Source organism: Eulemur rufifrons, chromosome 8 (genome assembly GCF_041146395.1).
Source record: "Eulemur rufifrons isolate Redbay chromosome 8, OSU_ERuf_1, whole genome shotgun sequence".
In the NCBI taxonomy this organism is placed as follows: Eukaryota; Metazoa; Chordata; class Mammalia; order Primates; family Lemuridae; genus Eulemur; species Eulemur rufifrons.
Genome location: NC_090990.1, coordinates 19689769 through 19976734, shown reverse-complemented (window position 1 = coordinate 19976734; position 286966 = coordinate 19689769). Strand labels below are relative to the sequence as shown.

At 50.3% G+C, this 286966-nt stretch overlaps 3 protein-coding genes across 8 annotated transcripts; 2 read left to right on the top strand and 1 right to left on the bottom strand.

Annotated features, from left to right (window-relative positions):
- Nucleotides 1-129450: 129450 nt before the first annotated feature.
- PTPRU (protein tyrosine phosphatase receptor type U) lies at nt 129451-210144 on the bottom strand. Of its 4 annotated transcripts, none has more exons than XM_069479680.1 (31): nt 210031-210144; nt 194154-194285; nt 190418-190689; nt 189817-189898; nt 189594-189709; nt 189155-189329; nt 188351-188644; nt 176632-176940; nt 173478-173587; nt 172931-173132; nt 172522-172624; nt 169811-170084; nt 168821-168857; nt 167905-168043; nt 163252-163281; nt 159976-160133; nt 150292-150482; nt 149465-149540; nt 148711-148787; nt 142793-142829; nt 142099-142196; nt 141893-142009; nt 141166-141320; nt 138966-139101; nt 138362-138511; nt 136696-136869; nt 135241-135381; nt 132852-132977; nt 132560-132717; nt 130868-131003; nt 129451-130620 (listed from the first exon to the last, which is right to left on the bottom strand). In XM_069479680.1, the coding sequence occupies exons 1-31, from the start codon at nt 210101-210103 to the stop codon at nt 130558-130560; spliced, it is 4341 nt and encodes a 1446-aa protein (XP_069335781.1). In that variant the 5' UTR covers nt 210104-210144; the 3' UTR covers nt 129451-130557. The 4 variants fall into 4 exon arrangements, with proteins under 4 accessions (XP_069335781.1, XP_069335783.1, XP_069335780.1 ...); XM_069479682.1 differs by lacking the exon at nt 163252-163281 and adding an exon at nt 146983-147000 and having other exon boundaries at nt 132560-132711; XM_069479679.1 differs by lacking the exon at nt 163252-163281.
- Nucleotides 210145-215782: 5638 nt separating this feature from the next.
- On the top strand, nt 215783-246885 carry MECR (mitochondrial trans-2-enoyl-CoA reductase). 2 transcript variants are annotated; one of them, XM_069477566.1, is made up of 10 exons: nt 215783-215974; nt 228723-228820; nt 229283-229414; nt 236487-236630; nt 239426-239528; nt 240522-240624; nt 242125-242198; nt 244374-244434; nt 244939-245011; nt 246450-246885. In XM_069477566.1, exons 1-10 carry the CDS (start codon nt 215799-215801, stop codon nt 246605-246607), a joined length of 1122 nt encoding a protein of 373 aa, XP_069333667.1. In that variant the 5' UTR covers nt 215783-215798; the 3' UTR covers nt 246608-246885. The 2 variants fall into 2 exon arrangements, with proteins under 2 accessions (XP_069333667.1, XP_069333668.1); XM_069477567.1 differs by lacking the exon at nt 215783-215974 and adding an exon at nt 216317-216357.
- Nucleotides 246886-253609: 6724 nt separating this feature from the next.
- On the top strand, nt 253610-282662 carry SRSF4 (serine and arginine rich splicing factor 4). Of its 2 annotated transcripts, XM_069479677.1 has the most exons (6): nt 253610-253872; nt 270853-270995; nt 271879-271991; nt 275834-276048; nt 279555-279644; nt 279907-282662. In XM_069479677.1, exons 1-6 carry the CDS (start codon nt 253766-253768, stop codon nt 280736-280738), a joined length of 1500 nt encoding a protein of 499 aa, XP_069335778.1. In that variant the 5' UTR covers nt 253610-253765; the 3' UTR covers nt 280739-282662. The 2 variants fall into 2 exon arrangements, with proteins under 2 accessions (XP_069335778.1, XP_069335779.1); XM_069479678.1 differs by lacking the exons at nt 253610-253872; nt 270853-270995 and adding an exon at nt 271321-271466.
- Nucleotides 282663-286966: the final 4304 nt, after the last annotated feature.

Below are 286966 nucleotides of genomic sequence, written 5' to 3'. Positions count from 1 at the left end.
GGAGAGGAGCGGAACGGATTCTTCTCTTGTTCAATTTGATGAACTAAAGTGGGTCAAGGTGAGCGAGTGGCCGCATCCTGTTCCATGTCCTGGTGCTCGACCCTGCCCTAGAGGAGACAGACCCCCTGGCCAAGGAGCAAGCTGCGCTTGGCTAGTTGAGCCTCTGCTGGTGTCACTTCGTCACGTGTTCAGCTCCTCGTGGGGGAGGCACCAGGACAGAGCAGTGGGTGGGTCACGTGGGGGCACATTTAAGGCTCAGCATCAGCAGCCAGAGCTGCCCAACAACAGGAGAAGAGGCTCTTTGGGGTCCCCACAGTTAATAGTTCAAGTTGTTACTCGCGGGACAGTGAAGGGAGGCTCCCTGCATCACCAGGGCAGTTGGAATAAGGTCATTTCCTGAGCTCAGATTCCGATTCCAGGGTGTCTGTCTCAACCCCACGTTTCTCTGGGCTGATTCTGTGATTCCAGGGGTCCAGCAGGCTGTGGGCGATGTCCCACGTCTGCTGCAGAGACCCCTTCATTCTGTCACTCTTGGGTCTGTGCGTCCACAAATGATTCTGTGATCCCAGAGCCCCAGGATTCTGCGAAAGGGACCAGATGCTCAGATTCTGTGATTCAAAGGCTTCATGAAAGTGTCTTTGAGTCTGTGAAAGCAGCTCTGGTTCCAAGGCTCTGTGCGTCGCAGATGTCACGGGAGGGACTGCGAGACCTGAACGTCTTCCCAGCCCTCCCCGACGTCGGCATCTGCAGAGGGAGGACACTGGGCCCCGACCTCCAGGCTCCCCCAGTGGGAAACTGTGGGGTCCCGGTCCAGCCGGCGCTCCCCTCTCCCTGCTCACCCGTCTCTCCCGCCGGGACCCCACAGGCCGAGCGGGCGAAATGGGCCCTGAAGCCCCAAAGCCCGGGGTCCCCGCCCGGCAGGGGTGTCCCCTGAACACTGTGCTGCTGCTGCCGCTGTTGTCCCCATGTGTTAATTGTGAGGAGCGACATGGGGACGCGACCTTTGCTGAGTGGCGTTTTCTGGGGCATCTCCCTCCAAATGAGCAGCTTGGGGACCAGGAGCCACCGCCATGTCCCCTGTCATGTCTGTTTGCTCTTCTGACGGACTCGCCCTGCTCCCCCTGGAGGTCTCAGCGTTTAATCTGCTGTGTCCCAGCGGCTCTGAGCAGCGCTGTCCTGCCAGGGTCAGTTCCGGTTTGTCTGGGAAGGAATTTGGTTCCGGGCAGGAGGGAAAGGGGAGAACAGGCAGGGAGGGGCTGGAAACCTGGAGGAGACCGGATCAGCGCTGGGCCCCCCAGGACACCTCAGGGCGGCCCTCTTCTTACCCCCAACCTCAGCCGCCCCTGAGCAGGAAGGTTGGGGTCTCAGGGCACCTGCTGCAGGGTGGGAACTGGAGCCCCTGCAGACTTGGCCCTGGGGAGGGGACGAGTCACTTCCCTGTCACACCCCTGTGTGTTCTCAGCCTGCAGTCAGGACATGGCAGCTCTGAGAGGCTGCTCCTGCCTGGTGGGCGGCTGAGCTGGACTCAGACCCAGGCCTGCCTGGCCCCGAGCCAGTCCCTCTCCCGCCCTGCCACCTGACCTGCTCACGGTGCAAGAGCATGCCCCTGCTGGGGACAGCCCCCATGCAGCTCTGCTGAGGACTGGGGTGCTGAGCTATTGGCCAATTCCCCACTGAAAGCCACCAGTCACCTCACCCAGAACAAAGCCCCTGAAATAAATAACAGTGACACTAATGCTAATAATATTAATACCACCAATCCCCTCTGTCCTGGCTGGGCCGACCCTGTGCCAAGCTCCTGCCAGGGCCACCTTCCGAGTCTCATCAACCCTCATCATGACCCTGTGAGATGCTGCCACTCACCCCACGTCACAGATGAGGAAACCGAGGCTCACAGAGGAGCAGCGACCTGCCCAAGGCCCCATGGCTACAGGCAGAGCCAGGCTGTCCCCAGCATCTGACTCTGAAGCTCACAGGCCTGGTCACTTCTGTGTTTCTCGCTGTTCCCACTGCCCCCAGCACAAAATTGACACAATTGGCCCTTAAAACTGCCTTGGAATGGACTCTCAGTTTTCAATTTGCCTCACCCTGAGCAATAAGATCCATGAAATCAAGGGTTCAATGCGCTAATTGCTTGTGAGTTTTTTTCTGACACCCATTAAAATAAATACGTGTCTGGTAAAATATCAAATACAAACTGCGTACAACCCATAGTCACCCCATACCCCGGGGACCACAACCACTCCCTGGGAGGCCGGGAGGAGGTGGGAAGAGGTGGCAACACCACGGGCGGATGTGGCCTGCCAGGTGGACATGGTCCGGCCTCCCTCAGCCCAGGCCCACCCAGGGCAGCACTGCCGGTTCCTCTTTCTCCTGGGAGGCCCCTCGCCTGCTGCTCCCAGGCTGGGCCTTGGCAAAGGAGACTCCGTGGCAGCCGGAGGGGCCCCCACTGACCACCAGTCCTGGGAGGGAAGGCCCCCGGGGGGGCAGAGGTTGAGGGTGTGATGCCCCCGTGGCCCCCAGAATGGAATGCGCATTGGGGTGCTCACCACATGCCCCTCCTGCCTCCCGAGGGAAGCCCCAGGAACAGAATTCCAGGCTCTGCTGCACCCCAGGGAGACAAGCCAGGAGGTGACTTCTGTTCCGGTGCCAAGGATCCTACAAGGAACAAAGACAGGAAACCGCAAAGGAAAATCTGAAAACAAGAAAAGGGACCAGGACCTTCCAGAAAGGCAGCCACATCCTCAACCCCCTGCAGCAACCACAACCTCGAGGGAACTGGGGGGAGAAGGCAGAAGAAGCCCCCAGGCGGGAGTGGGGGCTGCAGGGGACGGGGAGGGAGTCCAGATAAGGCACCAGCAGGGGAGGAGACCCCGCTCCAAGGCCCCCGGAGAGCACACTGGGAAACGGGAGGTCTTCCACCAGGGAAGAGAAGCAGGGGCCACGCCCAGCTCTACCTCTCCCCACTGCAGTCCCTTCTCTTCCCCGACCTCTCTTTCCCCTTCTATAAAATGGGACACAACAGCCCCTGTCCCCTGAGGTTGCGGGGATGTGATACTTAGCGTGGGATGCCCTCGACACGTGTCGGCTCTCAGTCTGGTGTCACTGCACGTCGTCTACAGGCTGTGGGGAGCAGAGGGTGCGGACGTGCTGTGTGTGGCCCCAGACTTGTTCATTCATTCATTCATTCAGTGAGTGCATTTACTGGGCCTGGCACTGTGCCGGGTGCTGGGTGTGGAGACGGGCAGGGCAGGGACCGTCTGGGAGGCAGAGTTGGGCCCACACTGGGCACTAGTTCACCTGCGCCCACACCCTCCCCATGGGGCACCTTGGACAGGGCTGGCTTTGCTGGTGCTGGCGTCTCGGGGACGTCCACACTGACAAAGCATCTACTGTGCGCCAGGCCAGGCGTGTCCCATTACCCAACTTTGCCGAGCCTTCCATGGGAACCTGGGAGGCATCAACCCCACCCACAGAGGGGACAAGGAGGAGCGGAGAAGGGGACTCTACCGGTGCCTCCCTGTGCCGGTGCTGGAGTGAACCTCGCACCCAGGCCTGGGCAGAGGCAGGGCAGCTGCTCAGAATCCCCACGGTACCTCCTGAAATGCCGGTTCCGGGGTGCCCCACTCATTTGAAGACAGGCTTTCTGGGCCGGGGCCTGGGAATCTGCACTTAAAGTTCCCCAGGGGATCTTCCAGCAGCAGAGCCCAAGCTTGGGAACCCACAGAGGAATCCAAGCCTCCAAGGAGGATCAGCTGGGTGACTTGGAGTCTCTGTAAATCAGGCACCCAGCATGGAGCCAGGAAGCCATCGCAGCACTATGGACGGCTCGGTTTGCTGGCCTCACGGTGACTCCATGATAATCAGGCTCCGTGTCCTATGCTGAATAAGCCCCTCCGACCCCTGAGCACACCCAGCTGCCCTCCAGTCCCCTGGTCTGGGTGCTGCACGTTCTCCCAGCCGACCACCCTCACACCCCTCTCTAGACACTCTCTGCACTGTCCCCTATGGACCCCAGGCTCCCTGTTACAGTCACGGAATAGGGCAGCCACTTGCATGTCACAAGGGGGATGGGGCAGAAAGGAGCCACTGGAGGCACCAAACCCTGGAGGGGCAACAGGAGGGGAGACGTTCCACCCGCTGTAGGTTTTCCACGAGGGAGGACAGGACAGCTCTTCAAGCTCCTCCTTGAAACCCTGGTGGGAACCTGTGACCTGAGCCTCGGCCCCTGGACCCGGACCTGGTGCTGCCACAGCCATGAGGGTCTCCTTTAACGTCTATAAAACATCCATCTCCCACCCTCTCTGCGTAACCCCATGCTCTGCACACATCTGTCTGCCTTAGTTCCTCTATCTGTAAAATGGCTCTGTTAAAACGGATCACTGCAAACATTACATTAGAAAATGCAAGTAAAGCCCCTAGCACATAGCAGGTACTCGAGAGATAATAGCTCAGTACAGGACCAAGGCTATCCTGACCCACATCCCCAGATAGTGTATCCCTTGAGCAGAGCTGTCCCTCTGCAAGCCAACACACCCGATGCCAACCAAGCTCCGGTGGCCGAGCCTCCCAGCCCCGAGGCAGGCCTGAAGAGGAGGCAGGTGTGGCCTCAGTTAGCTGAGCAGCTCCTGTCTCCTCCCGTGTTGACTGCGTTCACATCTGGAACAGATGGGCAGTTGGGACCTTTGCCCCCATCTTTCACAGGGCTTTGAACCAGGACGTAGCCATGTAATTAAAAGACGAGAAATGCAAAATAATCTTCTTAGTGGGACTTAACCATCCTCCCTCCCTGGTAAATCTATTAATGAACTGTAATTACAAAGGAAGACCCTTTATGGAAACCTGGTACTCAATTCACGATGGGGCAAAGAGGTTCCCAAGACCTGAAGATGATAAGTAGCGACTATTAATTAGCTTAATTCTTTATCTATATAAAAATCAAGAAAATAAAAATATTGGCTGCAAAGCAATTTGCCATCTGCCAATAGACTGTGGCTGCCCCAGGGAGATGCTGGTTTCCTTTTTCCTGGGATTTGTTTATAACCTTCTGTTAATCAAACCTAGAAGAGAGAGAAATGTGGGGATTATATAGAGAGCACGGATTTCACAAGGACCCGGAGCATAAACTTGGGATGAGTTAGCGGCAGGAGCTTGCGGCTGAAAGACTCCAAGATGCCGGCCTGCCTTCCTCGGAGCCTGGCGACAGGGTCCTTTCAGAATCAGCCCCTCACAGGGGGATTGTGAGCCACAGGAGGGAGGTGTGTGAGGGAGGCTGTTCCAGACGGGGATTTGGTGTAGGCCGGGCTCCCTAGGAAGCAGAGCCTGAGATGGGAACCCATGGGGACAGCTGGGATTTAAACCAAAGCCTGAGCCCATGGGGAGCTCTGGAGCATCCCATGTGGCACCACGTGGCTGTCCCACATTGGGCAATAAGATGGGTCTTTTGCAGTCAGTCAGTCATTAGCTGAAAGTCACCATTTGGGGACATGTAACCTTATAGTCTTTTCAGGGTGAGTCTGCAGGCAGCTCTTTCAGCTGAGGTTCATACTCACTGCGGCCAGAGAATGGGTGCCCTGGCCCAGTAACCAGGACCTAGGTGAGCACCAGTTTCCACACCTGCTGTGGGTTGAGCTGTGTCCACAGATTCACATGTTGAAGACCTAACCCCCAATACCTCAGAATGTGACCTCCTTTGGAGACAGGGTCTCTAGAGAGGTAGTCAAGTTAAAATGGGGTCATAGGGTGGGTCCTAATTCAATATAACTAGTGTCCTCATAAAAAGGGGACATGGGCACAGAGACACACATACCAAGGAGACACCGTGTGAAGATGAAGTCAGCAATGGCGATGATGCTTCTACGTGCCAAGGAACTCCAGAGATTGCCAGCAGCCCACCAGAAACCCAGGAGAGACAAGGAACAGATTCTTCACGGTCCTCAGAAGGGACCAATCCCACACCTAGGACTTCCAGCCTCCAGAACTGCGAGACGATGCGTTCCTGTTGCTCAAGCCACACAGTGGTGGTACTTTGTCGTGGCAGCCCTAGCAAACTAATGCAAGGCCTGTCTCCGACTCCAGCCATCACCAGCATCCGGGGACTCTGCCCGCCCAACATCCAGGCCTCACCTCTGATAACAGCTTCCTTATTTCCCTTGAGGAACCACTGAGAAGCCCTCTCAGTCCTTGGAGGTCCTGCAGAAATCACTCTACCCCCAGATGGAGGGGTGGCCAATCAGAGCCTTGCCTCCCCCAGCCTCAGCAGTTGATTGGTTCAGATGAACACATGACCCAATCTGAGCCAGTGAGGCAGAATTCTGGAACTTTCTGTGGACTCGGAGACCACGCAGTGTGAGCGTGGAACTATGGGGCCATCTGGAGGAGAGAGCCCGTTCATGTGTGAGGCTGATGTGGCAGAGACCACAGCCAAGACTGGAGGGAGACCTGATGCCATCATTGAATTGGCTATATGCCTTTCATTTCCCCCGCCATCCTGATTTTTATATACATATATTGCATCAAATGTATAATGATAAGCTGTTTCAGATCAATTTTAGACTTACAAATTTAAAAATTAACAAAAAATACGTCACTTCAGAATGCAGTCCAGGGTGACATTGAATTAGGAAGTGAGACCGTGTTATTAAACAAAATTTTAGTGATCATTTATTGAAGGTGAATTATATACTGTATGTGCCAGGCATCAATGCATTTGTTTTACAGACATTACCTTCAACCTCACGACCCTCTCTATGAAGTAGGGCCTATGATCGCCCCATTTTTTCACTTGGAGAAACTTGCGTTACTTTCAACCAGCCACTCCTCTACCCTGATTAAAAAAAAAAACAAAAAACAAAGACAGGACATGAAATCTACAGACCAATATACTTTATTTCTTTCTCCTGCCTTCCTGTGGTTTACATAAATATATTTTAGAGTTCAATTTTGACTTACCTACACTATTTTTGAGTATATCTTTGTCTAGCATCTTTAGTGGTTGCTCTAGGTGTTACATCATATATACATGACTTATCACAGTCTACTAGTGATTATCATTTTACCAATTTGAGTGAAGTGTAGAAAACTTACCTCCCTTTACCCTCCCATTTATAATATAAATTTCCTAACTATTTCTTCTACATACATTTAGAACCATATCAGACAGTTTTTGTTTCAACCATCAAACACAATTTAGAAAACTTAAGAATGGAAGAAAAGTCTGTTAGATTTACCTATATTTTTGCTTACTGTGTTCTTTCTTCTTTCTGGTGTTCCAAGATTCCTTCCTTGGTTGTTTCTTTTCCATGTAGAGAATTTTTCACCATTCTTTTAGGGTAAATCTGGGCTAGCAACAAATTATCTTAGTTTTTCTTCACCTGAGAATGTCTTGATTTCCTCTTCATTCATGGATATTTTCACTGAATACAGGATTCTGGGTTAACAGTTCTTCTCTTTAAGCACTTGAAAAAATGTCACACCACTTCCCTCTAGCCTCTAGGGTTTCTGATGAGAAATATCCTGCTATTCTAATACTTTCCCCCTGTAGATGAGATGTCATTTCTCTCTTGCTGCTTTCAAGATATTTTCATTAGTTTTCAGAATTTGACTATTGTGTGTCTTAGTGTAAATTTCTTTGAAATTACCCTGTTTGGGGTTTACTCAGCTTCTTGAATCTAGAAGTTTATGTCTTTCATCAAATTTGGGAAGTTTTCACCCATTATTTCTTTGAGTAGTTTTTCAGCCCCCTTCTCCTTTCTCTTCTCCTTCTGGGACTCTAACGACGTAATTGTTAGGTCTTTAGTTATAGCCTCATAGGTCCCTGATGCTCTGTTCTTTTTTCCTCCCAATATAGTTTCTCTCTGTTGTTCAGATTGGGTGATTTCTATTGTTCTGTCCTCAATTTGACAGACTCTCTCCTCTGTCCTTCCCATTTGGCTATTGAACCCATACATTGACTTTTTAAATCTTCATTTTTATTTATGGCACAAGATATAGCCTATCTTAATGAATGTTCCATGGGCACTTGAAAATAAATGTGTATTTTTCTGCTTTGGGTAGAGTGTTCTGCATATGTCAATTAGATTCTCCTGATTGTGTTGTTCAGATCTGTATCTTTACTGATTTTCTATTAGTTTCATCAAAATTGCTGGGAATAGGGTGCTGAAGTCTCCAGATATAATTCTGGATTTGTCTATTGCTCCTTTCATCTTCATCAGTTTTTGTTTCATGTATCTTGAGACTCTATTATTGGGTACATACATATTTAGGATTGTTATGTCTTCTTCGTGGATGGATCCTTACATTATCTTTATGTAATGTCCCTCTTTCCCTTTGGTAATTTTCTTTGCTCTAAAGTCTACTTTATCAGATATTAATATAGTCATTCTTGCTTTTCTTATTAATATTTTCATGGTATTCATATTCCATTCTGTTAATTTCTACCTACCTTTGTTGTTGTATTTGAAGTGGGTTATTTGTGTACATCATATCTTGGGATCATGTGTTTGTTGTTGTTGGGTTGGTTTGTTTTTGGTTCACTCTGCCAATCTCTGTCTTTTAACTGATGCATTTAGACAGTTTGCATTTAATTGTTGATATGCTAGAGTTTCAGTCCGCTGTCATACTTTTTGTTTTCTGTTTATTTTCTTTGTATCTTATTCCTCTGTATCTCTTTTCATATCTTCTTGTGGGTTACCTGAACATTTTTTAAGATTCCACATTGATTTATTTACAATGCTGTTGAGAATATCATTTTGTATAGTTTTCTCACCATTTGCCCTAAGTATTACAATGTACATACATAACTCATCACATTTTACTGGTATTGACATTTTAACACTGTGAGTCAAGTGTAGGCACCTTACCCCTGTGTATATCCCTTTATGCTCTTTATAGGTATAAATACAATTTCATGTGTATAATTGTCTAAACTATTCCTTTACATACATTGAAGACCACATTAGATGATGTTTAATTTTTGCTTCAACCAGCAAATACATTTTAAGAAACTTATGAAGAAAAGGATAGTCTATTCTGTTTATCCCCCCCATTCTTACAGTCTTCATTCTTTCTGAAGATCCAGTCTTCTTTCACTACCATTTCCTTTCTGTTCACAGAACTTCCTTTAGCCATTCTCCAAGGGTACATTTGCTAGCAACAAATTCCCTTAGTTTTTCTTCATCTGAGAGTGTCTTTATTTTCCCTTTTATTATTGAAGGCTATTTTCACCAGATATAGAATTTTCTGTTGACAGTTCTTTTCTCTGTGTACCTGAAATCTGTCGTGCCACTTAATTTGAACCTCCTTGGTTTCAAAAGAGACATCTGCCGTCATTCAAATGAGTGTATCTTATAAGTAACATGTAGTTTCTTTCTGATGCTTTCAACATTTTTTCATTGTCATTAGTTTTTAGAAGTTTAATTATTATAGGGTTTGACATGAATTTCTTTGGGTTTATACGATTTGGGGTTCGTTCAGCTTCTTAAATCTGTAGGTGTATGAGGTTCACTAAATTCCAGGAGGTTTTAGACATTACTCCTTCAAATACTTTCTCAGTCCCACTCTCTCCTCTCCTTCTGAGACTGCGACCATGTGACTGACTGGCAGCTGTTTTGCTGCTGGCCCACGGGGCTCTGTTCTTTTTTATTCTCGGTCTATTTTCTCCGTGTTGTTCACGTTGGGTGAATTCTATGGACCTGTCCACAAGTTCGCTGCTCTAACCGCTGTCATCTCCACTGTTGTTTATTTTGGTCATTATATGTTTCAGTATCACAGTTTCCATTTTGTTCTTTTTGATAACCTCTATTTCTTTGCGAAGCTGTTTTATTTTTTTCATTTGCTTCAAGGTAATTCATAATTGCTTATTGAATCATTTTGATGATGGCTGCCTTCAAGTTCTTGTCAGATCATTCCAGCATGCGACTCATCTCAGTGCCGGCATCTGTCAATTATCTCTTCTCATTCAACTTGTGATTTTCCTGTTCTTGGTATGATGAGCGATTTTTTTTATTGTATTCTGAACATTTGGGGTATGATAAGACTCTGGATTCTATTTAATTCTTTTAGTCTCCCCCCGTGGCAGTTGTAGGAAGGTCAGAAACATATGTACGTTCCGCTCCCCTCTGGCCTGCCTGCAAGGTGAGGCACCAACCCTCCTCCCCTGTCGCTGCTGGAGGGTAGCTCCGCACTGCGCCCCAAGTTAAGGGCTGACCCCACTTTGTTGCTGCAGGCTGGGGGCAGAAGCCCAGCCTCCCACTGGGCCCTGCAGACACCAACTAGCCCTGCCTCCCACTGCCTCATTCTGCTTTGTTGATACTAGGTTGGGGTACAGGCATTTTCCCTCTGGACCCACTGATGATTACCAGTTGGACCGGGGGTGGGAGCATCCGGTGCAAAGAGCCCCGCATTGCATTGCCCCCTTAAGCCTCATTGCTGCCAGATGGGGTGGAGGCTCAGCTCCCGGCTGGACTGCTGACACTACGCTGGCAGGGGAACCAGAGCATCTACCCTGCTTACGTGGGGCAGAGTAGGGAAGGGTGAAACCTCCTGCTCAATTCTGCTGAGAATGCAGGGCAGGAGGAGTGGAGGGAGAGCAATTTTTCTGTTGGTGATTGACTAGAGTAGGGCAGGTTTTGACAACAAGATTTTCTATCATCAGGTCGCCCTTTTCCCAGTCCTTTGGCTACAGCAACAGGTTTTTCTTAGAGCTTACTAGTCTGTGTCTGTCGGCAGTTCTGGGTTGGAGGCTTCTGCAGCACTCTGTCCAGGATATACAAGAGGCAATAAGGAAAACCGGGAAACTCACTACCACATCATTCCTTGAGTCCTGAGGTCCCTGGGTGAGCACCTTTTTTCTCTTCCAGAGTCTCGCTGTGCTTACTGTTGTGTTGTGGGTTTTTGGTTATAATGTGGGAGACATAGGAGGACTGGAGCTATCCCATCTTGGAGGAAAGAAAAGTCCTATTCTTTAGTTATTGTGATGTCACTCTTGGATAGAAACAGGGATGCCCTCTCTAGCCCCATTAATAGGTCAGGTTCCCATTACATGTTTCCATGGCAACTCATGGGCCTCCTGAGTGCACAATTAGTTGCTTTTATATCTGTGTGTGTGTGTGTGTGTGTGTGTCCTCAACTAACATTGGTTCCCATTCTTCCTCCTTATCAATAGAGCCTACGAGGGCTGAGGACAGGGACGTGCCCTGCTCACTGCTGTGTCCTCATGAAACAGCAAGATGGGCTGAGAGCACCAGATGGGAGTTGGGGCTCCTTTTGATAGGAGTCCAGAGAGGGCCTCTCTGAGGTGGTGATATTTAGGCTGAGACCAGAAAAACAGAACAATGGCACCAGGCAGGTGAGACTTTGAGCTTCCGGGGCAGATGGGCAGAGGGAACATCAAGTGACAAAGGTGGGGAAGAGTTGGGTACACTCCCAGAGCAGCAAGGAGGCCACTGGCTGAAGAAGAAGTCAAGGAAATAGATCACACAGGTCTCCGTAGGCCAGTGCAGGAGGACCGTGAGAAGCATGAGAGGTTCAGCAGGGATGAGGGGACATGACCTCATTTGGGTTTTAGAAGGATCTCCTGTCTGACATGATCTGCGTGGACTGCAGCAGGCGGCCAGCAAGGAGGGTGAGAGATGGGACTGGGGGAGTCAAGTCACAGGAGGCGGGAGAGGTGGCTGGATTTGGGAATAAACGACTCACCACCTGCAGGGGTGTGAGGGGCAGGGTGTGGAGAGCATCTGGCACACAGCAGGGCCTCCATGAGAACCTGGTTTCCCCCTCCCAGCTCAGGGCTTTCCCCCTCCCCAGGGGCCCCTGCACAGGTTGCTCCTGCTCTGAAGGGGATGCTGTCCGTGGGCTGCCTGCAGGGGCAGGCGGTGTTCCTGTACCTTCCGCCTGTGACTTCCGGTGACAGGTGCATCGGAGCCCAGCTCTCCCGCCTCAGTGAGCTCCAGTGCTGGGGGCCCCCGGAAAGCATCTCCCCCAAATCCTCACCTGTAAATCCAGACCACCTCACTTCAGGCCAGCCTGCCAGCCACTGCCTACCGTAAATCTGGCCTGTCACCCGGGGGCTGTAAGTGGGGTCCTGTTCTGAATGCACAGGGGAGCCCGTTGCTTTAGAGACCAGCTCCGAGGCTGGAATCCCCACCAAGAATGGTGAAGGCAAGAGTCTCAGTGCTGGAACTCAGGGAATCACCCCCACCAGCCCCTTCAGCTTACAGATGGGGAAACTGAGGCTAAAGAGGGCAAAGGCCCCGAGGCTCTGCTGTAATAGTTAAGGGGAGCTCTCTGGGGTCAGGTAGATCTTGGGTCCACATTCTGACCCTACCACCTCCTTGCTGAGATCTCAGGGAAGTGACTTCCTACTGTTTCCTCATCTCTGTAACACGGACAGTGGGCAGTGCCAACAGCCAGCACCTACGCTGGGTCAGGCATTGTTTAAAGGTCTTTATATTTAATATGCATTAAATATATATTCCGCTGTAAATCCTCAGAACCACCCCATGAGGTAGGTACTGCCATTACTCACTCCATTTTACATGAGGAAACTGAGGCACAGAGCTTATGTAACTTGACAAAAGTCACCCAGCCAGTACATGCAGAGCCAGATCCAAGTCCAGCTGGCTTGGCCTTCACGTCTGTGTCCCCAGCCCCAATTCTGCCCTGTCTCCAGTATGACCTTGAAGGTGACCTGGAAGGTTAACTGAGATGTCTGTAAGGGGCTGAGCGCAGTCCTGGCACACAGTCAATGCTCAATAAACGCTGGCTAAGGTGTCAGGCACCCCCCTGCACTGTGGGGAAACAGACCAGCCGGACACAGAGCTGGCCCTCGAGGGGCTTCCAGTCTGTGGGGACGACGGGGGAGTGAGCTGTCACCAGTGGCGCAGAGCGGAGCCGGGACTGCGGAAGCTCAGGGGCCGTGGAGCCCAGGGCAGGAGTGGAGGCGGTAGAGGAGGGCAAAGGCCTGGTGGAGAGGAGGGTGTGACAGGCCTGGGGACTCAGAGAAGAGAGGTGGGAGCCATTGTAGGCCTAGCGGTCCAGGAAGGGACACGATGAGTCCTGAAAGTGTTTTTCAAAGTTACTCTGGGCAAGACAGGGATTAGATGGGGAGGGGGTGGAGTCGGGGAGGCCAATCCACAGCTGCCAGGGCGGGGGCTGAGCTCCTACACGGCATGGGCTTGGGGGGCGGGCACCGTGAGAGCAGGGGGCCCCCGCCTCCGTCTCACTGAGTGCTCCCACTGGAAAGAGCAAGTCCGTGGGCAGACTCTGGAACTGGTGTGCTGGGGGGAGCCAGGCACTGCCCCGCCCCTCCGTCCCCCAACCCGTCCCTCTTCCTCTGAGGCTGTTCCAGCACATCCCTCGGCTCTAGCAGGCCAGAGCGGTTGGGGGAGGACTCAGGAGAGACTGGACAGTAGCAAACACCTGCACAGCACCTCATGTGCCCTGAATTTGGCAAGCACAGATCAGTACACAGGTAAATTGAGCTTTTTTCCTTGTTTTTTTTTAGTCACCTGTGAGCCCTTTGACCTTGGCAACAATGTCTGGCACTGTGCTGTGGAAGTGGGTGCAGAGAGGGAAAATGACTTCCTCAAAGTCAGATGGCTGGGAGGTGGCAGAGTCGGATGCAGACCCGGCCCTAATAACAGCAGCCCACATTTATTGAGCTCCTACTGTGTGCTGGAATCATTACCAGCAGGACAAGGCACTTGCCCCTCACAACAGCCTACAAGGGCTGGAATATTATTATCCCATTTTATTAAATCTATTCTAAAACAAAAAATGTATTTATTTTAAAAGAAATCAACTTGTGATGTCAAGCAAGCAGTCGCAGGCTGGTGCGAGGAGCTTGCTGGGAATTTCCCAAGCCATTGGGTTCAAGTCCCACCGACTCCGAGACACTGTCTTGGAACCCCAGATCCTCCGGGCCCCTGGGCCCGTCCATCCTGAGCCCTAGACCCTGGCGGGTGCCTGTGAATTCCATCCAATGGTGAGCCAAGTAAATGCCAGTTTCCTTCATCGCCACACATACTGCTTTAGCAGGGAGACAGGGGCCTAGGGGCCAGACGGGCCTTGTGAGCCCTGATCCTGCCTCTCCCTCGCTGTGTGACCAGGGAGAGCCCATATTCCAGGATTCAGGGTGTACAGGGCCGAGAGCAGCATCGTCACTTGCAGTCCTGTCCCTGCCGCAGCACCTTGTGTTGTCCTGGGACTCAGCCAGCCAGGAAGCCGTGCAGAACTGGCTCTGGCCTCCTGATGTCACCCTGACCAGGGACTGCAACATGCTCATCCTCAGCCTCTGGGAGCTCCTCCTGTGCTCACCTTCTCCCCACCAAGTGCTGCCACGGGGCCTCTCATGCCTCCTCCTCCACCTGGAGAGCTCTCCCTGTGCCGTCTGCTCAGCTTCCAGGAAAAGCACGAGCAATCCTTTGTCTCCCCAGGCCCCTCTTTTGGAGCTCCTGAGAGTTCTTTGAGCAGGAGAAAATTCTCTCTCTTGAAACATGAGCACATGTCTGGTGAGTTGGCTGCAGCTGCGTCCTTAGAATCAGCTCCCCCGTGCTGCCTTCCAAGTCCTGGCCCAGATTCCCACACTGAGGCAGCTTAAAGGCAGGTCATGCTCCACTCTTGTCAGCCCTGTGTTCCCTCCGTCGGGATTGACAGAGGATTATTATTATTAGCATTGACTGTAAAGTCGTTCTGACCTAACAACAGCTGCTATCGGTGGGCGTGCGCCGTGTGCCAACAATGGACAGGGTACTTTCTATGCTTCCGCTCGTGAAATGGTTTTAACAATCACAATACCTCTAGTGGACAGTAAGTAATGACTTTGCCCTCACTTGGCGTAGGGGAAAACTGAGGTTCAGAAAAGGTTAGTAACCTTCCTAGGACACGCAGCCAGGAAGGGGCAGAACGGGGATGTAAACGCAAACATGTCTTAACCTAGAGCCCTTGCTCCAAAGCACCCCATCATACTCCTTCCCTAAAGATGTTTTGGAAACGCACAAAAAAGAATCTCCATGATAAAAGAAATTTGGGAAATGTTGACACTTTCGTTCATGGAGATTCGCCATGTGCGTTGGCGCGCTGGAAGTCCTGAGATGTCCTGCAGGAACAGACCTGCTTGATTCGGTTGAAACCAAAGTTTTCCAAATTCATTGTTTAAAACCAAACATTTCTTTTTCTCATTTATTTTGTGAATGAACTTCCACTTAGTCATCTTGCCTAGCTGTGTTCCCTGGAGCACATCCTGGGAAACGCTGCACTGGCAAATCGATTCCTTCCCAGCCTAAGTTGGAGCTTCTGGCCACCAGGAGCAACCGTGGGCTTCCCCGTCACCGTGAGCAACCGGGAAACGAGACAGAAGACAGGGAACGACTGTTTTCAGATACGGGGCAACACACAGCTCAGGACCACAGTCCCTGGGAAGAAAAAAAAAACAAGGTGAGCCCGTAGATTGCCTGAGTGAGTGTCCCAGGGTGGGTGTGGCTGTTTTCTCAGTCCCAGAAACTGATCTCCAGGACAAGAGTGGCACGACCCTGGGAATGCTGACCGGAACAGCAGGGGAGGGGATAGTTTCAAGGGCTCGCAGGGCTCTGTGAATCTCTGGAATCTCTGGACCCATCGCCATCCTGTCCCCCTTGGCCAGGCCCCTGCATGGGCGACAATGGAAATGCTTGCTCAGGAGAAAGGCTCCCATTCAGGTGCCTCCCGAGTTAATCTGCAGGGGCGGGTGGCAGCAGCTGTTAATTTCCGGATTTGCTTGTCTTTGAATGAGGGTAATTGCTGGGAGTTGCCAGTGTTCCAGATTGTTCCCTGGAAGAGGGGGAGCAGGAGGGAAGCTGTCATGGCTCTGCTGAGTGCTGCCCCCTGCAGGCAGCAGGGTGAAGCCTCCCTATGGGATGGAGTGAGGGTGTCACAGCATCACAGCGTGGCAGGGCCATGGGGCCCTCAGGGGTCACCTGACCTGACTGCCCAGTCTACGGATGGGAAACCCCAGATGCAGAGGGAAGGGACTTGCCCAGGGTCGCACAGGAAGAGGCTGGAGGAGAAGAGCTCAGGACAGGGAGGGGACATGGCACAGGGTGGGGCAAGGCAGGTCACCAGGGGAGCCTGGGACTGGAGCTCTGACGGGGAGAAGGCCGGGTGCCAGCTCAGCCGGCAGGACGAGGTTGGGCGCAGAGAGCAGAGTCAGTGCCTGTCGCTGCCCAGGGAGCCTGGGTTGGGGTGTCAGGTCCTCTGGGCCATGGAGTTGAACCTGGAAGGAACCTAAGAGATTCATTCATTTATTTAAACATATAATTGAACCCCTGCCGTACGCTGGGCACGGGGGATACTCAATGGACGAGATGGGCAGGAACCTCTGCTGTCCTGGAGCTCACGCAGGGGAGGCCATAGCAGGTGAGGACGGACGGGAATGTCAGGGCTGGGCAGTGCCGGGAGAGCAGGCAGGTGGGAGACGTGGGCAAGGGGGCTCCCACCCATCAGCTGCGAGACCCCCGGCAAGTCAGCTGCCCTGTCCAGGCCTCATCTGTAACATGGGGACAGTCTTGTTAGGATCTGGTGAGGCAGAGATTAAGTGCCTTACCCGGGGCCAGGTGGGCTGAAAGGGCTCAGTTCACAAACACAGAGACAAGATCGAGACAGAGGAGACGCACCCCTGAGGGGGACGACTGTCCAGCCGCCGGAGCCCAGCCCATCCCCAGCCCCCGGCTCCCTCCTGAGGTGGAGTGGGAGGAGGCGCAGGCTGGCTGGCAGGGACTCAAGTCACTTTGACTGTCACGGACTTGCTGTGTGACCTCGGGCAAGGCCACTCCTGCTTCTGAGTGTCAGAAGCAAACTGGCTGTACGATGTACTCACTCTATCCACACACTGGCTGACTCCCTCTGCCTCAGTTTCTCCATTGATCCTTCAGGAGATACAACCTATTCTAGTGACTTCAGGATCTAACATCCTTTCATCTAAGGGTTTATGGGGCAGTACAGCCTTCCAGCTCCTTCCATGGAAGCCATCACTGCCCACCAGCCGACAGTTCTGGTGCACTCCTCTGGACAGGCCCCGGGCTTCCTGGGAGCGTCCACCAAAGGCCGCCACAACCCCTGCCGCCCAGAGGCCTTGGTCCACCAGGGGAAGAAGAGACCCACAGCATCACTAGCGTTAACTGCACGGGGAAGCAGGCTCTTCAGGTTTGCAGATGACGGGATCTTGATAAAAAACGAGTGCTTTGGACCAGGTGGGGAAAAAATCCCCGCAGGGCCAGAGCCACAGATCGAGGCTCACATGGTGGGACTTGAAATGCAGTCGTGCATTACACATGCAGATAAATCAACCGCTCAGACACCGAGGAGGGAGCCAGGCCTTGAGATGGGAGCTGACAGGGAGTTCAGTGCGAACCCACGGAGCTGTGTCCCTCATGTCCCCTGTCCCTTCGCTGCCCTGCTCTCCCCACCCACAGGCCAGTCCCTTCCCAGCCAAGGCTCTTCCCGTGGATAGCTTAATAAGAACCACCACCACAATAATAGTAATAATAATGGTAATTATAAAATTGCCTTCACATCTGAATGTTTACTGAATGCCTACTCTAAACTATGTATTCACATAATCTCCATCTTCACAACAGCCTGCAAGGTTAATAATATTACTACCTTTTTTTACACAAGAAAAAACCGAGACTCGGAAAAGCTAAGTAATGCAGAGCTAGTCAGTGGCAGAGCTGAGATTTGTACCTAATTCTGTCTGACTCCAAAGCCAACACACTTCTGTGCACATCCTCCTGCTTTTCAGGCCATATAAATAGAGGTATGGAGTCTAGAAAAAGGAAGGTGAGAGTTCTGTTCCACTGGGAAGCTCAAATCCTTCTGCTATCTGAGGGTCTCAAGAGGGCCGCACATAACTAAATCTTACCTAAAGGCAGGACCTCCAGGCTGAGAAGGGCATGGGCACGAGGTCACATTGATTAATTCAAGGAGTACGTATTAGTATCCTATTAGGTATTAAGCCACTTTCTAAGCACTGGAGATACAAGGGTGAAGAAGATTGACAAAGTCCCTGCTGTTCTTGAGCTTGCATTCCAGCAGAGGAGACATCATAACCAAGTAAGTAGATAACAGGATGTGATAAGTTCTGAAATTTAAAAAAAAAAATAGTGACTGGAAAAAGACTAGAGATGAGGGGCTGTATGAAAGCAAATGGGCAGGGGAGACCTCTCTGAGGAAGTGACATATGAGCAGAAACCTGAAAACAGTGAAGGAGTGAAGCTTGCCAACAGTGGTTAAGAGAATGCTTCAGTCAGCAGGTGCAAAGGCCCTGAGGTAGGAATGAGCATGACATGCTCCAGGACAGCAGAGAGGCCAGTGTGTCTGAGCAGAGCAAGTAGGGAGACGGGGGTAGGAGATAAGGTGTGAAGAGTTAGTGGGAGGAAAGTCATTTAGGGTCTGTAGGCCAGGGTAGAGTGTGGATTTTTACTGTTAGTTTAGATCCACTGCAGGGTTTTGAGCGGGAGAGTGACATGATCTGATTTGGGTTTTAAGAAGACTTCTGTGGCTGCTGGGTGGAAAAGAGGCTGCTGTGTGAAAACGGAAGCGAGGAACCCAGGGAGGAGGGATCACAGAAGTCCAGGAGGACCAGGGTGGGGCCAAGGAGGGCATGAGAAGTGGCCATTTACACGTGGAGTCATTGAGGGAGTGCAATGCTCGTCCTAAAAACAAGGAGGCTCATCCTAAAAACACGTTGAGAGCTGACCTTCAACTTCAGAAGGGCTGTCAATGGACCAGAGGTTAGGCCCATTCCACAGTCTCCAAAAGGTCAGAACTAGGATGAATGGGTGAGGCCCCAGGAAGGCTGTCAGTGCTGGGCAAAGAGGGAACTGCCTCCTGGTGGAGGTAGTGACCTCCCTGTCACTGAAGGTGCCCAGCAGAGGTCGACCAACAGCGCCGTGAGGCACACTGGACAGAGCTGAGCCAAGGGAATCAGACAACTCTGAATTCAGATCCTCCATTTTCTGCTTATTACATGTGCTACCTTGGGCCACTTTATCTTTCTGGGCCTCAGTTTCCTCATCTGTAAATTGGAACCAATACCTATCTCATTGGATTGTTCAATAGAGTATGTAAAGAACCCAGCACTGTCTCTGGCACATAAAAGGTTCCAAAAGTGGTAGTGATGATGCTGGAGATGATGATGCTGTGATGATGATGCTGGTGATGATGGTGAGGAAAAGAAAGATGGTGATGTGATGATGATGATGATGATGATGATGAAGATGGTGATGAGGATGATAACAAGACTGATGAGAATGTTCACGATGGAGAAGTTATTTTCATGGTTGGCAGTGGTTGTGTGGAAGGAATCTCAGCACCAAACAGAACAGGACTAGAAGGTCACTAAGCTGAATTCAGATGCTGAGATGTGATAAGAAAATGCTCTGTGAGGTGTCGCTCCCCCTCTGTTGACTCTGGGAGTGCCAGAGACAGTGGGTTGGAGACTCTTGTCCCCCCAGGCTCAGGCCCTGGACAGGGAAGCTCTGGCCCAGCTGGTGGTGGGCACAGCACTGCCCCGTTCTGGGTGGCTGTGGGAGCCAGGGAGAGAGCAGGTGGTCACCTTGGGGGAGGTTCTTACTTCTGTCACCATTTCCTGGTCTCCACCTGCTGTGACTGTCCATGCAGTTATAGTCAGAGATTCTCAGGTCGGAGAGAAACTTAGGCCTCTTTCATCCAACTCCTCCCATCAGACACGTGGGAAACCAAGTCCCAGAAGGGGAGGGTCACCGGAGAGGTCCAGGTGTCCTGACTTCCGTTTCATGCTCTTTCTACTTCAACAAGTGTTATCTATTTGTGCCAGTTATCGGTGTATTGCCCCTGGACAGCTCCAAGTTCAGCCTTCAGTACCGATCTATCATAGTGGCCTGGACTCCCTCAAGCATTTCTCCTGTGCGGGGAGCGCCTTAAGCTTCCTCAGCAGAGGGCGCTGGCTGAACACCACAGGAGGAAGGGGCTTCGGCTGGTCCCTGCCGCTTCACACTCAGCAGCATGGGTCTGAGGACATTGTAGATGCTCTGTCCCAGCCACGCCCCGGGGACCCGCCATCCCTCACAGCCTCGCAGCCCCTGCCCCCTGGCCTGGTGATCACCTTCCTGTGGTGATCCAGCCCTCACCCACGCCAACACTCAGACCCCCCTGCATGCCCACATGCCCGGGCACTGGCTGTGCCTTGAGGCACCAAGGGTTGTTTCCTGCTTGCAGGGTGACTGCAGACCAGCTCTGGCCCAGGCAAACCTCCGCCATCCAGTCACTACAACTCCGCCTCTTCAACGAGGTCTGGGCCATCCCTGGGGAGGGGCCCCTTTCCAAGGTTGGCCTTCCTTGGATGCCATATAGAGTTTCTTTTATCTTTTAGTTACTATTTTATCATGGTTTAATGATGTTTTATATTACACTTGCCCCGTTTAAATCAATGTATGGTTTCTGTCTCCTGATTAGACCCAAGCTAATACACTACTGACATCCATGCTCTAGTAAGTAACTGACAGCAACCCAGTCGTCCTGAAAGTCAAACCCTTCCTGCAATGTGAGACTGATCCACATTTATAGGTGCACAGCCTAATTACACAGGCCAGCCCCATCTGACTAACTCTTACTTTATAGAGATCTTTTATAGGCCTCTCTGCTCCATTCATTTTGGCCGTCCTGTTCTCCCTTGCACTAAGAGAAGTTGCTATTTTTGTACCAATTTTATTAAAGTCCCTGTGGGTTATCTGGGGTTTTGCTTTTTCTCAGCCATCCTTGAAAATGGCCTAATGTATCTGTTAGGAAATGCAATCACCTGATAGAAACAGGAATCCAGAAAATAAGGTCTAAAGCCAGTTAAAGATTTATTTTTCTCTCATATTAAATAAGTCTGGACAGAGAAAGGCCAGGGCTGCTATGGTAGCTACACACACAAAGTTGTCATATTTGCAGGTTCCTCTTTGGTTTTGCTCCACCATCCTCAGTGGTGCATGACTTTATCCTAAAGCCTACCTCATGGTTATAGGATGGCTGCTGGAGTTCCAGCCCATGAGAACTGCATCCCAGGGAGGAAAAAAAAGCAGGGAAGGGGAAGGGGAAAAAGACTCTGGCCAACTGAATAAACTCCCATCAGAGAACTTTCCTGGAAGCTGCACCCACCACGTCCACTCACATTTCAGTAGCCATCCCTATCTGCAAGGAAAGCTTGGGTCACAAAGCCACCCACCTACTGCAGCATTGGCCTCTTGTTCCTAAAGGAGAAGGGGAGACTAGATACTCTGACCACCAGGAGAATTAAATATGGGCAGAGAGAGCCTGACATGGGAGCTCTGACCACAGAACTTCCTCCAGGAAGTCCTCTGAGGGTGGAGGGATCCCTTCTGAATCTGCTTTCAAAATAAAGATAATAAAATAGCAATATATGCTCCTTGCAATTTTTTTAAAATTTTTTAAAATATAGAAAATAGAAAAGAAAATCAAAATTCCTCTTAATCCCATCTCCAGAGATTAAAAACTGCTAGTATTTTTTTTTTTTTTTGCATAGTTCCTTCTGGAATTTATTTTTCTGGCTATATATAGAATGTACTTTATATCCAGATCTATATGCTGGTTTTTCTCTCGCTATTATTTCATCAGCATTTTCTCAACGTGAATTACTTCTTGACCGTCTGCTTTTCAATGGTTGCACTACAGACCATCTTGTGGTTCCGTAACTGAGGTCGCTAATCTAAATGGTTGCCATCTAAATCTGACCAGTATAAATTATGCTGGGATGACCGACACTGCACATAGATCTTTGTCACCATCTCTGATTGTTCCCTATGACAGATTTGCGGTCTCATCTGGTCATCCGGTACCGGCGTGTTCAAGGCTTGGGATGCATTTTGCGCAGTTGCTCTCCCAGACAGCGGGCCTGGGATCCACCGCCCACGCCCGGCGAAGAGCATCTTCAGACGGTCCCTGAGCCCCCCTCCCGCTTCTCCAGGCTCGGCTCTGACTCAGGCCTCAGCCTCCTCCCCAGGCTCCCTTGGGAAAAACAATGAAAAAGTTTATATTCTGAAATATCTAATCATGTATTTATCTCTAAGTACTTTAAAAAGTCAACATAATTACTCTAGTCCCATTAAGTTTAATTTGCAGCAAATTATGCCTTTAGCGTGAAGTTGGGGGTGCTTCGCTGGATCAGGCGGAGACAGGGTTTGGCTATTTATAACGGGCGCTGCGATCACAGCCCAGGCCGGTTAAGCGGCATCAGGTCCTTCCAGGGGAGGGGGCTCCTCCCAGGGGGGACGCCCAGTGCCGTGGACACCCCGCCCGGTGTCCCCTGGGCCCCTCTGCTGCAGCTGCGCTGACCGCTCCCCTCGGGGCCTGCTTCCCCACGAGGCTGGGCCGGGGGCGCTCTCCAGGGTCCTGGGGGTGTGACCACCCTGGGGGCCGGGCAGCCGGGAGAGCTGGGGACTCCACAGCCAGGCGCCCCCTCACCAGCGAGGGATGGGGAGAACTGCCCAGCGCCCCTCCGAGGGGCGAGGCTGAACCATGCCCTCCACGGTCCTTAGGTGGTCCCGGCGGCCTGAACCCGCAGGGCTGCCGGCTCTTTGACTCAGCCTTTTAGGCCTCCCTCTCTCATAGCCCTGCTGCCCCTCCTCACGTGACCCCTGGGATCGCTTGCCCAATAACCCACCTGGGCTTTCCGAGGAGCCCACCCTCTGCCAGCGCGGATCATTCCAGAGCACAGCAACAGGCCTGAGAGATGCTCAGGAAGGGGGGGAGTGGGGGGAGCAGGAGGGAGAGGTCCCCACTGTCCCCAGCTGCCTGGTGTGGGCCTCCAGCGAATGGTGGCCCCTTCCCGCGCTTCCTTACCTCTGGTGAGGATCCTCGGTGATCCTTCTCCCAGCTGTTTGTGATCAAGGCAGGATAGCAATGTTTGTGCCCTGTATACCCCTCCCACCGAGCCTGCGCTGGGCCTGTGACTTACTGCTCCCCAACAGAATATGGCAGAATATCCCTCAGTGATGGGATGTCACTGCCATGACTGGTTTACCAGATGTGTGTGTGTTATGTATTATATGTATGTATCACATGATATCTATGCACACACACGTATGTCTATGTACCTGTATAAATACCTATCATGCTAGCACACATGAGAAAGAGAAAGACTCTATCTCCATGGTTGGCTTTGGAGACGTAAGCTGCCATTTCATGACAGTCTGTGGAGAGGGCTGCGTGGCCAGGCACCGTAGACAGCCACTGGGAACTGAGGCAGCCCCTGGCAGACAGCCAGCGGAAAACGTGGCCCTTGGTCACGCAGCTGCAAGGAGGCGAATTCCGACAACAACATGAAGGAGGCTGAAAGCAGACCTTTCCCCATTCGAGCCTCTGATGAGACAGGGCCCTCTGAGACCCTAAACAGGGGACCTGCTAGCTGCTCCCAGACTCCTGACCGATGGAAAATGTAAGATGATAAATGTGTGTTGTTATAAGGCACTTAGTTTGCGTAATTAGATTTGCAGCAAGAGAAAAGTAATACCAGGAAAGAGCAGTTTTGGTGGAAGCGCGGAGGTGAAAGTCTCACACCAGATGCCACAATTAACTCAAAATAAATCATAGGCCTACATAGAAGAGCTAAAACTATAAAGCTTTTATATTAATATGACGTTGGGTTCGGTAAATATTTCACAGATAATGACACCAAAAGCATGATTTTATAAAAGAAAAAATTGATAAGTTGAACTTGATCAAAATTGAAAACTTTTGATCTTCAAAAGATGGGTTTAGTATGCTTCTGAAATGGCTCTCAAAATCCCGGAAAAAGCCAGTTTCAACGTTAAATGAAGTCGCAACACCAGCATCTCTGTGGCCGATGGTGGAGGGGTCAGAAGGTTCTTGGGAGCGGGCGCCCGAGAAGGGGTGCACTACGCAAGCCAGAAAACCCCCATCGGTTGTGTTCCTCAAGGGGCCCCAGGAAAGTCTGATGCCCGGGGCCCCAGCACCATGGAGAAGCTCAAAGGTGGCCCAGCTCTGCGAGCGAGGGCTGCTGTTAGGCAACTGTTCCAGAACAGGCTTCCCTGGCAGCCGTGGGAACGATGGGATCCCAGGACGGCAGATGGCACGTAGCTGTCAGAAACACATGGCAGAATTACTGTAACGGGCAGCAGGGCTGGAGTGGCAGCCTCATTAAATCTAAAAACTTTTAAGCTTCAAAGAACACTGGTGAGAGATCGAAAAAGGCAAGCCCCAGACTAGAGGAGAATATCTGCAAATCGTGTATCTGACGAAAGCCCTGTTTCTAGACTATGTAGCCCTCAAGACTAATGAAAAGAAAATAACCCCATTTTTTTAATGAGCAAAAGACTTAAACAGATGTGGATGGCAGATAAGTACATGAGATGCCACTCAACATCTTCAGTTAGTAGGAAAACGCAGGCGAGAACCGCAGTGAGATATTACTACTCACCTATGAGAATGATTAGAATTAAAGAGGGGGCAATGCCCAGCGCGGGTGAGGACGTGCAGCAACCAAACTCCTGCACATCGCAGACGGAAACATAAAACGGCACAAGCCCTTTGCAATCCAGTTGGGCTGTCTCGTAAAAAGTTAAACACGCAACCTACCTGATGACCAGCCATTCCACAACTACGTATTTTCCCAAGAAAAATGAATACATAAGTTCACACAAAGATGTGCACACAAATGCTCATTGCAGCTTTATTTGTAATATCAAAAAACTAGAAACAGCCCAAATGTCCATCACCAGAACATAGATTAACAATTTACAGTATCTCCACACAATCCATTACTACTTACCAATAAAAACGAACAAATTATTGATCCACACAACAGCATGGATGAAACTAAAAATCATTAGGCAGAGTGAAAGAAACCAGACAAAAGAGTATGTACGCTATAATTCTAAAAAGTGCAATCTACTCCATGGTGACAGAAAGCAGATCACTGATTGCCTGGAGAAAGAGGGACAGGAGAAGGAATGAAGAAAGGGAAAAGGTAGTGCCACACGTTAAGGCAAATGGCCTTTGACTTGTGGACCACTGGGACCGGGAGCTCTCTCCTGTGTTGAGCAGACAACCGGCCTGTCTCAGTGCCGCCCAACACTGTTGCCTCCCAGAGGCAGTGACAGAGAGGCAGGCAGGATTTGCTGATGGCAGGGATGAGCAGACACTTCCCCCACTCAGGCAGGTCTCTGGGAAAGTTATTCCAGCTGCCAACCCAGGCCCTCCCAGGTAACAAATGGCCTCCCTTCAATGTCAGCTAGAAGATGGCTCCTTTCTTAATGTGCTGCAGTATCGTTAAAAGAAAAAACATTTGCTCCATGGGCTCCCCATGGCCTTTAGAAACTGCAAGTTACACACTAACCGGGAAGAACTGCTCAAGCCTTAACCCTCCCCTGCCCGGCACAGGCTGAGGCCTCAGCCGGAGGCTCTGCAGGTCACTGGCCTGGACCCCAGGGAGCCCCGGTCCTGTTTCCAGGCCCTTCTCAGCCCGGCGAGCGAGTGACTGTGAGGGCAGAGGGACGATGGAGGGCAGAGAAGAATCCCTGAGTCTCGGTCCAGGTGTTTGTAGACGGGGTCCCCCCCACCCCAGGGCTGGTTAGACAGCAGAGCACTTAGAGACCTGGGTTCGGGGCTGGGTGACTCTGGGCCACTCCCTTAACCTCTCTGTTTGCTGGGTTCCTACAGGATGGAGGGGTTGGATAAGCCTCCCAAGCTCTGAGATTGCAGGGTCTGTGTTTCTTGGCAAGTAGAGCCCGATGGTCTGCCCTGAGATTACAGACGTGTCCTTGGTCCTCCCCAGGTCTCTGCACCAAAGCCTGCTCCCTGCCCAGACCACACGTGGCCAGGTGGGGAGGCCACCTGTGGGGCAGAGGGGAGCAGGTGCCCTGGACGAGCTGACAGAGGGGAGGGAGGCCCTGGTACCGCGTGTCCCCTGGGTGCCAGCCCTGTGCTGGGGCTGCACACACACAGAGGCCTGTGCCAGCCTCACCCCCACCCTGTGAGGGGGTGCCCTTCCCATTGAGAACACTGGGGCTCCGAGTGGCAGAGGGACTTGAACCCAGATCTGCCCAATTCCAAACTCCAAATTCTTCCCCACCAACCACAGGCAGAGAGCAGGAGAGAGGGTGTGGCCTCACCTTGACCCCACCTCCCTGCTAGTGCACGTGCAGACCCCTCCCACATGCCTTCCCCTCCTCCATCCACATCCCACCCAGCCCAAGGCCAGCCTCCTCCAGGAAGTCCTCCCTGATGTCTGACAACCAACCCTGAGGGGGCCACCCAGCCCGGCCTCTAGTTGTTGGACAGTTTTAGATTTTGCCGCCATGAGACGCAGACACAAACGTGAGCGCGTTTCATTATCTCGCCAGGCTGAGCCATATTTGCCGGCACTGACTAGAGCCAGGCACTGGGGGGGCTGCAGAGGGGACAGGAACAAACAGCCACTGAGCCCTGCAGATGCCCCTGCTGTGCCCAGAGGAGCCCACGTGTGGTCCCAGGCAGGCTCCTTGCCCTGTCTGGCGGACGAGGAAACTGAGGCCCAGAGAGGGGGAGGAAGCTGCCCAGGGTCACACCGGGAGCCAGTGGCTGGGATTCAAACCCAGGCCGGTCTCCACAGTCCACACCCCTCCCCACAGTACCTGCCCCCCAAACTCTTTGAACCCCTCTGCTGGGGGCAGGATTGGCCCTTTAGCCTGGAGCCTTCTGGTCACACAGGGGGGACTCAGCCACCAGGGCCCTGCAGGGAAGGGGCAGAACAGGGAGGCCAGCAGGGCCCCAGGCCACGCCTAGCAGGATCCAGTGAGGCCAGTGAGGCAGCCAGGGACGCTCACTGTCAGGTGCCTACCCTGCCTCTCAGGGGACACTCTCAGCCCTCTGTCTACCCTCCAGTCTGTGGCTCCACCTGGGGACTCCAGGCCCGCTGGCTGTATATTTGCCTGTCCCCTTTCTTCAAATTGTCCCCTGGGCCTGTCTGTAGCCACAGGATCTGGATTAATCTGTCTTTAGCCTTCTGGCTCCAGACACTCTTCCTTCTATCTTCCAGGGCTGTCCCCCACCAGCTCAATGCTCAGAGAACTATGAAAGGACCAGACAGTGGTGGCTGGTGCTGGGACACGGGAGGGTGCGGGCCTGGCCTGGGACCAGTGCTGGCTGATAAACCCTGTCCTTAGAGCGGGCGGCGGTTTTCCTGCAGATGTCTCAGCATGGAAGCAGGTGTGCATGTCTGTGTGTGCAGATGGGGCAGTGCGTCCCTCTCTGTCCTCCCAGGCCTGGAGTTTATCTCTGAGTCCATCCATCGCAGGGCTGCTGGAGTGAGTCTCCAGTTTGCCGACGGAGGCTAAGAATGAGCGTCAGCTTGTGACCCCACTCCAGGCTGCCCCTGGCCGACTTCAGGTTGGAAGAGAATGAGAAGCAGATAGAGAGAAGAGAGAAAATTAAATCTCAAGATGCCACGTCCAGAAAGACCCCCCAAAAATTGAGTCTAACGCTCTTGTTACAGTGTAGAAACGGGCTTTGAGACGCTCTCAGCAGGACACCCAGCGATGGGATTGGATGAATAGCTGCAGAATGCAGGGAGGGCTAGAGAGAGGACATGGTGACAGTGTGTAAGGCGCCTGGCCCTGAGACCAAAGTCCAGAGTCCAGGACTTGGTGCTAAGCCACAGGAGCGGAGCTGCTGCAGGTCAGGGCCGATCCAGGGCTCGGTAGTGAGCCTGCAAGTGGGGCCACACAGCCTCAGCCATGAGGGGCCGGGGACAGCCTGCTGAGGCTGTGGGGACGGTGTCTGGCAGGGCTTTGATGGTGACCTACTGTAGACCACGGATGCCCGGGGTGAGTCGGGGCAGAGGCCAGATGCCTCCCAGGGTCTCTCTGAAATCCTTGGCCAGCAATTCCACAGCGTTCTTCTAAACACCCCGGCGCTTTGCCAACTGTGGTTTCCTGGAATCATCCCCCACCCCTGTTTGTGGTGAAAGGGACTCCATGATTTAGGACACAGACAGGGCTAGAGAGGGACCTGAGGGAGGTTTTGTCCAGGAGGCCAGCTCACTGTCCGAGGGGAAGGCCACACCCTGAGCCCCACTCTTCAGGCCCCCGTGGGTCTCGACCCCACCGCTGTGACCCTGGGGAGGAGGGAGCCATTGATCCCACACCCAGTGCGTAGGGGAGGGGAGGGGCGGGGAGGTGCTCTCCTGCCAGCCACGTGATGGGTGAGAGTTTGGGTTTCTGAATGAGACAGGCCTGGGTTCACTAGCTGGGTTGTGACCCTGCATGACTCCCTCTACCCCTCCGAGGACAGATGCCATATCTGGGCGGGCCCCACGCTGGGCTCCGGACACTGGGGCTGTCTTGGGAACCATTCGTATTCTCAGAGAAAAGAAATCACTCTCCATATAATTAATCTAATTAGAAGTAATCAAGTTGTGGAGATCTGTGCAGCAGTGTGAGTGATTAGAAAAAATTACCTCTCTACAAAGGGTTTAAATTTAGTTTTTTGGTTCCATAATCTAAAAACTAAATAAAGATGAGTGGGCTCTCTGTCGCCAGCCCTACCGGCTGAGAGTTCTCTGGGGAACTGGGCAGCTGCTCAGAGGGAGGGCCCAGCTAGCACCAGGGCAGGCAGGGGACACAGCGGACCCGATGGGACAGGCGCCCACACACCCTGGAAGCGTGGTGCTATCTCAGGACCACAGCCCTCACCCTCAGGGACAGCCACGGCCCCCCTTGCAGTCCACTGGCACACCTGAAGTCACACTTATCCATACCACACCCTGAGACAAATGCACACGTCTGTCCCTGAGTTCCAAAGTATCCTTATGTTCTGCACAACGGACCCTCCCCCAAGAGAACCCAGAATTCTTGGGAGCCAGAGACGGTTACATCATGTCTGTGCACACATATGTACATATGTGTGTTGAGGGAGGAGTTGTAGTAACCTCACCACCTCCTGCCTGTTTGTTTCACTTGGGTGGAACGACGTGGGTAGGTGGGACCATCGGTGGCCTTCACCATGAGAAGCCTAGACTGTGGCCGGGCGACACTCTGTCCAAAGGGACACCTCCCTGCACGTGTGGAGTGCCGTTAAGTGTCCCTTAAATCACAGTCCCTCCTTCTCCTCCTTCACTGAGAGGTAAGCGCTGGGGTTATTTTGGGATGTGGCACCTGTTTGCCGAGAGCAGGCCCCAGCCCAGACCTGCCGTTAACCAGGGACGGGCGGAGCCCGGAGACAGGTATCTGCAACCCCGCTGAGTCAGGCAGAATGGCCCTTCCAGCCACGCCCTTCCTCAGCTTGCCCCCCAACCTGCGTGGGGACCCTCGTTAGGGCCAGGAAAGCTGGGCGGAGGGGGCCTGCATCCGAGGGGGAGGAGCGATGGGTGGAGGGGCTTCTCCTTACCAGTGGCCTGCTAGTGGGGGAGGGAGCCCACACTCCTCAGAGCAGCCGGGAGGTTGTAGGGCTCCTCTGCTCTTCCCCAACACCTGCCTCTGGATGAGGAAGGACGCAGTACTCAGAACCATAAAGTCCAGAGCCCAGAGCCCAGATTTATTTACCCTAGAATTAAGAATGTAAAATCCTGGGCCCCAAAGCTATAGATAGTAAAACTTAGAGCCACAGAACCCAAAGGCAGAGACCTCATAATCACACAATTCCAAACTCATAGTCACAGAATTCTGATATGTGGAATCTAGAACACAGAATAAGAGACACTGAGCCAGAATCATGGACCCTAGAACACTAGAACCCAGGACCAAGTCCTCTCCCTGCCATATTGTCTTAAATCCCTCAGAGCCCCACTCAAACACTCTTTCCCACGGGAAGCCTCTAGATTCTTTCAGCTCTAGCAGAGCTCCCCTTGCTCTGTGCTGTTCAGGTCTCCCTTAGATGCTGTGACTCGGTCCCTGCCTGTCCCCTCCTCCCACTCAGATCTGATTCCCCTCTGCAGCCACACCCCGTCCCTGCATGGGCCTGATCCAGTTCCCTGTGCATGGTAGACACTCAAGGCATGTTTGTGGAGTGGCTTCTTGAATCAACTGTCCTGAACCACCTCGTGTACTAGAGGAGGTTCCTGAAGCCCAGAGAGAAAGCACATTTTCTCCATGGTCACACAGTGTATTTGGGAAATTCCAGACAAGATCTCAATTCTCTCTGTGCCAAGCCCAGGGCTCCTTCCCTGCCTGAGGTTGTCTCTGAAGGACTGAAGTGTTAGCATATCTTGTTGTCCCTGTTGTTAGTTGCAGTCTCAAACGCCTCATACATTTAGGAGAAGCTACTCAGTCTGGGAGTGGTAGTGATGAAGATAGGGATGACAGTAGGCTTCCTGGAGGAGGTAGCATCTGAGCTCAGCAGACATGTGGGAAGCTATGCCAGTCAGAGAACAGGCCCAGAGGTAGGAGATACATCCTGTGTTCAGAGACTACAAGTGGAGGGTAATTATAGAGACAAAAGGTTGTTAGAGAAGACTTTGCAGGATGTTGTATGCCATCCTGGGATGTTTAGGCCTTACCTAATGTATATTTTATGTATTATATCCCTGGATGGTCTTCTCCTTGAGGAGAAGAACTATGTTTTCCTCCCTAAAGCCCAAGGATAAACACAGATTTGATTGAGAGGAAAAGCAGAGATACGGCCTGGGACCAGTACTGCGTCCAAGGCTCAACTGGGACAGCCCATCAGAAAAGGAGTGAGTGTCAAGTGAGACCAGGCAGGTGTTATCAAGAGTAGCCTGAACCTGGCAGGGGCAAGGGGCATGGAGGAGAAAGTGGGCGGAGGTCAGGAGAGTGGCCAGAAAACGTTCCTGTGTTGGCTGAAGGGCCATGTGGGTTTCAGCACCGTGGAGAGTTCTCGGGGCAGCTGGATGGCTTTTTTCTTCAGACTCCTGGGATCACTCCTTTCCCTCTGTCTTCTAGAAGACTTTATCTGGTAGATAACGGAAATTTGCTCCTGCAAATCGTGCATTGTTACCAGGAATAAGAAAATTGGCTCTGGAGCCAAATTAACTGATTTCAAATCCTGGCTCCACCACCTACTATTAATAGTTACATTATCTTGGGCAAGTTTCTTAACCTTCCTATGTCATGGCTGAGTCTTCTCTATCAAATGCCTCATTCCTGGGAGTTTGTGCCCATTATGTTTTCCCTCAGTCATTGTTACTGAATAGTAACAGTTGTAGTAGTGTTATAATAATAGCAACCACCATCTGTTGAGTACTTACTGTATACCGGGCATTGGGCTTAGTGATTTAGTAGATTATCTCACTTAATCTTCATGACAACTTGAAGGGGGTAGTTACTGTTATTATTCGCCTTTTATGGATAAGGTAACCGAGGCTCAGGAGTGAAGTGCCAAGACCAAGACACTGAATATTAGAAATGGAGGACAGTGATCCCTGAGAGATGGTAGGTGGGACCAATTATTGCCCAGCGTACTGTCTTGAGAGAATTTCCCAGCCATGATGTAGGGAGGAAGATGTGAGTTAAAGACACAGAGCTGAGAAAGCAGGAAAAACAAGACAGAGTTCATAGGACAGAGTAGGAGAGAGATAAAAATAGAAACATCTGCAGCTCTGCCCAGGGTCCCTCTAAAGAGTCCAGCTGAGTACTAACGAGTGCGTACATTTGAGAAGGTTTTTTGTTTGGGAGGGCCTGTTTTTGCTTTTGTTTTTTGAGACAGGGTCTCACTCTGTTGCCTGGGCTAGAGTGCAATGGCATCATCACAGCTCACTGCAGCCTTAAACTCCTGGGCTCAAGGGATCCTCCTGCCTCAGCCTCTCGAGTAGCTGGGACTACAGGCATGTGCCACCATGCCCCCCACACACACACTCTTTTTTCTTTTTTTTGTAGAGGCAGAGTCTTGCATATTGCTCAGGCTGCTCTCAGACTCCTGGCCTCAAGCAATTCTCTCACCTCCGGCTTTCCAAAGTGCTGGGATTACAGGCATGAGCCCCGCGCCCAGACTGAGGAAACTATTAAACTTTGGAGAAAGGACACTCAAAAGGACCGAAGGTCATGGCACCTCACACTCACACAGGGCTGGGGACAGTGCCTGTTCCCACTAGCCAGACTAGAAAAATCTCATGGTTCACCGGGAATTGAATAAAGTACACAGGAGGGTCTTTCTTCTCTAAATAGTGGAAAGTAAATAGCTCTAGTTTAAGCACTACTTTATTTCTGCCTAACAATTCTTAAAGGCAAGACCTGAAAGGATCAAACTGTTAACAAGTGACTTAACTACACCCAAGAATGTATCTCAAGAAATTCTATAGAAATACAAAAATACCCAGCTTTCAACAAGGTAGAGTTCATAATGCCTAGCATTCATGCAAAAATTAGCAGGCAGGCACAGAAGCAGGAAAAGGCAACCCATACTGAGGAGATAAATGAATCCATCAAAACCAAGTCAGAAATGATGCAAATGATAGAATTAACAGGCAAAGGGCTTCAAAGGTTATTATAACAGTATTTAAACATGTGTTTAAAAAGTTTAGTAGAGACATTGAAGATATAAACAACATCAAATAGAACATTGAGAGGTGCAAACTACAGTGTGTGAGACAGACATCCACTAGTTGGAATTGACAGCAGATTAGAAATTTCAGAAGAAAAGATTAGTGAACTTGACACCATAACAATAGAAACTATTCAAACTGAAACAGAGACAAAAGAACATTTTTGTAAATGAGCGGAGCAGCAGTGAATGGTGGGACAAATTCAAACTGTCTAATTGGAGTCCCTGAAGGTGGCAAGGCAGAAAAAATTTTTGAAAAATTAATGGCAAAATAATTTCCAAATTTGATGAAAACTATAATCCTACAGATCAAAGGATCTCAACAAAATCCAAGCACAAGAATCATAAAGAAAACTACAGCTTTTCATAGAAATTGACCAATTTGTTCTAAAATTCACACGGAAACACAAAGAACCTACGATAGCCAAAACAACCTTGAAGAAGAAAAACAGAGAGGACCAGCATTTTGTGGTTTTGAGACTTGTTATATAACTACAGTAACTAAGACAGCGAGAGCGTGGTGTTGGCATAGAAAGAAACAAATAGGTCCGTGGAACAAAGGGTCCAGGCAGAGTTCTTCACACATATGGACAATTGGTTTTTGACAAAGGCGCAAAGGCAATTCAGTGGAGAATAGATGGCCCTTTCATCAAGTGCTGCTCAGCAACCCAATATCCATATGTAAAAAAATAAACTTCAATTCCTACCTCATGCTGCATATAAAAATTAACACAAAAGGGATCATAAATCTAAATGAAAACCTAAATCTATGAAACCTCCATAAGAAAACAAAGGAGAAAACTTTTGTGATCTTGGGTTAGGCAAATGCTTTTTACATGCAATATCTAAAGCAGGATTCGCAAAATAACTAATTGATAAAATGGGCTTAATCAAAATCAAAAACTTCTGCTCTTTGAAAGACTCTGGTAAGAGAATAGAAAGACAAGCCACGGTGGGTGTGTGGCGGGCAGTGGGGGCGGGGCTTGTGGCTGGAGTGGGAGGAGGGCAGGGCAGACCCCTGTGGACACCGTGGAGGTCTTAACAGACCACAGAGCCACAAAGGTGGCTTGCAGAGCTCTACAGGGGCTGGTAAGAGAAAAGGCTGGACAATAAACATTGTCAAAACAGCAATCAAAAAATCTAACATTGGGCCAATTTTGTGCCCAGCTCTGTTCTAAACACTTTAGAAGTATCATCTCATTTAATTTTCACTATGACCCTATGAGGGAGGCACTACTATTACCCCATTTTACAGATGGGGAAACCAAGGCACAGAAAAGTTAGGTCACTCTGTCAAGTCAAAGCACTGGTGTAGGCCGGGCAGGGATTGAATCCAGCAGCCAGGCTCTCGAGTCACACTTTACACACCTTTTACCCCTCATGGAGCCAGGATACGGTTCCAGGTAATCACAGCTATCCTCTGTGGAGGACCTACTGTGTGTCAGGCACTGTGCAGGGGCTTTACTCAGGTCCCTTAGCCTGCACAACAATCAAGCGAAGGAGGGACCACCACCCCCACTTTGCAGGTAGGAAGACTGAGGCTCAGGAGGCAGAGGGGCTGTCAGAATTTGCCCAGAGCCAGCCCAGGTCTCTGGTAACCCCACTGGGTTCTGGGGGGCCTGGCTTCAGAGTCCTCTCCTCCCAAAACATACCCTGCTGGATGCAGTAGCAACTTTGAGTATGGAAGAGGTTGTTTGGGGGCCCCACCCTGAGAGACCCTAGAGCCTCTTTCAGAGGAAGTGGATCCGCCTCCCACCTACTCCGCCAGGGGTCCGACCCCAGCCTCTGCCCCAGCCCAGCCAGACCCTAACAAGGCCAGACCCCTTCCTTATTTGAAATCAGACAGGTTAAAGAATCCTGCTAATCTCTTAGGTCCTAATTGAATTTGGGGCCCTAGAGGCCTCTTACCTTGCCAAGAGCCCTTTCTAGACTCATCGGTGGGGAAGCAGCTGCACTTCTAACAATCCCTGGACACAAAATCCTTCTGTGCCTGGTGTCCTGGCACGTGATGGCTGGGCCAGCCCTGCCAATGGGGCCCCCACGTTCTCTTTCCTAAGCTACAATGGACGTGGAACCTGCAAGACTGACAGGGTCTGCTCTCCCCCAGGGCAGAAAGACATGTGCAGGAGGGAATGCAGATGAAAGTTGGGGGGAGACCTGGAGGAGGTGGTCTGGGCAGAGAAAGGGAGACCTCAAATGGACTAGAGGGGAGAACTCAACTGTCCTGAGTCCCTACTATGTGACAGGCATTTACATACACCCTTTGTCCAAACCTCATCACCTTGGGAGGCAGATGTCACTCATCTCATTGTGGTTTATGCCCATTTTGCAGATGTGGAAATCAAAGCCCAGAGAGGTTAAGTGGCCTGCCCAAAGTCACACAGCTTGGCTGTGGTGGGGCAAGGATTCAAACCCAAGCCTCTGATGACATCTAAGTCCATCTTCTTCGTCCCTACCACACTGTCTAGATTGGCTCTTCACTGTATGGGAGTCCCTGTGGCTCCTTCCACCTCTGTTGCCCTCGCTCTGCAAGCCCTTGTCTGCACCCCACTGCCCATGAAGCCACCAGGCAGCTCCCTGGGAAAGGGAAGCCTCAGAAGACCTCAGCCTTCAACAAGGAAGGCCTAGACGATCCCTCTAGAGAAGCAGACATTTCCCAGCAGGGTAACCACCAAAGTCTCTGAGTCATTCAGGTGTAGACAGCCGCCCTCCTTCCCCAGAAGTGTGTGAATCAAACCTTAGACCCGGATTCACAGACTCTGCCGGGGCAGAAGGAAGGCAGGAAGCAGGGGAAGTGCAGGGAGAAGAGCAGCGGCCCATGCGGGGCCCTGGGGCTTCTGGGATGGAGGTGAGGGGCACAGTGTGGCCGCTGAGGGACCATTGTCACACCTGCCACCCCAGGCGATAGAGTCAGAGGCTTCCTGGGGCCCCTGCCAGCCCCGACATCCTGTGTCTCCCTGATGCAGTGTCTGGGCAGCTGAGCAAAGGGGCTGAGCTCGGGGATGGAGCCTGGAGAGGGGGCTTGGAGTCTCCAGCAGCTGCGACCTAGGTGGGGCATTTGGTGGGGCAGAGAGGCTGGTGGTAGCAGAGGACAGGACAGGACAGGATGGGGTGCCCAGCAGAGGCCCTGGGCCAGGGTAGCCAGGAGGAAGCAGAGGGGCAGGACTCAGCATCCTGGACTGGGAGTCAGGGCCTGGGTCAGTTCTGGGTCTGCTGCTGACTTGCTGTGTGACCTTGGGTGAGTCACATGGCCTCTCTGGGCCTCAGTTGCCTCATCTGCAAAGTGGAGATAATTATCCCCACCCTTGATGCTGGGCTGTTGAGAGGACTGATCCAGGTCAAGGAGGCAAGAACCAGGTAGGAAGAGCAGCCAGGTGCAAAGGGGGCAGGGTCTGGCTGCTGACCTGGGCGGGGCCTGGCCCTGCTCTACCCTCCTCTGCCCCCAGACTCCTGGTAACTTTCCAGGCCCTGGTAACCCCTCCCCTGAGAGCCCAGCTGTTTGGAGGATGTGTGGCCTTTATGCAAAAAAGGCTGCTCCCCTCCCCTTCTCCCTGGGGCCTCCCACATCCTGGCTTGAGTTTCCCAGGTGGAGCCTCATAAAACATTTGATTTACCACCCAAGTGCAGGACAGCTCTAGCTGTCTCTCCCTGGGATCCATACTGCCCCCAGCCTTGTCCTGGTGCTGTAGTTTCCCTGGAAGACTGGCCCTCAGCTTCTTCTTTCTGACCCTCCCCTGCCTAGTCCCTGTCCCTGCTGATCAGTTGTGTGACTTTGGGTGAGTCACATCACCTCTCTGACCTCAGTCTCCTCCTCTGCTGAGTGGGGATAAGAATGCCTTCCTCATTGATTTGTCCCGTTGATTTACACACTTTTGTAGTCTTCAGACAAATATTTGCTATTTCTTGGGAGCCTCCTGTGTGCCAGGCCCTGGTCTGGGCGCCGAGGCCCGCGTGGAGGTGGCAGTGGAGACGAGGCCCTGCTCTCCCAGAGCCTCCACTGTGGCAGGTTGTCAGGGGGCTGCAGCGAGGAGCTGGCTGGGAAGTCATTGGTCAGTGCCCAAGAGCCACACTAGTGCAGAGTGGGTGGGTGACACACCCAAGGTCACAGTGGGCCAGTGCAGAACCCAGGCCCCAGAGCAGACCTGGGACACAGCCTGTGACAGGGACCCACCACGCGGATCCTAGACCCTCCAATCCATTGAGGTCACTGCCTCCTGCAGGGACGTTGGGTGCCCACTCCAAGCACCAGGTGGAGGCTGAGACCTGCCAGTTCTCTTGCCTTCTAAGGCTGACCCAGGCTGCACAGGTGAGGGTCACTGGGCCACGGGCATCCCCTGGAACAAAAGGCCTCAGCTTCCTCCTTCTGAACTCTGTCCTCTAGCTCCAAAACTCCCAGCGGCCTCGCCTCGGGCCCTGGGGGAGGTGGAACCCGTCCCGTTCTCCCTCTGGCCACGCATCAGCCGCAGCCAGCACCTCCCTCCCCACAGTCGGCAACAGAAGTTCTAATTATTGTAATCACCACTTGAAACGCTGCTTTGCTGCCACTAATAAATGAAGTGCGACTGGGCTCCCCGTGGCCTGTCTCCCTCAGGCTTTCATCTGACGTGGTTTCATGACATGCCCAGGGCTGGGAAGAGGAGGCCCCCGAGGGGGACTTGGTGCAGAAAGGAGTCGGGCAGTGGCCGTGAATGGGGACAGAGCACATCGGGGATGGGGGCCTCAGAGTGTGGGCCTGTGCGTGCAGTGGCTGGACAGGGTGCAGGTGGCATCTTGGCAGGGACAGGGCAGGGAGTGGGGTGGGGGGACAGGTGATGGCATGAGGTACCTGGGGAGTGGGTGGCGGGGTGCAGGTGCGGGCCTGTCCCTGGGGTAACAGCCGGGGGCCTGGGCAGGGAGGCCATGTACTTCCTGGTTGTTTGTATCACCGCTCCAAGGACTGTTCATGCTCGTCTCTGCCTGGTCACAGCACTGCTCCTCCAGCGTAGGACTGTCGTGAGAATGAAATGGGATGGGCCTGTGCACCCAGGTGAGCACTCAGCAGGGTTAGTTATTAGTATTTTTGGCGGCGTGGTGACCACACAGTTGACAGGGTGATACGGAATCAGGTCCTGGAGTCCAGGCAGCAGGGCTCAGGCATCAGGTTTGCCTTGGCTGGGGACCCAGCTGTATTCTAAAGAAAGACCTGTCCATCCTCCCAAGAGGTGGTTTGTGGGCTGTGGCCAGCCCAGCCTCTGCTCCCACCCCCGAGTCGCCCGGGGGAGCTCAGAACCTCCAGAGGGGACCATCAGGCCCCAGTGTCAGAGCCACCCCTGTGGGGGCCTCAGCCCCAAGGGAGACTGGAAGGCACAGCCACCCCCGAGCACCTACTGTGCGGCCAGCACCTGTGCCCACCCTGCTCCCGTCCTCCCAACAAGCTGCCCCTGCCCCACTTTGCAGAGGAGGAAACTGACGCTCAGAGCAGCTGAGTGACTGGTCCGTGGCCACAAGCCACTGAGTGGCAGGGCCGAGACATGAGCCTGGGTCTGTCAGAGGACAGAGCCCTCTCCTTTCCCAGGGTCCTTCCACTGACCACCCGGGGTCAGGGTCAGGGGGTCACTGCCTTCCTCTCTAGGTCTCCTCACCTGTCAAATGAGGACAGTCGTCCCCAGCCTGGGGGCCAGCTGGGGTCTGCAGAGGGACAGGGCAGCACATGGTTAAGTGCAGGGCGCTGAGTCCAACGGCCTGGGTCCAAATCCTGCCCGCAGCACCTCTGGGCTGTGTGACCTTGAGAAAATCACTAACACACACGATTTCTTATCCGTAAAGTGAGAAGGTCATGATAAAGAATGGATGCCTTGTACAGGTGTCATAAAGATCAGGTAAGTTGGGGGACAGAGAAATGACAGCCGGGCCTGGCGTCAGGTACTGTTCAATGAATGGGAGCTGTTTCATGATGACGGTGAGTGATTATGGAATTTAGCAGAATAATAGCTGACACCCAGCAATTTGAAGAAAAGATGTGATGTTATTGAGCATTTCATTCAGGACAAGCTTAGTGACCATCACTGTCCCCATCACTCCCCACCCTCCCTGCACTGATGTCCCCTGAAGGCCCCCTCTCACGGCCCCTGCCATCGCCCATGCTCAGACTCTACCCACCTCCTCCCAGGACCCGCACTCTGAATCACGGAAACTTGGAGCCACTTCCGGTCCCAACTGCAGTCCAGCCCTGGCGCTAATCAGATCCCGCCCCCTGAGACATATACCTAGAGGTTGTTGGGTCCCTGCCTCTTCAGCATCTCTGAGCCACCAGCCCAGCAGCTGCGAGGCTGCAGCTTCCTCTTCTACTGCAGAGTCCCCACCAGGAGAGGGGCAGCAGGAGAGGGAGACTGGGAGGGAATGGAGCAGGGACCGGGCAGGCAGTGCTGGGAATGTGGTAGCAGCCTGGCTCCAAGAAGCCCAGGATGTTTGCCTTAGAACGAAGCATTTAGATGATTGAATTCAGCCTTTCCCTCCGTTTCTCAGATTGGGAAACTGAGGCCCAGAGAGGGCAAGAAACTTCCCCAAGGTTATATAATACTATAAACCAGTGGCAAAGCAGGGACTAGAACTCAGGTCTCCTGTCTCTTAAGCCAGGGATCTTTAAACCACTCTGAGACGGGGATTAAAAGACATGTTGAAGAAAGAACAAACTGATTGGTTTGCTGCTGTATGGAAGAGAAGGCTGGGAAGGGAAGACCCTAATACCAGGGTAAGGAGGTTTAACTTTACTATATAGGCAACAGGGAGCCATGGATGGTTCTTGAGCAGGATGGTGGCATGATCAGAGTTTGCTCTAGGGAGCTGTCTCTGGCAGCAGCTAGGGGCACAACTGGAGATGATGAGTCTGGAGGCAGGGAGACTGGTGAGGAGGCTGGGGCACAGATCCAGGGAGGTAGTGATGAGGCAGGACCATAAAATCATGATGAGACACTAGTGACTGTACATGAAACACTTATGGGTCCCAGGAACCTCACGTCCTTTGTTTTATTTAATCTTCAAAACTTTCATATTAATAGTCCGATTTTTTCAGGAAACTGAGGCTCAGAGAGGGTAGGTTACTTACTGAGAGTCACACACCTATTAAGTGGCAGCCTTCAGGGCTTGAGTCCACACTGCCTGCTCCACACGGGACTTCATTCAGCAAGTGTCTCTTGAGCCCCTACTTTGTTCCTGGCACCATGCAGGGACTGAGAGGTGTGTGAGACTCCAGCAGTGAGTGTGGTGGGAGGGAGGGACACTCCCCAGAGACACAAGAGGACGAAGTGCCGGGGGAGGGAGGTGGCAGAGTTGAATAAGACTTGAGAGTCAGCCTGGGAGTCTGAGCTTTTGCGTGGACGTTGGGATGGAGCCTGGATTTGGGGGAGAAGATAGTGAGCCCACTGGATAGATGTGTAATATGAGGCTGAGAAGGCAAGGAGATTTCTCTCCCTACTCTCACTCCCAGGGTCTTCCAATATGAAAAAAAAAAAAGAAACGGTATTAAATCAATCACTGATGACTCCCAAAATGACATCAGCACTTCTCTGAGTTCCAGACTCTGAGCTTTGTATGAGTCAGGTTAGGCTGGGTTGTGTGCTGGTAACAAACATCCCCCAAATCTCAGTGGCTTAAAAACCACAAAGGCGCCTTCCTCACTCATGCCGCCTGTCCTTGTTGGTTGGCTGGGGCCTCTGACCCACAATATCCTTCCTCCCAGACCCAGGCTGACAGATCCGAGCGGAGCCTGCCGGGCATTCAGGCAGAGAGGAAGACAGGAGCAAGGGGAGTCGTGCACAGGTTCCTAAGCTCCCATCTGCGCATGCTATTCCCACTCACATTTCAGGGAGCAAAGCAAGTCACATGACCGTATCCCAGTTCAAATGGACGGAGAGGTGCAATCGCACTGCACGTCTGGGCGAGTTGGAGAATTTGGTGCGTGGGACAGTGTCAGCAGCACGTTGGAGGGGCCCAGCTGTCCACTCAGCAGGCAGCTCAGACTTTGCAAATCCAAGAGAACTTCCTCTCCCCCAAAACTCCTTGTCCCAAGCCTTCCGTGCCTGCAGGTGGCATCTCCATTCACCCAGTTAATCAAACTGGGAGCCTGAGAGTCAGCCTGGACTGTCCCCTCTTCCCACCGCCCCACTGAATCCATCATCCAGTCCTGTTGATTCGGCCTCCGCTGTGTGTGAGCTCCACGTGCTGCTTCTCCCTCCACCACCCCACCCGGATCCCGGCTGCCCCACGCTCACCTGGACACCTGCCGTGGCTCCGGCCAGGTCCCCTGCTCCTTCTTGCCCCTCCACACGCCATTGCCCACAGCAGCAAGTGTGACCTTTTATTTTTTTATTTTTTTTTTTTTTTGAGACAGAGTCTCACTCTGTTGCCCGGGCTAGAGTGAGTGCCGTGGCGTCAGCCTAGCTCACAGCAACCTCAAACTCCTGAGCTCAAGCGATCCTCCTGTCTCAGCCTCCCGAGTAGCTGGGACTACAGGCATGCGCCACCATGCCCGGCTAATTTTTTCTATATATATTTTTAGCTGTCCATATAATTTCTTTCTATTTTTGGTAGAGATGGGGTCTCGCTCTTGCTCAGGCTGGTCTCGAACTCCTGAGCTCAAACGATCCGCCCACCTCGGCCTCCCAGAGTGCTAGGATTACAGGCGTGAGCCACCGCGCCCGGCCAAGTGTGACCTTTTAAAAACATACCCAACTGTGTCACTGTCCTACTTAAATCCCTCCAGGGCCTTCTGCTGCTCCCAGAATAAACTTCAGACCCCTCGCCACGGCCAGGATGCTGTGCATGAGCCAGCTGACCTCTATGGCCTCGCCTCCTCCCACACCCGCCGTGCACCGCCACGCAGCCACCCCGGCCTTCGCATCACTCCCAGATGGTGCCGAGGTCTTCGTGTTCACCGCCCCGTGCCTGGGACGCTCTTCCCTCCGCTCCCGGCAGGGCGGCTCCTTCTCATGCACAGATCTCAGCCTACGGTCACCTCCTCAGAGGAGCCCTCCTGAAAGTACCCCTACCCGCCGCCCCTCAACCACAACATCCTGTTCTGTTTCCTTCCTGACATTCAGCTCTTTGGGGAACTGTCTCGCTCATTCGTTCACAGGTGAGTTAATTATCAGTCACCCACACGAGGAGGCAAGCTCCAGGGGGCAGGACCTTGTCACGTGTGTCCTGCTGCATCCCCAGTCCCTGCGTGTTGCCAGGCACAAAGTAGGGCCTCAAGAGACACTTGCTGAATGAAGGAATGAATGAACGAATGAGCCAGGCAGGACCCCAGACCCCTGCCTCCAGAGCTGGGCTCTCCCTGCTGCGTGGCTCTTGGGAAGAAGGGGTTTGGTCAGTGGCTGGGCCTAGCCCTGCCTGGTCCCTCCCAGGCTGCAGGACACAGTAGGGCCTGTCCTCAGGACCCCGGGCGCCTGGTCCGACTGACGAGGACCTTCCCTGAATCCAAGGGTCTGAGAGTCAGCGTCCGCCGCCCCCTCTTCCTGGCTCTCTGCCTACACCTTCCCCTCGCCCCTCCATGTGGCAGGTCTGGACAGAGCCAGCCTGACCGCTGGGACTTCAGCAGACTCCAGCCCCCGGGCCTGCCAGGAGGACAGAGGACAGGACCAGTGGGGAAGTTGTCCACTACCTCCAGGGAGGCCTCAGACTGGCGGGTGGACAGCCTCAACTTCAGGAGACCCCAGTCCGCGGGAGGAGACACGCCCCTGCTCTCTGGAGCCGCCTGGGGGGAGAGTCAGAGGCCTGCCCCAAGGAGACCCCCTCTCACTAGAGGGGGAGACACCCCTGCCTTTAGAGGCGTCCAGTCTGATGGGGAGTCCCAGCCCTCTCTGGGGTCAGGAGTCCTCTGGGACAGACCAGACGCAGCCGAGGAGCCTCTAGGCCCTGCAAACTCAGAGACCTGTGCTCACGTTGTCCCAACAGACACCAGGGTCACTCCTCCCACGGGTGGGAAGCCCCCTCCCTGAGGCAGAGGGGCAGCTGGGCTGGTGAGAGGGAACCCAGGGCAGAGCCACCAAGACCCTCCTTCTCCTTGGAGGCCGACCCCGTCAGTGCCCCTGGCCTGGGGGGAGGAGGGAGGCCTGGATCCCAGCCTCGCTTTGCCCACAACAGCTGGTGGCCTCGAGGACGGTCTCTGCCTGCTCTGGCCCGTCTCCCCTTCTGTGACTCCCAGCGCTGCCTCTGCCTCCACGCCGGCATCTCTCCTCTCCTCGCCTCCCCGGCCCCTCCCGGGCCCCCCTCACAGTGGATCCTGCAGTTGTGGAAACAGAAACCCGGCTAATTTCTTGGGCCCATAAATCGCCCAATGGGGAGGCCAGGTGGGCGGCCCGGCTTCCGCTCCATCACCCGCCCTCGCACGTCGGCTGACACTTTCAATTTATTTTTCAATTCCTCCACCGTCAGACTGACGATTAAATTCCCAGCATAAATACCGCTTTACCAAACTGAATTAATCGCAGTGGGGGGGAGCAGGCGCAGCAGCGGGGCCAGAGCAGCGTTAACCCTTCGGCCCTCGCCAGGCCCCGCAGGAGGGCCGGGGCTCCAGGCGGCCTGGAAGATGCCACTTGGAACCTCTCGGGGGTCACCACCCCCACACCCCCTGACCTTTTGCAGCCTTCTCCTGTGGGGTCTGAGGGGCTCCTGCCCAAGGTCCCTTCCCCGTCAGGGCAGAGTCAGGGACACCAGCCCCTCGTGCCCAACCTGGCTCCTCTGACCCCGTCAGGGCACCCCCAGCACTGGGGGTGGCACTGTCCAGGCCACCTGTGGGACAGGCTCCTGCAGGCAGGAGGGTGGGGGCACCCAACGATCATGGAGCCTGGGCTGACAGGGGTCCTGGAGTACTTTACAGGTGAGGTTTCATTTCACCCTCATGACCTCCCCTTGGAGTAAGTGCTTTGACTGATCCTACTTACAGACAAAGAAGCTGAAGGGAAGAGAGAGAAGGGGCTGGTCCAAGGTCACTGTCAGCTGCTGAGAGATGCAGAGCCCGGATGGTCGTGCAGACAGAGCAACCCCAGAGCCCATCCCTAGCCACTGCACCGCCCTGCCTCAGACGGCCGCTGCAGGCGTGACTGTAGAATAACAGTAATACTAGCAGAGACAACAGCGATACGCTTGCATTCAGCACTCACTACTGGGAGGGGAGTAACTTTGGAAGCAAATGGTACTTTGGAGCCCCCCTCTCCAGGGGCACAGCCAACCCTCCCCAGGGCCCAGACTCCACAGCTGTCCATTATTCTAGCCCTCATAGCAATCCCGATGGGGAATCAGGAGTGCGAGCACTGGCAGCGACCAGATGGCCCGAACCTCATCTCCAGTCTACAGATGGGAAAACTGAGGCCCACAGAGGCGAAGAGACATTCTGTGACAAATCCCCGGGGTGGGAGCCAAAGAATCGCATTTCAATGAGCTCCCCAACTGATTCTGATGCATCACAGGTGTGAGAGCCCCTGGCAGGTAAGCTCGGGCAGACCCAGGTTCCACCTGCTGCCATGTCCCTCACCAGCTGCGTGACCCTGGGAAGTGGCTTCGCAGCTCGGAACGTTGGTTTCCCCACCAGTGTACTGAGTGGTTGGGAGATTCAAGGCCTCGGATGCAAATACCTGAGACAGTGCTGGCACAGCTGGGAATGGGGAAACGGTGACCTCCTTCTTGTTACCGTCCCCCGAGGATGAGGAAGGGGCCACACTGGCGATGCCCAGCCCCTCAGACACACTCTGTCCCCGCTCGGGGCCTTTGCACATGCCGTTCCCTCTGCCAGGCCTGCCCCTCCCCCTCCTCTCTGCCTGGCTAATGCCTTCAGAGCTGTCCCCAGGGAACTCTGTCCTGGCCACTCCCTCCCTCCCTCTGTGACCCACTCCCATCCCAGCCCTATAATTCCCCCTCACACCTGCCCCGGTGGGTCACTGTCTATTAGGGTGATTATTTTATTAATGTCCATCCCCCCTGCTGGACTCTGGCCTCCAGGAGGGTGGTGGCTGTGTCTGTTTCACTGCCAGTGGTGACCCAGCCCCAGCACAGCACCTGGAACACAGAAGGTGCTCAGTAAATGTTGGCGGAATGAACGGAGCCAAAGGAGCAGTGACTAAATAGAGAAGCTCCTTAGAGACAGTGAGTCTTCCAAAGGCACAGACCCCAGCCCGGCCCCGGCCTCAGCAGCGGGGCAGACCCCAACTCCTGCCCCCTCAGCACCAGCTGCCCTCCCCTCCCCACGCGCCCACAGCTGCCGCTGCTGCCGGTGACCCTCTTGCACAGAAGGAATTAACACGCCAGGCTGCCAATGCTTGGTTGAGCCTTGTAATTAAGCCCTGCACTGGGATGAGGTGCTGCGGGCAGGTGGGGGGACCCTCTCAGGGGCCTGAGCACTCTGGGGAGAGTCAAAGGAACCCCTTTTCCCTTCCGGAGCCACCACACCCCTCGCCTCCCTTCATCTTCAAAGCAGCCCGGGAGCAGGCTGCTGTCTGGCTTCCCACAGCTGCTTGGTGGTGGGGCTGGACCAATCTCTGCCAGGGGGGGACACAGCTCTGGCTTTCACAGTCCCTGAGCGTTGCCCCTCCCTGCGTCCCCTGCAGGGAGCTCTGCCTGAACACCAGTCTGCCTCTCCACCATGCCGCTCAGCCCCAGGCTGCAAAGTGACTAAGGACTACAGAAGATTCCCCAGGACAGCTGTCGCCCTTGCAAAGCCCTTAGAAAGGTGAAGCGACCTCCTATCCCAGTTCATCTACTTCATGACTTTTCATTAATTCATTCACTCACCCACCCATCCACCCATCCATCCACTCACCCACCCATCCATCCACCCACTCACCCGCCCACCCATCCATCCACCCACTCACCCACCCATCCATCCACCCACTCACCCGCCCACCCATCCATCCACCCACTCACCCGCCCATCCATCCATCCACTCACCCACCCATCCATCTATCCACTCACCCACCCATCCATCCACCCACTCACCCGCCCATCCATCCACCCACTCACCCGCCCATCCATCCATCCACTCACCCACCCATCCATCCACCCACTCACCCACCCATCCATCCACCCACTCACCCGCCCACCCATCCATCCACCCACTCACCCGCCCACCCATCCATCCACCCACTCACCCACCCATCCATCCATCCACTCACCCACCCATCCATCCACCCAGTCACCCGCCCACCCATCCATCCATCCACTCACCCACCCATCCATCCATCCACCCACCCATCCAGCCATCATGTGATGGGGCTACTATGGCCCAGGCACTGGTTGAGGCCCTGGGACACAGCAGTGGACAGAAGAGGCCTCGTCCCTCCCCTCAGGGAGCCCGTGTGGCAATGGAAAGAGATGGCAAATGCATAAACAACCGACCAGCTGCATGGCATGCAGGTGGTGATGAGGACAGGGACTCAGGACAGTATGAAGGGGCAGTGCATGAGGTAGGACAGTGACGTCAGAGACGTGGTCAGGAGGAGCGCTCACAAGAGGGGATGTTTCCACTGAGACCTGAAGGAAGTGGGGGAGCCAGGCTGCCCAGGGCCCCGGGCTGTGGTGTCCTTATTGACAGAGCCCCTCTCTCTCTCCCCAGAACCCCAGCTGGGAGGACGAATTATGTGGTCACCATTGTTAATAGGGTTAAACGAGCTCATGTGCATAAAATCTTAACTCAGGGCCGGACACACAGTATGTGCTTGTACATGAGAGCCGTTATTATCATTATTGTTTTATTGTCATTATCATTACACTTTGCGATCATCCTGAACACACAGGTGCTCCCAGTCACCTCCTGTTCCAAAGTCTCAGAACCTGCACGGGGGGTGTTGGGGTGACGCTGCCTGCCCTGATGGAGCCGCCCCACCCCGGCTGTAGGGAGGGACGGAGCACCCTGAGCTCCCGCTGGGGGAGGTGCCGCGTGGGGTCGCTCCCTCCTCTCCCCCATCCCTCAGACTCCGCAGGTGGCTCTGCTTGGACTTGGCGGCTCCTGCTGACAGATCGGCATGTCAGGAATCTGGGGACGGTCTAGTTAATTATGATAATTGACATTTTTGAAGATGTGTTCCGTGTGACACCCACTCTAGTGGCAAAAGATTCCAGTAACTCTATTTGACAGCACTTTTCAAGCAACGTGTTTTTCATGTGGGCCACTAGGAAAACGAGGACACTGGGTGGATGGTTGGCCCCACTCGCGCCCCCTCCTGGAGGGTCTCCGGTAGTGCCGGAGCTGGGCGGCAGGGCCGGTTTGGGTTCTGTCTCAAAGGGCTCAGGCAGCACCTGCTGAGAGAGCTGGTTTCTGACCTCAGGGCAATTCACCTGCACAAATGTCACCTCTGCCACCTCTGCGCTGTTTCTCTCATGGTCTGTGAAGCCACAGACCTGGGTGGGGGACTCCACCAGTTTACACTCCCACCCGCTCCTATCCCTCCCGCCCCTCCCCCAGCACACGGATCTTGGTCTGTTTTGTTCCTGATGTGACCAAACTCCTGGAACAGTGCCTGGCACATAGTAGGGGCTTAAAATGAGTGTGTCCTTAACAACAGCGTACGCACGACGAGTGCTTCCCAGGTGCCGGCACGTGCCGAGCCCTTCACGGGCCGTCACTCAACCCTTCCCCCCGTCCCCTGGGTGACAAGGGGAGAGAATCCCAGCTGGTGTCTGTCAGTCACAGCTACAGGCCAGCACTGATCTCAGCACCTCAGGTGGATCCACCCACTTAATCCCCACAAAGTCCCATGGGGGTGTTACTATTAACTCCCATTGTACAGATGACTTTGTCTCTTGACCAAGACCACGGGCTGCAGAGTGACAGAGACAGACCTAGAACCCGGCAGTGTCCTCTGGATGCTGTAGTCTGACTGTGACCCGCTGAACTGTGTTCTTACCTGCATTTACAGATGGAAACTGAGGCCCAGGTAGGCGCCTGGATCCCCATCACTGGGAGCAAACCTCTCCAGCCGTGGTGGCTTAAAACAGCCCTCACTGTATTGTGCTCACGGTGTTCTGGGTCAGGAATTTGGCACATGGGGTGTGTGTCTGGGCCTCAGTGCTGGACGGTGCTGGCTCCTCTGCTCTCCTCCCATCGCCTGCCAGGCTGCAGGGCCCAAGTCACCTCCTTCACCGACTCGGGGCACCAGGCGGTGCGGCTGGGGTTGGGGGGCAGCCCTCTCCCCACGCATCCCTCCCTTGGCTGCTTGGACTCCTCACAGCCGGAAGCTTGGACACCTGGCCCTGGGGCTGCCCCACTAAAGGAAGTGTTCCAAGGGGCAGGAAAGGGAGGCTGCCAGGCTTTAAGGCTGGGGCCCAGAAACCGGCAGGGCGTCACCTCTGCCATGTTCTGTTGGTCAAAGCAGCCCCAGACCATCCCCCCTCCAGGTTGGGGGGTACAAATCACACAGACCTCACCCCCTGGAGTCCACCTGAATTCTGCTAGACAGACGTTACCCAGAGGCGGGTCCCCCACACCCCAGAGTCCTGGCCTCTGTCTGCCCCACTCTGCCTTGTAGGTAAAGCCCTGTTCTCCTGGCTCTGTGAGCTCCAAGTCCCCTCCACACCTGCCCGTCATCTACACCGTGTCCTCCATCAGTCCCCCGTGCTGCCCCCACCTGCTGAGGTCCCCAGTGTAATGAGGGAGGGGCTTGTTAACATGCAAATTCCCGTGACCTCCCCAGACCCTGGAACAGGAACCTCTGGAGGGGCCTGAGAATCTGTGTTTACCACCAGCCAGTGTGAGTCTGACCCGCCCCAACGTCCGGCACCCCTGTTCGTTCCCTCCTTCCCCAACTCCCCCAGGCCCCCCCCCCCCGTCTGTGCCAGGCCAGGGCTGGCCTCTGCCCCTCGCCGCTCTGCCATCCTCACAGCAACAATGTGGCCATGAACGGCCACCACCAGCCTACAGGGGAGTCACGGGCAAGTCACGTGGCCCCTAGGAGGTGCAGTCCTCACCTGTGCTATGGGGAGAGCATGTCACCTGCCTCTCAGGGGAGCTGCAGGGTTAGATGGGAGGAAATAGGTAAAACCTGCACGGGGTGGTGGTGAGAGGTGGTGAGATGGGGAGGGTGTGGGGTAGGGCAGTGAGAACAAAGCCATGAAGGAGGGCTGAGGCTTCCCACACAGTCTGGTTAGCTGCAACCAGACCTGGGGGAAGAGCAGCAGGGCCAGACGGAAGTTGAAGTTGGGGTATGCAGGGCCTCGAATGCCAGGTCAAGGCACCCAAATATGGAGCAGGGAATGGGGAGCCTGGGAAGGCAGCTCCCGGCATCTTCAGCCATGCTCCACCCGTCCTCTCCCTCCCTCTAGGGCAGGGCAGGCAAAGCTGAGGGCCGGGGCTTTGCAAATGCCAAAGGTTCTCATTAAACTAGTCGTCTTGTACGCCTGTGCCAGTGCAAACGTCACTTGGCTGTTGAGGTGGTGGCCCTGGGACGCTGGGTGGAAATTAGTCACATGTTTTTCTAGAGACCTTCCATCCCAGTTTCCCAGTTCAAGGCAGGCCCAATTTCCACCTGCTAAGGCCTGGGCTGGAGGGGAGACCAGGACCCCAGGCTGCCTGCAAGCAAAAAGGAAGACATCAGGTGTGTTAGAAACTGTCCCGCCTGAACGACCGCAGCAGCCTCGGTTCCTCTCTCGCCTCCCACCTCCTCCTTCCACCCGGCAGCCAGGGAGGTGTTTTAAAAAATAAATCCGATCATGTCACTTCCTGGCTTTAAACCCCTCAGTGGCTTCCCACCGTACTTGGAATGAAATCCAGACTTCTCACCGTGGCCTGCACGGCCCCACATGACCAGCCTCCTGCAGGGCTGTCCTCTGCACCCGTCTTCAACCCTCTACTCCGGCCACACCGCCCTGCGCACTCCCTGCTTCCAGTCTGGAACGCCGTTCCCCCCTCTCTGTCCCGCTGGCTTCCCTCACCCCTCAAGTCTCAGCTGAAACAGAGGGTCAGCCCCGTGCACTCTGCACCCTTCCCCTGTTACCGCCTCCCCGGCTGAAAAAGCTCCCCAGAGGGACAGGGACATCATCCACTCACCACTGAACATCAGTGCACGCAACAAGCTGGAGGCCAGGTGGTGGGGAGTGTCCAGAAAGAGAGGAGAGGAGTGGCCAAAAGAACAACACCAAGTCTCTTTATCTCTTCCTAAGTGACAACCCTCCCAGCCCAGGCTTCTCCAGGGTAAGGGAGGATTTGAGGGTTTCCAGACACATAGGCGAGGACGCACTCAGAATCTCGGTCTTTAATACCATAAGCACTCAGACCGACCAGTTTCAAATCCCTCTTCCAGTTACAAGCTGTGTGACCTTGGGCATGTGACCCAACCTCTCTGTTGGGCTGAGAGCAAGAGGAACACAGGGAAGAGTTTCAGCAGACGAGGGCCGGGTGATATAACTGAGTGTAAGGGGGAAGGGATTGGAAGGAGCCAGGGCGGGTGTGAGGAGCCCAGCTGCCACCTGCAGCAACAGTCCAGACCCAAACGGCCCCCTACAAGGGAGTCTGCAGTAGCATCAGCTGACCCGGAGTCTGCTGGTCCCATCTTACCCCAAACCAAGATGGCAAAGATGGAGGTGGACGCCACATGAGTCACCACGTTTAGGCAGCCTTGCAATCCCCCTACACCCTTCACTCAAAATGAAACATTTGCTGTCCCATCTGGACTTTTCCTCCCTGCAACCTTGTGATAGCTTCTGTATTTTGTGCAGAGTTGCAGCCCCCTCATATCTTCTTATATGCTATGCAAAGATATCTCCTAATATCCCACTTTTGTCAAAATACCAGCTTTGCATGGAGCAAGACACAATCTGACCAAAATAATAAAAAAGAATGAATTTTGATTTTGTAAAAATGGCAAATATATAGAATAAAATATTCAAGCAATAAATATTCCTCATAAAAAGGGGTTTTCTTATTTCATGAATCTCATCCTGGGCACTCTCTGCGCACATGCCTAGAATAGAAGAAGAGACAGATGGATAAGGAAAATGAAATTATATTATGCATGCTATTTGTAATAAAAGGGTATTAGATATAATTTTACTTAATTTAACGGAAGAATTGGAAATTGGGGTGAAACTGAAATAAATATTAACTTCAGGTAAGTGTTGCTTCATAAGAAAATCTTTTCCCTAAGAATGCTTTTACAATAAAGTAGAAAAAAACTTGCAAAATATTAAGATATTGTGGTCATGCTTTTAAAAAAATAACTATGTTTTGATTTTAAACTCAATGTATTAATTCACTGGCAATAAAGGTTAGGAAATTAGCACACTTATGTAGTTTCTTATAACATTATTATTACCTTGCCAGGGTTTATAACATTTCATGATCTTCTGGAAACACAAATCTCACGGCAGTTTAGGATGGGTTCTACATTTAAATGCAACCAGTTCTCAGCCAAAAAAACAACCTTCCTTCTTGCTTGCCTGCCTTCTTTCTTCCTTGTTTCTTTCTTCCTTTTTATTTTCATTTTTAACCATATTTTGGCCTTTCCTTTGTTCTTTTTCAATCTCAAAGTTGTGTTAATAGATTGTTTTTTTCTGGAGAAACTCATACATATTGTATTTCCCAAGCTCTGCGTCCCTGGAAATTTCTCCATTGCCTCTGACTTGAAAGACAACCGGGTTGGGTGTAAACACCGGGGGTCATCTTTCCTTTCGCTCAGAACTCTGTAGGTTTGTTCCTCTGCCTTCCAGTGTGCAAACGAGGTGTTTGTATTCGCCTAATTTCTGCCTGCATCCTGCTAACCTTTGACCTGCAGATTCGTGTCTTTTTGCCAAGACTTTCATTTTAGTACATCTTTGAGTACTTTTATATCTCTTGTCCCACAGAATGTTTATTCATTGGATAACCTTTATCTGTCTTTTATGCCTCTCATCTCTCTAATCTTTAACCAAAAAACAATGTTCTTTTCTCTTTAATGTTGTGTGACTTCTCTATAGCTTACCTACCATGTTCCTTATTCTGGTGTAACCACACTCATTTTATTTGTTGATGTTTCTAATGTGGTTTTAATCTTTTCCGTTCCCCACCTCTCTCTCTATCTACCTATATCTATATAGATAGATCTAGATATAGATATATAGATAGAGATATATTTAATCCTATTCCGAGGAACAGCCAGCTTGATTTTCATCCCATGCTGTTATTTTATAAGCAGATCTTTCAATCCTCATATTTCTTGAGTCTTTTTAAAGAGACATCGTGTCATCTGAAGCTATTTGAGACTATGAAGAACAATTGTTTTTCCCTGTTTCTTTGGGCAGTTCCTCCTGTGGTGTATCTTCTTCATCTGCCTTTGTCTATATTCTCTTTCTCCCTTTCTGCAACATCAGTGCATAGCTCCTGTGCTGGTTGGTTTTAACTCATTTCTGGCTGGGGCCGGTTCTCTGTGGGAGGACAGTGTGGGCAGGGATGGGAGGATGGCCTCAGGCGTCAGCAGCTTCCATCTGTGCTTGTCATCTTAGACACTCTGACCACAGTCGTCCCCTCTGCCATGGGACCACAGCTCCGCGTTGACATCCCAGTGGTCAGCATGGCCCCAGGAAACCCTCTAGGGTTCTGTGTCTGGGGCTCAGTGCTTTAAGCCAAAGATTACTGGATAAAGTTTCCAGGTCTGGGAAACTTACTTTGGGATGTGTCCCATGAAGCCTGAGATTTCCTATCTGCAAAACATACCAGACAGTCTGCTTGCATTCTCCGTTTCCTCTGTGTTCTGATCTAAATGTCACAGTATTTGGGAGAAAGGCTTCAAAGCCTGTGGTTTGGAGCTGTGGTAATGTCTGGTTTCAATAAAAATTAAGAAAAAACTACTTCCCCGGTACCCACTTTTTTGTTTTCTTGTATTTGGTTGATTTTGAGAGAGGGGTGGGATTCAAATGTCCAATGCCACCATGTTTACCTGGAAATGAAATACTTTCTCATTCATAACTCTTGTAATCCTAACACCAACCCTAGTAAGTGAGCAAGACTGTGTCACCTGGGCTGGATAGTGGTGGCAGCAGGGCCAACAGCTAGAGGACCCAGGGCCTGAGCAGAGAGCAAGACTGCATGGTCATCTTAGGTAAGAGCAGGTCCTCACAGGCACCGTGCCCTGCCTCTGGGACAAATCCTGCTATGCCAGCCAAAATTCTCTCATATTAATCCTTCAGGTTTGCGTATGTTTGAGACCTACGTACCAAATGCACAGCACTCCAACTGCTGCTTCCGTGGGCACCACCCAGGCATGGCAGACCACAAATCAATCACTGCACACTTTTTTTTCCCTGCCGCTTTTCAAGACTACATAACAGGAAGACATTGCCTGACATTGGCAATTGAAATGCAACCTATTTTCCACTCCAGGATCTGAGATTCTTCAGCTATGCCAAACATTGACAGAGGAATCAGAAAGACCTGGGTTGAATTTTAGCTCTGCAATCACTATCACTGTTGTCAAAAACATAAGGGGGTTTCGGATCCAGTTGCTCATAGCACAAAGATGCAATTATTGAGACAATGAGGCCTGCCAAGGAAGAAAGGAATTTTTAGTATGACAGACATCTTGCTGGGAGAACGGGAGAAGCTGCCTCAAATTCGTCTCTCCGACTAAGGGATATCATGGGCTTTTAACCTGTGCACTGGGCAGGTTGTGGAGGACGGTGATTCTTGGCAACAGGCATCTTGTTCAGGGGCCTTCGGAATCTCAACTCCATTGCCTCACAGAATATCCATTTCTGGGAAACAGCTCAACAGGTCTAGTAGTTACAACAGTTCAGGGAGAGGATTATATAGGGGTCACTGAAATTTGTTCAGTGGAGCCGATTACAGCAGGGTAACCTCAGGCAAGTCTTTACTTCTCTGAGCCTCAACTTTCCCATCTGTAAAATGGGGATCATTGTTATCACATAAAGTTGTTGAAGAGAATACCTGAGACAGCACCTGTAAGTCACAGGTGCATAAAAAATACTCCAAAACCTAGCAGCTTAAAACAATAACCACAAAAAGCTTATGAATCTACAGAATAGCTGGGTCTGGATAGGCTCAGCTGATCTCAGCTGGACTTGCTCTTCTGTCTGCAGTCAGCTGGCAGGTCACCTGGAGCTAGCTGGTCTTAGATGGCCATACTCAAATACATGAGTAGTTAGTTGGCTGTGATTTGGGGCAGTGGGGGTGATTAAGCCATGGGGTCTCTCATTCTGCATCAAGGCTAGCCCAGGCTTGTCCCCATGGCAGCAGCAGGATTCCAAGAGATTGGATAGAAGAATGCGAGGCCTCTTGGGGCCCAGGGCCTGACTTGGTACACTGTCATTTTCATCCCATTCTATTGGGCAAAGCAAATCACAGTCTGGCCCAGGTTCAAGGGGTGGAGAAAGAGACTCCACCACTTGATGGGAAAGGCTACAAAGTCACATTGCAAAGGGCTTGATTCCAGGGAGGGGTCGTGTCTTATTCTATTTTGTGTTGCTATAACAGAATACCTGAGACTGGGTAATTTATAATGAAAAAAAGTTTATTTGGCTCATGATTCTGGGGACTGTAAAGTCCAAGACTGGGCAGCCACTTCTGGTGAGAGCCTCAGGCTGCTTCAACTCATGGTGGAAAGGGGGAGCTGGCATGTGCAAAGGGCTCATGTGGCAAGAGAAGAAGCAAGAGAGCCTGAGGAAGCCAGACTCTTTTTAACCTTTCCATACTGGGGACCAAATTTCAATATGAATTGGCAGAGACAAACGACATCCAAATTATAGCACTCCTCTCCTGGCGCCCCAAAACCCATGTCCTTCTCACATGCAAAATATAATCCTTCCATCCGAATAGTCCTAAGAGTCTGAACTTGTTCCAGAATCAACTTAAAAATCCAAAGTCTCATCTAAGACTCAAGGCAAGCTCCTTCCAGCTATAAACCTTCAAAATCAAAAACAAGTTATTTACTTCCAGATACAATGGTGAAATAGACATTGGGTAAACATTCCCACTCCAAAAGGCAGAAATCGGCCAAAAGAAGAAAAGCATAACAGGCCCCAAGCAAGTCTGAAACCCAGCAGAGCAGACATTGAATCTTAAAGCTCCAGAATAATCTCCCTTGTCTCCATGTCCTGCATCCTGGGCACACAGGTACGAGGAATGAGCTCCCAAGGCCTAGGGCAGCCCTGCCCCCATGGCTTCACATGTGGCTGCTCTAACAGGCTGGAGTGGGACGACTGCAGTTTTCCAGGCTGAGGCTGAATGCTGCCAGAGGCTCTACAGTTCTGGGGTCCCAGCAGCAGCTCTGCCCCCCGGCTCCACTAGGCATGACCCTGGTAGGGAGGGACTCTCTGAGGAGGCTCCAACCCCACATTTCCACTTGGCATCATCTTAGTAGAGGCTCTCTGTGATGGCTCTGCCCCTGTGACAAGGCTCTGCTGGGCCTCCCAGGCTTTCCAAAACATACTTTAAAATCTGAGTGGAAGCCACCACGCCTCCATTGCTCTTGCATTTTACATGCCTGCAAATTTAGTACCACATGGACACAGATGCCACCAAGCCTTACTGCTTGGGCTCTCCAGAACTGCGGCAGGAGTCGCACATGGGGCTGCTCGGGCCATGATTGCTCCAGCCACAGCAGCCAGGATGTGGGGCAGCTCAGGGCAGTGGTGCCCTGGGCCTGTCCCAGAAACCATTCTGTCCTCCTAAGCCTCTGGGAGGTGGCCTTGAAGATCTTTGGAATGCCTTCAGGGCCTTTTCCCCCTTGTTTTGACTGTTAGCACCTGACTCCCTTTTAGCTACACCAATCTATTTAGCAAAGAGTCTCTAGGCTGCACCCTTGGATTCCTGTCCTGAAAATACTCCTTCATTCTCTGCCACATGACCAGGCTGTGAATTTTCCAAATATTTCTGATCTGCTTTTCTTTTCCCTAGCAGTTCGCCTTAAGCAGTCAGAAGTAACCATGCAACTGCCTGAATGCTTTGCTGCTTAGAAATTTCTTTTGCCAAATATTCATTACTCTTAAATTTGCCTTTTCACAGGGCCCTGGGGCATGGACACAATGCAGCCAAGTTCTTTGCTGTAAGGTGACAAGGATGGCCTTTACTCCACCTGAGACCTCATCAGCATGGCCTTTACTGTCCATATGTCTGTCAGCATTTCGGTCACAACCACTTAACCAATCTCTAAGAGGTTTCAACTCACCTTTTAAGCCCCCACCAGCATCATCCTTAATGCTCTGTTCACAGAAATACAGTCTTTTTCTAGCCTCCTCCTTCAAGCTTTTCCAACCTCTGCCCATTAGCCAGTTCCAAAGCTGCTTCCACATTTTCAGGTGTCTTTATACCAACACCCCACTCCTGGTACCAATGGTCCATTTTGTGTTGCTGTAACAGAACACCTGAGACTGGGTAATTTGTAATGAAAACAGGTTTATTTGGCTCACAGTTCTGGTGGCTGAGAAGTCCAAGAGTGGGCAGTTGCATCTGGTCAGGGTCTTAGACTGCTTCAATTCATGGAGAAAAGCAGAAGGGGAGCACATGTGTGCAGAAAGATCACTTGGCAAGAAGGAAGCAAGAGACAGAAACCAAAGCCAGACTCTTTTGAACTGCCCCCTCTTAAGGGAACTAATCCATTCCCAAAAGAGAGAGAACTCACTCACCTCGGTGGGAGGGCATTAATCTATTCATGAGGGATCCACCCCCATGACCCAAGCACCTTCCACCCAGCCCCACCTCCCAACACTGCCACGTTGGGCATCAAATTTCAACATGAGTTTTGGGGGAGATAAACCACATCCCGACCATAGCAGGTGGAGAATTGTGACCACTTTTGCTGAAACCAGTTGACACTGTGTGCCCTGGGTGTGCCACCGTGTGCACGCTGGGCAGTGAGGTTACGGGGTGGAGGAGGAGGCTCTGCTCCTCACACACTCCCCGTAGACCACACAGGTGTATGAGAAGAAGGATCTTTGTTTGCCAAAATAGCATTTTCTGTCAACCTGATGCCAGTGTGCTAGCCCACATTTTTTCACCAAAGCTGATAGAGACCAGGTACACTGCAAAGGTCGCTGGACATAGCGTCAGAAAGCCTGTTTCCTAGGCCCAGGTTCCCACGGACCAGCTGGGTAACCTTGGGCAAGTCTGTCACTTCCTGAGCATGAAGGGTGGTAGGGAAGGGGTGACAGAGGAGGAATGCTGTCCAACCTTGAAAATGGGGTTAGTCCACATGAACTCAGAGATATGAACTAATTAATTAATTTTTAAAGAGAGGCTGCCACCAACTCACAGTATCTGACACCCTCCCACACACACTGCCTCCCACCCTTTCACGTTTCCTAAGCAAACCCTAGAAGGTCACTGTCCCCATGGAGTTAATGGGCCTGGATCTGCCTCTTAATTTAATGCAAATCCCAGCCTGCTTTATTGTGCAGCGTTTCTGTTCATTTCAACTTTCTTGGCGACACAATCTGTCCTCGTTTCCACTAGAGTTTCTAATCCCTACAATTTCCATGGTGCTAGTAATTATGGAAAAAAGTCCAAAGCACAGAAGTTCTGCATCCTGACTATGAGATTACACACTGTAGTGGAGTTTATTAAAGTTATTTTGCAGTTACTGAGGAGATTAAACTCACTGTGCAGCTCCAGAGGGCAAAGCCAGGACTGGTTGGTAGAAGCCGCCAGGAGGCAGCTTGGAAAGAAGCACTTTCTGGTGGTCAGAGCTGTCAGCACCGAGTGAGCCGGCCCAGGAGGCAGGAGCGAGGCTGGCAGGGCCCAGGCCTGGCATGGTCACTGTGGGTGGTGAGAGAGCAATGGCTTTGGTCAGACCTGGGTTCACGTCCTGACTCCCCACTTCCTGGGGGTTCAGGCGAGTGAGTTCACCTTTGTAAGCCTCGTTCTCCCCAGGTAAGACGGTGACAGCCGGGCTGGCACAGAGTGATGCTCTATGGTGGTCACGCTGTTATTTTGTTATGTAGAAGTGGTGGGCTCTCCACTCCAAGTTTCCCCAGGGACGGATTCCCCCCAGACACCCCTGCCCCCCAGAGTCTGCGAGTTTGAGGCGGAGCAGGACGAGCTCCCTGGGCCCAGCCTTTCGCTGTCTCTCGGAAGCCTGGGTGCCCGGGGAGCTCACACCTGCCCTGCTCTTCCACTGCCAGAGGGTTATAGCAACAGCCCCACCCCTCAGCCATGGGGGAGCCTGGGGGCTGGCGCGTCTCTGATGGTTGGTCCCTCGCTGTCTGGCCCTGAGGTCCACAGCAGGGTCCACACGCCCACAGGGGTGAGACGCCATCTCCAGCTTTATCAGTGATAAAGGGAGGTTCGTTTCCATTCAACACACCCTGGAGCCTGTGAGCTGAACCCGGGAAGAGAAACCAATGCCTTTATTGGGCCCCCAAACCTCAACATTATCTCCACCAGGGCTGATGGGTTGGCCAGCATCTGGGCTCTGATCAGAGGAGGGAAGTCCAAGCCCAGGGCAAGACATGGGGAGAAGGATGAACAGGCTGCTCTGACCCCTGCTGGGGTAGCTGGGGGGCCAGTCATGTGCCCAGAGAGGGCAGTGTTGACAGACTGAGCAAGCTCGAAACTGGGTACCAGAGTTTGGGGACAGGGATCAGCAGAGAGGAAGGGTTGAGAGGCAAACATGAGGTGGAGGGGTGGGGTGGGGCGGGTGGGGGCCCGGATGCAATAAGGGCACAACTTCAGCATCACTGAGACCTGAGTGGAGCCCTGGTCCTGCCCCTGCTAGCCACACAGCCTAGAGCATGTCACTTAGCCTTCCTAAACTCTAGGCGGGTCATCTGGAATACGGGGACCACAGGGCTCAGTGAGTAGTAAGCAAGGTGGCGTATGCAGAGCCGTGGCTCCGTAAATGCTGGCTGCCGCCTTGCCCATTATGGAGTAGATATCTATTGCCACCTGCATGAGCATTTGCCATGGTCCTCTCTGGCCTCCTGACCTGGCTCAGGTCCTCCTGTCCTAGGCGTTTATAGAGCTGTCCCTTGCCTATTTTCTCACGCGCATCACCTTGCTCCATGTCTGCCCCCGCCTCCAGGACGTCTGCTCCAAGGCAGCAGAGGCCCTTCTCTGCTATCTCTCCCCAGTTCCCAGCACAGTGCCTGGCACACAGTAGGTGCTCCATAAAGATTGCTGAATGAATGAATTTCACCGTCGTACAGTGTTAAGGGCCATGACAGGGATGTCACAGAGGGGTGCAGGACCCCAGTGGAGGTGGGGGCCAGGGTGTAGAGTGTGAGAGACGTAGACAATGTTATGGGCTGAATTGTGTCCCCTCCAAAGTTCCTATGTTGAAGTCCTAATCCCAAGTACCTCAGAATGTAACTGTATTTAACTAAAAGTTCTTTAAAGGGGTAATTAAGTTAAAATGAGGTCTTTAGAATAGGCAGGAAACTCCTCCATACGAGAAGAGGACATTTAAACAGACATGCCCAGCACAGAGGGAAGACGACATAGACACAGCAAGAAGGCGGCCGTCTGCAAGCGGAAGAGAGAGGCCTCAGGAGGTAACAAACCTGCTGACCCCCTAATCTTGGACTTCAGCCTCCAGAACTGTGAGAAAATATGTTTCTGTGTTCAAGCTGCTTGGTCTCTGGCGTGTGTGTGTGTGTGTGTGTGTGTGTGTGTGTGGCAGCCCAAGCTGACAAGTATAGACGGCTTTCTGGGTGGGGTGTCCCTGAGCTGGACCTTCGCTGTGAGACAGGGACCAAGTCCAGGCAGAGGGAACAGCAAGGCCAAGTGTGTCCAAAACTGGTCAGGCAGCTGGAGGATCAGGGTGAGGAAGAGATGGGGAGCTCGGCAGGGGCCCCAAAGTAAACAGCCTCAAACACCAGGCCTCAGAGACCTTAACCTGGGATCTTTAAACCATCTGTTCCCTGAACTTAATCACTCCATAGGTATTAACTCATTTAATCCTACAAGAAGCCTGGAAGGTTCACTATCCTCTCCGTTAACAGATGTGGAAACTGAGGCAGAGAGAGTTCAGGGAAATTACCGAAGGCCACACAGCCACTACGTGGTGGAAGAGGGATTTGAACTGGGGTGCTCAGGTTCTAAAAGCACCTCCCATTAGGCCCCACATCCCAACACAAGGACAATCAAATTTCAACATGAGTTTCAGAGGGGACAGATCATATTCAAACCATAGCAGCAGTCTGGAAGTTTGATTTAGGGACACAAAACTTGAGCCTGGTGATAGGTTCAGAAGCAGGTGACCATGGTCCGGTGAAGAATGATGCAGTGGCATTGGCCACACCTACTGGATCGGGGCTAGCTGCGGAGCTTCCATGGGCCAACCTCTCTTGATTCCAACATCAGTGTGTCAAATTCCCATGTGGACCTTAGACCAAACTACTAGGGAAAGTGGAAGGGAAGCCCCTAAGCAATTGATTAGGGCAGAGGCTGATTCATAGGGTGCAAATGTGCTCCTCAGGTGTGCTGCTGATAAAGATTGGATTTAGGGCAAATGCTAGAAAAGGCCTACGCCATAAGGAAGTGACATCAGGAGACAGGTCAGTATGAGCAGGAACTCGCAGAAGTGAGGACCCATTGAACCCGGAGACCATGCAACCAGGTAAGAAGGAAGAGAAGACTAGAGACCATTGTCCAGGCCATACCTGGATGGAGGGTTTTCACTGGTTGCCTAGTGAGGAAACATTGCAAGTTTGTATAGAGATTTCATCCAGTCATTCCTATGCTTTTGTTTAGCAGCTTCCACAGGCTTTGCTAGGTACTGGTGCCATACGGTGGACAAGACAGACAAGGTCCCTGTCCGCGTGGAGCTTACATTCTCGCAGGGTCTCAGCCAGGGTCAATGATGCCGGCCATCGCCATAGACAAACCCCCAAATCTCAATGTCTCAATACCATAAAAACTTCTTTTCCATCGTGTAGCCACACCATCCGGAACAGGCAGCCCCCGAGGTCACCGCTGCATGGGAAGAGAGGGATGGAAGAGTCACATTATCTCTTGGCCGCCTCAGCCTGGAGGTGACATATGCTGCTTCTGCTCATAGTCCATTGGTCAGAACTAGTCACATGATGTGAACTCAACTGCAGGGGATGCTGGGAAATGCCGGGCAGCACACGGACTATTTGGCAAATAATGTCCTGGGTGTGATTCAAAGTTGCATTTAACTAGTCTTAAATTTCTCATATGGTGAATTGTCAATAGCACCCCATCCTTCTCAAGGAATCCTCCAGTTGACATCCTAAAGCCCTGAGTCTCAGAGCTCCTGCAGGTCATGTGACACAGCCAAGTGGAGGGGCTGGCACCGCCAGGACTCTGGAGCCCAGAAAGGGTCCAACCGGAAAGATGGCCCCTTAGAGAATTTCACCTCAGCAAGCCTTAACTTTTCCTCTGGGTGACAGATAACCTGAAAACCACCTTTCTCCTGGAAGTGACAGGGAGAGAAAAGAGAAACAGGATTGGGGCGAGGGCCTGAGTCTCTGTGTGGAGACTCATTAGTGGGAAGGAGCCAGGTGTTAGCTCTGAGTGACGTGTTCGATGGCAGTGACTGAGTGGCCAGGCTCGGAGCCTGCATTAAATGTGACAGTGAAGCAAAGCAGGAGACACAACTAATTCATCACGTCTCCTCACCTGAGGGGTGTTGGTGTCTCTGGGTGACCAGGGCCACCTTCCCAGGAGGCTTCCAGAACCAGCAAATGAAAGGGCCCTGAGTCATGAGCCTGGAAGGGGCCCCAGAGCAGTCCCCTCAATTTAACAGTGGCCCGTACCCCTGCGAAGCTCCCGCACTCATTGCCTCACTTAATTACCTCAGGACCTGGGAGTGTATCGGAGGGGAAGGGAGAAAATCCTCGTTATCCCCACGTGTCGGAAGAGAAAATTGGGCCTCAGAGAGGGTCGCGCCTGGCCCAAGGTCACTCAGCCGGTGCATGGAGGAGTGGGATGTGGTCTCTACTAGCTTCCACATTGTCATCCCTCTCCGGGAACAAAGAAGAAGTGACCAAGACTCGGGCAGCAACAGCAAGCCCTGCTCTGTCCTAAAGAGATGTTTTTCCATTATAGGATGTGGTTGGTCCCATAACTGTACCAGTCAGGACAGGCTGGCTCCAACCATCAGGGGTCTGTTCCTCAGGCTTCGTGTCCATTAAGGCTCAGCCGAGGCTCTGCCCACTTGGTCTTCATCAGGGACCCTCGCCAACAGAGTGGCCACTGTCTGGTACCTTGCCGTCGCTGTAGGAGATGAACAGAGAACTCAGGGCGGGGGGGGGGGCGGGGGGGGCGGGGGGTGTCTCATATCAACGGCAAATGCTCCAGCTCAGCACTAGCACGCACCGCTCTTGCACACAACGTATTGGCCAGGATGAGTTGCTCCACTCCTCCCCCCACAACACGGGGGCCAGGGAGTCACTCCTGCCTCGTGCCAGGAAGAGATGCCAGCAGGAGCACTGGACAGGAAGCGACAATGACATCCCCAGCATGCGTGATGGGGAGGAAGACGGCACCTTTGAGCAAGCCCCAGACCCCTGGGGAGGAGCACAGTTGAAGAAAGAGATAAGGACCTGCCTCCTGGGAGCCCCACATACCCAGGGTGCTCCCATCCTGCCCCAGGCCCTCCCCTGCTGCCCTCCCCACCTCCTCTCACAATGTCCTGCCCAGCTCTGGCAACCTCTGTTCTGATTGGTCAGTGCCCTCAGTCTACTGGTTGATAAATATTTCGAAGCTCACCCTGCTAAAGAGATTATTTTTGCTCGCTTGACACTCACTCCTCTTTCTCTGCAATGATGGTTCTCTGGGGACCCACTGCCACCCCCCTCCTAGGTCCTTGTAGTTTGGGTTCTACGAGGTAGGCATGTGGCCTTGGCCTGGCCAATTAGAGCTTCCTATTCTTCTGGCCACAGTAATTGGCATAGGGATAGGCACATGACTCAGCACCAACCAATGAAATACTATCCTGAGGCTTTTTTGGAATTATTGGACTAGTGAAGCTCTACCTTCCACTGGAATTTCTAGGGCCCTCCAGAAACAGCAAGACTGCCTGGTAGAGAAGTGAGAAGAGAAAACCACAGCCAAGTTACAGAGAGAGATGGATTCCTGAAGACCTCATTTGAGCACCTGGATCCAGCCATACCTGAAATCCCCCTGGATTTTTCACCTAATAAACCTATAGTTCCCCTTTTGCATTATTGTCCCCATGAAGTAACGTGTCTACAATCACATCCCTGGTCACACGCAGGGATATAAGCCCAAGTCGAGCTGTCTCTAATGGTAGTAGTCTTCAAGGAAAGCTGTAAGAGTTGAGGCTGAGAGAAACAAAGTAATGGACTCTGCTCAAGATGCACTTTGCAGAGTCTGAAATCGCCCACTGAGGCAATCTAATTGGAGATGGCCCAAATTGCAGACAATCTCCACGGTTTCCTGGAATCCTCACTGCCCACCTCCCAGGGCCAGTCTGTCCTTGGACCATGACAGTCCTATTATCAGGCTTGGCAGGACACAAGCTGTTGGTGCGACTGCCAGGCCAAATAGGCAGTGAGGTATATAGGAGGGAATTTTCCTCCCTCTCACCTCCCGGGGAGCAGCTGCTCAGCCGCCGCCAGGGCTGTCTGGTGGGGAGGGGCGGGTGTCTGGGAGGCTGACAGCTCAGATGAACCTTGACAGGGAATCATTCCCCAGAGCAACGGTGAGTCGCGATTAGCACTCCCAGCTGGAGAAGCAGCGGCCTGGTCTCCACCAGCTCCCCATGATCCAGCCTGGAAGTCGTTCGGACCAGTGCGGGTGTGGTGGGGCCTCTGGTGCTCTGGGGTCCTCTTTCTGTTACAGCCCAGGATCCACCACCAAAAGGCCCTTCCAGGTTGGTCTTTGCTAGTGGATTGAGGGTTACAGGTCAAGATTAAGCAGAGGCCATTATCCCCGAGGACCCCGTAACCTGCGTCTCCTTCTACACGGGAAGCCCCTTGAAGGTGGGGAAATGGTTCATTCACGGTGGCTCCCCCAGGCCCACTCAGGGCCAGCGCCTAGGAGAGGCTTGTTAGGTACTTGTGGAATGACTGAATGAATGAAAAAAATAACTACATTGAAAGGCCCTCACTTCACAGGTGGGGAAACTGAGGCCCACCAAAAACTCATAGCTCATTTGCAGTCTGGGTTTTGAAACAGCCACGGCCAGCTATGGAGCCAGTGGGTGGGGTGACCATCTAACCCACCTTGCCCAGGACAGCCCAGTTTTGCTGACCACCCTGCTGTAAACATTAACAGCACCTCCTTTTGCTCCCCAAAGTGTCCTCATTTGGGCAATATTTCCAGGGTCGCCTCTGGAGAGGAAGGGGAGTCACCACTGACTGGTCACAGCAAATACACGGGGCTCACCTTCCCTCATTTAATCCTCACGACCACCTCCCTCCTACGTGGCTTTCCCCGCTGCCTGGGCTTTCAGGTGTCCACAGACATTCCATGACAAAGATGCGCCATGGCCAGGTAGGTTTTGAAAAGACAAACAAGAGACTGGTTTCCTTGCCACAGACTTTGTCAGTGCCCTTAATATGCTAATATGAGCAGCAAGAATGAAGACAAGACCCTCCCCAGCACCACAGCTCTGGCAAGAAGGGATTGGTGTGGGACAAATCTTTATATTACTTCCCTTCCGTTCATTCCTTTGCCCAGACAGGTAGTTTATCCTGCTCAGAATGTTACTGAGTTAACGTCGGGGCAGGGGAACACACACAAGCATTTTGTAATGCTAAAGAGTAGAAGCTCAATAGAGATGTCTCTTTGCTCAGTCAAGCAAGGCAGGGTTTATGATTATGGAGACACGGGCCCTGAGCTCAGCGTGAGGGGCATGCGGAGGCGGAGAGAGTAGCACTGACACGAGAAGGAGGTGGGTAACATTTAGCAGGAAAAGGAAACCAGAAGAAGCAGGAAAGCCCAAGCCCTGGGGAATGTGTAGACCTCACAGGGAGTCCTCCGCACATCACACAGTGCATGAGACAGAGTTCAAGCCAATTTATAAGACACTCAAGGAGAGGGTAAGGTGCAGAAGCTGGGGGACTTGGGACAGCCCAGCTGGAGACATCTGAGGCCTGGGTGTTGTGTGATTTGATTCTGAGTCTACAGTGTTACAGTGGCAAGTTGGGATTTTGTTCCCAACTTTTCACTCCCTTCCTGCCTCTGCCATGAGACCCTGCAGAGCCCTGGAATAGGCAGGGTACGATCGCTCGACCCACTGATCTTGGACTCGGCCGTATGACTTGCTGTGACCAAGGGAATGTGTGTCAAGGTGAGAGTTACAGTTCCAAACTAAGGCCTTAAGAAGTAAAGGGCTCCTTGGGAGTAAGACAGTGTTGGAGAAAAGCACAGGGAAGGGACAGCTTGAGAAGCCATTTCATGAAGTTGTGCATGAAGACGGGACCCACCCCCAAGCTGCGCGTGTGTGGCACTGACCCAAGACAGCAGCTAAACAAAGGCTTTGAGAACTGAGCTACACTGTAGCGTATCCTGGGAGACACACAAGTGGGAAGTATCCTAATAGTACTACAAAGTCTTTGAAAACTGAACTTACGGTGTAACCATGGCCCAAAGAGGTGGGTCAGGCCTTGTGACCTGGACCTTACCAGGTGGACTGCCTGCTTAAAAAAAAAAAAAAAAAAAATCAACATTCTCCACAAGATTTAACAGAACCCAAAGTTTCAAAATGTCCAGGTTATATTCAAAATTACTCAATATATAAAGAACCAGGAAAATCTCAACAACTTGTAAGAGAAAGTACAATCAATACTTGCTAACCTCAAGATGACAGAAATATTGACATTATAAGGATTTTAAGTAGTCCATGAAATAAGGGCAAATACTCTTAAAACAAATGGAAACACAGAAATTCTCAGCAGAGAAATATAAGCTATTTAAAAAGAAGCAAATGGAAATTTTAGAACTGAATATAAATAATACCTGAAATTCCAGATTTCACTGGATAGGCTCAATGAAGTAATAGATATGAAAGAGAAAGAATGAACTTGAAGATAGATGAAAATAAACGATCCAATCAGAACAACAGGTGGGGAAATGAAAAAATAATGAACAGAGCCTTAGGAAACTGTAAACCAACTCTGTAAAATAAATTCAAGAAAAAAGAAAGAAAAGAAAAGAAGGAAACTGTGAAACAATATCAAAAGTCACATTTTGGAGTCTTTGGCGTCCCCAGAAGAACAGGAGAAAGAGATTGGTACAGAAAAAAGTATTTGAAGGAACAACTAATAAAAAGTTTCCCACATTGGAGAAAGGCATAATCTTATGGATTCAAGAAGATCATCAAAACCTAAACAGGATAAACTCAAAGAAAACCATGCCTACACATATCACAATCAAACTCTGAAAACCAAACAAAGAAAAATAAAATAAAGAAAACCAGACAAAGAAAACGAAATTTTGAAAGGAACCATAGAAAACAACACATTATATATTGGGGGAAAAAAATCATACAAATGACTATGGATTTCTACCTAGAATCCATACAGCCAGAAGACAGTGGAACATTTTTAAGGTATTAGAAGAAAACAACTGTCAACCCAGATTACTATGTCTAGTGTTAAAAGCAACATGAAGACAATCTCAGATGAAGGAAAACTGAGAGAATTTGTTTCCAGCAGTCTCTAAAAGAAATGCTAAAGGAAGTTCTTCAGAAAGAAGGGAAATGGTACCAGTAAGAAATCGGGAACCTCAGGAATACAGGAAGAGCAATGGAACTGATAAACATCTGTATAAAAATAATAAACTATTTTTCTCCCTTTGGTTCTTTAAAATATGTGTGACAAGTGAAAGCACAGATTATAAAATTATTTGGTGGGGTTTTCAACATATATACAGGCACACATCCTTTCACTGTGCTTTGCTTTATTGTGCTCTGAGGATATTGCATTTTTTACAAATTGAAGGTTTACGGCAACCCTCATCAAGCAAGTCTGTTGATGCCATTTTTCCAACAGCATGTGCTCCCGTTGTGTGTCTGTGTCACACTTTGGGCATTCTTGCAATATTTCAAACTTTTTCATTATTATTGTATCGGTTATGGAGATCTATAGTCAGTGATCTTTGATGTTACCATTGTAATTGTTCTGGAGCACAACAAACCACACCCATATAAAATGGCAAACTTAATAAATGTTGTATTTGTTCTGACTGCTCCACAAACTGGCCATTCTCCCATCTCTTCCCCTCTCCTCAGGCCTCCCTATTTCCTGAGATACAACAATATTGAAATTAGACCAATTAATAACCCTACAATGGCATCTAAGTGTTAAAGTGAAAGGAAGAGTCAGTTGCCACAGCAAACTTCACTATTGTCTTATTTTGAAAAGTTGCCACAGCCACCTCAACCTTTAGCAACCAGCACCCTGATCAGTAGCAGCCATCAACGTCAAGGCAAGACCCTCCACCAGCAAAGAGATTATGACTCACGGAAGGCTCAGATGATCAGTAGCATTTTTTAGCAATAAAGCATTTTTTGATAAAGGTATATACATTGCTTTTGTAGATATAATGCTATTGCACACTTAATAGACTGTGGTATAGTGTAAACAGAACTTTTATGTGCACTGAGAAACCAAAAAATTTATGTGACTCACTTTATTGTGATAGTCACATTATTGCAGTGATCTGGAACCTGCAGTATCTCTAAGGTATGCCTGTACATGCAAAACATATGACAACTGCCACCCAAAAGAGGGAAGGTAAAGAAACTAATAGGATTGTAAAGTTTTTAAACTTCACTTGAAGTAGCAAAATATTAATTTTAAGTAGACTATTAAGTATGTATATTTTTAAGTATGTACATTGTATGTTAAGTACGTTTATTGTAATCCTCAGAGAACATACCAAAAAATATATATATTCCAAGAGGTATAGTGAAAAGACCAATATATAAATTAACATAGAATAATGAAAATATTTAAATAATCTAAAGGAAGTCAGGAAAGGGAAAATCAAGGAACAAAAAGAGAGGAGACAAGTTAAAAACAAATAATAAAATGGTAGTCCTAATTCCAACCACATCAATAATTACACTAAATGCAGATGATCTAAGTGCACTAATGAAAAGACAGAGATTGCTAGATTTGATTTTTTTTAAAGACCTAACTACATGCTGTCTATAAGAAATCTACTTTCTATATGATGATACAAATAGGTTAAAAGTAAAAAGATATACTAATACTTGCAAATACTGATAAAAAGAAAGCTAAAGTGACTATTAATATCAGAACCAGTCAGTTTCAGAAAAAGGAAAGTTACCAGAGATAAGGCAAGACATTATATAATGACAAAAGGGTCAGTTTGCAAAGAACACATAACAATCCTAAATATGTATGGCACTAACAACAGAGCTTCAAAATACATGAGGAAAACCTACTATGGAACTATAAAGAGAAACAAATAAATCCACAGTTATAGATGAAGACTTCAACACTCTTTTCTCTGTAATTGATAGAACAAATGAAGTCAGTAAAGATAGACAGGCCAATTCTAAAATGTCTATGGAAAGACAAAGTAGCTATATTAGTCAAAACAATAATGTGTAATCAGAACAAAGTTCTTGAGGACTCAACCCTCCTGATCTTAAGACTCACTAAAAAGTTACAGCAATCAGGATAGTGTAGTATGTGAGAGAGTAAACATACAGATGAATGGCACAGAATAAAGAGTCAAAATAGACCCATGTGAATATGGTAAATTAATTTTTGACCAAGGTGCAAAGGCAATTCAATGGACAAAGGCTTGTCTTTTTAACAAATGATGTTGAAACAATTAGACATCATGTGCAAAAGAATGAATCTAAAAATGTACCTCACACTTTACATTAAAATTAACTCAAAATGGATCATAGACTTAAATGTAAAATGTAAGCCTATAAACTTGAAAACATAGAAGAAAATATTTGTGAACTTAAATTTGGCAGAGTTCCTAGATATAACATCAAAAGCATGATCCATCAAAGAGAAGAGTTGATAAACTGGACTTCATCAAAATCAAAAACTTTTGCTTTGTTAAAGACACTAGTAAGAGAAAGAAAAGACAAGCTACAGACCGGAAGAAAATAACTGCAAGTCACATATCCAGCAAATAACTTTTATCTTAAATATGTAAAGAACTCTCAAAATACAACAACATAAAAACAAATAAGCCAGTGAAAAAGTAGGTAAAAGATTTGGAACAGACACTTCACCAACAAAGGCATACAAATGGCAAATACGCACATGAAACATCCTTAGCCATCAGGGAAATGTAAATTAAAACCACAATAAAATACCACTACATGCCTATCATTTTAGCTATTAACTTTAAAAATTGTCGAGGATGTAGAGTAACAAAGCCTCTCATACAGTGCTGGTGACAATGAGAAATGATATAGTCGCTTTGGGAAGCAGTTTTGCAGTTTCTTATGAAGTTGAACGTGAACTTAGCATATACAATCCTATGCTTGTGTATTTACACTAGGGAAATGAAAATGTAGGTTCACACAAAAACCTGTATATGAGTGTTGAGAACAGCATTACTTACCATCGCCCCAAATGTAAACAACCCCAATATCCTTTAACAAGTGAATGGATTTTTAAAAATCCTGATACATCTGTCGAGTGGAATACTACTCGGCAATGAAGAGGAACAGACTACTGATACACACGACATGGTTGAGTGTCAAAATAATTACGCCGAGTGACGAAGCCAGACCCATGAGGCTACACTATACGATTCCATTTGTCTGACACTCTGGGAAAGGCCAAACCATGGTCATGGAGAACAGGTCAGGGGTTGGCAGGGCTTAGAGGCAGAGAAAGAATGTGACTACAAAGGGACAGCACAGGGAATTCGGGGGGTGATGAAATAGGAATTTACACATGTGTTAAAACTCATAGACCTGTACACCAGAAAAGGGTGGATTTTACCATATGTGAATTTTAAAATTTTTCAAAAGACAAAGTGATATCTGAAAAACAGTCGTGGAACATTCCTGCTCATCCTCTGGTGCGCCTGCTGTTCGTCACGGAAGAGCATGCCCAGAGAGCCCGGGCAGCTGCCAATTCAAGGAGAGAGGCAAAGCCAGAGCCCACCCACACCCCGAAGGGAAGCAGCCTCACCAGCTTTGCAGCATGTGAGCAAGAGAAATACACGTTTGTTATTGAGCACGTTGAATTTTGAGATTGCTAATTATGTAGCAAAAACCTAATACAGTTCCGCAAGCTGATCTGACCATAGAATCACCTTCTGGAAAACCCTTATTAGCATCTCTCAGAACACAGCATCCCTCGGAACCTGCTGCTCTGGGCAGGGCAGGTTGTTCTCTCAGAGAAGTGGCAGCTGAATCCAGGTCAGAACCGGGTATCTTCATGCCCAGTCCAGGAATCTGTCCTCCATGGAGTCCGATGTGTGGGGGCCACCCTCCCCCATCTCCCAGGCCCTGGACCTTAGTGGCCTGGGTGATGCTGACCAGACATGGGCAGTTATGGGCTCTGTTCTCCAGGAACTCACGGCTCAGGGCTCCCCAGGCTCTGCTCGGCCACCTCCCTGCTGTGTGACCCTGGGCAGCCACAACCTCTCTGAGCCTGGGTCTCATCAGCTCTGAAACAAGGACCACTGTGTTCAGTGAGATGAGGCAGGTGGGCCCTCACCCCCATGCTGCCTGGTGAGCGACTGCTCTGCGTAGGTCACCTGCTGTTTTATCTACAGTTCTGAGTTTTGTGGTCACAGCCATTCCTGGAGGCAGATCCAGGACAGAGCTTCAGAGCCAGGAGAGGGCTCATCTGGATGGAGTCCAGGAAGGCTCCATGGATGAGGCTGAGTCTGGACTAGGCCCTGAAGCACACCGGGCAGGAATAAAACCCTCCCAGTGCCGCCGGCAGAGGGTCCCAGCAGACGGGAAAAGACTCGCTCTTGAGCTTGGCAGGGAGGGACTAGGCACAGCCAGAGAACCAACAAAGACGCCAACATGGCCCAACGTGGGTCCCTCATTTGTCCTGTGCAGACCATGACCTCATCCACGGCTCACAGCAGCCCTGTAAGGCAAGTGTCACATGAGGGGAAACTGAGGGGCTGAGAGGGGAAGTCCAGGTATAAAATTTGATCTTGGATCTATTTGCCTCCAAGTCGTGGCCCTTTGATTAAAAAAAAAAAAAAACCTAAGGATCTTTCCATTCACACAGAAATCCTGATCCCAAGATAGAATTTGTGTGACACCCACAGTGTAATAAAAACCTGGAAATTTCATAAAAATCAAGATCTCTGATTTCTTTTGAAAAATCAGGAAATGGGGGCCCCGCATTCTAACAGTCTCACAGGGCAGCACTTACTAGGAGCCATGCTCATCTTCAAGAGCAGCACAGGTTTTGGAGCCAGATGCCTGGGTGACCTTGGGCAAGTGACATAGTCCCTGGGCCCCAGTGGCACCATCTGTATGACGAGTATATCACCAGCTCCTACATCTCAGGGTTGTCCTGGGCGATAAATGAGTTTAACACCAGTAAAGTACTCAGAGCAGGGCAGCTCCCAGCAAGGGCTGTCACTGTGCCCTCTCTCGCTGGGCACAGTGCCCTCTTCTACCTACTATTCCCTTTGCCTTCTCCCCTCACTCATTTATGTGACCTGCCAGCCACTAGAATTCATGACCCCTGTACTTCCAGGACCACTTCCCAGGAGAAAGATTTGGGTTGAAAAGGAGCAGGATTCAGCTATGGGCCAGAATGCTCGTGTTTTTTTTTGGTTTTTTTTTTTTTTTGAGACAGAGTCTCACTCTTTTGCCCGGGCTAGAGTGCCATGGCATCAGCCCAGCTCACAGCAACCTCAAACTCCTGGGCTCAAGTGATCCTTCTGCCTCAGCCTCCTGAGTAGCTGGGACTACAGGCATGTGCCACCATGCCCGGCTAATTTTTCTATATATATTTTTAGCTGTCCATATAATTTCTTTCTATTTTTAGTAGAGATGGGGTCTTGCTCTTGCTCAGGCTGGTGTCGAACTCCTGAGCTTAAACAATCCACCCGCCTCGGCCTCCCAGAGTGCTAGGATTACAGGCATGAGCCACCATGCCCGGTCCAGAATGTTCTTGACGCGAGTTCCAGGCTAGATTCTGCCTTCAGTCTGTGCACCAGAAACTGCCTCCCTGCGCCTGGGGTGCTCCCGCCAGCCCACACCCCTATTCGCAGGTTGCACGGAGGCTCCCAGCGCCCTGGGATAAGGAGAATGGTCTAAACGGGGCAGAGGCTCTGGGAGCATCCACCTGTATTCTGGGGTGACATCCCTGTAACCATAAGGACAGGCGCATCACCTCCCACGTCCCGGCATCCCGGGGCCTCTCCAGGCCAGGGAGGAGGAGGACCCCCTGCTACACTGTCCGGAAACACATCTGTCACCACCCACAGGACGATGTGAACAGTGCACTGGCTCCCATGGACACTGTCCGTGGAGCCAAGCAGGGGGCCTGAGTGAACTTGGAGACAGAAAGATTGATTTTCAGATTATCTTCCAATCCATAGTTGCCAAGGAAGAAAAAAGACCCAAACAATCGTGAAATTAAATCAAATGAGTTTCTGGACGCCAGATTTCTCTCCCGCCCATGGACTCCTTCGTCTTGTCCCCGCGGGGGATGATGAATGAGCTCGCCATGTGTTTGTCCGCCCACTGGTCCCTCTGACCATCCATGCGTCTCTGCAGTGCTCCTCCTGTGTGCCCAGCCTTGTGCTCAGAGTCTAGGGATGAACAGGACAAAAACCCCTTGCTCTGGGACCCACTGAGCGGCAGGAACGAGCAGTGCCTTCCGTGAGCAGTTGCCACCCAGGACGAAGTGCTGTGCTGGGGGAAGCCCAGGGCTCCGTGGGAACAGCCCAAATGGGCAGGGGAAAGAAGGAGGACTTCCTGGAGGAGGCTCAGCTCGGGAGTTTGAAGACCAGTGAGCCGGGCCAAGGCTGGGCCAGTTAATGTACATTGGGCTTTGTTCTGAGGGCCGGGGAGAATCATGGGAGGGTTTTAGTCAGTAGAGTGACATGCAGATTCGTGTCAAACCTTCACTCCGGCTGCTGGGGGGAGCAACGTTTAGGGGACAGCAGCACAGGGTGTGGGGAGGACAGACAGGAGGGTCTGCGTCCTTCAGCTGAGAGGCAAGGGAGGCCTGGACTCAGGCGCGTAAAATTCCTAGCACAAAGATGTAGGTGTCACCCAGCGGTGATCACACATGGCAGTGACCGACCACCACACACCCAAAAGCACTTCCTTTGCTCAAGTCCTCCCTCAAAAGCCCCCTCCATGAACCCCTGGCCACCTCCCTTACAGCCACAGCCGCTCCCCCAGCTCCTCCGATCCCCCTCATCCACTCTCGTCCTTGTCAAACATACAGTATAGTTTATCGTGTTCATTGTTGTCTGTACACACACTCACACACACACAGAGAGAAATGTAAACTCCAGGGCAGCAGGGACTTGGTGGTGAACATTTGTCCTTTGATACATCACCAGCACCTAGAATGGTGCCTGGCACATAGTAGGTGCTCAATAAATATTAGTTGAATGAATGAATGACCACTGACCTCGTCACCATCATCATCGTCGCCCACCAGAACAATGACAGTCCTCCAGGGACATGCGCCCGAGCTCAGCCCAGGAGTAAGCAGTGGAGGAAGGGCGAACCAGGCAGGTGGTTTTAGGGCTGGGGACACAACCAGAGGGCGGGGTGGGAAATGAGTTTCAAAGGGATGCACCTGAGGGAGGGGTGGGACGTGTGTGGCCAAGCTGAGAACAGGTGTGTAGCTGATGGTCCTGGTGGGTTCAGGGAGGTGCGAGTTCTAAGCAAGGCCCAGAGTAGAAAAGGGGCCGTTCGAGTGGGCCCTGGGGCCCGGCCAGGTCATGGATGGGGCCAGGCGGCCCAGCAGGAAACACCGTGCTCCCCTGTGGGGTCCTCACCCACCCTGTGCCAGGACATGGGGTGAAGGGCCACCCCCGACCTGCACAGGGACTCCGGCTCTGATCATCTCCTTACCCCTTCCCCTCCCTGTCATCCCTCTCACCTGGCACAGGTCTGGCCATGAGGGTGGGCCAACAGCAGTGGGCACGTCACCTGCTGTCCCAGACTCCCTGACTGTCCAGGCCAGCCAGTCCTTTGGGAAACCCTCGAGTATCCACCATGGTATCCATGGGGAAACTGAGGCCCAGAAAGGGTGAGAATACCCCAGTCCACATGGCAGGTGTTTTTCTCTTCCCCTTTCCTGCTGCTGCAGAGTGGACGGGCCCTGGACGGGGGTCAGGAGGCCCAGACTCCCGCCCTGCACTGTCCCTGCACCCTGTCTCCTGCTTTGCACAAAAATGGGGCCATGCTATACATATTGTTTTGAAACCATATTTTCCACCTCCTAATATATAGATTTACACAATCTCTTTGTTTCTTCTCCTGCAATTCTAATTGAAGACCTACTGTGTGCTGGGCCCTCCACTAAGCGACGGCAGAACAGTGAGTGGGCAGGTTCACAGCCCTGTCTCTTGGGCCTTTGTTGCCTAAAACTGCTAGGAGTTTATAAAGCACACCATGAGGAAATTCACCTGTGACCACCTTTGGGACCTTCTTAATGGTTTCCATGTGATAAACCCACCACATGGGACTGAGTTTCTGGGCCACCAGGTGGACGTGTTTTTAAGGTCTTAGTACATGGCATCAAATCGCCCTCCAAAGGCTGTGCCAGTTTCTCCTCCCAGCCACCAGGTAGGGTTTGAAAGGATGATCCCGGCCTCAGGTTCACAGGAGGAGGCTACAGAGAACCCAGGCTGTGCTGGGCGGGCCCCAGAGCAGGGAGGAGCCAGTGCCGCGGGTTCTCAGGCCTTCACTGGTACGTTTTCACCAGCGTTGACATTTGCTGAGATGACACAGCCTTGGTGCTAAAGCGGGACCACAATCACCAGGAAAACAAGGCAGGTCTTCCAGGCTTGGCCCCTTCATCCCTCTGCCATTCAGCTCCCTGGCCTCGCTCCAGTTTGCAGCTGCTGTGCCTGGACAGGACAGTTCCACACCCAGGAGAGCAGGGCTTGGGCCTGAGGGCCCGTGCAGTGCAGTGGTCCACGTGCTTGGGTTTTGTTGCCTGCAGGACCCACTCTTGAGTCACAGTCTGCCCCTTGCTAGCTGGGTGCTTCCAAGCAAAGCATTTATTTTATTTTATGCAGTAAAGTACTTATACAGCAAAATTTGTGTTTTTGGTGTGCAGGCTATAAATTTTAACACATGTATAAATTTGCATAACCACCACCACAGTCAGGGTACACAACAATTCCGTCACCCCAATAAACTCCCTCATGCATCCATTCACAATCACGCCCTCTCCCACCGTCAGCCTCTAGCAACAGATGATCTATTCTCCATCACGATAGTTTTGTCTTTTCAAGGATGTCATATAATGGGATTCACGCAGTAAGTCATGTTTTCAAACTGGCTCTTTCACTCAGCATAATGCCCTTGATAATCATCTAAGTTGTACGATTGTGTGTTCCTTTTTATTACTGAGTAGTATTCCATTCACCAATATTTGTTTATCCATTCAAATAAACATTTGAATTGAAGGACATTTGAGTTGAGCCAGTCTTTGGGGATTATGAACAGAGCTGCTATAAGCATTCACAAACAAGGGTGGAACTGCTGGATCCTATAGTAAGTACACATTTAACTTCACAACAAGCTACCAGCGCATTTTGCAGAGTGGTTCGGCCACGTTGCCTTGTATGAGAGCCATCCACACATCCTTACCAATTGCTCCACAACCTTGACAGCACTTGTTATTGTCAGTATTTCCTATTATAGTCACTCTAATAGGTGTTTAGTGGCATCTCATTGTGGCTTTAATTTGCATTTCCTTACTAGCTAATGGTGTGGAATGTCTTTTCATGCGCTTACTTGCCACCTGTATATCCTCCTGGGTAGCTGTTGTCTGTTTTCTAATTGTGTTTTCTTCCTGTTGAGTTTTGAGGGTTCCCTGTATATTCTAGACATGAGTCTTTTATTGGATATGAGATCTCACATATTTTCCCCCAGTATGGGGCTCGTCTTTTCATTCCCTTAAGAGACTTTTTTGCATGGCAAAAGTTTTTAATTTTGATGAAGTATAAAATGTATCAATTTTTTATTTTATTTTATGAATCATGCTTTTGGTGTCATGTGTAAAAACACTTTGCCTAAACCCAAATCTTAGAGGTTTCCTCCTATGTATTCTTTTAAAAGTTTTATTGTCCATTTTACATTTAGATCTATGATCCAGCTCACAGTAACTTTGTACAAAGTGTGACGTTTAGATTGAGGTTTAATGCTTGCATGTAGATATCCGATAGCTCCAGCACCACCTGTTGAGAAGACTCAGGCGAAGTGTTTAACCTCCCTGGGCCTCAGACTCCTCCTCTGTAGGATGGAGTTGGTAACAATAGCACCTGCTCCACAGGTTCCCATGTCATAATCTTCCCTCTTTCCCTCCTGATTTGTAAGAAAAATATCCAGTGCTGGGTATGTTAGGATTTTTATGTTTTTCACCTGCCATCCACTTCACAGTAAGTCTGTGAAGAATAAAAGGACAATGTTTAACCAAAAGTTCCTGGCATGCAGTAGGTGTGTAGTCTATAGGGAGTGACTGCAGCCAGACAACTGGGTTCAAATCCCAGCTCTGCCACGCCCTGGCTGTGCCGCCTTGGGGAAGCTATTTAACCTCTCTGGGCCTGAGCTTCTTCACTTGTAGAACAGGGAAGAGAAGTAGCACCTATGTAAAGCGTCTGGGACGGGGTGTGGTATACGATGCATGCGACATGTGCTCATTGTTATTTACGATGACAGGGTACTCAGTAGACACCAGGTTCCCAAGCTCCTACCTGTGGCCGGTGCCTTGGGTGCCAACCTCAATTCCTGCCCGTATTGAATAACGTGGGGCAAACACTTATGAAAATAGGACTTAAACCTGTGTGTGCAGGCTAACACCCAGGTATGTGCCCGTGTGTGTACATGAATGTGTACACACACACACACACACACACACACACAGAGGCAGCAGCTGGCCATCCCAGAATTTCTCAGGAGAATAACCAACTGTGCCTAAATAAATACCTCCCTGCTGCTGCTCATTTGCATGGAGTCCATCACAAATCAGCAATCAGCGTAGCTGCCCCCGTGGCTCACAATGTGGGAAGGGCGGCGAAGCTTCCGTCTTCCCATCTGTTCTCTCCACCCACTGCATCTGGATGCATATGGCAGGTCCTCCCAAGGGCATCCTCACCTGCTTTCCTGGTCCCTAGTTTCAGCTGCACTGCTTGGTGGCTGTTAATTTCATTGCAGTGCCCCATGCCCCTAACACTGAATTTTCAGGAGGCCTCATTGCTTTTAAGTCAGACCATCCAAATGAAGCCTCCAAATTGGATGAAACCCTACAGAACCATTTTCACCCACTGGGAAAACAGGAACCTGATTTATAGTGATCTACGTAGAAGAAAACTGGAAAGGAAACAGGCCACAACATTAGCAGTGGTCATCTCTAAGGACCGGGATTATGGGCAGCGGCTCCTTTCTCTATATTTTTGCTGTTTTCCACAAGAGACGCCCATTACTTTCAGAATCGTCCCAAAGCGAACAGTACTAGTTAAGAGCCTGCTCTGTGGTTTGTGTTTTCCCTACCGAGTCACGTGCTCTCCCCGCCAGCAATGCCCCCCAGGTCACCATGAACAGGTGCAACACATACTCCTCACAGCGGGGATGTCAGGACTGGGTCCATGTCAAGACTGTTACCCAAGTCAGGAATGTTCCAGAAAAGTAGGTGTAACCCACATCTTTGCAGCCGGCCCGTATGCATGTAAGCTCCACCGTTCCTGTCCAGAGGACTCTGAGTGGGGCCTGGGAGCAGCCGCTGCTGCAGACCATGGTGACTGCAACTGCGTGGTGTGGTGGGTGACCACCAGGGGCCTGACCCCCTGCTGGGCCCTTGACAGACATCTCGCTGCACCCTCGACCAACCCCGTGAAGGGGGCATTGCTGGTCCCATTTGACAGTGAGGAAGTCAAGGATCAGACAGGGGAAATGACGGGGCTGAGGTTACGTAGCAAGGACACGGAAGAGTCGGGATGCCAAACAGTGGCCCCAAGGCCTGATTTAAGGCTCAGGACACCCCAGTCATCTCCATCACCCTCCCCCAACAAGCCGCCTTCAATAAAACCATTGCCTAAGGTAAAACGTAGCTTTAAGACGAGAGCTCAAGGCGACCCCCGGCCCCTCCCGTGTCGGAGCCCTGGGGCAGCCCAGGGTTAGACCTCAGCTGTGTCCTGCTCCAAAGCCTGGGGCCTCCCCGCTCTCCCAGTGACCGCTCAGATTTGGCCTTCACAGGCGGACAGCCCGGCACCCAGCTGACCGAGGCTCCCCGGGCTTACGTGAGGGAGGCTGTGGGGAGGGTGAGGACTGTGGCTCCTGAGCCTGTAGATGACACTGGGGGCTGAGGAGGCGGGGCTGGGGCAGGACATCTCTGAGGACAACTGGCCAGAGTGCCTACAGCACATTCCCAGCCAAGGCCTCTCGGAGCTGTTCCCTCCTTGCCCTCCTGAACACCACTTTGGGGAAACCAAGGCAGCTCCCCACCCCCAGTGTAACCTCTCTTGTAACCAATCCAGAGAGCAGAGCTGGGGTCCTGACACTTCTAGCGAGCCCCATCCTCATCTCTTCCCGCAGCCCAGGAAGCAGGGGACATAGGGGAATGAAGACCACCGGGCCTGCTGGCCCTCGGGGTCTAGGGCCGAGGTCGGGCTTGGGAGGGGTGGGGTGGGGAGGAGGGACAGGGTTTGCACCTTCGTGTTGTTGTGGGACACAGGTTGAAAATGAGGCCAATCGCAGCCCCCTCAGACGCTGCGCGACCTTAGTGACACGAGGCCGCTGCCCCTGTCCGGCTGTGGGGTCCACCCTGGCAGTGCCGCGTGGTTATTTCAGCTCCGCGTCCTGCTCTCGCTGAGTTGGGAAAGGGACAAAGCCCGTTCTGACTCAGTGCCAGCATCGGCAAAAGCTCTGCAGCGAGCGAGGGTTACCTGTGGGTGTCGGGTGTCCCCGGAGGTTTTGGAAACTAGAACAGATAAAACGCATACTAATTCATGTCTATGGAGGGACAGGGATTTATGCCCCCTGGTGTGCTCCCATCTGCTGCCTCATTAAGCCTCAGCAGAACCAGTGTGGGGTGCGGATTACTGTCTCCAACTCAAGGACGAGGAAACTAAGGCTCAGAGGGGATGTGACGTGGTCCAGTCACATCAGCTGTAGCAGTGCCAACATCTGACCTCACATCAGAGTGACTCTGGTGCCTGCCTTGCTACCTGAAGACGCCTGTAGCATTGTCACCTCCTGCAAGACATGCTGTGTGGAGACCAGGATCCCCACTACACAGATGGGAAAACCGAGATGAGGCCATGTAGGTGACTTTCTAAGGTACTGCGGTTTGTTTGCAGCAAGGCTTGTTCTAGAGCCCAGAGCTCCAGCTTTTTAGCTGGAAAGACAGGAAATAAAAGCACAATTGATTTCATCTCACTCTTAGTCCTTCATTCTCTGTGTTTAGGTTGCTAAAAAATCACCCGGGGGTGGGGAGGGGTGTGTGTTTAAAATTCGGGGTGCCAGGCTCCAGGCAGAGATTCTGACTTAGTGGGTCTGGGAGTAGGGCCAGGGCGTCTGTATTTTAAACAGGAAATACCTCCCAACCTGGCAGTTCCAGCAGATCATATGCACGAAGACCACCTTGGAGAAACGTTGGCTCAGGGTGGTCCAGGCCCCATATTAAATATCACATGGACATTTTATAGCGCAGCCTTTAAGATCAAAGATTCTGGATCCATCTGCTCAGGGTTCCAGGACCAGCTCCTCCACTCACTCCCTTGAACCCCCAGGGAAGTTACCTAACTGCTCGGGGCCCAGTGTCTACATCTAACATAATAATGATTGTGCCTCCTTCGTAAGGTCCTTGTGAGAAATACCGAGTTAATACAAACAAAGCACTTAAAGTAATGCCTGTACATTGAGGCTTTATAATGACAATCCTTGCAACAGCCCTAAATGTAGAGCTCCTAGGCACACTCTACAGAGGAGGAAATGCGGTACAGAGAGATAAAGTAACTTTTATGAGGACGCACAGCTAAGGAATGACACAGCTGGGACTCGAACTCTCCGCCATCTACCTGAAACAAAGTACTCCTAACCACTAGGCTGCCCTGCCCCAACAGCACAAGCTGCCCGGCCCTGCCCTTTGCACCTGCACCTTCAGGGCAGTGCCACACGGGAAGGAGTCAGGAGAGATCACCTCAGGCACTGGGCAGAGATTTGCTACCAAATCATAGAAATCTGCACTTCTCCACCAGATTCCAATCAGTGCTGGCCAGAAGCTCCAAACAGCATCCCTTTTTGCCATAGATGCTTCAAGTATCATTGGAACTGTTATGTCAGAAGGCCAAAGGGCAGAGCAGTTCGCACCACAGCCTGGAATTCCTGCAGAGACTTCTCTGCCTATTGCTTCCACTCAAAACTGGCAGCTTTATGGATGACCGTGTTATTGGATCGAAGCTGCACATTTAAATGTGATATATGTTGCCTCCAAAATCCAACAGGCTTAGCAAGCGCTGTGCCTCTTTTATTGTGAGGTAGCGTATCTCAACACATTTCAGACTATTAAAGCCTCAGAAACTTCACTGAAGTGGCAGACCCCTAAATTTTGTGGGGTTTACCTCCCATCCTTTAGTTAGCTATTTCCTTCTCATCAGACCAAATCAGCAGAAGCAGTAGTAGACCAGTGTGATGTTTTGTGGAATGTCGAGACAGCCAAGATCTCAGTAACCGCAGGATGGGAGATTGCAGGAGACTCATCACACCCTTTAGGCAGGATTACTGTTGGCCCTGCCAGGTAAAAGAAAACCGCTTCTGGTGGCCCTTACGAAACTAGTACGGAGAAGGCATGAGCCAGGTCAGTATTTACAATTCCAACTCCCAGGGGCCGTACTGATTTGCTTCATTAAAAAAAATACGTCTGGGATAGTAGCTGCAATTGGAGTAGCCACCTGATTCAGTTTATAACAGTCCGCAGTCATCCTCCAAGACCCACCTAACTTCTGAACAAGTCAATTGCATCAGTTAACACCCCTATTTAGACGCACCCCTGTGTCTTTCAAGCTGAGATAGATGGTGGCATTAATCTTCGCAATCCCTCCTCCCTTCAGGGAAGCATCATTTCTGGTTTACTATCTTTCTAGGGAGGGAAAGTTCCAGGGGCTTCTACTTAGCACTTCCCACCATAACATCACCACCCCATGGGTGGGAGAGCCAAAGCGAGGGTGCCACCAGTTGCTGCGCATGGCTATGCCAAGTGCACTTTGAGAGACCAGGGAAGTCACCGACCTGGCCCTTTGCGAGACGAATGTGAACTATGACTCAGCCTATCACGTGGCTACTGTAATCCCCACTTGGATCTGTGCACCACGGTGGCATGTTGGGGCCCCAGGATTTAGCATCAGTTCCTGGCTGGTATCCAGCAATCCCTGAAAGGTCTGGGTATTTTCTTTGCTCCAGCAGACAGTCACTCTCATCCAGAGGTTGGCAAACTATGGCCTGAGGGCCAGATCGGACCCTTGGCTTATTTCTGCTTGGCTCATGAGCTAAGAATATGTTTTTATAATTTCAAAGTTTAATAAAAAAAAAAAAAAAAAGTAACTATCATCTTTGCTGGTCTAGGACCAGTCCCAGTAGCAATTCTATATCAGTTAGGATGTAATCAGAAGATAGAATCACACAGTAATTTTATCAGATAAAGATTAACATGAAGAATTATTGCACAGTAATGAAGTTATTAATAATTACTAAGGAGTAAAGAGAATGCTAAGCAAACGTAACAGACAGAGCCAATCTACAGGGTCGAGGCAGAGTACTCGAGAAATGAACACATTTGAAAGATCTCCCTCTCCCCCTGCCAGGATTGAGACCTCACTGGAGAGGGTGTGGCTGCAGCCACTGAATGGTGAAGTTTGCTGAGACCCCACAGGCAGAAATAGCCCACTGTGAGCCAGACAGACGTGTCAGCAGTTTGTTCTCTGGGCGCCCCCACACCTGGCTTGCAAATCCACCTCCTCTACGAGATTCAGATGCTGTCGTACCCACAGGGTTATTGGGAGGGTTATATGATTCAATACATGTGAAAGACTTAGAACATTACATTTCTAAGTACCCATGCTAAGTGTAGTTAAGCTATCACCGTGATTACAGAATCATCACCATCATCATCATCACCATTATCACGGCCATCCCCATGGGGAGAAAACCTAGCCTTAGAGATACGATCTGACTAAGGCCACCCCCAGGACCCAGCAACACTGGAACCCGAGCCCCAGCCTGTCTGGTGCCAAAGACCACACTCTTTCTACCCACATCAAGCAAGACACCCTTAACCCAGTCTCTGCATTAGGTAAATGGGGAAACCGAGGTTCTGAGTGGAAGGGGCGTGCCTGGAGTCACACAGCGAGAGAATCAGGTCCAGGCCTCCCACCATTCTCCAGGCAGAAGCCTGGCAGCAACGCTGACCCTGGTCGCCTGTGGGAGTGCGAGGCCACTCGGCTAACGTCACCGGCAGCTGCTGTCCCCACCCCTCCCTCCCTCTCCCCTTCTTGTCTAATGTTGATTTAACCTGCAGTTTTATGGTCAATCATCTCCTAGTAAATCTCTGTTTTAATCCCCCCTTGGGTAGCCCAAGCTGTCTTTTTATTGGGAAATAAATAATGCAGGTACTTTGTGCCACACTGAGGGTTCGCCCTGGGAGCCCGGCAGTGCGGGCAGAGGCTGCACAAGCCCGGGGGAGCCTCAAGGCCCCAGAGACAGAGTGAGGCACGAGAATAATTACAAGACGACAGGTGTGTGGGCATGGGTTATGCAAGACACAAAAGATGTAATAAAATCCACTTTTTCTCCAGCGCTCTGGGTGAGATTTTAAATGAAAGGGATCCGCTCAGGGATGCTGGCTGCGCTTGCAGACAAGAGCTCTTGACTGCAGACCCTGCGCTGCCGCTTACACGCTGAGCCAGGCCCTGTCTGGCCTCAGCATCCTCATCTGTCTGGCATCCGTCCCCCAGCTAATGAGGTCGGGCTCACAGGGAAGCTCCAGCCAGAGACCCCTGGGCTGATGGCCCCTGAGGAGCCCGGAAGGTCAGCCCTGGCCCACCCAGCCTCATCTCCCCCTGCCTCTCTAAGAGGAAAGGGCACCGGGGCCTCAGCCCAGCCTGATGATTTGCTGTGTGGCCTTAGACAAGGGTCTTCCCCTCTTGAGGCCTCATCTGTAAAATGGGGACATGGGGGACACTACTGCTCTTTCCAATGTTCCAGGTTCTGGCCTCGGCCCCAGGCTGGCCCGCTCAGTGGAGGAAGGTGTGGGGCCCTGGAGGGAACCTCCCTGTCCAGCTGCCCACTGCCCTCACCCTGCTGCCTCTCCATGCCCCTCCGCCTCGTTCCCTTATCCCCAGGGGCCCCCGCTGGCACCACCCTCATTTCAGCTCCCCAGATGCCGATGGAAACATTTCAGCACTTCTCAGCTGGGTGCAGAGAACTGAGTCTCTGCCTCCAGATGGCAATGTCCCCTCCTGCTCCGAGCCCCAAACTTCAACACATTTAAGATGAAAACCAGAAGCTCTAGCTACTTCCCATAGCTGTCATCCCGTAACCTGGGCTTCAAACAGTGGTGCCAAGTAATAACAATAACAACGGCTATGCTGTGGATTACCGGGCGCTTGCCGTGTAAGTACTCGGCACTGCTTTACCCAGTTCGCGTGCGTTCATTCACGCACTGCTCACGACAAGCCTGGGAAAAAGAAACCATTATCCTCATTTTTCAGATGACATAAGACGGCTAGTGACAGCCGAGCCAGGATGGGACCAAACACTCTGGCTCTCAAATCCCCATAATGACCCAGGAGACAGGACTTATTAGCTCCAATTTCCTGGACTCTTCGTGGATGTGTCCCATGAGGCCCCAGAGGCAGGCTCAGGGGAAGTTGGGGGAACAGACATTGGTTCCAAAGGAGGACTAGGATTGTCCCCACCAGCCCCTTCCCCGAGGCCCCCAGAGCAGAGAGTGAACCACACCAGGCCCAGCACTGGGGGGTCCGGGAGGGGGCTGGGCTCACCCTCCGTGTCCGGGCTGGCTCTGCGTCAGGTGGGACTGAACCACAGCAGCCTGAAGACTCCGGGATCCCGAGAAGGAAAGTCCCTGGGACGGCTGCTCTTAATGAAGGGAGCAGCAGGGCTTTCTGGGTGAGAGAAAGTTCTGGAATTTGGTCACACTCCAGGAGGCTGGAGACAGTTCTGGCTGAGCCCAGGGAAGTCATATGTCAACTCCTCATCTTGCCTCTCCAAGGGTCACTTACTGGAGGAACCAGCTTCCAGTAAGTGCCCAGCCAGTGCCCTAGAGACCTCCCCAACTGGCTTCACAGATTATCATTGTCTTAAAGATAGAACGCACTGAGCTGACTTGAGAGCCATCATGGGCTAGCAGGGAGCAGGGGCTGGGGTCGGGCGGGCCTGGGTTACTCAGCAGCAGAAAGAACCTGTGGCCTCCAGCAATTCACTTCCCGCCTCTGAGCCTCCCTTTCCCAGGGGTTAATAGGAAAATGACCCGACCTCATGGCCCGGGAGGATTCAATGGGATCATGTTACCAGGACTTTGACAATGAAAACTGTTCAATCACCTCTTTGCTCCTGATGGAATGTCTTTCCCTGACCTGGGAGGGAGGGAAGCGGCAGCCAGAGAGAAGGAACAAGAAAACACTGAAGAGTAGAGCGTTCAGGTTCAGTGTTCAGCGAGCCTGAGCTCTGAAACCAGCCTTCCCTCCCGGGCTCAGGTCCAGCCAGGACCCTCCTGCGGGGACCTGGCTCCCCGCCCTCCTCCCCACACCCAGGGGCTCCTGCTTCGCTCCTGAGCCTGGGCCAGAGCGAAACAGACACCTGGAGCCCGGCCAGCCCCAAGCTGTGCCCAGGGAAGGGCCAGGCGCCCAGGCAGTGGGAAGGAGCCGGGAGAGAGGCCAGAAGCCAGCAGGAAACACAGGGGTGTGTTTGTGTGTGTTTGTGTGAGAGAGAGAAAGACAGACAGAGAGAGAGAGAGAGAGACAGAGGGACAGAGACATACCCAGGAACAGAGAGAGAGAGAAAAACACACACACACACACACACACACACACACGCAAGCACAAGGCTGGCCTGGCCTGGCCGCCCTCTGCCTGTCTGTCCTCTCCCCCTTGGGCACTCAATAGCCTCAATTTCCTCTGCTGGGGAACAAGCTGATGCCGCCTCACTGGAAGATGGGGGTGAGAGATGAGGGGTGTTGAGGGCCTGTTTCAGGGGTAGCACTCCCGCCCCATCCACCTGGAAACTGCGCTAGCCTGTGGTGGGCTCTGAGCTACCTGCCCAGGCCCCCTCCTGGCCCTGCTCCCTGGGGCCCTGGGCTGTCACTTGAGCCCTGTGACTCGACTCCTTCTCAGTGCATGGGGTGACCCCTACTCCACAGCGCACATGAGTCCGTGCACAGTGGGTGCTCAGCAGGCACAGTGGGTGCTCAGGAGGCACAGCGGCTCCTGTTGGTCCCCACACCTGGGGAGGGGATCAGTGGGCCTTGGGGCTGTGCCCAAAGGGGCCTGCGGGAAGCACCTAGAGGAGCCAGGGGCCGCTGGGTGCCTGCCCCGCCTCGTGCAGAAACCAGGACGCCTCTAGTTGCTTGTTGCTCAGTAAACACTGTGATGTTCCATTCATGAAATCCGCCTTTCCTAAGGCCTGTTGCGATGCAGAGACTGGAGTGAGGAATGCAGTGAGAGCCGGGCCTGTGGTCCCTGACAACCCCCGGACACTGCCCCAGGAGGCCGTGTCTGCCCTCAGATCAGGAGTCCCAGCCCAGTCCTGCAGGTCATGGAGGGGCAGGGATAGTCCTGAGCTGCAGGGACCCACTGCACAGGGAGGCACAGTGCTGTCACCTCAATATACGAACACACGCAGTGAACAGAGCGGATAATAGTTCAGGCTTCTCAAAGCACATCATAGGTGCACAATGAAGATCTGGTGAACCTACGAGTGAATGATGATGCATAGCCATTATCCCGTTCACAGATATGACTTTGTTCCCAGAATGACCTGGTGGATTGGAGAGGATGGCTGCTGTTATTTCTACTTTCTACATAAGGAAACAAAGGCTCAGAGAGGTTAAGAGATTTGGCCAAGGACACACAGCAGCAGCTGGTGTCCTGGGGCGCACTGAGTCCACCTGTCATTTGACAGACAGGGGAACTCAGTCAGGAAGGGAAGCGATGAGCCCAAGAGCATGAGCTAGGGTCATACCAGGGCTGCCAGAACTCATACCCAGGACATCTATGACCCAGCACAGGTTCAGTCCCTGGACGTGAGCTGCCTCCTTCCCTTAGGCCACTCCGTTCCTCCTGTCGCTTTCTCCTCCCACCCCAGAGGCTGCAACAGCCCTTGTCCCAGCCCCAGCCTGTCCTCAGCCTTGGGAGACCAAATGTCTGGAGCTTGCCTGGTGAATGGAGCTGTGAGGTCCCTTCAGCCCTTTACGGCCTCCAGCGAGCGACATGCTCTCCTCCTGTGTCCTGTCCCCATCAAAGGTCAGGGGAGCAGGGACACCGCACAGATGCTCCATATCATCCCAGAAGTGGGCCACAGTCCCTCCTGACACCAGGACTCCAGATTTCCAAGTCCAGTATTGAAATACCTCTTAAGACACTGCCACCAGGCCTCGCTGCCAAGCCTCTGCTTACACACCTTCTGTGATGGGGAACTCACTCCCCCCAAGTCACCCATCATCCCAAGACAGCCCTGATTATTAGAAAGCCTCTTCTTAGGGCTGGGCGCGGTGGCTCACGCCTGTAATCCTAGCACTCTGGGAGGCCGAGGTGGGCGGATCGTTTGAGCTCAGGAGTTCGAGACCAGCCCGAGCAAGAGCGAGACCCCATCTCTACTAAAAATAGAAAGAAATTATATGGACAGCTAAAAAATATATATAGAAAAAATGAGCCGGGCATGGTGGCGCATGCCTGTAGTCCCAGCTACTCGGGAGGCTGAGACAGGAGGATCGCTTGAGCTCAGGAGTTTGAGGTTGCTGTGAGCTAGGCTGACGCCACGGCACTCACTCTAGCCTGGGCAACAGAGTGAGACTCTGTCTCAAAAAAAAAAAAAAAAAAGAAAGCCTCTTCTTAGACACAGCTGAAATCTGTCCCCATGGCCCCCCATGTGTCCTAGATACGATTCCTGGGGCCACACAGGCAGCATCCCTTTTCCCTAGGGGAGCTCTTTAAATATTTGAAGGAATGATCATCGTCACTTACTCATTCATGAAATGTTTACTCGAAGGTAACCATCGTAGTTTTTTTCATTCTTCCATCTTCCTGGGTGCCAGGCCCTGGACTGGCTTCTGGGGCTGCAGCTGTGAACCTGCCACAGTCCCTGCCGTCCAGGTACCCCCAGCAGAGTTGGGGGACCATGAGTGCACCTGTGCTCGCACACAATGTTTAAGTGCTGTGATGGGGTGCAGTGCCCAATAGCTGTGGGAGCCCAGAGAAGCGCCCCGGGGTGGGGAGGGGTGCAGGGAGAGGGAGCGAGGAGTGTCGCACAGTCTGAAGGTGGAGAGATCCCTCAGCATCCTGGGAAGTATGGTGGAGGTGACATCATGCCAGTTCTGAGTCCAGCCTTTAGGGGCCTGGCAGCTTCCGCCTTGGTCTCTGGCAGTCCTACACCTCCCTGTAAGAGCTCCATCTATCACGAGGCTGCCATCTTGTGAGGAAGCTCAGGGCACATGGAAGATTCTGGAGAAGAAGATCCCCTGCGGGGAGAGAAAGAGGATCAAAGAGCACCAAAATGCCAGAGAGTTACAAAGGCATCTTGGAAGGGGTCCTCCAGCCCCAGCTTTGCCCCTGGCTGACACCACGTGGCCCAGCGGAGCCCTTCCCAAGTACCTGTCCCACAAAATGGTGAGCGAAATAAAATGGTTGTTTTAAGCCACTGAATTCAGCATAGTTTGTTATGTAGCAATAAATAACTAGAACAGAATCACCTTCCCCACCCTACTTACCTGAGCAGACGTCAGCTCCCTCCCACCCCTCAGGTTCTCGGCTCCAACGTCACCTCCTCGGGGAAGCCCGCCTCGATCTCTGGGTGAGGTCTGTGTGCTTATCACACCTTATACTCTTGGTCACAGTGTAGTCATCTGTGCGTCCTGTGGGTGCGTGAATCATCCCTGAATCCTCCACTGAACTAGGCCGCCCCCTGCATGGCCACCGCCGGCACAGGTGAGGGCTCAGTAGATACTCACTGAGTGAGTGAGCGTGTCCGTCCCAGCCCCACACGCTGGGCGGGGGCAGGATGGCAGTCGCAGCTGGGCTTCCCGGCACAAGCTCCGATTCCCTCCTGACTACGGGTTGGATTCAAGGGCCGAGGCCACTCTCTGCCAGCCCTGCCAGGCCTTGTCCCCAGATCTCTATTGCCAATGAGCCCCTGGGGCTGGCCCTCCCCGGAGAGCAGGATTGGGAATAGCTGGGGTGTTGAGGGGGGATGCCCGGGGTGTGGGGGGGGCAGGCTCTGGGCCAAAGAGAGAAATGCTGGCATCATCACCTGCTGCCCCAATGACCCCCACCCACCATCTGATGTCCCCACAGCCTGTCCTCTGCATCCACCTCCAGGAAGACTTCTCAGTTCCTTCCTTGGCCTCCAACAGCTGCTCTGTCCAGCATTCACCTGTGGGTCTTTGGCCACAGCTGGGCAGCCTTTGAGTCCTGACTCATCCATCTATTTATTGCACCCCTATGCTATGCACAGAGCTTCTAGTCCTACAGCAACTAACTTGTTCAATCTTTACAACTGCCCCATTTTACTAATGAGGAAACTGAAGTCAGAGAGGTTAAGCGACTTGCCCAAGGTCACACAGGAAGGGGCAGGATTTGTGCTCTCATTATCTGGCTCTGAGTCCAGTGTTTTCCGCACTACACCTGGACAAGGTGACTCAGGGCCACCCTTGGACTGCTCCTTCCTTCCCTATGAAAACAGCTGAGAGATGCCTGCCCGCCTGGGAACTGATGTATCCTTCCTCGGAATGGGAGGCCCTCCGGTCTGAGCTTCCCAGATTTCCAGAAGCAAATATGGGGTGGGAGGAGTGAGCAAGTAAGAGAGAGAAATTAATCAAGTCATTGAGAAATAGAGACAGCGTTTATGAGGACACAAACAGCAGGCACACACACACACAAACACATGCAAGGTGAGAGATGGGGGCATGAAGATAATGCATATGAAGAGAAAAGAGAAAGAGGGAGAAAAAGAAAAAAAACAAATTCACACAAGGAAATAAAAACAAAGAATAAGAAGTACCCAGAGGGAGATAAAGAGAGAAAAATACAGAAACAGATTGAAAGATAAGAAAACACACAGATATACAAAGACAAAGAGAGCAATTACGAGAGGACATAAATTAGAAAGAGACAGACTAACAGGACACACGCAGGCACAGTGGACAGGGACAGCAGAGAGACGCAGGCAGAGGGATGAGTAACACCCTGGGGGAGAGGGAAGGGGCCACAGTGGGACAGAAGAGATGGAGCAGAGACCAATAAACACAGAGAAAGAGCCACGGGCAGAGGCGGTGGAGGAAGCTGAGCCCCCCCCCACCTCCCCTGCCCGCCACTCCCCCTCCTGACTCAGCAGCCTGGACCCTGAGCCCCGTGGAGAAGTGAACTCCCCCAGGTCCAGCCGCCCAGGTGCACTCTGCATCCCACCCACCTGCCCTTAGCGACACAGGCATGCGGGCACCGGCTATATTTAGCACGGGTTTCTCCTCCTCCCCCTGAGTTCTGAACCAGACACACTGATGGAAGGAGACAGACCCGCCCAGCACCTGCTCGCCAAGCCCAGGCCAAGCCCAGGCTGAGCTGCTTGGTTCTACCTGCCGATTTCCGGCTGCTGGGGCTGGAGGTGGCACAACCCACGGCCCCTCAACACGCATCCGCGGGGCGCCCAGCAGGGAGCACCCACGTGGGAGGCAGGCAGGCAGTCCTGGGTTCAAAGGCCCCTTACTGGCCGTATGTCTGTCACCTGGCCTCCCTAAGCCTCAAGTTCCACCTCTGTGAAGTGGGATAAGCATGTCTACCTCCCAGGTTAACGAGAAAATCAAAAGCAATGTTGGTGAAGCACCTTACACAAAATCTGGCACGTAGTAGGTCTTCAGTGAACACTGGCTCTCTCTATAATTAGAAAAGTCTGGAAAACACAGAGACAAAGGCAGAAAGTGAGGTGGAGCCAACAAGACTATGAAGCAAGAGTTAAGGGGTCCTGGGAAGAGAGAGGTCACTCTAGTTGGGTCAGGGAGACTTCGATGGCATCTGAACCAGGCCTTAGGATATGGGGAACATTTACAAGTGAGAGATGGAGACAGGGGAGGGGGAGTGTCTTGGCAGAGGGAATGGCACGAGGAAGTCCGGGACGCAGGGGTTGTCTCCAATCTCAGGCTGGAGGAATCTGGGGTCTTCAGAAGTTTGGTGTTTTTCTAACAGCTGAAGTCCCAAAGCAAGTCTGGGGCAGGACAGTAAGTAGCAGCTCCTGACCGCAGGTGTCAATGTCTGCCAAGCCCAAGCTCTGGCTGTAGATGCCACTAGGGTAGGGCAAGGGAGCCACCTCGTGCCTGCGGGTTCAAAGGTGGGGCCCCGCCTCTGATGGGAAACCCTGCGTGAGGCTTGCGTGAGGTCCGGCAGAATTTCCCATGAGCCTCCGGGAGCTCTCTGGCCTCAGGTAAGAGCAGGATTACTGATCCATGGTTTAAGAATGAGAGCATAAGATTCAGGGAGACAAAAGCCCCTGAAATTTGGTCAAACAAAATTACAAACACACACACACACATATATATATATATATATATATATATACACGTAAATGCTAATTCTATAACTCTAGTTACAGTCCCAGGCACCTGCTAAGGAGGGTGGACGCTGGCAAAGGAGGCCCTTCATTCTGCCACCACCTGCACACGTGTGGACCCACCAATGAGGCAGGAGCAGAGAGCTGGAGCTCCCGAAGTCCGCAGTGAAGGAGCGCAGGGACAGGAGGGGAATGCCACCATTGTCATAAAAGTGTGAAATTGGCAGTGACTTGAGTCAATAAGTCCTAGATCTGGAGAGTAAAAGGGACTCCGGGAGGGTACCACATTTTATGCTCGTATGTAAGAGCATGTCTTCCCAGAGAGAAGACCCCTGGTTCTCACTGGATTCTCAAAGGGATGCGTATTAGTCAGAACAGGCTAGCGTTATGCTGCAGTAACAGCCCCAGACCTCACCAGCTAGGAGTTTACCTCTCTTTATCTCTTACAAACTCTCTCTCTCTCCCAAGTCCACTGTGGGGCAGCTGACTCTCCAGGGCTGCTGTCCCCTGTGTGTTGATCTTATGCCTCAACCTTCTCAACACGCTGCCTTCATGATCCTAAACACAGACGCAGAGAAAGCTGGGAGATCTTGGAGGGGCTCTTCACACGTCGTCTACTCATTAGCCATTGGCCAGAACTACTTGCATTTGCCACCTGACTGCAAGGGAAGCTGGGAAATGTAGATTTCACATGCCCAGGAAGGAGAGGAGAACTGGATATTGGTGAACACTGGTTATGAGTGGGACAACCCCACCAAAAAAATTAGGAACATTAAGGTCAGGGAAGCAAGTCCCAAACTCTGGTTTATAAACTACCTTTATTAGCACTATCCTGAATTCTTTGGGGAAACAGAGATTCCCAGGCCACCTACTTGGAGAGTTATAGTCTGTGGTCCAGGAATCTGGCATTTTTTTTTTTTTTTTTTTGAGATAGGGTCTCACTCTGTCACCTGGACTAGAGAGCAGTGGTGTGCGTCATCATAGATACCTCACTGCAACCTTGAACTCCTGGGCTCAAGTGATCCTCCTGCCTCAGTCTCCCAAGTAGCTGGGACTACAGGCACAAGCCGCCATGCCCAGCTAATTTTTCTATTTTTTGTAGAGATGGGGATCACACTACATTGCTCAGGTTGGTCTTGAACTCCTGGCTTCAAGCGACCCTCCCAGCTCAGCCTCCCAAAGTGCTAGGATTACCAGAGTGAGCCACTGTGAGCCCAGCCTTGGAATCTGTATTTTTGACAAGTCTCACAGACAAATCTGCAGAACAAGTTTGGCAACTCCTGGCTTGGAGGGTCCTATGATCACAGGGCTAGGAATTGCCTTGGAGATCATCCTGGCTTAGAATCTAAAAAAAAAAAAAAAAAAAAATACTTCAAACTGGCTTGCTCTCTTCTCCCTGCATCCTTCATGCGGCCAGGGTGGAACTGCAAAGCCCTCTGTTAGGGTTCATGGCAGCCGTCACTCAGAGTTCCAGAACCCAGGCTGTGCTTCTCATGCCAACGCTAGGAGTAGGCCCATTTTACTGACGGGACAGCTGAGGCACAGGACGCGATACTAGATCTGGGATTGCTGGCCCCTCAGGCCATGTCTTGGATAACGAAGAGACAAATGTCTGACTCTGAATGCCCCGGACTTCATCCCCGGGAGACCTGGTGGCCTCATATTTTCCAGGGCAGTGGGCCTTTAAGATACAGGGTGCTCAAAAGTACATCAAACACCCCCATTGTGGCCAGTTCCCTCTATGCCGCTGTTGTTTCATTCCTCCTGGAGAACAAAATTGGAAAGACAGTGCTAATTTAATTTGCCAGAACGAATAAAGATGAGACAGTAGCAGAGGGTGATCAAGCACTGGGAGCGCATAATTCTCATCCCTGAAACCCGGGCTCCTTCCGCCCACGACCACCTTCCCCACGTTGGAGCTGATTAAGCCAGAACGACGGCGGTTAATTATTTTCCTCTGTCGCCGAGGAAGGCTGGCCTCCCTGGCCAGGCAGTGAGCGTGAGAAGGGTCGTAAATGCACAAGTCAGACTAACAGGAGGAGAGGACAGGGGCTTGTGGATCCCCCTGGGGGCTCCCAGATCTCCATTATGGCGGAGCAGGGAGGTGGCACCTGTGGAGCATGTCATTAGTTAGAGGGTCACCAACCAATCCCAGTCTTTGGAGTCCGATATTCCTGGGCAACGTTTATGGGAGTATGTGACAGGGGGTTCATGATAAAGCCCGACGGCAGCAGTCTGGCCAGGCTGGGTGCAGAGCACAGGGGAGCTGCCTCAATCGAGTTCACAGGGACAGCATCACTAGGACCCACGGGGACATCCCTGTGCACAAGAAGCCTTTTCATCAGTGCACAAGGGGATGCTGGAAGCAAGGAGTAGTTTCATGGTGCATATTGGGGTCCTCACAGGTGAGAGGGCACAAGAGAATACTTGGGGTGCTGATTCTGCACCACACACATGGGTAGGATGTAGTTAGAGGCACCTGTATTCAGACAGCCCTGAGTGTAAGTCCCTGCCGCATTGCTAACGAGCTTCGTGACCTTGGTGAAGTTGCTGTCCTTCATCTGTGCAGTGGGAATAGTGACAGTGCCCACTTAGGGACAGTGCCTGAAGGAGCCAGCTCAGCAGCGGGACCCGGGAAGTGCTGGTGATAGTGAGTTATGGTCAGTGCTATTATCATGACAACCACGTGGCACGTGGCTTCTCCTTCCCGGGTTCATGTGGGGAGGGGCCCACTGGGCTGGTTCATTGTACTTCATGGAGAATTGCGTTTATGGCCACAGGGAGAGACCTTCCTGTCACACACAAGGTGCTATTCCATCTTCCTTTGTGGCTGGGACAATGAGGACTTGGCGCCTGTCGCCTGTCAGGAGGGAGGGAAGGAAGGTGGGAAGCCTGCAGCTCCTCCAGGCTGAGAATTTGGACTTTATGCAAAGCCAGAGACCTGCTTTGCTGGGACTGAAAGCAATTTGCAGCAATACAAAGGACGAGGGAGAGAGGGACAGCCAGGAGCCCAGCAAGGGCAGGCGGGAGACGGGAGGCTGGGAAAGGAAGGGATGAAACAGGTCCCGGGAAGAGCAATTTAAATGCAACCAGAGCAGGAACATATCTGCCAGGGACCCGGGTTTCCACGCACGTGGAATGAAGTCTCCACGTCCCCTACGGGTGCGAGACCCGGTGGGCTGGGTTTTCATTTCCTTTTCTATGGAGTCCAAAATGAGGACAGCTCATGGTGGGGCCTGTGATGGGGGTTCCTGGGATCAGGCTCAGGTAGAGACTAGGATTTTTCTTAGGGTGAGGGAGCAGGCAGAGTCACAACCAAAGATGAAGGGGACTGGAGCTACGGTGCTGGTTCAAGAAGTGAACATGGGCTGTGAGCGGGAGTTTCAGGGAGCAGGTGGGATTGAGGACAGCAGAGTGGTTCAGAAAAAGCCTCAGGCTGAGACTGCACAGGGGGAGGGTGGGGTGAGCTGCCAGGTGTGTGAGGGGCCTAACAGCTTGAAGGAACAGGAGCCTGGATCTTAACGCCCCCACCGCAGGGCCAGCTCACTGTGGGACGCTAGGACTCCTTGAGAGACACGGCAGACCTGGATTGGGAAATGTAATAAAACTCCACCGTCCCAGGGAGTCACGGAGAACTGGAATGGGGAAAACACTTGGCAATGCCTGGCCCCCAAAACCACACAGATGGGCCAGAGAGGGGAGTGACTTGCCCAAAGTCTCCGTGATAGTTTCGTTCCTTTCAGCAAATGTCCACTGCCCTCCCTCTGGAGGCAGAGTGTATTTCTCTGCCTTATTGATGTCGAGCGTGGCCGTGTGACTTGTTCTGGCCACGAGAATCTGAGTGGACGTGACAGTTGCCAATTCTGAGCCAAGTCCTTAAAAAGCATCCTGCGTTTCTGCTCACTCCCTTCCACTTGTGCCATTTTTAACGAGAAGGACGTGTCCTCAAGAGCTGCTGCCCACAGAGCGGGAGAGGCACATGGAGCAGATGGAAACTCAGCCCAAGCCCTGCTGTGGTCACTCCACAGCCCGAGCAAGAACAGGGGACATCCGCTGCTGTAAGCTACTGCACCTTAGGTGGTGTTTTACACAGCATTGTGACAGCAAGAGCTCTCAGCCACATGGCAAGGCAGGAACACAGCTGGACACAATCCCAGGCAGCCCACAGAGAATAAGGGACCCTTTCTCTCACACCACCTCTGTCCCCTGGCCAGGGCATCACGCCTCTAGACAACATTGTAGGTCCAGCTCTTAAGAGCCTATGTTTGGACGCTGCAGCCAGGCGCACCATCTCCAGTAGGTGCCTGTCAGAGCTCACGCTGCCTGGAATGAGCTGCCCCCCACTCCTGCCAGCCCAGCAGCAGGACTCCCCTCGGATGAGGCAGACACTGCAGTGACAGTGACGGTGACAGTGGAAGAGCCCCATAGGCGCTGGGAAGCAGAGCCAGCCCAGGAGGGGGCACGGCAGCATCTCCCAGGAGAGGGGAGCCTGCGGGCGGGGGTCCGGGAAGGAGAGGGGCAGAGTGCCCAAGGGACGCCGCACCCACTCTCTGCAGCAAAGGGGCTCCCTGGTGCAGAGTGAGCAGAGGGAATTGGACCCTGCCCCCCACACACGGCTCTGTGGCCCCGGGCCAGTGACCTCGCTGCTCTGAGCCGGGGATGGGGATAAGAATGCGCCGCCCTCCAGGCCAGCAGTGGGGAGTAAGATGACCTGAAACACTGACGTGCCCAGCCCAGCACCTGACAGACGTGAGCCCTCCCTGACCACCCCCGCGAGGACACCCCAGCAGTCAGGAGCGGGGGCTCCACACTCACTCATCTGGAACTCGTGTCCTGCCCCACTGCCTCCTGCCTATGCAACCCTGGGCAAGTCCCTCCCCTTCCCTGAGCCTCAGTTTCCTTTTTTGCAAAATGGGATCATAATAGCGCCTCCCTCCAAGTCATGGTGGGGACTCGGGGAGCTCATCCTCAGAAAGTGCCGGGCACAGAAGACACACCTGATCAAAGGCAGCAGGCGTCGCCCTGAGCTGGGAGTCTGCAGAGGCCTTTTAGACAGTGACGCCCTGGACCCCAGGAGGAGTTGTTAACTATCCTTCGCTGGGGTAGCCCTGCCAGCATCCCACGTGGGGTCCACAGCTGTCCCTCGCCTGCCCCCAACACCTTTGCTCTCCCTCCCCATCCAGCCTTGACAGTGTGGGTCTGGTGTGTAGAAATGGATTTTCAGTTCACACGAAAATCTCATGGAAAACGATAATATCGTCCGTCTGATAAATGACGAGAGCAAAAATGAATCGGCACCTTCTTTTATGCCTTTATGAACAAACCAGCTGTCCCCAGAGGTGAGAGGCTTGTTAAATACTACCTGGAAAACATGGTTCCTCCTTTGAAGCCACGTGACGTTCAAAGCAGTTTCCACCCTACTGCCTGTGACATTTTCCCTTTCTTCTCTTTTGAATGAGAGTACCCCTTGTTCGTTGCTATGGAACTGTGTCCCTCAAAAACTCATATATTGCAGCCCCAACCCCCAAGGGGATGGTATTTGGAGATGAGGCCTTTGAGAGGTAATTAGATTTAGATGAGGCCATGTGGGCGGGGCCACATTAGCGGGTTAGTGCAATTATAAGAAGACACTCCAAGCCGGGCGTGGTGGCGCGTGCTTGTTGTCCCAGCTAATCGGGAGGCTGAGGCAGGGGAATTGCACTCTCTCTGCACCATGTGAGGAGGACATCACAAGAAGGTGGCCCTCTGCAAGCCAGGAAGACAGCCCTCGCCAGAACCCAGCCATGCTGTCACCCTGGTTTGGGACTTCCAGCCTCCAGAACTGTAAGAAAATAAACTTCGGTTGTGTGAGTCACACAGTCCATGGTATTTTGTTGTAGCAGCCCAAGCTGACCCAGACATTCATTCTTGTGAAAGATTTGCTAACAGAAATGAATCTAGGAAACTCCTGAACTCCTGAACAGACATGGCTGTTTAAAAACCATTCGTTTGTGGTGTGAGGTACGGCTGAGCGGGAGAGGGTAAGCCCGGGCAAGGCCGTGGGGCTGCTACGGCGCGGGTTGAGCCGCTTTGCTGTCAGGCTGTCTGTAATTACCTGCTCCTAACTGGCGCTCACGGCCTCGGTGTCCAGTCACGACCTGCAGGGAAGGGTGGTCTGACTGGCTCTGGCAGCCCCGTGAGCAGGCAGGCAAGACCCCACCTTTACCCTCTCACCCGTACAGCTCCCTGGAGGCCAGGCCCCTTCTCTGGCCCACTCCATCCTGGGCCTCCGTGCCCTCGCTCTGGTCCTGTCTCTGGAACTTTGTCCTTGGCACTGTGTCTGCGAGTCTTGCTCTCCCTAATGGCTTGGTCCGGCCTCTGGGGCCCTCCCAACCGCAGGACTGTGCAGACAGCCTGGCTCGTGGAGAGGGCTGCATTTCATGCCATCCTCCGGCCTGGGGCAAGACGGACCCCTGCCCTGGACCCAGGCACTGCGGGGCTCTTCTCAGCCCCTCCTCTGGCCATGCCTCTCCTCATAGGATGAGGAATCTGTGCGGCCAAAGGAATGCGCCCCCTGGAGACTAACCCCCAATTTGGATAATGGTTTGGGTACCTGAGACCATGGAATTCCCCGCCCAGATAGCCCTAAGTTCACTGGTTCAGCCCAAGGACCTGTCCCCCAGAGGCTGGCCTGCACTTGGGGTGAGCGCCCAGGCCCGAGAGGTCGTGGAAGGAGTTTGTGGGAAGGGACCTGGGTTAGGAAGAAAAGGGGACGGGCCACAGACGAGCCAAGCCAGGTTCTCCCAGCACCTCCACATCTGGGGTGGGACCTCAGGGAGCCTGAGAACTTTGAACTCACAATTCATCTCCCAAGTTGCCATAAAGTTGTATTTGTCAAGGTAGAAGGACAGGACATCTTTTGTTCACCAGCTTGTTAGATTAATTTATCATTTTAAATATTTAGGAACGTGGGTGTCCGTTCGTGCTGTCGTCCTGGGCCCCTCAAATATCAGGGACAGCCCAGAGCACCCACTGGGCACGGACAGTGAGCTTGCCCTGGGGGTCAGAGAAGACGAAAGAGCAGAGGCGTCGGGGCCACCTCCCCAGGCAAAGGGCCAGGCAAAGTCTTCACCCGGTGCAGTGCTGCCCTGCAGACCGTACCCCAGTACCCGTCCTGTCATGGGGGAGCATTTTATCGCACTGAGGGAGGCACGCTCTGCTTAGGTGCAGGTTCACTGACGTGCTCTGGAGAGAGCGGGGCCCTGTAAGAGGGTGGCAGGGGAAGGTGGCAGAGCCTCTCCTGGGTTTATGGGCTGCGTCCCCCTCCTACACTGTCGCATCTGCTCCTCACAGCACCCTGTGGGGGCACCGCCATCCTTCCCACTTTCAGATGTGGGCAGCTGCATCCTCTGACTGTCAGCCCAGGGTCAGCAGGACGTCAGGGGCACGCACCAAGGGCAGGCTCAGAGGCCGGGGGTGAGGCCAGCGGAGAGGTCCTCCTCCCGGGAGTTTTCACACCCAGCATGGGGCGCGGCACAGAGAAAGCATCCCTTGAGGCACGTTGTTGGTGAAGGGACAACCCATCTGCAGGACCAGGGCGGGGAGACCCCCTGGCACCCTTCAGCCTGACCCCTCACCCTCCCCAGCTTCCTTCGGTCACAAGCTTCCTCACGCCGTTGCCTCTACCTTCCAGCACTTAGGGCCTTCTCTCCATCTCCCAGAATGCACCAGGCTCCTGCCCACCACAGGGCCTTCACACGTGCCCTTCTCTCTGCCTGGGTCACCATCCTGGTCTCCGTGGCTCTTTCTCGCCTCCTCGGGGTAAGTCAGATCTCTGTATTATTGTGTCTCTTTCAAAGCCTCTGAGCCCCTCCTGCGTGGCACTTGCCCCAGTCGTGATGAATTAGCTACGTGGGCAGTGATTCCTTTGTGCACGTCTCCTCCGCCGGCTGCAGGCTCCACAAAAGGGAATCTATGGCTCAGATCTGGCTGCAGCCCTCAGAGGTCCTCGGGGAGACACAGAAACAGACGGTGCCAGGAGCCAAGGGGGCTGGGAGTAAGGCTGCCAGAGCGGGAGTCTCGAAGCTGGGTGCCCCGTCCCTCCTCTGATAAGAAGCAGCATCGGCACACCTGGGACTGTCCAGCGGCGAGAGGACGCAGAGCTGGTATTAACAGCATCTGGGAAGCGTGGGGGAGTGATAGCCTTTTGCTCATCCCGATCCCCTGGAGGTCTGACATATTAAAATTCATGGACTCACAGCATCTCAGAGCCGCAGGGCTTTCCCAGGCAGTTACTGATAACCCGCGGGCAGGAATGGATTTATTACCACGTGTGTATTTCAACCATTTACACACACGCGCACGGGAACGTTATCTTTCCCCACTGAGCTTCTCCCCTTCCCCTGCCCTCTAAACGAGAATATTATCTTCGCAAGATGGTTTCTGATGCGTGTGTGCGTGCGCGTGGTGCCAAGCCCGGAGAATGGGCGACGGAGACGGGGAATAAAAAGAGAAATCAGAAAGAATAAGCTGATCTTTCCAGACAGCGAGGCAGGGAGGAGGTGAAGGAAAAAGGACACAGAGGACAGCTCTGCAAACTTGGCCAGGGGGATTTGGGGACTCCGCAGCTCCCCGATGGTGAGGAACGAGGCCTTTAGCGAGTGTTCTGGGGGTACAAACTGTATCCCCTTTAGTTCCAGGTAATGGATGTAAAACAGGAATTCTGTCTAAAATGATTGTCAGTTACTGGACTGCTTCTTTGGATACAACGCTGAGATGGGCCTGCGCCTCACGGAACCCCAGGTAGAGTCCAGCGGCCCCAGGAGGAAGGAAGCCGACGTCTGGGCTTCCCAGGGCAGGGTGGGGTCGCATGTGCTATCCCAGTGGCCAGTGTCTGTACGGGGCAGACGCGCAGTAACTGCTGAACAGAGGGAGAAGGAAAGCCCCTCACCCACCTAGCCTCCTCAGGCTCTGCCCCTTGGATGGCTGCAGCCCATATCACAGCTGGGGTCAGTGACAAAAGCAGCTATTTTGAGGCCCTCACCCCTACCTGCCCACTGTCCAGGTTAAAGCCACAGCTTCCTAAAGCACCCAGCAGAACAAGTCTTGGCCCTGCAAACAGTCATCCCACTAACATCGCCCACGCTCCCCGCCTCTCAACACCACCGCTGTTGTCCTGTTGTTCTCACCGTGGGAGGAAATTAATCTGTGGGCTGTGCCAGCATGATCAGCCGGCCACTCCTAAGCCATCCACCAGCCCCGCCACTGGCACGGAATGAGGCACGGGAGTGCCTCCTCCCTTTGACCTTCATCATCTGCTCACCCCCAGCCATACCCCCAGTGTCCCAGTCATTAATTTGTGGCCTGGGAATCGGGCCCATGCTTTCCTGTAGGGGGTCTGCTGGCTGCACCCATCACTCACTCTCCGGGACCCAGCACAGGGGACCACGGGGCCCCCTGTCCCTGTCCGTGCCCAAGTCAGAGCGAGTGTGTCTGTCAGCTCAGGGGCACACTCAACACCTCTAGGAGAAAGAAAAGGTCCCAGCTGGTTGGCAGCCACCACCTGCCAGGTGCCTGGGTTCCCACCAGGAGTGTGGCAAGTCTTGGGGTCGAGTATTGCCCATGAGAGAGCTTCTGAAATGCAGATTCCCTGTGAAAGGAAATACATCATGTTTTTCCTGTTCTCCAGTTTTCCTCCCAATCATCTGGGGATTCTGAGCTCTGGATCTTCAGCCCTCTGTCACTGTGGGTCAGAGGCTGGCCTCATGTGACCTGGAGCCCTTTCCTTGACCACTCTGGCCTCATGTCTGTCCTTGGGGCAAAAAGATGCAAGTGAAAAGATAGGGCAAAAAACAGCCACGACACAGGGTGGAGGAGAGGAGTGATGAGGTGAGGCCTGTGCTCGGCACAGGGGGGCTCACATGTGGTGGCTGCTCTCGTCACTGTTATGGCAGCAGCAGCCGGGGAAGGGCTCAGCCCCCAGAGTCAGCCTGGCTGGGCTGAAGTCTGGGCCCCTCAGCTTCCCAGGTGCGATTTGGGCAAGCTACTTAACCTTGCTGGGCCTCGGCTTCTGCATCTGTGAAATGGGGATGGCAACAGCACCCTTCTCGCAGGGTTGCCACGAGGATTAAATGACTTAATATGTGTAAAGTCTGGGCACACAGCACCTCCCCTGCTCAGCTCCACCTGGGCCCTCCCCACTCTATCAATAGCAGCTGTTTGGGGGCCTGTGAGCCTCCCCTGACCCCAAGCTCCTTGAGGGAAGTGCCTGTGTCTCCACTACAGTGACCAACTCATCACACTGTCCCCTGGGACTGTCCCAGTTTTGGCACTGAAAGCCCTGCATCCCAGGAAACTTCTCAGTCTTGGACAAACCAGAACAGTTGGTCACCCTAGTCTCCATTTTTGTCCTCCAGGTTTGCCCACTTGGGTCCCAACTCATTTGTCACCTCCTCAGAGAAGATGGCTCTGAGCCACCACCCAAACAGGCATGTCTCCCTCCTGGTCTCTCTGTCACCTGTCACATGGGGTTATTTCCATGGCTACTAGCAGGTGTCTTGTCCACTGATGTCTCCGCTTGTTTCCTATCCTCCTCCACTTCGGCAAGGGAAGTTCTCTGGGACCAGGAGCCCTGACCCTCCTCTACAGGATCCTCACCAAACAGGGCCTGGCATGAAGTCGGTGCTCAATACATACTTGTCAAATAAAGAATTGTCATCCATTTACTAAGCACCTACTATGTGCCCGGTACCATCCAAGGCTGAGGATGAAATGCTGAGCAGGACAGATTCAGCCTCCTGGTCATGGGGACAGCAGGCTGTGCAGCAGAACAGGGCAGTTGAGCATGGGGCAATTAGGAGGGCTTCCTGGAGGAAGTGATGCTTCTGCTGGGATCAGGACAATTACAGGGTAGCCAGGCCCCAAGAAGAGAAAGAGGTTCCAGGCAGAGCCACCAGCCCGTGCAAAGGCTGGGGAAAGAGAGCAAGTGCTCAGGGCTGGGGAGGTGCAAGGGCCCAGCAGAGGAAGCATCAATGAAGATCCCAGGAATGGGGCAGCCCAAAGCCGTGAACCGACAGAGCTGTTTCACCAGCCCAGAGAGGGTCGTGGGCCTGCTTGGGTCACACAGGAGTCTGTGACAGGGTCTGGATTGGAAGCCACTGCCCGGGCCGCCTCTTCGGCCTCCGGTCTTTCTCTGCACCCTGAGCAGCCCCAGCCTCCACCAAGCGGCTCCTTTTCCCGCTTCTCCAGTGATTCCTCTTTCACTTTCCGCCTGGTGGCTGAGACCTTGTCTCAACGTCCTGCCAAAGCAGTAACAGTTACTGGATGTGACGAAAGTAGTAAGACCTGGGAGCAGCAGCGCGCCCATCGCCGCCTTTCCCGAAATGAGCCCCTGGGGGGCCGGCTCGGTGCTCCGGGGCGCGGCGGCCCTGGCGCGGCCCTGCCCTCTCCCAGCGGCGCGGGCCTGGGTCGGCCCCGCCGGAGCCTCCGCGGGAACGAGCCGCAGCTCCGGGAGCCCGCGGGGAGGGGCGGCCCAGCGCCGCACGACCCCGCGTCTTCCCGGCCCGGCGCCACCCACGGCCGGCAGGGGTCGCTGTGTCCGCAGCCTCGCGGGTCCCGCCCCCTTCACGGCGGGACGCTCCCCACCTCTCCGGCCACCCGCACCTCGGTGGCTCCGCGCGGGTGGGAGCGCGTCCTCGCAGCCCCCAGTTCTCCAGGCCCCAGGACAGGCGCTGCCCATCCCCCGAGCACCTCCGGGCGGGGAGGACGCGGGCTGGGCGGAGATTCGGTTCGAGTCCTGGCACCGCGTGCCCCAGGGCTGCTCCCGCCTCCGGACACCCCCTCCCCATCTGTGCAATGGGTCCTTGTCCCTGCCTCTCCGCCTTGTTGAAGGGACTCAGACGTGTAAAGGATGCCCCAGCTCCTGTAAACCCCACACCGACCCGCCCGTGTTTCTGTCCTTGCTGTTATCTTTGTCTCCCCACCGTCTCTGCGCAGGTTCTCCGGGGCCTGGAGCTCGTCCTCAGGGAGCGGGTCCCTGCCCTTCTGATCCTCCCCCTCTGGGCCCTGAGTCCCCTCCCCAAGGTTTAATCCACCCTTTCCAGCCGGAGGTTCCTTCTTTTCTCTGTGTTATTCAATCTGGAGCAGTATTTGTTTTAGAGATCGTCTGGTCCAGTTCCCCCATTGCCAGGGGGGGAATAGAAGCCCAGGAGGTCACTCAGGGACTCAGAGATGGGATTAGAGCTGGGGAAGCCCAATGCCAAGGCCAGGGCTCTCTCTACCACTCCAGGCAGCCTCCTTCTGATAGCCGTCCTCTGAGACCCAGCTATGTGAAGTCTCCACGCACAGCTGTGCCCAGATCAGGACAGGGCAGGTCCACAGCAGAACCTCAGGACCCAGCCTTGCCCCTTGGTGGGAGGTCGGGTGGAGCAGACAAGCACAGGTTTCTCCACCTGTGAAGTGGGCACAGTAATCCCTGTCTCTTGGAGGTGCTGGAAGGAGAGGCTTGCTTAGAATTACCCCAGGCAAGAGACATTGCCTGGCTGAACATGGAAAATTCAGGAATGAGGTTGAGAGGAGCAGGACGTGGTGTTTTTGAGGGAGCTGATGAATAAATCACAAGTCATTCAGAAATATCTGAAGCTCATCTGCCTTTACTGAACTGATCTTTCTCTCTCACTCTCCCCCTCCCTCTAGCTGAGAGTGGAGTGAGGAATAAACAGCAGCTTCCTCCCAACACACACACACACACACACACACACAACACACACACACACTTTTCTTCTAGCAAGGAGAGAGGAGGGGGGACTCCTTCCCCCATGGCAGCTCTTGGGCACTTTGTAGTTCCCTGTGGCTGCAGGCCTAGGCTCCTGGTGTGTCTGGACATGGGACTCTATTTTCTGGCGCTAGGAGGATGTAGATGAAGCCTGGGTGAGTGTGGGGTGAGGGGTACTCACTTAGCCTGAGGGGCCTGCCCAGCTACAGCCACCTCCTCTTAAGCTCCCGGCCTCCCTTCCTGCTTTCAGACAATCTGTTCTTGACAGCTGCAGAAACATCCCAGCACCCAGCACAGAGCCCGACACAGAGGGGACATTCAGAGAATATTGATTGAATGAATTAATGAATTCTAAGATTCTATAATTTTAGGTGTCCAAGACTATGATTCAAAGATTCTATGATTTCGTAATTTGAGAATCTTAAACTACTGTTACTTTTAACCAAGGATCCCAATCTCGAAAGCCGACAGAGGCCAGGCAAAGAATGAGTATGAGTGAAATGGACCAGATGCGAGTGCAGATACACATCGTGTGCAAATGGGGCAGCCTGGGAGGGACTGGGGAGCCCGCTCCCCATCGTGGCTAGATATGATTTTTTAGAACAAGGCAGATATATGGATTTTCTTTCCCTTTTTTTTTTTTTTTTTTGTAGAATAGCCTCATTTTTAAAGACTGACATGTTTTGTTTTGAGACAGGATATCACTCTGTTGCCCTGGCTAGGCGCAGTGGCATCATCATAGCTCCTCAAACTCCTGGGCTCAAGGGATCCTCCTGCCTCAGCCTCCCAAGTATCTGAGACTACAGGAGTGTGCTCCCACGCCCGGCTAATTTTTTTCATTTTTTTTGTAGAGACAAGGTCTGACTACATTGCCTAGGCTGGTCTCAAACTCCTGGCCTCAAGTGATCCTCTCACCTCAACCTCCCAAAGTGCTGAGAGTACAGGCGTCTGCCGCCATGCCTGGACAAGACTGGCATGTTTTTTTAAAAATGACAAAAACGGAGGAAATTGGGTGTGGGGTTTCTGGGAACCTCTGGACTTTCTTCACCTTCTCAGCAAATCTAAATCTATTCTAAAATATAAAATTTTTTTAAAGGAATAAAAAACACCATAAGGACCAAATGAAATAGGTCAATGAGCTGAATCAGCCCCAGGGGCAACTGTTTGCCAACTCTGTTCTCAGCAGTGGTAGAACGAAGCACTAAGTCTGCAACCAACACCTGTGGCCTTGAGGGTCTCAGACACTCCCACTTCCCAGTCAGGCTGGGGGAGGCAGGGCCCACATCTAGAGGCTGGGGCTGGGGCTGGGGCTGGGGTGGGGGGAGTTCCGGGCAGACACTTTGCCAGGCCTGTTAGACGTCCAGGTGGGGAAGTGCAGCAGGCAGCTGATGCATGAGTCAAAGCCCAGGTGAGAGGTGTCAGTTCGCGGGTGGTGAGTGTGCAGATGGTACTTCTATGGGACTAGGTGGTCTCACCTGGGGGAAATGTCAATGGAAAGGAAGAGATGGAGGAGGACTGAGCCCTGGGCTCTCCCAATTTAAGAGTACAGGAAGAAGAGAAGGATCCAACTAAGGAGACCAAGAAGGACCAGCCAGAGAGGTCGGAGGAAAACCCAGAGAGTGTGTACCCTGGGCAGAAGTGTGGTAAGGCGGGGAACATACTAGATTTTGACATCTCAGGGCCCTCTCTTTTATCAGATTCAGAATGAATTCTGAGATCCCGTTGTTCTGACTCCAGCAGTTTAGGGGAAACCATTAAGACTTGGGCTCTAGTGTCTGACAGCCCAAATCCTGACTCTGCCCTTCCTAGCTATGCCACCCTCTTTTGGCCTCAGTTTCCTGATCTGTAGGTGGAGGTAATAACTGCTTTGCCTCGCCTCCCAGGCTCCAGAAGACGCCTGGTCCATCCCGAGTCAGGACACACAAGGCATAGTTGGGCACAGTTGCTCAGCCTCTAGGCCCCGCACAGCCCCGAGCCCTCAAGGTGCACCTGCCCATTGCTGCCAGCTCTGTGGCGTCCCTGCTTCTCCCTTCCACACCCTGCTGCCCTTCTGGAGTGTGGCTCTGTCCCTTGACTGCGGCTTGTTTTAGGCAGAACTTTTTATTGCAAGGAGCAGCACACAATAGTTTAAGTAAAGGCATGATGTAACTGGAAAATTCAGGGCTTGGAATTGGCTTCAGGCATAGGTGGAGACAGGGACCGTGTCCCCTGGACTCTATCTTCTTCCCCCCCTTCCCTTAGCTCTGCCTCCCTCTGTGTTGGTGCCCTTCTCAGAAAGTCTTTCTCCCCCTTGCAGGGAAGGTGGCCCCCAACCACTCCAGGCTTAGGTGGCCCTTACCATTTGTGACTCGAGAGAAAAAGGGAGCATCTCTCTCCAAGTGTCCACATGTCAATCAGAGGATCCTGTTGACAGAAGGGAAGGGTCCTGGACAAAAAGCCAAAGTCCTAGATGACCTGATACACCTTTTGCTTCACAGGACCGTGGGAGAACAAGGGTGTCCCTGAGGTGACTGTGGCCCCTCTAAACCCAGAAGTTGAGAGTGATTTCCATGGCATCAGCAGAGGTAGGGAGGTGCTGCAACAAAGGGCTCAGAAGGCTGAGTTAGTGGAAAATTCGAGAAAGCAGGAATCTGCTGTGGGCTCTCTGAGTCAAATTAGGAAGAGAAAGGAATACTGCAGGGACTGGAGGCCAGGACTCGACCCCACCGCAGTGCCCGTGGCCCCTGGAAGAGGTAATGCCTCAGGTGTTTTCCTGAGCTCTGGTGCAGCCAGGCTCCTACTGCCGCTGTGGGCAGAATGAACGCACAACAGGAAGGTGGATGCCTTAAAATAACCCAGGAAAGGAAAGGAAAGTATTTATCATGCAAACAAATCACAAGGAGAACCAATCAGCAGGGACCACCAGTCAGATGGACCAATCAGATGAATTCATTTGTTCAGCCAATCACATGTTGAGCACTGCTATTACCTCTTAACAGGAGACAGGTGGGCTTGGTGGTGCCTCCAGGTTCCCGATGACCTTGACCCTCCTCTGGGCATCTCCGCACCTCCCCCACCAGCAGGCCTGCCCTACCCAACATGCAAAGGACAACACCTCCTTTGGGGTGGGAGCCTGCAGGGGACTCCTGCCTGACATTTCAGGGATGCATTGATATGCTCGCATCTCCAGACACCTGGTGATGTCAAATGTTATGATCTTCCTGGGAAAAGTGATGAGTAGAGCGGAGTGAAATTAAACATAATTGTGAGACGGGATATGCATTCCTGTGTAGCCATGGTGACAGCATTCCTGCTGAATTCTCCACTCACCAAAGGGGACACAGGCACTTGGGGGAGAAAGCACCTGTCAGGCCCTCCCGGAGACCCTGCCCCAGACTCTCTGGCTCGGCCGGGAGCAGTGGCTCACACCTGTAATTCCAGCACTTTGGAAGGCTGAGGCAGCATGATCGCTTGAGGTCAGGAGTTCAAGACCAGCCTGAGCAATACAGCAAGACCCTGTCTCTACAAAAATTAAGAAAAATTAGCTGGGCATCATTAATTTTTTGAGACAGGGTCTCACTCTGTTGCCCAGGCTGAAGTGCAGTGGTGTCATCATAGCTCACTGCAACCTCAAACCCCTGGGCTCAAGTGATCCTCCTGCCTCAGCCTCCTGAGTAGCTGGGACTACAGGCATGAGCCAGCACACCTGGCTAAGTTTTATCTTCTTTGTAGAGATGTTGCCGGGCTGGTCTTGAACTCCTCGCCTCAAGGAATCCTCCCACCTCAGCTTCACAGAGTGCAGGGATTACAGGTATGAGCCACCACACCCAGCCCATGTTTCTTTTTTAAAAAGTTCCCATTAAACTCAGCCTCCCTTTGTCTGACCAAGATGTCAGAAGGAGGCTCAGCTCCTACAGGATGGGGGAGGGAGGTTAGACAGGTTAGGGTAGCAGCACTGACCTTCCCAGCTGCGTGGCCTTGGGGGGGCTCCTGAACCTCTCTGGGCCTCAGCTCCTTCCTCAGGGAACAGGGCTGAGCGTCCGAGCTCCACACAGCTTTCAAGAGGGCTTGACAAACTCAGGGGTGTGGCTCAGGACTCCGTGCTGCTGAGTCCATTTTCCTCATGGGGGGGGGGGGGGGGGCACCACAACATCCCAGGAGGCAGAAGGGTCAGAAGCTGTCACTTCCATTTTCCAGATAAGAAAACTATGGTTCAGGGAGAAGAAGTGACTCTCCCAAAAGTGGCAGGCAGCAGGCAGTGCCCAGGAGACCGAGAGGCTGAGGATGGTGGGGTGGTTAGAGTTGGTGCTCTCTGGAGCCCCGTGGACATAGATTCCAAAACCTCATCCCCGCCACTCATCAGCTGGTGCCTGCATCAGGTGGCCTAACCTCTCTGGGCCTCAGTCACCTCTCTGTCAAATGGGCATCATGCCCTCCTACCCCATGGGGTCCAAGGACTGGACGAGATGGTGCAGGTGAGGGGCTGCGCCATTCCTGGCGCCTTCACTTTGATGTTCTGACAGTGGGACAACGGTAATTGTGGAATGTTGGACATTCCCCGGCCTGCAGAGGGTTCACGGTGACCAAGGCTGCCCCCATGCCTGGTGCCTGGGACTGAGTGGAAACTGCTTCAAAAACTGGCAAAAAGGAAGAGCACTGGGGCGCGGTGGTGAGGACAATGACAGTGTACTAATCAATTACTCTCCCTCTCTGGGGAGCAGCTGCCCTGAGCCCCCCACACTTGGCTACCACTCAGCTCTTGGCACAGAGATAACAATAACAATAATTATAATAATCCCAGTTCTCCAATCCTTCCTTTCAGCAGAGCTTTGCCCGCACCTGCAGCCACCCCACCCCACCCCCGTCTCCCCAGAGAGGGGTGCTAAAGGCAGAGTCTTTGGGCAGGACATCCAACACAACACACTGCGTGACTCTGAGCAGGTCCCTTCCCACTCTGGGCCTCAGTTTCCCCATCTGCACAAAACAGATGTTGAACTAGATACTCATGGGGGTAGAAAGGGCCAGCTAATTTGAGCCATTAGGTTCTATGAGATGTGTGTGTCTGTCCCCTCACCTCCTCCTGCCCTGCTGGCCTCATCCCCTCTCCCTTCCCCAACTCACAGAGCTCCAGCCACAGGGGACCTCCTGCCCCTCCTCAGGGCCTTTGCACTTGCTGTTCTGCCTGCAAGGAACATGCCTCCCTCAACTGAAACAAGGATTTGTCCCTTTACTTCGTTCAAGTCCCTGCTCAGGTGTCCCCTAAAGTATCACCAACTCCATTCTATCACTCTTGACTCCATAAATTGTGTCCCTCAAAATTCTTATGTTGAAGCTCTAACCTCTAGTACCTCACAATGTGACTGTATTTGGAGACAGGACGTTTAAAGAGGTGATAAAGTCAAAATGCGGACTGGTGTCCTTCTGAGAAGAGATTAGGACACACAGACACCAGGGTCAGATACACACAAAGGAAAGACCACTTGAGGACGCAGCAAAAAGGCAGCCATCTGCTGGCCAAGAAGAGAGCCCTTAAAGCAACCAAACCTGCTGACACCTTGATCTTGGACTTCCAGCCTCCAGAACTGTGAGAAAATACATTTCTGTTGTTTAAGCCATTTAGTCTGTATAATTGTCATGGCAGCCCTAGCAAACTAATATGCCCCCAGCACTACTGTATTTTTCTACGTGGCGCGTATCAGCCCCCATTATTAGCCATGTATTTAGGTGTTGTTTGGCCCCTCCCAGCAACATACACCAGCATGTGAGCTGCACAAGGGCAGGGCCTTGGCCTCTTCTGCTCCCTGTTGTGTCCCCCAGACCACAGGACAGCGCCTGGCATATAGTAGGTCCTCAGTAAATGAAGAAGTTGGAGCCAGACATCCCTGATTTCATGTTCTAGCCCCTTCACTCCCTCATGGGGTGATCTTGAACTGCTCCTTAACCTCTCTGAGCACAACGTGTCTCATCTATAAAATGGTCCCAATAATTGTGCCGAACTCATAAGGGGCTTGCGAAGCTGCAGTAGGCAAATGCAGGCAAATTGCCTAGCACCGTGCCTGGCACGTAGCATATGCTCCAGAAATAAGAGATATAGTTGTCGCTGCTGTTGTTTTAAGTCAATTCATTCATTTATTCCCTCCTCAAACACACGCTGACACCTCTTCTGCTGCCAGGTGCCAGGGACATAGAAAAATCACTCTGGTTTCTGACCTAGGGATGCTCACACACAGTTTAGTGGCAGAGACAGACCTGGGGATCAAAAATGTGGAGACAAAAGCAGGCTTAGTGGGTGGGGGGCTTCACAGAGAAGGGGCGGTTGGAGCTGGGTGTTGAGGAGTTAGAGGTCACCAGACTGACACGGAGGGAAGGGCATCCGGGCAGAAGGGAAGGCAGGTGCAAAGCAGGGGTGGGCACTTGACAGTGTGCATCTGGCTCAAGTCCGGGCCTCTGTGTGGGCTGTGAGCCGAGGGCAGCAGGAGCCTGGGAAGAGTTTGCAGCTGGGAGGGACCCAAGCAGATGTGTGCAGCCGAGGATCACTCCGGGGCAGAGTGGAAGGTGGCCTGGAGGGGACGAGGTTGAGGGCAGAGAGGACGCTCAGCGTGTGGAGCTGGGGCATGAGGGGGGCTTGGCTGGAGGAACAAGAAGGGCACAATGGTCATGATGGGCCCAGCTGGGGAGAAGCAGCCAGGCTAGTGGGCTTGAGGCAGGTATGTCTGAGCTGCAGAATGAGGCTTCTTCAAACGCCCAACTAGCTTTGGGGGCTCCCCAACCATGCAGAGCCAAACTGACAAGTAGGGCTTGGTGGCTGTGGGGTCAGAAAGATGAGAGGGTCAACCAGGGCATCACACGCACAACTCACAAGGATGTCAGAAGGAACATTCTGTCAACCGGAACCAGGACAGGAAACCTGACAGGACTAGAGAAGTTTGCTCCCACTGGAAAGCCAAAGGGAAACACATTTATTTCCATGACACGCTTATATTTTCAGGAGACAACGGGCTTGGTTTTTGCACAGAAAAGGCATGAATAGAAAATTCCACCTCCTTCCCCAGGCATTAAAGGATAGAGGAAGCTTTTGTCCCCAGCTCACTGGTGCCTGAAATTCTACCACTGGAGCTCCATGCCTATGGCTTGAGGCTTTGTCATTTGTTAAAATGCAAACAACTTCACAGAAGTCAGGTCTTCAACACAAACTGGTTTTCATTAATTCAGCAAATATTTGAGTTCTGTCTCTAAACCAGGCAGTACCTCGAGGATGGGAATAAAGAGATTAATTAAGACTTGTCCAGAGCCAACCCTTCAAGGAACTGGCAAGTGCTGTGTGTATGGGCCTGCGGTAAGGAAACTGACCATAATGGCCAGCGTTAGAAATGATGGTGGTGGGAGCGAGTCGCTGTGGGAACCCACAGCAGGGATGACTCATTTCAAAGCTGCAAAAGGTGAAGCTTGAGCTGGGATAGAAAGGATGAACAGGGCGGATCGGGAGCTGAGAAACCCAGTGGGAGGGCACAGCAAGGGCAGATGAATGGAGTCACGGCCAGTATGGGGAGGGGACTCCATGCCACTCCCCGCCTGGGCCATAAGGCAGGACAGGGAGACAGGGCTGGAGCAGCAGGGAGGAGTTCTCAATGCTGGGATCATATTCATGAGCTCAGGCCATGGCGTCGGTCTCAGTGCTCTGTCCCGCGCCGCCAGCTTCCACTTCTCCTCCCATTGAGACCCCCAGACCCACCCTCCATTGGGGAACTACCCTCCCCATACTCCCCACGTGGCCTGAATGCCCCACCCCATCCTGCTTAGTGCAGTGATTGGGTCAGGGAACAGCACGTGACCAGCCCAGACCAATGAAAGGCGAGGAGATATTTGCTGGGTTTCCTGGCAAGGAGGAGCCGCCCCTCCCTTCCGAGGGATCTCTCAGAGGGCGCTTGCCTTCTTGTTCTGGTCACCATGGAATGAGGGTGTGATGGGACGGCAATGACGACCACACGTGGGGGAGGACAGAGAGAAGAGAATGCCAGAGAAATAAAGCCAGAGCCTGAACCCCTGGGCCAAAGGGTGCCTGCGTAGACCCACCTGTGTAGTTCTCAGTTAGCTGAGCTGCTAAATTCCCACATTTGCTTAAGCCATTTTGTTATTTTCAAGTGAAAAATTCCTAACTGATGCAGCACCAGTTTTCAAGGACAGGATTTGATAGAGTTGGAAAAAATGAGCAGCCAGCAGGTGCCTAGAACCTCGCTCCGGTGGCGTGTGAGTTGGTCAGCTCCCTTTCCTTTGGAGTCCGTCTCCGTGTACACCATACATTTCTTATCACAAGTTGAGATCTTGCCCCAGAAAACATCTCTGACTCCTAACGCTGGCCTGGCTCCTGCATGGCAAGTCCTGGTCGGGCAGCCAGAGTGTCAGGAGCCCTGGGTTCTGTCCCTACCCCCCGCTGCCTGGCTGTGGGGCCCAGGCTGAGTTACACCCACTCTGTGGGCCTAGATTTGTGATTCATCCACTAGCCTGTAGGCAGTGAGCTCCCCAAGGGAAAAAGGGCAATGTCCCATCCATGTGGCTGCAGAGCCCAGGATAGGCCTGGAACAGAGCAGGTGTCAATAGGGCTGTTGGCCAATCAGCGTGGGAGCTGCACCTTCCCCCTCTGACCTCCCAGGGTCAGGGCCTGTGTGATGCTGACAGGGACAGCTGCAGTTCCACCTGTCAACCCCAATCATGGAAAGTGCCCATTATTTTATATTTTATATTAAAACAATCATGGATATGTCATAGAGGGCAAAATATGCATGCATTTGAAGTATTAGATTGGAGAATTCAAAGAATCTGTGAGTTTGTGGCTGGCGTCCAGATGAAGCACTATCTGGATGCACCTGTTGGTAACCTGGATGTCCCCGTGCCCTAACACTGTTAGCGGGAAGCTCCCAGTTTCTCCTTCCTAAACTCGTCCAAATGGAATCTCAGCCCCCTCCAACGGTGGCAGGGAGGGAGGGGTGGACTCTGTCTATAGTGCTAAAACTGGATTAACCCGTTTCAACAGGTGAGTTCTGACCTTAAAATTTGTATTCAGTTTCCATCTCTTGGAAGCTGGATGAAGGAGGGAGGCTCAGAGAGACCCCAAGAATCTGAGCACCCCTGAGGGCTGGGGAGTGAATATTCCTGTTACCTCTGCTTCAATTCAGGGGACATAGTCCTCAGAGCAAGATAGGGCTGAAGAGTAAGGAGGAGATATGGAGGAACAAGATTAGGACAATTATTTTGTATATCATTCACAGGTCCCAAGAAAAATATTTCCTTGACTTTGGAGACTTCTTTTCTGCTTCCTAAGAATCATTCGGAGTTCTTGAAGGGAGCCCTGAAAATTAATCCCTTGGGAAAATAGTCCCAGTAGTCCCAAGGACCTCGTGTGTGTGTGTGTGTGTGTGTGTGTTTGCTTCTTGCTTCTATTATGCACGTGTGTGGCTATGCATGTAATAGACTCTGTGTGATGATGCATATCTCATATTAAAACAACTGGCATCTCATAATTCAACTCCTCAGGAGGGAAAATCTAGGACAAATATTTAGCTGGTATTTTATCCCACTTCAGAAATGTGTGCATCGTGAGTTTGTTTCATCTCTGCCCACAGCCCTGGAGTCACAGCCACCCAGGTAGCATCTGCTAAGACAGAAAGCTCTGGTATCCCTGTGCGGGGCTCAGGGTGCCTGTCTTGGTGGAGGCTGAGGGGAAGGGATTGCATAGTCCCAGGGAGATGGAAAGCCTCAGCACATCCAGCCTCCTGGCTTTACGGACGTGGTCCTGGCTACACTTCCTGTCCAGCCCACCAGCACTGAAGAAAAGGTCCCCTTGCCCCAGGTGCCTATACCCCTCAGTCTCAGACTGCTGTGTCCCCCAGTCTTGCTGGGCTTTAGGGGCCTGGGAAGGTCCAGCTCACAGATACGGTGCTGGCCAACTCTGATGAGTGGTCAGAGCCTTGGCTTCAGGCAGAGCTGGGTTGGAGTCCAGACTCCGCTACACACCCACTGTGGGATAAGGGGCACGCTGTTTCACCTGCTGCACCTCATTTGATATCAAATGCTGACCCCTGTGAGTGCCCCAGGGTGGCTGCCATGCGGTCAGTGTCCCATCACTGCGGATCCCCTTCTCCGTCTCCCTAACAGGAGACATCATGGTCACTTGCTCATAGTTCTCCATTGACATTTCATCCTGACTGATCTATTGACATGGAATTTGCCTCTAGCTTCTTACACATTAATCAATTCAGCCACCATTAGCACATGAACTGCTGTCCTCACAGTAAAAAATTCTTAATTTTTTATTTGCATTCGTTTCCATGTGTGGTCTGGGTTTCTGTGCTTCTTCAGGCTTCTCTCGACTTGGACAAATGCATCTGCTCTTCTGCATGAACGAGCTCCCGTATCCTCCAGTGGGATGGGTTTTGCAGCTCCTCACTGAAGAACACACGAATTCGCAGATTCACAACTCCTTGCCAGCTTCTGCTGCCACTCTAGCTACTGCATATTGAGAACTTGCTCTGGGCCAGGCATGGTGCTAAGAACTTTGCCAAGGTTATCTCTAAGAAACAGGCATCATTCTTATCTCTATTTTACAGATGTGAAAACTGAGGTTTAGAATGGTTAAGTGATTTTCCTGAAGTCCCCCACATCCTGAATGGGGGACTTTTTACTGAGCCAGCCTTTGATCTCAGGTCTTTCTGATTCTAGAGACCACAATTTCTGCTTGCATTTTCCTCCTCCAAATGTTCCTACTCCTCCTCTCCTTGTCCTTCTCTTCTTCCTCCTCCTCCGCTTCCTCCTCTCTTCTTCCCCTCGCCCTCCTCTTCTTCCCTCCCAGTCCTTTGTAAAGCTCTTCTTTCTCTCCTTCTTTTCCCCAGATCTTTGCCCACAGCCCAGCACCTCCAAGGCCCTTTGGACAGGCCACCTAAGATCTGAGCTATTATGTCACTTGGTGAGACAGCAAGGGGGACATGGCTTCAGAGACATCCCCACATTATGGGGAGGAAGTCCAAGGCCTCCAGACCCACAACCTACCCCGAGATCCCTCCCCTGGCTCCAGAGCCACAGTGACACAGTGGTTTCCCCTTCACTCCTTCTAGCAGCTCAGATGTGAGACTGTCCCTGTCCTCAGCATCACGTCACTGCAGATGTCTGAGCGACGGTGATGCTGTTCCCAGGTTTACTTTCACACACGTGCCAAGGAGCTGCTTCTGGATCTCACGTGACTCTTACAGCTCCCTGGGAAGTGAGACATTATGCCCCTTGAATGGGGAAACTGAGGTCGCACAGGCAGTGAGGGGCAGAACCTGCATCAGCTCCTAGGTCCCTAATTCTCAGGGACCCGTGACAAAATGGCAGCCCAACCTGTGCGTCAGTCCAGGATGTTGGGGGTTTTGTTTCTTATTTTTTTATTTCAGCACGAGTCTCACCCTGACATTGGGGAGGGCAGGGGTGGAGCTGCCCAGATTCAGGCTCAGGGGCCCAGGTCTGCCACTGACTCAGTGTGTGGCCTTGGCAACCTCTCCTTTGCCTCTGCAGGCCTCAGTTTCCCCATCTGTAAAACACTCTTTCACAGGACCGGGGCCCTGAGCTTGACTCCTGGCCACCTGGCTGTGCTCGGGCGTCCCGTCCCCCCAGGGGTTCCAAAGCCAAACGTGGCCACACGGCTGCTCGGCCGGGCAGCGGCGGCTTCGCTTCCCCAGCAACGATTCTAATTCCTCCTACCGGAAGCTGAGTCCCGAGTCTGGGCTGAGTAAGCTGATCCGCAGAAATCCCCGTTTCCTGGGGCTGCTCACATCAGAAGCAGCAGGTGGTTCTTCCGAGGGCTCCAGAATGAGCCCCGAAGTGCAACAGGGACAAACCCAGCCCTCAAAGTGACATCTGCTGGGAGGTGGCATTGAATTATGTCACATTATAATAGCATTTCACTCCGTCCTGTCACCTTCATTTCGCCAGAGTCAGAATCTCCCACCGAGGGGCCCACTTCCCTGTCTGGGGACGTTTCCTGGCAGGAGTGTCCTGGCTGCACCAGGCAGGCTGCACTGTGGGGGTTGGGACCGGGGTTGACAGCAGACTGAGGGGCTCCGGGCCAGGCAGGGGTGGGCAGGGGTAGGACCCTGATGAGAGAGGAGGAGAGGAGTTGGGAAGGGGGGTTGGCCCATGGGACAACTCACTTCACAGGGCCTGTCACCCAGCGTAGGTGGCCCTGGAGACTCATGTCCTCCTTCAGCCACTCACTTTCTCACTCCCTCAACAAACATTTCTTGGCCATTGACGTGCCAGGGTGACATGCCAGGTTAAGGGGACACAGAGCGGGGAAGAGCTTGCCTTTACCCTCGGGGCTCATGGCCTGGCACGAGAGGCGGAAGCGGCATCAAGAAGCGCAGCAGCTGCCGTCAGGGAGCAGGACGAGGCAGCGTTTGACTCCCCCGGGGGCAGGTGGGCAGGCGTGTGCCCAGGGTGGCTGCCCCAAAAGCAGACCATAGGACCAGGGCTCTGGTGCGGGTAGGTTACCTGAGCGGGGACCCCAGGGAGCACAGGTGAGGAAGGGGAGCGACTGCGGCAGGCAGGGGAAAGCCCTCGAAGTGTGTACTAAGGAGAGCGGGGCACAGCGACAGCGGCTGTGGGAGCTCAGTCCTGCTAGGGACCCTCTGAGGACCTCAGAGTCGTGTGGAAGACGCCTCAGAGCCCCCCTCCCGGAGGATGTGTGGCCACTGACCTACCGCCCTTCAAGGCATCAACTTCTCCTGCCCCCTGTCCTTCCAGCTGGTGCCCACCACACAGACAAGCAAGCTCTCCAGGTGTCAGAGAAAGAGGGACAGAAACGCAGGCGTTTGAGGCAGGAAGCTGTCGGCGTGCTCAGAACTGTCTGTAGCTGCAGGACTCGGGGAGCCAAGGGCACCAACGGCATCTGCTGCGACATCTGGCGTGGGAATGGCAGCGGGAACAGTATGCGGGTGGGAGGGGAAGAAATGAAAGTGGCTCGAGGGACCAGAGGATTTCAAGAAAAGAATTTATTATAAAATTATGTATGGGAGATATTTGAGCAGTATGCAGGGAGGCCTTAGATGGTGGGGCTGACAAAAGGAAAAGAGAGAAAGAGAGAGAGACAGAGACACTCACTCAGTAGGGACAGCCTCCTGCAAAGGCAGAAAGGAATAGATCCAGAGGACAGAAACAGATTGGCCTTCAACCAGGGGAGGAAAAATTCTGTCCTGAGATGGTTAAGAATCCTGTTCCTGAGCTGGCTCAGAATAGGTTTGGGAGAGAAGGGAGTCAGGATGCCTGTCGGGAGTGAAGGAGCTGCTGGCTGGGATTGGGGGACGACTTGAGAAGGTGGAGGATTTGACTAGTCCTTGAAGGTAAGGGGGTCAGCGCAGACCCCTGGAAGGTCAGAGGAAGGATGGGCGATGCCGGAGCCAGCTTACGTTGGCACTTACCCCTTGGCAACGGTGCCAGTACTGAGTGCAGTTTTCTCAGTGGCTTCCCGGCAGCTCAGAACAGGAGTTGAGAAAGCAGATGGTGGCATTGGCAAATGGCTGGGGTTTGGTAAGGCAGGGTGGCAGAGGAGAATGGCAGCCACCTGCAGGCACAGTATTCCTAGGGGCAGGCATCGCTGGCTTCCGGCCTCCTTTCCTACCCTTGGACCGGGCAGAAGAATGGGGCAGGGTTGAAAAGATCGTGGCTGGGAGTCGGGTGCCTGAGCTCTTGTCAAAGATCTGCTACTCACTTTCTGCGTGACCCTCGGCAAGTCATTTCTGTTCTTGGGACCTCTGTTCCTGCATCTATTAATTCAGGACTTCCTGTCCTCAGCTCTACTGACACTGCGGGCCAGACAATTCCTTTTTGTAGGGAGCTGTCCTATAAAGTGTAGGATGTTTAGTGGCATCCCTGGCCTCTACCACTGGATGCCAGTAGCTCACCCCCATTGTGACAACCAAATGTCCCTGGGAGGCAAAAATTGCCACCAGTTACCAAGCACTGTCCTAATCAGAATAACAATAAAGTAATTGGACCAATAATAATATAACTGGAATAATAATGAGAAGATCTATCCAGCCAACCCATGAGAAGAAGGGTTCTCATAAGGGTCACATAAAATAATGGAAATTGAGGTAGAGAGAAAGCCTTTGCAGCTTGGATGTGAACAGGCATCTATCACAACCTCTCTGTTTCCCCACCCGTAAGAGACAGGCTGGCGGCTGAGCTGGGCCTGCCACCCAGCTCCCTGATTCCAAGCCTTGGGCTTCCACCTCTCGCAAGGCATCATGGGAGGATGCCACATCCCTGTTTGCTCAGTAACCAGGTTGTTCTCACGATGGTGCTGAAAGAGGCAGAGGTGAGGAGAACAAGAGAGAGCCCAGATCTTTAAAGGATGGAGATGGAGGCCGATGCCAGGGTGGAGAGTGCACGAGCAGGGTCCACTCAGGAGACAGGTTACCACACCAGTAACCTGAGCGAGGAAAATTTCATGTAAAGAACTGTTCATTACGGCCGGGCACGGTGGCTCACGCCTGTAATCCTAGCACTCTGGGAGGCCGAGGTGGGTGGATCGCTCGAGGTCAGGAGTTCGAGACCAGCCTGAGCAAGAGTGAGACCCCGTCTCTACTAAAAATAGAAAGAAATTATATGGACAACTAAAATATATATATAACAAAAAAATTAGCCGGGCATGGTGGTGCATGCGTGTAGTCCCAGCTACTCGGGAGGCTGAGGCAGGAGGATTGCTTGAGCCCAGGAGTTTGAGGTTGCTGTGAGCTAGGCTGACGCCACGGCACTCACTCTAGCCTGGGCAACAGAGTGAGACTCTGTCTCAAAAAAAAAAAAAAAGAACTGCTCATTAGTTAAAGCGGAATTAACTACTAACTGGGGTAAAAGAGGACCCTGAGGAACACAGGAACAGCAAACGTCGGGGAAATTTACTACCTTCAGAAACAACTGAGGGTGTAGCGGAAGCTGGTCTGGGGAAGAGGCTGTCAGGTGAGGAGAGGCTAGGCTTGGGGGTGCAGCGAAGCTGGTCCCCAGTGGTTGCTGAGGGTGGTGCCACTGGGCAGTGCTCACGTTGAATAGGAAAACAGACGGCCACAACCAGGGAGGAAATGCCACCTGCTGAAATCACCTTGCAATATCCCTCCAGTGCCCTCTGTTGACAGAGATTAACATTGCACCAGCCAGCAAAGAAGAAGTGTTTCTAGGGTCCAGCTCCAGTATCACAAAGCAGGGCAAAGAAGGGTGGACTTGGAGCTGAGAGACAGTAAGGTGATAACTGTCACAGTCCTTGCCTTTGGCTAAATCAGCTTCCGTATATACCTTCTACACACTTTTGAATGTCCATTCACAGCAAAGCAACTCTGTTTCCACCTAACAAGACGCAGTTATTTTTTATACAAATGAGGAAGTTCTTGCCCTTGCCTCAAAATAAGGAGTTACCTAGTTCCAACATCATCGTCTCCATTGCTGGCCATATGATTTACTCCTCAAATTCAGTATGGTCACACTGGATATCCTGTTTCCTAAAGGGTAAATTGTAAAGTTAACCTCCAATAACTTGTATAAAAATAATAATGGGAAGGAGCAAGAAGAAAATAATCAACATGAATTTATCCATATAACAAGCAAAGAGAAAATACCAAAAGCTACTATAGCTCATTTCTGCAGTTAGCCACAAGGTCATAATTTGTATCTATGGTTTCCTTCTTCCACTACCCATTCCATGTTTCCCCCACTCTTAACTAGAACCATAGCTAGTTGGGGTTTTTTACCAGGAAGAGTGAGCCACAACTTCATTCCTGGATGGTATGAGTCCTCAACTGTCCTGCTTTTTATACTTTGCTGCTTCTTGCTCTTGCAGCACTGGGTGTTATGCAGGGGTGTTCTCAGTGAAGCACACCCCTAGTGATATCAAAAGCACCCCTACATCTGGATTCCCAAAGGCAACATCTATGGGAGCCCCAGCTCAATTCCATTCATCTTCCCAATCATGGCTTCCTATCTCCCTCCACCCACAGGACTCTGAGAAGCTTCTTAGCAGCCAGTGCCCAGCTGGATTCCCATCAAGTTCAACAGCAACCCTCACAGTTGGCTTCAGAGTGTCATCAGCACCTCAGCAGACATGCCCACTAACCCTGGCCCACCAATAGACCATCTCTGGCCTGACCACCCCATGAGCTTTTCTGCCATCCAATGTGCTGCAACTACACCCTCCCAGTGGTCTGAATCCCAGCCATGGGGGCGGGGGAATCCCCCCTTCCTTCCAAGTGTTATTCTTTGCACAATCTCCTTCAATCCTAGTGCTGTTCTTTAGAGTTCTCTGTCATTCTCCATTAGCTAATCTGATATGTGTTCTGTATCCTGATTGAAATGTGATTGACACAGAACCACTCCCACTTCCACCCCTTGATTGATGGACCCACGTATTCTAACAAGGAGGAAAGTAGCACTATACAATAGTGTCTTATTCAAAACACATATTGCGACCTTTCAGCGTTTGTCTCCCAACTGGCGCCATCCCTGAGCCTTCAGTAAGCCATTCCATCTTTTAATTAGGCCATCCACTTCCAGGTGATGAGTTATGTGGTAAGACCAGTTAATTCCACGGAAATGAGCCCATTGCTACATTTCCTTTGTTGTGAAATGAGTTCCTTGAGATGAGACAATTCTGTGTAGTATACCTTGATGGGGGTGAGACATTCTATGAGTACATGAATGGTGGTGTGGACAAAAACATTACAGGCAGGGACAGCAAATCTATATCCAGAGAATGATTCCATTTCAATAAGGAAGAATCTCTGTTGGACAAGCACAGGGATAGCTGGGTAAAGAGGTTAACTGGTAACCACAATGCATGTCGTGCTGTTCACCTGGTTGTTGAAAGCCTCCACTGAAGGGGATGCTCTTTGGTGAGCATCCACCTGCGACACACATCTTCACAGTCTATGCCCAGTCTGAGAAGTCCATCCACATAACTCTCCTCCACAATTCCTTGTCACCAATCCTCCAATGCTGTTCCTTCCAAGCTCCTGACCATCCAGCCAAACCACACCATTAACAATGGCTCATAAATCAGTGTGGGTCCACACTTCCGGCCATCTCTCATTCCAAAATGGACAAATATCCTGCTTAACATTCTACCCCTGAAAAGATTTTCCTTCACCACTGAATTTCAAGGTCACCCCTGATGGGGCTTCTATTTTGGGTGGTATATTATGCAGCAGCATCTATACACCTGGCTCAGGTTTTCATTTTTTCAGACGCTCCAGTCAACTGGTCATAAGGAACTCCCCAAGAAGCCATGGGGATGGATGACTTGAGGAAGAGGAGGCAGTGAGGCAGGAGTTGATGTTAAAGGAGTTTGAACCACTAACTCCTACAACTTACTCATACCTTCCAGACTTGCCCAAGCAATGTTTCTTTAATTACATTCTCATTGGATGATAGATTAATTCTGCGCAAAGCTAACCTTACAGCTAATTGTGTCAAGAGAATCCTGAATGGGCATCTTAAACCACCTGGTCACTTGATGTCCCATAGTTAGGCACCCAGTCCCTACCATGGTCCAGTAGCAAGCTGGAAGCTGTATCTCAAAGGAAAAAAGGTATTATCTGCATAAAAGAGAATAGATTTAATTTAAAATCCTAGAAGTCTGCACTGTGATTCCCCTTTTGGGGCTTGCGTGAGACTCCATTCAGCATCCCTACTTGCTATGGACGCTTTGAGAATCATTGGATCTACTGGATCGTAAGGACCAAGTGATAGAAGGACTTGTACTGAAGCCTTAACTTGCTGCAGAACCTTCTTCTGCCGTGGTCTCCACTCAAACCTGGAAGCCTTCCAGGATTTTATTGACAAGTCAAAGTAATACACACAAACATGCCTCTAATATGCAAAAAGCTACCAAGTTCTGTGCCTCTTTTTCATGGAAGGTAGTGTCACGTGCAGCAATTTGACTTTCACCTTGGAGAGGACAACTCAACATGTTCCAGACCACTGAACCCTCAGAAATGTCAATGAAATAGCAGATCTCTGAAATTTTGTGGGATTTATTCCCCACCCTCTCATTCACATATGCTGTACTTGCTACTCCCCTTTCATCAGGTGCAATCAGCTTGTCATCAAGGCAGTGTGCCAGTGTGATGCTTTGCAGAATGTCAAGATGGTGACATTATCTGTAGACTATATAATGACAGAAAGGAAGAGACTTGACTTAACTCTGAAGTAAGACTGTGAATATTCACTGATGGCCCTTCCAGGTGAAAGCAAACTGGTGTTGGTGGTCCTCATAAACTGGCACAGAGAAAAATGCAGTAAATAGGTCAGTAGCTACATAGCAAGTGGTACATTCAGTTGCTCCCGTAAAGATACTGTATCTGGAACAGGAGCTGCAGTTGCTGTCACCACCTGATGAAGGATTCAATAATCTAGTCATTCTGCAAAACCCATGCAACCTCTGCACAGGCCAAATAGGCAAGTGAAATGAGGATGGGATAGGAATCACCACCTCGGCATATTTCAAGCTTTTATTAATCTCTGAAATTTCCCCAGGGATAGAGAAAAGCTTCCAGTTTACTATCATGGTAGAGGGAGGAAGTTCTAGAAACTTCCATTTAGGACCTTCCTTCCATAATGATCCTCATTCCATGAGTCAGAGACCCAGAATGGGGATTTTTCCAGTTACCAAGTACGTCTATTTCGATTATACATTCAGAAACTGGGGAAATGACCAACTGGACAAGCTTGGGCTAAATATCTGTCATCTGACTACATAAGTCACCACTTTGAATGGTGGACCACAGTGATATTTCACTTCCCCAAGAATTATCATAAATTCAGTCAATGTCTAGTAGTCCCCCAGAGGTCTGGGTACTTTCTTTTCCCAAGTGCAGTCATTCTAGTAAAAGACCACAAGTGCCTTTGGAGAAGGCTAGGAGGAAGATTTATGGTACATACTTACAGCACTGCTCCAGGAACCTTCTTCAAGGGGCCTGGCATCCTCTTAAATCAAGAGGCTCTGATCTGTGCGTTAGCTTAAGTCTGGAAACTGGATAAGAGGCCACAACTCTCCGATATGGTGATTCAAGTCAGGTTTTGGCCACCAGAACTAGAGGTTGGTTTGTTTGATGTAGATCATGCAATACTCCAGGATGCTGAACATCTATTTCCTCCCTGGAGACACAAAGAGCCCTGTGGGCCAAGGCATTCTGATTATGGATACATCCCTTCTGCTCTTTATGGTAAATGCACCCATCTTGTCTTTGGCTATTAAGCAATGTCACTTAGCCTCTGCCACTCCAGGATCCCACCATCACCATGAAACCAGGAAGCCCATACAAATGGGAGTGTACTCCCTGGTAATACCTGGACTACAAAGGTGAACACCCACAGAGTTTCTTAAGGATCTAGGCTCTCCTCTCAATAATATATTTCTCAAGACCTGAGTTAAGAAAGTATCTTCTGGAAATTTTCTTGGAACATACTTTGGGATGGCTGTGCAGGTCCTGCATGATAAATTCATTCCAACATTCTATCTCTTTAAACCTTTGGATTCCCTCTCCCACATTACGCCATGAAAGCTCTGGCATTTCAGCTTCATCAAATGTAAGCCACCTTCAAGTCCAAGTTTCAGTTAACCAATCAAGTAAGCTGTTAGAGCCAACTTCAGCTGCACAAGTTACCACACTAAATACCAAATCCACATCCATGAATTCAGAATGATTACTATCTTTCACCCTTAGAATCAACTCCCCTGTATATTCCCCGGGATTATGTCAAGTCTTGCCATCAGCAAAAGCTTGCCTTTCTTCTGCTGCGTAACCTATCTCCTCCTGGGTCATAGTGTATTTCTGACTCCTTGGAGCACACTGAGTGGCAACAAAGGGTGCTTGTGGCATATCTTGAGGATAATGGTCATCCCCTTTCAAGGTATCTGCCCCACATACAGTTAGCACAGGGTTTTCAAACAAAGGAAAAGTAGACTCCTCAGACACAAGCAGGACAGTTATTTCCATTGACAAGAGAGGCTCCGAGTGCCTCAGGGCTTCCAGATTCTCCATTTCATCTGCGTCCAATCAGATGTCCCTATTGCGAGTCTCAGGGTCCCATTCTTCCTTAATTTATATCCAAATGTTCCCACGAAAAATTTGGTGATGCTGTTAATTTAACTGACATTTAAATTCTGCAACCCACACATTTAAATTTTATGTTTGATTTTCAGCAATATCAGCTCTGTGGTTACATGAAATAAGAGAGTCTTTGATGCACGACATGGAAGCTCTGCGGTTCTCAAACTATGATTTGAGCTAAGAATTAAATGACCTCAACTTGTCGTTTTTTTTCTCTAGTAAGTGCTCTGGTGCATTCAAAAGTCCATCCCACACCCCAGTCCTTGCAGTCATTACTGATGTAACGATCAAGTGCAGGGGACACTTGCTCCAGTTGGCATTGCATCAAGAGCCATCGCAGGTGATAGCGTAATTATGATGCCGGTATGCTGCAGAGTATGAGCATCCATGTCCCACTGGCGAGGAGCTCAGCATTGTGCCCAAGCCTAAGGGCACATTGAAGCCAATCAAAATCCCATCTTTCAGGGTCTGTCACCTGAGACCACCCCTGCCCCCAATTCTATATCAATTAGGATCCAGTCAGACAGAGCTCACATCCAGTCAGTTAGACAGAGCTCACATCCATAACCTGAATGTGGAAATTTTAATATAAAGAATTATTACCTAGCGAAAGGTAGTTAATTACTAAAAAGGGTCGAAGAGGACTCCATGAGACCCAGAAGCAGCAAGGGCAGGCAAGTAGCTACTATGTCTAAGCTCAGGGAAAGTGAATAATGAAGGAACTAAGGGCTCAGGTCTTTCCCCGATGCAGACTCTTCTATGAGGGAGTGATGACCACAAGGACACGCAGCCTCTAGTGGCTAAGAAACTTGCCAGGGAGTGTGGACCAGGCTGGTCTGTAGCAGTGGCCCTCTGGGTGGGAACATGATCCAAAAGTCTGGGGAGGGCTGGTCTGCAGAAGCAACTTCCGGGTGGGGAGAGTGCGGCCCAGGAGTACATGTGGAGCTTGTCCACACGGGCCACCAAGGGGATGGGGCGCTGGCCTTTGGCTGAGGACCAGAACCGGGACGGGAGGCACCTTCCTGCAGCCATCACCTTACAGTGTCCCTCTAGCGCCCTCTCCTGACAAAGCCTAGCATTGCTCCAGCTGGCAAAAGAGAACTGTTTACAGGGTCCAGCTCTGATTACACAAAGCAGGGCAAAGAAGGGTATATTCGGGAGCTCAGAGACAATAAACTGATAAGCCGCCTGGGGGGTTAGGGAGCAGAGGCAGACATATAAGGGAGTCCAGGGTTTATAGGGAAGAGGCTGCAGGAGCAAGAGTTTCTGTGCCTTTTGGAGGTGGGAGGGGCATGTGTGGGTTGGAGCCCTGGAGAGCAAACCGCCCGCAGCCCTTTTCAAAGAGAAAACACAGTCGCAGAGTAAACACAGCTCCACAAGGCCACATTGTTCCACTTTCAAATGAACAGAAAATAAAATTCCTGGACAGGTGCCCTCTTCCCACCCCTGGGAGTAAGTAGGAAGTGGGTTGAGATACATTTCATTTTTCTTGAAAGGCTTTCTCAGCTTCTTAGCTCCTGCTGACTCAGGACGCCCCCGCCATCCTCCGTTCAATCAATCCTTCATTCAGCTGCATTTTCTTCGGGCCTACTAGGTGCCAAACACTAGTCTGGGAGGCTGTGTGACCGTGGGCCTCAGCTAAGCCTGTTCATGGCCGTCTGTGGCCGAGCCTGGCTTGAGTGGGTGCTGAGAGGGCAGACTGATTCAGGGACCAGAGGAATTTCCAGCAGTCAGTGTGGTTCAGTTTAGATCTTCCAGTAGTTCTCCAATAATGATAAGAGCAATGGCTCTGGAGTCAAGTGACACGGGTTCTAATCCTGGCTCGGCTCTCGTCTAGCAATTTGCCACAATTCGCCTCACCTCTCTGAGCCTGTTTCCTCATGTATCAAAAGGTTTTGGTAAAGTCTACCTCTCAAGGATTTCGGGGAAGATGAGGGACAATGTCTGCATTAGGTATCATACAAGAACCTGCCAAGGTAGGTGAGCTGGCTCATCACATCAGACCGAAGCCCAGAGCACACCCAAGATTCCACCAGCCTCAGGAAGCAGATGCTTAGGCCAGCCCCGAGCAATGTCACCCGTTGGTACAGAGAGGTGGTGAGCCTGATGCTGCCCTACTTAGGATGGGCTCCTAGAAAGCACCTAGTCCCTCCCACCTCCTCACTGGACAGACCCAGAGAGGGCAGGTGTTTGCTTGAGGCCACACAGCTTGGTGGTGGCCAAGCCAGAATTGGAACCTGGCTTCAAGACATCAAGCCACTCAATCATCTGAGGACTAAAAATGATGTGCTTAAAAGTGTGGGCTTTGGAGCCAGACAGACCCGAGTTCCAGTCCCGGCTCCGCAACTTTCATTCATTCAACAAATACTCACTGGGTTCCTGGCACGTGACGGGCACTGTGTTCAGTGCAGGGGACTCAGGGGGACAAGATACAAGTAGCCCTGGCCCCTCCCTGCCCACAGTCTGGTGGGGAGGCAGTGGACAAATACCCAATGAATGAACAAGCTGACACTCACTGTGGGACAGCACTGAGGGACAGACAGGACAGCCCTGGGAGGGATGGGGAGAGTGGGGACAGCAAGGCCCCTCTGGGGCACTCGAGAGGCCCAGGAGGGGACACCTGAGCTGGACCCGGACACCAGGAAGGAGCCAGACATGCGGGACTGGCAAAGGGCATCCAGGCAAAAAGCTCAGAGAGACGGGAGAAGAGACAAGGCCAGAGTGCGTGAAGGAGACTGCAGGAGGGACACGGTCAGAGAGGGCAGAGCCAGGCCAGGGTGGCCTCAGAGGCCATGGCCAGGAGCGTGGCTCACATGCCCAGGGCAACAGGAGGCACTGGGGTCCGGCCTGTGTTTTTTAGAGCATCACTCTGGTTGCTGCTGTTCATGTGACACTCGATGGCTCTCCGACATTGGATGAGTTGCTTAAACTGAGCCTCAGTCTCCTCATCTGTAAAGTGGGGATGATCGTTGTGCCTACCCCACAGGCATTATTGGAGGCTGACGTGTGACCAGCCACAGACAGCACCTAGCAGTGTGACCCGCACATTAAGTGCCGAGTGAAGCTTTGCTTTCTCACCTCCCCACACCCACAGCTGTCCTCCACCAGGCCCTGACCTGGCTTGAGCCTGTTGGTTCTGCCTGTGCCTCGACACCGTGACTTCTGTCCTCAGCCACGCAGTGTCCAGGCCAAAGCTCATTAAGCTCCTGCCCATCAGAGGTCACCGGGAGGGTGGTCAGTGGAGCCCGGGGACAGAGAGTGGCCAAGCTCTGCTCTTGACAAGGGCCTTGCAAGTGGCCTTAGCATCCATCAAAGTCACAGCTCCATCTCCTGGGTGCCTGGGATATATAACGTGTCCCAATCAGGGGCCGGCAGAGAGGTCGTGAGAAGCAATAATGGCCTTGGCTGGCTCCTGCGGCCGGATTTATTACAGCGTAAAGAAACAATCCAGCTCCCGGCAGTAACAGGCAGCCGGCCCATCTGCGCCTGTAGAAATCCTGGTTTCTGGGGCCGGGGTGGGTGGAGGCTGCTACCCGCACCTACTCGGTCCGGGGCCCCAGGCAGAGCCCGGCCGGACCATTCATCTTCCTGCGCTCCAGGCCACCTGGTCCGAGAGGCCACCACCTCCACACACTGCACAGCGTTTGAAAATCAGTGCCCAGGCCACATGCTGCCCATTCGGTGCTGCATCGAGGGGATCGTGGGGCTTTTGGCCCCACCCAGACAAGCCGCAGAGCTGAGTAGGGAAAGGCTCAGGCATTGGGGTCAGCCTGGGCGCAGGTTGAAGTCCCGGCTCTGCCGTACAGTGGCCAAGTGACCCTGGGTGAGTGAACTCACCTCCCGGAGCCTCCATCTCTCCGTCTCTAAAATGAAGGGCGTGACCCCTACTTTAAAGAGGTGCTGTGTGGACTAAGAGATAAGGGTGTGAGGCATGTGACACAGCAATAGGTACTAAACAAAGGGGACGATCACCGTTTTCATTATCCAGGGGCTTCAGTAGTGTGGTATGAGATGTGCTTTACTGAGGGCCAGTTGTGTCACCAGGAACTGCGCTAGCTCTTTGCAAACATTTCATCTCCAGACCTCACAACCGATCCCGGAGTAGGTACTGTTAGGGCTACTACAGGTGGTCAGAGGCTGTGCACGGTCACCCTGCTGGGGGTGCAGGGCTGCGGGTGGAACCCCAGCCTGTTGGTCCTAGAGCTGGAGCTCCTGCTACACACAGCCTCCTCCCCGGCTCCTCTGGAAGGCCACATGAGGCCACTGGTCAGCTGGGCAGGAGGGCCCACATTCCCTCCTTCCTTCCCTCCCTCTTGGAAACTATTCAGAGCACCAGCTCCAAGGCAAGCCCTTTGCTGGGCAATAGATAAAACAAGATGAATGAAGAAAAATTCCCTGCCCTCGAGGAGCTCAACACCCAATGGGGCACAGAGCAGAGCTGCATCCACACTGCCCAGAGCACACATGTATCAGTCAGCTTTGGTACGTAACAAATGATCCCACAATATATTATTGGCTTAAAAGAAAGAACCCTTTATTACTTCTCCCAGTCCTAGGGGGTTGGTTGGGCAGTTTCTTGTAAACTTGATCATGCAGCTACACTCACCTGAGAGGTGGGCTGGGCTGGAAGGTCCAAGACGGCCTCTTTCACAGGTCTGGCAGTTGGTATTGACTGTTCATGGGATGCACTAGTTCTCCTCCATGTGCCCTCAAATCATCCGGTGGGCTACACAGCCTCCCTTATATGACAGAGTTCCAGGAAAGCAAAAGTAAAATCTGCAATGCCTCATGAGGCCCAGGGTCCAGAACTCACACACCGTCACTTCTGCCCCATTCTATTGGCAAAGCAAGTCATATTCTATTGCTTGGCCAGTGTCTGTGACACACATTTGCAACCCATCAGGTAAGGCTTAGAGGCCAGTTTTTTTCTTTTTTTTTTTTTGAGACAGAGTCTCACTCTGTTGCCCGGGCTAGAGTGAGTGCCGTGGCGTCAGCCTAGCTCACAGCAACCTCAAACTCCTGGGCTTAAGCGATCCTACTGCCTCAGCCTCCCGAGTAGCTGGGACTACAGGCATGCGCCACCATGCCCGGCTAATTTTTTGTATATATATATTTTAGTTGTCCATATAATTTCTTTCTATTTTTAGTAGAGACGGGACGGGGTCTCACTCTTGCTCAGGCTGGTCTCGAACTCCTGACCTCGAGCGATCCACCCGCCTCGGCCTCCCAGAGTGCTAGGATTACAGGCGTGAGCCACCGCGCCCGGCCTAGAGGCCAGTTTAGAATGAGGGTGAGGGGGCCAGTCTGTGCCCTAGCCAAGGGGGATCATAACTGTCCAATACATTTTTAACTCAGATTAAAGGATGTTGAATTGTGAGGTCATTAGAATGGATCATAGTCTTTGACCCAGGGAGAAACTGAGGCACAGAAAGTCAGTTCATGTATGAACAGAATGAGTACATCATAGAGCCAGCTTTCGTATGAAGAAACTTTGGCCCAGAAACAGGACTGTCTTGCCCAACATCACGTGGCACAGAGCCAGAGTGACTCAGGTCCCTGCCAGCCAGCTCGCTCCTCCTTCTTCTCCACCCCAGGAGGGAGCCAGCGGCTGGAATGGGCTGGGCTCAGGCAGCTGGACAGTCATCCTTGGCAGGGGTGTGGCTGGACGGTCATCCCTGGCAGGGGTGCGTCTCTTCCGTCTCTGTTTCTGCTGTGTATTTGTCAATTAAGCCCATTCAGGACACCTGACGCTACATAAGGTACTTAATCTCTGTCTCATCTGATCCTAAGAAGATTGTCCCCATTTTACAGATGAGAAACTGAGGCCCAGAGACAGCAGCTGACTCGCCCCAGGTCTCACAGTTGGTGGGGCCCATCTGCCTGACACCAAAGCCTGAGTCTCCCACGCTGCCCCAGAAAAAGCTAAACCTTGATCCAGGCCCCCATTGGGATGAGAGGCAGCTCTGTGGCCCTCAGGGGTCTCAAGATGAAGCCCACTGCCTGAGGAACTGCTTCAGAGGCCTGGGTACAGGCAGCAAAGGCCGGGTCCCTTGGAACCAGCTCTGTAAGTAGGAGGACCCTGAGCAATGCCCTGGTCCACACACCTACCATGGTCCAGGTGAAAAAAACCAAGGCCAGACCAGAACCCAGGCCTCTGACCCCTACCCAGGGCCCTCCCACTGCACTGGGAGGCTGGGGACAGGCAAGCACGCCCCAGTCAGGCCGGTCAGACACACACAGGGCCGCTCTGTGGCATTCAGAGAGCATGTTTATTTACAAAGCACTTTACAAACATCAGCTTATGCCTCCCCACAGCCCCCTGCGAGGTAGGTCAGTAGTCATATCTACAGTTTACAGATGGGGAAATTGAGGCACGGAATGGGGGTGTGGCCTGTCCCATTTTAAAGAGACCTTTCCACCCACCCATCCAAAAATAAAATAAACAAAAAAGCAGTGATCCTCCATCCCAAACTACCCTCTTTTCCTCTGAACTCTAGGAGATGTGACCAGCCCTGCCCTCTCCCCAGTAGGCAGCCTGACCAGGAGCCACAGGGACCTCAACCCCAGGGACTGCCATTCAGTCTTGCAGACTGTCACTGGCCCAAGCTGAACAGGACAGGCCAGCGAGGCCTGAGGGTTAGAGGAAGAGAGGGCTGAGGTGACCATTCTGCAGACGCCGGGTCAGCTGGGGAAGGCAGATCCTGGTTCAGGCAAGCTCAGAGCACATGGGAAGCGAGTGGGGAGGGATGGTGAGCGAATATCCCCGGGGCTGCAGGGGGCTGTGGGGTAGAGGAGGACACTGCAGTTCCCCTGGGGAGGACAGTCAATGTGTCCCACTGACAATTCAGGACAGATCCCAGCCTCCTGAGGGCTCTCAGGGGCTGGGCCCGATGGAATTCTAGATGCCAAGCCTCACAGCACTCTCCCCCCGTGCGCACAGGGAGCTGAGCCGGGTGGAAACCTTGGCCTGGGACGCTCTCTGCGGGGCCTCACTCATCTCTGCCCACGGCTGGGATGGAGTCATGGGCTTGGTCTGGGTCCCCCAGAGCTGGCTGTCCTGAGCCCCTGCTGTTCCGCCAGGCAGTGCCAGGCCTGTCAGCACAGGCCTGCAGGCCTGCAGGACCCTGTGGAGGTGGGGCTGGGCCGCCGACTTGCTAAGCTCCCGGCCCACAGCCTGCCCACGGGACATAGTGAAAGGCCCTGCCCACAGTGGAGGGGGCACCAAGATGGCCCAGCGTCCACTCCAGTGCTTTCCCCGTGGGGCTGCAGTTGGGCAGAGTTGGAGGCACAGATCTTCCTCGCCAGTCTGGGACGGTGGGTCTGGCCCTGAGTATGCAGTGGGTGCCCCAGGCCAGAGGTCCCGCTATCTTGACTCCAGCCCCTCCAGGTACTCCAGGGCCACGTCGTAGCAAAAGTGGTACTGGTCCTGCGAGAGGGAGAGAAGGAATCATGAGCCTGAGCCCTCCCTAGTACCCGGGGCTGGGAGGGGGAGAGAGGGCAGGCATGAGCCCTGGTCCACCTTAGGGGAGGGCGGCGGGGACGTTTTGACAACATAAGACTAGAACCAAGGCCCAGTGGTGGCGACCACAGGTGGGAGAGTAGGTGCTGAGGGACCTGGCCAGGCATGGAGCGGGAAGGAGGAAGTGGCCGGGCACGGGGACACGGCCCCTCACCATGGTCTCCACCATATTGGGCTTGTAGTTCCGAAGCGTTTTGGCAGCAAAGAAAACATCCACCAGGTTGTGGCAACGAATCATCTCCAAGACTGTCGCGCAGGCACAGAAGGTACCGCTCCGTCCACCTCCATTTCTAAACGATAGACACAAAAGGTTTTGGGGAGAGAAGCTGGGGCCAGAAGTGGGGGGCGGGGCTTGGGAATCAAAAGAAAGGGGCGGGGCCAGAGGGCCCAGAGGAGAGGGGCGGGGCTGGGAACGGAGAGGGTGGGGCTCAGAACACAGAGGGCGGAGCAGAGGGCGGGGGGGGGCAGGGCTCGGAACGGAGAGGGCGGGGCAGAGAGCCCAGAGGTGAGGGGCGCAGACTGGGAACCAAAGGGAGTGGGGCGGGGCCAGAGAGCCCAGAGGTGAGGGACCGGAGAGGCAGGGGCAGAGGGCCCAGAGGTGAGGGACCGGAGAGGGAGGGGCAGAGGGCCCAGAGGAGAGGGGCGGGGCTGGGAACGGAGAGGGTGGGGCTCAGAACACAGAGGGCGGAGCAGAGGGCCGGGGGGAGGGGGCAGGGCTCGGAACGGAGAGGGCGGGGCAGAGAGCCCAGAGGTGAGGGGCGGGGCTGGGAACCAAAGGGAGTGGGGCGGGGCCAGAGAGCCCAGAGGTGAGGGATCCGGAGAGGGAGGGGCAGAGGGCCCAGAGGTGGGCGCAGGACCGGAAGTTTAAGGAGGATCAGAGGCTAAGACAGACATCCGACGCCTACGGCATCCCAGAAAACATACCCTCAAGGAGAAACAGACCAGATTCTGAGAGAAGAGGACCCAGACACCCTCCAAAAGAAAGACACTGAGAGACAAAGAGCGACAGAGAAGGGCCGTCGCGCAGCAAGCAAATACCCAGAGAGCGAGATGGAAAATGAACGCTGAGAAGACGGGTCACCGCGGGCCCCTGCCCGGCAGCGCAGACACACAGGCACGCGCCGCACACACACGCCCAAGTCAAACCTGCAGCCTCCCACACAGCGAGCCTCCCACGCCCTCCGACCTCTCCCGCTGTTCCCTAACTCCCACACGTGGGTGCCTCTTGGAGGATGAGAGAATGCCTAGGCCCTCAGCCCCCTTCTCGAGGGGTCTCTCCTGCTAGAACCAGAAGCCCTGAGGGCGGGGCCATGACTCAGACCCCCATCCCGGCTTCCAGTAGCCCAGCCTGGCCCTGGGAAGGCTCAGTAAGTGCTGAAAGCATGAAGGAGTGGGGAGGGAAGGAGTGACTGCACCCAGACGTGAGTGAATACATGAATCCATGAATGAGGGCGTGCACATGAATATATGAATGAAAGAATAAATGAAGAAAAAAGTGTGTGTGCATGCATGAACAAAAGGCTGAAATTCCATTGGCATAAAAAGTGTGCTACGATCTCATGGGGTAAAAAGTTCTGACAAATGACTCCCCTCAAATGAATTGGCAGAGTCACACATCACACAGAGGGTACTGGGCAGTTGTTCAGGGTTGAGTCTATGCCCTGGAAACTGACTGGGTTTCTCCAGGGAAGGCAGGGCCAGTGTTGGCTGCTTGGGCTGAGTCCAGGCCACGGCCATCTGGGAGCCCAGGGGTGCTGGTGCCAGCCGTGAGGCCCTCTCTCAGATTGGACCTCAGCCCCTGGCTCCCCGATCCCTCCACCCACCCTCCGGCCTGCCAGGCACTCACAGGCAGTGCACGACGGTGCGCCCATCCCCGTTCTCTGCCTGCCACTTGTCCACCTCAGTCAGCAGGTGTAGGAAGGCTTTCCTGGAGTCAGGCGTGTCGCGGTATGCAGACCAGCGCAGGAACTGGAAGTGCCGCACCAGCAGGTGCCCCTCCTGCAGCTGGGGTCATGGGCAGCCAGCCAGGGGGACATGAGCACCAGGGTCACAGGGGCCCCTGATGACCTCAAGAGGGTCATCAAAGGCTGCCCCGGGCCACCACCCAGGTTCACCCTGGGGCCTTCCAGACCACTCACCCGAGAGATGTTCTGCACCCGGAAGACTCGGGCCACCAAGTCTTCGTCCACTGTGCCCGACACAAACTCCACCTCCATGAGGCCATACTGCTGCCGGCCTGGCTCTGGCCAGTACTGCAGGCAGGGCTGGGGGCACAGGCAGGGAGGCAGGGGAGCTGAGTAGAGCCTGGCAGGGGCTCGCCCCACCGCACCCCCACCCCCAGAGCTCCACACGTGCCCTGTGGCTCCCAGGCACCCTGGCCCACCCAGTCACTCCACACCCACCTTCAGCACCCCCCCACTTGCCACCACTCACCCCTCAGACCGCAGTGCACACCTGCCCCAGCGTGTTCTACACTGACACGTTCAGATCAGCCGAGACAAACCCTTCCTAGGAAGTACGCTGATGATCCTGCCGTGCCACTAAAAATCTACACTTTAACACATTCACACACCCCAACACGAGGCTGCCTTCTTCCAGGGGTAGGCCTAGATCACCCCCACCCATTCCAGAACCTCCCCCCAGGCTTCTCTCTCACTGCCTCTGTCCTTCAGCGCCAGCTCACAGAGGTGGGGTATCCCTGATGCTGCAACCCAGCTCAGCACCCCACTCCTGCCCTAGGACCCCTCCACGGAGCCAGGGTCCTAAATACACTCCCTCCAGGGCTACAGACTCGAGACAGTAGAGGGACAGGGGAGGGGCAGCATCCGCAATACATACACACATATATATACACATATACACACGGGTTCCAGGCCAGCGGCCCGGGGCCTTAGCTTCTAGTCTCAGCTCTGCCCAGAGCCCAGGAAAGCCTCTTCCTTTCTCTGGGCCCCAGTTTCTCCATCTATAACATGGCCCCCAAGCTCCTCCCAAGTGACACCATGCTCCATCTGCTTCCCTCTCTCACCCTGGCCCATGAGGAAGGACACTACTTTCTTATTGCCTGGGGTCCTGGCAGCTCCTCACATTCAGAACTTTGCATGTGCTGTTTCCTCTCCATAGATCACTCTTCCCCATCTCTTTACCTAGTTAACCCTACGCTTCCCATGCATCTCAGCTGAGACACCACCTCCTCCAGGAAGCCCTCCTAGATACATTATCCCCCAGGCTTTCCTGTGTCCCTGTGCCGGCTCCATGATAGCCCTTTTCCCTCTGCTATTACTGTCAGGTTTTGTACCTACTACCCCTGTACTACAAGGTCTGGGAGAGACTGTGTCTTCTCCTGTCTCCCCACTACCCACTGCAGGGCCTGGCAGGGAGGAGTGCATGGAAAAAGTTGGTTGAATGAATGAACAAATTAATGACCAGGGAGTGATGTCTGTGTAAACCTCCCTCTGGGCCCCACTCCTGCACCTTAGCAAAGGTTTAGAGTCACTCCAGAACCCACCCGGGAACTGGAGCCCACTACCCTGTAGTCCTGGGTCATTTACACCAAGTGCCGACCCATAAAGAGCCCAGTTAACGAAGCCTTCTCCAGGCAGCCGTTAAGACGCTGTCATGCTCATTTTACAGCAAATCTTCCTTGCCCCCTGGGCCCAACAGAGAGCTGGGGTGGGAGGGAGTCCAGAGATCAGGGGATGTGGTCAGGCAGGGCTGGAAGGCTGGGCATCTGCATTTCCCAGGTGCTCCAGCCTTGAGAGCCCCAAACAGAAATGGGGGAGTTGGAGGGGCCTCCCCCAAGCAGAGGTCACCAGGCCAGTGTCTGGCCCAACCTCAGAAGTGACTGTCACCCCCATCCTCTTCATCCCTGCCATGTACTGAGCGCCTACTGTGTGCCAGACACAGCACAGTGCCAAGCAGCATATGCATGTCTCACACGGTCCCCACAATCACCCCATAAAAGCAGGTCCTGTGCTGGTCCCCATTTTACAGAGAAGGAAACTGAAGCTCACAGGGATGAATTAACTTACCCTAGAGCAACAGTCAGAAAGTAGGAGGTCTGGATTTTACTCTGCCTCGAAGCCCCCATGATGGGCAGTTTAGCTGAGCAACTGAAACAGCAGAAGCTCTGGAAGGAGGCAGCCCAGGGCAGGGAGCACAGCCCTGCCACTCCCCAGCCGTGTGACCTTGGAGAAGGCACTTCACCTCTTTGGCTTTTAATTTTCTTAATTCTCTCACCCGAAGCCTCTACCCCAAGGTCACTGTAGATTATAAATAAGACCATACATACAGAGCAGAGTCCCTGGCTTACAGCAGGTGCTCAATAAAGAGCAACTATTTCTCTCCAGTCTCACACCCTCGTTTTACAAATGAGGAGACCCAGGCTCTGGGAGGGAGTGTGACTCGCCTAAGGTCACACAAATAGGTGGCAGAGCTAAGACCCAACTCTTGACTGTAGGGACCATGCCCTTGAACACACTGAGTCCCTGGCAGCAGCTGGCCAGGTGGGCTGGCCAGCAGGGCCCTCACCCAGGCAGAGTTGGACTGGTTCAGCTGGTTGAGCATGACGATGGAGGTGCACCCGTAGTCGTAGACCAGCCGCCAGAAGTCGGGCGTGGTGCTCTGCAGTGGGTGCAGGGTCACGATGAAGGCCGCGCTCCGAGTGTAGCTCTGCGGGGAGACCAGGATTCAGCAGGGCCCGTTCCCAGCCCCTGACATGGGCCAAGTCCCCACCACAGGCTGTCTTCCTGCTCTGCCACCCTGAGCTGGACAGTTGTGTCCCACGGGACCAGGGTGCCTCCAGTGGCCCATTTCAGAGGTTGGCTGGCTCACTGAGGACTGAGTTGATAGGGTGGGGCCCAGGCCTCTAGTGCCCAAGCCCATGGCCCCTGGGAACTAAACAGCAAAAGGTCCCCAGATATGTGGCAAGGAGAGCCCGGAAGTAGTAGGCAGAAGCTGGGCAAGCCTGCCACCTGCCTCAGGGCCTTTGCATCTGCCATTCTGCTGCCCAGACCAAACTTCCCGAACGTTTGTATGGCTCTCTCCTTTACTTCTTTCTGGTCTTTACTTAATTGTCACCTCCTCAAAGAAGCCCTCCTTTCTGCCCTCAGAAGGCGTGCACCCTGCCTGCTCCTGGCCCCTGCCACACGTGAAGGCTTGTCCCGATCGGAAGTGGCGGCCGGTGGTTGCACAGCTGCACCCAGAGGGGGAGTCGGCCCGACGCACTGAGGGAGCAGCTGGGGGAGCAGCAGCCTACGCGGCCACGTATCTAAAGCTCCATTCTCCGGTTTTATCTGCAACAGTTTGGTCTCCACCTGCCTGTCTCTCACATCCACCTCTCAGCCGGTTCCAGTGTGGAGGAGGAATGGGGGTAACACTCACAGACTCTTCCCACCTCGGAGGGCTGCACCTCGGAGTTATTCTTCAGGCCCCTAAAGCCCCGGCACCCACCTCCTGCTCTGCTCCCAACACCCAGCAAAGGAGGCAGCGGCCCCTGAGCTAGGAGCTGGGGAAGAGACTCTAAATGGCTCCTGAGCCCTCAGACCACAGCCAGGCTGGGGCCAGGAGGCAGGTCGCCCTCCCAGGCGGGGTCCTGGAGCAGGTTCCAGCTCAGTGTCCTCAGGACAAGCTCCCCTGGCTCCAGACTTCCAGTCCTAAGTCCCAACCCAAACCCTCGAGGATTCCTCGAGGTCTCCTGAATCATCCTACCCCGGGCTCTGCTGGGCCCGACTCTGGAGACAGCCCTGCCTGAACTCCAGAGCCCAGCCCCCACTCAGGCCGAGAGTAATACCTGACAGGGGGCATTGGCTTGAATGCCCTCAATGGAAATCACTGGGGTAGGAGGGTCACCCCGTGGGACTGTTCCCCAGCATGGACAGAGGGTCCCCCCACCAGAGCCCTCAGCTCTGCTCCTTTGGCCCCTGGACCTTCCCAGATGCTGCCAGGAGGGGTGTCCCACACTCCACCCCACCCCCAAGCTCTCACGTCCGTCAGAGCCGCGTTGATGTAGTTGTTGGGGTCCCCGTCGGTGGAGACGAGGAACGGCAGGCAGCGGTCGGGAGGCAGGACGTCCATGCTGCGGTTCTTGTCGCGGTTCCGGGGCAGCAGGGCAATGCTGCACTCCTCCACATCCAGCGGCGGGGTGACCGAGTTGAGCGTCTACAAGGGGGTCGGGTGGGGGGAGAGTCAAGCCTCATGCTTGCTGGGCCTCCCACACCCCGTGAAGGAGGATGGGCTGGGTTATGAGCCCCATTTCACGGATGGAGAAACGGAGGTCCAGAGACAAAGAAGAGCAGGCAGGGCCCCAGGCTCCCTGTCGCTAGGCCACACAGGGCCCGAGCAGTGCTCTGGAGACTACAGTCTGTCTTCCTACCACCTGTGTAAACTCAGGCAAGCTACTGTATCGCTTAGGCTGTAAAATGGGAAAGTAGTATGCCTACTCCACAGGGCTGCTGGGAGGATATAGTGAGATAACAATAGGCCCCGAGCTGAGCCTGGCACGCACTGGGCACAGCGAGCATCATTACTAGCTTAGCGATGCCTTCATTGAGACAAGCCCTGCAACCCCATGACCTCCACAAAGCAGACTCCAGGGACCTGGCAGAGGTCGTCACCTTCCTTGGTCACAGCCCGGTCTGAACAGAATGCAAGTCCTGAGCACCGGGCACTAAATCATGCCAGGGCCTCTCGGGCAGCTCCTCCACCCCATGCCTGCAGACCTCAGGCCTCTAGATTCCCGGGGTCTCAGTGCATCTTGTTCTTGGGGATCCCTCACAGGGAACCTAAGTCTGCCATGGTCCCCAAAGCCCGACCCCCTGCTCCAGGAATCACAGGCAGCATCTCCGGTGAGATCACCCAGTGCCGGCCCCGGAGCACCAGGCACCCAGCGTGTGCCGTCCACTAAGCCCTCTCAGGAACCCAGAGTGGAGAGGACGTCCCGGGTTTCTGCCCGCCTAGTGACAAGCCAGGCCTTGTGGGCTTGCAGCCAAAGCCAGGGCCAATCGGGAGCTCCCTCTCTCTGGCCCCAGTGACTGGTTCAGGGACGGGCAAGTGAGAGTCTCGTCTAGGACTTGCTGGGGCTGCTGCGAGCAGCAAGTATCTCCTTCCAGAGTCTCTGACAGCAGAGATCAGGTGAGCCTGGCACTGCTGGGGCCAGGTGTAGGTCCGAAAATGACGCCAGGACAGGAGTGGAGACAGACCAAGTGCTGGCATCATCGCTGCAGCCCCTGGATCTGCCACAACCGAAGCTGCACCTGCCTCAGACTCCTCAGTTACAAGAGCTGGACTTTAATGACTCACAACCAAAAGAACCCCGATGAATACAATACTGCAAAGGAGACAGTAAGTATTTCTCTTCTGTGGGCACAAAACTGAGGCTTAAAGACATAAAGTGACTAGTTCAAAGATGCTCATAGCTCTTAACTAGGTAAGCCAGAATTTGGACCCAGGTGTATCTGACTTCAAAGCCTGGGCCCTTAACTGCTTTGATGCACCATCTCCTCCACTGTCTCATCCTTCCTGGTCCCCAGCTCTGTCCCTCCAGCTGTGGTCTCAGTCTGGTCCCTCCTGCTTGGCCCTCAATGACTCTTGCAGTGCTGAGGACTTCCCAACACACACACACCCCACCCCTATACACACACTCATCCCCCACCTGGAACTCTTCCCGCAGCTGGGAGGAATTACTCTGAGGATCAATGCGGATCATCTCCTTGTAGGTGGCCTTGAACTCACTCACAGGGATGGTGGTCTCCCCACACAGGCAGGCCTCCAGGATTGCATCGTGAATGAAGATGTACTGCTCCTGGAACAGGAGACGAGAACACGAGACTGAGGAAGGGACTAGAAGCTGGGGATCTGTTGGGGAGAGAGGGGGTAAGCAAGCTCAAGGCTGAGGCAGGGTGCTCTGGGGTGGAGTCCAACCACGTCCCACCACAGACACGCTCACTTATCTCCTGTTTCACCCCTATAACAGCCCTGTGAGATGCTCTGAGAGGTGAGGGGGACAGTCCAAGGTCACGTATCCAGGAAGATGCAAACCCAGGGATGTCCGGACTACGGAACCCGTTGTTGTTGACCCCCCCCCCAACAGAACACAGCGGAGCTGAGTTTGGGAAGCCCTGGGAGGCTGGCAGCCAAGTTCAGGAATGACTCTAAGGAAGGGAAGAGCCTCTGGACACACTCCACCAGCGCTGAGCTCCTTCACAAGGGACCCCTGTCCTAGAGGGACTGGTGGGGACAGAGCCGGGTCGCTGCACCTCAGTCTGGATCATGTTGACGCGCCGGGAGCAGAGGGTCTTCACGCAGTTGTAAATGTCCACGACGCCCTCACACTCGGCCATGTCCAGCATCACATCCAGGACGATGTAGCAACCTGTGCGGCCAGTGCCCGCGCTGCGGAGAAAGCGGCCCCAGGCCACGTCAGGGCCTTGGCGGGGGAGGCCGGGACTAGGGAGAAGAAGAGAGGAGGGACTGGCCATATCTGCACCACACAGGGGACAGGGACAGAGATGACGACCTCCCCTCCCCCAGCGAGGAGAAGCCAGGGAGCAGACTGCTGGGAGGAAGAGTTCTGGTGAAATACGACAAGGACAGAGCTGGGCATGGGCCTCTCGGAAGGAGAGCAGGGGTGAGGGCAGGGAGAGTGCAGGGGTGAAGCCAGCCCAACTTAGCAACTTAGACTAGGGGAGAGGGACAACAGTGACGCTCAGAGCTAATCAAAGGATGTTCTTTCCTCCTGGATATCACCAGATCTCCTACACACCCTTCAAAACCCCACACACTCATACCCATTCACATTCTCAATGGAGCATATCTAACCCTTCCAGGCAGCTGTCATTCTTTTGAGCCCCCAGCACAATTTGGGCAGGCTTTTATTAAAACACTCTTCCTGCCACATGGTCACTGCTGATGTGGCCGTCTCCCTAACCCAACTGGGAGCTCATCAAGAGCTGGGCTGCCTCGGGTTCACCTCTGTGATCCCTGTGCTCATACTGGGTTGCACAGAGTTGAGGGGGCGTGGACAAAGATGACACCAAGATTGCAGGTTTGAAAATGGTGGTATCCACATATTGGCAAAGACATACAGCAACTGGATATCCCATACACCGTTGGTGGGGGCTTAAATTAGCACATCCACCTTGGAAAACCATTTGGCAATATTCCCGAAAGCTGAATGTTCACGTAGGTAGCAGTTCTACTCCTACATACACACCCCACAGAAATGAATGCATTTCTTGGCCTAAAGCCATGCAATCGAATGTCCTCAGCAGCACTATTCATAATAGCTCAAGAATGGAAACCACCCAAATGCCCATCAACAGCAGAAGGAACAAACACATTGTCATTTATTCACCCAGTGGAATATGACCCAAAATGGATGGACCTCACAAACAAAGTGGAAGGAAAGAAGTCGGATAGCAAAGAGCACATGCTGTGTGATTCTATTCTTACAAAGTCCAAAACCATGCAAACTATCTATGGTTTAGAAGTCATAACAGTAATTGCTCTGGGAGGGGACAGGAGGGGACAGGCCAGAATCGGGGTCAAGGGGCCTCTGGGTGCTAATGCTCCGTTCCTCAATCTAAGTAGAGCTGGTTATTTCACAGGTGTGCTTTGTTTGTGCAAATTCATAGTATATACAGTAATTATTTGTGCACTTTGCTTTTAAGTGTGTTATATATAAAAAAAGTTCTATTTTAATAAGATGGTATCTTATAGACACCTAAGGAAATGGAAGAGAACTGGTATGGGCGGCAGGGCAGGGAGAAGAATGAGTCTGCCACGTGGCATCTGGGGAGCTGGTAAGAATCCAACAGAGGAGCCAGGACAAGACATCGAGGCCATAGACTTGTGGGCACAGGGTACTCGCCAAAGCCACAGCGCTGAAGGTTACGCTCTCCAGGGCATGGAGGGAGGACAGGGTTCTGGGCCCCCATTTAAGAGGCAAGAGGAAGATGTGGAGCCAGGGAGGAAGCAGAGCAGAGACAGAAGGCAGTGGGGGTCGCAGGAGCCACTCAGGGTCTGCAGAGGCTGTGAAGGCCAAGGGATGAGCGAGGCCCACTGGGTTTGGCGAGGAGAAGGTGAAGTTCTTCCCAGCCCTGGGCCAAACCTAGCACGCAGCAGGTGTGCAGCAAACACCTGCTGAATGGACGCAGCTGAACTTGATCGTGCCTGGTGCCTCGCCAACCCCTCAGCCGGCCCCCTGCCCTGCCTCCAGCACCTCCGTAGCACCTGGGTCAAGGCACGCAACAGGTCTTATCTTAGAGAGCACATGAGGGTGCCAACCTCAGCGCCAAAGCTCAAAGTGTAAAGGGCCTTTCCGGGGTCGTTCCCTCCAGTCCTCTGTCGCTAAGCAGGACGAGCCCAGGCCTGGTCCCCCTTACGGACCCTGAACCAACCCCACTTGGGCCCAACTCCCCACTGGCCCTCTTGTCCTTGGGACTCCCAGCAACCCACCTGCAGTGGATGACGATGGGCCCAGCGTCAGGCGGGGTGGAGGCCTTCACGCGCCGGATAAAGGCCAGCAGCCCCGTGGCATGGTAGGGGACGCCGTGCTCTGGCCACGCCGTGAAGTGAAACTGGCGGACCTCGTGCCGGGCAGAGTAGCCTCTCTGGGGAGACGACAGCAATAACAGTAAGTCACCAGCAGCATCTATTAGACACCTGCTGTGCACCAGGCACCGTGATGAGCATCTCACTGCATGATCTCAATTAATCCCAGTGATAAATCCATTGATGAGGTCACTATTAATGTCCCATTGTACAAGTGGGAAAACTAAGGCTCAGAGGAAAAGCCACTTTCCCGAGGTTGGACAAACAGACAGTGATGTGGCCTGTTATACATGACGTAACCGCTCTCAGCCTCACTTTCTTCATCCGTAAAATGGGCTAACGGTAAACACTTAATCCCACAGAGCTTCCGTGGACTGAAACAACATGTGTAACAGGCTCAGCACAGACGAGCCGCCAGCACCTGGCAGTTATTGTCATCGTCTCCACTGTCTCAGCTTCCTCCTGGAGTCAAGAGCAGAGACAGTCCCCTTCCTGTCCCTCCACGGTGCCTGCAGCACAGTGACCAGGTAGCTTCTTTACTGGGGCTGGCAGCGGTACCCTCCTCGCCCCTCCTGCTCCTGCCCCACCCGTCAGGTACCCTCTGCAGGGAACCCGTGACAGGGAGACTCACCCGCTCCAGGGCAAAGGTGCGCACGACATACTCAGCTAGAGTCTCCGTCTTCACCAGCGTGATCTTGATGTCCCCGTACATGTCTGAGTCCTCTGGCCAGTACCGTGAGCATTTCACCTGGAGTCCCCATGGGACAGGACTCAGTGGGCTCTTCACTGCCCCCTTGGCCCTCCGTGCCCCCTGACCCACCCCGCAACCCCGCTTACCCTGCCCACCTCGACCAGCTTGGTGATCATGACGATGCTGGAGCAGTGCTCCTGCCACACCATGCGCCAGAAGTCATAGACCATCTCCGGCTTCGGCCCTGGGGGTGCAGAGTGTGCCTGCCCCTGAGGCAAGGTTTCTGCCCAGGGCCAGCACACCCCGCTGTCCACACCACCACCCCGAGCCAGGAGGCTCCCTGCACCCAGGAGGCTCACCCCGCACATACCCCACCAACAGCCCGCTCATGCCTGCAGGGCCCTGGGTGGGTGCTATCCAAGAGGCAGAGCTGGAGAGCCAGACCCTCGGTCCACAGCCCAAGTCTCCAGGAGGATGGACAGATGGACAGTTGGAGGAAAGAGACACAGCCAGACAAACCCAGGCAGCCACCAGACCGAGGAGCACAATCCATACCCACGAGGACTGAGCCCAGCTAGCACTTGTGCACACACCACCGTGGAGACAGACAGACGGACCAGGGAGCTATGAATGGACTGATCACTAACACAAAGAAGGGACCACGGCAGATGACGGAATGCCAAGAGACTCAGCCAGAGAGCAGGGAGCAGACAAGCAAACAGGGAAACAAAGGCAGATGGCAGGCAGGCAGGAGCCCAGCAGAGCAGCGAGGGAGGCAGAAAGGCAGGCAGAGGCATTCTAGCACATCGCTGGGCACACACGGGCAGAGATGCCGGGTACCTTGAGTGGCTATGAAGTGGTTTGACCTGTGGTAACCCTGGAACAGGAGAAGAAGGCGTGGTTAGACCCCAGGGAGCAGCCCCTCACTCCTAGACCTCCTGTGCCCTCCTCCCCCAGAAGCAGCACCCCCTACCCCTCCACGGACCCACCCCACTCTCATCCCCATGGCCTCCTAACCAGGGTGACCTTGTCCTCCCAGGCCCCAAGGAAGGGAGAATGCAGCTGGGATGAGTGTCTTGGGTTCAATCCCACCTTTGCTGTATGACCCCAGGGAGGACATGACGCCTTCACAGGCCTAGAGGGTCTCCCCATCCATAAGGTGGGGCTAGTTATCTGCTTGCAACTAGGCTGCTACTGGGAGACAGAGTCCAGGATGACTCTGCCCTGTTCCTAGAGTCCCAGAAGCTCTAATCACCCCAGACCCCAAACACGGGGTAACCAGAGCTTATCAGCTATCCTAACCCCCCTCGGGCAACCAGAATGGGCAGCACCCCCTCCCCACCACCTCAGTCACTCAGGGCTTAGGAGGCCCAGATGAAGGCTTCAGGTTGGAAGCATATGAGCACAGGGGTTACTCGTGGCCCTTAGATAAAAATCTTTAAATTCAATAGTAATAATGAGGATGAACTTTTTGGGGACCCCATTAGGGTCACATACTGTGCTAAGCACTTTACCTGCACCATCTCCCACAAAGCAGGCCAGGAGCTACTTCGTCCTCCATCCCCTGAGCCGCCCCCCCAACGCCCCGCCCCAGGGCCACAGCCACCCTTGAGGTCCTGCCACAGGCCTCGTCTTTCTGGGGCACAGGAGCCCAGCAGATACCCAGGGCATCAAAGTGGGCAACACGGGAAGGAGAAGAAGTACTGCAGGAAAACCATCACGCTTCCCCCCTGCCTCGGGTTCACACCCGCACACAGCTCCCCGGCCACCGCCAGGGCTCAGTTCCAGCTCTGCCTCTTGCTAGCTGTGTGCACGGAGGCAAAAACCCCTTCACTTCCTTACACCTCCATTTTCACATCTATAAAATGGGATAATTATAGTATTGACCTCCTGGGGCTGTTGTGAGAAGTAACGTATGGTAAATGTTTGGCACTTTGTCAAGCATAAGATCAGAACTTAGTCAATAGTAGCCATTATTATTACTATTATTACTACTACTATTTGAAAGCTTAAACAGCATCCCTGAAGATACAAACAAGTGGATACAAGTGGATGTCCAGAACTGCTGGGGCGGAAGGTGATTTACTACCACTGTTAGGAAACAGTCTTGGAGTCAAATGGTCCCGGGTCCCTGTCGCAGGCCTGCCGAGGAGGAGCTGTGTGACTCTGAGCGCTAAGAGGCTCCTCTCAGCCTTTACTGTAACGGGAATCTGCTGGGGATCTTGTTCAAAGGCAGGTTCAGATTCAGAAGGTCTGGGGTGGGGCCCGGACGGTGCACGTCCAGCCAGCTCCCGGGTGGTGCCATAGTGCTGGGCCTCAGCGCACTCTGAGAAGCCAGGCTCTCCGCCTCCCTAAGCCTCTGTTCTCCTCGGCAACAAGGGGATAATAGCAAGAGACACACAGAGATTCTGTCGTGTATCTCCTTGCTATTCCCACGAAAATGACCAAAACATGGTCAAAGTTACTGATAATAATGAAGAGCCTGACGGAGACGCTCAGCCCTCCCCACTGCACCTCTCTGGGTCTAGCCTACTTTCCTCCTGCTGTCACTCCAAGCCACTGTCTCTGCTTCACGTCCTCAGCAGAGCTGTTGGGCAACCGGGGTCAGAGGGGGAGGTGCAGGTGGAGGACGGGGGGCCCATCAAGGGTGCAGCCAGGGGCTCCCCTCCCACCCCCAGCGCCAGTCAAGCTGGGAACAGGCTGCCCCACCCAAAACCAGCCTAAGAATCCCACATGAGAGCAGAGGCCTCACCCGCTCCGCCCAGCTCTGCCCCCAGTGCCGGGCACAGCGCCAGCACACACGCTGGTCCGTGAATAATAGAGGGATGGAGCTCTATTAAAACAGATCAGTTTGCCCAAGGACCAGCTGGTCTAAAATTCAACTCCATTACAAATGTTTCTGCTTCATTCCAATGTCCTATTCTTCTGTTGTTTGGAGCTTTCTTTTTGGAAAAAGTGTGATAAATGGTCATACAACCCTACCTGAAACAAGTTTTTCAGCAGATAATCCTCAATCTCTGCATATTAACTTTTAAAAATACATCTGTGGGTATTACTGCACAATTATAGTACATAAAGGACACAAAGAGAAGTTTAAAATGACCAGACTTTAAAGGACGATCAGTAGATCACCTTGCATACACCACGTTAGAGACCAGCATTACAGAGCCCTGGCCCTCACCCTCCGGGAAGCATGGGCAGGTCCCGGGCTCTTGCTGTGCCCTCGCTGGATTCTGACCGCGTGGAGTGGAGGACTGTGCACTTGCACTGCAGGCAGGACCCCTGGGCATCTGATGCCCCCCACAGGGTGAGAACCACAGTCCAGTGTAAGGGTTGAGGGCCAAGGCTGGGTTTGTGGACCAGTTCTGCCAGTCGAAAGCCACATGGCCCTGAGCAAGTCACTTAACTTTTCCAAGCTTCAATTTTCTCACCTGTCAAATGCGGGTCAATACGGTCCCTAACAGGCAGAGTGTGGCAAAGATGAAACGATGTGTCTCAGGTGCCTGGCACACAGCAGGTGCCCAGTCAACGGCATTATTGTTAACTGGCATTTGACCAAGTGTTAAGCCAAGGCTTCCAAGGGTATTTCTTAAGAGTCTGACAACAGTGCAGCAAATGGGTTGGATTTAAGAGCAAGGTGGATGTTGTGAAAATTGAGGTATAAACAAGTGTAACGACCTGTAACCATCACCTCCCAATGGGGGCACTAGGGCTGAGCATAAGCACTGTATTGGGGGAGTCTAATATTCCCTGTAATTGTGAGAACTTTGCAGACCAACTGTTTGGCCACACTCAAAATAAGGGCACATGCGGGCTAACCAGTCATCTCCAGATGTGACTGTGGGGTCTGGAAGTCTGATAATAAACGGTATTTGAGTAATCATAAAAAAGCAAAAAATACATTTTTTAAAGGAAAGAGGAGATAAAATAAGAAAAGGGATCCACATAATAGTAAATAATCCTACCAGTCATCAAATACTACGAAAATAATATACATGTATTAAAAATCAAATCAGAGGATCATGAGATGAATTAGGGTGGTTTTTTAATTCTTAAAAGGCCAAAAGATGGCATAATTTTTAAAAATAGAATACCCAGTCCAGGTACAGTGGCTCACGCCTGTAATCCTAGCACGCTGGGAGGCCAAGGCGGGAGAATTGCTCGAGGTCAGGAGTTCGAGACCAGCCTGAGCAAGAGTGAGACCCTGTCTCTACTAAAAATAGAAAGAAATTAGCTGGACAACTAAAAACATATAGAAAAAAATTAGCGGGGCATGGTGGTGCATGCCTGTAGTCCCAGCTACTCGGGAGGCTGAGGCAGGAGGATTGCTTGAGCCCAGGAGTTTGAGGCTGCTGTGAGCTAGGCTGACTCCACGGCACTCACTCTAGCCTGGGCAACAGAGCAAGACTCTGTCTCAAAAAAAAAAAAAAAAAAAAAAAAAAGAATACCCAAACTGCTTCCTAAAAAAACATTCAAATTAGGGCTAAATTGAGGGCAAAGTGCTTGGGGATGAGTTTCAAGCAAACTGATTACAAGGCGATTTGAACACTAGGTAAACTGGTTTCAGGGGGACTGACCCAGGGCTATCCAAAGACCTTGACCCCTAAGCAGCAGAGACAGGGCCACCCAGGGCAGCCTCCCCCATCCTACCCCTCCCAAGGGTCCTGCAGGAGGTGTGGGGTCCTAGTGAGGACTCGTTGGGAAGGGTGGGGCTGGGGGACAAAAATGACAGACAGTGGGGGCCGGTGCAAGCACCCCAATACTGCTGCCTGGTCTCGAGGCAGTGGAGGGTGGGAGGGAAGTGCTTACAATGGGGACCCTGTCGAATCTTCAGCCCCTGCGGTCCCTGGCCAGGCTGCTGAAATGGACGGTTGGTGCTGGGCACACAGTAGAGTGGAAGGAGGACAGGGACAGAGATAGACAGAGAGACAGACAGGGAGACAGACAGCCAAAGACTGTGAGAGAGTCTGAGATACAGCCGGTCAGACAGACAGGAGGAGAAGGAGGAGGAGGAGGGGAGAGATACTTACTTCACGGTTTATCCGAATCTTAATGATTCCAGTGAGGGAACAGTACAAAGCAAAAGAGACAGATATTAGGCCAGAGGCAGATGGAGGTGGACGGAGCACAGGAGTGGCCAGAATGGGCGATGTGAGCGGGCAGGCAGAGCAGGGACGGCCGGGCCGGGCCGGGCCGGGCTGGGCTGGGCTAGGCCAGGGAGAGTGGGGAGTGGTGTGTCCCTGCCAGGGCCCAAGGGAAGCCAACTGGGATCTTGATGAGGCCGGGGAGAGGCCCACTGTCACCAAAGCTGCCCAAGTCTGTAAGCCCAGGCCCAGCACTAATGCCAGCCAAGGGACGGGATGGGTGGGGGAGAAGGGAAGGGATTCTGGGGACCACGGGGTAGCACATCCGGCCCCAGGAGGCTAAGAAGAGGGAGAGGAGAGACCACCTCCGGAGTCCCCAACTACCTCTGCTCCCAGATCTGCCCCTGGGTCCTCCCAGCACCTCAGGCCTTTGTTTCACGCCTCCCTTCCTGGCCCGCCCCTCCCTCTCCTCTCCACGAAGGCTGCCGTGCCAGCCCTGGCTCTGCCGCTGACTTGCTGTAGGACACTGGGGAAGTCATCCCTGTTTTCTGGCCTGTGCTTCCCCACCAGTCTGAAAGTATTTATTCATGTCCAGTTTACCTGTCTCCCCCACTAGAATATCATTCAAGGAAAGCAGGGGCTGTGCCTGTCTTTTTCACAACTGTATCCTGGTGCCCAGCACAACGCCCGGCACATGGAAAGGACTCAAAATATATTTCACAAACGATCAAATGGTGCTCTCCCAAACCTGGTTTGCTGCGGGGATGGGGGAGTCTGACCAGGGTCCCTGGGCCCTGTCTCGTCTCACCCTCCATCCACACCTGGGGGGTAGTCTCACTACCTCTTCTTAACACCCAAGCCTAGGCCTCCTGGCTCCTGCCCTGGCTCTGGCCCCTCCTCCAGTCACCCAGGGCCAGCTACTGCAGTGGGTGGCAGGCCAGCCTCACGGTTAGCAGCATGGGCTTTGGAAACACAGACAGGCTGAGGTTTGAGTCCTTTCTCTACCACTCACTAGCTGTGTGACCGAGGACAAGTAGCTTCACCTCTCTGAGCCCCAGTTTCCTCATCTGTAAGGTGAGGTCATGATGCTAACTACCTTGTAGGGTGGGTGTAGGGATTATACAAGATGAGATATTGGGCATAAAGTGTTTAGCACAGTGCTTGGCACACGGTACATGCTCAATAAAGGTGCACTATTATTCTTGAAGCACCATCCCGATCATAGTCAAGACACATTAACTCCCTGGTGCCCCTATGAAAAAGCCCCAACTCCTGAGCCCGCCATTCGAGCCTTCACAATCCAGCCCCTGCCTACCTCCCCAGCCTCATGGTGAACTGGGAGAATCCCACCCTTCGAGCCTCTTGGCCCCTCACCAGAGGGGATCCCTCCTCACCCCTAGGCCTAGCTGTCTGCCTCTTCCCTCCATTCTGCTTCACTGAAGCCCCCCCATCTCTCAGGACAACTCCAGCCTGCAGGAAGCCTTCCTGAAGGCGGCCACCCACTCTGTCCCCCCCTCCTCTGAGCTCCCTGGCACCCAGTGCAGGAGGTGGGGGCACTCAGAACTCAGCCATCTGAACCCCCATTTGTCCCCTGCCAGGTTTCTGCCCTGCCTGGCCAGCGAGCCTGGAGCGGGCAGGGCCAGGTCTGCCGAGATGACAGGGCAAGGCACTCACGTCTATGTAGTTGGCATTAATGTAGTCGGCATTGGGGTCTCCCAGCATGGGGTGGAGTTTCACTCGGTGCCGATCATCTGTAAACAGAGCAGGAGGACAGGGGCTGAACTGGGGAGACCAGAGCGGGGGCGGTTGGGGAGGGCTTCCTAGGCCAGGGCTGGGGCATGAGCAGGGCAGCCAGGAAACCTAGAAGCTCAGGATCGACCAGTAGGCTCTAGACACCGTGGGAGGCAAGGGAGGCCAGGGGTTAGTCTGAAGTCAAGAGGGCCACAGCAGATGCTGCTCAGGCAATTTTGTTTTAAGAGATGGGGGTCTCACTCTGTCGCCCAGGCTGGAGTGCAGTGGCATGATCACAGCTCACTGCAGCCTCAAACTCCTGGCCTCAAGTGATGCTCCTGCCTCAGCCTCCCGAGGAGCTGGGACTATAGGTGTGTGCTACTGCACCCAGCATCAGGCAGTTATTAGCTGTGTGACCTTGAGCACGGGTCTTAACCTCCCAAGACTCAGTTTCCTTATCTGTAAAATGGGGATTATAATAGTGCCCACTTCGCAGGGTAATTGAGAGGAGTGAGATAATGGGCGCAACACTAGGCACAGGGCTTGGCACACGGTGGGCCCAAGATAAATAACTGTCAACACTACCACCATCTCTGAGGCTGCCCCAGAGCCCACTCTGGCTGTGCTCCCCTTCCTGACCCCCTCCCACCCACTGCCCTGGACCCTGGGCCCTTCCCATGGATACCCTGGAACTCACAGGCAGGCATCGGCTCCTGCCGGCTGCCCTTGAGCTTGTCTTTCTTCTTTGTGGCATCCCAGCCTTCAAAGAAGCTCTGCCAGAGGGAAAGTGGTGGTCAATGGGGAGGGGACCCCCACTCATAGGACCCCTTCCCCTAATGGGTATGATGTGGGCAAGGTAGAGGTGGGGCCACCGTAAGGACCAGGTTCAAGGCTGAACTTGGGGCCTGAGATAAAGTCACTGTGTGTCCCTTTACCAGCAAGAGAGCAAGTTCAAAATCAAGGAGTGTGGGGGAAGGGAAATGAGAAAAGAGGGGAAAAGAAGGTCAGAGTTCAGAGACATTTTGGAATAAGGCTCCGGTGTAGAATAGGTCAAATCCAGATCTGAGCTGGAAGAAAGTAAAGGTGCAGGTTGGATTCAGATTAGGACACGGGTGGTGTCAGAGTGCAGATGGGGCCGGGATGGGATCCTAGTCAGGGTTCAAACAGAGCTTAGGGTGAGAGTCAGGGTCAATGTTGGACTAGGGTTAGGTCAAGGTCAGGGTCAGTGTTGGGGTCAGGCTCAGATTAGGGACAGAATAAGGATCAGGATCAGGATCCAGATGGAGACTGAGATGAGATTCAAGGTCAGCTTTCAAATCAGGGTTAACAGGACAGTGAAAAACCAGAACAGTCCGAAATCAGGATGGGGGTCAGGGTCAAGGTACAGAAGGGTTAGGTTGTAGTGGGGTCCGTCGGAGCAGGGGTCCAGCCGGGGCTGGGCTGAGGGCTGCCAGGGTCAGTCCACGGTGAGGCGGAGCCAGGCGAGGCCCGCCTGGTCCTGTTGCACTGGGGCCCAGCGTGCACCTCGTACTCCTGCTTGAAGCCATAGCCCTCGGCCGTCTTCATCTGGTTGATGTGCTGCAGGAGGTCGGCCACACGCACCGCGGGGTGCAGCTGCCCCGTGTGGTACGGGGAGCCCTTCCGGCCACAGGGACGCCGTGGAGAGCCCCCCAGGAGGCTGCTGGCCTCAGTGACCCCGGTGCTGCGCTGGTCTCCTGCAGTGAGAGAAAGGCAGAGGGGTTCCTGACAGGCACATGCCCCAGCGTGGGGAGCCCCAGATGGACTCAGGGGCCGAGGGGGCAGGGAGCACAGCCAATGGGGAGGACGCTGGGTTGTTCGCTGGAGCCAAGCAGCCTAGGTGGGCCCACCCTGTGCGACCCTGGCCAAGTCCCTTCCCTCCGCATCTGGGGTTTCCCATCTGTGGACATGGCCCTGCCATGCTGTGATGCTGTGATACCCTCACTCCACCCCATGGGGAGGCTTCACCCTGCTGCCTGCAGGGGGCGGCACTCAGCAGAGCCATGACAGCCCCCCCTCCTGCTCCCCCTCTTCCAGGGAACAATCTGGAACACTGGCAACTCCCAGCAATTACCCTCATTCAAAGACAAGCAAATCCAGAAATTAACAGCTGCTGCCACCCGCCCCTGCAGATTAACTCGGGAGGCACCTGAATGGGAGCCTTTCTCCTGAGCAAGCATTTCCATTGTCGCCCGTGCAGGGGCCTGGCCAAGGGGGCCAGGATGGGGATAGGTCCAGAGATTCCAGAGATTCACAGAGCCCTGCGCACCCTTGAAACTATCCCCTCCCCCGGAACCCACCCCTTCCCTGGCTGTTCCAGTAGCATTCCCAAGGCCACTCTTGTCCTGGAGATCAGGTCCTGGGATTGGGAAAACAGCCACACCCACCTTGGGACACTCACTCCCACTCACTAAATAGTCAACGCGTGGCTTAACGATGGGGACGGGGGCATTCTGAGAAATGCGTTGTGAGGCAATCCCGCAGTTGTGGGAACATCACAGAGTGCACTCGCACAAACCTACGCGGTACAGCCTCCCACACACTTAGGCTGCGTGGTCCAGCCTTCCGCTCCTGGCTACAAACCTGCGCAGCATGTTACTGTACTGAATACGGTAGGCAACTGTGACACAATTAAGTATTTGTGTATCTAAACATAGCTAAACATAGGAAAGGTACTGTAAAAATATAGTATAAAATATGAAAAATAGTACATGTGTTTAGGGCAATTCCCACGAATGGAGCCTGCAGGACTGGAAGCTGCTCTGGTGAGTGCGTGCGTGGTGAGTGCGTGCGAAGGCCTGGGATGTCACGGCACACTCCCGCAGACTTTATAAACACTGTGCACTGAGGCTACACTGAATCTATTAAAAAAATTATTTTTCTTTCTTCAATAATAAACTAACCTTAGCTTACTGTAACTTTTCTACTTTATAAACTTTTTGATTTTTTTAACTTTTTGACTCTTGTAATAACGCTTAGCTTAAAACACACACACATTGTACAGCTATGCAAAAATATTTTCTTTCTTTATGTCCTTATTCTATATGCTTTTTTCTATTTTTAATTTTTTAATTTTTTTTTTTTTTTACTCTTTAAACTTTTTTATTGAGAACTAAGACACAAACAGACACTTTAGCCTGGGCCTACACAGGGTCAAGACCATCAATATCACTGTCTTCTACCCCATATCTTGTCCCACAGGAAGGTCCTCAGGGGCAATAACACGCAGTGCCTTCTTCTGGAACACCTCCTGAAGGACCTGCCTGAGGGTGTTTACAGTTAACTTGGCTTTTTGTAAGTAGTTGTACACTTTAAAATAATGATAAAAAGTATAGTGTAAGAAATATACAAACCAGTGAGAGTAATTATCATTATCAAGTATTATGTATTACGCCATACATGATTGTACATGCTAGACTTTCATATGACAACAAGCCCAGGTTTGTTTACACCGTCATCACCACAAAAATGTGAGTAATGCCCTGCGCTACACCATTGTGACAACTATGACGTCACTAGGCAATAGGAATTTTTCAACTCCATGATAATCTTACGGGACCACCATCCTATACACAGTCCATTGTTGACCAAAAGGTTGTCATGCGGTACGTGACTGTACTCAGTTCCCTACTCCTGTCCGGGGGAGGCTGCAAGGGGCTTATTCAAGCCCAGCCCTCCACGTTTTTCATACCCATTCTCTTCCCAGGACTGAGCTAGCAGGGACTGGTGGGGGACTCTTAGTGGGGCCCAGATGCCTGTCCCCTCCCTTCGCTGTGCCTTCTCTCATGCTGTTCCCTCTGCCTCCAAAACCCTTCCTGCCCCCTACTCTTTATGCCTGGTGAACTCATACTCATCCTTCAGGTCTCAGCCAAAGTGACCCTCCTCGGGGAAGCCCTCTATGGTGCCTGGCCTGTGATTCCTACTCCATGACTGGCGGGCAGAACGAATGCAGGCTCACCAGGACAGAACCCATGATGAGCTCAACTTCCCCAACTTCTATTCAAATCAGGGAGACTGACTGCCCCGTTCTGCTTGGGATCCACGTTCCTGTCCTGGTTTAAAAATGGCCTCCAGGTAGAAAGTCAGAGTTCACCTCATTTGCTTCTCTGTTCTCCGGAATCACAGTTCTGAGCTGCCTGTAGCTCAATGTCCGAAAGCAACTGTGTCATGCATGTTACCCGGATTTCTGGTTGCTGACAGCTGGAGGGCAGGCCAAGCACCAGTTATGCCGTCGTGGCCGGATGCCCAAACCCTTAATTTCACAGATGGGGAAACTGAGGTCCAAAGAGAGGAGACTGGTGTAATGTAATGGTTGCCAAAGTGCCTTCTAGAAAATACTAGGTATACAAGATGATTAAGTGGAATTCCATTAAAAAGAAGAAAAAGAGGATGAGGAGGAATTCTATGTTTTAAAAGAGTCTGTGAAATGCTGGTTTAAACAAAAATAAATAGGTGTCTTTCCTATAAGATCTCTCCAGGCTATCAACATGTTCATGTGCATTTTAATTCTCCAAGAGATGAGCAGAAATAGCAACATTTCAGTCATCTTTCACCATGGAGGGCTTTTTTTGTTGTTTCATGAAACATCCTCAGGGGAACACAGTGTAATGTGGAGACTGAGGGAGAAGCTCTGGAGTCTGACAGGCCTCGGATCGAATCCCAGCTCTGCACGTGACCTTGGGATGTTACTTACTCTCTCCAAACTTCTGTTTTCACATGTCAAATGAAAGTAAAAATTGTTACTATCCAATATGATGATGTACATATTAAATACGATAATGTGTATAAAGCACCCAGCCCAGTGCACATAACAAGAACCTGCAGGTGGCAGCTGTTGACATTATTAGTCCTTTCCAGGAAAGGGAAGAATGCCTGAGTTCCAGAAAGCCAGGGCAGCTGGCTGACAAGAGTCTTGGTCCTTTACTGTGCAATCTTGGGTCTAGGACCTGAAAGGCAGCTTGAAAAGACAATTCTAAGGAGCATCCACAACAAACATGCAAGGCAAGAGCAAAGCTTCCCAGAAGGGTTTCTGCTGGCTCAGAGAACTGAGAGAGGGGCCCCAGTGTTCTTTGTGGAAACTGGGCCAGCAGCTCCACAGAGAGCTGTCCAGGTGGGGAAACGGGCAATGAGGGTGGTGGGGAATCTAACAGTTCATCCCAGGCATCCTGTAGGGCTGGCAGCCCTAACACTGCCCCACAAGTAGGTGTGCAATCAGCTCACAATGGCAGCAGAAAATCCCACCTGGTTGAGATCTTGCTGGGAAGCCAGAGCCAACCTGGGCAGCTTACAGCTAAGCCCAAGAACAACACACGATGCTCCACAAATAAGATCACCAGAAAAGGGTAAGATGACACCCTCCATTTCCTGGGCCCAGAGAAGACAGGACCCTACTCTCCTTGCCGGTGAATTCCCCTGTGGGACTTGAGACACATTTTCTACCCTGCCCCCCTGCCCCCAGGGACAAGCTTGCCCACAGCCAGCAGCCCCTGAGAGGGAGGGAGGAAGGAGGGCGAGAACCTCCACCCAGGCCTTCTCCCGGGCTCTTCCCAGCTCCATGATGACCGTGGGACTTCTGCGAGCAACCACTGGACAGCTGATGTTTCATGGGGAGGGCTGAGGCCCAGAGAAACAAACACTGGGTTTGGAGTCAGAGAAACCTGAATTCGAATTCTGACTCAAGTTCCTTGACCTCTCTGGGTCTCAGTTTCCTTATCTGGAAATAAGAATCCTCAGACCTCCCTCGGGGATGGGCACGTTCCCCAATTCCTGCCACCCTCAGATGAAGACAGGCCCCCAGTGATAAAATTTGGTAGCATCCTAAACTTTTACTTCACTGTTTGCAATTAGCAAATAACTTTCCTAAAGAAACACAGCCTATAGTAATAGTAAACCCATCTAGCATATTGAGTGCGTTCACATGCCTGGCACGATCCTTAAATCATTCAATCCCTAGAATATCCCTATGACATGGGCACTATTATTATCCCCCTTGTGCAAAGGAGGGAACTGAGGCCCAGAAGGGTTAAATTACTTGCTCATGAAATGACAGCACTAGGATTCAAACCCAGGCTTGAATCCACCTGACCCTGGGACCCCGCTGTCCACCCTGCTTTTCTCTGCCTCCTCCTTGATAAAAGGGCATTTGTGGAGATGGAAGAACCTGGCACTTATTTGACAAATCATTTGGCCAGAACCCACTGGCACCCACAGGGGTCAACAGCTCCAGATGGACCCAACGGTTTTCACAGGCAGGATCTCAGAGCCAACGGGGGCTCATGCCAACACCTCGGGAAAGTCCCAGCTGGCTTCTTCACACTAGTCTGCCACCATTCACCCAGTGCGATAAGTCCCTAATTTAAAATTTGCATATGAAGGATGAACCAAAATGAACATGTCTTTCCATTCTAAACCACAAAAATCTGGCCTCCACTGTTTGGAAAAGAAAAGAAGGAAGTGGAAGCTAGACTAGCGAGTTGCTAGACTAGCGAGTGGAGGGTAGAGAAAGAGCGAGCAGGTGCTCAGACTCAGCCCAAGTCTCCTGGACACACCTCGACCTTCCAGCTGTCACAGCACCGCCCACACCCAGTGGCCCCCCCCTCCTCACCATCGGTCAAATCACACGCATCTCACAAAGGGCTGCCCACCCTGGCCCAAGGGTGTGTCTTCTCAAAACTCTGACAACCCTGACTGTCCCCACCATCCACGTAGCAATGAGCCTGGTCCCGACTTCCCTGGGTCAGTCTTGATGCCCCAACTAGTCAGTGAGTTCCCTGGGAGCAGAGCCCACGTTTCCTGCCTGCCTCTATGTCTCAATAGGACTCAGCAGCAAAGGCACGCGCCCACACCACCCTCACCGCGTCCACTGTCCCCCACCCACCGGAGGACTCAGTCCCATCAGACCTCTCCCCACTTTCCTAACCGCCACGCATCTGCACATGCTGCTCCTTGTCCACACAGGCCCCTTCCTTCCCATCTCTGCTGTCCGAGTCCTACCCATCCCTCAAGGCCCAGCATGATGCAGCAGAAACAGCAGTTTGCAACACAGAAAGGCTTGCAGTTAAATCCTGGCTCTGCTACTTTCTGGCTGTTTGACCTGGACAAGTGACTTCCCCTCTCTGAGCCAGTTTCCTCATTTGTAAGATGCAGGGTTGGTAAGAGCTAATGAGTAGGGTACAATGGTATAAAATGGTGAAATTTTAATGAGGGCGATCACAAAGAGATCGTGCTTAATAAGTACATGTAAATGAATTTGAAAACTTAAATGAAATGAACAAATTCCTGGATAAACATAACTTACCAAAAGTGACTTTAAAAAAATAGAAAACCTAAAGGGCCATTTACTCCTTTAAATAAGTTGAATTAGAAGTTTAAAATCAGTCCATAAAGAAAATGACAGAAAAAGATTGTTTTATAAGTAAATTCCACCAACCTTTCAAGGAGTAATCTAAACTAATCTAATCTTTCCTAATCTTCCATGATAAGGAAAAAAGAGAAGAGCCCCCCAATGCATTTTAGAAGATTAATCGAATCTTGATACCAAAAACTAGACAGGGATAGTACAAAACAGAAAAATTACAGGCCAACACCACTCAGGAAGACAGTTTTAAAATCCTGAACAATAAGTACACTGAATATAACAATACATAAAAAATATAATACACCACGATCAAGATGAATTTATTCCAGGAATTTAAGGGTAATTGTAACATTAAAAAATCTAAAAATGAGATACCTTAAACAGATTCAAGTAGACCTACCATTCGATCCAGCAATCCCATTATTGGGCATCTACCCAGAAGAACAAAAGTCATTTTATAAAAAAGACACCTGCACCCGAATGTTTATAGCAGCACAATTCACAATTGCAAAGATGTGGAAACAACCCAAATGCCCATCAATTCATGAATGGATTAGCAAAATGTGGTATATGTATACCATGGAATATTACTCAGCTATTAGAAATAATGGTGATATGGCATCTCTTTGGTTCTCCTGGAGAGAGCTGGAACCCATTCTATTAAGCGAAGTATCCCAAGAATGGAAAAATAAGCACCACATGTACTCACCAGCAAATTGGTTTCCCTGAGTGCACATTTGGGAATAACACCAATTGGGTATCGGACAGAGGTTGGGGCTGGGTGGAAGGGATGGGTGTATACCTACTTGATGAGTGCGATGTGCACTGTCTAGGGAATGGACACACTTGAAGCTCAGACTCGGGGGGCTAGGGGGGGATGGGCAATGTATATAGCCTGATTTTTTGTACCCCCATAATCAGCTGAAAAACAAACAAAAAAATAAAATTAAAAAAAAAATCTAAAAATGTCACTCATCCTATGAACAGACAAAAGGAAAAAATATAATCATCACAATAACTGCAGAAAAAAACATTTGGTAAGTTTAATGTCCATTTAAAATAAAACCCCCTAGCAAACCATAATAAAAACTAAAGGGAACTCTGTTAACCTGATAAAATATTTCTATCAAAAACCCACAGCAAATTTCATTCTCAGTGTTTAAACATTAGAAGCATTTCTTATAAAGTCAGGAAGACAAGACAAGGATTCTTGCTATAGCCATTCTATTCAACAAAGTACTGGCGGTCCCAACCAGTGCTATGCAAAAAAACATGGGAAAAAAGGATAACAAATGGAAAAGAAGAAATAACTTTTGGTATTCGCAGATCCTTTGCCTCTACTCAGAAAATCTGAAAGATTATACAAAACAGATTAGAATAAAAAAGTTTATCAAGGAATATGACTATAAGATTAACACATATACAAAAAATCAACTGCATTTCTCTATATAAGAAACAGAAATGTAATATTTGATAAGTGTACCATTTGTAATAGATGTCAAAAATAAAGGACCTAGGGATATAACTAACAAAAGATTGACAAGATTTTATGGAGAAAATAACTGAAAGACATTCAAGACCTAAATAAATGAGGTAATATATATCATGTTCATGGACGGAAAGACAATTTTTATAAGAGATCAATTCCCCCCAAACCGATCTATAGATTGAATACAAATCCATCCAACGAACTGTTTCGAGAAACTTGTGAAAAGGTAATTCTAAAATTTGTAAGAAAGAGAATTTTAAAAAAATAGCCAAGACATCCTTGCTGAAGAACAAAGTTGGGAGTACTTAATGTTTCGGACTTAGATAGCTACAGTAATTAGACAGTGGGTAACACAGGAATCACCAAATTGAACGACGAAAGAACGGGGAGCCAAACACAATCCACACACGTGGAAATGTGACGCAGGACAAGGGTGGCACCGCACATCAGCAGCGGAAGCATGACCTGTAACAAACGATGCTGGAACAGCCGGCTATTCCTATGGGAAAAGTAAAACCTTTCATTCATACCGCACACAAAAATCGATTCCAGGTGGATAAAGATTTAAATATGTAATGTAAAATATTAAAAGCTTTAGAAAAAGGTAAAAAAATACTTTATGACCTTGGGTAGGGAAAAAATTCTTTAAGAAAACACAAAAAGTAGAAATCACAAAGGAAGAAAAAGACTGATGAATTTAACTCTGTTAAAATAAAAGCCTTGTGCTCATCCAAAGATCCTATAAATAACCTGGGAAAATGAGCCATAAATGGAGGGAAGATATTTGCAATTCATATTTGACAAATGATTATTATCCTAAATATGTAAAGAACTCCTAAAAACCACTAAGAAAGGAACAGAAAACCCAATAGAAAATTAGGTGAAAGACATGAACAGGCATTTCGTAGAAAAGAGACCTGAATGGACAGTAATGACTTGAAACTATGTTCAACCTCATTAGTAATCAGAGAAATGCAAATTAAGACTACAGAGAATTACCATTTTCTACAAGCTAGTCTGGCAGCAAGAAGAAGGCTGGCAAATTTTGATCTTGCTATAGAGCAACAGAAAGTCTTACACAGTGCTGCTACAAGTGAAAACAGGCAAAACCACTTTGCAATGCAACTTGGCACTGTCTTATTAAGTCGAATACGCACGTACTCCATAATCAAGCAAGTCTATTTCTAGAACCTCACATGCAGGTGCATCCAGAGATCCACATAAGAATATTCACAGCAGCCTCATTTGTGATAACAAGAAAACCAGAAACCAATCGAATGTCCATGGATGACAGAATGGAGAACTAAATTGTGATATAGTCATAGAATGGAAAACTACACATCAGAGAAAATAAATGAACTACAACAAAACATCCACAAGGGTAAATATTAGGAACATGATGTTGAGTTGAAAAGTAGAGTGTGATTTCATTTTTATAAAGCCTGAAAATGAGCAAAACTATATGCTGCATTATTTGGGGACATATGCACACAGGGTAAAATTACCCCCAAAAAAGACAAGAAAATTATAAACACAAATTTCAGGGGAATATTTACATCTAAGAGGGAGGCAGGGATGTAGCTAGGGAGAAGCACTGAGAATTCACCAGTTCGGTTCACTGGTGTTTGTTGTATTACTATGACTTCATGACTTTCATAAACATTACATATTTTCTTTTATACAAATCAACACTAAATAGAATAAAAAGATGTGGGATGAAGCAATTTATGACACACTCCTGGCATATAACAGCTGATTCACTATGTTCTGCGGACCCAGGCACAGTGCTCAATGATTTACACACATTATCTCATTTAGTCTTTCACACCAGTCCTACCGGCAGATGTGATCCTTATTCCGATTTTATACATGAGGAAACAGATATCCAGAGAGCTTAAGCAACTTGCCCCAGGTCACACAGCTAAGAAGGCGATCTGCCAGGAAAGCCCAGGGCTGTGTGACTCTATATCGGTCCCTCTCAGCCACTGGACCCCTGTCTCTCATACAGCAGGTGCTCAATAAATGGTGAGGCTGCTGTGATCCCTCTGTTCACGCAGCAGCACTTTGCACCTCCTCCTTGACAACCGTCACGTTGCATCTTGCATTCCTCTTGTGTTAGCAGAATTGCTTGCAAGCTCCTCCAGCGCACAACACAAAGACACACCTGCGCCTTCTCTGCATTTCCTGTGCCAGTGCACCAGCAGGAGCACCATAGATGCTTACATTTTCGTTAGGGGGGGTTACAGAACTCATTTCATGTGGGGGCCCCAAGGAGTCTCGATCCTGTCAGCCCAGGTAGGGAGCCCCAGGGCCACGAGGAAGGGGCAGGAGGGCCGGCACTCACCCCGGGAGCTGTAGCCGTGGGTGTCCATGAAGGACAGGCCCAGCCGCTCATCCTCCTGCAGGGTGCTCTGGTCCGTGAAGCTCCGGTCCACGGCGCTCATCATGTGGGTCTTCTCCTGGCGGTAGTTGACGGTGGCTTTGGTCATGTTCACCGGCTTCCTGCAGAGGGGCATTGACAGGAGACACGGGCACTATGTGGGGCTGGACAGCACCCAGAGGTGGGTGGGGAGGCCCAGCAGTCAGGGGTCCTTGAGGCCAGGAGCAGGCAGCTGTCTAGAAGCATCTCTGGGTGCTGAGGGGGCTCTGCCTCCATCCTTCACTCAGCAACTCAGGGAGCTGCGGCCTCCCTCAAAGGGGCTGGCAGGGTCCCTGCCCTGGGGACATTTGCTGAGCACAAAGGATAGAGCAGCAGTGGCCTCGGCCTGGGATTCTTACTGGCCCCGTGGGCTCAGGAAACGGGAAGGAAAGTCACTCTGGGCCTAATTTGGTATCACAGCAGTTACCACCACTATACCCCTAACTAGGGAGGCAGCTGGCCCAGCCCCAGCCCCAGCATGTCCCCACCTCCACCCTCCTCTCCCCCTCACTAGACACCTGTCCTCAGGACTCCTATTTCTCCTGCAGTAGGGAGGGACACACTCCCCCGTCATGGCCGAGGGCCAGGCAGGTGCTCGGCCAGTGCTCGGGAGCTTTGCTCCGAGCACAGATTGAACACCAACCTGGGCTTCCTCTCACTCCCAGAACCCCCTAGGATGGTCCCACCACGGACCACCATAGACCTGTAGAGAGATCACCACAGGGTCCATCTCCCACCACTGCCCACCAGTCCATCTTGCTGCTGCACCTGCAGGGGACAAACTGAGAGGCACCCTCCCTCTAGGCCCAGCGTCACGGATGAGGATGGCAGTTTGTGACTTTGGAGGAAAGGGTGGGAGAAAAGGAGGTAGGGAGGCAGGGACAGCTCCATGGTCCACAGCCAGAAACAGGCAAAGGGGAGACAACGTGGGACCCCTGTCGAGGTGGAGAAGAGCCCGAGGGGCCCAATCACAAGGAAGGCTCCTGAGGAGAGAGCTGTTCCCCTGCCCCACCCTACAGCATGCAGGATGTGGGGTAGACCTGAGGAAGGACTTCCAGATTATGAGGGCTCAGGGACAGTGACCATCTGTGGAGATGAGGAAGCCAAAGAAAGGATTTTCCCAGACAGGCAAACTCCAGTCAGCCTGTCCTGGACTCAGAGCCGCCTGGGGCAGGGGAAGGACAGGGTGACCTCTGCATGCCCTTCCTGCCAGAACCAGGATGTCCCTCCTGTGCTAAGAAGGCAGCTGTGTCCACACTGGGACCACTGCTGCTGTGCACGGAGGTGGGCACAGCAGCCCCCGCTGGGCCGTGGGCATCGCCCTCACTGTGGCCGGGGCAGAGCCACAGACCCCTTCAGGGGCAGGTGAGGAGAAGCCTCTGTGGCTGTGACCATGACCTTGAGGGGCAAAGAGACTTAGGAGGACACAGGGGAGGAGGAGGGAGCAGAGAGAGAAAGGGACAGTAACAAGGACAGAGAGGAAGTGGGGAAGGGGACAAAGAGGGACAGAGGGACAGGCACAGCAAACCACAGGGCAGACAGACAGGGCCAGGACAGATGGCAGCCGGCCAGGCTGGCTGAACATGGAGCCCAAAGAGGACCCCCCAGTGCGCGGACACCGGCCTGGCGGGCAGCCTGCAGTGCTGTGCCACAGGGCTCTGCTCCTGCCCGCGACTCCTGGCCCCCTTGGAGAAGAACCACGAAGACAAACCAGCCAGACCCACAGAAGACGGAACCCGGGAGGGACACCGAGCTCTGCCGGCCTCCGGCTCGTCTCCACGCGAGATTAAGCAGATGGAATTCGACACAGACACTTTGAAAAGTTCTCCATTTGGTTTCAAAAATTAACCACAGTCTGGGCACAGTGACGCACGCCTGTAATCCTAACACTTTGGGAGGCAGAGCCAGGAGATCACTTAAGGCCAGGAGTTCGAAACCAGCCTGGGCAACATAGCAACACTCCATCTCTACAAAAAAGATTTAAAAATAAAAGATTAGCTGGGTGTGGTGGCATACACCTGTACTCCCAGCCACTTGGGAGACTGAGGCAAGAGGATCGCTGGAGCCCAGCAGTTCAAGGCTGCAGTGAGCTGTGATGACGCCACTGTACTCCAGCCTGAGCGACAGAATGAAATCCTGTCTCAAAAAAAAAGAAAGAAAGAAAAAAAACACACACACACACAAATTACATGAGCAGCAGGGAAGCAGAAGCGCCTCGTCAGCAATTCCTGCAAACTCAGAGCGGGAGGCTCAGCGGAGTCCATGGGTGTTTAGTTGCTGGAAAAGTTCATGTTGGGAAACAACAGCGTGAGTGGCAGGTCCAGGGGGAGGAGGTGAGAGACCCACTGTCCTCCTGGCTGGCCAGGTGCCATCTGGGCCCACCCTTCAAGGGAGGGAAAACAAGCACAGGTATAGGAGGAATGTTCTGGAAGGCCTACAGAGTAGAAGACAGAGACAGAAGACAAAGTAGCAGTGCAGGCCATGGAGTCAGCCAGGGGGCGTGAGTTGTAACCCCAGGAGGCCTCTGACAAGTCCCTCGATTTCTCTGAGCCTCAGTTTTCCCATCAGGAAAGTGGGAGTGATGATATCCTGCTTCTCAAGGCTGCTGTGAGGATTCTGTCAAGAACTGAGCACAGGGCTTGGCCCAGAGGAAGCACCCAAGAAACAGGTCTGCAGAGCTAGGGCTGCCCGGCTGGAGAAGGGGCTCGTGGGGATCTGAGTGACGTTTGCACTGTGGGAGGAGCTGCCAGTGTGGGACATGTCAGCCCCCCCACACCGTGCACCCATGAGCACGCCTGTACAAGGGCAAGGATTCTAGAGGGGACCCATGTGAGCACGGTCCTAGACGTGGATTTGGGCTGAGGTCAGGCTGTCCTTCTGACCACCAGGAACAATTCAAGGACATAAGGGGCTGCCCCAGTGGTGGAGAGGACACCGAGGCTCAGGGAGATGACACGGCCTCCCAGGGAAGCTCAGCAGAGCCAGCTGTGACCCGTGACTCTGACTACAGAACCAGCGCCCATGACCACGACTCGGGGAGGAAGATGCAGAGCAGAGAGACAGAGCAGGAGGGAGAGTCTGAGACCGCAGTGGCCGTGGAGAACGTGGCTGACATGAGGCCAGGCCAGATGCAGGCACCCGAGCCCAGCCAGAGAGGACGGGTGGGAGGTCCCACCTGGGAGAGCCGGGGGAGCTACTTACGGGTAGTAGGAGTAGGCATAGTGGTCTCTCCTGGCAGCATGCAAAGAGAGAACAGCACAGTGTGTCTGTGGTCCTGCCACCAGGGCCGGGATGATGGCAGTCCCGGCCAGCAGGGTGGGCCCTGGGTGCCTCCCATGCCGGGGAGGGGGCTGGCCAGGGACTGGACAGGTCAGGAGGGCCTTCCTGGTCCCAAGGGCCGGCCAGGCTCAGATGTTGAAGACCAGGACCAAAGGCCCTTCCGGAACCTTTGCTAAGCCTGCTGCTGGAGTGAGGAGGAGGTGGGGAAAGGGCCTGGGGGTGCACAGAGCTTTCACACACAGTCATACACACATGCACACACAGAAAGAAATACACACACATGCACACTCACACCTAAACAGATACACATCGAGATACATACACACATAAGCCCATACACAGGGAAACATCACTGATACTCACAAATGCAGACATCACACGTGCAGACACACTCATCCACACATTCAAACACACTGACACACACTCACACAGACATATATTCAAAAAAGCACACTCACAGACATCCCACACATACACACTCATACACTCAAAGGTGCTCTCATTCCTGTGACAACCCCCTGCCCTCAGTCCCTGCAGGCCTCTCTGACAGCCCTTCACATACACCTCTACCAGAGGACAGAAAGAGTGGCTGGGGGACAGGGAGAGGGCAGGGTGGAAAGGACTCCAGTCAGATACCCTAGGGCCCACCCTGACTGCCCCTAGATGTGGGATCCACTAAAGCAGCCAGGTCACCCCCTCACGGGGCGCCTGAAGCACAGCTTAGGTCAAGAGCCCCAGGCCGGGCGCGGTGACTCACGCCTGTAATCCTAGCCCTCTGGGAGGCCGAGGCGGGAGGATTGCTTGAGCTCAGGAGTTCGAGACCAGCCTGAGCAAGAGCGAGACCCCGCCTTTACTATAAATAGAAAGAAATCAGTCAAACAACTGAAAATAGAAAAAATTAGCCGGGCATGGTGGCGCATGCCTGTAGTCCCAGCTACCCAGGAGGCTGAGGCAGGAGGATTGCATGAGCCCAGCAGTTTGAGGTTGCTGTGAGCTAGGCACACGCCACGGCACTCTAGCCCGGGCAACAGAGTGAGACTCTGTCTCAAAAAAAAAAAAAAAAAGAGCCCCATGTTACCACAAAGCCCACAGTACAAAGCAGGTCTGATTCCCATTTCACAGATGGGAAGATGAGTCACGGGGCATCATGCACTGCCCTAAAACTCTCTGGGGGTCAGTGGCAGAGTCCAGAACAGGCCCTAGGCCTCTGGACGCCTGGCCCTGGCCCTGCCCCTGAACCTGCTTTGTGCTCCATCCTGAGGCCTCATCCAGGCACACTGCAGGGTCTTCCATTTACCTGTCCCCACATCACCCCATCAGCCTTCAAACGGCCTTCCACAGGAAACCCTGCAGATCCAGGGGAGGAGAGAGGGGACTAAGGCCCAGCAAGGGCAAGAGACTGGCTCGGGTCACACAGCACATCTCCATCCCAGGGAGAGAGGGGAGGGAGGGTCCAGGGCCCTGGGGCTGGTCGCAAAGACCCCAAAGGGGAGTGGGGCTGGCTGAAGGAATGGCATTCTTCTGGTCCCAGCCGAAATGTTATGACTTCAAAAGGGCCTCCCGTGACCACTCTCCCACAATTGCCACCTACATTGTGTCTCCTGTGTTCTCTCTGCCCCACCCCCACCTTGTTCTTTTCACAATCTGTAATTATCTCGTCCATTTGTGCTTTTTCTAATTTAACTCCAGGCTCCCCACCAGCTACAAGAGGAGCACAAGAGGACAGGATCCTTGTCTTTTTTTGCCCACTAGATCCCCAGGGCCCAGCACAGGGCCCAGCACATTATAATCCCTCAATAAATATTTCCTTGAATTGAGTAGTCAATAAATGACTGAAAATAAATGACAGAACTTCACCTCCATGAGCTTCCATTTCCTCCTCTAAGAGAGTGAGGTTAATAGTCCCCCCACAGGGACTGTTGTGAGGCTTAAGCAGCAGGAAGCCGTGTGCTCGGCAGGAGCCAACAAGCAGCTCCTCCCTGTGTCCCCACACTTGCTGAGCTGGGGGACCGGACTCCACTGGGCTAGACAGGTGGGGACGTACAGCCAACAAGACAGAACTTCATGGAGCTCTTAATGCAGCAGGAAAGACAAACACTGAGCAATGCGCTATAAGTGAGTAAACGAAAAAGTGCAGGGAGAAGAAAATGCTGCTAAGGAGAAAGATGGATGCGGGGGCCTCTGGAAGCAGAACCAGGGGATCTGGCCTGGCCAGGGTCACCAGCCTTCCTTCTGGACGCTGCAGTTCCCCTAGGGCAGCTGCATCCCGTCTGACCGTCCCCATGGGCATGGCAGGATGGAGAACCCGAAACCTCCTCCCAGCTGGCCCCTGACCGTTTCCCATAACCACCACTCCCGCTCCTGCCTCCAACAGGCCTGATACAGTCACAACCCAAGTTGATCTGAACACCCTCAAGCCTGCCAGAGCTGCTTGTCCTACCCACAATGCAGACTGGGAAAGCCCTGGGGACACAGGGACCCTGAAGGCCAAGGTAGGATCCAGAGGGATCAGTGAGGTGCTACAGAGTGGGACTGACTGGCTTTTAGAGGAAGTAACGGGGTGCAGGGGGACGGGAGGGAGGGGCCTAGAGGCGTCTGGGATAGCCTGGGTCTACGGAGTAGCAACTGCATAAGGCAGGTTTCCTAGCAAGGCCCTGACAGCATTTCTGATCCACCCTCTCCTGGGCGCAACGCTCTCTCTGCAGGGGTGGGTGACACCCCCACTCTGCCTATCCTGTCTCTCCTTGAGGGCTGATTTCTAGGACCTCACATACTACCCGAAACCCCCTAAAATCTGACTCTTCCTTTATAGCCCCCTCCAGACCCAGCCCCAGCCCAACCCCACTTAGAGTCACCTCTCAGGCCCCCTGCTGGGTAGCAATCAGGGACTTGCCACTCTGGGGGCACCTCCTGTGCACCCGACTCAGTGAGGCCTTTCACATGTGTAGTCAGGCCTGGGTTCAAATCAGACCCCGCCACTGCCCAACACAGAGACTCGGGCAAGGTGTTTTCATTACCATTTCTGCATCTGTAAAAAGGGAGTCAGACCTGTTTCACGGGTCAGGATCCAAGAAGGAAATGTTTTTCTGACATATCCTGAGTGCTGGAACAGTGCCTGGCACACAGTAGGCACTCAATAACTAATGTAATAATGGCTGACATGTGTAAAGCTCCTGGCGCATGGTAATTACTCATAAAATGATGGTTTAAAATATTCTCTCAGCTGGGCGTGGTAGCTCACGCTTATAATCCCAGCACTTTGAGAGGCCAAGGTAGGAGGATCACTTGAGGCCAGGAGTTCAAGACCAGCCTGGGCAACATACAGAGATCCCATCTCTACAAAACATAAGAAAAATTAGCCAGGCATGGGGATGCATGCCTACAGTCCCAGCTACTTGGGAGGCTGAGGCAGGAGAATCTCTTGGGCCCAGGAGTTTGAGGCTACAGTGAACCATAATTGCACTACTACACTCCAACCTGGGTGACAGAGCAAGACCTATCTCTAAAAAATAAGAGAAAATAGAATATTCTCTCATAAAGCTGTGCAGGGACTAGGGAAGGGAAAAATCAGAGCCTAATGCCCTGGATAGGCCATCCCTCCACATCCCCCTACTCTGGGTACACCACACCCCTAGTCTTTCTCCTGCTGCTGCCTGGCCTCAGGCAAGGTGGCCCTAGCCAGCTCGTTCTCATCTTCCTGGATCCTCCTTATCTACTCCCAGCAGCCTACAGATCCAGTGCCAGCCTACCCATGTGTGCCCAGCCTGGCAGCAGCAAGGGCTCCAGAAGCCAGAGCCCAGGTGGGGAGGGGCGGAGCTGGCTCTGCCTCTGGCTCCCTGGGTGACCTTGGGCAGGTCTGCACCCCTCTGGGCCTCAGCATCCCCATCCCTTAGTTAAGGAGCTTGGACCACAGTGTCTGGGCTGTCTAGTGGGAATGAGGTGGGGTGGGCTGGCAAGCAGAGGGGTCTCAGAAGCCCCCAGCCTTCCTCTAACCAGAGCTGCTGCCCAGCTGTCATCTGCTCTATGTACTGGGCTCCAACGGAAGGAATTTTTGGTATTTTGAAGACAGGTTCTATGGCTTTAAAAAAATTTGAAAACCGCTAGACTAGATGGCCTTGACCTACCTGGCAGCTCTCATGTTCTGGGGTTCTGAGCCTCTGCAATTCTAAAGTCTGAGATTCTCAGAATTCCAAATCCTGGAGTTCTAAGATGTGTTAGGATTCATGCTGCCCTCTGCAAAATGCACTAGGAAACACATCCCGTGCAAACACAAGGCTGACCTTTGAGGTCCGAGGGACAGGAGGAGGAGGAAGGAGATTTTCTTTCAGTCACAGGACCAGGAGGGCTCCTCAGGGATCTACAGTAACATGGTCCAGGGCCAAGAGAGGGTGGGGCCCAGGAAGAGCCATGGCTCAGGGCCCTGCCCAAGATCAGATGCAAACCCAATGCCCAGGCTGGCAGCCCTCCGCACACCCGCCAGGTGGCCGCCCTACCAGCCCCCCACCACGCCTCAGTGCCCACCAGGCTTCTAAGGCACAGAAGCCACTGGCGGGCCAGGGCACCAGCCTCACTTACCCTTTGCGGATGATGACAATGATGGCCCCCAGGAGGAGGATGAGGACAGCAAGCCCCCCTGCACAGATGCCCAGGATAAGCCCCATCTCCTCCGATCTCTGGGACACCTCCAGGGGCCGCTTGCTTTCCTTGCAGGCAGCTGGGAGAACAAAGCAGGGCAAAGGATCAGAGGGGAGACAGGGACCACCCAGACCCTCCTGCAGGGGCCTGTGCCCCAAAGACACACTGGGCTGCACAAACACACGTGCACAAAGACAACGACCCCTCATCCCCCACACGGTGCTGCCCTTCCATCAGATCTGCCCCCTCGCCATCCCTCACAGCTCCTGCGCCGCCACGACAGAGTCAGGAACAGCCTCCCTCTCCTCTCCACTTTCTCAGATCCTCCCCAGCCCTCAGGGGAAAGGTGGGGGACAACACCTGGGCCTTCAGACCCACCCTCTTATCTTCCTGGGAGGTGACAGGGAGAAAGAATTATGGCCCTCCGTATGACCAGGACATCTCAGGATGAGAAACCAACCCCATTCCCTGTCTGGAACAGGGACAATCCCTGCACCACAGGGTCCATGCTGTCCCCACCTCTCTCTCCCACCACAGGGAAAGGGGCAGATAGAGAACCCAGAACCAGCACCCAGTAACCAAGGCCCAACCGTAATGGCTCCCTCCACAGGTCTGTCCCAGGCCCCTTCTGCAACCTCAGGGAGGGGTGGGGAGCGTGGGCCCTGCTGCCAACCTGGGAGAAGGAGCCCTCGAGGTGGGGTTCGTGGGGGCCAAGATGGGAAGCCCTCCCTGACACCAGGCCTGCCCAATCGCCCTCCTGTGCTCCCACAGCCCTGGGACCTCAGGTTCTGCCTCCCCGGAGCTGGGCAGGTGAGAAATCTGCCGCTGAAGGGCAAGGGCACCCAGAGAGACTTACCTTTCCTGGCGATGCGGATGCAATTCAGCCGGGTCTCCTGGAGGCACAGATAGGGTCTCAGCGCGGCTGGAGCCCCAATCTCCCCCTCCCCAGGGCAGGAACTTAAGGCAGCTGTTCTTGGACCTGATCAGGGTTTTGTCTGGTAGGGACTATAGCTAAAGACCCCCCACCCAGCAGGAGGGCCTGGACGCAACCCATGGGGAAAGGGGCGGGGCCTCGAAGTGAGGGCATGGTCTAGGTCTGGAGGTTAGGTTAGGGAGAAGCCAGGTAACGGGAGCTTGGAGAATAGGGCGGGCCTCAGGGAGGAGTCAGATGGGCTCCTCTGGGAAGAGGCACCTGAGACAGAAGGAAGGGCCTCAGGAAGGGGCAGGGACTAGACTGGGGGCCTAGGTAGAGAGGACCCTAGGAAAGAAGGCTCAGGAAGGGGGTAGTGTTCTGTGGCACACAGCCTGGGGCCAGGAGGGCGGGGCTGTGGGAGGGATGGGCTAGAAAAGGGGGGATATGGGCGGGGCGGGGCGGGGCAGTGTGAGGGTGGGGCCACGGGGAGGTGGAGGCTTTAGGAGAGTAGGGCTATGGGGAGGGGCCGAGCAGTGGGAGGGCGGGGCCATGATGAGGGCGGGGCAGTGGGAGGGCCAGGTTATAGGAGGGTGGAGCTGTAGGAGGAGCTGGGCTATGGGAGAGGTAGGGACAGGGGAGAGGGGGTTCTACAGGAAGGGCCGGGTTATGGAAGGGGTTGGGCTGTGGGAGGGGCCTGGTCATAGAAGGGGAGGGAAGTGGGAGGACAGAGCTATGAAAGGGCGGGGTTATGGGAGGGGCCGGGCTTTGCGAGGGCAGAAATGTGGGAGGGGCCGGGATATGGGAGGACGGAGATATGGGAGGGGCGGGGTCTAGGGGTGGTCCCGCGTCTCTGGGGGGGGTCCCTCCAAGGTGTCCCCAGCCAGCCATCCCCCACCCCAGACACCCCCACCACGACCCTGGTCAGTCCCTCACCCCCTTCAGGTGGCTTGTTGCCTGGAAGTAGATGAGGTAGGACTTCCTGGGCTCAAGTGGTGGGTTCCAGAAGCCTCGATAGGTCTGGTTGTCACCCACGGTGAAGGGCATGGCCTCAGGCAGACTGCTAGCGGCCAGTTCCGCCCCGAAGTAATGCACCAGGCCTCGGGCCAGCGCCGCCTCGAAGGTCAGTGGCACTGGGAAGCAGTCCTGGCCACCTGGCTCCCGCCGCAGCCGCCTCGGACGCTCCTCCTCCACAATCACCTGGTACACACTGGGAGGGAGGGGAGCGTGCAAGTGATCACCGGAGGTCACAGTATGGCGAGGGCTTTGGGGTCAAGCCCACCTGAGAACTAATCTCCACTCTGCCCCATACCCGCTGGGCAAGTCACTCAACCTCCCTGGGCCTGTTTCCTCATCTGTAAAATGGGACTGATCACAGGACTGTTCGTGAGGTAGACGTGAGGAACGGGCAAGTTTAGCAAGCAGCCAGCACGTCAGCTGCTATTCCTGGTACTAACCAAGGCTGAGGGAATCGTGGGCCGTGCTCAGTGGAACCAAGCCAGGAGGCCTCACTCTGCCTCTGCAATGAGTCCCCCTGCCTGTGACACAAGACCTGTGAAACCGAAGCCACTCCATAGCTCCCTTTGGCCTGGGCAGATTACAAGGTTACCAGATCCATTCATTCATTCATTCATTCATTCAGAGTTTACTGAGCTCCAATCATGAGCCCTGTGCTAAGCACTTAGGCATCTGGGCTCCTGGAAGTGACCTCTCGTGGGAGAGACAGTCACATAGCAAAGGACATACGTCACACTACATCTCTAGTACCCTCTCAACCCTGAGGCAGCCTCTACTCTGCAGACTGGAACCCTGTTGTCTCCGGTCCCGACTGCTCCCTCTGATTTGTGTTCCCTGGTCCCGACGTCTGTGTTTCTGTTTATTTTATCACTCCACTGAACGAGCTTTTGCTGTGAGCTCCTCCAAATCCTCTGTGGGACAAAGCCAAGAGCAAACACGTGAATACTGACAAATTTAAATATTTCCAGTCACGTCTCGGTGTGTGACATCCCATACTGACAGCCTCTGCTCTGGGAAGCCGAAATGCCTTTTCCTTGCTCTCTAGATGTTCCTTGTGAGGTTCCAAGTTGCGGGGAATCATCTCAGAGCTGGTCACCAGCCCACTGCCTGTCACTAGCCCATTATAAACACCAGTCCAAGCCCCTCGCAGCCTCCATTTCCCCAGGCTGAGGTCAGGCCTCGCCCAGCCCTAAATCCCACCAGGAGATAACAATTAACGTTAGCCATAAACAAAGTACATCTGAATCCAGAAAAAGCCCCATTATGCAAATAAGGAGACGAGGCTCAAGAAGGTAAAGGGACATGCCCAGGATCACACTGCCATCCTGCCCCTCCCCTCCCACCATGTCCCACCCCTGTCCTCACTCAGCCTTGTCATCACCATCCATGAGGGACCCTAACCAGTCCTGCTCACAGGACCCTCAAGGACAAGGAAGGGTCTCCCAACTCCTCCCAGATTCAGCCACACAAGGGCCTTGAGGCTCCAGCAAAATACAAAATGCCCCGCAGATGCCCTTTTTCCTGGGTCTCCCCTAAGGGCCTGGGAACCAGGCCAGGACAGAATCTGCAGTGGCAAACATGGGGGAGACAAGGCAGAAGGAGAGGTGGGGATGGGGAGGTGAGAGACTGCCAAGGGTACCTGGGCAACCTATTACCTTCCTGGGGGGCTGTGTAGGACCCTCACACCCCCTACCCAAAGGCTGTCACCCTCTCCGACTGCATGTACCTTTGTGGAAGGAAGGGGCAGACCAGATGGACAGGAAGGCGCTCTGACTTCTAGGAAAGGTATAGGCTTTGCAGACAGACCTGGATTCCAAATCCCAGCTCTATCACTTACTAGCTCTGTGGCCTTGGGGACAGGTGGTTTAGGCCCTCTGAGTCAGTTTCCTAATGCGTAAAATGAGGGTAATAATGCCCACTCCACAGGGCTGCCACGAGGATAAAATGACTTCGTGCAGGTAAAGCCCCTAGCACAACGCCAGGCTAACAGGTGCACACACATGTACAAGCACCCTCACGCTCTCACATATGTGCACACTCATATTTCCCACACATACCTCTCGCGCACGCTCACACCTCCACGCCATACATCACACACACGTCACATGTCTTTATCACAAAAACACACTCCGGCTCGCATCCCACACACACACACACCACACAGACACACGCCATCTCGTCTCCAGCACCTTCTCCCCAGCAGAAACAGCCACCGAGGCATCAGCAGCCCCAACTTCCTCTAGGGAGGAGGTGGCAGGGAAGCCAAGCTCCTGGCCACTATCTGGCCGGCTGCGCTGGCCTTCTAGAAAGCCCACTCTGTATCTCCAGGAAAAGTGGTGGGAAGAAGTAAGGCCCCCACAGTTTCTCCAAGGTGTCTGAGGGAAGGGCCTCTACAAAGGCCTGGACAGTCCCCTCTCTGGGCTGGACACTATCCAGAGGCCTCATGACAGTCACCATCTGAGACCCATGGCCTCAGAGGGGAGTGACTGCAGGCTTCCTGCCTGCCTAGGACCACAGAACATCCCCTTCCAGACAGCCCCTGCGTGGGAGGCTGAGGGAGGACAAGGGTGAGCTGGCCTGGGTGAGGGCTCTGGCCCTGGCCTCCCGCCCCTCCGTCCAGGATTTCCCACCTGATGGGTGCACCGCGGCCCTGTGCCGGCCTCAGCAGCACAGTGATGGTATTCTCAGACTCTCCCAGGGGCGACGGCATATCGGCATAATCAAAGCTGGGAGCTGGGGATAAGGGACAGGGACATTAGCATGGATCTTGGCCACTGGACCAGGAAGGCCAGGCCTCCAGCCTCCTTGACCAGTGTCCTCAGATCTCTTCCCCTTCAGCCTCTTTGCTAGACCCTGACCTTGGGCACCAAGCCCAACCTCAACCCTCTGATTCCACTGGCCATAGTCTCCTGATGCCTGACTTCAACCTCTAAATGGCACATGTATCTCAGCAGGGGCCCTCTGTTACCACTCCCGGATGCCCACCCTGGGATTCTGAGCCATCTCCAAAGGGGCCAGGCCGGGGTCGGCGGGGCTCACCTGAGATGTTGGTGGTGATCTCGGTGAGCGCCGCCTGCCCAAAGCCTTTGCTGGTGCGGGCCCGCACGGAGAACAGGTAGGTGGTGCCTGGGTGCAGGTTGGAGAAGACATGGTAGGTCTCGTTTCGGAGCTTGGAGATGGTACGTCGTGGGCCCGGCACGTTCACCGCCGGGTCTGATGACTCGATGCTCTGGTAGCTGATCTGGGGGCAGGATGGGCAGGCAGGCAGGCACGGGGATGGGGCAGGCCATCACTGACCAGCAGCCTCCCACCCGCCATGCCACAGGGGAGCCGGGGATCCCTTGGGCAAAGGGGACCACGGATCCATCAGGCCAGGCTTCTGGACACCTTTGCCTCTCCCTGCTGCCTTCAGGACCCCCTGCCCCATAACCCCCAGGGCACAGACCCTGGCCACAGTTGAAGGAACTGTGACAATCACCTGTCTTCCCCGTGCACCTCCCTCTCCACGCTACTGCAGCGGAGGAAAAGAGTGCCATCCCCTCAGCTTCCACCACAGGCCCCCACTGTAATAGGGTCCCACACCCACCTCATACTGAGTGATGAGGCCATTGGGTTCCTGGGGCTCCTCCCACTTGAGGAAGATCATGTCCTCCAGTGGAGTGAACGTCAGGGACTCGGCTGCAATTCCACCAGGCACTGCAAGAGAAAGGCGGCAGGGGAAAGTGGGCTTGGCACCAGATACCTGGGTTCAAACTCTGGCCTTGCCACTTCCTATCCGGTTCAGTTGGACTCCTCAACCTCCCTGAGCCTCAGTTTCCTCATCTGTGAAATGGGGATGCTATAACCCCTCTCTAACCAGGACTAAATGATGTAATGTACATAAAGCCCCAAAGCAATTTCATATGGTTCAACCTATTACTGAGTACTAAAAAAGGGTAGCTGGCATTTTCATTACTGTGCAGGTTGCATTCAACAGAGAAGAATGTTTAAAGGCTCCTATTTTGTTCCAGTTGGGTAGCTTTCAGAAAATATAGACGTCTGCCAGGGAAATGAAAATAACACTTGCATTAGGGTATGAGAACCACAGGGAGAGATGTTTTCTTGTCTAAAAAGTTCTAACGACATAAACTATAAAAGTCCGAGTTAGAAAATTTAAATGAGCATAAAGAAAATTAATGGCACCTACCATCGCATCAACCAGGGATAAATACCATTAACGTTTTAGCATAAACACTTTCAGGCATAATTTGGTTTTGTTTTTGTTTCAATGTATACTCCTAAGGCACAGGAATTTTGCCTAGGAAGGGAATGGTCTTTGGGAAAACACCTTGATAAAACATTGTGGGGAAGCTGAAGTCCTAAGACAGGAGAAAGCAGAAACCAAGATAACAACCAATGAAAACTAAGCTGCTCTGTGTTAAAACAAACAGTTTACAAGGCAATACCACTATCCACCCATCCATCTACACTGCTAGTAAGAGCATAAATTGGTACAACCACTTTGGAAAACTGTCTGGCTACATCTACTAAAAATGAACACACGCCCTATAGCCTAGACTTTCTACTCCTAGGCATCTCCATCAGAAATGTGTAATATCTACCAAGGGAAAAACACCTATGAGGACTTTATTTGTAGCATTATTCAAAATGGTCCAAACCTGGAAACAACCACAATGCCCGACACCAGTAAATAGGATAAATAAACGTGGTGTGTTCCCACAGTGGACTCTACAGCAACGAGAATGAATCCTCTGGGAAAGAGAATGAATTCACACATAATATGGCTGAGGCTCTCGAGCATGAAGTTGACAGAAGGAAGCCGGTCATACAGAGAATACTCACTGCAGGATTCCGTTTATACAAAGTCCAAAACCAAGGAAAAATTAATCTATGGTGTTACAGGTCAGGATAATGTTTACCCTCGGGTGGTAGTGACTGGGAGAGGTCCAGTGTATGTGAATTCTAGCTGACTACTTAAGATGAGCACAATTCTTTTAAGTATTATACTAATATTTCGATGACAAGTGAAAAATGTTAAATAATGAACAGTTATGGAGGAGAAGGGAAGAGAAAAAAGACCAAGCAGCCTAAGTGAGGGCTGACCGGGGTGGGGTGAAGTGGCCACAATCACACACCTAGGGTGCAGGGGCAGAGGCAGGGGGCAGAAGTCAAGAGACTTTAAGAAAGGGGTGGTCTGATGTTCAACTTGAGGCTGCTTGCAATGCTTCAGAGTAAACCCGTCTGGTCCTCACCCCCACCCCCAGCAAATCCACAGCACAGGGCATACACACTGCCTTGGGTGAATGGGGGTTGTGGAAACCAAGGAAGGATCTGAATTTCATGTTTCGGCCAATGTTGTGCAGAACAGAAAACTGCACACATGGGGCAGCAAGAAAAACTATGAACCTAGCTTAGGAGTACCTGGGGATATGCAGGAATCTGGGGGAAGGCTCTGGACCTGTGCTGGCATTCGAGTGTAGCTGTTAAGAGTGATACCTGCAAAGCCAGAAGGCCAGATTGGAAACCTAGATCTACTACCTATCTACTAGCTATGTGACCTCATCTGTAAAATGGAGAAAGAAATACTAGCCTACCACATAGGGTTGTCATGGGAATTACATGCAATAATATATGAAAAGCATTCAGAATAGTGCTTGACATCTATTAAGTCCTTAGTAAGGGTTAGTTTGACATATATAGAACACTGCATCCAACAGCAACAGAATACACTTTTTTCCAATTACACATGGAACATTTACCAAAATTTAACCAAATGCTGGGCCATAAAGCAAGGATCAAATTTCAAAAGACTAAATTTAGAGTAATACTCTAACTGCAGTGGAATTAAGCTAGAAATCAACAACAGAAAGATAATTATAAAGGTCTCAATTGCTTAGAAATTAAACAACATAATTCTAAATAACTTTTGAGTCAAAGAAGAAATTATAACAGAAATCAAAAAATGTTTTGAATTGAATGATAATGAAGATAGGATGTATCAAAAGTTGTGTGCAGGTAAAGCAGGACTTAGAGGGAAATGTGTAGCTTTAAATGCATATATTAGAAATGAAGAATGGCTCAAATTAATGATCTAAGAAGCTTCCATCTCAAAAAGCTAAAAGAACAGCAGATCAAATCCAAAGAAAGTAATAAAAAAGGAAAAAAAGAATAGAAAATAAATATGCAATAAAGAAAATCAACTAAACCAACAGCTGGCTCTTTGAAAAGATTAATAAAATGTATACACTCCTAGCAAGAGGGAACAAGAAAAAACAATACACAAATTACCAATATCAGAAATGAAAAGGTGATTTCACCATAGATCATACATATATTAAATAAATATAATAAAAGAATATTTATAAACAACTTTATGTCATGAAATTTAACAATTTAGGTGAAATGAACAAATTCCTTAAAAAACACAGTCCATCAAAACTGATACAAGAATAGAAAATCTGAATAGTCCAATATCTATTTTAAAAATTAAAACTTTTATTTGAAACCTTGCCACAAAGAAAACTCCAGGCCCAAATGGCTTCACCACTGAATTCTTCCAAACACTTAAGAAAGGAAATACCAAAGTCTTCCAGAGAATAAATATTAGCTATCATTACTTTGTTGTTACACAGTTGTTTTAATCCTAAACAAAAAATAATCCCTACATAAATTTCAGCCTTAGATATGGGGTGTCTATAGGAGGCAGTCAGGGCCAGGGGAATTGGGGATGGGACTCTTACCATCCTCATCTGTCTGGAAGGTGACCTCCTTGCCCTCCTTGCGCCCCTCAGGGTTAGTGAGGACGAGCCGCACGTGAATATTCCGATAGGGCAGCAGGTTCTTGATGGTGTAGCGGCTGGCACCCTGCTCCGTCTTCACACACTCCCGGATGGTCTGGTTGTGGCTGCTACCCGGGGTGTAGTGATAGCACAGGGACACAGTGTAAGTGTGGCAACGCGTCACGTTGTAGCCCAGCGGTTCCCACTGCAGGGTCAGCTGGCGGGCCTGGATCTCGGCAAAGGCCAGGCCTTTGGGGGCCCTCATGGGCTCTGGGGAATCCGGGAAGCAGAGAGAAGGTGGAAGAGGCAGTGGGAAGAGAAGAGGAACAGAGAGAGAGAGAGCATCAGTCAGCTACCTGGAATCATCCCTCCTTTCCCCCAAGAGCTCAAGGGACCCCTAGAACATTGAACAGGGAGTAAAAGTATGTGCTCTGGTGTCAGGCAGGCTGCATCTGAAGCCAGGCTCTGCCACTTGCAGCTGGCAACTACTGGCTTAATCACTTCACTTCTCTGAGCCTTGGGTTTTTCAACTGCCAAATGGAAAAATAATAGGCCTTACCTGACAGAGTCATTATGAGGTGTAAGGCAATACGTGCAAAGCATGCTCACAATGGCTAATACACAATGAGCCCTCACAAATGGTAGCTATGATTGTTTTTAACAGCACAGTTCATCTCCCAATTTAAGACCATCCTGGACTACATAAGGCCCAATCTGAATCAACCTGTTGCTATATTTTTCTTAATTTATTAATGCCACGCTTGTTCTGAAACAACTTACAGTAATACATATGATACAATAATATATAGAAATCAGGATGATGGGGGCAATGCAAGTCAAATAGTTACATAAGCCAGAGAATGATAGGGAAACAGAAACAGAAATGCATGCCATGAGGTCCTTTGTGGGAGACTAAAGGCTCGAATTCAGTGGTGGGTTCCCTGGCTGCCAAAGCAAAAGGGGAAATACAATCTGTTATGTAATGATAATAGTAATAATGGCAGTTAACATTTCTTGGGGACTTTGGATGTGCCATGAATTGTTCTAGTGCCTTTAAAATGCTTTGCCTCATTTAATCCTTGCTGAAATCCAAGGAGACACATGCTAGTATTAGCCCTGTCTTACAGATGTGGAAACAAAGGCACAAAGAGATTAAGTAATTTGCCCACAGTTACATACACAGTAGGTGGTGAAGGATCAACCTGGACAGGCTGGCTCTGGAATCCATGCTTTTTTTTTTTTTTTTGTGAGACAGAGTCTTGCTTTATTGCCTGGGCTAGAGTGAGTGCCGTGGCGTCAGCCTAGCTCACAGCAACCTCAAACTCCTGGGCTCAAGCAATCCTTCTGCCTCAGCCTCCCGAGTAGCTGGGACTACAGGCATGCGCTACCATGCCCAGCTAATTTTTTCTATATATATTTTAGTTAGCCAGATAATTTCTTTCTATTTTTTTTTTTTTTTTAGTAGAGACGGGGTCTTGCTCTTGCTCAGGCTGTCTTGAACTCCTGACCTCCCGAGTGATCCACCCACCTCGGCCTCCCAGAGTGCTAGGATTACAGGTGTGAGCCACCGCGCCGGCCTGGAATCCATGCTCTTAACCACCACTCCCCGCCTTTGAGGTTGCTGTGAGCTAGGCTGACACCACGGCACTCTAGCCCAGGAAAAAGAGTGAGATTCTGTCTCCAAAAATAAGTAAACAAACAAACAAACTTAAATAAAAATAAAATAAAATCACACCAATGCCTCAGGAGAGAGATGGCTACCCCAACGGGAAGGAGGAGCATGTTGTTACGCTTTACAGGCTCTTGATGACTTTGTGGGCCTGAAAGCCACCCCCATTTTATAAGTAAAGAAAGCAAGGCTTCTGAAGCAAAGCCAGGATGGAGCCCGGGGATGAGCCCTCAGCCCCGCCTCTGCCCTGTGATCTTACACTATCTCCAGGTCTCAATTTCCACACCTGGGAAATGAGGGAAGAAGCCAAGATTACTTCTGATGATCCTTCTCTCTCTTGCACCCCGATTCTCTGAAATGCAGTTACTCTCAAGTCCCTGCAAAGTGTCCCCAATCAGAGGACCCCAGGATTTTTTAATGAACAGGTGAGAAAGTACTGCTCCAAAGCCTCTGAAGGCGATTAGGTATGATCCTAGTACCATTTTTTACATGATTAATTTTCTCAGAATCTCGCTTATAAACAAGACACAAAGGGAAATATCAGCCCAGGCTGCTCCTGACTTGGGAGTGCACAGGTGACAGTTTTAGACACTGGCCCCAAATACAGCACGAGTTTCTGTCTCCACCCAGGAGCTTCCCTTTGTTCCCTGGACTACAGGCAAGCGATGTCTCCAGTCATATATCACGCTATCAGAGAGACTTCGGCGCCCGCTGGGAACAAGGCCCACCTCCTGACTGCTCCCTTCCCCGCCACAAGCAGGGCCCCCCAAGTCCCATCCCACGTGGACACTGAAGGCCTGGCAGCCACTGCTCACCGCAACCTGAGGGCTGCGGGCTGCAAGCCCAGTCACCACACTGATGTTTTCTCCTCTATTCCTGGCTCGCAGAGATTTTCCTAATTTTTTTTTAAATGTAGTTTTGTTTTAAGCCATCATTCTTACGTATTTGGAGTTCAGGGGGAGATTTAGTGTGCACTCACTCGCCATCTCACTCAGAGGTCCTCTCTCCACCCTCCAACTCTCTGGCTCTGGTCCTGGCTGCCCTGTGTGTATTGTCCCAGGGCATCTATGGGAGCCAAGGTCCCCTGCCTTATTTGCACTAGTGAGAGTGGGTTTCAGCTCTATTCATACCATCCCCACCCCCTAGAATGCAGCCCCTGCATTCCTTTCCATCCCTCCAGGCTTGGCAGGAAGCACTCAGCTTCCTCACCCTCTTGCAGCATTTAGAGGATGGCGAGAAAAGTTCAGTGTAACTGGAAACACAGACTGGGTGGAGACTATGGCACACAGGACAGTAGGTGCCCCATCTAAAAGGGGCAGCTACTCCTGAGCTCTAGGCGATTGTTGCCACACAGGACTATAGGCTCAGGCTTGCCAGATCCTCCCATTTTTCAAGAGAAGCCCAAAATTCAGGTTTTTCTATGAAATCTCCAGATTTGTGAGTACCAGAAACCTACTCAAGTTTCTTAAAACCACCTTGCAGGGCCAGACACCGTGATTCATGCCTGTAATCCCAATACTTTGGGAGGCCAAGGCGGGAAGATCGCTTGAGCCCAAGAGTTCGAGACCAGCATAAGCAACATAGTGAGACCCTGTCTCTACAAAAAATACCAAAATTAGCCAAGCATGGTGGTGCACGCCTATAGTCCCAGCTACCAGGGAAGCTGAGCCAGGAAGATAGCTTGAGCCCAGGAGTTTGAGGCTGCAGTGAGCTACGATTGGGGTACTGCACTCCAGCTTGAGTGATAAAGCCAGATGTCATCGCAAAAAAACAAAAAACAAAACAAACAAACAAAAATACCCACCACCTTGCAGGGCCCAAGATAGCAACTCCTGACTTGGAGGATGAAACTCCCAACTTCATACTTGGGCATCTCATTCTCCAATAGCTGCACTACCTCCCATCTACACAGCTAGATTGAAGGGTCTTTGATAAGAAGGCCCACTTCTCTTCTCTCCCTCCCTACCCTGATCAAATCTGGGCAGATCCAGGGAGCTCAAATAGTTTGTTGACTACAGACTGATACGTTGATTGAGGAGTGTGAATGCATGAGTCTTTCTGTTTCCAAAAACCATCTGGCACCCAGACACTCTCTTCAGCTGCCAGCACACACTGACAAAACAGAACTTGGAGACCTCAAAGCCCCATCCCTCTAAATTCCATAGGGCTCTAGGCCATTCAGAGATCAGAGGTCAAAGTGCACGTTACAACAAGGAGTGTAACAACTAACACCTGTTAAATGAGGCCAATATGCGTTAATTTTTATAAGGCTAATGAGGATGCAATAACCCTGAAGAGTTCGGCCTTTTCTTGCAGAAGGAGCCCTGGACTGGTCCTGGGGTCTAGTGGACACAGATTCATATCCTATCTGCAACCCTCGTTAGTTCTGTGACTTCAGGCAAGTTACTCAACCCCCTTCCAATGTTGCTATCAGGTTCCTCCACTCAAAAATGGAGACAGTATCACCTACTTTGAGGAGCAAGTGTGAGAATTACATGAGGTGATGTAAATCAAATTGCCCAGCCTCTGGTAATTAATAAACAAACACATGTGCACTAACATGAGATGCCGGCAGCAGTATCAATTAGTACAATCATTTTTTAGAGCAATATATGTCAAAGCCCTTTCTTCAACCACTTCTATTTTCCCAAAGAAATAACTCAAGGGGGAAGGGGAGAACCAGAGCACTGAGTTTTTCAATGTAGTATTATTCATAAGGATAGGGATCTGGAAAGAAATAGTCCAGCAACGCGGGGACATTCCATGGACTTCTACAGTCAATAAACATAATTATAAACAGCATAACATGTGTAACAACACCAGGCAAAGGCAGCAGCATACAAATGCTTTCTACATCCCAATGACAAGGGTGTAAAACGTGTACTGCAGGCATATGGGCAGAGATGCAAAGAAGACAGAAAAATTAAAACAGCTGCTGGGCTAGGATGGTAAGATTTAGAGTGATTATTTTTAAAAACGCCTCCTCCTGATGCTACACTATTGTTTTTACAGTAAATAATATAGTGCGAGGGGAGTTTCAAGATATGGTGGATTTGACAACACAGCTGGGCAATAGCAAAACATCTCCCGACCAAGGAGCCTAAGCGGGGGGGGGGGGGCCACAATGCCAACAAAGAGGAACGTGTAATTAAGAGGGGCGGGAGGAGGTGTCGCATCGTGTCTGCCTGGCCTCTGCCCCAGCTTCCATGCTGGCCAGCCTGCGAAGTGTTTAGCAGTGCCTAGCACAAAGCGGGCGTTCAGCCCATGATGGCGCCAGCTGCTGTCATGTTGTCGTTCTCGTGAAAAACACTGGGTTAGAAATCAGGACATTCAAACTTTGGTGCAGGCTCTGCTATGGACTCACTGTATAGATTTGGGCAAGTGACTGAATCTTGCAATCTCAGTTTACTCATCTGCAAAATGGGAATAATCAACAGCTATCACCATGAAACCTGGGTTCTCGATACACTGTGTGATCACAGGCAAGCCCCTTCCCCTCTCTGGGTTTCAGTTTCCCTATCTGAAATTTAAGGGAATGCAATAGAATTTCAACAGACCCCTGAGGTCTGATTCCTTTTATTCCTTTATTCCAGTGCAATAAAACCAGAACTGCCTTTGCAAAGTTAAAAATACCCTAATAATGACAGTTGTCATTTACTGAGTGCTTACTATGTGTTAAGCACGATATTTCACATGCAATTGCCTGCGTTTAACCCAAAACACTGGAGGGCCCAAGATTCAGGCTTCACAACTCCTCTCTCTTCCATCTATGGTTGTTCCCTAAAAATCGAAGGACTAAATCAGTTCTCGACCTCAGCACTATTGACATTTTGAACTAGAACTAGATAATTCTTTGTTGTTGGGGGCTGTCTGTGCATTGCAGGATGTTTAGCCACGTCCCTGGCCTCTATTCCTTAGATGCCATTAGCACCCCACTGCTACCACCCAGTTATGACCACCAATATGTCTCCAGACGCTGCCAAATGTCTCCTGGGAGACAAAATCGCCCCTAGTTGAGAACCGCTAGCATAAAAGATCTCATCCAGTCTCAGGGCTTTAAATACCAACTCTACCATCTCTACGCTGACAACTTTCAAATTTATATCCACAGCCCGAACCTCTTCCCTGAACTCCACACTCATATATCCATCTGCCTGATGGATATCTCCACTTGAACGTCTAATAGGTATCTCAAAGTCAACATTTCCAACACAGAACTCCTGATCTATAAACCCCGTCAAACCAGCTCCTACCGCAGTCTGCTCCTTCGCAGTAAATGACAACTCCATCCTTCCAGCTGCTCAAGCAAAACACCTCAGAGCCCTCCTTAACTTCTCTTTCCCTCCCTCTCATCACATACCCAATCCATCAGCAAATGCAGTCAGCTCTACCTTCAAAAAACACCCAGAACCTGACCACTTCTCACCACGGCCACCCCTTCCATTCTGCTCCCAGCTGCCGCCATCTCTCAGCCCCATCACTGCAGTGGCCTCCTCACCGGTCTCCCCCAGTGGCACCCCTGCCCTCCGAGTCTATTCTCCACAAAAGGGCCGGAGTGATCCTTTTAAACAAAAGCAGATTATGCTCACTCCTATTCTCCAAACCCCACAATGACTCCCCAGCTCACGCAGTGTCAAACAACTCTGAGACCTACATCCCAGCTCAACTTCAGCCTCCTCTCCTGCCACCTCCAGCTCCATCACTAGCCCAGTGACACTGGTCTCCTTTATGTTCCTCACACATGCCAACCACACTCCAGCCTCAGGCCCTTGTACTGATTGCTCAGTCTGCCTGGAGTTGCCCCTTCCCCAGCAAGCCCCCAACCCAGCTCTCCGGATGGCTCAGTCCTCACCTCCAATATCACTTTCTTGGTACAGCAGCAGTCCCCAATCTTTTTGGCACCAGGGACCAGTTTCAGGGAAGACAATATTTCCACAGACAGGGGCGTGGAGGAATGGTTTTAGGATGATTCAAGCACATTACATTTATTGTGCAGTCAAACCCCTCTGCTAATGATAATCCATATTTGCAGCCACTCCCCAGGCCCAGCATCACTACCTCAGCTCCGCCTCAGATCATCAGGCATTAGATTCTCATAAGGAGCCGCAACCTAGACCCCTCGCATGCACAGTTTCCAGTGGGGCTCCTGCTCCTATGACAATCTAATGCCACCGCTGATCTCACAGGAGGCAGAGCTTATGCAGTGAGGCGAGCAATGGAGAGCGGCTGTAAACACAGATGAAGCTTCACTGGCTTGCCCACCGCTCACCTCCGGCCGTGCAGCCCAGTTCCTAACAGGCCACAGACCAGTACCTATTGGGGACCGCAGGGTTAGAGGGTCCCTTGAGCCTTGTAAAAAATAACAACCCTCCAACTCCCACTCCCTGCTTTTGTCTCCTTCACAGCACTTATCACCATCTGACCAACTCTACAGTCATCCCTCGCTGTACATGGGGGGTTAGTTCCAGAAGCCCTGTGTGTAACCAAACCCTGCAAGCTCAAGTCCCACAGTAGGTCCTGCAGAACCCGCATATATGAAAAGTCAGTCCTCCGTATACGCGGGTTTCCCATCCTGCAAATACTGTATTTTTGATGTGCATCTGACTGAAAAACATCTGCACATAACAGGAGCTGCTCAGTTCAAACCCATGTTGTTCAAGGGTCAACTGTGTATTTCACTTGTTTGCTTATTTATTATCTGTCTCCTCCTCCTAGAATGTGAGTTCCACACGGAGTTCCATGAGGAACTCTCAGCTGGTGACCTTTGTCTGTCTCAGTTACAGTCACATATCCCTAGCAACAACTACAATAGTAGCTGGCACATAATAGGAACTCAATAAATATTTGTGGAATGAATCTTCAAGTTAACCCTATATGGTAAATATTATTATCCTCATTTTATAAAACAAGAGGACTGAAGCTCAGAGAGGTTAAGTAACCTGACCCAGACCTCTTAGCTAGAAAGCAAGTCCCACTGAAACACTCTCACTCATCACCATAGGGTCTCCCAAAGTACAGCATTAAACTGGATTTTCGATGATTCACAGACAGCTTCTGAAAACACTTAAGAATATTGATTAGCAACAAATAAATAGACCCTTGACCTAAACCTCACACCTTACCCAAAACACATCACAAACTTAAATGTAAAACCACAACACTTTTAGGAAAAAAACAGGAGAAAATGTGTGGGAGATAGGGGTAGACAAGGGGTTCTTAGACTTGATACCAGAAGCACAATTCATAAATGAGAAATTTTATAAATTGAACCTCATCGACTTAACAATAGTTGTTCTGTGAAAGCCCATACAAAAAGGATGAAAAGACAAGCTACAAACTGGGAGAAAATATACAAACTGCACATGTAACAAAGGACTGGTATCTAGAATGTATAAAGAACTCTCAAAACTCCACAGTAATAAAATGAAAATCCAATTAGGAAACAGTCAAAGACATGGACAGACAACTCACCAAGAAGGATTTACAGCTGGCAAATAGCACATGAAAAGACATTCAACATCACTAGGCATTAAAGAAAGGCAAATCAAGATTATAATGGGATATCACTACACATTTCCCAGAAAGTCTAAAATAAAAAAATAACAACAACACCAAATGCTGGCAAGGATGAAGAAAACTGGATCACTCATACATTGCTGGTGAGAATGCAAAACAATACAGCCAGCCACTCTGGCAGTTTCTGATAAAACTAAACATGCAATTACCATACAACTCATCAATTGCACCCTTGAGCATTTATCCCAGAAAAATGAAAACTTATATTCCTGCAAAAACCTGTATGCGAATGTTCACAGAAGCTTTACTTGTAATAGCCAAAAACTGAAACCAGTCCAGATGCCCTTCAACAAGTGAACGGTTAAACAAACTGTGGCATTTCCACACCGTGGAATACTACTCAGCAATAAAAAGGAATGAACTATTGATAGATACAACAACTTGGACAAATCTCCAGGGAATTATGCTAGTAAAAAAAAAAAAGCCAATCCCAATGCCAAAGATAATTCAATGTGGAAAGCATAATCTTTTCAACAAATGGTGATGGGACAAGATATCCATAAGAAAAAAATGAAGAGGGGACCCTACCTCACACCATATACAAAAATTAACTCAAAACAGATCTAAGATCTAACTGTAAGAGCTAAAACTACAAAACTGTTAGGAAAAAAACATAGAGGTCAATCTTCATGACTTTGGATTAGGCAATGGTTTCTTGAGTATGACATCAAAAGCACAAACAACAAAAGAAAAAAAATAGGTAAACTGGGCTTCAAAATTGAAAACCTTTGTGATTCAAAGGTTACTATCAAGAAAAGGAAAAGACAACCCACAGAATGGCAAAAAAATATTTGCAACCACATCTGATAAGAGTCTAGTACCCAGAATATATAAAGAACTCTTACAACTCAATAATAAAAAGACAAATAACATGACTTAAAAAATGGGTTATTAATTTTAAGAATCTGAATAGACATTTCAACAAAGATATAGAAATGGCCAATAAGCACATGAAAAAATGCTCAACATCATAAGTCATCAGGAAAATGCAAATCAAAATCACAATGAGATATCATTTCACATCCACGAAAATGGCTAATAATCAGAAGACAGAGCCAGGCACAGTGGCTCACAAGTAATCCCAGCTACTCAAGAGGCCAAGGTGGGAGGATTGCTTGAGACCAGTAGTTCAAGGCTGCAGTGAGCCATGATGGCACCACTGCATCCAGCCTGGGTGACAGAGTGAGACCCCCCAATATCTAAAATATAAATAAATAATAAATAAATAAGATAAAGTGCATTTCTTTTTTAAAAAAATACATAAATGTTGACAAGGCCATAAAGAAATTGGAACTCTCAAACACTGCTGGTAGGAACGTAAAATGTTACAGCTGCTTTAGAAAACAGTCCAGCAGTTCCTCAAAGGTTAAACACAGAATTACCATATGATATATATATGGTATATACCCAAGAGAAATGAAAACATATGCTCACATGAACACTTGTACATGAATATTCATAGCAATACTGTTCATAGTAGCCAAAAAGTGTGAAAACCCAAATTTCCATCAACTGATGAAATATGGTATATTTCATCAGTTGAGGGAAATAAAATATGGTATATTTATACAATGGGATTTTTGGTAATAAAAAGGAATGGAACACTGATATATGCTGTAAGATGGATAAACCTTGAAAACACCATGCAAATTGGAAGAAGCCAGTCACAAAACACTACATATTGCATGATTCCATCTGTATGAAATGTCCATATGGGCAAATCTATAGAGGTAGAAAGTAGATTAGTGGTTGCCTGGGGCTAGAAGTATGAGGCTGAAATGGGGGTGACTGATACAGGGTACATGGTTTCCTTTTGGGGTGATAAAAATGTTCCAAAATTGATTGTTTTGATGGTTGCATAACTCTTTGAATATAGTAGTCCCCCTTATTCACAGGGGATTTATTCAAAGACCCCCAGTGGATGCCTGAAACCACAGATATTAATAGTACTAAACACTATATAAACAATGTTTTTTCCTATACATACATACGTATGATAAAATTTAATTTATAAATTAGGCATAGTAAGAGACTAACAACAACTAGTAATAAAATATAAAAATTATAACAATATACTATAATAAAAGTTAGGTGAATGTGGTGTCTCTCTCTGTTTCAAAATATCTTAATGTAATTCACTCACCTATTTTTGGACCTTGGTTGACAATGGGTAACTAAAACCACAGAAAGACAAACCACGGATAAGGGGCTACTACTGTATACTAAAGACCAATGAATTGTACACTTTAATGAATGAATCGTATGAGATGTGAATTATATTGCAATAAGGCTGTTACCAAAAAAAAAAAAAAAAAAAAAAGCCAATTCCAAAAGGTTACATACTCTATATATTTATACAACATTTTTAAAATGACAAAATTTTAAAAATGAAGGACAGATTAGTGATTACCAAGGGTTGGGAGTGGAAGAAAACAGGGAGGTGAATGTGGTTATAAAAGAGCAACATGAAGAGTACTTAAGGTAATTGAACTGTTTGGTATTTTGATTACAGCGGTGCATATACAAACCTACACATGTGATAAATTGTATAGAACTAAATACACACACACGAACATGTACAAGTGAAACTGGGGAAGTGTAAGTAAGATCTGTGGATTGCATCAAAAAATTGATTGTGGTATTACACTATAGTTTTGCAAAATGTTACCATTGTAGGAAATAGGGTAAACGTATACAAGGAATCTCTCTGTATTTTTCTTACAACTGCATGGGAATCTACACTTATCTCAATAAAAATTCCATTAAAAAATTTCTCCTCTAAACAAATAGAGTCTCCTCTGATGCAGGTGCACCATTGCTCCTAAGAGCTGCTTTACCCTTTTTAACAAGGAAAAGCAGGCCAGGCATAGTGGCTCACTCCTGTAATTCCAGCACTTTGGAAGGTGAAGTGGGGAGGATTCCTTGAGACCAGAAGTTCAAAGACCAGCCTGAGCAACAGAAAAGAGAATCCAGCTAGAATTTATAACACACTTTGATATTATGGGTTTAGTTGTTTTATCTAGATGATATAATGTTGAACTTCTAAGAACATAGGTCTGAAGCCAGCCAGTCAAGGGTTCCAATCCCATCTCGGACACTTATTAGCTGTGTGTTCTTGGGCCAGTCACCTAACATCTCTGTACCTCAGTCACCTCATTTGTAGAATGGGTATGACAAGAGTACCTACATCATGGTGCTGTTGTAAGTGTTCAATCAATCAATATGATGTGTGTGTATATGCAAGTCTGACAAAGTATCAGCTATCATCTTTACCACAAGGGTTGAGGAAAAATCACATCGTTTCAGAAAGTTTTAGAAGCACAGATCTAGGCCATGTCACCTCTCGGAATGTGCCCCTCTGCCCTTCGTTGCCCTGAGTCCACACCTGGGTGTCCGGACCAGGGACTGGGGCCAGGAGGTGGTGGCGGCACCCACCTGCGCACTTGGTGCGGCTGACGAGAGGTGGCCCGGGGCGGCCAGTGCCACCGTCTCCGGGGCGTGTGAGCAGCACGCTGATCTCGTACTCGGTGTCGGGGTCGAGGTGCCACAGCTTGTAGGTCTGCAGGTTGACGGCGTGCACTTCGGCCCACGGGCCGCGCGACATGCGGTACTCAATCTCCTTGCGCACGATGGGCCCGTCGCCGATGATGGAGTTGGTGTTGAGCTGGATGATGAGGTAGGTGGGGCCGGCCCGCAGCAGCTGTGGGGGCGCGATGGGTGTGGGGGGCTCTGCGAGCAGATTGGGGAGAGGCGGAGCTGACGGACACTGCTGTGAGGCCACAGCTCCCAACTCTGCATCCCACCAACGGCCCACTACACCCAAATCGCCAAGAGCCCTCCCTGTCCTCCCAGACCCCTCCTGCTGCTACCAAGCCCTCGACCAGACCCTAAGGGGCACCCGGCTCCTAAGGCTGAACCCGCCCTCTCCCCTCAGCAGCCACCCTCCCCATCACACCCCTCCAAGTCCCCGGAGACCTTGCCTGGCGGGGAGGACCACAAGCACAGCGGCCAGACAGCCAGACCCTGCCTTGCCAGGCTCTCACCTTGACCCTGCACTCCAAGCCCCCGCCAACCCTGCCCCCTCTGCAGGCCCCGCCCATTCGATCAGACCTGTTGGGGGTGAGACACTGTCCCCTCCACAGGCCCTCCCGGGGCAGATCACACTCCAGCCACACCCCGCCGCCCTCCGCCCCTGCGAGAGTGCGGGTCTCTGCCCTCCCCCCGCGTCCTTGCACTGACCCTTGACGATGAGCTCGGCGAAGTTAGAGACACCCGCGCCGCGCGGGGCCTGGGACACACAGCGGTACAGGTCCTGCTCCGCGCGGCCCACGGCAGCCAGCGGGAAAGTGGCCAGGAAGCGCCGGTGGCTGATGTGCCGGACGCCGGCCGCGGGCACTAGCGCCCCGCTCTGCCGCTGGGGGGAGAGACGAGTGACAAGGTCAGCGGTGCCGCGGAGGAAGTAGTCCTCCCCTCGCTCTGACCCGGGCCAAAGCTAGGGGTAATCGTCCGGCGCGGGTTTAGCGACCCTACTACACAGGGGGATATGGGGTTCCTGGAGCCATGCGCTCTGCCCTGGGGTGATGGGGGACCTAAGAGGGCAGACTTAGCACCCCGCAAGGGAGCCAGGGCCCAGAAGAACCTACCAACCCCTCCTTGGCCAGGCCCCCACGCCCCTCACCTGCAGGAGGAAGCGCTCTGCCTCGGCTGCTCTGCCCGCCGCCATGCACTGGAACGAGGCGTTCTGGCCCGCATTGACCTCCACGTCGCCCAGGCGGGAGAAGTGCGGGGCCTTTGCTGCGGGAATAGAGCCACGGAGTGAGCTGGGCCTGCACCCCTTTAGACAGGGGCCTGGGCCGCCAGCACCCCTCACCCCTGAGCCCGCATGGTCAGCTGGGACTCACCGCAGGGATAGCTGAGAAGCAGGATGTCATCTAGGCCCATGTAGCCCCTGCGGTCTGGGGAGATGAGGGCCTCAAACAGCACCTGGGGAAGGCGGGAGGGTCCTTGTCATACTGATATTCCTGCAGCCTTGCCTGGGAGGGCCCACAAGAGCCCCCTTTTAGCTCAGCCCCAGCCCCAGCCCCAACCCCAACCCCAACCCCTTCCTCCTCAACCAGCAGGGCTCAGCTGACCCTACCAAGCTAGTTAATTGGGAGTGGGGCCTCAGCACTCAGACTGAACAAGGTCAAGGCCAGAGCTTTCATCCCAATCCTGGACAGTTACTTCAAGCAGCAAAACTCTTCCTAGCCAGGCAGAGTTTCCAGGTGGGCACTGTTCCAACTCACCCTTGACACCAGCCATGGGCTTTTCCTATTAAAAATGACCTCTGATGCTGAACCCAGACTGGCCCCAGACTGACCCCTGGCCTCAACCATAGATTGCCTCCTGATGCTGAACACAGACTAATTCTAACCTCAGCCACTCACCTGCTCTGACCTTAAGCCATCACCCTCCTGCCCCCACCCCCAGGCACAGGTTGACCACAGACTGAACCCAGCCAACCTGATATTCATTGGGCCAGAAGGTGCTGACCGCCAGCTCAGCCTGGTGCCACTGTCGGCCGTGGGATCCAGTCATATTCCAGACGGCACTGCCCAGGGGGCCCCCATTAACACGCACATAGACGCCCAGAGTGCCCGGGCTGTGCCCATCTCTGCTGTACAGGAAGTAGCTGAACTGCACACAATGGGTGTCGTTCTCGCTCAGGCTCTGGAAGATGACATGGGCCCGCTGGCCTGGGGCATGCTGGGAAGTGTTGACCATCAAGTAGGAGCCTGGAAAGAGAGGAGGAAGAGGCAGCAGCTGAGGAGACCTTAGGGGAAGACCAGGTGGGCAGGAGAGGGGCAGAAACAAAGGACTCCAGGCATCTGGACCCACGGGGAGTCAGAGTTCTGAGCTCCGGTCCCAGGCCTAACTCACTGGGTGAGTCCCTTCACTTCCCAGCACCTGTTTCCCAAAGGAGAGAGCTGTAGCAGCAAAAACCACACAATCCTGACTTTGTCAAACACTTGATGGCTCCTCACCACCTACAGGTCACAGTCCAAGCTCATGCCCTGCCTGAGCACAGCCTCCCCCATCTTCTGAGCCATCCTTGGAGGTAAGGACTAGGTCAGTCATCTCCAGAGTCAAGAGCCTGGCACATGACAAGCCCTCAAAGGCCACCTCTTCCAAAGCCCTCCCTTCACATCCCACCATGGGCTTCTCCCCTGGCCCCTGGACGTTACCAGAGTGTGTGTCTGTGTCCCACCAGCCTGTGATGCCTCAGGGCTCCACTGTGTCAGAGAAGGGGCTCTGAACCCAAGCTGAATGAATATGTAGAACAGAGATTGAATGAAACGATTCTAACTTCCCTTCTAGCCCCCAGCTCTGAGTCTAAATTCCTGGGATACCGATTGTCTTGACTTGCAACCTAGAGAAAGGCAGCCTGTCCCATCCCCAGAGATCCAGTTTGTACAGGGGGGAGTAGGAGAGGACTGGGTGCCTCAGGACCTCGCTGGGGGATTACAGCTTCCCTCTGGGGGGAGAAGGCCCCAGCAGCTGCCAAAGGGACAACTGCAGCCACCCAGCACTGCCTCCTCCGGGGCTTGGCCAACAGCCAACGCAAGCTCATTGAGATCCCTGCTGCAGGAGGGCTCCCCAGGGACCCTGCTGGAAGGGATCTCATTCATCTCTATGCGCCAGAAGCCTGTGAGCCCGCCCTGGATCAGTCCTGACAGGATAGCAGTAAACAAAACTCAGGTCCCTGTCCCTACTCAGGAAGGGGCGCATCCCAACCCCCAATACACTCCATCTTGGCCCATTCCTGCTTCCTGGCTTCCTCTCTCCTCTCCCTGTGAGCAGCTGTGTGAGTCTTCCTCCCCCTTCCAATCTGACACTTTGTTCTGCCTCCTCCTGCTGCTCCCTCTGCCTCTCTCCTCTCTCTTCACATCCCTCCCCTTCTCTTCCATTTCCTCCCTTTGTCCCTGTCGCTCTCCTGCTCTCCTCTCTCCTGCTCTCTGAGTGTGAATCTCCCTCCACCCCCAACTCCGTTCCCTAGAACATGAACACCAGGAGGGCACAGACTGTCCATCTGGCTCACCACCACATCCCCAGGATCTAGCACGAGGCCCACGCTGATTACTACATCTCCTTCTCCCCTTTCTCACCGGGGATGTCTCTGCTTGTGTGTGAGAGAAAGAGAGGCAGAGCCCACACAGGGTGGTCGGGACTGTAAGAGGTGAATTCAAATCAGCTGTCTTGTACTTGAGTGCCAACCATGTTATCAGGCCAAGGCTGGGCCCTGGGCATACGGAGAGGCCCACACAGGGCCCCTGCCATGGTGGATACCTTGACAAATCTTTCTCAGACAAGTCAAACTGTGATACCCACCAGTACTGAGGTCTAACCAGGATCTGAGAGCCCTGCAGAGGCAGAGACAAATGCCCCAGGAAGGGCACAGTGTGAGCAAACGCACAGAAGGGGAGGCAGGGAAGGTGGAGTCCCCAGAGGCCACCTGTGCCAGGCCGTGAAGGGCCCCTCTCCTGATGGCTTCAGGTCCTGGCCCCCCACTGAGAACCTTTGCTGCCCCTCACCCTCGCCCTTGACAGCAGATGCAATCTCAGCTCTGCTGGGCAGTGAAGGCCCTGGGCTACTACTGTGAAAGGGCAAAGGGGAGGGGTCCTTAGGCCGCCCATTGCTGGGGTTCATTCATTTGGTTCCCGCACTATCTGTGTCCTCTGACACAATCCTTATCAGTGATAAAGTTGGTAATTTGGCCTTCATCTGTCTTATCTTTTTCTCAATTCCCAGTTGATTCTGCACCTAGCAAAGAGGGTACTAGTAACTGGGCCCTCTCAGATACCCCCAACAATAGCAACTAAACACTGATCCCCCACACGCCACCCTCTGCACTTTATAGGCATTATCTAACAACTCTGTGAAATGGATTATTGTTCTCCCCACTTTACAGTTCAGTATGAACTAAAATAAAATCTTAAGCCCCCAGCTGACGGAATGGACCCCCTCTTGGCAACAAGACCCCAGAAATACCCTAAAGCTGAGTTTCTGGCCATGAGAAGGGAGGTCAGACATGCCTCGTCATGCCCCTCTCCCTTCTTGGACATGTCCTTTGTGACTCATTAACAGGCCTAAGGCTATGCAAGACAAAGTTTAAACCATTTGAGTCTGGGTATATGCCCTGTATATGTCCAGTGGCTTGTCTCTGATTAACAGACTTCCTTGTCTTAACTTAAGACATTCCAAGCCTTTAGACAAAGCTTCATTTCTTTAATCAATCACAAACCATGGAATCTTTAAACCCACCTATAACCTGTAATGCCCTACTGCAAGATGTCCTACCTCTTCGGGCCAAACCAATGTACGCTTTCCACGTATTGATTCATAACTTTATGTGTAATTCCTGTCTTCCTGAAATGTATAAAACCAAACTGTAACCCAACCACAGCGAGTCCACTTGCTCAAGGCTTCTTGAGCATGGCACAAATTATTTAACAGAGTTTGGGTTCTTTTCTGTTGACATAAGACAAAGGGGACTCAGGGAAGTTAAGTGACTTGCTCAAAGTCACACAGCTGGTAAAGTGACAGAGACAGTATTTTAGCCCAGGTCTACATGACTTTGAGATGAGTGCTCTACGGGCCATCATTAGAGCAAGAGGCCAATACTAGAATCCATGTAATTAGTCTCCTGACTCCCAGTCCCGTGCTCAGGATCCCAGAAGTGCCCCATCCTGAAATAGGGCAGAGCAAGGTGGAAGTTGGGAAGGATCTGGCACTTCCAGGAAGAAGAGGGCAGAGGAAGGAAGATTTTATACCCACCTAGCCCTAGTGTTACTGCTCTTGCAGCATCTTCAAGTCCTGGGAGACTAGGTTCAAAGGCTGTCCAGAAGAAGAGAGCCTTTGAAGAGAGCCGTCCAAAGGTGGTGGATTTAGGAAGACCTGGTAGGAGTGGGGTGGGTCCTGAGCTAAGCCATAGGGGCGTAATGGGAAGTCGGTTTTAGCTCACAGCTCTAAGGGCCTTTGATTACTTGAGCCTGCACCCAATGTACAAGTGAAACTACCTGACATGCACAATTAGACAGTGTCCAGAGTGCTCCACATCCAGTGTCATGTATGTCATTGCAGATGCAAAACCAGATGAGGCCCAGAGAGGTTAAGTAATGTGCCCAGGGTCACACAGCAGGTGGGTAGAGATGCCCCTAGAAGGAGACAAAGGGGGGAGGGTAATGAAGAGTAGGCTCACCATGGGGCAGGTCCGCAGGGGCCCGGGTGCCAGGGTGGATCCGCACTTGCTCCCACTGGAAGTCATCGTACTGGGCCTGGCTGTACTCGCAGGGCACTGCCGGGTCACTCGTCTCCTCGAAGGTGCAGCCAGCTGTGAGGGCATGGCCTGGTTAGCCCAGGCTAGGGCAGGGCTGCTCTGGCCAGGACAGCTCCTGGAAGGTAGCCCCCACCCTCCTTCTGCCCAGGCCCGCCCTCCCCCTCCCTCTCTTCAGGCCCTTCCCTACTGCTCTGCTCCCTTCCTCTAACAAAACTCTCCCTCCCCTACCCTCTGTCCTCCCAAGTTCCTCCCACACTGTCCCCTCCCAATACCAAGACATCCCCACACTGCCCACTCCCCCATTACTTCCCAGGATGCCCCACTGCTCAACCACCCATCAAAGACCCTCCTCAATAAAAACTAGTTACGATTGCTACATCATTGGAATTTCACAAAAACCCATGAGATTATAGGGATAATTATAGGGATTATAGGGATAATTCTAGTCCTGATCTCAGGGTTAGAATTAACCCTAACCCTAACCCTAACTAAGGCCCAAAGAGATTGAGTGACTTCCTTAGGGTCGCACAGCTCACTAGTGATGGAGGTGGGGTTTGAACCAAGATCTCCTGACTAGTACTCACTGTTCTGCCACCTGCCCCTCGATCTTCACATAGAGGACAGACAGAGGGCGCTGGGCCTGGCAGGATCATGAATGCCCTAAGCCAGCCTGACAGTATCTCCTCAAAAATAACAACAATTGCCACCAATCATCTCATGCTTACAACAAGCCTGGCATGATGCTAAACGGTGTAAGTGCAGAGTCTCGTGTAGGCCTCACATTCTGAGCCTGGTACCACTGTTATTCCTGCCTGACAGATGTCAACAGGATTCAGTCATTGCCCAATGTCAGCCAACTTAGGTCGCTGCCTACAGGAATGTAACATGCAAAGGCACAGTCACATGTGGACCAGGCACATGATGACTAGAGGAAGCAAATTCCTATGATTTGCAACAAATATTAACAGTTCAAACGAGAAAGGGAGGGAGGAAGTAAGTAGTGAAATAGATGTGAGTCTTGTGGCTGGTAATTAGGTCCATGTATCTTAGCTCATCAAAGTCCTGAGTTGGCCCCTAATAAACCTGAGAACACCATTGGTTCAGGAAGGAACTGCAAACTGGGCCCCTGCCTCCACCCCAAACCTGAGTGTTTGGAGTTCCACCAGGAGTAGTCGGAAGCATCTGAGACCCAGGAAAATGCCCGAGCAAGCGGCAAGGAAGCAAGCGCTGGTACTTCTCCCCACTTCACAGATGAGGTGACTGAGGCTCTGAAGGGGGAAGGGACCCGTCCACAGTACCACATGGTAGATCAGTGAGCAGGCTTTGGCATCAGACAGAACTGGGATCAAATCTTGACTCTGCAATTTGCCAACCCTTTTGACTGTGGGCAGCTCCCTTCTCTTTCTGAGCCTCAGTTTCCCCACCCACACATGGGGCTGTTGAGGATTCAAAGCAATGGTCTACTTCGCACAATGCCTCGCACACGTAAGCACTCAGGAAATAGCAGCTCTTAACATGTTTCACTTGAGAAAAAAGGCAGGATTTGAACCCAAGTCGGTCAATGCCAAAGTCCATGCTTCCTATCAGAAAAACCTTTCATAGTAGAAGCAGCAAACCTGAGCTGCTTCCCAATCTCAAGAAGAGGGGGGAGGGGGACTAGACAGTAACTGGGGAGTGAGTGCCATGTGCCAGGCACAGTGCTAGGCATTTTCACATGCAGCGAGTGACTTCACTTTCAGGAGGCTGTGTACTATTTCATCTGTTGTTGTGCAGATCACGTGAAGTAGTGTAAGGAAACAACCTACTCAGCGGAGCCAGGCGCAAAGGGGCTCGCCACTGCTAGGGTCTCCGTCTCCTGTCCCCAGACTCCATCTGAGTGTGAAACAATGAGATGCGGGTGTGAGGCTGGCCCCAAGCGGATGGAATGAAGTACAAGAAGACTCTTTCCAGAGCTGGGGCAGGGCTTTGCCTGAGCTCTTTGCCTCTTTGTTTGAAAAGCCCTGGTCAGCATCATGCCCCATGGCCTGTGGGAGGTGGGTTTTAACCCCATCTGGGCTGGGAGGGCCACAGGGCAGCACAGAGAGAGGACACGGCTAGTAGGGACAGTCAGGGAGGACTTTCTGGAGGAGGGGGACAGCTGACTTCAGCCTGAGCTGGGCCTGCCCCCAAGGGTCTTAGCCAAGGCCTCCCTGAGGCAGAGGGATTGCCAGAAGGGAAGCTTAGGATCTAGAGCCCTGACTAGGGCTCAGGCCCTTCCTGCTCCTTCACAAGTAACAATGCAGCTGCCCCCGATGTCTCACCCATGGCCCTGGGGTGAGCCTGGGAGTGCCAGTGCATGGCTTCCTCATGTCCATCCTGAGCAGGCCACATGACCTGCCAGGACTCCCAGATCAACTGACCTAGTCAGAGTGACACCCAGACCATCTGACCTCAGCCAGAGTAGCCCCCAAACTGACTGACTCAAGTTGCTGAACCCCAAACAGACTGACCTCAGCCAGACTGGCTCCCAGCTGACTGTCCCTGGCCAGAGTGGCCCCAACCTCACATAGATAAGCCCTAGATCATCTGACTTCAGCCAGAATGACCACCATATTGATTGAGTGAGCCCAAATGGCTGACCCTGGCCAGAGTGACCCCTGACCCATGCCAAATGCCCTACAACTGACCCCAGCCAGGGTGACCTCTTGGGCTGACTGACCCCATCCAGAGTGACTCCTTAACCAGAATGACTCCCTCTCCCTGATCCGTGTCCATCTCCAGACCTATGTCTCTAGGCCAGGCCCAGTTCTAGCTACGGCCCTTAGTGGGTAACATGTCTGGGGCCAGGCTCCCCAAGGAGAGCCCAAGTCACCCGGGATGGGAACAGCCAGCTCTCCCCGGTGCTAGGAAAAGCCTCCATCACCTCCAGCCTGGGCAGCTCAGGAGCCAGGAGCCCCAGAGCCGAGGCCCATTTTCCACTAAGAAACCCAACTCCTGGGGAGGCTACTAGCCCAGTGGAAAAAAGACTAAGTCAGAGTTCAGAACCGTAGCAGGGAATCCGTCTGGACTCATCCACACAGATGTGGGCACAGACATGTACACACACATATCAACACCACCACGAGGGGCGCCAGCTACCACCATGACCACCTGTGCTGGTGAATCCTCATAGCAATTCAGAAAACAGGTACTATAGCCGGGCATGGTGGCGCATGCCTGTAGTCCCAGCTACTCGGGAGGCTGAGGCAGTAGGATTGCTTGAGCCCAGGAGTTTGAGGTTGCTGTGAGCTAGGCTGATGCCACGGCACTCACTCTAGCCTGGGTAACACAGTGAGACTCTGTCTCAAAAAAAAAGAAAAAAGAAAACAGGTACTATTATTATCCCTATTTTACAGATAGAAACAGGCTCAGAGAGATACAGTTGCTTGCCCAAGGCCACACAGCTACAACTTACAAAAGCTCAGACTTAAATCACTTATCTTTATTCCAGGAGACTTGGCACAAACAAAATAAGGTCCTGATATTCTGTTGACCACATGCGTTAATTCAGCTTCATTCACAGGACATTTGCTCCCGGACAGTACAAAGCAGGTCTCAGGCTGGCATTATTAGAGGCCCGAGGATGATTAAGATCCCACCCTGCTCCCAGGGACCTCCAGGTCTGAGTGAGAGTGAGGGGAAGAGACAGAGTAGAGAAGGGTCAAGGCCACCAGAAGGGGTCCAGGGGAGTGGGTAGAAGGAGGGCAGAGGCTTCCTGGAGGAGGCTGCATCTGAGCAGAGCCTGGAAGGACAGGTGTCACTCTGGCCAGGAGAGATGGGTGGCAGGGCACTCGAGGCAAAGGGCCCAGCAGAGCAAAGGGAGGCAGTGAGTAAACACAGTTTGTCAGAGCACAGAGAGGAGCCGGATTGGCCGAAGCCCTGGCAAATGGGCCTGGAGGGAGGGAGCGAGGGAGGTTGAGGCGAGATCATGGAGGGCCTTAAATGCCCGAGTGAGGAATTCAGCCTTATTTTGAACTGGGGAGCCACAGTAGGTGCTTGAGCAGGAAAGTGCCTGGATTCAGATGAGGTAAGTGACTCAACCTGTAAGCCATGGGTAGGGCAGGTGGCCTCTCCAGAGAGCACAAGATCAGGAGGGAGCTTGAGACCCAGCCACCACGGGATCCAGAGTCTAGTGTCAGGAACTGGTGAGGAAAGGGGCCTCGAGTCCCCATCCTGGATGCAAACAGCACACACTACAGTAACACTCAGATGCACCACACACACACACACACACACACCCCTCCACGCTCAAATGTTCACACACACACACACTTCTCATACTTCCTTTCCTGCCCCACCCCCACTTAGTCCAAGCCTTGGGGACACAATCTCAGGCTGGGAACAGGGAGAAGACCAGGCCTCTCCTGGGGCACCCCATCTCTGGGGAGGCCTCCCTGAGAGGGTGGGCTGAATCCAGCCAGGACCCCCACGAGCTCCCCCAGCCTCAGCTCAAACTGGCCCAGCTACATTCCTCAGCTAATCTCCCCAATCTGGCAGGCGGTTGCCTGAGCAACCGTCAGCCACAATTTGGGAAGGCAGGGGGATGGTTTAGCCACCACATCCAGTTGGGCTGAAGATGGGGTGATGTAAGGGGCAGAGCTGGAGGAGTAGGGGGAGTCTCCCTGGTGCACGGGTCTCCACGCCTCCACGTGCATGTTTCCACGGGCAGCTGTGCGTGTGTGGGCGCACGCACGTGTGTGTACATGGCTGTGACAGTGACAGGTACCTGGTACGGTGTTTCGAGTACTCAGCTGGGAGGCAGGGGACCTGCATCATATTCCTACTGAGGCCCCAAGTCCCTCTGTGCCTTGCCCTCTCCCAACCCCTGCTTCCTCACCTATGAATGAGAATGGGGATCTCTGAGTTTGCTCCCACCTCTGCAATTCTGATTGCAGACTGCAGCGTGCATCACACGCAGACGCACAACACATGCGCAGAGCCCCACACTCAAATGTTCACACAACTACTCCCTTTCCCCGGCCTAGTCCAAGCCTTGGGGACATAATCTCCCTTGGGCACCCATCTCTGGGGTGGCCTCCCAGAGAGGGTGGGTTTAATCAAGCCAGGACCCCTACAGGCGCCCCCAGTCCCTAGCGTGAGTGTGCACAGAAGCAAGAATAATCTGAGGAAAGAGAGAGACTCCGTGGGGGAGAGGAATGTGAGAGGGAGCATGCGTGCCTGAAAGCGGGGGTCTCCCAGGAAGGCGCTGTGAAGTTGTAGGTGTGCTACACTTACAAGCAAAGGCACAAGGCCATATTCAACGGTGAGCATGTGTCTAAGGAGGAGGTGGGTGTGTGTGGTGGGGCAGAGGGGAGTTGCGCATATGTGTGTGCGAGAGCCCCACAAGCATTGTGCACCAGACTTTCCTTACACCACACTGTGCCCACTGTGGCTGCAGCTGCCACCAGTGTTTTCTGAGGACCCCGGGTAAATAGAGCCTGTTTCAATGACAGATTTTTGTGCTCTTTGGTTTGTCAATAGAATATCCGGTTCCCAAGGATGATTCAGGAGAAACAAAACTTCTCCCAACAGATCGCAAATTTAGGGGCTGGGATCTCACCCAACCCCAGGTACAGCCCTAACCGTGGCCTGGGGAACCCAAATACAACCCAAACAACAACACTGGTCTATTTCATCTTCCAAAGCTGTACCCCTATTCTAGGTAGCCCAACCCAACCCTGGAACCAACACTGGCCTCAGCCCTGGAAATTCCTGCCTAACCCAGCCCTACCCCCAGCGCTCCATCCCAAATACAGCTCCATCGTAGGACTAACTCCCACCTCCTCCCTGCCTGAGGTCAGGAACTGCCTCTCATGCCTTTCAACCCCACCTGTAAGCTCTGTGCCCGACCAATAGTGGCCAGACAATTGACCCCATGATCTCAGCTAGTCTGACTCCAACCAACTCCACCCAGTTCCAGGACTGTGACTCCAGCCCAGGGGCCTGGCCCAGCCCACCTTGCTGCTCTTCTTGCCTGGTCAACACATCCTAGGCCAGGATTTCCAGAGCTGCCCATAGAGCCCTGAAGAACTCATGAGCAATTAATTATGGTCAGGGCTGGCAGCAATATGCCCATCTTCTAATCACCCAGGGGTCAGCATGGCTGCAACACAGGAGATCACCCAGGGCTGGGCCACAGGAAGAGAAAGCTGAGCAGGCGCCACCCACAAAAGCCAACACAGAGCCCAGCAATGTCAACATCCTGCCATCTCCACTGAGGATAGAAGGAAGCCAAATGCAGAAGGGGATCTTACCCCAGACCCGCTCCCCATCTCCCTGATCAACATGCACTGCAAATCCCAGTGTTAGCAGTGGGGCTGCCATATTGGCAGTATAAGGGGAAGGCACAGACCAGGGCTGGATGCCAGATAGGCAAAGGGCTGAGTGGAGGGCTGTGCTGTGCAGAGATACAGTGGGCAGAGTTCACCACTCCCCTGCAGTACAGATGCCCTGTGTGATAGGAGCACACAGTGCAGAGCAGAGGGGCATGAGGCTGTGCACAAACCCATGCATTGCAGAGATCTGTACTTCATAAAGGCACATGGAGAGAGAAGGCTGTGTAGTGCTGCAGTGTAGCATGTTGACAGTGTGGGGCAGCAGCTTTCCTCTGTACAGAGACAGAATGCAGTTATACAATGCAGAGGGGCAGAGCACATAGTATGCACAGACCCCTATAGACATTGGGTACTGCATGGCAGAACTGGTCAGGGCCGTGATGCAGCGTGAGATGCCACAGCCATCACGGGCATACCCCAGAGCAGCACGCGGCACAGCACACCACTGCAGTGCACCCAGTGATACACTGGGCTGGCGCTCATACAACAGGTGTATGAAGGAATGCTAAGGTGGTTAGGTTCAAGCCTTACTAGTTCTTCTTCTTCTCCAGACACTAGCACAGGGCCTTGCACATAGTAGGAGCTCCATGCATTCCCATGGGAAGGGTGTGTCCAGTGTAGGCACCCAGAACAGTACAGAGAGACAGGGAAGAGAAGAATGCAGTGCAGCACAGGAGAAACTGGTGGGTACAGCAACCCAGTCCAGCATACAAGCTCAATACAGTCCCAAGGAGCAGAGTCGGTGCAGACTCGAAGGCAAGAGTAGGAAGGGGCACAAAAATGGAGTGTAGTGATGATGTCATGTGGAACAGTACATACTATGCAAGGGCCTTGAGTCCTAAAATCCAGCAGCGTGCACACAACCCGACAGCAAACAAGTGCACTGCAGGGTAGAGGCTTTTGGCAGTAACCCTGGACAGTGCACAAATCCAATGCCAGGTACTGTGCAGTGGTGATGCTCACAAAAACCCAAACCAGTCCCTATGCCCAACAAAGTGGTCCCAAGCTGCACTGTAGGTATAGACTCCCTGAGCCGTGTGCAATGTGGGGCAGAGGTGCATTGCAGGGAGGGCACTTGATGCAAAGATGTTGCTCACCTGGGGCTGCCAACAGACACCTGGGAGAAAACACCAGCCAAAAGACACCTCGCTGGTAATATGGCGAAAGGCCGAGGTAGCACAGGGGCAGCGTTACAGCAGCAGTGGTGCAGTGTAAGGGCTGGGCCAGAAGGCATGTGCCCAGTGCAGAGCAGCGAAGCAGTGGGACAGAAGTGCCACGGGAAGCAAAGGTGCACTGTGTTAGTACAACGCAACAGCAGAATGCAGAGAGGGCAGTGCCCAGAAACTCAGGAAAGTTCGTATGCTGGATGCAGTACAGATGCCCATGCAATAATGCAGTGCATTACAGAGCTGGCACGTGATACAAAGATGCAATGTTGTGGTCGCATGCCATCTGTAGGCACAGTGCAGTGCTGCAACACGAGGAGCTATGCCCAAATCCCAGGAAAGTCCGAAGCCCAGCGCAACGCAGACTGCCCAGTGACGTGCTGGAGCGTAGAACATAAATGCTCTATGATGCAAACACGCAATGCGGCCGTAGAAAGCCATGTGTTGGTCTCAAGCAGTGGTACAGTGTGAGGGGCTCTGTCTAGAAACCCAGAAGACTCCACTTTCCCAGTGCAACACTGACGTCCATTAGAGTAACACAGTGTAAAAGAGAGCTGTGAAGATACACGGAGCAGGACAGCTGCAGGTTGGTGGCACAGTCCAGTAGCACAATGCAAAGGCAGAGTGTGCAGAAACTCAGGAGAGCCCACACACCCAGTGCCATACAGAATGCCAGTGCAGTGAAGGGCTGAGATGCAGTGCAGCAGCACAAGCTTGCTGCATCCAGGACCCCAGGTAACCCACATCCAGAGCAGTCCAGAGCCGTGATGCAGTGTGCTTATGTAGCGCAAGGCAACCACACGGCACACTGCAAAAGTGTTGTGGGGAGGGCTGTGATGCCTCTCTGTGATGCAACAGAGGGGAGGGGAACCCAGACCCCTGGAGAACCCTATCCCTACAGCTCTGCCAGGCTGGGCTGGCTCAGCCCACGGGCTGAGGTCTGAGGCCTCATCTGCCTTGTCCCCTATCCTCCAACATCTTCCACTAGAGTGGCTCTCCAAGGGCACAGGATAAAGCCACTGCCACCCACAGGACAGCCAGTCTAGAGAGAGCTGAGCACATTGTCCAGGTATTTATATCTGAGCAGGGCCCCGCCGTGCTGGCAGCCAAACAATGAATTCAGAGTCTGCTGATAAAGCTTTTGGACAATTAAAGTGTATCCCCTGGCCCCCAGCCCAGGGCAGGGCAGTGTGGGGCAGGACAGAAGAGGGACAGAGAGGCAAACCTATTGGATTAGGCCCTGGCACAGGGTGGGCAGGAAATGGGAGGAACAGGAGGGAGGCAGTGACAGTTAAGCCAGACTCAGCCACCCTGGCCAGTCACTCCCCTGCCCCGCATTCCCACTACCATTACTCCTCCCAGGCCTGGACTTCATCAGAAGCCAAGAACAAACTTTTCTGAGCACACACGATGCCTGCACACATGCACACTGCACTCAACACCTACAGTGCTTACTATGTGCAGGGCCTGTTCTAAACTAGATATGCACAAACACAAAATACATCCTCACAACAACGCAAGCGGTGTGTCCTTTATCATCCCCATCTCACAGACACTAACGACTCGGAGAGGTCAGTAACTGGCCCAAGTGCCACGTGGCTAGGAGTGGTGGAACCAGGATTAGAACCACCCTGATAGTCTGGGCCCTGAGCCCACGCTCTTAACCACCTCGTGCTAGGCACAAACACATATTGACACACATGCACAACCACAAGGATCCACACACACACACACACGTAAAAACACACACACACACATTCTGAGCATGCATTTCCCACTCGCTCAGCTGAGACCCACCTGTCCTGACTGGATAGGTTTCTGATACCGCTCAGCTGTCACCTCTCATCCCTAGCTGTCCCACATCCCCCTGTTCGCTCCATCCCCCACCTGTCCCCCAACCCTCAGTTCTTCCTCCAGCACCACTTGTCCCCTCACTGCCAGCTGTCCTCTTCTCCAGATTTACCTTCGCCACCAGGTTTCACCCATCCCTCAGCTGTCACCCTAGCTGCAGCTGTGATCTTGCCCATCAAACATACCCCCCCACCCCTTCCCAATACCCCCATCCCAATCCTTCCCCAAAGCTTCTGCCCTCAAACTCCCAACCTTAGCCCTTCTAAGCCCCCTTTCCCCTTGTCCCTTCTGAGTCACCACTTGATCCTGGGGTCTGCACCTTGAGAATCTGCCAGGACCTAATGAGTCATCCAGTAGCAGCATCTTCTGAGTTGTCCACCTCAGGGGTCCTCCCACAGCCATTCTGCAGGCGATGGCAGCCCCCACCCAGAGCCAGACAAGGAGGCATACCGACCCAACCACGACTGCCCTTGGAGCCCAGCTCCTGCCTCTACCCGCTCCAAGCCTTCCCTATGCACCCAGAGGTTCACACTGATGCAAACACTTAGTGGCCACCTGCCATGCATGGGCCCTGAGGATCAGAGATGACAAAGACACAGTCCACTCCTCGGAGGGCTCCTGGCCTAGTGGAGACAGGGGATGGAAAACAACAGCAGCCCACTGTCACATGTGCATTATGGGAGAAACCTGACCAACTGCGCCAGAGGCAATGGAGCTGGACTCTGAAGGCTGAGCAAGGTGAGAAAGGGAGGGGCGTTCCCAGCACAAGGCACAGCATGCACAAAGGTAGAGAGGTGTGAAGGGACATGGCAGGCTCTGGGATAGGCCATAAGCCTGGCGATCTTGGATCAGACGGTGGACAGGCAGGAGCTGGGTGGGGGAGGAGAAGCGTACAGTGAAGCTGCCTTGGAAAGAAAGGGCTGGTCATGCAGGGCCTCGGCTGCCATGTCAGGCTTTAGGTTTTGTCTCCTGGGTGCTGGGGAGCCTTCAGCTTGGGGCAAGGGAGTGGCAGCACCCTACATATGCTTAGAAAGGTCATTCAGGTCACATTGGAAAGCAAAAGGTTGATGGCAGGATGGAGACCGAGGAGGAGGGATTGCAATAGTTCAGGCAGGAAATAATGAGTCTGCAGAGAAGGGGACATGGACTCAACAAAATCTTTCTCCACAGCCACTGAGTGATGATCTGTCCATACATTTTCACTCCCCGAGGTGCCCAGGCCTCACTAAGCTGCCGCATGCCTCACACCTCTGGACCAGCACGGCCGTAGAACCTTCCGAGAGGATGGAAATGTTCTCCTCCTGCACTGACCAGTACGACAGCCACTAGCAACATGTGACTCTTGAGGACTTGTGCAACTGAGGGATGGAATTTTTATTTTCATCAATGTTAACTAATTTAAATTTAATAGCACATGTGACTAAATGGCCAATGTACTGGGGAATGCAGGTAGAGAATATTGCTATCACTGTAGAAAATTCTGGTGGATAACAAAGCTCTAGACTGACTAACCATGGAGAAACAAAACCAGTGGGGCCTCCTTCCCAGGCTCCTGGCTTTGGGAAGGGGGTCCCGGAGGCTGAGTTGGGGATAGCCACCAGCACACTCCCACCCAGCACATCCACACCCCATTCCTGGATACATGGATGTCCCCACAGGACATCAGGGCACTTCAACGCCAAAACACGCAAACAGACACATGAGACCTCACACCCAGACTCACAAATACCTGGATACTTGACCACGTGGACACCCTGTTGCTGGACATATAGATACCCCCACACTCAGATATCCGGACACCCAGGCACCTGGACACAACACAGAGACACTCTGCACTTATACAGCCATTAACCTGAAGACTCCTAGATGCCTGGATACGCCCACCTCCATACCCAGAGACACTGAGACATCCTCTGCACACCCTGAGCCTCCCACAGCCTGGGACTGGGATACCCACACCTAGATACTGTGACACCACCCATCGAAACAGCTCTGCACCCAACTCCAAGAATTCGACACTTGCATATCCAGACACCCTAGCGTCAGGCTCCCCAGGGATCAAAGCACCTGGTCCTGGTCACCTCCTTACTCCAAACTCAGATCCTGCCACACCAGGGTGACCAGACATGGCTAGACACCCTGACAGGCCACATATGTGCCCTGCGCCCCCAGCTACAATCTCTCTCTCTCTCTCTCTCTGTCTCTCACATACACACACCCAACTCTGGCTGCCCAGAAGCCAGGGTCCCACTCACCCACACTTCTGCCAGCCTCCCCCCACCCCACCCACAAGGGCCACCAGGGAAGCAGGTCCCCTCCCTCTTCCCCAGCACACAGCAGCCAAGACAGAGGCTGTGATCCCACCTGCCCACCCCAGGATCTGGGGCTGAGGATGGAGTGAGGATCTTCCAGAAGGCTTCCTTCCCCCTCCTAACGCAGCGCCCTCCCTCTGCCCTCCCTCCTCCCCAGACGCTCAGACAGACCGTTGAGACTCAATGCCTCACCAACTGTCACAAAGGCCTGAGACCCAGGGCTGGACAGGCCCTGCCAGCTGCTGGGGGTGAGGCTGGGGCCTAGGGGCGGGGCCAGCAGGCAGGAGACCTGCTCCCTTCAGTCTCTGCCAGGGACTTAACCGCCCCAACTCAAAGCTCCCAGATGACCCTCTCTACATGGCCTTTTCACAACACAACACCATTCCCCAGCAGAATTTTCCAGATTCCTGGAGGGAAACCCTATTTCTTTAATCTCTACCTTCAGTGGAGTCAGTGCGCCCCCATCTGGCGTCTCCAGCTCTGAACTTGATCCCCTCGACTTCATTCATTCTTTCACGTCACATACATTTATTCAGACCTGGTGGGTGAGGCCTTGTGCCTGGCACTTAGATTCAGAGGTGAGCTAAATACCCAGTCCCTGTCCTCACAGGGCTCAAGGTCTGGTAAGGGAGACGGGACCAATAAACTGTGATTACAATAATTACAATGCTAAGTAAAAATCCAATCAATCCCCACTCCTGCTTCCTGGGCTAGGATTCGGCATAACCAAGGAAGGCTTCAGGGAGGGGGTGATGTCTAAGTTGAGAGCTGAACAAGTTGCCGGAGTTCACCTGCCAAAAGGTGGAGTTAAGAGAGTTCTAGGGAGAAAGCACAGCTTGTGCAAAGGCCCGGAGAGGGGCAGGTGAGCCATGGACACTTAGGAGGCTACTGGTAAGAAGGTCAGGCTGGCCAGATCACAGGATGCAAAGGGCAGGTGACACAGAACAAGATGGGGCTGGACAGGCAGCAGGGGCTGGAGCAAGCAACAGGGCCAGGGGGCAAGGACATAACCCTGAAAGCAAGGGGTAGCCTTCAGAGGGTTTTAAACCCACGTTTAAAACATGAGTCTTAGGAAGATCCCTGCACTGCGGAGGGAAGAGGCTGAAGCCTTCCTGCAGGTGAAAGACGGCTCAGAGGGAGAGAAGCGGACAGATGAGAGAACCTCTGAGGCAGCACACAGACAGAGCACAACAGGATGCAGGAGGAGGGAAAGAGGCAGAGGGAGGAAGGGGGCACAAAGCACCCCCTCCAACTCTGGCTACCCCTGCCCTGCATGGAAAGGCCAGCCCGCAAGCCCAGCCTAGCTGATGAAAGCACCGAAGCGTGGTGGCATGCCTCCAGCAAGCAGGGTGCCCCGAGCTCAGCACTCTCACCCCGGCTACTAGCTGCTTCCTGCCGAATCCCCTCCTCCAGCCCCAGCAAGGAGGGAAGGGGCGGGATGCCCAGACAAGCCTTTATTGCCCAACCTGAAACTACTGGGCAGCCTCTCCCTCATTCCAGCTGTCCACAACTCCAGCCACCGAAAGGACGCAACGAGCAAGAACACAGCAGAATAAACTACCGCCAGGTTTGCTCCGCTGAGAAACATCACATACCCACCCTACCCGGGAAACTTGGGAGCCACTCAGGAAGCTGGGCTGACTGTACCCAGACTGGGGGCCGGGGGATATCACATCCTTTATTAAGGGTTTCTGAATTAAGCTCTAATAGTAACAGCTACTAAGGGGCCAGGAAATTTAGAAGTGAAGTGACTTGCCCAAGGTCAACTGAACAGCAAGTGGCAGAGGCAGAATTTGAACCCAGATTACTCTGGGTTCAAATCACAGCCTCTGGGGCTTTGTAACAACCCTCAACCCCATCTTTTGTTCCCTGGCACTCATAGATAGAGCCTAACTTTACAAGGGACTACCAAGTACCATGCACTATTATTATCATGCCAGGGGGCAGATGAGGAAACTGAGGCATCAAGAAGGGGAGTAACTTGCTATAGGTCTCACTCCCAAACCTCAGTTCCTGACAATCCCCACTACTAGCAAGAATTGGGGCACCTGAGAGGTAGAGGTGGGGGTGGGGAGCATACAATACCCTCCACCCAGTTTGATCTCAGGGTGGGGAAGAGAGGCATAGTTGCTCCAGGACATGAGGAAGGAGTTGGGGGTGGACGGGGCGGGAGGTCGCCTTGGGCATCCTCTCCGGCACCGCACCGAGAGGTCAAAGCTAAAGCTGTGCCCAATGGCTCCGGACCAGCAGGGCGAGGCCCAAGTGCGAACCAGGGCCTGGGAGAACTCGGGATCCATGGGAGCTCCAGCATGATACGCCCCAGCGGGCGGCGGGGCCACGAACTCGACCCGGGGAGGTCCGTTGTCTGAGGCTGGTGGCCAGCCGGGAGGAGGCGGTTCCGGCACGTGTCTCGGCTCTGACCCCGCCTGGCCAGGGGCGTCTCCCCGTTACTCGGCGCCTGGGGTACCCGGCTGGAGCCGCCCAGCGGGTCGCGGAGGTGGGGGCTGTTGGGGTTGTCCCCAGGAGGGGAGGGTACCTTCTCAACTCCGCGGGAAGGGACCGCGGTATGGGATCCCAGGTCCCAGGGTGGGGTGTGGGACACGCACACACAAACACACACCCAACACACCGTCCATAGCACGCACTCGGACGCACACACGGACACACAAGCTCCGTATACACACATTCAGATACGCGAACACGGCACACAGCGAAAGACACCAGACTCCGAAACACACCCAGAGAGCGCGATCACACAGAGGACAAGAGCGCAAGACACACCGACACGCGTACACACACGGCGGGCCAGGCCGGCCAGGAGGCCGCACAAAGTTGCGGACCCGACCAAGGGAGTGTCCCAGGAGACCCCGGCGTCCGCGGCGCGTCCTGAGCTCACGGGAGGGGGCGCCGTCCCGCAGCGGCCAGCCAGGCCCCGCCGGCGCCCCGACGCCGCAGCCCCCCACCCCGGAACACAGCCCCCGCCCGGCCGCCCTCCGAACCGCCGCGCGCGGCCAAGGCAGGGGCGCCCGCCCGCCCGCCGCCCCCCGCGAGCCCCTGCCGGCCCGGGCGCCCCGCAGCCCCGGCGCCGCCTCGGATCTGCCGCCCGCCAGCGCCGCGCGTAACTTGCGAAACAACAAACAGCCCGACAGGCCGAGTCGGCGGCCGCGGGCCCCGCTCCTCCCTCCCGAGCCTCGGGCCCTGCCCGACCCGGGAGCCCAGGGGCGCCGCCGCGACAACTTGTTCCGGCCCAGCGCGCCACACACGCGCACACGCACGCACACACACACGTCCTGCCACCGCCCCCTCGGGCGGCCCCGGCCCCGGGCACACACTCGACCGCGGCCCAGGCGCGCACCACACTCGCAACATTCCTGGACGCGCAGCCAGCACACACGGACACACTCACACACACTCACATCCGCTCCAGACTCGCTCCCACACACGCATTCCCGGCACACTTGGCATTCACACGGACCCACGCAGCCCCGGCGGCGCACACCGCAAACCCCAGACACTCCCACACGTACACAGCGCGGGACACACACGTTCCGGACCCATTCCCACGCCTTCACACGCGATCTCACAAGCACACACCACACACGCTTCCTCGGATCCACACTCAGGCGGGATCCACGGAGCACCCCCGACCACATGCGTAACACAAACACACAACCCATTCTCAGACACACAAACAGGATTCCTGGCCAAGGCATACAAAATGCAAACAAATGCAACACATTAGCAGATACAACTCCGGCCACACAACCAAACTCAGATGCACACACTACACACATATCACCTACTTGGCCGCACAAACACTGCACACTGGCAGACACACAAGAGACAACGCACACCCGATGCCTCGATGCACACACATTCACCCCAACACACTCGCACAGGCACAACACAGCTCCTTTTCTTGCACACGGAACTCACGGACACACAACATTCGCAGTCATACAACACCCAGGGCACACAACCGCACATCCTACACTCAGATACACACAGGGAGCACGTTCACAACGCCCGGCCACCCTACACTCACACTTTCTTCCGAGCTACGCCACGGGCCCCGGGGCTCGGCGGGGCAAGCTTGGTCCGACCGCCGTGCGCTTACCTGCCGGAGTCTCGGTCTCCGGAGCGCAGAGCTGGAAGGTGAGCGCCAGGACGAGCGCCTGGGCGCGGGCCATGGCGGGAGCGCCGCCGCCTGTCCCGGGGCCCGGCGCGGGGGGCGCCGCCGCCGGAGCCCGAGCCGAGCCCGAGGCGAGCCGGAGCCGGAGCGGAGCAGCGCGGCGCGGAGCGGGACTGGCGCCGAGTCCAGAGCGGGAGCCGGAGCGAGCGGGGGCTGACGTCAGGCCCGGCCGCGCGTTCGGCGGTCTCGCGGCGCTCCCTGCTGGCGGTGGCGGGTGCTGCTGCGGGTCCGGCCGCCCGCCGACCCGGCGCGCCCCACCCCCACTCCCGCATCCCCGCCAGAGGCCCCGACGCCTCTACACTGACTGGGCACCAACATTCCAGGCGAGCACACTCATTGCCCATGCCTAGGTCCCGCACAGCCCTCTCAGGGACAGTGACCCAGGGAGACACTGTCCCATCTGATGCTTGAATCCCTTCTACCTTGGCCCCTCCAAATGTGCGTTCATACATACCTCCAAGGACAGGGCACTCTTCACGTACCAAAAGCAGTTGTTGGGGCTTTGGAAACGCTGGCATTTAGAAAGTTCTTCATTTTCATTACGTGAAGTCTGTCTCCCTCGCTAGCACTCACTGGTCCTACTCTACCCTCTGGGCACACTGGTTAGGTATATTTGGGCCTTCTACCCAATACAAGCCCTTGCACAATGATCTGCAAACTAGTTGTCCATTACTATGTAAGACCAGGCACCTTCTATGTGTTTTACCCACATGGAATCATTTAATCTTCATCATAACCTTATTGGGTATGTACTACTATATTCCCATAACACAGCTGAGAAAATTGAGGCACAGAGTGAGAGAGTGACTTTTCCAAGGTTATATGTTTTTATGCAGCAGCACCAAGATTTGAATAAAGGTTGTCTGGCTTGAATTGAATAGGGGCTGAGACCTGGAAACCCATTCATTCAACAAATACTTATTAGATACTGATTCAATTATTCAACAATTACTAGGTTGGGCAAGGTGGCTCACACCTATAATCCCAGTAGTTTGAGAGGCCCAAGCGGGACAATCACTTGAGGCCAGGAGTTTGAGGCCAGCCTGGTCAACATCAGCCAGATCTCATCTCTACAAAAATAAGAAAAATTAGCCAGATGTCCTAGCTACTTGGGAGGCTGAGGCAAGAGGATGGCTTGAGCCAGGAGGTGGAAGCTGGAGTGAGCTATGATTGCACCACTGCACTCCAGCCTGAGCAACAGAGCAAGACTCTGTCTAAAAAAAAAAAAAAAAAAAAAAATTACTATAGGCCAGGTAGAGATACAAAACAGAAAAAAAATCAGACTCAGTGGCTCATGCCTGTAATCCTAGTACTTTGGGAAGCCAAGGCAGGAAGATTGCTTAAGGCCAGAGTTCAGAACAACCTGAGCAAGAATAAGACCCCATCTCTACCTAAAAAATAGAAAAATTAGCTGGACTTGGTGGCACAGGCCTGTAGTCCCAGCCACTCGAGAGGCTGAGGCAGGAGAATCACTTGAGTCCAGGAGTGTGAGGTTGCTGTGAGCCACACTGATGCCACGGCACTCTAGCCAGGGCAACAGAGCAAGACTCAAAAAATAAAATCCGTACCCTCACGGAGCTTACATTCCAGTGGGAAGACAAAAACAATAAATAACAACAACAACGAAAAGCGAATCCTCTGGTTTATATCCCTTATCACTGTCTCATACGCCAGAGAATTTAGGGGGAAAAACGGTGACGGGGACAGGGAGCGTTGCTGTTTTAAACAGAGGACCTGCTATATGACATATTCATTATTTGTCCCCACCTCTAGAAACGAGCTCCCTTAGGGACTTTAGGGAAGGACTTCATCTAGTATCCCAGTGCCTGGTATCTGGCATGCAGTTGGTACTCAAAAAATATTGAATGAATGAATAAATATAGACATTGCCCTTGCCTTCATGAAGCTTACTACCTAGCAGGTGACATGTCCATAAACATATAATCATAATCTTCAACAAGTGCACTCTGAAGGACATGGGTAGTATGCTATGATAGAGAATGTGGGGGAGGGTTATCTACTTTAGATAAGGTGGTCCAAGAGGGCTTCACTGAGGACGTGACAGGTGACATTAGAGCTGAGACCTGAAGTATGAGAAGGAGCCAGCCTCATGCAAATCGGTGGGGAGGGACATTGCAGGGAGAAAGGACAGCCAGTACAAAGGCAGGTGCTGGTGGCTTTGAGGAGCCACAAGGAGGCCAGGGCCGCTGAATGGGGTGAGCTGGGGGGAGAGGGGAGCCAGGTGCAGCTGGAGAGATAGGCAGGGCCTGCAGGTCACACAAGAAACTAGGGGCAAGGAAGGGGCTTTGGGTTACATCCTAAGAGCAACGGAAGCCATTGGAGCATAAGGCAGAAGAGTAATAAGTTCTAATCTCTGATTAGTTCGAAGTTCCCCAAGCAGCTGAGTGGAGAACAGACTGCAGAGGCAGGGAACCCCACAGGCTGATGTCAGACAGAGCCTGGGAGTTCAAGGTGTATCTAGGCCCTGCCTCCATTCCCAGCTGGCCTCACACTGAGGTTGGCACACCCAGCAGCTGCCTGGGGCTGAGGAGGCAGAGCTGAGGGTTCCTTGGCTCCTGGGCTCCTCTCTTGTGAGCGTTGATGAGCTCCAGGCTGAGGTGGGGAAGGGGCCAAAGGGCACAGAGCAGGCAAGGACCAGAGGCAGAGAATTAAACAGAGAGGCAATCACAGGAGGAGAGAGACAGAAGCAAGAAAAGAGTGATGAGGAAGACACCAATGGAAACAGATGCTGGAGCAGACATGAGCCAGAGAGGCCCACCCAGATAAAAGGAGGTTCAAGGAGAGAAAACCGGCGAACAGAAAAAACAACCAAGGCTGCTGTTTGCAAAGGACTCTTGAGGCAGCCTCATGACAGGAGTTTACTTCTAGTCCCATTTTATGGATGGGGGAACTGAGGCTCAGAGAACATAAGGCAGTTGCTCAAGGTCACACAAGTAGTAAATAGTGGACCCAGGACTTGAACTCAGGTCTGACTGATTCCACATCCCTTTACTCTTTGTGCAGGGAAAGATGGCAGGGACTGCGATGGACGGAGAAAGCGAGTGCAAGCAACAGGTGAACAGGTGAAAAGAGAACGTTCTGCTTTACTTCAAAAAGACCACAAACTTCTATAATCCTTAAGAAGGAAAGTCCTGGCCTGGAGTGACCAGCCCAAATCTAGGGAAAAGGAGATGACACCACAGACAGTGCCAGGCCATGAAGAAATTCAATTCCCTGCAGCTCATGGAATATTTACGACACCTCCCCTGTTCCAGGCCTCATATTGAGTGCTGGTGTCATGGAGATGAACCAAACATGGCCCCACTCTTGCCTGGAGGGGGAAGTGGGCACATAAATAACTAAGAGACCATGTGCTAAAGGCCATAACACCAGTCCAGAAAAAAACACAAAGGCAGCAGCAGTTGATTCAACCTAGGGGGCTGGGAAACAGCATCAAAGAAATGATATCTGAACCTGGAGTTTCCCAGGTGAGGTAAGGCAGGGAAGAGTATTTTATGCAGAAGGAACAGCCTGAATAAAGGCACGAGACAAAGAAGTGCTGGGAAAGGTGGGTATCAGGTGTGGTTGGATCATAGTCTATGCACAGTCCAACAGTAGAAGATAAAGCTGGAAAGACAGGGTGGGAGTCAGAGTGCAAAGGGTCTTCAATGCAAGACCAGAACAATTGGACTTGAACCCCTCAATCGGTGGCTCTCAAACTATGCCCCTAGGGGAACCCAGATGGCCTGGACTCTAAGTGAGGGCCACTGAAATGCACAGGGGAGCAAAGTCCAGCCCCAAGGAGGAAGACTTGCTGGATGATTCTTTAGGCTTCCTGGCTGGGCTGCCCAAGAATTCAGAAGAGCCAATTTGGTGGAGAAGATACTGTCAGCAGCTCAATGTTACCTAGCGAACCTTACAACTTTTGGGGGCTATTTTGTACCTCTCAGCACAAGTAGGCCTGTGTGTCATTGTGAAAATAGGTGAGCAAAACTGGTTATTGTGTGTGCTTGCATGTGTATGCTTGCACATAACTGTGGGACCATGTCCTTCCCCCACCATGGGACACTAACTTTCTCTAATAATAAAAACAAGTACAAATTTTTATTGAGCACATACTGACCCAGACCCTAGTCTATTTTGCGTGTGATGTTTCTCATTCAATCTCCACAATAACCCCGTGATAATATTTCTCAAATGCTTCCATGTGCCAAGAATTATACTAAATGCTTCAAGTGAATAATATTTTGCTTGACCCTCACAACAACCTAGATACAGATAACTATTATTCCCTCAATTTTAAGCATAAGGAAATGGAGACACAGAGAGGGCAAGTGACTTGTCCAAAATCAAATGACTGGAAAATGGCAGAGCCAGAACTCAAAGCCAGGTGTGCTGGAGTCCAGCTCCCACGCCCTTAATGACGGTACTTTGCTGTGCTCTCTTCCTGAGAGGAAGAGCTCTGACATGACAAGCATTGGGTCAGTAAAGTCCGGACAAAGGAACTCTTCCTTATCCTTCAAAGCCCTGGCTCAGTGTCTTTCAAAGCTTGTTGCGTGGGCCACCTGCATCAGAATGTTCTTGGGAGCTTGTAAGGATGTAGATTCCTGGAACCCCCACCCCACAAGATTCTAATTCAGTAGGTCTGAGATGGGACCTTGGATTATTTTTATGCACACAGAAGACTTTGAGTCACAGGGCTGGCTCCTACAGCACCTCCTCCAAAATTCCCGGCCCTCACCCCCACCCCCACCCCCACGCCAGAGCACCTCTCTTCTTCAGACTACAGCAGTTCACTCTGGCATGTGCTAACGTTCAACTGGGGTTTTAGTTATTTTCATATCTTCCCTATACCAAAAATAAGATCTAGCTTCTTTACAGGGCTACATCTTTTTACAAAGCCTTTCCAGTGTCCCACTTAATCCCTTTCTACACCGTGAGCATTCTGAGAGTGTCCCCTTCTCCTTGTGATTCCTGCCTCATATCTGAACACACTTAGCATTTTTTACAATGTATTCTCCCGTCCACGATAACATTCTTCTATTGCTTCATCCAATCCTCACAACAATCTGGAAGGAGGTATATTATCCCCATTGTGCCCATAAGAAAACAAACTCGGAGTTTCACTTGCTCAAGGTGGCCCAGCTAAGAAGTGGCAGGGCTAGGATTTGAACCTAAGTCTTCTAACGATATGTCCAGTACTCCTGCCTCCATATCACCGTATGTCTGCTTTACCCAGTGTAGGGAAGTAGGCTTTCCCTCCCTATGCTGTTATAGGGTAGTGGGGATTAAATGAGATAATGCCTTAAAGGGCCTGGCTCAGGCAGCATTCAATAAAGGGTGGAAGAAGGGGAAACCCAGGCCAGGGGAGAGTAAATGACATTCCCCAAATCAAACAGCGAACTACAAGCTGTACACACAGCTTTAGGCCAGACCCATACTCTCCTTGCTGGGAGAGCTGCTTTGGCGGCCTCGCAAGCTCCGCACCTCCCTCAAGTCCCTCCGCTGCCCAACCCCAGCCCCCAACGCTGTCTCCCCAGGCGCCACCGCGTGGGCAGCAAAGGAAAGAAACGGCCCTTTAAAAGGAGCGTGGGGCGTGGTCACGCGGCGGGGCGGGGCGGGGCGGGGCACAGGCGCGCGGGCGCGGGAAGATGACGTGGCCGGGGCGTCTGGCTCTGTTGACTGCAGGGAGCATGTGGGTCTCCGGCTCAATGTCGGGGGCGCGAACGCCGGCCAGGCTGCTGCGGGGTGTGCTCTCCGCTTCGGGCCGCCATGGGCCTGCTGCCTCCTCCTACTCCGCATCCGCCGAGCCCTCCCGGGTCCGGGCGCTCGTCTATGGGCACCACGGAGATCCTGCCAAGGTCGTCGAGTAAGAGCGCGGAAACCGGGAAAGGGGACTAGGGTTCCTGAAGGGGTTTAAGTCCGGCTGTGGACTGGGAAGGGAGGGACAGGATCCGAGAAAGGGGACAAAGGATAGCAAGACCAAAACTGAAGCCCAGGGCGCTTTTGGTAGTTCAGAAAGTCAGTGCTTCGAGGTAGCTGGAGACCCGAGGGACAATTACAGGGATAATAATAATGGCAGATAGCCATTGATTGAGTATGGCGTGTTAGGCAATCCCTTTTTTAAATGGGTGCTCTCATTTAATTGTCACAACAATGTTGTGAGGTAGTTACTTGATTTATCTCCATTTTGCAGATGAGAAAACTGAGGCATAAAAGAGGTAAAATCACACACCTAAGGTCACACAGCCAGTAAGTGACACAGTTGGATTTGAATGCACATCTGACTGACTGACCTGCCTAAGTTATTTCCCTCTATTATTTTTCAGAGGGAATTTTCAAAATACTTTTACATCCATTTGGATCTTCACTTCTCAGTAAAGTAGGTCATTGATCATTGTTTCCACTTTACAGAAGGCAAGGTACTTTACTTGTCCAAAGTGATTTGGCTAATAAGTGATTGGAACAGAGACTGGAATCTGTGGCTTCTGACTCCTGTTTCATGTGAATTCCCCTCCACTGCACAGTGTATGCACGATGGCCTAGTTTTTTAAAAAGCTGTTTTAGGAGTCCACTTGCTCAAGACTTCTTGAGTGTGGCTCTGGGTCAAAAAAAAAAAAAAAAGCTGTTTTGGAGCCATACAGACCTAAGTATCTGTGTTAGGTCAAATACAGGCTTAGCCTCTTAGTAGCTGTTTCATCTTGGGCAAGTCACTCAACCTCTCTGAGTCCTCATTACTTTTATGATTATGCCTTCCTCCTAAAATTCTACTGGATCTTAATTCATGAATTTTGCATGTGCCTGATTAAAAAAAAAAAAAAAAAAAAAGGACAGCTTCTCTTGTCTCCTTGTGTGGAATCCTAGTAATTTCCCTGAAGTTCAAAAGATGATACTTCTGCAAAGCATTCTGTTCAACCTTGGCTTCACAGCTTAGTCACCTGTAATGCTTTTAGAAACTATAGTAGGCTGGGCGTGGTGGCTCACGCCTGTAATCCTAGCACTCTGGGAGGCCAAAGCGGGTGGATGGTTTGAGCTCAGGAGTTCGAGACCAGCCTGAGCAAGAGCGAGACTCCGTCTCTACTAAAAATGGAAAGAAATTATATGAACAGCTAAAAATATATATAGGAAAAATGAGCCGGGCATGGTGGCACATGCTTGTAGTCCCAGCTACTTGGGAGGCTGAGGCAGGAGGATCGCTTGAGCCCAGGAGTTTGAGGTTGCTGTGAGCTAGGCTGACACCACGGCACTCTAGTCCAGCAACAGAGTGAGACGCTGTCTCAAAAAAAAAAAAAAAAAAGAAAGAAACTATAGCATATATTCCCAGGCCCCATCCCTGAGGTACTTAGTAGGTCGGGGATGACCTGGAGCATCGATTTTTTAAAGCTCTCCAGGTGACCCTGCTGCCCAGGCCAAGGTTGAGAACCATTTCCCTGTGGATACAGATTATCAGGCAGGTAGTAATTCTCCCTTTGCTCCAGAAGGGCGACTTTTCCCTTCTGACCCAGATTCAGGAACTCCTTGTTCGCATATGGACTGAGGCCAGAGACAGGGATTCTCTTTGTAGTCATGTCTTAGGAGGTTTAAGGTAACCACACTGTCACGGAAGGAATCAGATGTCCTTTAAACGTCGCAGTGACTGGCTGTCTGGGTCAGGTTACACCAGGTAAGGTCATGGACCTACCCAGTGTCTGAACAGAGCATTCCCCAAACTGGTATGGTTTGTGATGCTTGCATTGTGGGCCAGAGCTCTGGAAGCAGGAGGGAGGGAAAGAGGAACAATCTGCTCAAGTCTGAGAGGTTGCAGAACGCTTCAAAATGAGGTCCCCCAGGATCTACTGTTTTCATGTCAGCATTCTAAACGTCCCTGTTTTCATTCCTGTTAACCCCAGACATTCCAGCTGTTCTCTACTAAGCCATGTCCCCCATCCCTCAGTTTCTTTCCCTTCCTTCCAAAATGGGATCCTCCAAATTAGTATGTGGGCCTTTTTCATTTAAAGGATTGAACTGCTGATCTAAATGTAGTAAGACTGAAGAATTGCAAACATTCTAGAAATTTCAGAATTCACAATTCTGTCCCTTATGCAGAGTTCTGGATTCTCCATCAGATAATTCCCAAAACCCTGATGTCCTTCTCTTTCGTTTTTTTTCCCTGAAAGTCTCTTTAGATCTTTGCCATTCTCTGGGTCTTATGGTGAAAATAGCTCTCATATGTTATATACTTGCTGTATAGCAAGCACTGGGCTAAGTTCTCCACATATATTATGGAATTTAAAAATCACAATAATCCAGTTTGGTCATTGTTATTCCCATATTACAAGTAAGGAAACTGAGGCTCAAGAAGATTGAAAGGGGCCAGGCGTGGTGGCTCACACCTGTAATCCTAGCACTCTGGGAGGCCAAGGCGAGACGATTGCTTGAGCTTAGGAGTTCAGACCAGCCTGGGCAAGAGTGATACCCCGTCTCTACTAAAAATAGAAAGAAATTAGCCAAACAACTAAAAGTAGAAAAAATTAGCCGGGCATGGTGGCGTGTGCCTGTAGTCCCAGCTACTCGGAAGGCAGAGGCAGGAGGATTGCTTGAGCCCAGGGGTTTGAGGTTGCTAGGCTGACGCCACAGCACTCTAGCCCAGGCAAGAGAGTGAGACTCTGTCTCAAAAAAGAAGATTGAAAGGCATTTGTCCAAGATCATACAATTTGGATGCCCCTTCTTTATTAAAAGTTCTTGATACAGGGCTGTGATTGGTAGCTCACAGCTGTAATCCCAGCACTTTGAGAGGCCGAGGTGGGAGGATCACTTGAGGCCAGGAGTTCGAGACCAGCCTAGATAACATAGGAAGACCTTGTCTCTATGAAAAAATTAAAAATTCCAGGCATAGTGGTGCATGCCTCTGGTCCTAGCTACTTGGGAGGCTCATTGCTTGAGCCCAGGAGTTGGAGGCTGCAGTGAGCCATGATCGTGCCAATGCACTCCAGCCTGGACAACATAGCAAGACCCTGTCTCAAAAATATAAATAAATATAAAAGTCTCTGATATAGACATAGCCCTGCAGAAACAATAACAATCATCTCAAATGTTTTTTGAGAATAAAATGGAGTCGAAAATTGGGAATAAGGTCAGAAGAGAAGGTAAAATGTTAGGTCATTCAGGCGACCCCAAGTTTTTACTCTGCAGGAAGGGCGGCACCCGCCTGGGGAAGATAGAAGAAATACTCCCCTGTGTCTCTTCTCCTTTTCAGGATCCTGAAGTTTTAATAAAACAGCATCCTGATCATCGTGACTTTCTCACCTGCCTGCTGCTAGCACAGAATGCAGCTAAGCTGGAAAACCCATAGACACATACTCATTCTGCCTTAAGCCAGATGAAATTTGGGGGAGCAGGTGGTGGGGACCCAGGCTGTGCAGGTAGTAGGGCACTGTTTATCTCAGGGGATTTCTTTTTACAGTTGACATTAGTATTTAAAACCACTCTGTGCAGGTGACTAGGTTTCTAAACCAGAATTATAGTACTTTGGAAAAAAAATAGTATTTTGGTATGGCACTCTGCTGAGAGCTGTTTGTTGTGGTCATGTATGAAAGGATTGGGAACAGAACTCATTGATTTAGTAAGTTAGCCAGGCTTTATTCTTTTAGGGCTTACTAAAGTGCAAGCACTGAGGATGCAGAGATGAATGAACTGTGATCATTGCCCTCAGGGAACTCATAGTCTAGTCCAGGAGATGGGCCACCACAGTCCAGGGGGTGAGTGCTATGATGGGATATATTCAGAATGCTATGGGCACCAGAAGAGGGGTACCGAACCCCCTTGGGCTGCTCATAAAATGCTTTCTCTGAAGATAGGAGGACTAAGTTGAGTCCCCCAGGAGATTGGTGAGCAGTATATGAGAAGAGAAAAGGTAGAAATGTTCCAAGCAGAAGGACCTGCATGTGGAGAGACCCAGAAAGAAAAGAAAACATGGTGTGTCTGATCAGCTACTGTGTGCTCAGTATGTAGTCTTGTGAGAGAGGTATCTGCTGAAGCCAGCTCAGAGGGAATTATTCTGAGGTCGCAGATTTCGAACCCAAGCAGATTCCACAACCTGTAACACTAGTACATTACCTTCCATCTGGACTTCACAGTAGCCTGTGGAGTTTAAGGACAAGCCCTCCTACCCGGGTTTCTTCCTTCTTGCCTCTGAAGGTGAAATTTGACAGGCACGCCTCCAAGGAATTGCACAATAGACTGGGGTTTTCTCTGTGCCCAAAGCGTGTGGGAGAGGGCTGCCACTCGGTGCCACTCCAAGTTATCGTTATTGTCTTGCCCTCTCCTAGCAGCTCCTGCAGCTCTCTGGTGTGGTTCCTGGCCTTTCCCACCGGGTGAGGGGGAAGGGTCCTCATTTTAGAGAAGGAAAAGCAGAGATGACACGATGTTAGATGGTGCCTCGGATGTTTCATTGGAGACCACCCTCAAAGAGCACTGGCCTGGGTTCCAGTCCCACCTCTGCCACTGATTATGCTGGTGAGGAAATCACTGCAGTCTACGTTCTCTTCAGTTACTCCTCGAGGAAATAAAGGGGGTGACCAAGGTCAGCAGTGGTAGACTTGGGCATGCATGCCAACCCCCTGTTCCGTGCCACTGACAGACCTTCACAGTTCCCTTTTCTGTACACCTGAGAACCTTCCCACCTCTTTACCCCGTTCTCCCAAACAGCACTGCTCCTGCCAGGACAAGATGAGGCCTCAGCATCCTTCTCCACATAAGACTGCAGCCATGGAAACTGTTATTAGACATGAATCCTCTTTGCTTCAAAAACTGTCCAGCTCCAACAAATCTATGAAAGTGAAACAGGCATCAGACTGCCTGCTTGCCAATGGTTGCTCCAGCAACCTGCAGGGAGCAATGGTGTGGTGCAAAATCTAGTTCCTGGACACAAGATTTCACCAAGGATTCACTTAGCCCTTCCTTGGTTACATAACCATCAGCGCCCCGGCCTTCTAGCCAGACAGGGGCTGCATGGCTATGTTTTTACCTGTCAAAGAGACAAAAGCCCCAGTGACTCGGGAGGCTGAGGCAGGAGGATTGCTTGAGGCCAGGCGTTTGAGACTACCCTGGGCAGCATAGCAAGATGCCATCTCTAAAAGAATAATAAGAAAAGTTAGCCACGCACGGTGGCACACACCTATAGTCCCAGCTACCTGGGAGGCTGATGTGAGAGGATTGCTTAAGGAGTTTGAGGCTGCAGTGAGCCATGATGGTGCCACTACACTCCAGCCTGGATGACAGAGGGAGATATCCCCCCTCCCAAAAAAAAGAGACAGGCAGCTGCAGGCGGGGACTCTGCCCCCTGCTGTGGGCCACGCTTGCTCTCTGGAGCTACAGAGAAGTGGTCCTTAGCAAGCTGAGTGACAAATTCTGCAGCTCGCTTCAAATGGAGCTTCCCTTGGTGTCAGCAGATGTAGAATATTATGGGGCTTAGAAGCTCTCTAATCTTAGTTGAAGGGAAGTAGGGAGAGGGTTTCTTTGTGAGTAGAAACTTCCAGAAGTTGCCCTAAGTCTCTGATTCCCATCAGATCAAAACGATTATGCTAAAGGGCCAAAAGATGAGTCCTGAATGGTGGAGGGCAGGACTCCCTCCAGGCGGGGAAGCCAGAAGAGGCACAGGGAGGCAAGTGGGCATGCCTGGCACAGCAAGTGACATGGAACAAAAGAGCTTTGCTCAGGGAAAGGAGCTCTCCCTGTGAGCCCAGGGGTCCTTTAGACCCCCACAAGCTGAGGCCACCAACACTCCCTGCTGGGGGCTGAACCCTCACAAGCTGGGAGCTGAGGAACTCCATTCCTTCACCGTGCCCAGTTCGCCCTGCTTATTCATTATTAGTCAAATACCAGAGTGATGTACCCAGCCTACCAGGCATTTCACCAAGTCACAGAAGGCAGCTTGTTGGGGACTATTGGGACTGCAGACAGACTGGGGAGAGCCACATAAGGTGTCAGTTACCTTCACCCAGTCCCCTGTGATGAGATAAACACTCCTGGCTCTCTACTGAGCAGATGAGAAAGTCTCTGGCCAGTGACAATCTCTCCCTGCCTGTTCTTGCTGCTCAAAATGACATTGACCGTTTTAGGTGATTGAGTAGATGAAAGATAAGTACAAATGATTGCTAGTTAAATGTGGAACTCGGGAGAGATATCATCCCAGAGCTAGCTAATGCCCACCTTACACTGCAAATATAACTGAGCTAGTCCTCAGGGTACTGGCCTCTTTTTTCCCCTTCTCAAAAGGCTCTTTATTCTGCCTGCTTTTGTCTCCCTTGTACTTCATATGGCATCACAGGTGTACAGCCTCAGTCTCAAAGGAGCCATTGTGACCTTATCCAGACTGGAATCTGTCAACTGAAGACAGTGGCATCCCTCCGAGTTGCGTGGCGCCGTTACACTCACAGGGGAAGGACGTGAACGGTACGGGGGAAGCAACTTGAGATCTAGCCAGGCTGTGTTTGGGTGCCCCATTGGTACTCTGCAACACAGCCTCTATTTCCTTTGGTGAGTTTTAAAAAAAAAGGAACAGGGAAGAAATTGCTATCATTACACTAGAGGTTTAACTCCTGGAACTCATACTCCCATTTTCCCTCCTGCCTTAGCAGAATGGTATCCTTGACGACGCTGTTAGAACTGTCTGTGGGAACAGCAGTGCCTGTGGTATTGATGGCATTCCATGGGGTAGGCTGCGGCTGGTCTCCCTGGTGAGACGCAGCTGGACCAACACACCACCCTCCACCCCTGGGCTTGCAGCACATGTCGGGCCTGTGTTTGCAGCTTCAGCTTCCCATCTTCTAGGCCCGTGTCCCTGTTTGGCCCTTCCTGTTCTCCTTCCCTCCCACTTTTGTAAATTTCAACTGGCACAGAGCAGCTAGGCTCCCCAGAAAACAAAGAAGAGAAGTGGGAGCAGTTTGTAGCCCAGTGCATCATATCTCAAATGCTTTTGGGGGCAGGCTGTGCTGTGAAAACACTAGTGTTCCCAGCCTGTATTAAATCCGAAAAGCTCTGATTTCTGCAAGCTACATAGGAGTTTCTTTACTCAAGGACTTCTCCGAGCCTTTATGACTAATGTGCAGTCAGAATCTTAGAAAGGGGGTTTACTAGGCAGCATTTCCCAAATGTATCGGATCCCAGGGAATACCTAATAATATCTCCGAGAAGAATTCAACAAACATAATGTAGCAGAGGCCAGCATGGTGTTCAGCAGCGTGAGCTTCAGAGTCTAGCCTAAGATCAAGACTTGCCACTTACTCTCAAGCAAGTTACTTAACTTCCCGGAGCCTCAGTTTCCTCTTCTTTAAATTGGGGTGATAATACCCTCCACATAGGCATTTTGAGGACTGAATGACATCACATATATAAAATGATAAGCATAATTGGAGCTCAGTAAGCAGTTGATACTAGTTGTCATTTCATTGCCCAGTAAATCACCCAGAATAAGCTTTCTTATCTCCTAGAGCCCACACACAGCTGACTCATCAGCTCTTTATGTCCAGCCTCGAGCACCCTCTGCTCCATGTCCATACTGCAGGTCACCTGCGTCCACACTCCAAATCTACTCTTCTTCCTATCTCACCTTTCAGTTGTCCAAGCCAAAAACCTGGGAGCCATCAAAGACTTCCCCTCCCTCCTGCCACGTGGAGTTGATCACCAAGTGACATCAGCGTCACAAGAGATGCCAGGTTATCGAATCTTTCTCTCCATTCCATGGCTCCAATCCAGACCACACCTGTTGCCTGGCCTACTGTCAGGTCAGATTTTCTGCCATTCCCTCCAGCAGGAAAGCCTTCCGTTCTCTCTCGGTCCACCCAGTAAACGCTTGTTTATTCTTCAAGCCCAGCTAAGGTATCATTTCTTCCAAAGACCCTTTTCTAACCATCTATTTCCTTCTTCCCACGAGGCTAGACACTCTCAGCCAACTGTAGCACCACGAGCCTGCCTCTGTTACAGCTCTTCTCCCAGTGTTTCCACGTATGGGTTCCCAGACCATCAAGCTCCTGGGCAGGGGGGTTTATTTTATTTACTTTTTTAGAGACAGTCTGACTATGCAGCCCAGGCTGGAGTGCAGGTGGCTCTTCACAGGAGCCATCATAGCACACTACAGCCTCAAACTCCTGGGCCCGAGTGATTCATCTTCCTCAGCCTCCCACAGGCACTCCCCACTGCTCCTGGCTTCATTCATCTTTAAATGCCTTGGCATAGTATCTGGCACTTGGACTATCAATAAATATTTGTTGAATTAAATTTACTTAATTTTCCAAAAAGTTGCTGTCTTCCTTTCGGTGACTCAGTGATTCTTTTCAGAGGTATAGCCAGCTGATTGTTTCAGAGGTTTCCTTGCATGTTCCTACCACTGATAACAGCTGCCATTTCTTCAGCATCTGCTGTGTATCAGGTACTATCATAAATGCTTTATGTACATTAACTCATTTAGTCCCGTGAGCTGGGTTCTAGTGTTATTCCAATTTACAGAGGAGTATTCTGAGGCTTATCTAGCTGACGAATGACCAGGGTTGGATTCAAACCCAGGGCTGCCTCCCTCACTCCAAATCCACTCTCTACCTTTCATCTATGAACCGAGATCCACCTGAATTCTTATCTTGACCATGGTCATAATTTTTAAGAAGTGCAGTCTTACTGCACATTTAATCTGTATGCCTAAACTGAACTCTCTTAAGGATAATCTCCATTTTTATTTTAGCCCTTGTGTCAGGGGTATTTTCCTAAACAGCCCAGAACCAAGAAGAGCAAGTACAGATAGCTAAGTCCCTTTGGTTTGAGCCCCTCCCCTGATTCCCTAAACAACTGGCACTTTTTTTTTTCTTTTAGCTCAATCATTTATTTGCCATGTAATCTGTTTTTAACTTTTAACTGCTCTGGGCTTTAGTTTCCATGTCTGCAAAAGGATATTAATGCCCCTCTTGTTTCACACACAGACACACAACTGGCACTTTTATGCCATATTTTCTCCCTAGAGAGAAAAGTTCAATCCCAGGCATTTGCTCAATCCTGAGTTAAGACTAAAAGTTCTCTGCCTTCCGTGAGCTCACAGTCTTAACAGTGAGATCGCATGCACGTACGTACACACGCACATTCTGACTGTGAAACTAGGTGGTAAGTAAAAAGAGCACTGAGTTCAGAGTCTGAAAGACCTGAATCCAAATCCAAATTCCTATCTACAGTTCCAAAATCCAGAAAGCTCGGAAAACTCAGTCTTTCCATAACTCATTTGGAGGTAAAATCTGATCTAACATAAGGTTTTCATATGGTCTTTATTCATCTCAGTGTGAATTAATATTCCTACATTTTGCTGCAGAAACGTTAATGTGTCTGATCAGAGGTTGTTGCCCCAGCTCCAACTGGGGGTACAGATAATACATGGTTCTGCATTGTGGAGTACAATGTTTTGGAAAAGGGATGTGAACCTATGTCTTGTCCTCATCAGCTGAAAAAAATGTGAAAAGACTTCATAAACTGAAAAATAATAAACGCGTGAGATGGTCTTAAATAGTTAGGATGTATAATTCTGTACGATGGGGGCACTGAGCAAGTGACTTTTTTTCAAGGCCAGGAAGAAGGTCTAAACATGTCTTAGGGGAAGTTAAATTTGAGCTGGGTCTTGAAGGGTGAGTTGAATTTCTCACTTCATGGAGAAGCTATGGAAAAGAAGTTCTGGGCTGAAGGAAGAGCATACAGAAATTGTGCAGAAAAAAATGTCTTTAAGCAGCTTGAGCACATGGACTTTGTCAGCTTACAGAAAAACTCTGATTATCTGTCAAATGCAGGAGAGAAGCAGTGCAGATAATATAAAGGGGCAGCTAGTCTGAAATGCATTTGCTCTAGGCAGGATTTTTCTTTGGAATTCAGACTTGTACATAGATTCACAGAGAAACATCACTGTCCCAGCTGACGCCTCCCTGCTTAGTCTGGTGGGGAGGCTGCCCGTTAGCGTCCCTCCCTCTCCCTGTAAGGCTGGTGCACCAGGCCAGGCCAGTGCTCTCATTTCACTGCCCTCTGCTTGGTCCCCTGTCAGCCCCTTACCATCTGGCTTCTCTAGCATCGGATGCCAGGTTCAAATCAGATTAGCCACGTACTACTTTTAATGGCCATGAGCAAGTTAATTACTTCTTCTGTGCCTTTGTTCCTCAACTGTAAAAGCAGAACAATAGTATGTAAGCTATAGTAGTAGGGTGAGAGCTGGGACCTGAAGCACTTAGCCAGATGCCTGGTAAGCACTCCGTAAACAGTGGTTATCTCTCTGACAAGGACTCCCCCTCCTCTGGCTATGTATAAATACATACATTCTTAGTACCTAATCTTATTTTTAAAAGCCCATTTTTTATTCTTTCTGCCCCTTTGTCATCAGCTCCTTCTGAGCTAACTATTTTCTGTGGAGTTTGTCTATTGGTTTTTGCTGCTATATCTCAATCATGGTAAGACACGGCCTCCCTTTGACCACGATCCAGTATGGAGATTCCCAGCTTGGGGTCCCCAGATCCGCAGGGGTTCTTGTAGGTAGTTGGGAGAATTCCCAAACTAATTTAAGGATGGCGGTGTAGAGCACTGTAAATAAGAGCACTGACTTTGAAATTAGATAATCCCTGTCGCTTGTTAGCTACCTTACCCTCTGTAGGTTTCAGAGTCTCTAGGAGCCTCTGTTTCCTGCTTGGTAATATGGGGGTGTTCATACTTTCCTCACGTAAGTGCTACGTCTTAAATTAGATCATGTATTTAAAGCTCTTAGCACAGGACCTGGCATATCATAAATACCTCATAAGTTCCTGTCTCCATTATTACTATTAGTACAAAACATTTCTTGAAAAATCACACTTTTATTTATTTTTTTGAGACAGAGTCTCACTCTGTTGCCCGGGCTAGAGTGCAGTGGCTTCATCCTAGCTCACAGCAACCTCAAACTCTTGGGCTCAAGCAATCCTCCTGCCTTAGGCTAATTTTTTTCTATTTTTAGTAGAGATGGGGTCTCGCTCTTGCTCAGGCTGGTCTCCAACTCCTGAACTCAAGTGACTGTCTGGCCTCAGCCTCCCAGAGTGCCGGGATTACAGGCATGAGCCACCACGCCTGTCCAAAATCACACTTTTACCCTAGGATCAAGCCGCAGGTATAATTAAAAGGTAGGATTCCTGCAGGAAGTGGGTGGAATTACATCAGCTTAGTGTAGTGATACTGTCGCCTTATGCTAAGAACCTCTGGTTGGCAGTCATGTGTCTTTGGCAAGTAAAAATGAAGAGAATTATTAATAAGTACATTTGGGCAGACAGAAGCATTGCAAACATGAAGTCTTAGTGGTGTGAAGAAAGAAAAGGAGCCTCTGGTGATTAAAAAGTCACAGGACCACATGTACTCATTATCAGATTGGTTTCACTGATCATCACCTAAGAGCACATTTAGGGATAACATTGATCGGGTGTCGGGCAGATGTGGATGGGGGAGGGGATGGGTATATACATACATAATGAGTGCGATGCGCACTGTCTAGGGGATGGACACGTTTGAGCTCTGACTCGGGGGCAGGGGGGCAAGGGCAATATACGTAACCTAAACTTTTGTACCCCCACAATATGCTGAAATAAGAATTGAAAAAAAAAAAGTCATAGGACCCATGGGTCTAGTACACTGATCAGTGCTATCTGGTTGGCAGGTCTCCATTTTTTAACAAAACTTTTTTTTAATAACAAAAGTAACATATGGACATTATCATTAAGCCTCGAAGACCTTCTGGCAGGTTTTGCCCATTAAACAGAGTTTTAGTGGGATAAAGACATTGGTACCGTGATGTCCAACCCCCTCAAAGGGAGTTACCACAGACTGCACATGGGAAAAGCTCGTGGAAGGGATCAGATCCAAACCACCCCTCGCTCCATTTTACAAGTTGAGAAACGGGCCTAGAGCAGAGCGGAGACTTGGGAGCAGTGGCCCAGCCATCCCGTGGTAGAGCTCTATACCCAAGACCTCTAGCTCTCTGCCCAGCATTCTTTCTGGCAGACAAGGCCTCTCCAGGAGGGACGTCACCCGGGGTGAATCACAGACACCCAGGGAGTTCTGTCTGAACTGTGTAGGCCATCCCTCCATTTCCCCACCCTCTCTGCAAGTCATGGAAATGTTTCCTCTCCCCATGTGTGTTAGGGGCAACAAAAACCAAACGGGCGGAGGATAGCAGGCTAGCCCGGGTCTCTCAGGTCTGCCTGTTTGTAAGAATTACTGGGGTGCCCTCATCTGGAGATTCTGGTTCAGGTCAGAGCTGAGCTTGAGAATCCATACGAATGAGCATACTTGGTGATTATTACAACCAAGCAAGTTTTGGGAAACACAAGGCTAATCCAGGCCAGCAGAGGTTTCCTGTGCCGGAGTATGCAGAGGGGTTGAGCGGCCACTAGGGATTGTCCACCAGCAGTTTAGTGAGAGAGTCAACTTGTACCCTGTGCTAATTTTCTATAGCACCTCTCTTTTATACCAGAGCCCTAATTCCTGGGCACATATGGCAGCTCAAAAATGCTGCCTGACCTACTTTGGGGAGATGATTTGAGCGAAAGACGCCCAGTCTGGCCTGGGTGACATTAACATCTCTCTTTTGGCTTTGTGCTTAGACTGAAGAACCTGGAGCTAGCCGCTGTGGGAGGATCAGACGTCCGTGTGAAGATGCTGGCGGCCCCTATCAATCCATCTGACATAAATATGATCCAAGGTAACCTTGGTTTCTGTGGCTTATGTTAATTGGCTCTTTTGCTCAGCTGCCACCTCGTTTTCATTCCTCCTCAGGTGTGGGTGTGAAATTCCTGTGATTAGCAACAGCTGTTCTCCAGATGAGCTGTCTGCAGGCTGTCTCAGCCCTCCCTGGCCTCCCTTCTCTGGAATATGAGGCTTTTTGAGAGTTAGGAAGATTGCAGTGGGGAATAAAGCAACCACTGTGAAGTGCCTGTGACATGCTGGGCTCATTTTGTATGTTACCTGATCCCCGTAATCACCATGAACACTAAAGAGCATTATCCCCCTATACAGACAAGGAAGCTAAGGCTCCCAGGTTTGTTAGGCAGGCAGCGGGTCAAAGGCAGAGCCCAGATCAGGTGTAGGTCTGTCAGACTCCAAACTCCATGCTCTTTCACTGCCCAGACTTCATTGGCTGACCCTTTGTGCTCTTCTCCCTCAGGAAACTACGGCCTCCTTCCCAAGCTGCCTGCTGTTGGAGGGAACGAAGGTGTTGGACAGGTGGTGGCAGTGGGCAGCAACGTAACTAGGTTAAAGCCGGGAGACTGGGTGATTCCAGCAAATGCCGGTTTGGGTGAGTTTCTCCAGGTGTCAGCAGCCTTTTCATTTTTCCAGATTCTATGTCACCCACTCTGTAGACATCCACTCATTGGCTCAGTGTAACGAAGCAGTGCAGCTTTTATTTGTTTATTGTTTCAAAGCAAGTTTGAGTTGGGTCTCTGTAAATTATAACCCAGAAGGTCCTAACACCGGACTGTAGTGGGAACACAGGAGACAAGACTCCAGTGGGCTTCTAAGTTTGGGCAAGGGCTTCACTTCTCAAGCTTCAGTTCTTCCTGTGTTCATAGTGGATGATGTCTGTCCTGCTTCCCTCTTGTAGCTGCTGCGAGGATCCATTTGTATAATGGATGTGCCTCAAAAACCGTCAAGTGCTAAAAGACAAAACTCACCAATGACTTACTATATGTCAAAGAAAATCCTACCCCTCGGTTGGCTTTTGTAGGGCCTCACCCCATGTGGCTCCAGTCTACCTTTCTGACTTACTTTCTCACTCATGCAATCCTCACCCATATGCAGATCCTCTGCTGAGGCTACAAGGGATTTTCCACCATTTCCCAATCTCACCTTTGTGTCTTTGCTCATTTTACTCCCTCCACATGAAATGATTTTTGGTTTATCCCTGTCTCACAGAATTTATCCATCAGAGGCCCAGTCCAATGAAGCTTCCTCCATGAGGAATTTTCTGATCCTCCCTCAAGACTGCTTCTCTCACTCATACATACATATGCACACACATGGGAGCCAGAAGCGCCCTCTGCTTCCTGTGAATTTGTAGCACTCCCTCTATTATTGGGTATCGGTTTAGAGATTTCTTCAATGACATATGAACCTCCTGGTTGGCAGGGATATCTTATTTGTACTGTCTTGCCCCATATGGCAGGAATTTAGGGACGTAGGGACACAGAGAATTACAGCTCCAATCAGCATGGCCTGAGGAGATGGGAACGCAGGTACATCACCCCCAGAGCAAAGAAACAGAATTCTGCTCTCCTGGCTCAGTTCCCACTCCTACTGGAGGCAAGTATATGGACTTCATCATAGGCCAGGTGTGGTGGCTTATGCCTGTAATCCCACTGCTTTGGGAGGCTGAAGCAGGAGGATTGCTTGAGCCCAGGAGTTTGAGACCAATCTGCAAGAGTGAGACCTGCCTCTGCAAAACATTAAAAAATTAGCTGGGCATGGTTATGTGTGTCTGTAGTCTAGCTACTCGGGAGGCTGAGGCAGGAGGATCACTTGAGCCCAGGAGTTTGAGGTTACACTGAGCTGTGATGATGCCACTGCACTCTAGCCTGGGCAACAGAGTGAGACCCTATGTCAAGGAACGAAGGAAGGAGAAAAGAAAAGAAGGGGAAAAAAGGAAGAAGCAGTTAATTTTTTTGTGGAACTGGGAAGTGTAAGAGATGGAAAGCGTCAGGTTCAACTGGATCTAGGAACTCAGTGTAGTCAGAGCTCTTTTTCTCACTAATTCTCAGATGGGATCTCCCCACATAGTGATACAATCATAGCAACAGATATTTTTTGGCCACTTTCTTCGTGCCATGCACCATTGTAAGCACTTTACATGTATTAATTATTCCCACAACATGAGGTCAATACATTACTATTCCCATTTTGCAGATGAGACAACAATAAATGTAAAGGATTAAGCAACCTAACCCAGCCAGTAAGTGGTGGAGCTAAGATTCAAATCCACTCTGAGATATCCCTCTCATAGATGGCACCAGCAGCCTGAGGTTTATATCATCCTGAGATGTTCTCAGATGAGTACAAATGAGTACATCCTCCACAATCATGTCCAGCACAACCATATCCATCCAACAGAATGGCCCTGAGTGGGCCTTGAACCAGTCACCTGGGAGATGGGGTTGCTCTGCTTGTCTTGCCCACCTCTGTGATATAGAGGGTGGGGCCTTGTGGTTGACAGCCCCAGAGGTTAGGTAGGAGCACTTGTAGAAAGAAAAGATACTAGGCAGAACAAAACAATAACTAGGGTCTCCTTCAACCTCTTTTGCTTCTCTGAGAACAGGGAAGCTGTCAAGAATGATTCTATCCTCTCCTACACCCACCTGGCAGTGACAGAGCCCAGCCATCTGAGCAGATTGAGAGCTGCAAGAACTTACTAGGTACTGATGCCAGTGCTTTGGGCCAGCCCCTGTGCTGAGTGAAGGTCACATCAAGATGGAGCAGACACAGTTCCTGCCCTCAGAGTGCTCTTGGCTGGAATGGGAGGCCGGCAATAGAAAATAACACTTAATACAATACAGTATTACAAGTGCTGTAATCACAGGATGGACACACAAAGTTGAGAAGCATTAGAAAAGGCTTCCCAAAGAAGTGATGCTTGAACTCAGTCTAGAAAACCTACTAGAAGTGCAGCCAATGGGCTAGGTGAGGAGGGGCTTCCCAGGCAGGGAGCACAGCATGTGCAAAGGTAAGGTGACAAAAGAAGGCACAGCACCGTCAGAGAACAGGTAGCTCAGTGCAGCTGGGTCATGGGTGGGAGTGGGAGAGGCGAGATGGAGCTGGAGGAATCGGTGGAGGCTGGGACACGGAGGGCCTGCATCCACAAGCAGAGGGGTCCCGATAGAGAGTTAAGGAGAGGAATGATTTGATCAGATTTGTGCAATGCAGAGAATGGTCTGGAAGGGCAGAATGTAGAGGCAGGAAGCCAGTGAGGAGGGAGGCAAACAGTTCAGGCTTCACATGACAAAGGTCTGAACAAGACCTGGAGGAAAGGGAGTGGATTCAAGAGCTACTAAAGTAAGACGACTTGGTAATACTTTCAGTTTGGAGAGGAGAAGAATAAAAGACATTTGCAGGCCATTGTACATGTGGAGAAAAGGTGGGTCTTTTAAGCAGTGTGCCAGCTGGATAGGATGAGGATTTTATAATTAACCCAGTTTATTCAGTAAACATTTTGTGAGCATCTGCAGCACGCTGGGATCTAGGGTACAGCAGTGAACAGACGTGGTCTTCTCATGGAGACTGCAGTTTTGTAAGTCATTAAACACATAAGTCCTCAACTGGCCAGATCTTGGTTATTTTTCATGGTACTGAGCTGCCCAGCTGTTGCTGTGCCCATAGCCAGCTTTTTCCCACTTGCAGCCAGTCCCAGGGGAGACTGGGCCAGAGAGTGTGGATAGATCTTTGCCAACTGACTTTCTCATTGGAAAACACTCTAAACCTTCCTGAGGCAGCACAGGGCAGTAGAAGGAGCACTGGTCTGGGAATCAGATGCAGGTTCTCCTTCGAGCGCCTCTGTATAACCTTGTTTAAGTCACAACTATTGTGAGCCTCAGTTTTTTTCATCTGTGAAAGGGAGCGAATAGTCACTGCCTTGCAAATCTCAACAGAATGCAGTGCAACTAAGGGAATATATGCAGTGATCTTTGCAAATGCTCAACTTCTGTATGCATTAGATCAGCGGGAAACTTTTTTCTTAAAGGGCCAAGTAGTAAGTATTTTAGGCTACGCAGGCCATACTAGCTTTGTTGTGACTACCCAACTCTGCTGTTGTAAATAGCCACAGACTCTACATAAACAAGCAAGCGTGGCTGTGTTCCGATAAAACTTTATTAACAAAAAAAGGTGGGGAACCAGATTTGGCCCATGGGCCATAGTTTGCTGATGCCCACATTAGATGCTGGAGGTGGTTAAGGTCAGTGGCACATGAGTGAGGAATGGGTCACCATCCTCAGAGCTGGGGCCTGGGAATCAGGACCAATAAAGGAAAGCAACATATGTTACACACCTACTATGTATTAGACACAGTGATAGTCTCTGTACAAATGTCATTTAGTTTAATCTTCACACCACGACATAAGTGTTACTCCCTGCATTTCATAGATCAAGAAAACTGAAATTCAAAAAAAGTGAGGTGATAATTCAAAGTCGCACTCTAGTGAGTGGCAGAGCCAGTCTCTCTAACTCCAAAGCCTAGGGGTTTCTAGTTGACACCATGAAAGCCCTTGTCGATGACCATGGGCACTGCCCCCGCCCACCCAGACTCTCCTGAGAAGAAGATTAGGGACTGCTAAGCCCCAGAAATCCACATCAAGGGCCGGATTTCTATTGTCGTGCCATAAAGGGAATTAGAAAACATCCTTGATTTCATGCATAGAAAGCCCTGCCCCAAGCATGTGGTGCAGAGTAGAGTATGGTAAATGTTAGCTAAGATGAATGGGAGAGATGATTGTGAAGATTTGGAGACCAGGCTGGGTGAAGCCCAGAGAATGCCAAGGTACCTCCTGAATTCTAGGGGAATCCTTCAACTTCTCATTCTCTCGTTTTCTCAGCCACAGACCTACTGTGGGATTGACACAGCCCTTAATAAAGAGTGTTCCTCCCTCTCCGGTTCCTAGTCCCTAAAGCCCACATTGTTTCCAGCCTCCTGCAGCACAATTAGTAATTTCCTAGGTTGCCCCCTACCTCCCATAGCTGGACCACATGGTGACCGGGTACTCTTAGAATCCCAGCAACCGGCTAGTGAGTGGGCATACCCAAGAGCTTTAGAAGTGTGTAGACCAAGAGCCCCTGAGACACGACAGCCACCAGACTCTGAGCCAAGAAGACTCCAGGTAATTTCCCTAAGGTGATATAGCGAGCGCACAGCGAAGCCAAGGCTGTATCCTGTCTGACCCTGAGACCCATCATCTTCACCCCTTTGTCATATAGGATCCTGCCTGCATGAGCGTGGACCTGTCCCCCTCACCTAATCCTCACCAAATCCTGTTGCTTCTGTCTTCAAAACAAAACTCAAATCCGTTTTCCTCAACCCCGCTGCCAAAGTCCTGGTTGAGGCAGCCATCATCTCGTACCTGGACCCTTGCGAACGCCTCCTGATTGGCCTCCCACTACCACCTGCCCCGCTCCACCCCACAGTCTTTTCTACCCAGCAACAAAGTGATTATTTATTTATTTTTTGAGACAGCGTCTCACTCTTGCCGGGCTAGAGTGCAGTGGCATCATCATAGCTCACTGCAACCTCACACTCCTGGACTCAGGCGATCCTCCCACCTCGGCTTCCCAAGTAGCTGGGACTACAGGCATGCGCCACCATGCCCTGCTAATTTTTTTTTATTTCTTGTAGAGACAGTGTCTCGCTATTGCCCAGGCTGGTCTCAAACTCCTGGCCTCAAGCAATCCTCCTGCCTTGGCCTCCCAAAGTGCTAGGCTCTTGGGTACAGATATGAGCCACCACTTCTGGCTGAGTGATCTTAAAGCTTATATCAGATCACCCCAGGATCCTCTCAAAGATTGTTAGAGGCTTCCTATTCATTAAAATAAGATCCACTCTTTTCCATACCCTGACCCTGAGCCTTGTGTTTCCAGACTATGAGTTGTAGCCCATTAGTTAAACAAATCTAGTGGGTTGCAAATAGCATTTTTTACTAAAATTGAGCAGAGTACAATAAAAAATAGAGTATATCACACATGGTAAGAGTAAATATTTTTCTATAAAACGTAGGCTTCTGTTACATGTGTATTCATATATGTTTATGTTAGCAATCGACGTGGAACTCATGGTTACTGTGGGGCACAATCATGAAAGTCTGACATTCATCTGGCCCTGCCACATCAGCCACATCTCAAGCCATTCTTCCTGTCACCCTCTGCCCTTCCTCCCATGTGGATTCTTCCAGTCCCATTCTTCTATCTGTCCTGCCTCCGCGTCTTTGCATATGCTTCTTCCTAGGCATGGACGTTCTTTGTGTGCTCTCCGAGTGGTTAGCATCTCTGTCCTTTCACTCTTAGCCTGTCACCCCTCAGAAGAGCCATTCTTGACTCCTATCTAAAGTAATTGTCAGCCAATTGTCCCTCACAAAATAGGTGAGAATTTAAAAAAAAGAAAGACAAAGTAATTCTTGGCTGGGCATGGTGGTTCATGCCTGTAATCCCAGTGCTTTGGGAAGCTGAGGCAGGAAGATTGCTTGAGGCCAGGAGTTCAAGACCAGCCTGGGCAACATAGTGAGACCCGCCCCCCATCTCTACAAAAAAAGAAAAAATTTAGAAATTAGCTGGGTGTGGTGGTGCATGCCAGTAGTTCTAGCTACTTGGGAAGCTGAGGTCGGAGGATCACTTGAGCCCAGGAGTTAGAAGCTGCAGTGAGCTATGATCATGCCACTGCACTCCAGTATGGACAACAGAATGAGACCCTGTCTCTAAAAAATAAAAATTTTTAAAAATAAGGTAGTTCACTGTTACTGTCTGTTTATAACTTATAATTACTGTATCTGCTCGTTTGTTTTCACCTGTTCTACTCCACTAGAATGAAAGTAAGGAACACGTCTGTGTTGTTCAAGTGCCTGGCCAGAGTAGGCACAGAATATAAGGGGGCAGCCCCCATACCCAGGTTCTAGCTCCAACTCTGGCTAGATCAGCCGGGTGGCTTTGGGCAAGTCACTGCCTCAGTTTCCTCCCCTGTTACATGAGGAGTTCAAACTCAATACTTGATAGGGGTCTTCTCAGTATTAACATTCTGAGATTCTTTTGTCTGGAACTAGAATGTTGGATGGAGCTTTGTGGTCATTTCTTTTCAGCTTACAGAGTTCTTCCATTTCCTGTATCTCATTTGATTTGTACAACAGCTCTTGAAGGAGGCGAGTCAGGCGGTTCCTGCCAGTATCATTTACATATTAGAGTAACTTCTACTTTCATGCATTCTTCCATAATACCACCCAAGTCAGCCTGCCCTAGATGAGCAGAATGAGGGCTGTGCAGGAGAAAGGGGCTTTCTCCTTCTCTTGCCCTGGTGGTGATGCTGCTGCAGTAGTTTGCCTCCAGAGTGCAGTCGTATGAGGTCATTAGCCACCTGCACCGTGAACTTAGCTAAATCTAATGGTTACTCAGAGAGGCAACCTCTTCTGAACTGCCCTTACATACTTTTTAGATGGGAGCAACAGTCTACCTGATGTAATTATCATGAGAACTCAAAGACACGAAAAGGAACTTCCAGTTTGTTCTTTTTTCCTCTAAGCATTACTCAGAGTCTGCTGTCCTAGATGCCCATCCGCTGAGGAGGGTAGCTGGGGTTGGGTGTGCAGAAGGGTCCCTCCGTGTGATCCTGGGCTCATCCCCTGACTCAGGAACCTGGCGGACTGAGGCTGTGTTCAGCGAGGAAGCACTGATAGGAGTTCCAAGTGACATCCCTCTTCAGAGTGCTGCCACCCTGGGCGTCAATCCCTGCACAGCCTACAGGATGTTGGTGGACTTCGAGCAGCTGCAGCCAGGTAGGGACCTGCAAATGGGAGAGCAGGCCTGGGTCTCCCAACTGGGGTGCGGCTCAAATCCTGACCCTGAGGCCACGGGAGCTTGCCGGCGAGGGGTCTGCGGCAGTGACGGGCCCCTAACCTGGGTGAGTGTGTTGCTGTAGCTTTCACTTAGAAAGATGTTAGCTTGGTTCCTAGAAAACATGCTGAAACCTCATGAGAAGTACGCTCTTGAAAACTGCTAAGGGGTCACATTCCCTAGAGCTTGGGATGGAATTCTGTCACTCAGCAAAAACGTGTTGAGCTGTGCTAAGCTCTAGGGACACAAAGCCAGACAAGACAGGCACAGCCTCTGTGTTTCTAGTAAAGCGCTGAACTTAGTGTTGATAATCCCACTCAGCATTTACGTAGCACTTTCCAGTTCACGTAAGCGCCTTCATAGGCATTATCCCACTGGGTGCGTTAAATCTTCAAAGCAGTGCAGTGAGGTCGCCATCACCACTGGTTAAGAGTTCAAGCCCTAGGCAGACAGCCCAGGTCTGACCTCAAGCTTCACCTTTCCCTAACTGTGAATTCACCTGTCACATTATCAGATTTTTTCGTCTGTAAAGTGGAGAATCAAGAGCTCCGAGGTTCGTGGAACAGTGCCACGTAGCACGTAGCACAGTGCCTGGCATACAGTGCAGCTGCTTTTATTCGTCTTCTTTTTTATAAACGGGGAACCTGAGGTCCAGAGAGGTAAACTATTTGCATGAGGTCACTCAGCGAGCAAATGATAAAGCCAGGCGTTTTGTTGGGGCTCCCCTGAAAGCAGAGCCTGAGAGCAGGACTAGGGGCAGCGTCTGGGCAGTGACCCCAGGAAGCAGGAATGAGCCGAGTAGGGAGAGCAAGACAGATGGAGGCAGAGCCTGTGAAGGCTGGGTACTGCATTGGGCAACTGTTGCTCAGTCCTGCTGGGGGGCCCTCTGAAAGTCCTCATCGAACCCACTACAGAATTAACCCTTAAATGACAAGAAGCTGGGCCAGTTTTCCACTGACTGTCATCCTGCATTGCTTGAGGGTTGCCCCAAGGGGCATTGACCTCCTGGGCTTCCCCTGTACACTATGCACATCTGTGAGCTGGCAGAGGGCTGTAGAAATCACCCAAGCTACCTCTCTCATGCCAGTGAGGAAACTGAGGCCAAGAGCTGTTGGAATATGATGAAATTGGGTGACCAGCCATTGCCCAAGGCCTGGCTAAAAGCCTATGCCAGCTTTCCACCAAGGGAAACACAGTTCTCCCCACTGTGGCAGAGGGGTCCTGGGAGCCTTCAGTGGAGAAAGCCAATGGGTATGACCAAGGACCTTGGCTGGAGTCCTAGTGCAGCAGACACTTTTGTCGCCTGCGTCTCTTCCCCTTAAGCCACCTCCGATTTGGGCCGCAGCTGTGGTGGACAGATCCGAGTGTTCTGACACTGCCCAACATAAGTGCCCACTGTGCATCTCTCTACTTGTCTGCCTCGGCACTGATGTGGCATGAGCTCGATCAGTGTTAAACAAACTTAGGATCTTGACTCATAGTAAGAGTAACATTTTACATTATAAACCAGTATGTACATATATGAAGACACATGTTAATATAATGGAAACCAAAGTTTCTTGGAACACTATTTACCCTTACTATGTACAATGATGCACCATTATTTTTTATTATAGTCTCCTCAATTTTAACTTTAAAAAAAGGCTGCTTGCAACCTACTAGATTGAGTCATAATCCACTAAGGGGTGACACCCTGTATGCTGACCCCTGGCTAAGGAAAATGGGCATTCTTCTTCCAGGAAGTCCTCTGCCTCTAGTTCTGGCCCACTGTGCAATCCCTGCTGCCTCTGAAAAACCAGGTAGCATTTCAAAGTTAACAGAGCACTTTCCTGGACGCGATGCCTTTCATTCTCATGAGAGGCTCCCTGATCCATGCTCCTAGGACTCCTGTTTTATAGGGAGGAAACTGAAGCTCAAAAAGGTCATGATTTGCCCTGTCTCATTTAGTTCAAGTCATTGGTGAAGCTGGGACTCACACCCAGGTCCATCTCCTTCCAGAGCCCACATTTTTCCCAACATGCCACACTGCCTTCCCCATTGGCTGATTCCAAAGCTAAACCTGGGCTTCGACCATAAAACTGTTAATAGGGCCCTGTTCCAGGGGCTGCCAGTTTGTCCAGTATGGCTCTAATACCATTTCAAGGCAACGCCCCTTTATTAAACAGTGCAGAGGAGAGTAAGGCATGGCCCTTCCCTCAAGAAGCTGAAGCTATGGATGGAAATGGACCTGTATACAAGCAAGTGTAAGACAAGGCAGGCCATGGCATTCATAGGGAGGCCCAAGGGCACTGTGGGCGCATGTAGAGGGAAGCTTCATAAAGGAAGGCACACTTGAGCTGTGCTTCAAAAGATATATGGGATTTCAAAAGGAAGGAAGAGAGAAGGAAGAAAACATCAGAAACCAAGGAAATAACCTAAGCAGAGACTTGAGGACATAAAAGTTGGGAGGATGATGAAGGATATAAAACCTTGTACACAGCAGAGTCTAAATTATGTCCACTGTGGTTGCTGAGTCGCCAAGTCCTGGGAGGCATCGTGGGTGTTGTAGAAGTTTGGGAGGCACCAGGGGAACGGTGAGCAACAGTGCAAGGTGTGAGACGGCTCAGCAGCTGGGGTCTCGGGCCCTTCTGAGCCTGAGGACTCCCATCGCTTGCCCTACAATAGGATCCCAGGCTGGGAACCCTTGACGCATTACAGAGCCACAGGACTTGACGTGGCTGTCTTCCTGGCTCCACAGGGGATTCTGTCATCCAGAATGCATCCAACAGTGGAGTGGGACAAGCAGTCATCCAGATCGCTGCAGCCTTGGGCCTGAGAACCATCAACGTGGTCCGAGAAAGGTGTGTGGGGGAGCCTAATCCCAGACCACGACTTGGGCCTTTCCACCTCACACCTGCCCGTGTGGCCACCAGATGGCGCCCTTGCACAGCCACAGACTGGCGCCTTTACGGTTCACTAACCGTTGGCAGCTGAGACGGATGAGTCAGCCCCGAGGAATGAAGTCCAGGTGGCTTTTGGCTATAGGATGAGTGAATCTGAAATGTAAAAAGGGCGGGAAGGAGGTGGAAACTGCCCTTACTGAACAGCTAAGAGTTCATATTTGGGAATGTTTGGAACTATATTATTCTTTCTGTGAACCGTCTGACGCAAGGCCCTTTCGCTCCCCTTGCATTTGGGTGGCACTTTGAAGTGCACTAAATATAGATGTGAAGGAGGGGGACAGGTTTGTCAAGTTTCAGAGAGAAGAAGCAACTTGCTCGTGAAGACACAGCAAGTCAGAGGCAGATTTTGTTTCCTCACTTACTCTGTTTCCATCATATCATCCAGTTCCTTTAAGCCTCATTGTCCACGAATGCGGCTGTGTCTGTCTTGGATGTCCAGTTTTAGTAGGAGATTTAATACTCACTTCAGTTCCTCATCCCCTCAGTTGTGCTAACAAAAATTATTCTGCTTGCCTTAGCCACTCCTGGGCTAGCGTGTTTGCACAACACTCGGAAGAGCCCCTTGAAAAGAGGGGGCAAAGGAAGTGGAGTTTGTCGTTTCAGTAGAAGAAATCAGGAAGTGAAATGACTTCTCAGATGGTTTCTAGCATCCTTGAGCTGGCAGGGGCTGTAGAAACCACCCAGTCTAGCTCTCTTGTGCCTGTGAGGAAACTGTTGGAGCCTGATGAAATTAGGTGGCTGATCCCTGTTCAAGACCTGGCTTAAACCCAATCCCAGGTTCGTGCAAAAAGAAATGTGGGTTTTCACAGATATGGGGAGGGGTCCAGGGAGCCTTTGGTAGAGAAAGCCAGCAGGTGTGACCAGGGACCTTGGACTGTGTTTGGTTTCCAGACCTGACATCCAGAAACTGACCAACAGACTGAAGAGTCTGGGGGCTGAGCACGTCATCACAGAGGAGGAGCTAAGAAGGCCTGAAATGAAAAACATCTTTAAGGTACCTAGGAGGCCAGGTGCAGTGGCTCACACCTGTAATCTAGCACTTTGGGAGGCCAAGGTGTGAGGATTGCTTGAGGTCAGGAGTTTGAGACCAGCCTGAGCAAGAGACAGACCCCATCTCTCTCTATATATATATAAAATATATTTAATTAATTATATATAATTAATTAACATTATTTAATTTTATATAATTAAAATTTTTTAAAAAATAAAGTACCTAGGAAGAGAGACATTTCCCCTCCAGTCTGTGCCCATGGTCCCTCAAGAAAGTAGACTTCAATTGAAAAAGCTGGGGGCCAGGCACAATGGCTCACACCTGTAATCTTAGCACTCTGGGAGGCCAAGGCAGGAGGATTGCTTGAGGTCAGGAGTTTGAGACCAGCCTGAGCAAGAGCAAGACCCCATCTCTACTAAAAATAGAAAAAAATTAGCCAGGCATAATGGTGCATGCCTGCAGTCCCAGCTACTCAGGAGGCTGAGGGCAGGAGGATCACTTGAGCCTAGGAGTCTGAGGTTGCAGTAAGCCATGATGATGCCATTGCGCTCTAGCCCAGGTGACAGAGTGAGAGTCTATCTCAAAAAAAAAAAAAAAAAAAGGAAAAATAAAGCTGGGGCCTGGCCCCATCATTCCTCTCTGAAAACCTCCCTCTCCTGTTCTGGGACAGGCAAAGCCCATTCCCCTTAGCTGGGAGCAGCATCAAGTGCCCAGATGCTGTGAAGGAGGCAGAAGAAACAGTTTAGGAAACACTGTATGATTTGCAGTTTTAAACATCTGTAGTGTCACAATGGGTGTGATTGTCAGAGCTAGGAAAGCACCTGGGGAAACAGGCACAGAGAGGGAAGAGAAAGAAGAGAAGTAATGTTCCCTATGCACCTGCCTTACTTTGTATCTGATAATCCCCACAAAAGCTCTACAAAGGAGTCGTTATCTGTTTTATAGATGAGGAAACCAAGACTCAGAAAAGATAAAGGTCTTGACCAAGACCACATAGTTATAAGTGGTAGAGTCAGGGCTGGCCTCAGGTTTCTCTTAACCTTCCAAAACATCCACCCCCAATACGACTAGGAAGTGACCAAATCCTGTCTCAGCCTGTTTGGACTGAACTATCTGGAAGGGCCAAAGACATATACTCGCTCAAGAACATATGCCACTTACAAACTCTGAAGCAGTAGATCAGCACTGCTATTATCATTAAACTGAGTCCTAAGTACTGACAGGAGGCACACTCAGGGAGCTGAAATCCACTGAAACTGAACATAAATGCTCTTTGCCTATTCTTTACCAGAGGAGCTGAGTTTTGAACCAAGTTCTGAAATGGGCAATAGGAAAGGCCCTTCCTGGGCAGAGAAAAAAGCAAGTTTGAAGGCACAAACATCCCACTTTCTTCACTCCCTCCACCTAACACAGCCCCTGGGCCAGGGGAGTACTGTTTGTGGCAAGCTTCAGACCCCGAGTGTAGAGTGGTGCCTCCCTCACTGCAGGTTCCTTATTTTCCAGGACGTGCCCCAGCCACGGCTTGCTCTCAACTGTGTCGGCGGGAAAAGCTCCACAGAGCTGCTGCGGCAGTTAGCGTAAGTCCCTCAGCCCTGCAGGTCCAGCTCGCTGAAGTTCTCCAGGTCTTTAGCTGGGAGGACCACCAGGTGACCAAGTCCCAGTGGCCAGTGGCAGCCAAGGCCAGGTCAGCACAACAATGAATAGGAACAAAGTCATCTAGCTACCTGGGCACTTGTTTCTCAGCCTCCTCCTTTGTAGATGACTGAGAGCTCTGCCCAGCTTTATTTTTCCAAGGGACCCCAGAAGTAGATTGCTAATGCTGTCTGTAATAGAGAAATGGCCAAGGATTCATAACCTAGAGCATCTTAAAAAATCACTTAATCCTAGCTTATGAGCTTTTAAAATTTGTATTAGCTTTTAAAAATAGATTCTAATTTTAGAGGTAACATCATGCTTATTACAAAACATTTTGAAAGCATGTAAAAATACAAAGGAAAACTTAAGTCTAAAAGTTACCTATCATCCCACCACTAAGGGAGATAAGCTCCGTTGACAATGTTAACGATACACGTCCTTCCGTTCTTCTTTCCTTTAATATAAACTTCTGGAGCTGGAGGGTAGCCTGAAAAGACACAACTAAAGCAGCAATCCCCTCAACAACATTGATTCAGTTAACACATATATGCGAGCACTCACTAGCTACCAAGTGCAGCGATGGCTGAGACACTAAGGTAACCTGTGAGAATGCACAGGCTAGACAGGCAGATGAGTCTTGTGGCCAACGAGCTGTCATGAGAATCACCGAGCATTTGCCATGTGCCAGACCATGTGCAGTGCTTGACCTACCCCTCCCACAACCTCTAGATGTGGGGTACTAGTCTGGTCTCCATTTTATACTTTAAGAAAATGAGGCCCAGAGAGGGTAAGTACTTGGCCTAAGATCTAGTCAGCAGGAGAGCCAGGCTTGACCCAAGCTTGCCTTACTCCAGAGCACACTTCTGCCCTACATCAGGCAGCCTCTGGAGACTGTGTCACTGTGAATGAAGCATTGTGCCGTGGTGACATGTGTAGGCATTAGAGTCAGAATGGCTGGGTTCAAGCCCCAGCTCTGCTACTTACTAGCTGAAAAGTTAGGTAATACATGAAAAATGATCCAGGCCTCAGTCTCTTCATCTGTAAAATGGGGGTGAGATAAATCCCTTCTGCCTCTGAAGGAACACTAAGATGATGTACAAAATCACTGTACAAATAGGGGGTGGTCTTCAGCTTCAGCTTTCTCCTCTGCAAGATGAGGACATTAAAAGTGTTCCCTTGGGGTTGCTGTGAGGATTCAGAGAAAACACATGTACACTGCTTAGTACTGTGCCTGGCACATAGTAGACATTCAATACATGTTAGCGAGTCTGATTAGACCAAGTGCAGTGGGGACACAGAGGAGAGAGGGCCTAATTCCCATCAGCTACTTTCTAGAGCAGGTGGCAGCTGAAGGGTATTTAAGACCAAACTACCCAGCAGCCTCAGGGATAGTTACGTGCCCCACATAGCAGCTTCTTCCACTTGGTAGTTTCCAAAGTCTTCCTTGTGTTGTCCCAAAATGTGCCTAAAGTCATCCCTGATCAACAGACTCTTCAAAGAGCCAGGGAGTAGTCTAGCTTATTAGCTTCTAAAAATTCTATGGGCCTCACTCCTGTTGGACTGCTACTGGGTGTGGGGCGGGGTGGGGGAGACATCAGAGAGTAGGTATAACAAGGCACCTCCTGTGGTGAGAGGACACTCGTCATTGTCCCCTACACTGTCCACATCATGCCTGTCTGTAGAACTGTTGCATTGAGTTGATCCTCAGAATGAGCAGACGAGGTCTGCTCTGTTTTCAGTGCATTGTCCAGGGTCCATGCTCCTGGAAGTGGGAGTAGAGCCAGGGCTGAACTCAGCTCTTGAGCACTTCTCTGTAGAGTGTGTTTCTTTGGAACACTGAAAGCCTGGCTGGGTGGGTTAGATCAGTGGGTTCCCAATCCTGGCTGAACATGCAAGTCATCTGGAGGGTGTGTGGGGTGTCTGTGTTGTTTATAATGTACGTTCTTGCTTCCTGATTCATTAGGTCTGGGGTGAGGCCTAGGAATCTGTATTTTTGAACCCTTCCCAGCAATTCTGAGAGCAAGGTTTAGGACTCAGGGTTGGAACAGAAGCGCCATGATAGGTTCAAGAAGGGCTCTGTCCCTGTGCCCACTCTTTGTTCTCTTCGGACTCCTCAGGCCTGGAGGAACCATGGTGACCTATGGGGGGATGGCCAAGCAGCCCGTCATAGCCTCTGTGGTAAGCTGGTGGGGGAGGCATGCCTGGAGACAGGGGCCGGACACCTCAGCTGTGTAAACTCGGGCGATGCCCCTGTGCCTTGGGGGGAATCTGTGTCCTTAAGTGGTGCCTGGGGCCGGGCGCGGTGGCTCACGCCTGTAATCCTAGCACTCTGGGAGGCCGAGGTGGGCGGATCATTTGAGCTCAGGAGTTCGAGACCAGCCTGAGCAAGAGTGAGACCCCATCTCTACTAAAAATAGAAAGAAATTATACAGACAGCTAAATATATATATAGAAAAAATTAGCCGGGCATGGTGGCGCATGCCTGTAGTCCCAGCTACTCGGGAGGCTGAGGCAGGAGGATTGCTTGAGCCCAGGAGTTTGAGGTTGCTGTGAGCTAGGCTGACGCCACGGCACTCACTCTAGCCTGGGCAACAGAGTGAGACTCTGTCTCAAAAAAAAAAAAAAAAGTGGTGCCTGATGTTCTTGCCCTCAGAGCCCAGTATGTCCTTCCTGTGTCCACAGAGCCTGCTCATTTTTAAGGATGTCAAACTTCGGGGCTTTTGGTTGTCCCAGTGGAAGAAGAACCACAGTCCAGGTGAGTGGATGGCTCCAATGCTAAGGGTCACAGGAGAGGGCAGTGCCTAAGAATGGCTGCAGAAGTGACTAGCCACTCTGAGCCCTAGAGAGGTGACTGGGTCCCCAGCCCCACAACAGGATCCAGGCAAATAGCCTCTAGCCCCCGCTGCAGTTGGCAAATAGTTATTGGACTAAACTGGGTTAGTCCTTGGGGGCACAATATCGAACAAGACAGACACTGCCCCCATCCTGAGGAGCTGACAGTGGGGAAGACAGCCAGGTGAAGAGGACAGACTCTGGAGCCAGCCTGCCTGGGCTCAAATCCTGCCTCTACCATGACTGGGTAGAGGTTCCACCCGGCCTCAGTGGTGGGCCCTTGGGCAAGTTGCTTAATCTCTGCCTCAGTTTAAACATAAGTTTAAACTCTTGTTAGCCCCGTTTGACAGGAGGAAATTGAGGTTCAGAGTGGTTAAGTAGCTTGCCCAAGGTCACCCCGCCTAGGGAGTGGTGCAGCCAGGATGTGAACAGTCTCTCTGACTCCAGATCCCGAGTCAGGACACCGTGCTCCTCTCCTGGAGGACTGGCTCCCCAGAGTGTGACCCCAAGCTGTGAATGAAGAACCACACGGGGCTATCAAGTGAAGGGGAAGAAAGTGCTGGTGTGAGTGGTGGAAAACATAGCCCGTGCAAAAGCCCATCACAGACAGAGAAGCGTGACTCTCCAGGCACCCAGGTGGTTCTGAGCGACCTGGAACATTAGGTCTGAGCTGGGCCCGGGAAGCTGGACAGGTGGGTTGGGACCAGATTACACACGTAAAGCATTCAAACTCTATCTTCAGGGCAATTGAGGGGCCACTGAAGTGTTTTAAGCAGGAAATGTGATTAGATTTGAAGGCTGAATGAATTTATATCTATGAAGAAACACGTCTCAGCCAAGGCCTTCACTTCTCATCTTCCTGTACCATTTTGGGTCCTTAGCAGGAGGCAGGACTAGGGAGAGGAAGTTGTTGGCCTCACGTGGGGTTCTGGGAGTCCTGGGCTCTCAGGGAGAGTTCCTTTCCCTGAGCAAAGCACGTTCTGTTCCACATCAGTTGGCCTGCCAGGCACACCCACCTCCCTCCTTGTGCCTCTTCCGCTTCCCTGCCTCAAAGTAATCCTGCCCCTCCCACCATTCAGCACCCTGGCTGCACCCAGTCAGGCTCTGTGGGCCTGAACCGTCTCTGCCTGCCTGCCCATCAGCTCCTAGGGCCGCTCCCCATGTTCCTCTGTCCCCACCCTGGCCTTCACGGTCCTGAACACAGGGACCAGGCTGCCTCCACAGCCACCCTATCCTTGGCAAAGCCAGGCTCTGAAGGCTTTACAGGAGCTCTGCCCATTCCTGCCCACAGGGCAGCCATGTGCCGTCTCACCAAGCCCTAGTGGCTAGTCCCCTGTCTGACTTCCTCCAACCTCCCGCAGACCAGTTCAAGGCGCTGATCCTCACACTTTGCGATCTCATCCGCCGAGGGCAGCTCACAGGCCCCGCCTGCACCGAGGTCCCACTGCAGGACTACCAGCATGCCTTGGAAGCCTCCATGAAGCCCTTTGTGTCTTCAAAGCAGATTCTCACCATGTGATCATCCCAGAGGAGCCAGAGCCAAGTAGGAGGGGAGGGTGGTCAGCGGGACGGGTTGCAGGTCCTTCAGTCAGGGCCCAGCCCTCCCCAGACTGCTCCTCCCTCACCGCCTCTTCCTCTTAGGAAGATTGTGCAGGCAGCCAAGGCTTTCCCCAGGGCCAGCCTTAGGGTACCTAATAAAGTAAAAAAATAAAAAAAATTAAAATAGAAGTCACCCCTGTCAAGGAGGACTGTCACTGTGCACCGGCCATCTCACAGCACTAAGAAACTCCTGCCCTGCTTTTCCTTGTTTTGTCCCCCCAGCAGTCATTTCCTGACCACCCTGAAAGCAAAGCCTGGCTGGGCACTGGCCGGCGCAAAAGCCAGTAAGTGGCAATCCCTGCACCCAGGCGATACAAGCCCAGAGAGCAGACTCGTAGAAAGGAAGGTTTGACTCACTTCTCAGGTAGTGTGTAGCTCGGTCCAGGGGATGGGGAAATCAGCTGCAAAGAAGAGTGACTGCAGGGCGAGGTCATCAAAGCCCTGAGGAACTAAGGACGTGGGATCTCAGGGAGCTGGACCAGCCTCATGGAACTTCCATTCTAACTGGACCAGCAGTTCTCAATCAGGCAGCTTTACCCCCTGGGGGATATTTGACAATGTCTGGGGACCTTTTTTTTTTTTGGCTGTCACAACTTGGAGGGGGGGTTGCTACTGGCACGTAGTGGGCAGAAGTCAGCGATGCTGTGAAACATCCTGCAGTGCACAGAGCAGCCTCCCACAACAAAGAAGCATCCAGCCCAAATGTTCACGGTGCCACTGCCACGAACTCTGCATTAAATCGTCCTACAGCAATTACCTGGTGATTAGTGCTGTAAAGAAGACATGCAGGAGGTACTGTGAGAGCATAACTAAGGTCTCCATCTAGGCCTGGGGTTGGGAAAGGCTTCCTTGAGGTGAAGCTTGAAGGTGGGCCCTGACAAACGAGAGTGGACTTTATTCAGGCAGAGAGAAGAGTTTGACATTATGTGACTTTTTGGTGTTTGCTTCATGACCCACTTGCCCAAAGCAAAGAACAGAGACTTTGGGATATCTCCCTTGTTACCTGGCCCTCATTCAGGGAGTATTTATTGAGTGCCTAGTATGTGCCTAAAGCTGGGATTACCAATGAAGGATATGCTGCTGCCCTCAAGTTGCTTAGCCTAGTGCAAGAGACAGACCATTACAGTGCAATGATGAGGTCACTGATACCGAGGTGTTCAGAGGACTGTGGCAGGACACGGGCCCCAGCTCTGCCTGAGGGTGTCAAGGAAGGATTCCTAGAGGAAGTATTGTCCACAGCAGATCGGGAAAATGCGTACCAACAAAGCCAACAGTGAGAGACTTTGGAGGTGAGTGTAGCTGCTACCTTAGACATGGCAGGAATGTGAGAACTGAGGTGAGCTGTGGGTGGGGGGCAGATCGCAAAGGGCTACAAAGGAAGTCTGACTTGCCCTGACGCCTTCGGGAGGCACTGAGAGATTTTAAGCAGTGGAGTGATGTGGAAAAACTGGCTCTGGAAGGTTTGATTGCATGCAAGTGTGTACGCAGACTCCCAGCATAATCATCTTGCCTTTGGGAGCATCTTGTGTGTCCTCTGGAGAAAAGGACGCAGCTTCAGCCTGGGGCTGAGAAGGATCGGCAAGTGCCCTCTGGGTAAAATTTGCCACTTTGTCCACCTGGGCTCCAGATCAGCCCCAACTCCTTCCTGTTCTCCTATCCTCTATCCTCTAGGTTAGTGGGACAGGTGATTTGTACAGATGGTCAACATGGGCCAGTGAAAACAGCCTGAGAGGGGGAGGAGGCTGCCCCGAGGCTATAGGAGAAGTTAAGATTAGGCTTTTCAAGGGGAATCCGCAGGTTGGAGGTTAAAGGGAGCGATGAGCCTGTGGCCACAGTGAAGGAGCGGAGCCCCTGGCACTGACTCCACGAGGAGGCAGACCGGAGAGAGGAAGGTTCATAACACTATGTTTAGAGATCTCATGGCATAATATACAAAATGTCCTGAGAACTGTGAAGGGAATTATTCATTGCACCTTTAGGGGTCTGGAGGTGACATCTGGCTGGTCTTTAAAGGATGGTTATAATTTACTCCGGGAAGGGAGTCAAGCATTACAGACTAAGAGACCAGATTAAGCAAAGTTATAGAGACAAAACATTGGTGTCAGAACCTAGCTAACAAGGTCTGCCCCACATTATGTGAGCAGAGGTGGTGTCTGTTAGGAACCTCTTTCAAATATAGCTGGCATACATCCTGTACTTTTTCTTCACCTTCCACCTGGCTGGGATACAGACATGATTCCTGGAGTTTGTACAGCCATCTTTGACCGTGTTAAAAACAGGACAGCAGCAAGATCAAAGCCTGGCTCCCTGACACCCAGAGCTCCACCTGCCTACCTCAGGACTACTGTACGTGAGAAATAAGCTTCTATCTTATTTAAGCTTCTAACCTCTGGAGTTTCACTGAACCTAATCCTAAGTGATAAAAATTCATTATATTGAAATCAAATCAATCAATCTGAAGCTGAGAAAGTGGATTGTGGCAGTTTATGATTCCCAGCTAAGGAATCTGGACTTTATCCTGTTGACAGCAGGGAACAAAAAATTTCTGAGCCAGAAGATCAGAACTGTGGTTTGGAAAAATCCCTCTGGCAACAGGTTAGGGGACAATTTGGAGGAGGGAGGAACTAAAAAAAGAGAAAATCAGAGACTCCCAGCCTCTGAACTTCAGATAAATAAACCCACTCCCTTCCTCTAAATTTCGAAGACCAGTTAGGGGTTGCCAACATTTAAGAGGCCAGCAGAGGTAAAGGGAACTGAGACAAAGCATAATGTCAAAAGAGAATCTGGCTTAAAATCATCTCTTCTATTCTTTACAAGTGCAGGAAATTGTTTTTAATTTTCAGACTCCATAGTCTCTGTGGAGTTGGGACAGCTCTTCTGGCCCACTAAGTAAACAGTATCTTTTTTAAATGGCTAAAGGAGGAACCCTTGGCTCCAGGAAATTAAAAGAAGACAAGGAGACATTACCTCCTAAATCAAAACTTGAGCACACCTGAAGTCCTGAGGCTTCATGACTGCTGCCTCTCTTCTGGGACCACCCACCCTGCGACTACTTACAGCCACTGCCATAATATTGATGAATGTCTTGTGTCTTGGGAGATGAGGTAATTAAGCCCGATTTCCTCAGGGGAAGACTGAGGCCCAGAAGAAAAAGGTTCTTACATTAACCTGTGTGTGCCAGGCATTGCTGTCCTTGTGCTTGGAAACTCAAAGCAACACCTGCCAGCTCCATGTTTACTGGCAGGGGCCATGGACACTGGGTCCAGCCACAGCAGCTAAAAATGGTGCAGAAGAGAGGCGCGGTCCTGACACAGCAAGCATCTGCCTATATCTGAAGGCAGGAACATTCCTGGTAAGACAGCAGGGCTAGACTAAAGGTAAGTGGGAAAGAGACATTGGCACCTTCTGAAAGGGAAGAAAGAAGCCTTCCTTATGTCCATAACCCTTCGCAGTATACAAGCACCTTCATACATGCGTCTTCATTTGATTTTCACAACTTTCCTATATCATTGAGATGTTAATATCACCACTTTACAGAAGCAGCTGCTGAGAGAGATGAAATGAGTTGTTCCAGATCACACAGTAGTTGGCAGAGTTGGCTTTAGAAGCCAGGTCCCCTGACCCTGTCTGGTCACCAAACCAGACAGTCCCAATTCTTTTGGCCCCACAGTTGGCCTTGGAGCTCCGTTTATCCTCAGGACTTCTTGATACTGTTCTTGACATGTGAACTGTCATTGACATGTCAACGGGAAGAGTTCATATTTCCCTGAGTCTCATGAAAAAAAAAAAAAAATCAAGAGGCCATTGAAGTAATTCAGGTAAGAGATCATTCATTTATTCATTCAATAAATATTTTAAACATTCATTATGTGAAAGGCACTGTTGTAGGTACTAGGGATACAGCAGGAGACAAAAACATGGCCCCTGATACCACCACAGTTACATTCTAGTGGAGGAGAAAGACAGTGAATAAATAAGGTAGTTACACACGATATAGTGAGTGCTGTGAAATATGATGACAGAGGATATTTGAGATAAGGTGGGCAAAGAAGGCCTGAGGCCTGAATAAGGAGCCAGCCATATTCCAAGCAGAGGGGACAGCACATACAAAAGCCCTGATGTGTCAATAGTATGAGGCCTCAACTAGGTCAAGAAATGGGAGTGGAGAGAAGTGGCTGAATTTGTGAATATTTAGAAGGAATAATAAAAAGGACAGACTCAATGTGGTGGTTGAAGGTTGAACTTTGGCACCTTGCTGGATGGAGAGGTGCCACTCCCTGAGGTAGAGAATTCAGGAGGAAAAGCAGATTTTGGAGACAGGCATTTCCCTTCTATAAGGCTCTTCCCATCTGTACAATCAGTTGGTTGATCAGACCATAACAACCAAGGTTAGTGCTAATTCTTAAGAATGTTATCATCCTCATGCCTTATTGAATTCCAAATGGATTAAAGATTGCAATAGGGGCCAGGGGCATGGTGGCTCACACCTGTAATCCTAGCACTCTGGGAGGCCGAGGCGAGCAGATTGTTTGAGCTCAGGAGTTAGAGACCAGCCTGAGCAAGAGCGAGACCCCGTCTCTACTAAAAATAGAAAGAAATTATATGGACAGCTAAATATATATATATATATATATATATATATATATATATATAGAAAAATCAGCCGGGCATGGTGGCGCATGCCTGCAGTCCCCTACTCGGGAGGCTGAGGCAGGAGGATTGCTTGAGCCCAGGAGTTTGAGGTTGCTGTGAGCTAGGCTGATGCCATGGCACTCTAGCCCAGGCAACAGAGTGAGACTCTGTCTCAAAAAAATAAAAAAAAAAAAAAAAGATTGCAATAGGGAGTGTATATTCAGAGCAACTTAATTCTATGCTCCTGGGTGGCCATCCTCAAGCTTTGGGCTCCACTAAACTCTGTACTTATTCACTTAAAAAAAAAACGATTGCAATATAAAAATAAGTCTTAAAAGCAACAGAATAAACCATGGGAGATTTTTTTCTTTAAAGCTGAGTGAGGGGCTGGGTGTGCTGGCTCACATCTGTAATCCTAGCACTTTGAGAGACTAAAGCAAGAGGATTGCTTGAGGCTAGGAGTTCAAGATGAGCCTGGGCAATAGCCAGACCCTGCCTCTACAAAAAATAAAAAAATTTAGCCAAGCGTGGTGATACACGCCTGTAGTCCCAGCAACTCAGGAGGCTGAGGCAGGAGGATTGCTTGAGCCCAGGAGTTGGAGGCTGCAGTGAACTATGATGACACCATTGCACTCTAGCTCCAGCAACAGAGCAAGACCCTGTCTCAAAAAAAAAAAAACAAAAAACCAACAACCAAAACCAGACAAAGCTGAGTGAGCAAAACCTTTCAAACTACAACACAAAATCTAGAATAGAAGAAAAATAAAGGATGGATAATTCGATCCCATAAATACCTATTGTTTTTGCATGACAAAGCCTAGGCAAAGTCAAACAACAAACTGGGAAGAAATATTTGCAACTCATTTGACAAAGACCTGATTTTCCTAAGATAAAGTGAGTGCCTATGAATCAATAAGAAAAATGGGCAAAGGATATTAACAAACACAGGAAGGAAAACATAGCTTAAACTTATGAAGAAAGGTTCACTCCACTCAAAATAAGATATTTGCAAATTGGACCACCTGGAGATACCATTTTTCACCTATCAGATTGACAAAGATCAAAAAGTTTGATAACATAGTGTCGACAAAGATATGGGGAACACACTTAGGAAGAATTGAGCAATATCTATCAAAACTACACATGCCCACCACCCCCTTTGTATATACAAGTTCCTTCACTACAGCTGTTGTACTAACAAAAGGTTGGAACCAATATCAATTTGGTTAAATTACTGTGTATAAAATGGTATATTATGAGCCATAAAAATAGTCCTGAGGAAGATCCTTTTGTGCTCTTATGGAATGATTTTCAAAATATATTAAGTACAGAACTGTATGTATAGTATCTATTTATTTCATATAGGTAAATTAAACCTCCGGAAGGACATTTAAGAAACTGCCTCTGGGGAGGGAAACTAAGCGGCTGTAGGACAGAGAAGGGAAGACCTTTCACTTTGTATCATTTGAACCTTGAATTATCCTTTCCAATAAAAACAAGCAAAGAAACAAAATTCCTTCGTGGTTCTAGGTAAACTGCATTTAAAGCTCAGTATTTATTGAGCTCCTACTCCGTTCCAGATACTTTTCCAACCACTTCCACATCCACTAGCCCATTTAGTTTACCCTGGTAGTCCACTGAGAGGGGCATAAATTATTCTACTTTTACAGATTAGAAAATAGGTTAGATTCGTCAAGTAATTTACTCACGCCTAATCTAGTTCCAAAGCTCCAGCCTTCTCCACTTCTCACAGCTTCTATTTAAGCATAGTGTCCTATCTTAAAAATAATATTGGTATCATTTATTGAACACTTAACGATGTGCTGAAACAGTATTAAGTGCTTTAAATACCTACTCATAAAATTCTCAAGGCAACTCCGGAAAGTAGGCATTACTATCCCTTTTTACAGAGAAGATAAAGGAGGCTCAAAGGCATCACGCCCAAGGTCACGAGTACATAAACGTTTGGAACCCAGACTTCATTCCAAAGCTCCTGCTGTAAAATAGAAACCACACCCGGTTCAAAGGACAAAAGCGGGAACGCTCGCTCTACGCCGGAAGGCGCGGACACTTCCGGCGGGAGGGGAGAAACAGGCTGCTGAAGGCAAGCTCGCGAGAGGACGTGCCGCAGCACCGCCTATGGATCACGTGGCCCCGCCCCGCGCCGGCGCGCCCCCGGGTGCGCCCCGCCCCCCAGCCCTGGTCAGGCGGGAAGCGAACGCGCGCTCCTTCCCGTTACCCTCCGCCTAAGGGAAGGGCGGGGGAAGCGGAGGCGCGCGCTCGCGAGCTACGTGCTCGCGTACGTCGCCCGGGTTCGGCTGCGTCGGTCCCGCCGCCCGCCCGTTGCCGCCGCCGCCGCCGCCGCCGCCGCCGCCGCGCTCTCGCTTTGCCGGCCGCCGCCTAAGGGGGGCTGGGGCCCGGGCCAGCCACCACCGCCGTTGCCGGAATGCCGCGGGTGTACATCGGCCGCCTGAGCTACCAGGCCCGGGAGCGCGATGTGGAGCGCTTCTTTAAGGGCTATGGGAAGATCCTGGAAGTGGATCTGAAGAACGGGTGAGGAGGGCGGAAAAGGGGCCGGCCGGGTGGGGACAGAGCCCCAGTGGTGGCGAGGAGTCCGCGGGGACGGGAGAGGGACGCCTACCCCGCGCGAAACAGCTACCGGCCTGGTCTGGATCCGCCATAGTGGCGGCGCCTCGGGGGCGCGGGTAGGCCCCGGTTCCCACTGCGCCTGCGCGGGTGGGGGTGGAGGAGGGATAATGGAAGCGATGGTGAGGATCTGAGTGGGACCGGGAGAAGAAAAACCCGAGTGGGGTTGGGGGCCTGGGCGGGAGGACACAGCTCCGGGGCGACCGGGAGGACTGGGTTTTCCCTTTCCAGGTCCTGGACTGAGGCCTGGTTTGTCTCCGGGTAGAGACCGACCTTTCCCGCTCTTGAGGGCTGCTGGAAATAAACAGGATTTCCTGCTCTATTTTCACCTCTTCCCCAGTCTAATGGATCAGACAGTCGCAACGCGTCTTTCCTGGGAACGAGAGCTCTGTAGGGGGGGCCCTTTTAGACTTGCCATGTGCCACACTCTTTTGGGCGGGAGACTCCAGTTTGAGTAGTCTAGTGACAGTTTCGAAAGTATCGTCTTGCCATGCTGAAAGCCTTCCCCGTTCCCTCTGCAAGGGTAAAGTCTTAACTTTTTATCTTTAAGACTCCGTGCAGAGTTTCCATGCTGTGGTTTCCGTTCTCCATCTTGCCAAAAAAATTGCTTTGCCGTTGTACAAATTTTTAGAGAATAGTGGCCACCCTGGCTAGTATCTGCGTCAACTAGTTAATGCAGGCGGAGACACACATCTCCAAATTACTAACTTACTGCCTTCCCCCTGCGGTCTGTTGTATTCCTAATCTACTTTAACAAAACAGGGCCAGCAGGAATTACAACTTTTAGGGAAAACAAATGAGGAATCAGGCCTGGAGAAAATAATCAACAGGGAAAACTGGAAACCAAGAAATATTAGGTAGAGCTTGGAAGGCATGGATATAAAATTAAAAGGACTAGGGACAACATTTTAGGGCACTAAACCTTGGATGTTAGAGGAACCCTTGACTTTTAAAAATAAAATCCCTCCACTTTGCAACAGGTCTGATATACAGCTACAGCTTACTCCCCAGTGGAATACTAGCAATTGACACTTGAGGCGTTTTCAAAGATACTGAAGTATAAGTTGGACATTTGAGAAAAATTGTTAGCTACCATATTCTCAATTGTTTTTTAAGTTTAAAAATCCATTTCTAATTGATCATTAGGAAGGATCACCCTCTGAGGACATTGTCAATAAAGTGTTTATGAAGAATACTGATTTCTTTTAGAGTAAAAGGCTTAGAAAATTACTCATTTTGTACAATAGAATTTTCGGTTCTTAAGGAATAAGTTGGGGGGTGTTACTGTGCTGCATATATGTGAGAGAGTTAAGACTCCAGTTTTTTCAGAGTCCAACTAAGTTGACAGAATAACTGTTACGGGAAAAACATGGGTTTTGAAGTCAGATAGGTCTGGGTCAAACTCTGACTCCACCATTTACATCTATGGACAGTTACTTCTCTGAACCTGTTTCCTCATTGACATGGAAAAGGAAGATTAGAGGTAATAAATGTAAAGCATTTGGCTTACAGCAGTAAGTGGTAGCTATAATCAAAGGGATTTGACCATAATCATTAGGAGACAGCTTGTTAGTGTTTGATAACATTAAGCATATTTGGTGAGGTCTTTTCTAAGGTTACTCAAATGATAGTAAATAGGAAATGATGTGAGTGTTAATGAGGAAACTGGTTAGTCAACCAAGTGTATTGCTAGACCAACATTAAGATGCCTACCATGTACTAAATAGGATTGGGGAAGGAGGCAGGAAAACAAGTTCAGTTCTTTAACATAAATTAAGCATTTTGACATGTGCGTTTTGAATTAAGAAATGCTTTGCTCTCTTTGAACTCAAACGAGTAAAATTTAGAATGGTTTGCTTGAAAATATTTGTTTGAAATGGGTTTTGAAGAATGGATTGAACAGGGCTTGAAATGAAGAAACTATGTGGCAATAGTATATGTCGTAATTGGTAATGAGTATGAGATCCAATAAGGAGCATTTGTGAGAAATAATCTAGCTTGGATTGAGCTTTATGAAGGATCTATAAATTTAACAACATAAAACAGAAACAACAACTATTAAGCTTTTACACTAAAAGTCAAAATCAATAGGTAGAAATTCAAAGGTTTTGAAGGGAAGAATTCAGCAACCCAGGAAATGGTGAGATAAGAGGAGAGAACCTTCTGAGACCCTGAATACCTGGGTATCTTTTAAGGAATTGTTCATTCTTACAATTATGCTGCTCAACCATTATATGTATGAAATCTGTCACTGAAAGTCAAGGTTGAAATGAGGAATGGGAAGTCATTATAAGGATTTGAAGACAGGCGTGACAATCTCCAAACAGCACAAAATATGACCTCCTGGCATCATTCAGGAAACATTGCAGAGGAAAATGATTTCTGGGAAGAGGACCAATGGTAAAGATGTAGTTCAAGCAAGATTTGGCTATATGGCGTAAATGCAAGAAAGTCTGAAAGGAGGGAGTAGGTTCAAAAGGAAAAGATGGCGTAATTTAGCTATATGTGTAAGCTTATACTCCTGAAACTGAGGATAGTGGATCTCCCTACTGAGAACCATCTTTGAACATGTAGATTGTGATTAATAGTAATTTAAACTCAAAAGCAGACTTTGGATGGATAGGGCTTTGAAAAATTGCTGGAGTTCAAATTTGTAGAAGTGAGATGTATCAATAGAAATGCTAGGCTGAAGGGTTTTGGGTAAAATTTAGAATTAATTAAATAAGGTGTAAAATACTTGTATAATAGAAAGATGACAAAGTGAGGAAGAAGATGAGCTCTCCTAGGGAAATTTAGTGTCCAAGAAAGGATTCTATGGACCCTCTTGGGATTTGGAGAAGAGGTATGTATGCAGTTGTTCATTACATGCCATTTTATTGTGCCAGGCAACCCTAATCTAGATTGCTTCTGTCTTAGAGAACTTCTAGAAAGGTGGTTCAGTTTGGGACCACAAACATGATGTAGACCTCCCAGGATATAGACTATTCCAGATCCCATTAGGGTCTCCTACATTCCTACCTGCTGCTTAAACTTCAGCAAGAGCCACTCTGAGGAGGGGTGAGGAGGTAATCCTAGGTGTGTGTCCAGAAAGCGACAATATTAGCAGCACCTGTTAATAGCTTTTTAGCTCTTTGGTAATTTTTGCTCGCTTTGTGTATGGATTCTATGGGTTTTCTTTTTTATTAACAAGCCACTTCATGTAATGCGTAGGTTTTTTTTAGTTAACAATGGTATCCTTTTTGCTGTAAAATCTTGTGGTGGCTTCAGTCATAGATCTTTGTATCTTAATTTTTCCATATTTTAGTTAATGAATAAAACTTACCACATTATAAGATTATTTTACCTGGAAAGGTAAATCCCACATCATTCAGGGTTTGATTTATTTTTTTTTTAGTTGATTAAAGTCATGAATTAAAACTTTCAAGAGAAACTCTGAAACTATAAATTTTAGAACCTGTGTTTCACATTATAGCAAAATCATGAATAGTCAGAATTTTCAGAGGATGTTGAGGTCTATTTCATTGGGTTGTCATGATACTGATTATTGCCAGGAAATTTTTGTTTTCACCTTTGTTTAAAATTTCTTCAAGTGGAATGCATCTTAATTTTTTAAATATGTAGTTTGACTCAGTAAATCAGGTTTTTGTTCTGCATGTTCCTGATCGCTGAAGAGCATTGTTTGTTAGGCCTAAGATACCGAGAGAAATCTCTGCCAACTCCAGAACCTACTCAGGGATTTTCTCTTTTGACTACTGAATCCTTGACAGGGGCTTGTTTTAATTTTTCTTTTCCTTTAAAGGGGGGGGGATAAAGGAAATATAGTTTAATGACCCAGGTTGTTGATGCCTGGTTAGTTGAGGTCGCGAGAGAGAGAGAGAGAGAGAGAGAGAGAATGTATATGTGTGTGGGAGAGAGAGTGAGAGAGAGATTACCTTCATCCACCACCAAGTGACAGATAAGTGCTTTATCATTTTTATGCTAATGGTATAATTAATGGATGACAGGAATAACAAAGAAAAAGCAAACACTCATAAACTGTTTTGCCAGCCTCAGGAATAATGTCCCATTTGAACCCACATGTACCATGCATTTGCGTCTGTGTTAAGAAAGGTAAGACATTTGGTTCTGGATCAATTTTATGATTAAGAAGAGATTAAAACAAAACAAAGTTTTGTTTAAAGGACTGTTTGAACAACTCTACGTAAAGACTCATTCTTAATTTGCTTTTTAACATTTCAAAGTAGCACATATTTATTATAAAAATTTTACATGTTTATTATAAATTTTTTTAATATAGTGGACAGATAATCCAGAGATGATACTGTCAGCATTTTGGGTACACGATTTTGGCTTTTTTCTCATTCACGTGCATGTGTGTGCATATACTCTCTTTCTCTTTGGTTTTTCACTATTCTGTGCGTATATAATACTAGCGGATATCCTTTACATAAATCTTTGTACACATTTATTATTACCTTAAAGGGGACTTTTGGAGTCAAAGCATATATACTTTTTTTTAAGGATTTTGCTAGCTATTGGTTTCTATTAACCTCTAGTATTTATATTTTCACCTGCCATGTTTAAGAATTCCTATTTTTCTGAACTCTCCACTACCCTTTATTCTAATTTTTTAAAAAATATTATTTATTTTGTAGAGACAGGATCTCACTCTGTCGCCCAGGCTGGTCTTGAACTCCTCATCTTAACCTATTGACTGCAATGTAAGCTTTATTTAACTCACAGTAGTTTTGAGCCCAGGGCTTCGTGAAGCATATGTATCTCACACATCTCTTCACCTTGGGAGCCATGTGAACTGTTTTTCAAGTTGCGTATAACTCACGCACAGAAAACAATAAAAAATAACAAATTTTTCATTAAATTAGAAAGGATAGTTTTGTTTTCAAAGTTGTTATTCTATTTTTGTAATAAAATACCGTGGCCCCAAGGAAAAAATTTTTTTCCTAGTGTGGCAGTCAGTGTGTTAGATGATCCTCCCACCTCCGCCTCCCAAAGTGCTGAGATTATAGATGTGAGCCACCACACCCAGCCTAAATGATATTTTTAAAATTAAAATGTTTAAAATTAGCCTGTAATCTTAGCACTCTGGGAGGCCGAGGCAGGAGAATCAGCTTGAGCTCAGAAGTTCAAGACCAGCCTGAGCAAGAGTGAGACCCTATCTCTACCAAAAAAAGAAAAATTAGCTGGGTGTTTTGGCACGCACCTGTAGTCTGAGCTACTCAGGAGGCTGAGGCAGGAGGATCTCCTGAGCCCAGGAGTTAGTGGTTGCATTGAGCTATGATGAGGCTAGTGCACTCCAACCTGGGTGACAAAGCGAGAGCCTGTCTCAGAAAAAAAAAAAAAAAAATTATATATGAGGTCATCTTGTGGCTGAGGCTCTTCCATTAGCCTACCAAGCAGAATAGATTCAAGAATTTTTTTAAAAGTGACTTTTTGATTAGAGAATAAATGTAGGTTCATTGTATTAATAAATAATTTAGATAATATGAAAAGCATAAAGTAAAAGAGAAGTATTACTGAGAATCCTTATAACATAGGTTGTCTTATGTGCAATTTCATGTCTCTTTCTACTTAATTTATCTCTGTATTTTTTTCTATTACTTCAGAATCTTCCTTAACATTTTAATAGCTTCGTTAGAATCCATTATATGTCTATATCACAATTTACCCAGCCATTCTTCCTAGGTTGTCGTTTAATTCTTCCTGTTATAAATAACCCTGTGTTGGATGAAAACTTTGTTTGCATTTTTATTATGCATTTAGGACAGATCCCATGAAATAAAATTCATGTGTTGCAGCAGGAATGAACATATTTAAGGCTCCTAATGCATACAGACATACAACCACATAACTTTGCAGAAAAGCTGCACTCGTTAACACTTGTTCCAGCAGTGTATGAGCATGCCTGTGTGGTGGCTACCTCACCAGCATCGAGCACCTGTATTGTGTAAAATCCTTGCTAATTTAGCAAGTGAAAATGGCCTCATGTTTTAATCAGGAAGTTTTTCTTAAAATGAATAATAAATAATGAGAAATAGGACTCTGAATTAAGTAGCATCCCATCATTGTTTTATTAGTAGTATTACTATTACAAATGTGATCAAATTGTTTTTGTACTGAAGTTCCTTGTTGAAGTCAACCCACTCCCAAAAGATTTATTTTACTTTTTTTCCCTAAGACATGGATCATTTAAATTTTTTTTTTTTTTTTTTGAGACAGAGTCTCACTCTGTTGCCCAGGCTAGAGTGAGTGCCGTGGCGTCAGCCTAGCTCACAGCAACCTCAAACTCCTGAGCTCAAGGGATCCTCCTGTCTCAGCCTCCCGAGTAGCTGGGACTACAGGCATGCACCACCATGCCCGGCTAATTTTTTCTATATATATTTTTAGCTGTCTATATAATTTCTTTCTATTTTTAGTAGAGATGGGGTCTCGCTCTTGCTCAGGCTGGTCTCGAACTCCTGAGCTCAAACGATCCGCCCACCTCGGCCTCCCAGAGTGCTAGGATTACAGGCGTGAGCCACCGTGCCCGGCCGGATCATTTAAAATTTGTTTGTCATTTTGAAGAAGTCAATGCCAAGAGACTATATTGAGATTTTGTTACTAGCATATATTGCCCTGGTTTAAGACCCCACCGTACCCCCGTCCCCCACACATATTTGTCCTGGTTTCCTGGTCAGTTTGTGGTATGGCTAACCATCATTTGTAATTATTTGACTAAATCATTTTAAACCACTATTGTTTAGTTTAATATCTTACTCCTCCCTCATTGAGGTATTGTATGAATAAAAGGGCCATGTGAGGAATTTGTCCTTTCTTAAAAGATAGGCACAGGATGTAAACTGGAAATAAAATGTGATTTGGGTTCCTAGTATTTTTGGATGCTTCCCGGTAACCTGAGCAGAAAATTATACTTTGAGTTCCTCAGAAGAAAGGTGCTCCAAGCATCTGAGAGAATACTGTTGGGAGTGGTATATATAAATTTGTAAGCTAACACTTATATCTTAAAACTTTAGAAAATAATAATGCATTTGTTTGATTATTTTTCAATTGAGTATATCAAAGTGCTTTACAAACAGGTGGTGTCCCTAGTTTGTGCTGATGGGGAAATTAAGGCATGGGATGATTGAGTGACTGGCCCAAGGTTACAAAATGAGTTATTGACAACTCTGAAAACGGAAGAATTTTTTTTTTATTCACATACCAGATAAAAAGCCTGGGCAGTGGCAGTCAAAGCTTCTCTCATGCTGTTTCCTTCCAGATGGTTTGGTCTTGTCCTTTTGGTACTTGCCTCCAGTGGTGAGAGGTAGTTCAGGTTTCCTAGCCTGTTCAGCCTTTAGTCTCTGCAGAGGCTTATGACCAGCTGGCAAGTTACCACCAAAAGGGAGGTAGATGGAAGTTTTTATGATGATGTCCCTGGACGGAGACTGCTTGTGATTCTTCTCCTCAGGCTAATCTTTGAAGAGCTGCAAGGTGGTGTTAGCTTTGTCATGGCTGGCTGGGGTAGGATTTGTACAAGTAAATGTTCTCAGTCCTGTTGTCATTCCTAGGGCCATCTGGTCTTGAAACCTGATGATGAGAGATCAGATTATGCCCAGAATTTGCACGCCCATGTTTTGAGGAAATGCCCTGCATGACTTCCTGGGTGTTGAGGTGAAAGTCTGCCGGGCTGGAGGTCTCTGAGCTGCAGGCGATACTGGAAGAAACACTTAAAAGACCCTTGTTATTTTTCCACCAGGTCCTCAGCCATGTCTTTAGGCCTGTATGCCAGAAAGGGGGCCTTCATGAACAGAAACTTCCAAGACTTCAAGAGCCGGGGAAGGAGGTGGGAGCGGTGGGGCGAGGGGACTGGAGGAAGGAGGTTTGAATTCATCCTTCCGGAATGAAGGGGGTGAGCAGGAGCCTCAGGCAAGGGAGTCAGGAACCACAGACAAGAACATTGACTTGAGAAAATTGTCCATGTGGTTGAAATGAAGCTATTGACACATTAATTTTTAAAGAATTTGAAAAATTCATCAAAATATTTAATTAATGGCCAATTTCAAGAGAAGGGCATCCCCAAGAAATATATGGGGAGTGACATCTTTAACCAGAAATAAAAAGAAACAGCAGCCCACGGACCGGGGCAGTTAGGAGGGACAGTAGTCCCTTGTACAGCTGAGATGTCCCAGATGCATAGCCTTTATGAGGCTTTAACACCTGGCAGCCTGCTCATTGTATTGTTTTAGAGGTAAGTATGAACTGGTTTTGTTTGTAGCTTGGTGTGGAATCAGGTAGTGCTGTCTGCTGAGTGTAAACCTTTATTTCATTAAGTAAAAGTAACAGATGTGGTAATTCTATTTTATATCCCAAGTGTTTTATTCTAAGTTGGTGATATGACTTTCATCTCTTTAGTTTTTTCAAATTGGGTTTGTTTGTTTTTTGAGACAAGGTCTCGCTCTGTTACCTAGGCTAGAGTGCAGTGGCATCATCATAGCTCACTGTAACCTCAAACTCCTGGGCTCAAGGGATCCTTCCAAGTAGCTGGGACCACAGCTACCATGCTTGGCTAATTTTTCTATTTTTTGAAGAGACAGGGGTCCTGCCATGTTGCTTAGGCTGGTCTCAAACTCCTGGCCTCAAGCGATACTCCCGCCTCTGCCTCCCCAAAGTGTTGGGATTACAGGCTTGAGCCACCAGGCCTGGACCCAAATTGTTTTTAATTTGTAATTGAGTCTTTGTGAACCATAGCATGTCATCAGGGAATGGTTGACTCCCTTTTTTGTGAGATCTTTTAATTTCATTTATCCTTAGTGTTGGTAACTGTCAGAAAATTGAAATGGATACAGGTGATTGTGTTTGCCCCCCTTCAAGGAAAGCCATGTTGATTTTAAAATATCAAAATGCATTTCATTATGATGGGGTTACTGTTGTTATAGTTTATCCACAAACTATTTGCAGGTATGTTGCTTTCTGGGTAGTCCCATTTTATAGGCTAGGAATAAAGTGGCAGCCTAGTAAAAGTGAAGTAGCTTAGCAAACTTAGTTCATTTTTGACACGGTTCTGGATGGTTGAAACGAGTTGGCAGATAGGGTCATATAACAGCTACAAAGTAAGACAGATTTGATGCAGATTCCTCTCAGCCTCCTATTCTGCAGGGATTTTGTTGTATTGCTTACTTTTTAGGATAATGCTTGTTTCTATTCTATTTTCCTCATGTCAGTATGTGAATATGTATTACTTTAAACATAGCTGACATCTGCAATGTGGACTCTACCATGGGCTTGAGTTTGATTATTTCTTCATAATTAGAGGGGTTTTTTTAACAAATGGTTTACTGTGTCAGAAAGGAGGATCACGAGTTCAGTTTTCCCACTAATATATTTATTTGTATGCTCATTGCTGAGATATAGTTTTGTTAATGATTTATTACTTTTTTTCCTCTGTCTTCCTAGACTAGCATTAAAATTTTGATTATTTGTAGGTTCGGTTCCATTAGTAGAAAATAAATGTTCGCAGTTATTGGTGTCAGCACACAACAGATGCAGAAATGATATTTTCTTGCCATTGAATATTTCTCATAAGATGCTGATATTCACGTGGGCATTTATCTTCCACACTACAGCACATAATTTAATGAAACTGATTCTCTGTGCTCCTACAGCTTGTGATCTGATGGACCACTTGTTTCCATTGGTGTATAGGAGACAGTAGTACATTGTGGCAGAATGTAGGTTTTAGGTTAGGACCTGGGTTTTGAAGAATTCCGGATGTTTGGGGGTTAGCTTTGGCAAGTTATTAGACTGCTCTTTGTTTCTTCATCTGTGAGATAATAGCAGTAAACCTCAGAGTTGTGAAAATTGAATGGATATAATGTGTGTGAAGCACTTAGCATAATGCATGATATATAGTAAGGCATGCAAAAAAAAATAGGAGTAGTTACCATTACAAAGGAATTTGAAGAAGGAAAGAGTCCTAGTGGGCTGGAGTAATTGTTTTAATAATTTGTAGTTAATCAAAATTAAATCAGATCTTGGATTCTTATCATCTACAAAATACTTTTTTGGTTGCTACTATAATCCTTGCATAGTTGGAAGTCTATAAACTTTCTAGTATTTTTTGATTTCTGGCCCATTTTCCCCCCACCATTCATGCTTATATTCATAATTTTTGGTCTCAGTCACCATTTCTTGTGAAGCTAATTAAATGCATTCTTAAATACATAATATTGTCAATATCCATGTACATTCACCATGTCTAGGTCCAAATCTCCATTTACTCTATGGTGACGTAATTTTTGCCAAGGCTTAGAACCAAAGACAGACTCTAGGGGTTGATGTGGGACCTCCAGAATGGGGATTGCACAGAATAATCTTATTTTTCCTCTATTCTTCTAGTCTGTTATGTTCTGAACCCACACATGTTTTCGGAAGGACCAGATGGCTGACACTGGCTAATGAGAACCAAAAGACAAGAGTGAAAGTAACCTGGTTGTCACATACCCCAGCTTAGAGGTGCTTCACCCTGCCCCAGGATAAATTTCTTTTTCCTCTGGAGACTTCACCCTGCTGTATCACAAAACTTTACTACAGCCTGGCTTATCTGAGATTAGGATCCTTAAGTCAAGCAGTAGCATTTGTCGAATGAAAAAGATTATACTCAGGACTGAGAGAGGAGGAGAAGCATCTGCCTTTAAAAGGCAGTGGAACCTTATGGTTTAAGGCTGGGGATTTAGAGTCAGAGGTCTGGGTTCAAATCCAGCTCTACCACTTATGAGCTCCTTCACAATGAACAAGTTGTTTAGCCTCTCCAGGCCTTAATCTCTCGTTGTAAAATGGGAACAATAATAAATAATGCATCCTTCACATTTCATTCGTGAGGAATGAATGAAATGTTATGGATAAATTATTTACTGTGTACCAGGCACTGTGGTAAATACCCAACAGAGGTATTAGCCTTTGTTACTGTTATTAAAGAGCTCCTAATCAAATTAGAAGATTAGCACAAAGAAACAAAGGCTTAAAAAGCCACAAAAACATTCCCATGTAAAACAGAAAATTGAGTAGAAAGTGCTAAAATAATTGGACTCAGGCAGGTTTCTTGGGCTTCACATAGTCAAGGTGCTCCTGGTTTAAAGAATGACATAAACAAAGATACTTAGGAGTCATTATAAACCTACAAGCAAAAGACATTTAGCAGCTGACTTTCCCTCTTACAATGTAGAGACAAGTTGACTAAGTAAAAATAGCTATAACCTAAAGTTATGTAAATCAGTCAAAAGTAGAGGCAGTCTGAAGGTCCAGCAAAATGAGGAAACTGTAGAACTTGGCAGTAGACCCAGTGGGTGACCCGAGAGTAGTCGGAAGTGATTACAAGGTTGTTGGGAATGAATGGTCAGGGGATCCGGGAGAGAGAAATCATGAGGTAGGTTTTCTTCTTTGAAGGTGGGGAAAGATCAAGTGCAGACTGAGCTGTGGCCAACGTTTGCAGACCAGGAATCCACACTAGCTCTAATCAGAGAGCTCTTGGTGTGCGGGAACTGCCAGTTTGCCGACGTGAAAAGAGCCCCAGACTGGGTAATGGTGAGCCCTGAAGTCGCACCCCAGCTCTGCCACTCAGTGAGCACGGGTAAGTCATCCACCCTCTCCGGGTGGCCTTGATGGCCCTCCCTCCTCTGAGACTGAAAGACAGGGAGGCCAGAAAGCCCAGAGCAGCCTCCTTCCCATCTCAGGATAGGAAAGGATCTCCGGAACCTACTTCACATGGTAGCAGCTTCTACTTGTGGGTTATAAACAACCCTCTGTTACCAGGAAAGTCAAATTGCAACCATAATCACTGATCCCAAGCAGTAAATGTGACGGTGGTTAATTCTACTGTGAGGGCCTGGCTGCTGGTTCCCTGGAGTGTTGCACACCTGTGCAATCGGGGCAGTTACACTATTCTCATTCACAAGCTTTTTCTCTGAGTTGGCCTCATCTGAGCGCTAGAGTTGGTTGCAGAAGTGTCTTTCTATAGTTTTCCAAGTACTTTATGCAGACAACAAGAATTAACTGGTTTTTATTACTGTCCTGTCCATGTGTCCTAACTTTTTTCACCTCATAAGACCAAGTTGGCTGAAGCATGGGACCAACACTGAGTGCTTTGAAGGAAAGCTGTTTGATTCCTGTTCACTGAATGCCATTTCTTTCAGGGTAGATTTAAGGGCTCTGCCCTTAAAGTACAGTTCTTCTGACTCTAGATTGAGGGCTCAAGCCACCCCGTGGGTTAACTTCAACAGATGAAAATTTTTCCTTGGCTACAGCAACATCCCTAATCCTGACCAGCCATGGAGAGGTTCGGTTCTTACAAGGAAAATGAGTGAATGTGGGAATGGCTCACCACATTGGGAAAACAAAACTCACATCCTGCTGATGGTTGGCTGAGGACTGTCATGTCCACATACAAAGAAAAGCATGTGGCACAGTTTTAGGACAAAGGTGAGCAGAGATCCACCGTGGAAAGGGGCACATTTTTCTTATAGAGAGATCATCCAAGGCATGCCCCTCGGTAAGCAGTGTTGGTGGGTGACCGTGGTCACACGCATGGAGGCTTGCTTTCCCTTGCTCCTCATATCCACTCCCCAGCAGTTTCTGGTACTGAGCACCCCTTTAGTCACACCCTGCCCAGTTAGCCATTGATCAGCTTATTTCTAGAGCGAGTCATACACATCATTGTTCTGGGAGGACTTTTTCTCCAGCCTCCCTGTTCAGTGAAGATGTTTGGAAGACAGGTGACTCTAAGCCATTCTGAAAAGGGTGAGATAACTACATCCTCTTCAGTGGAACATACAGAGAGAAGGGCAGGCATAGTGGTATTTGGAACCATTGGTATAGGCTATTAGGATCAGAGAAAATCTGTTTTAGGAACAGTATGAGCTCAGATGATAATTCTTGGGTAAAGAAGTATGGTTAACATTTCTAAAATTGAGGTCTTCAATAAAAAACTAGCCAGGCGTAGTGGTGCGTTCCTACAGTCCCAGCTACTGGGGAGGCTGAGGCGGGAAGATTACTTGAGCCCAGGAGTTTGAGGTTGCAGTGAGCTCTGATGATACTACTACACGCTAGCCCAGGTGACAGAGCGAGACCCTGTCTCCAAAAAAAAAAAAAATGTGGTAGTCATCTTGGAGTACCTTAGTTTAAGAGACATTATTCCAGTTCTACCTTTTCAGAGTTCTGGCCGATAGCCTGAGCAGTACATTAATAGCTGTTGAATGAGGAAGAGGAGAGCATTGGCAACAGGATAAGAATGGACTAAAGTTTAGAACAGCCCATGTGATTTAATCTGGCTTTTGTTTGTGGTGTCCAGATACCTATCTATACTTGGTAAAAATCATGGTTCCTACGTTTTTTAGCAGGAAAATGATAGCAACTTCCCCATATTCTTTTGACTCGATTTGTCAGGATAGAATGTGACCAGAAGAAAACAGTATGAGGAAAGACAGAACAGGTTGAGTATCCCTCATCTGAAATGCTCGGGACCAGAAGTGTTGGGATTTGGAAGGGGGCGGAATATTTGCATCATACTTACCGATTGAGCATCACTAATCCAAAAATCCAAACTGCTTCAGTGAGCATTTCCTTTGAGCGTCATGTTGGCACTCAAAAAGTTTCAGATTTTAGAGCATTTCAGATTTTGGATTTTCAGATTAGGAATACTTAAACTGTAGGAGAGAAACATTGAAGAAAGAAGTTTTTTCTCTTAATCAAAGAGTATTATATATTGACTAGTAAGGCCAGACTTTTTATTCTTTCATGTACATAGAGGAGAAAGATGAAAGGGTGTGGCATCTGAGAGTAAGATGAGGCTTAAGGAGGGCTGTTTGTGTTTTTGTCAATCCCTGCTATGGCTGGGTTTTTAAAATTTGCCTTAGATTCCTTCTCCTGAAATCCTTCATTCTCTTCATTCTTGTATTAGAATTATTGAAAGATGGTCTTTGGTTTTTTTTTGTTGGTTTTTTTTTTTACAAGTTATGCATAAAAAACTCTATGCCTCAGTTTCTTCATCTGTAAAATAGATAATGGCGCCTGGCTCTCAGGTGCTATGAATATTAAACAAGGTACCATTGCCTAGTATAAGAGTATTTAGTCAATGTTAGGTAACATTTATTATTTTTAGCTAGTCTTCCTTACTTGGGGGACCCATTACTTCTATGTCTTGAATGAAATAGAGCTAGCCTTCAATTAAACCATATCTAAATCAGCAGTAATTTGGTAGACACAACCAACCATGCTGTTCTGGTCTTTGCTTTACTCTCAGAACAGGGGTCCCTATCAGGTATGGTTTGTTGTGTGGGAGGATATTTGTTTTGATCTTAAAACCGCCTCCTGCCACCCGGGCATGTCTGTGTCAGAGAGAAATGACAGATGTCTGATTTGATCCTTGAATTGGACTTTGATATGAAAATGTTCCAAATAGATTTTGTGGCTTTTCACAGAAGAGTAGCCAAAAATCTTCCTGTGAAATAAATTTGATTTCGTGTCAACTAACTTAATAAGTGACTTGGATACCCCAAAAATATGGCTACAAAGTGACCTACTTGGGGAATTTTTAGAAGTAAATATTAGGGAACAATTGTAGGGATCATTTTTCTGTAACATCACACATTGTCCCTACAACTCAGGGAAGAGTTTTATTGGCAAGATGAAGTGTGCCTTGCTTCAGCCTCAGCTTCCAAAGAAAGATTGGTCTGTCTGAGCATTAATTTTTACTTTTAAATTATCGTGCCTCCACTGAACAGATCGTCATTGCTTTCCCTGAAAGGTCAGGGTAAGTTCTGCTTGTACACTTTGGAACAGAATGGACACTGGCAGGATGATTTTGAGTCTGGGAGCATGTATTCCCATGTAGGTCTGACAGAGATACCACTTACCGTCAGCAGTCACTGGGATTTCTCTCTCAGTTGACCTGCAGAGCTTCAGGTCTTGCATTCGGTGACCTCCGAGTAGTTTTGAACCTTAACTATTTTGAAGAAGACAGTTTACATTTTCCTGTGATTTGTTTAATCCTCAGGAGTCAGTGTTGTCCTTCTGAGATCAAATTAGATCAGTTCTGGTCATTGAGTACTGCTGAGCCAGCGGGCGACTCTTGGGGGAGTGGGAGCCATTCCTTGCGTGCCCATGCCAAATGTCTCCTCTTCTTTTTGTCTGGTTGGCATTACACTCTTACGTGATGCCAAGAGCAGTGGTGATGTGGGCAAAGCAGATTCAGGCCTGGTCTTGACAACCAAATTAAGGAAGGCACCTTTTTTGTGTGTGTTTTACATATTAACAGATAAACCAAAATAGAAAGTAGTTAGATTTGGCTTTTTCTTTGCTTTTTCTTAATGTTGTCTCTGAAATAATAGTATAATTTTTCGGATGATTCATCCTAGGAGAGGAAAAAATAGCTACAATATATTATCTATTACAGATTTTTAGTGACTGTAAAGCACTTTTGAGCATAAGTCAATGATTTGAAGGGGCTTTACTTGCCTTGTCAACTATAACAGCATGTTTAAAATCACTCTTATTAAGCTTCTCAGCAATTCCAGCCTATGGAACCGTGAAACTGTGTTTTTTTTAAAGACTTCACAGTCCATAAATTGAGCCAGGTGGCTTCTGAATTATGTTACTGCAAAACACTTGCCATTAAATAACTGGGTGTGTCTGTGTTACATTTTTTAAATGGAGTTTAGATTTAGTGCCACTCAAACATTTCAACGTAAAGAACCCTCCAAAGTTGTTACCTACATGGTGTAACCTAGCACATTATCACCTTGAGAGACTCTTGTATGAAAGGAACTCTTTAGTAAAGGAAAAATTCAGCAATTCTGAGTTCTGTCACTTACTTAACATGTTGCTGAGTACAGCATTACATGCTAAAGAAACTGGGATAGTTTTTTGTCAGCAGGCTAGGTGAACCTCTGGCAAGTCTTCTAACCTGTTTTTAGTGTCAGTATGTTTAAATGCAGAGAACACTATCAGTGTTTGCCTGTGTATACAGCCTTGTTAAAGATTAAAGAAATTGCTTATAACGTTCCTTTGTAATTAGGTATGATCGATAAGATGGTTTTGGTTTTGGTTTTAAACATAGGCAGTGATCACAAAGCTAGACTTTTCACAGCTGTTAGCCAAGCTAAATGTTTCTTGATAACAGTTTACAGGACACTTTTTTAATCTTGCTTGTAAGTACTTTACAGATTTTGTGCTTTAGTTTTGTAAATTGTACTCTTCAATAGGCATTAATAGAATTTGGGGTGGGGGTGTTTTCTTTTGGATATGTGTTAAACCACCAAACCTCTTTGCTGGGAAATTTCCAGCGATACCACGTAAAGAAGTTTGCACAGTTGTCTATAGATTTTAGAGAATTCTAGCCTATCTGGAAATGAATTTAGAATCTTACAGCAAAGTAAATAGCTCCAATTTTTTTTCACTGATAATTTCTAGAACAGTTAATTAACTTGTGACTGTTTAGGTAGAGGAACAAGAACTTTAAAAAAATTTTTTTTTTCCTTTCACAGAGGAGGTTTAAGAGAGTATGATTTTTACCTAGTATGTCATTCTGAACATGATTTAACAATCCACAGTGCCTGAATGTAGGTCTCATTGTTCTTGGGGAACAAAAGAAATGTTCTCTGTATCTAGCCAGCCTCCTACTAGAAAGATAGGAGTCTGCCTTGAGAGGTCTCCCTTCCTCTTGCAGTGCCTGTTGGCACAAAGCAAAGTGGTGTCAGCGAAAGAGAAGAGAAAGCTGATCCTTAGTTTGCAAAACCCACCTAACCTTTGCTAAGCATGAACCTCATTGTTTTCTCTTTAATGTTAGTGAAGCTGGATGTCAAAATGGTGCCAACCAGGATTTTGTTTGCTCTCTTCTAGATATGGTTTTGTGGAGTTTGATGATCTGCGTGATGCAGATGATGCTGTTTATGAACTGAATGGCAAAGACCTTTGTGGTGAGCGAGTAATTGTTGAGCATGCCCGCGGTCCACGTCGAGATGGCAGTTACGGTTCTGGACGCAGTAAGCATTTAAAGGGCATGTTTGTATCAATGACATGCTTTTGTTATTAAATGTTAATTTTTAAAGTAATTAATTAATTATTACATTTAAATATGTTGATGTTTAAGCCATTTGTTTTATAAATTATGTTTCTTTTTAAATGTAGAATTGCAAATAAACTTCTTTGATAATATTTAATTTTAATTAAATTAATGAGATGAATTTCTTGTTTTAATACTTTATAAATATGTTTAATGATGTGTGTTTGTGTTGTTGTTTTTTTTCTCTGTAATGCAATTGTTTAACATAGATTTAACAAAGACCTCAATGTTTTAATTAAAAGAATCCTTTGAGGCTAAGATGACTGCCTGTTCCATTTGCTGACCTTGGGTTACCTTTCCATGCGTGGCTCTTTGAACCATTGTGGCCCTTGGCTGACCAAAAACAGGAAGCCATGTGACGACCGCAACCTTTCCCCATTAGACCTGGGTGGTGAGGATCCCAAGGGTTAGACACAGATGAGATTAAACTGAAATAGGTGCCTGAAAATCTTTTTTTCATATAAAATATTCACAAAAACTTTAATCACTGTGAGTAACACCAGTAACTGATTTAGTAATTTGGTTACTTATTTCTAAATTGTTAATAGTTTTTAATTTCATGCATGTTAATCTTAAATATAAATATTAATGAATATGTATACTTACAACTCTATAAATTAAATTTTTATGTTGAACTGATTGCCTTTTTTAAAAATCTTGTTTAGAATTAAGGGTGGGAATAGAGTTAATATATGTGCTATTGTTTGGGTGGGGGTAAATGATATCTTTAAGGGGAATATGTGCTGTGTCATTTTTTCCTTTTCTTCCACTGAAGTAATCTTATGTATTTGAACCTTCCAAAGGTGGATATGGTTATAGAAGAAGTGGCCGAGATAAATACGGCCCTCCTACGCGCACAGAGTACAGACTTATTGTCGAGAATTTGTCGAGTCGGTGCAGCTGGCAAGACCTAAAGGTTTGGGGCCCATTAACTTTCTGGGGTAAGATTGGGCAAGAGTTAAGGTTGAGAAACAGGTAAATTTATGCAGGCCCAGGCATACATAGAATATAATGGTGATGTGTTTGAAAGCCTTCACAGAGCATTTGGAAATTCTCCAGTTAAAGATTGCATAGGAGTACAAAATACATCAGAATTTCACTCCTACTATACATTATGGGACCGTCAAAGGACAAATCTATATTATATGAAATTATATGAAGTTGTCCTTTCTAGAGAGCATTAAATGAAGATGCCAGTGTAGTTTCTCACCAAAAGAAAAGGTTGGAACCACTAGAGTTTCCTTCAGCCTTAGCTATAACATGCAAATTTATGTCAGCTTCCATTGTGGGCCCTCACTGGTGAAATTGACAGTCTGACCTATGTTCTTTCATAGGGTTTATTTGCTTTTCATGGAATATTTGTCCTGAAATGTTTATTTGTTTTTCATGGAATATTTGTCCTAAATTTTTGGTGTCAAAGAATGAAGGTCCAGTGCTGTGTTTACCATCCAGTGTACTCCAGCCCTTTTCCTTTTTTTTTTTTTTTTTTTTTTTTGAGAACAGTGTTGGGTTTTAATTTCAATAGGGAAGAAAAACTGAGTAGTATCGTGACCTGGATGGTCTTAGGGGGACAAATCAAAGGATGTTTCGTTTTCTATCTCATTACTCTTTTTTTGGTCCATCATTAAGAATAGTTAGGAATCCTTTACATTCATGTAGTTCTCACTGAAAGCACTTATCTCTCTTTCTCTCTCTGTCTGTCTCTCTCTCTCTCCCACCCCCACCCCCTTTCTTTCTTTTTTTTTTCTTTTTAAAATTTGCTCCCAGCAACCTTCAAATGAGATCCAGAAAAAATTAACTCACACAGTTGATTTTAGCGGGAGCTGGGACCAGGACTCCTGGACTCCCAGTCTGTTGTTTTTTCTAGTGCATTGTGCTAGTTGTCAACATTACAACAGACCTTTTACTGAAGGTCTACCAGCAAGATTGTGCTAGCTGATGGAATGACTCCAGTATTCTGAGTGTTAGAGATTGAACACTGTGTGTAGAAACTGGAAAGCTACTCTGTTTGTGAGTAAAAAATGCCAGCTCTTCATGCAATATCACTAAATCTAGTATGAAATTAATTTCCTAGAAAAGTGTTTAATTTTTTGGTTAAAATGAGCCTAGTCAACATTCTTAGTTGGCTTTATATATCTGTACCTTGGGGCAGTTTCGCTCTCAGGAGATGGGAGTCGTAGATAAAGGAGCAGATTTCCTAGCTCAGGAGCCCCCTTGCCTGGATGGAATCCAGCTCTGCTGATTCTCAGTTAGTTACGTTATGTGACCTTAGCAAGTCACTTACCTCTTGTGCTGCATATTCCTCAAGCATAAAATGGGGTTGTTTTAATTTCTACTCAAGGTTATGGAGCAAGTTGAGTGAATTTTTATATTAAAAGCCTAGAACAGTTACTGACACAATAAATATTAGCTGTTAATCAAGGAAATGCAAAAATAAAACAAATTTAAGGGCTGTTGTTTTAAAAATGTGTAAATTTATAATGCCCAATGATGATGGATGGCATTCAGATGAAAATTACATAGTATACTGTTGGTGGCAATGAGAAATGGCAGTTTTGTAGTTTTGCCCGTAGTGAGGGGTAGTGTTAGGAATTCAAGATCTGGAGTCTTATTACTTATGTTCAGACCCTGCTCATTCACTTACTGCTTGAGCGGTTTACTTAACATCCGTGTATTTCATTTGCAACGTGTGTAAAATGAGGGTGACGATTAGATCTACCTCAGGTGGTTATTCCTAGGGCTAAATTAATTAAAAACATACCCATCATAAGATAAGCATTCAATATGTTAACTGCTGTGATTACTAATTGAAAGTATGGCAGGATAAAATAGTAGTGATGTTCTTAAGCCCTTTTACCATAATTATCATATGTCTCAGTTTGCCAGGACAGTCCTAGTCTTGGCCTATGAATAGCATCCTCATTCACCTTCACATATATCCCAACTTGGATGGCTCCCTACCTTTTACCCAGGACCCCCACTCCTGCAAATAACTCAAGTAAATAAATTTATGTACAGAGATGTTCTTTGGTGGATTATGAATAATAGCAAAAGACTGCATATAACCTAAACATCTCAACAAATAGGTAAACCTTCAGAAAAGGTACTAGGCACACTAGTTATGAAGGTTATGTAAGTTAAGACATGTAAGTATGTTTATGATGCAGTGAGCAAAGTGTTCAATGTAACTTTATAAACTATGGACCACAAAGTAATATACAAAAATGAACTGCTTTTGAATATTCATATACTCATTCCACAAGTAATCTATAGAGTATATATTATATATAAAGAAATGTGGGAAAATTAGCAGTAAGCTCAAAGTTTTAAATTTTACCCAAATTTCATTATCTTTTTCAAGTACTACATATATGTCCTCTTATTTATATGTCACTTTAGCATTTATCCAGCACATTATTTGTATTCTCTCATTGGACCACATGAAATCCTCAAAGAGAATGAGGAAACAGGCTTATAGTGAAGGGATGTGGGCCTACCACTTCTAAGCCAGAGCTAGACAATACTCTTGTGTTGCCTTTTAGACTTTTAACTTGTTTTTAAGAGATAATGTAACAACAATGTAAAATAAAATGTGGGGGCTAATTTCATAATTCGTTTATGGGATTGTTTACATTTTACTTTGGATATTTTATCAATGGCTATAATTTTGGGGGGTGAGGGTGGGGAACAGGGTCTTGCTCTGTCGCCTGGGCTATTGGAGTGCAAGAGTATAGTGGTTCCATCATAGCTCGTTGTAACCTGGAACTGCTGGGCTCAATCCTCCTGCCACAGCCTCCCAAGTAGCTGGAACTAGAGACATACACGACCATGCCCAGCTAATTTTTTTAATTTTTCTTTTAGAGATAATGTATCGCTATTGCCCAGGCGTGAACTACTGTGCCTGGCCTCTATACATGTTTTCAAATGTGGATTTATAATGAAGCATAAAAGACTTGACTTAAATGTAATGATACGAGTTTCTGTAAACAAAAAATTTAGGCCAACGTCAGAGGATTACTTGAGCCCAGGAGTTGAAGGCTACAGTGAGCTAGGATTGCACTGCATGCAGCACCGCAGCCCCTTTCTCTGTAAAGTACACACACACACACACACACACACACAGAATTTGCTACTATAAAATTTAGAAAATGATAGTTTACTAAAAATTTTTATATTTACACAAAACGTTATTTGAGAGGACAATTTAATATTATTCTCTCTGCCACCTACCTAATGCCTGGTGCTTTGAAGAACCTCAGTAAATTGTTGGTGGGTAGCTGGAAATACTTAAGAATAAATTTTATTCTAAGGAAAGCTGGCATTTCTTAATGAAAAAGAAAAGTTTTCTCGGCCGGGCACGGTGGCTCACGCCTGTAATCCTAGCACTCTGGGAGGCCGAGGCGGGTGGATGGCTCAAGGTCAGGAGTTCGAGACCAGCCTGAGCAAGAGCGAGACCCTGTCTCTACTAAAAATAGAAAGAAATTATCTGGCCAACTAAAATATATATAGAAAAAATTAGCCGGGCATGGTGGCACATACCTGTAGTCCCAGCTACTCGGGAGGCTGAGGCAGTAGGATCCCTTAAGCCCAGGAGTTTGAGGTTGCTGTGAGCTAGGCTGACGCCACGGCACTCACTCTAGCCTGGGCAACAAAGCGAGACTCTGTCTCAAAAAAAAAAAGAAAAGCTTTCTCTAGGATGATTATTTTAGCAAAATGTATCTTGATGTATTCAGGGATTTTTTTTTTTTTTTCCTTTAGGATTATATGCGTCAGGCAGGAGAAGTGACTTATGCAGATGCTCACAAGGGACGCAAAAATGAAGGGGTGATTGAATTTGTATCTTATTCTGATATGAAAAGAGCTTTGGAAAAGTTGGATGGAACTGAAGTCAATGGCAGAAAAATCAGATTAGTTGAAGACAAGCCAGGTTCCAGACGACGCCGATCCTACTCCAGGAGCCGGAGCCATTCAAGGTACTGTTGTTGTCCTCTGTGAGTTGCAGCTCACCATAAGTTCATTAGTGAGCACATAGATGATTCGTTTATGTTCCCCTGTTGAGTTCTCAGTAACATGAATCTATCTGGGTCAGTAACTCAGAACTTTGAACTGAATATTTATTTGTGGAACTCTTGAACTGTTACATCATGAGTACAAATAGAAGTAAAGTCCTTTCTCTGAGGCAGGAATCAGTGGCCTTCTTTCATATTTCTTCTTGGGGCCTGAAAATCATATCCTGGTTGAGGGCACACATAGTTACTCTCCCAGATACACTAGCTACTCAAGAGTGGTGACTTGGTCTTATTTGCATCAGCTGTGCAAATAGGCCAGGCACTGGGCAAAGCATGTTGAAGGAAATGCAAACAGCATAACTAGTCTGGAGAGTTAGCAATGGCTTCCCTAAGGACATGTCATAGAAGCTGAACCTGAAGTAAGTCAGATGGTGGGCAGAGAGAGAAGTGCCCTCCTAGCAGAAAAGGGCATTTTTGAAGGCCTGGGGGTAGGAGAAAGTTTCCCGGAGTAGAGAGGCTAATACAGGAAGGGAACAGGAGGAGAGTGGCTTGAGATAAGGCAAAGAAAGACCGTATCACTCTGGGCCTTGGGCCAGGGCAAGGATGGAAGAGTAGTGGGAAGTCATTGGAGACTTTGAAGCTTTTCAGGTTTTGTGTTTTGTTTTTTAACTTTTTATTATGGAAATTTTCCAATATGCAAAGCCTTAGAGAAAATCAGTTAATAAACTGAATCCCATTACACTTGTCATCCCTCCAGCTTCAGTAATTTTTTATTTTGCCAATTGTTTCATCGCCCCTCTTGCCACATTATTTTAAAGTTGGGGGGGGCGGGGCAATATATGTAACCTAAACTTTTGTACCCCCATAATATGCTAAAATAAATAAATAAATAAATAAAGCCAGTCTAGGTATCCTGTCATTCCACCTATAACTACTTCAGTATCTATCTCTAATTTTTTTTTTTTTTTTTTTTTTTTGAGACAGAGTCTCACTCTGTTGCCCTGGCTAGAGTGCCGTGGCGTCAGCCTAGCTCACAGCAACCTCAAACTTCTGGGCTCAAGCGATCCTTCTGCCTTAGCCTCCTAAGTAGCTGGGACTACAGGCATGTGCCACCATGCCTGGCTAATTTTTATATATATATATATATATATATATACACACACACACACACACACACACACTTTTTTTTTTTTTTTTTTAGTTGTCCAGCTAATTTCTTTCTATTTTTTTTTTTTTTTAGTAGAGACAGGGTCTTGCTCTTGCTCAGGCTGGTCTCGAACTCCTGAGCTCAAACGATCCACCCGCCTCAGCCTCCCAGAGAGTTAAGATTACAGGCGTGAGCCACCGTGCCCGGCCTCTATCTCTAATATTTTAAATAAAACCGTAACATCATAGCAAAATTAGCTGTAACTCCATACTATCATTTAATATCCAGTTTGTATTCAAATTTTCCCAGTTATCTCAAATATATTTTTTTCAGTTGGTTTGTTCATACTAGGCTCTCACATGGGAATCACATTGCAATCTGATGGCATGTCTCTTAATTCTACTTTTAATCACTGGCACATCCCCCTTTACCCTCTTTTTATTTTCCATGCATTTAATTGTTGAGTAAACAGTGTCATCTCTTGTGAAGATTTTCCCATAGTTTAGATTTTGCTGATTGTATCTTTGTAGTGTTTAACATGTACCTTCATTCTGTTTCCTATAAACTCATAGTTAGATCTTGAGGCATTAGGGAAAGCACAGGGTTTTGGCACGACGACTTCATTAGTGGTGCTTTATGCTTCTTGTTGCTCCACTGGTATGATGTCTGGATGTCCCACTTTGAGTGATGATAACATGGCTCAGTGTGTTCAGGAGTTAGCTGCCTGAGCCATCTTCACTTTAATAACTTTTAGAATATTAAATATGCCCTAGCAGCTCCTAAAGATGGTGATAAAGGTGGTTTTGTTTAGTATCATTTTGAATGAATTCTTGGGTGTTTGTATATTTGATGTTTCCTCTGTTAACATCATAATTTTATGCTCAGACTGTTCTGTCTTTGGTCACTGGGAGCCCGTCAGGTTGGCTCCTTTGTCTTCAGTGTCTTTGTTTTTGTTTGATTTTTGTGTGAATGCACTTTCCTATTTCCCATATCTTTTATCATTTTCAAACATAAAAGCTGAAAGAACCATTCATGAATACCTATGTATCCTCCTTTTGGCTTTAACAGTTAGCATTTTGCCGCCTTCTCTCTCTCTCTCCTTCCTCTCCCCTTTCCTCTCTCCCTGCCATTTGTATGTATGTATATATTTTTAAACATACATATTATACATTTATTTTGCTGTAGCATTTGAAAGTAAGCTGCAGAGATTGTGACATTTTGCCCCTAAACACTTCAGCATTTATCTCCAAGAATGAAGATAACCACAGTTCTATTTTCTCACCTAAGAACATTTACAGTAATTCCATCAAATCACCTAATGTCCAAGCCATATTCATATTTCCCCAGTTGCTCCATCGATGTCTTTATAGCTGCTTTTTCCTGACCAGGATCTAATCCGGTCTTGTATTGTAAGGGGTTTTTCGGTCTCTTTAGTCTGCAGCAGTTCCCTCCCTCTTATTGCTCCCATGGTATTTATTTTTCTTAGCTTTTTTAATGCTGTCCCACATTCTATATTTATCTGTTTCTTCGTGATATTATTGAACTTGTACTTTATCCTCTGAACTTCCTGTAAACTGGAAGTTAGGTGGAGGGGTGTGATTAAGATGCAGCTTAAACACTTTCAGCAGGAGTCTTTCATAGGTGGTGGTGCCCAGGAGGCTTTGAAAGTTTCCCTCTTTCTGTCATGATGAGATGTCCTAGGTCCATCTTACGCATTTCCTGTCTTACCCTGAAATCAGTGATTTCCCCAGGGAGCCCTGGTTGCTTTTGGTAGAAAGTAAGTTTCTATAGTCTGGGCTAGTTAAAGATTTTTTAAAGCTTGGAGTGTTTGTCTTTTTAAAACAACTCTCTAGTTGCAGTGAGGTGCATAAATGTAAAGTGCAAAAGTATATGCAGAAAGGCTCACTGGGGAAATCAGCAGAAAGGCTCACTGGGAAACCAGGCAGCTGCCGAGGTGGATTGACCAGGGGAGATTAGAAGGCAGGATCGTCAGTATATGAAGGAAGGAGGGAAAGAGAGAGGAGTCAAGGATGTCTGTGATTTCTAGTATGTGGCATTGGTGGGAATAAGGAATCCAGCAAAGGAGCAGGTTGGGGGGGCAGTTAGGGGCCCGGGATTGGAGGTGGTGAGAAATTCAGGCAACCATCCAGGTAGAATGTTTGCAGGTAACTGCATCTGGGGGCTAGAACCCAGGAGACTATTTGTGCCTGGACACAGCCAGTACAAGTACTGTGCATATTTTTTGATTGAAAGAGTGTCTTGGTTGACTCTAATCAGCTAGCCCTGTGTCAGCAAGTATTAAAAAAATATTTTCTCCCCCTAGGTCTCGCTCTCGAAGCAGACATTCCCGTAAGAGCAGAAGCCGAAGTGGCAGCAGCAAAAGCAGTCATTCTAAGAGTAGATCCCGGTCCAGGTATGTCTCCCTTGGGGTAAGTGGAAGAGGTCAGCAGGGAGAACCTGTGCCCTGTCTCACTTTGATTTTAATCATGTGACCAGTCTTCCCTCACCCCAGCTTTTCCAGCTCCAGATTGGAATTGTCGGGTCAGAAAGCACAGCCAGTGCCAGCCGTGCGTTATGTCGTGGGGCAGTACTCCACACACACCCTCTTTGGTCTTTTCATCTCCTGGTTAGCATGAAGTTGCATAGGACTCAGACAACATCCCGTGTCTCCTTAGGTCAGGCTCCCACTCCCGGAGCAAGAGCCGCAGCCGCAGCCAGAGCCGGAGTCGGAGCAAGAAGGAGAAAAGCAGGAGTCCCAGCAAGGACAACAAGAGCCGCAGTCGCAGCCGCAGCGTGGGCAAGAGCCGCAGCAAGAGCAAAGACCAAGCCGAAGAGAAGATCCAGAACAATGACAGCGCCGGGAAGTCCAAGAGCCGGAGTCCCAGTAGGCACAAAAGTAAAAGCAAGAGTCGGAGCAGGAGTCAGGAGAGGAGAGCAGAGGAGGAGAAGCGAGGGAGCGTGAGCAGGAGCCGGAGCCAGGAGAAGGGCAGGAGCCAGGAGAAGGGCCTCCTCAAGAGTCGCAGCCACAGCCGCAGCAGAGGGGGCAGCAGGAGCCGCAGCCGCAGCAAGAGCAAGGACAAGAGCAAGAGCAGGAAGAGAAGCAGGGAGGAGAGCCGCAGCCGCAGTCGCAGCCGCAGCAAGAGCGAGAGGAGCAGGAAGCGAGGCAGCAAGCGAGACAGCAAGGCAGGCAGCAGCAAGAAGAAGAAGAAGGAAGACACTGACCGCTCCCAGTCCCGATCGCCGTCCCGCTCAGTGTCAAAGGAGCGGGAACACGCCAAGTCTGAGTCTGGCCAGAGGGAAGGCCGAGGGGAGAGCGAGGATGCTGGCACCAATCAGGAGATCCGGTCTAGGTCAAGATCGAATTCCAAATCGAAACCAAACCTTCCGTCAGAATCACGCTCCAGATCAAAGTCGGCTTCAAAAACCCGATCTCGGTCCAAGTCTCGATCCAGGTCTGCTTCCAGATCGCCCTCTCGGTCTAGATCTAGGTCCCACTCAAGGTCCTAACTGGCTACGACCACAGCTGGAACTACCCAAGAAGTCTTTTTTGTACATGTTTGGTAGCCGTAGCACAAGTGATTGAAGTAGAACATGTCACTGCTGTACATTTTTAACTCCCCTAATGGTGTGTCTATAATTGTTAAATCTAAGTGCTTCCTCTCAGTAAAGCCTCCTGGCACCAGGCCTTCCTGCTCGACTGAAAAAAAATTTTCTCTTTGAAAACCCCCCTTTACTCATGGCCCACAGTAGAATATCCAAAACACCTTGGCTTTCAGGCCTGGCCTTTCCTACAGGGAGCTCAGTACCTGGACGGCGCCAAGGCTGGAATGATGACATAGGTAGGTATGGTGAGTTCTTCAACCATTTTTGCTCTTGAATTGATGCCCTTTGATGTATGCCATTTAGTGAAAGTGCTAAGTCTTAAGTTTCCTACCACTTTGGTTTCATATTTTTGGACTTAACAAAGTTGTGAATAGCACAGTCGAGGAAAAATGATACCTGCAGTAACCCATAGGAAATAAACTGTAGAGTTCCATATTCTGGTATTGTGATTATATTGTTTTATATTAAAAAAGAAAATAAAAGAATTTTTTTTAATTTTATTTTTCCCCGTCTTGCAAAGTATAGTGACCCCTGTTTCCATTAAATTTGAATAAAGACTATTTTTGCTTGACAAAATTTCATGGTGTTTGAATCAAAGTTGCATTTCCTGATACATGTTGGTAACTCTTTTCGTAGCATGTATAATGGCTGTTTCATTCCTCGGGATCACCCGTGGTAGGGAGCCAACACTTCCCTGAAGGATTTTTCTCCCCCAGCAGAATGAAAGCACGTTTCCTATTTATGATCCTTCCTCTCTTAAGAAGCTTGTGGCCAAGCTGATGAGAAATGAATCAGTTTGGAAACTTGGAGCATTCCCAGATGCGTGAGTTCTTCATGAATATACAGTTCGTTCTTCTGTGCTGTTTGTTGAACTTGCCGTGAATCTACAGTGTCACCATCTCATTAAGATCTAAACTAGTCAAAACCTGTTGAGAGGAATCACAGTAGGGAAGAAGCTGGAGGGCCTTCATTTACATGCTGCAGAGAACTGGGGAGGAGAGAGAACCACCTCTCAAGTTGTTGCTGTCACCTCCTACAGACCAAACCCTGTAAGATGCGCTGGGAATACAAAGCAGAGTGTTTCTTGTCCTCCTGGAGCTGGTGATCTGGTTGCAAATGATAAACACCATGAGGGCAAAGTGGGCATTCAGAGAAGGCAATTAGAACTTCATCTAGGACCAGAGACAGTAAGTACTTCAGCTGAATCTTTGGAGATGTGGGAGTGGAAGGCATTCCTGTTGAAAGAATCATCTGTGCACAGATCCATGGAGTTGGGAAAGCATAGGGCAGTAATGCCTAGGGAACATGGATTTTGATAGTAAGGAATTGGAGAAAGCAAGTTTGGCAAGATTTAGGTCATAGAGGCCCTTAAATACCAGGGGGAGGAATTTGGCCTGTGTCCTGTAAACATTAAGGAACACTGAACGTACTTAAGCAGGAAGGGTGTGGGGAGTGGAGTTATGTTTCTGGACCTGACAGTAGTGTGAGGGATTGGGTGTAGGGAAACCAGCAATTCAGGGCATGCAGTACCAGGTGATACGGGCCCCTGAGCAAGGCAGTGATGGAGGGAGCAGGAAAGAAAAGGTCAGCGAGGCTTGGCAGGTGGCCTGGGAAAGGAGCTTTCAGAGACGGTCCCAAGATGAGGAAGCATCTCCGAGAAGTAGGGAAGACGTGGTTTTCTGATTTCAAGATTGTTCTTTTTTAAGCACCAAAAGAGGCAAGAAAAGCTTCATCTTTCTCTGTTGCACTCATTTTAATAAAAGGATTTGTCCTGTAAAATTTGGATTCAGTCAGAAAGCCTCACTCAAGGATCCAGAAGGCCACATGTGGCCCCAAGGCTGCAGGTTCCCCACCCCTTTCAAAGGAATTTCCACTACTTCAGAGGCTCTCATGTGGTGGCAAGAATTCATTATTTCCTAATTTTATCCCTGTAAGGATGGGAACATTTCTTCGGGCATTTTTTTTCTTTCACAAGTTTAAAATTTTTCAAACCCAACTTTTGAAAATTCACCTTAATTCTTCTCTAATACAATTTATTTTTCCAAATTCTATTCTAAGTTTTTGTTTCTATTCTTTTTTTTTTTTTGCCCCTTAGAGATAGGGTCTCGCTCTGTCACACAGGCTGGAGTGCAATGGTACAGTCATAGCTCACTGTAACATCAAACTCCTGGCTCAAGCAATCCTCCTGCCTCAAAGTTATATTTGTGTAATTTAATAAGCTTTGTCATTTAACATGAGCATTGGGAAGTTCTTGCTTAAATGTTTTAAGGTACGTTGATGCTAACCAAGTGAGTTCAGCACAATGATCCTTCAGTATAACGTTATGGCGATTCCATGTGTACACAGAAAGGATCCCCAGATGTGTTTTTCCCAGCGATTTTTAAATCTTAGATGGTGAATGAAGAGGATAAAGAAATCAATAAGATGGAAACAATCATCTGTTGAGTTCCAGATGTGCACCTGAGATAACACCAGGTACTTTCACGTACACTTTTCATCTTGTTCTCACAGCACCACCCTACGATCAGTGTTAGGCCCAACTGCAGATGAAGAGAGCACAGCACAATGCCCACCCACCCCCAGCAACATTAGGTTAACATTTGGAGTGTCTTCTGTAGGCCAAGCACTGTTCTTGGCACTGGGAATAGAGTGTGGAGAAGGCAGGCCCTCTTCACATGGAACATAACGTGTTAGCCTGTATGACAGGTCATAGGGCTTGGTCCATAATGGCGTCAGTGACTGGATTACAATAGAGCACTTACTCTAGACCACACTGTGTCCCCTAGACAACAGTTGAGCCAGAAGATGACCTTAACATTTGAGGCTAAAGTTAGGTAATGCCAGCCCTTCCCCTCTTACCCACCCACAGTCTGATGGAAGAAAGACCATTGGAGGAAACTGAAAAAGCTTCACCTCATTGAGAAACGAAGAAGGCCTTACATGTGACCCATTTGCCTACCAGCACCTACTATGAGGTAGGTCCTTTTATGTATATTACTACATAATCCCATCTTGAAAGAGGAAGGCAGGCCAGGCACGCTGGCTCACACCTGTAATCCTAGCACTCTGGGAGGCCAAGGTGGGAGGATCGCTTGAACTCAGGAGTTCAGGACCAGCCTGAGCAAGAGCGAGACCTCGTTTCTACCAAAAATGAAAAACATTAGCCAGGCATGGTGATGCACACCTGTAGTCCCAGCTACTCCAGAGGCTGAGGCAGAAGGATCGCTTTAGCCCAGGAGTTTGAGGTTGCTGTGAGCTGCAGTGATGACACTGTACTCCACCTGGGGGTGACAGCAAGATTGCCTCAAAAAAAATAAAAGAAGAATACAAAAGCTCAGAGAGGTGAAGTGATTTAACCAACACAGCACAGCTAGTGACAAAGCTAGGATTCATCTCTAGATTGCTCTGGTTCTCCTCCTTTGTAAAATTTCATCATTTGTGATACACTTACTAGGAAGAGGTTTGTTTGAAGTCATACAAGTGAGTTAATGTCTAAGCTTTGAACCTAGATTAAAGTCAAGCAGGATTTCTATAGGACTGAATGTGCCTGTTTTCAAGAAAAATTGCTAAGGTGTCACAGAACAATGCCACTAGCCCACTCACTGCTGGGAATATATTTTAATTGCTCCATCATTTGATCAAGACCCAAAGGCTTGCCTGGGAGCTCCCAATTGGCCAAGCCCAGGTCATCTCACATCCTGGATTCCAAAGAGTGGTAAGAAGGTTGGCTCATTTTCGTTTCTGCAGTATAAAATAGTGCGTTAATGCACACAGTACAGAATTTCCCCGAAATAGAAAACAGCCAAAGAAATGCAAAGGCTACCCTTTTGGATGCTCAAAATCCACAGTGCCCTTCTCCCCATACTTAACTGCCCTCCCCCCACAAAAAAATGCAAGACCAAGAGCAACGAATAAAAAATGTGGCAGATAATTAAACTATCTCAGTAATCACTTCAAATGTCAATAGTCTAAATAATTAGACTGTTAGTGGATTTAAAAAAGTAAGACCCAACTATACATTGTCCACAAGAAACCACTTTAAATAGACACAGACTAAATATAAAGGGCTAGAGACAGATGTACCATGGTAACAACTAATAAAAAAAGCTACTAGCTGGGCATGGTGGCTTGCACACCTGCAGTCCTAGCTAGGAGGCTGAGGCAGAAGGATCTCTTAGCCCAGGAGTTCAAGTCCAACCTGGGCAATCTATTGAGATTTCCCCCCACCCCCAATCTATCAAAAAAAAAAAAAAGAAGAAGAAGGCTGGGCATTGTGGTTCACATTTGTAATCCCAATACCTTAACAGGCCAAGGCAGGAAAGTCACTTGAGGCCAGGAATTGGAGACCAGCCTGGGCAACACAGTGAGACCCCATCTCTACCAAAAAAAAATTTCTTTTAATTAGCTGGTTGTGGTGGTGCGCATCTGTACTCCTAGCTGCTAGGCAAGCTAAGGCAGGAAAATCACTTGAGCCCTGGAGTTTGAGGTTGCAGTGAGCTGTCATCACACCACTGCACTCTAGCTAGCCTAGGCAACAGAATGAGATCTTGTCTCTTAAAAACAAGAAAAAAAGAAAAAGCCAGAGTAGCAATATCAATTTCAGACAAAGCCAAATTCAGAGGAAGAGAAATATCAGGGATAAAGAAGGGTATTACATAATGTTAAAGGGGTCAGTTCTCTAAGAAGACATAAAAATCTCTATTATGTATGCACCTACAGCAAAGCTTCAAGTATGTGAGACAAAAACATAGACTGCAAGGAGAAAGAGACAAATAGACTATTATAATTGGTGACTTCAACACCCCATATCAATAATTGACAGATCCAGCAGGCAGAAAATCAGTAACGACATAGTGAACCAACTGGATCTAGTTGACATTTATAAAATACTTCCTCCAACAGCAGCAGAATACACATTTTTCTCCAGCTTACGTGGAACAGAAAAACAACATTCTGGGTCACAAAACACACCTTAACAAATTTAAAAGAATAGAAATCATGAAACTATGTTCTCAGACCACGATTGAATCAAACTAGAAGTCAATAACAGAAAAATAGCTGGAAGATCCCAAAATACTTGGAGACGAAGCAACATACTTTCAAAAAAGAAGTCTCAAGAGAAATTACATAACTTACCAAAATTGGTGGGATGCAGCAAAGGCAGTGCTAAGAGGGAAATTTATATAATTGAATGCACATATTAGAAGATCTAAAATCTAAGCTTTCACTTAGGAAACTAGAAAAAGAGGAATTAAATTCAAAGTAAGCAGCAGGAAAGAAATAATAAAAACTAAAGCAAAAATAAATTGAAATTGGGAAATTAATAGAGAAAATCAACAAAACCAAAAGCTGGTTCTTTGAAAAGCTCAATAAAATTGGTAAACTTCTAGCCAGGCTAATAAATAAAAAAGACACAAATTACTAATATCAGAAATGAAATATGGGCTATCACTACTGATCCCATGGACAGTATTGGAGAGTAAAGGAATATTATGGACTCTATCTCCACAAGTTTGATAACCTAGATGAAATGGACCAATTGTTTAAAAGACAATCTACCAAAACTAAGGGAGAAATAGATAATTTGAATATATATTAATATATTTTAATGACTCAATAACCTAAAACAGAAAGCACCAGGCCTAGATGGGTTTGCTGGTGAATTCTAGCAAACATTTTATGAAGAAATTATACCAATTCTCTACAATATATTCCAGAAAATAGAAGCAGAGAAAATACTTCCTAAACTAATTCTGGGGCTGGCATGACTCCAATGCCAAAACCAGCAATGACATGAAAAAGGAAAAGTACAGATGACCATTTCTCATGGATATTGATACAAAAATCCTCAACAAAATATTTGCAAATAGAATCCAATGATTATAAAAATAATTATACATCATGACCAAATGGGATTTATTTCAGTGTGCAAAACTAGTTCAATATTAAAAAACCAGTTAATGGACTCTATCACATTAACAGGATAAAGAAGAATAACTATATGATTGTATCAGTGATGCAGAAAAAATAGTTAAGTCCAACACCAGTTCATGATACAAACTCTCCACAAACTATTAATAGAAATAGAGAGGAACCTCCTCAACTTCATAAATCTACAAAAAACTACAGCTA

Coding starts and splice junctions, on each gene's coding strand:
- PTPRU (XM_069479680.1), bottom strand. CDS start 210,103: ATGGCCCGCGCCCAGGCGCTCGTCCTGGCGCTCACCTTCCAGCTCTGC. Junction 189,899..190,417: donor TCTGGCCCAATGAATATCAG/GTTGGCTGGGTT, acceptor CGCCTTCCCCAG/GTGCTGTTTGAGGCCCTCAT. Junction 142,830..148,710: donor TTAATGCCAACTACATAGAC/GTGAGTGCCTTG, acceptor CTCCTGTTCCAG/GGTTACCACAGGTCAAACCA.
- MECR (XM_069477566.1), top strand. CDS start 215,799: ATGTGGGTCTCCGGCTCAATGTCGGGGGCGCGAACGCCGGCCAGGCTG. Junction 228,821..229,282: donor TGACATAAATATGATCCAAG/GTAACCTTGGTT, acceptor CTTCTCCCTCAG/GAAACTACGGCCTCCTTCCC. Junction 229,415..236,486: donor TCCAGCAAATGCCGGTTTGG/GTGAGTTTCTCC, acceptor CCCCTGACTCAG/GAACCTGGCGGACTGAGGCT.
- SRSF4 (XM_069479677.1), top strand. CDS start 253,766: ATGCCGCGGGTGTACATCGGCCGCCTGAGCTACCAGGCCCGGGAGCGC. Junction 253,873..270,852: donor GAAGTGGATCTGAAGAACGG/GTGAGGAGGGCG, acceptor GCTCTCTTCTAG/ATATGGTTTTGTGGAGTTTG. Junction 271,992..275,833: donor GCAGCTGGCAAGACCTAAAG/GTTTGGGGCCCA, acceptor TTTTTCCTTTAG/GATTATATGCGTCAGGCAGG.